Raw genomic sequence first — 272,746 nt, 5'->3', positions numbered from 1 at the left:
GGATCACAAATTTGAGGCTAGACTCAGCAACTTAGCAAGAGCCTCCCAGTGGGGTGGCCCCCTCCAGGATAATAAGAAAAAGGCTGGGGATGTGTCTCAGTGGTAAAGTGCCCTTTGGTTCTATCCCCAGTACCAACACAATTTTAAATAAAAGAATAAAAAATTAAATCAAATTGAAAGGGCTGGGGATAGAGCTCAGTCGTCCAGTGCCCCTGGGTTCAGGGCCCCGTACATGGGTGGGGAGACCCAGCACGGGTCTCCAAGGCATTGAGGGTTGATGGAGTATGTCTGCAGGGTGGGCAGCTGGAGGAACAGAAGCTAATCAATGGTGGGAATGGTGGCAGGTCCCAGGAGCCTCAGTGCCAGGTGAGGATGGTCTAGACACAGGGTTTGTGGCCGTGAGGAAGAGAGAAACTTCCAGAAGAGAGGCAGGCCAGGGCACTTGAATCCAGAAGCCAGGCGTGGCTGGATCTGTATCTTTGGAAAGGGGTGTTTGTAGAGGCAGGATCATGACACGGCCCCACATACCTCATCACTGTGAGGCCACAGTGGCCACAGCATCGGACCACGGAGGACTCTGAGTACCACTGAGGAGTTTGAACTTCCTCCAGGGGCTGGTGGGGAGGGAAGTGGCTGCCAGATCCAGTGACTGCAACCCCTTGTTGTGCAAGGGTGGGCAGGAGCTAAGGGAGGCCTGGGGCAGGCCGTGGACCAGCCAGCAGGGACACCAGCGCAGTGCTGCAGGGTGGGGACCTAGCATAGGAGAGAGCCAGGTCCCTCCTGGCCCACAAGAGGTGCTGCTACAGGGGGTGGCAGCCCACATGCAAAGCCTTCTGGGTCTGGTCCTGGGTCACGCCCCCTGCCCCCGCCCAGCCCCAACCTGGAATCCAGGGAGACTCTCTGCATTCCTGCACAGCTGGAGAGAGGGCTGAGTCCTCGGTCCGCCCTACACCCAGGAAGGGAGGAGGGAGAAGGCCTGTGGGGGCCTCAGCTCTGGGGTGACAGGACTCGAGTGCGGCCTTGCCTCTCCTGAAGGTCAGCTGGTAGGGCAGCAGGCCCTGGCGCAGGGCTGCAGCCTTCCTTTGTCAGCAGGATGGAAACCCCCCGGTGAGTCTCTGAGCGGGGTAGATCGTGGGGCTGAGGGGTGCTGGTGGGAGACTGCAGCCTGGTGCCTCCCCGATGACTCTGTCTTCCACTAAAGTCCAGCCGCACGACAGGAGGTCAAGGGAAGGGAAGGGAGGTTCCTAGTGAGTGTGAGGGTGACCTGCTGGTGGCCAGTGCGTGTGCAGATGTCGGAGCGGCTGGCCCCATGTGGGTGCCTGGCTGTGGGTCTGTCCTGTCAGGCCAGCCGCCTCAGCGTCTGTGGTGGGAACGTGGTTTGGGTTTGGGTTTTGGCGGGACTGGGGATCAAACCCAGGGCATGCACAGGCCAGGCCAGTGCTGTGCCAGTGAGCCGCAGCCCAGCCCAGCTAGGGCACTGTCCTCACCTGGGCTCTGCTGGGTGGGCTACACAGGAAGCGTGACCAGGAGAAGAGCCAGGTGGGATGGACAGGGTCATGGAAATTGGTTGTTTGTCCCTACATGCAACTGACTGCTCCATCTCACCTGAGCATCCTCTGAAAAGCAGGGTAGGCCATTCTCTGTGCCAGGAGTTACCCACTCACTGGCTCTCACTGATTGAAAATCAGTCTCATGCCCTTCTGAGGCGGGCACAGTGGGCATGGGGTGGGTATCATGTCTGTCCATCAAAATAGCTCTGGGTGGGCGCAGGGTGGGTGGTAGGTGTGGGAGGAGCACAGAATCAGGCAGCTGGGGTGACATCATTGTTGAGAGACTGAACATGGCTCAAGGCTGTGGTCAGTGGTCAGTGCCATGCAATGGCATCTAATGAAGGCCCTGACCTCACACTTCTTTGGGGCCCTTCTATGTGAAAGTGACTTGCTGGCCCAGGGGGTGCAATGACCTGAAAGAGCTCCAGGAGCCCCCAGAGCCTCTAGGCCCATGGCCACAGATGGTCCCACCCCAGGAGGCCCTGGCCATCACAGAGATGCCCAAGCATCTGGTGACCTGGGCAGTTAGGAAGGGCTCTCTGGGGAGGAAATTTCTGAGGTGTCCAAAGAGAACGAGAAGGACTTGGGGGGATGGCAATGTACTGGGGATGCCCGCTCAGGGCCCTGAGTGCAGGGCACAGTGGAGGTGCAACGGTGAGGAGGGGGTGTGGCTGCCCCAGCCCTGTGGTGATCATGCCACCCATGACTGCCAGGGGAAGAGTAAAGTGGCCAGCTGGGCGTGGTGGCTCACGCCTGTAATCCCAGTGGCCGAGGCAGGAGGATCGCTCAGCAATGGTGAGGCACTAAGCAACTCAGTGAGACCCCATCTCTAAATAAAGTACAGAATAGGGCTGGGACGTGGCTGTGGTTGAGTGCCCCTGAGTTCAATCCCTGGTCAGGCTCCCAGTCCCAGTCCCTAGACCTGGATGCCCATGTCTCTCTTCTCTGTTCCTGGTAGGAGCCCCAAGGCACAAGAGGACACAGTTTACCAGGGATTTTTCAACTGGACAAATAGCAATCCTTTGTTTGAATGGTCTGTCCATCATCAGCTGGTGGGCACGTAGGAGGCAGAGCAGGAGTGCTATGGACAGCGGGGCCAGGCAGGCTCCCCTTGCCCCTGCTGGCCCCACCTCTCCCTGCCTGGCCGAGTAGCCAAGTTCTGTTTCTGAGGGTCCACCCTTATTTGGCTAGGTGCATTCTGTGAATAGGGGGAATATGTATATAGCAAATCACGAAAGCAGCACCAAAAGGTGACTCCAGGAAGGCCTTCCCCTCCAGAGGGCCCGCCGGCAGGGGGCTTGGGTGCACTGGTGATATTGTATCTTAGAGACTGTTTCCTATTGGTATACCTAGGTGGTGGGTTGAACTGCTACATAGTTCTGCTCTGAAAGATACACTTTTTCTCACCAGCTCCTGTGACTAGAGTTTTTGATCTTTTGCTACTTTAACAATTTTGGACACATTTGTAAGAAAATCACAACAGAGTTCTGAAGCTTCCCTTCTCTTTGCAGCTAATATTTTGGGGCCCACCCCACAGAGTGGGTCTCAGAAAAATAGTCAGGATTTGAAACCTAGACTTCCCATGAAGTTCTGCATTTCTGGCTTTTTGGGAAAAGTTGGAGGGTCTGATCCTGTGATCAGCTCACATCAGTTGACTGTGCCCTGAGGCTCAATGGTGGTCTCTCTTGGTCCTTACAGCTCTTGCCCCCAGACTCCCTCATTTCCTAATGCAGCTGGGCTGGGGACCCATAGCCTGAGCCCAGCGACAGGGTCTATGCTCTTCCCCTTTCTCCTTTCCTGCCCATCTTAAGGGCAGATGAAGGCTGAACTGAGAAGGCCCAGGTGATGTACTCAGCACACCCTGGACTGGGGACCGACTCCTCCATTCAAGGGGATAAGCAGGTGTCTGGCTGCAGTTACTACTGTCTATGGCAAAGGGATCAAGGCCAAACCGCATGGTGGTGGCAGGTGTGGCTGGAACAAGTCCCCAGGGCCCAGTTCAGACAGCACTGGGACGCAGCAGGCATTCTGAGTCCTCCATCCCAGCTACCATGGCCACCCGTCCAACCGGTGGGAGCTCCTAACTACCCACAGTCCCCAGGGGGCGCTGTGTTCTAGCGTCCTGGGGAGCAAAGCGAAAGTCGCTCCGGCCACGCGGGGTGCAGTTGCGCGTGGGTGCTGCCCAAGGAAGCCGGGCCCTAGGGAGCCTTTCTGTAACACCCGGGCCCTGGGCCACCCAGGGAGAAGCGCCCCCCACCACCGCACACACGCGCTGAGCAGCAGTGCTAGGTTCCTGGGAGGGTGGGGGTCTTCTCGGGACTTGCTCTGGACGGAGGTGTCCCGGGTCTGCGCGGCAGCCGGGGCCTAGAGGGCTGGTGTGCGCGCGGGCGCGTGGGACAGCCGAGGGGATGCCTGGGCGCGCCCGGCCGTCGGGGGAAGCGCGGAGGCGGGCACGCCGGGGAGGGCGGGGGCCGAGCTTATAAAGGCCCGCGGGCGGGCGGAGGGCGGGAGCCACCGAGCCGCCGTCCGGCCCAAGTCGGCCTCTGCGAGCCGCGCTGCGCTCCGCCGCGGGCAGGCTGACTCCCGAGCGCTCGGGCCCCGACCGTCGGCACCGGAGGGCGCGGCGCGCCCGGCCCGAGGAGGAGGCGGCGCGAGGGTCCCGGCGGGCCAGTCGGGGGTCCGGGCCGCGCCGCGCGGCACGTGCGGAGACCCGCCCTGTGCGCCATGGAGCGCCGACCCCCGGCCTCCGCGCCTCGCCCTAGCGCCTCGCCTTAGCGCCTCGCCTTAGCGCCGCGGCGGCGCGACCCTGGGCCGTCCCCATGGAGCCGCACGTGCTCGGCGCCGTGCTGTACTGGCTGCTGCTGCCCTGCACGCTCCTGGCCGGTGAGTGGGGGGCGGCTGGACCGAGAACGGAGCTGCGTTCCGGCTCCCCATGTCCCTGCTGGGCCGCCGAGCGAGGCCCGCGGGGCCAGGGCTGCGAGCGGGCGGGAGGGCGCGGAGATTCCCCGGGACGCGCGGCCCTGGGCGCCCGCATTCCAGAAGCATGAGACCGCGGGCGGCCGCGGCGGGCCCGGCGCGGGGTGGAAGGGCGGCGGCGAGGTGCACCGCGGGCGCCCAGGACCTGGCGTTTGGGCGCTGGGAGGAGGGGCCCGGGGGAGGGGGTCTGTTTGTCCCTAGAAGAAGGGCCGCTGGGATGGTGGTGGGGTGGGGAGTAGGAATCTCTCTTTCTCTCTTTTGTGTTAAAAAAAAAAAAAGTGCAAACTTGCATCACGACTTCCTGACCAATCTGGGAGCAGGCGGCTTCCTGCCTGGAGCTGTTTAATTTGGAGTTTTCCTAGCAGAACTAACGTCCAGGTCCAGCCCCGGGCACAGCCCCTGGCCCTGCCCCTGCTCCGTCTGAGGCAGTCCCTTGCTTTGGAAAAGTACTTAGGGTTCCTCCTGTTCCTCGTGCCCTTTTTGGCTCAGTTCCAGAGGACCTGGGACAGGCCTGTGCCCTGCTGTGGAACAGGGCCACCCCTGGAGGCTCTGGCCTGGTATCAGCTCCAGTGTGAAACCCTGGTCTGTCCCTTGCTTGCCAGAAAGCACAGCGCCTCCCCCCCCCCCACCCCTTCTTAGCAGAACACCTCTGCAATCCTCCTTGCCTGGGCCTTGCCCAGGGCACAGTGCCCAAGAACTCACCCCTCCACAATCCCTCTGGTCAGCTCCGCCCCACATGTGACCCTCTGCAAGCCTGGGCTTACCCACAGAGAAACAGCAATTGGCCTTGGGAAAGCCTGTCTGCAGTGTGGACACCCTGGTCCTCCGTGGGGGGGCTCCTAGCCGCACGCCCTTCCTGAGCCTTCCCACCCCTCCGGGAGTTCACTGGCCACTCTGTTCTAGGTAACCAGGTAGGCTCCCTGAAAGCTGGGGACCTGGTGTGGCTCAGGCAGATAGGACTCAGCTCCCCAAATGCTGGGGACCCAGCACAGCCTGGACAGAGAGCACTCTGATTTGCAGCACCAAAAGGTGACCAGATGTGGGGAGATGTTCAAGGCAGGAATTAATGGGAGCCATTGAGGTTGGAAAGGAGGGCTCTGGAGCTGTCCTCAATGTGGCCAGCCCTGTGAGGACCACACCGCCTGGACTGTGCTCAGGAGCGCGCTGGGTCAGAGGCCCACAGTGCTGGCCTGTTCTCCCCTGTGCCTGTAGAAAGCCAGAGGACCAGATCAAGTGGCCTGGGCAGGCACAGGGTCAGAGTTTAGAAGCAGCTGGCCCCAGGAGCGTTCTTAAAGGGGCAGGCTCACCTGAGTCTGTCCTGTGGCCCTGCAGCCCCTGGGACTCCAGCACTTTGATTTGGAAGCACCTGAGTTGGGGTTAGGCGGATCTTCCCTTTTCTTCCTCTGAGTAGGAGGGAGGGCTTCTTCCTGAAGGGGCTGCCCCTTTCTGAGGGTGGGCTGTCCTTGAGCAGAGGCGGGAGTTTTCTCTCACTGGCCAGATGGTAAATATTTTACATGGTGAAATATTCTTCTGATACTTTTCCAGTCCTTAGAAATGTGAAATCCATCCCTAGCTTGTGGACAGCACTGGAGCAGGCGGCAAGGCCAGGTCAGGTGGGCGGCGGGTCTGTAGTCCCGAGGGACAGCAGGGGCCTGCAGCCCCCTGGCTCCTTGCCACTCTGCGTGGGCCATGCACGAAGCTTTGGCTCTGGGCGGTGTCTCCGGCTGGGGGTTCCCACCCCGGCTGTTAGTCACCTGGGGAGCTTTAAAAGTGATTGATGACTAACTCTCTGGACTTTCCCTAAACCTAAAATTGCCCCCAAATAGAGTTTTTTCATGAAAAAAGTTCTGATGCCCAGGCCACACCCCACCTGATCTGTGCTGGGCATGGGGCTGGGCCTGTAGCTGGGGGAGGGGACACCGAGCAGCCAGGAGCCCTGCCTGAGGACACCTGAGACTCTAGGCACTCCTGAGGGAGCCACTGTCCGGCTGATGTCAGGGTCCAGCTGGCCTGGCTGGAAGTGGGATCGGGGGGGGGCTCTCTTCTGAGGGCTTCTTCGCTCTGAGGAGTGTTGGTTCTGTGGTATTTTGGAAAGGAGGCCTTCAGAGGGATTAGTCACCTTGTGCTGGGTGAGAGTGTGAGTCATCCTCCGTCACCCAGCCCCCATGACACTCCCCCTACAGGATTACTACCTGAGAAGCCGGCAGTGACTGCCCCTGCTCCCCTGGGAACTGGGGTCATCTGGAGCCAGCTTCCAGCCAGGCTGAGGAAGGACGGGGGGGAAAAGGGGCCACCGCTCTGACCCCTGGCCTAGCTGGGCAGCCAGGAGCACAGCCATCAGCAGTGGCAGGGTGGTGCAACCGGATTGTGGAAAGCAGTGCGTTTGGACAATGTGGCTTCTGCTTTCGGGTCGCCAGTGGCACAGGCTGGTGGGCACACCCAGCCCGCTGGGGACGGCACCGGGGCAGGCCTGATTGCACGGAGAAGACAAATCCTTCTCTGATATTGATCCCCCCCCCAGCAGCAGAGACTTGTCACACTCCCCGGCAGCTCCACTGGGCTCTGGGCAGTGAGAGGACCTAGTAGGACTGCCGAGGAGCAGTGTTTGTGGGTGGCTGGATCTTGGGTCCCAGTGCCAGAACTTGGCCTCCGGAGCCGGGCGAGGTCCCACTTCCCATTGCAGCCCTGGGGGCTTCCTGCCGAGTGTCAGCTTCCTGTGTGGCAGAGGGGAGGGCCATTGCCTCCAGGCTGGGCCTAAGAGGCTGAAGAATAAACAGGACAGAGCCCGGGAGGGCCTGCCTACCCATTGTGCGTGTCTGGGGGAGGGACCAGGGACCCTGGAGCTGAGGCTAGACCACCGTGGTCTTCCTGAAGGTGGTCACTGGCGCTCAGCGCTGGGGAGCCAGGTCCAGCGGGAGAGTCCTGCAGAGGAAGCATCCTTGCTGGGTGGGTGGAGGTGCTGGCCCCTGATCCTGGCCCCGGGCTGCTTCCTGGGTGGGCCCCTCCTATGCTGGCAGCACTAGAGATGGAGGGTGGGCCCCCTCCCTCCAGGTCCCTCCTGTAGATCCTGACCACTGTGGCCTTCACTCATCGCCTTTTGACACATCTGTTGTAGAAATGTGTAATTAGGCAGTCAATTTTTTTTTTAAATATATGCTTTTCTTATTACTAAGAAATGAGAACCTTTCCTCGCGGTGAGGAATCCAGGCTTCAGTCTGAGCGGCTGGCGGCAGCTCCGAGCCCGCACCTCCTGCTGGAGCGGTGGTATTCCCCACCCCCACCCCCACCACCCCCACCCCGGCCAGGCAGTCACGGCCGGCAGCTGGGCCCTGGTGAGGGTCTGTCGGGGTTGCAGCCTGTCCATTTGAGCCCTGGCCTGTCCTGCCCCTGTGCCCTGGGCAGGGGCCACTCACCTTCCACACTCGCCCTCTCTCACCCTTTGAACCTGTCAGCCTCAGAGCAGCTGGACAGCCTCCTCTGCATCGAGAATCTGGACTGCAGGAAGTTTTCTCTCTAGCCCGAGATCCCGAGGGGAGGTGACACCCTGGGGAGAAGCCTTTCCTTCCCTGAGTCCACACCTCCTGCCTGCAGATGCACCTGCAGGTGCTGGGGTGGAAGGTTGCTGGGAGGACAGGGGAGGAGGCTTCAGGGAGGTGCTCCTGGGCGGAGGCTCAGCTTGGCCTCTCCTGCTCTGAATGTGCCAGCCCTCACCCTCTTACTGGGCCTCAGTTTCCTCCCCTGAGGGAGGAAGGACTATGAAATCTTTAAGGTGCTTGTAGGTCTTTGATCTCTGGTCTCAGGCTGTGGATGTCAGGCCCAGGCAACAGCGTGGGGCTGGGGCCTCTCGCAGGAGAAGGGAAAGGCTGGCTGATCCTGGGGGCGGGGTGTGGGCCGGCACCCCCAGACATGCTGCCATCGGGCCTCCAGGGAGCACAGGGGAAGGGGCCTCCCGCCGCGGGGTGGTTCAGCACCCACGCAGGTCCCTCTGCTCTCCCTGGCCTCTTCCTGAGTCCTGAAGACCGTTCCTGTGTCCTTGTCTGTGGGAGGAGCTCTGGGTGTGCCAGGAACCTGGTACTGGGCTGAGGCCGTGGTGCTGGGGGTTGGCGCTCACTCCTCTCCAGCTGGCCTGAGTGTTCTGCAAGCATCCCAGCATCTGTCCACAAACTGCAGCTCTCTCCAAAATGGGGTCCCCAAACAATGCCACCCCAAACAGGGTCCCTATCAATATCATCCAAAGTCGGGTCCCCTAATGCAGCCTAAAATAGTCTTCCCAGCCACACAGATGGACCTCCCTGCATACACCTAAGTGCGCAGGTGGTCAGGCAGACAGGTCTGGGCTGTTGCCCTGGCACCATGCTCTGAAGGCCAGGCCAGCTTGGGTGTGCAGAGGAGACCCGTGAGAGGAGAGTGCTGTGAGGCTGGGGAGAGGTGGACAGAGGGTCAGGGAGTCCTGTCTGGCTGGAGGGAGCCATCTTACTTTGAAAATACAGCAGATACTTCTCCCCATCCATTTACACAAATCTGGCCAATGCTTAACAGCCATTCAAAGAGGAGGTTAATGAAGACTCAGATGAGTCTCAGGGAGCCACGCGTCTGGCTGCACCCGACCTGACCCCTCGACGTGTGCTTCTCCCGTGTGAATGTGTGTGTGTGTGTGTGTGTGTGTGCGTGCGTGCATGCATGCATGCATGCGCTTGGGTCGGGTTCATCCTGTGACCAGCACACAGATCACCCCCGGTAACTGACCAGAAGACGGAGCCCTTGTCATAGAGGTCACGAAAGCCTATGGGACGTTCATTATGGAATCTCCCACCCGTCTGTTTGGACTGGGGCCGGCTGCAGGCCTGTCCCTGCCTTCGCGGTCTTTTCTTTCAAGGTCAAACACCCGCCATTGTTGGCTGCCTTGTGGACGCCGACTCGCCCGGCCTGTGGGTCAGGCCGTTCTGCTTTCATTTTGCTTAGGAGCATATTTGTTTCTCTGGGGTGGACGCTGGGTCCCAGGGTGACTGTCTCCTTTGTGCATGAGGACCTGAGGCCATGCTCAGGTGGTCACTTTATATGCTGGAACCTGGCCACCCCAGGACAGTGAGCGCCCGCCATGCAGTGCCAGCTCCCTGTGTGATGGGCCCAGGGCAGCTGTCTGGCCAGGTCCTCCTCTGGTGACACTAGCCCCTGGGCTGATGTGCCCAAGCTCCCAGCTCCTTAAGCTGGTCAGGAGCCTCTGCTGAGTGGGGCGGGTCAGTTTTTCTGGTGTGTTTTAATGACATAATTATAGGGGGTATTTTAGGTTCCCTCTAACGGGCCAGCCGGGTTGGCGTGGCTGTTTACCGGGCTGGGAGTATATATAGTTGGGGCCACTTCTCCTTCCCTGGGTCAGGCTACAGAGGACAGTGACCGCCGCAGCCTCCTGTGGTTTCCTTGGCCATTGAACGGGCAGCTAAAATGGGCTGGGGCAGGGGCTGGGCCTCCGTCCCAGGCCAAGTCTTGCAGCTGGGAGGACAGTCGGACAGTGCAGGTGGCACCCCGTGACACCAGTGGTGCAGTGTGGTGGGTCCACCCTGCCTTTGCGTTCCTCTCCCCTCCTGTGCCTCTAGAGCCACCTGCCTTGGTCACCCTTCCTGGGAGTCCCCAGGGACAGAAGCAGAGGCACAGTGCCGATGCTGACGGGACCCTGCGGCAGAGCAGAGAAGTCCAGGCGTGGGTCCTGGCGGGCAGCCTTCTGAGGAGCAGGCCGTGGGCTGCTCTGTCACCTCTGGGTAGCCCCAGGGTCTGCACCCCAGGTCCGCGGGTCAAGTGGGCAGCACCAGGTAGGGTCCCCCCGCCCCGTATTTGATTTCTGGCTAAGGTTAGAACACCGTTCAACACACACCAGTGTGACATTGTCCACTCCACCTCGCCGAACGGCTCTTGCTGTTTTCCAATTTCCTTTGCACTCGTTGGGCGCCACAGTGATGGCTGCCATGGCACGAGGCCCGTGAGTGCCTGGCTGGGTGCCTCTGGGGAGGCTGTGTTCTTGTGCATAAAAAGTGGGTCAGAGGGTGGCCTGATTGCCCAGGCTGCCCTGTGGGCGGGTGGGTGCACTGCAGCCTGGCCGGCCTTGGCATGAGCTCAGGCACAGGTCTTGAGCTGCTGTGGACGGCACAGCCTGGGGCCACAGCTCCCCAGCTGCACCCCGCCTGTCCAGGTGCAGCGCGGCACCATGGCTGGGTCTCGTCCTCTTCACCTCTGCCATTGTCTGACTGCCCCTTGGGTCACTTGGGTGCAGATCTGCAGCCCCTTTCCAGTGCCTGCTGTTCCCACAGCAGGCGGCTGTATCATGTGCAGATGGGCCACTGACCCACAGCGTGGGCCTTCACTCTCGGCCTCCTCAGCATCCTGAGGTCAGTGGACGCAGGCACACCTCAGTGGCTTGCTGGGTCAGAGGGGTGTGTGACCCCAGGTGCCACAGCCACAGGTGTTGCCATGAGGCATGCCACCCGGGGCCATGTCCACCAGCAGGTTGGTGGTGAGGGGGCCTGGCCGGGTCTGTCCTGCGGCTGGTGTGTCTCCCTTTCTTACTGATCGTGTTGTCTCTTAGGTCTTCCAGCTGATTTCAAAATGGGCCGTTGGTCTTTGTTTTTTGGCTCTATCAGCCCCTGCGCCACCCACCTGCCCGGCTTCCCTCTCTGACCAGTTTTTGGCACCAGGGATGGAACCCAGGGGTGCTCCACCTCTGGGCTCCACCCCAGCCCTTCCTATTTTTTATTTTGGGACGGGGCCTCTCTCAGTTGCCCAGCCTGGCCTCAGGCTTGTGATCCTTCTGCCTCCAGCTCCGATGGCTGGGGGACAGGTGTGGCCTCTGCCTGTCTAATCTTAATGGTGTCATTTAAGGATCAGGCACTTTTAGCTCAGATGACATCGGGCTAACTCGCCTGGCTACTGTCCAGATGTCCACTTCCCGCACAGTACCCTCTGCTCAGTCCTCCTCCCCGTCCACCAGCCCGATCCTGCTCGGCCTTCAGCCCGCAGTCAGACATGGCCTCCAGCTGACCCCGACCCTTCTCAGCTGCTCTTCTCCTGGGTGTCACGGGCATGATGGCGTCCGCCCCTCTTTAGTGCGGCCTCCTGGGGGCCTCTGTAGAAGTCTGTTGGATGAAGCAGAGTGACCGACTGCAGGCTCCCTGACCCCCCACTGTCCTTGTCCAGGCCTCGGGGAGGCCGTCCTGGTCCACTGCCTGTTCTCCTGCCGTCCCCTGCTGCATCCTGGTTTGCACCCTGCGCCAGGCACTCGGCTTTGCTCTCGTGGACTCTCCGCATGGCCCTTGTGGGCCAAGAGGCCCCTGGCCGCCATCACCTCCTGGTGCACAGATGAGCTCTCCTGTCCTCCTGTGGGACAGTCAGGCCCTGAGTGGGGGGTCTCCCAGGACCCACCGGTCCCCCACTGTCCATTGAAGCCTGTCCCTTTGTCCTCCACTGCATGAGTGGGGGCCGCTGGGCCTGCTCCTGGGTGCTCGGGGGGCCAAACCAGCGGGGGATCCGGCCCTGCCTGCGGCTTCCGGGCTGCGGCCGTGCTCATGGCGTGTTCTCCAGCCTGCCTTGTCCCGGTGGGCAGGCCCCGCTGGGAGCCACCATCCTGTAGGTGGGAGGGAAGGCCAGAAGGCTGGGGAGGTGACAAGTGGGCGTGGCCCCAGCTTCCAGGTCATGCAGCCCATCCCTGCCTGGTGACGCATTCCGCGCTGCAGGGGACCACGTTCCAGACCTTATCAGCGGACACAGACCTTCCCGGCCAGGGGAGAGGGCATCTGGATAGGCCCCAATCTCCAGAGGTCAGGGGTGTGGGGGAGGAGGCCGGCAGTGCGACAGGGTTGGGGGCCCTGCAGGGAGCTGTTGATCAGGGGTGATGGCATCTGAGGGACGCTCCACAGGGCCAGACGTGGACCCCCGTGGGGGGCAGCCCTCCAGAGCGCATGTGTTCCCTGGCCTCTTTGTTCTGTGGCCTCTGCAAGGGGCCTCCTGCCTTAGTTTCCTCATCTTGTGAAATGAGGTGGCTTCCAGCGAGTGGGGGGGCCCCTCAGAGGTGGCTCTGGCCGGTTTGGATGCTGGAGGACACGCGGCGAGTGGGATCAGGCATAAGTGGACTGCTCTGGACCCCAATTCCAAGACAGCCTGGGTGGACACCAGCAGGGGAGGTGGGCCGTCTCCTCCTGGCCCACTCTCCGCTGCCCTGATCCACTCAGCAACCCCTGCCCACTCAGCTCTGGCCCTTAGAAGCTGGGGACCATCAGCAGCTGTGACTCGTGGGGAGGCCCCAGCTGCTATCCCAGCCCCCCTGGGCGAGGTCAGGCTTGGGCAGGACCCTGCTGGAGCCTGGCCCCCAGGCCTGCGCCCCTCCAGCCTCCCACCCTGCCCCTTGAGGTCTCCGCGTCCCGCCCCGGGCTCCTCCACGGAGCTCCGTGCCGCCCATCCTGCTCTGCGGGGTGCCGAGCCTCTGTGCTGCTGATCTGAGATGCCTGTGTCACACTCCAGCCTAGACCCTGAGTGGCGCTCTGGCCAGTGACCGAGGAGCAGGTGCAGCTGTCTGAGTGACCTTAGGAGCTCCTGCCTGAGGGGAGGGACCTGGGTGGGAGGTGCCCTGGGGCTGCGGAGGGCATCTGAGAGGCTGGAGCCCTGGTGACCTGACTCTGCAGGTACAGCCCTGGGGTGTCCAGTCCCCCTGCCCAAGGACCAGGCCTCCTGATGTGGGCATGGGCAGAGGCCACCCAGCCACAGGACACTCAGGGCCCTGTGTTTACGGGTGGTCATTTGTGACCCAGGGGCATTTCTCTTGGGACTGTGTTCTGAGTGGCGGCCCTGGCTGGACTGTGCTGCCTGAAAGCCAGGCAGTAGCGTCTGGTGGCGTCAGGGTGTTGGGAGTCTGAGGACCTTGGTTAGGAAGCTGTTCTCCCTTAGCCTGGCAGGGCGGCAGGCCTGGGGCGTGGGCAACAGGATGGGGACAACCCAGGCTGGCTTAGGTCTCTCCTTCCCAGCCTCCTACTTTCAGACATGGCTGAGTCCCAGCTCTGCTGCTGGGTGTTTTGGGGGACTTACATAGCCTCTCTGAGCCTTGAACCCTCAGAGAGAGTTTAAAAGTGGGACATGACAGGTAGGTGGCCCTCACGGGGCAGGGGGACAGAGCTCCTAGCTGGTGCCTGGCAAGGCAGGCCCAGCCCCATGACTGTTTTTTTTTTTTAAGTTTTTTTTTTTATAATATTTATTTTTTAGTTATCGGCAGACACAACATCATTGTTTGTATGTGGCGCTGAGGATCGAACCCGGGCCGCACGCATGCCAGGCGAGCGCGCTACCACTTGAGCCACATCCCCAGCCCCCCCATGACTGTTATGTTGGTGGGGACTTTCCCGTCCACCCCAGGTTTATTTTCTTTTTTTCTCTCTGGTTGCAAGATTAGCAGCTGCCCGGCTTGGCCCATGGCTCTGAGAGACGCCCTCTGGGTGATGCAGGTGCAAACACCTTGCGGAACAGAACGTGGTATGCGCTGGGGCTGCGGCTCCACCTGACCTCACCCCCGTCCTCATCTTGGGCCCCTGTGGCCACCTGTCACAGGCAGCGAGGGGAAGCCACTGGGGAAGTGATGACTGGGACCCGGTGGCTGCCGTGTGCTCCTGCCCTCCAGGGCTTCAGCGCCTCCCGGGCGAGGCCCTCTCCAGAGTCTCTGTGACGTCCCGCAGCTCACAACAGCCCGCTGTGAGTCCAGCCTGTGGCTCTGCTGCCCAGGCAGGAGCCCTGGGCCCTGCTGAGGATGACGTGTGACTGCGCGGGCTGCAGCGGGCTGGCGGTCACGAGACACCAAGTGTCCACTTGGGCTGCTGGGCAGGGGGTCCAGGCTGCCAGCAGCCATTCCACTGTAGTGGCATCAGCCCCTCCCACCCTTGACTGTAAGGGCCAACTGAGTGGACATTCGGGAGCCCTCGCTAGGGAGGACGCTGCCCAGCAGCCTCATCTGGACACTTCTGGGCAGACTCCGCTTGCTGTGGCAGGTTGCTGCTCCTGGGTGGGGTGGGAGTTGCCGGTGGAAGGAGCGAGGCCCGGTGCCCACTGCAGCCACGTCCCTGAGGCCCTGACCATGGCAGGCCCTCCACTGGACCTTGCCCCGCTGTCCTCGGGTCCTCAGTAGCAGCTGCTGCCATCAGCCTGCCACAGACGAGAGTCCAGAGAGTTCCCACGTCCACAGCTAGAAAGTGTCGCTACCAGGGCCTGACCCTGGGCAGAGTGGCCGGTCACAGGGCGTGGGGGCAGCTGGCCCCAGAGGCCCTGGGCAGCTGGTGGGAGCACACGTGGGCCATCCTGTGGCTGCCTGCACCCGCAACTGGCTCTGGGCCCTGTGGGCTCTGTGGGTGTCAGGCTGTGGGAGGACTGAGTGGTGGCCTTTGGTTGGGAGAGAGGTGGCTGGCCTAGCCAGAGGGTGTCCCCACTTACAGATGAGGAGACTGAGCGTCAGAGAGACCGTGCAGCCGTGCAGGTGGGACCAGCTGCTGCAGCCGGGTGCTGCCGGGCCAGGACCAGCTCTGGAGCACACGGCGTCTCTAGCGCTGTTAGGACCTGCCCCTGGTGGGCAGCAGCCCCCTGAGTGAGGGCTGCCTTTGTGCAGGCGTTCCCCGGCCGCGCAGGGCGGGGCTGGCTGGTCTGGGGAGGACGGTGGACGAGACCCAGTCCACTCCTTGCTTCCAGGAAGGGGCCCCATCGATCCCCGGCTGCTCCCCGGGGGGATGGACGAAGCGGAGATGGAGGCTCTTGGTCTCGAGGGACCAGACTGGGGGAAGGCAGTGCTCGGCCACGCTGGACCAAGGGAGCCCTCACCCTGGGGCCCCTGGGGACCCTGAGGACGTCTGTCGCTTGCTCTGCTGTTAGGAATCAGATTAGTTTTCCATAAAAACAGGATGTGGCGGGGAAGAGGCCGCCGCCGTCACTTTTCTCACTCCTCTTTTTCCAGGAACTGGACATATAGCCCTTGGCAGGACCGTCCCCGTGTCCACCCTCCTCCGCCGTGTAGGGAACAAGGCTCTCTGCTCTTAAGTGGCTACTTGATCTGCTTCTGCTCCCAGCTGGGGAGCTGATTGCATTGCCAGGAGCCAGGGAGCCTCTGTGGGGACCTTCACCCTGGTCCCCGGGCCAAATTGGTCACCGAGGAGGGGAGCGGGCGGAGCCAGAGCCCAGCCCCTGCTTGGACCTCCAGGCCCTGCCCCTCCCAGGAGTCCACATGCACTGGGGCTAGTGGGTCCCTGCAGGCTGCTGCTCCTGGGGCTCTGTGGGCAGACCTAGGCACAGAGCCCAGAGGAGCCTGGCCCCCTCCGAAAACCTGTGGGGGCCGCAGGAGGGGTCAGTCCTGGCCAACTGGGAAGGCTGGGAATATTGAGGGCCTGCAGAGAGGGGCCAGTGGGGGCTGAGTTTGAGGCCCCCTGGTCCCTGTTTCTCTGAACCCTGAAGGGGGGTGAGGCAGGCAGGGCAGACCCCAGTGGGTGGCTCCGTGGCGTGGCTCTGTGGCCCTGCGGTGTGACCCTGGCTGTGGCCTGTGGGGCTTGCTCTGCACAGTTCCTCCTCTGTACTGTGACAGCAGTGGTGCCTCTCCTTAGGTGACAGGGTGACATGGCTCTTCCTGCCTGTGCAGGGCCCGCTGAGAGGAGAAGCTGGAGCGGGGTGTCCAGCTGCTGGGAAGGGAGGCAGGACAGAGGCGGAGGTGGCCTCTGCCCACCGGTGCGAGCTGGGCCTCGGCTCCTGTCTGGGGGCACCTGGACCTGCCCAGACACCAGGGGGTGAAGCTGCAGAGCTCAGGATGGCCCTTCCAGGAAGGAGGTCTCTGGGAAGGGGGAGACCAGCCGCAGCTCCCCATGTCCACTCAGGGGGCCTGTTGATAGGAAGGATGGCCGGGGGGGACAGAGCCGGCCAGAGACCTTTCACAGAAGGGAAGCCGAGGCCTGCGGGGCCCAGGGAGGCGGCTGCCCGCTTTGTGCCCTCTGTCCCGGGGCGCCAGGCTGCGCTGCCAGGCTGGTTGTTTGGAGCCAGTGGTGTTGACTTTCCCTTGGTCACTTCCTGAGTGGTTGTTTCCACAGTACGTGGGGGGCCCTGGCTGCCCCAGTGCTCCCTGCACAGTGGACACACAGCTCTTCTGAGCAGCCTGGGTCTGGCCTGGCTCTTGGGCTTCCCGTTGTTGCTGGGCAGTGGTTGCCCTTCTAGCTTTGCCCGCCTGTGTCCAGAGAAACAGGCGTTTACTGTAAGAGACGGGCCCACAGGCGGAAGTGGGCAGGGTGGCCGGCCGGCCAGGAGCTGCAGGAGATGCTGTGCTGGCTCCGTGGGGCAGCAGCCAGCAGCGCTGGCCTTGGCAGCTGCGGGGGCCCTTCTGGGAGCCCCCAGAGCTGACCAGCACCTGCCATGGTGGTGTCTGACCCACCTCGGGCACTTGGTGGCCAGCCCCAGGGTGGGACCCCAGCCCCCTTATCCCAGTCAGAGGTAGTGTGTGGGGTTCCCCAGCCCAGGTGGCCCCAGGGGTGGCTGGCCCTGACTCTCTCCAGCTCTGCACACACACTCCGGGACCACCTCCTTGGGCAGTGTCCCCTGGGCAGCAGATAGTCCTTGAGCTGGGATACCCCAGAATCACCTCCATTTTAACAAAGGGAAACCAAGCCAGGTGGGCCAGATGCCGGACCCAGCTGGACCGTGCCCCTGTGAGGTGGACGGAGCCCTGCCCAGCACCCTCAACCCGGGTCGGGGCTCTGAAGGCTGCCGAACCAGGGAGCTGCCTGTACCCACTCCCTGCCGGACTTCCTCCAGAGGGCAGTGACCTCGCCTTCTGCTTGGCCCACCAGGGAGGCAGCCAGGTGGCATTCCTTCTCAGGAAGGCCCTCGAGAGCAGGACCAGCTTGTGACCAGGTCCTGGGGCAGCCTGCACAGGTCCTACCGGACGGGCTGACAGGCTGGGTGAGTCATGGGAGGGGACCCTGAGTCAGCACCCAGTGTTGCATCCTGGCCTGGCGCTGCTGAGGGGCCTGGGCAGCTGGAGCTGTCCAGCCAGGTAGCCCTGGCCCAAGGGGTGGCAGTGAGCACACTCCAGCAGCAGAGTCTGTCTCCTCCAGGACAAGTGCTGACGGTCATCCTTAGTGGACTGGCCAGCCTCCGTGCGCCTGCCGTGAGCTGTCACGTTAGGGAGGCACCCTCCGCGCGCCTCAGGCATGACGTCCACATCTAGCAGGTTGTGCCGGTAGATTTTGATGGCTGGTTGTGTGGCCTGCCACCTGCTTCTCCTCCCAAGGGGGGGTTCCGAGTCCATGTCTCCATGGGGGCGCGTCTGCAGCAGGTGGGGGTGAGCCTGAGACAGTGACGCCCGCTGAAGGTCAGGTCCCCTGTGTCAGGCCCAGCCCCGCAGCAGGGCCTTGGCTCTGACGCCCCCCATAGGGGTCCCTGCCCAGGCAGGGAGCCGAGGCGGGACTGGGCCTGCTCTCCATCACCGCTTTACCACCACACGGCCTGCGGTGGCCACCCCCGCCCAGCAGTGGGCTCCCAGCCCCAGGGTCTGCCCTGAGGGTTCCGCCAACCTCGGACCAAAACATGAGGGAAATTCTGGGAAGTTCCAAGAAACAGAACTTTAATTTGCGTGCTCAGAACACCATGCTGCATGCCTGGGAGTGGACAGCGTGCGGCCACCCTGTCCAGCCCCCTCCAGCCGTGTCCAGCCCTGCGTCTCGCTGATATGTGGCCATGTGCCCTGAACTCTGGCTTCCCGAAACAATGCGTGGTGACAGCTGTCGCTGACATGGGGTCAGGTGGTATGACACCCAGAGGGGATGCAGTGCCCGGGAGGGTGTGTGGTTGATGCAGATATACCGTCTTCTAGAAGGCTCCCGGGCACCCGGGATGGCTATCCATGGGGCCCGGGGGCCAGTCCTTCACAGATCTCGAGGGGCAACTGTATTTGTTATTCGGGGTCCTGTGGCAGGTCTGGACCCCACCCTGACTGATGCCCAGTGCTCGTCTGCTGTGGGGGCCAGAGTTCTGGTGGTCTCTCCCGTGTCCCCAAGGCTGGGTGTCCTGAGGTGGAGCATGGAGGCCGAGAGCTGGCCTCCCTAGGAGTGAGGTGCGCAGGGCCCCTCTGCCCGGCACCAGCCTGGTGTGTCTGCCTATGAGAGGGGCCTGGTGGGCCAGGCTCAGCAGCCTCAGAGCAGGTGGGTCTGGGGGAGGCTGGCAGCTGGCATTTCCCTGTGTCTCCAGGTACCTGGGACAGAGCTGTCCCTGTCAGGTCCTGCCATCTCAATTAGCCAGGAATGCTGGGGGCGGTGGCTCCAGGTCACTGAGCAACTCTGTTGACACAGCTTGGTGCCAGTCCTTCATGCTGATCAGTGTGTCCAGGAGGCCTCTGGAATGTGCTGTCCAGTCTAGAGACGTCACCAACTGTGACCTGCTCTGCACAGTCCAAGACTCGGCTGGTCAAGGGCTCCTGATGACGAGGTGGGGCATCCGGCACACCTCTCCCCAAGCCCCCACGTTTTAGATAGACAGAAGGCCACAGAGGGGTGGCAGGGGCTTGCCTCTGGCCTGAAGCTGGCTTTGCCCTGCCTTAGGCCACCTTGTCCACCGAGGAGCCCTCCAGGGAACCTGGGTCCCAGATGGGGCTGTGACCGAGCTGACAGGGCCCACTGCCTGCCCGAGGTGGTCGCTCCCATGTGGCTTCCTCCTCGGCTGCCAGCTCACCAGCCGGGCACAGGACAGGACTGACTTAACCAGGAACTGCATCATCTGGCCCTGCACCCGGCCTTGCCTGTCATGTGCCGAGGGCAGCTGTGCCGAGGGCTCCTCTGTTCCCTGCCTCCGGGGCTCTGGACGTTAGGCAGCCACTGTCAGGAGCCCAGGGTCCAGGTGGGCATGTGTGTGTTCGGGTCAGCTTGCTCCCAGGAGAGAGCCAGGGGGACCTGTCTGCACACTGCTGGTGGGCTGCGGCTGGACAGCTCTTCCCATCCAGGTCCAGGTGGGGCCAGGTGCAGGACAGCAGGCCAGGCTGTGAGAGAGAGGCCCTGACGTCCACACCTGCACCCTGTGCCTCAGTTTCCCCGGCTGGCCCATGATGCAGTAGAAGTCTCTACCCTGAAGGGCTTGCTGGGCGCTTGGCCCTTGCTTCTGCTGCCCTGCGTGCCTGGAGAGTCACCTGGCCGTGACAGGCTTACGGGGTCTGTCTCCGCCCAGCTGAGAGCTTCCCGAGATGTACCCTTTCCTTCGGGCTGCAGGGATCCCTGGGGGTCCAAGCTGGCCATGATCTGGAGGGCAGTGGCCTGTGGGTCAGGTGAGGACAGTGGACAGGGCTTACTGCCTGAGTGCCCCTGGCAGGCCCCAGGGATTGTATGATAGCTGAAGGCAGAGACTGGGTCTGAGACTGGCCCTCAGGTGTCACCGTGAGCAGGGCACGGAGTCCCTCCTGGCCCACCCCTCTGGCCCCCCGGGGCTCTGCTGACCCACTTCCCTTTCCAGTGCTGGGGACTTCTGGGCGGTTCTTCCTGGGGCCCCGCCCCCACCCCCGCCCGCCTATTTACCTGTGCTGCCCTGATGGCCGCCCAGTAAACCTGCTACCTCCTTCCTGCAAGGCTGGACTGGAGGAGGTCCGGGGCTGGCATGGAATGCCGCCCTCCCGTGCCCTGGAATCCACCCCTCCTCCTCCATGTTGAGGGCCGTCTCCAGCCGGTCAGGGTGGCCCCAACTGGTGCTCAGAGTGAATACCGAGGCCTCCATGGGCTGTGGTCCTTTTCAGGGAAGGGCAGCAGGACACTGGAGAGGCTGTGGGAGGGCTGAGCTGACCGGCAGGACCAGCTTGGTCCCCCACGGGAGCTTTGGGGTGTCCTTGTCTCATCCCCAAGTCCTAAGCACCAGACATGCATCCCTGCCCACCTGGACCTGCCTGGCCAGCAGGATGCTTGCCACATGGGGGAGCCACTGGTCAAGGCCTGTGAACTGCCCCTGCTGATGCCCCGGAGGGGCAGGAGCCACTCTCCACGGAGCTGGGCAGTCCAGCACTCTGGGCTGGGAGCTGGGACAGCTGCTCAGGCACGCCCCTGTCACCACTGGGGAGCTGCCTCCTACACAGGAATTGCCCCCGGCTCATGCGAGAATCTCAGGGCCTCACGCCCACTGGGCCCTACAGACTGTACCTGCTTCCTGGCCAGCAGCTGTCCCTCTTGCCCCCTCTATATGGCCATGTGTTGGGGCCTGCTGTTTTTTTGTTCCCTTCAAGGCCACCTTATCTGCAGCTGGCCCCTACTGTCCTGCGACCCTTCTGGGTAGTCACCATGGGCTGAGTGTAGCGGGGAGGGACCTGGCTGTCCAGTCCAGGGGGTTCAAGCAGGAGGACATGGTAGATGTTCATGGGTCCTTTGCTCTTGGGGGATCCCTCTGTGCCCAGCCCACAGTGGCCATGAGGCCACCCTCAGCCTTGGCCACTCTGGCTTCATGATACCCCTGTGTGGGGAGGAAGCCCGGCTGTTGGTGACCTGCCTCGTGCAGGTCAGATGAGGCATAAAACCGCGTTTCCTGGACACCGTGCTAGTTAAACCCCGGACACTTGGCTAATTAAATGCTCCGAAAGCGCTTCGGGGCCCTGGGCTGCTTGGCGGGGCTCCAAATAGGTAAGACTGTTTCCTGTCTGTTGCTCGCCCAGTCCCCACGTGTCCTGGCAGCCTCCAGGAGGCCTCCTGCCCTCCAGCCGTGCCCACCCTCGACCCCGGCAGACTCCTCTCCCACAGTCCTGTGCTCTCTGCCGTGTTCCCAGGCGCTCGCTTTGTGAAGTGGGAAGTGCTCCCTCCAACACCGTCCTTCCTGCAGAAGTCCCCAGGTCCCCAGCCCCTTTCCGCGCAGCTCCACCTCTGCTGGCTGTCCACGGCCACACTGCCTGGGCTGGCCCTGACCAAGGCAGGTCCTCAAGGCTGGGACATGCCCTGGCAGGCCGGCTTCTGTGCCCGCTGCAGACCTCACACCCCTCTGCGGCAGGGCAGGGCCGGTCCAAGCCCTCCAGCCTCCTCCCTTTGGTCTGTGCCTCCTGCGGGAGGGCAGGGCACAGGTGTGGCCGCTGGCCTGACCTCAGCTCCAGCAAGGAGCCGGGAAGAGCTGGCCGCTGCTGGAGCTCCCTGTGCCACGTCCGCCCTGTTCCTCCTCCGCTCTGCTCACCCCACCCGCTGGCAGAAGCCTGCCCCGAAGTGTCCATGGTCCTCTGGCTCAGCCACAGACCTTAACATCAGCCCACGTTAGGCTGAGTGCCCCCTGAGAGTTGGAGGGGGCCGGGGAGTGTGGCCGGGGCCTGGACCAGGCCCCCAAATCTGGCAGCTATCATTTGGGACTCTGGTTGTCCCTGGGCCCCATCCACTGTCTGCAGGAGAAGGCAGAGTCCAGCAGGTGCTGACTGAGGCCTGGGATCTAGTCTCCCGTGTCCTGGGCAGTGTCCCCACTTGACCACCCCCATCTGGGCTACTTCCTCCGACAGTTCACTTGTTCACAATCCGGTGAGGCATGAAAATGTTCCTGTGGGACCCAGGCCCTCCCTGGAGCTCGGCAGAGTCCCTCTCAGCCGTCCGGTGTGGGTGTGCATGCGCGTGTGCAGGACCGAGGCCGAGGCCGCGGTAGCTTTCCTACAGCAGGGACCACAGTGGGTGCTCTGCTCTGTGGCTTGCACCGCACCCTCGCACCCCGGAGGTGGCTGCCTGTTGCCCACCCGGGTGTGTTGGATGACAGTGTGATTCTCAGTGGCCAAGCAGAGGTTGGGTTTGTCCCTGGTGAAGAGGCGTGAGGGACTGGGCATGAGCCATGGCCGTCTGCAGGGCAGGTCCGGGCACACGCTGGGTCCCAATGCATGTGGCACTGCCCAAACTCTGCTGGGGGACATGGGGGCCGTTCCTGAGCTGTGGCTTGGGGTGCCAGGTCTGCCCGCCCTGTCCCATCACTCCATGGCCACGTTTCAGATGGCAGTGTGGGCTGTGCATCTTCGGGCCAGAGGAGAAGGGGGTCATGTGAGCTGCTGTGGGCATCTGGGGGGCAGGAGCCCCTCACTTGGCTCTGGCGGGAACAGAGGTGGTCCCAGGCCAAGGCACTGCCCAGGCAAGCTTGGAACGGCAGGACACTGGCTGGCTGGAGAGAGAAGGCCACAGGTTGGGCAGACAAGAGGCCCAGAGTGGGGCCTCGGAACCAGACCACAAGTTGGATCTGCTCTGGGAGCTGTGGGGTCACTGTTCCTTTCCGGCCACCTCTTGCAGGAGGAAGGCAGCACTGGCCACTGTGTTATGGACACCAGGCTGAGGAGTGAGGGCCTGGGGAGTTCCCTCCTGGATGAGGCGCTCTGCTCCCCACTGTGGCCAAGTGGTCCAGCCCTGGCCCTTCCTCCACAGCAGAGGCATGAGGGTGGCCAGGGTGCCTGGCCAGGCCTTCCTGAGGCATCTTCTTGGGTCCTCTGGAGTCCCGGACCCCTCCTGCGGCCGGGGTGCCTGCTGGAGCAGGGCCCTGCTCGGACTGGAGACGAGTCTCTTCACGGGCACCTGGGCTTGGTCTGCCTGCCTGTGGAAGGGCACACAGGGAGTGCAGTGTCCCCCAGGAGTGGGCAGCATGGTCACCGCTCTGCCTGGCCCCGCCCCAGGTCCACCCCCCAGAACTGACTGGAACCACCAGGTCTTGACCACAGGACACCCCCATTTTGGTGCCAGGGATCAAACCCAGGGCTTCAAACACCTGGCAAGGGCCTGCTTCCAGGGACCCAGTGTGGGCATCTGCATGTCCCTCCTGTGGCTGGTGTCATGGGGCAGACCATGGCTGCCCACTCACAGGAAGAGGACTCAGGCTGCCTGTCTAGTGGCCGTGGCCCCCTTTGGGCAGGGAGGGTTCCCCATGAGATGTGTCTTCCCTGGCAAAGACCCCCGCCCCCCCTCCTGGACCTGACGGTCACATCGCCCCTGCAGCCGGATCAGGGGGAGAAGTGACCCGGGACTGTGCACCCCTGGGCTCTAGGTCTGGCCTCCTGACCTCCACAGCCGTCCTTGCCCCCAGTTCCTGTTCGTGAAATCTCTGGTCGCCTGGGGGGCTCTGCCTGAGTCCAGGGCTGCCCGGCAGCGGCTCTGCCCTGCAGTAGGGACTGGAGGACCCCAGCCCTGGCCTGGCTCTACTCTGTCATGCCAGGGCCTTTGCCTGGTCCCCTGCTCACAAAGCTCCCACAGGGTGGCTCAGCAGCAGCTACCTCCTGGCCTGGGGTGCCCAGGAGCTTGGGCCACCGGCAGCTGCCCCAGCCTCTGCTCCTCTCTGCACACGTCTGCCGCCCGCCCTGCACTGGCTGCAGACGCCTGGCGCCGCAGCCCTTCCTGTTTCCCAGAGGCCCCTGCGAGCACACCGATGCGCTGCACACCTCCCTCCAGCCCTGTCCTGCCTGGCCTGTCCACGATGGAGGAGCCTGAGGCTCAGGGCAGGTGTCTTGCTCAAGCTCCTGTGGGGACTGGTGAGCCAGGATGTGGGCTCTTTTGTCCCCCGCTGGGGCCTGGGCCAGTGCCAGCCCCGGGGGACAGGTCTCAGCAACTGCACCCTGGCCGGGGTCCTCTGCAGGCCCTGTCTTTGGGCGTGGGCAGGAAGTCCTGGGAGGGGCTCTGTGCTTTCAGCCCAGCTCTTCCCTTCCCGACCAGCCCCAGCTGAGCAGCCGGTTTCTGGCCTCGGTGGGGATCTGTGCCTGGAGGCTGGCTCGGGCCTTCGGAGGTCCCTGAGGGGCCAGAGGGTGCTGGCGCCAGCCCCCCCAGCCCCCTGGTGCTGGTTCAGCAAAGGCCTGTTCCCGTGGGGCCCTGATGGGAAGGCGGGGGCTGCCAGACCCCCGCCCGCCCTGGTGGGGACCCCTGAGTGTTCCCACCCTGCAGCCAGCGTCAAGGGCAAGAGCAAGGCCGCAGTCACATGGATGCATTAGAGCAGCAGCCCCGGCAGCCTGGGTCACAGCCAGCGGCCTGTGCTCTCCCCGTGCCCTCCCCCAGAGCCCGTTTCCTCGCCTGGACAGTGGGGAGGGGGCACCCTGGCTCCTGCTGGCCTGAGGCCACCCTGCTGTGCTGGACCCTGAGGCCATACGGCTGAGGGAGGACAGGCTAGAAATGTCCTCCCAGAGCCCTCTCTGTCCCCCACCGGGGGCTGGAGCCAGTGTGCTTGGCCTTCCCTGCTCAGGGCTCCCAGGCGGGTGTCCCAAGCTGTCCAGGAGCCACGGCTTGCCTGATGCCAGCTTCCTGGCAGGGCTAATGGCAGAAGATGGAGTCGGGGAGGCTGGCCAGGCGCGTGCCGCAGGGCCAGGTGGGCTGTGCTGGGAGATACCCCTGGGCCCCAGAAAGCTGGAGATCAGCTGGGCGCCCTGAACCTCAGTGTCCTCCTCTGTACTGGGGAGGACATCACAACCTGGGTGTGACTGGACTGCTGCCACCGCGGCTGTGCTGAGGGAGGGAGGGGGAGGGTCCCAGGGTGGGGCAGCACCCCTGGCGTTCCAGGTGCCCCCCACTCCTCAGCTCCAGTCTCCTGCTCTTGGCAGATGGAGCTGCCCCGGCCCCCGGTTCCCAGCTCCCCCTCCCCCATCTTGCTCTCTGTCCTTGGCAGCAGACCACCCTGGGACCAGCCCTGCCCGCCACAGCTCGGGCCTGGTTCCTGAAATCCTTTATGGGTTTCAGGGGCTATTTGTTGTGTTGGTTAAATCCCCATCTTACCCACTGTAGTGCACGGGTCGGTGCCCAGCTCCAGGGCCCCTTCAGGCTTAACCCTTCCCTGCCCACTGCTTCAGGGGCTGTTTAGTAAGTGGGCTGGGCAGCGAAGGGAGACACACTGGCCCCGCTTCCTGGAGCCTCCCTATGCCCACACCCTGCTGGGCCCCTGCTGCAGGCTTGGGTCACCAGTACTGGGGCACGTGGACCAGCTCAGGGTCCGTCACTCCTGGCCGATCAGACCATGGGCCCCTCGGGGGCAGGACTTGCAGCATCTATCTCAGGAGAAAGTCGCTGGGGAGGGTGGACAGATGGGTGGATATGTTGGTGGGCGTCCCCTGGCTGGAGAAGCCCCCCCCCCCAGGCTGGTACACGGGGAACGTTGCCTGCGTGGGCTGGCACGGGTAGTCAGGGTAGTCGGGGAAGGCCCAGGGCTGAACGTAAGTGCATTTCCTCCTGCCTCTGGGCCAGATCAGATTGATTCTTGGTGAAAGTGTCTAATTGTTGGAAACTCCAAGTTCAGGGAGCTGGGCCCATTGCTGTTGCTGGAGGAGGGGGAGGAGGATGTGCTCCGACTCCAGGGACCCTGCAGTGCAGAGGGAAGAAGGCGCCGTCCAGCCAGGACCGTCTGTCCCACAGAGGTCTTGTGGGGTTGGGCATGTGTATCCCCCAGAGGCCCTGGGGAAGGGGGCCCTTTCTGGGTAGGACCCCAAGCTTGGGCGGCTTGGGGTGGGGTGGAGCCCTGAGCCAGAGGTGCTCCACAGGCCGAGACTGGTCCAGTGGCTCCGTGCCCTTCTGATCTGAAAGCAGTGGCCACCGGCTTATTTTAGACCACCCCCTGCTGTCACCTGCCTCTTGGAGGGAACCATCTTTGTTGCCAGCTCCTCTCTGAGATCAGGCGAGTGGCCACCATCTACACCAGCTTAGCCACTGTGGGCTCCTGGTCCTCACACCTGAGGTCTTGGGGACTGAGAATGGACCGTGGAGGGTGGCCCCCTGAGGAGGCTGCTCTGGGTTCAGGCTTCGATCCTGTCCCTCGTGGTGGGACAGCAAGGGATTGATGTCACCTCTGCTGAGCGCAGAGGTTGGGTTGTCCTAGAGGGGAATGGGACTCGTGATGCGTGGTGGCACCTGCGTCTCTCTGGCCTGGGGTGGGTCAGGCTGAGGTCAGCATGGTCCGTTTCTAGGAGCAGGGAGGTGGCTGTGGTCCTGGGGTGTTGTGGGTGGTCATTGCTGCTGGGGCCAGCTTGGGATGCATGGGGCCACTCCAGGCCTGGCCTGCCCGCTGTACCCCAGCCTTTGCTGGTGGCCCCCACTCCCCTGGTGCTAAGTCCCATCTCCTCGTTCCTGGGAGCAGACTGGCTCAGCTCGCGAGTGGCAGGCCTCCTGCCCCTGGCATCCAGCCCTCTTCCAACCAGGCAGACATCGTCAGGACGGTGTGGGGGCAGCACGGGCATCAGGGAAGCTGGGTGCTGCTGTGGGCAGCAGCACGGGCACCCTCGGGCAGAGCAGTGGGGAGCCAGGCTCCACACTGAGGTTCCGGTCAGTGGCCTGGAAAAGGCAGGGCGGTGATGGTGGAAGGTGGGTTGGTCAGCAGGCGCTGGGTGGGCAGGAGGGGCCCGAGCCATGCCGGGTCCCAGTAGCCCCCACGTGGGGTTGGAACCCAGTGGCACCGTGGCAGATTTCAAGGAGGAGGAAAAGCCAGGAAAACTGATCAGGGCCTTGGTGCCCGCCCTCAGGGTGCCGCCTGTGCAGCAGCGTGCACGGTCACAGGGACGTGGACACGGTTGCAGGAGGTGCCTGTGCGCTGCGCACAGCCCGGGGTGGGGGGGGCTTGGCCAGGGTGCACACTTGCTGACCGCCTGTCTCCCTCCAGCTGCCCTGCTGCGCATCAGCGCCCTCTCCCTGGTCTACCTGCTGGTCCTGCTGCTGCTACCCTGGCTCCCAGGCCCCTCGCGGCACAGCGTCCCAGGTAAGGCCCACGCACGGAGCGGCTCCTCGGGTCAGCTGAGGTTTCCGTTGTTCACTGTAGAACCCTGGATATCTCAGGGCCTTTTCTGTTGAAGGTGGTGGTGGGGTAGTGGGGCAGATTCCCCCCTTGTCCCTGGACGTCCCAGAGCGAGTGGCCCCTGGGTGTCCTGTCCTGCAGAGGCCCAGGCCTGCAGGCTGTGGCTGCCCCACCCGCTCCCTGTGGCCCCTGCCTGCCCAGGTTTGTCTGTTCCCTGGCATCCTGTGGCCTCGGTGTCCCTCAGACCACCTGTGTGTGGGGAGTTGGGCCACTGTGGCTTAGCCAGGATCTAGCTGGGTCGGGACACATCTCAGAGGGTGGTGGGAAGGCCAGCCACGGCACTGTGTCCACAGCTCGAGGGGTGGCATGGAGGCCAGGTAGCAGGCTGGTCCCAGCAGGCCTGGGAGCAGAGGTTCCATGCAGCAGGAGGATGGGCCTCCTGAGGGGGCCTCCCCTGGGCCCTCTGCCTGCACTATGGCCGCCTGGTGTCAGTGTGTGCCTTTGAACAGCAGAAAATCCCCAGACACATCCCCAAGGCTGCCCCAGGTGGGGACAGGTCCTCCGTCGGCCTGTAGGCTTGGAGGTTGAAGAGGCACCCAGGGCGTGGAGGGCCCCTGGGAAGGCGAGCACCAGAGCGAGAGGAGCCACCTGGCAGAGATGGGCATGGAAAGCAGCAGAACAGGGCTGGGGGTCAGCGCCCAGGGCCTGTCGGTGCTCAGGACCCACGGAGGGGTGCTCCTGTCCCTGGGCATCATCCTCCTGGAGATGCTGGACACAGCAGACTGGCTGTGAGGGGCCTCCAGGTGTGAATGGACCTCTGAGACTGCCGTGGTGAGTCTCCATGACCGACGGGCTGAAACCCCGGCTCGGATCTGGAGGCCGACCCCGCGGGCTGCGGGCTGCAGTCTGGGCAGGGCTGTGCTGCTCAGGAGCTCCCGGGGCAACTGGCCTCCCTGACTGCTGGGGCGCCCCACTTCCTGGCTCGTGGCCCCTTCTTCCTTCAAAGCCAGAGCTGGCCAGCAGCTCTCACGTCCTGCTGCATGCCTCCTCTTCCCCTCTGGTGACCTTGAAGTCCCCTTTGTCCAGGGGTGGCGAAGGTCAGCTACCTTCACCCCAGGTGCTGTGTGAGGTCATGGGCCACAGGGGCCAGAGATCAGGAGAGGGACAGCTTCGGGGTCCGCTGTTCTACCAGCTGTGGGGGAGGGCCACCTTCTCTCTGGCCGCCTCCCTGCCTCTCAGGGTCCTGCCCAGCTCCTGTGTTTTGGAGTGGGCCCTGGGTGTGGAACACGGGCAGGATTTGGGTCCTCAGCACAGGTGGAGGTCTAGGAACAGCTGGGACTGGGCCTGACCCCACCAGCACGCTCGGCTCGGGCAGCTGGGCAGCGGTGTGCTGGAGCCGGGTGGGAAGCGGTCTCCTGCCAGGCGGGGAGGGCTCCCAGCAGAGGGCTTGGAAGGCACAGCTGGAGGACTTCCCCGCCTGACCCTCCATCTGTCCAGCCTCAGAGGCCCTTCAGGGACAGAGACGCTGCCCAGTTTTTCCGGGCGGGAGAGAGGAAAATGTGAGGCCTGTAAAGGGCCGCTCAGGTTGATGGCTTGTGCAGCCCCTGGCTCTGGCCCTGGCCCTGGCCCTGTGGAAGGTCTGACGCTGCCCGTCCTGGTCCCCACGTAGGCGTTAGCCTGGCCCTCGGGCTGTGCAGGGAGGAGCCCTGGGGGTCAGCTCCTAAGCCTGCTTGCCATTTAGGGCTCAGGGCAGCGCCTCCCCAGGCTGCCTCTGCTCCCTGGAGAGAGACCCCACCTTTACCCCACAGGTCCTCTGCTCCCTGCAGCCTCCCCGGACCCTTTCCCTGGCCTTGGGTAGACTCAGTCCTCTGCTTCGAGAGCCCCCAGCCCAGCTGGGCCCTGGGAAGCCTTGTGATCCTGTGGCCAGCCTGAGCCCCTGTACGCCAGAAGGGCTCTGGCTGTGCCTCGGGGGCTCCTGTGAACCCCAGGGTCTGGGAGGTCAAGAGCAGGGTGAGACTGCCCAACAGCTTGGTGGGTGTGTGTGACCCAGGCCAACCCCCTGCCCACCTGACCACGTCACAGGACAGAGGCCTGCTCCCTCATCTGTAGCCTGGGGACACCAGCCATAGGTGGCTCTTAGGCCTCTGGCTTTATCTGGGACTTGGTCCTGAGTGGGCCGAGGGGACCGTCCCACTCAGCCCCTCCCCTGTGGCTGGCCCCCACCCTTTCCTCTGCAGGTGGCACCAGGGCCCCTCTGGTCACAAGCACACTCAGGACCCAGGCTCGGCCCTTGCCCAGCTTCCGTCGGGAGGTGGCCGCACATAGGTGGAGCCCGCAGGGCAGGCCTGATGGGCAGGGCGGCCGGCTGAGAGGGCGCCGGTGGGTGGGTGTCAGGAGGCTCCTCCAGGAGGAAGGGGCAGGGGTGGAGGGTGGAGGGTGGGAGACCCCCGGAGTCACTGTGGGATGGGCAGTGGGCCTGGGGACCTGGGCCAGGCCTTCCAGGGAGCACCGCCCCAGCTGCTTCCTGTTTCCTGCAGGGAGCCCTGCCAGGACCACCCCGGGAAGCCCGCCCCTTGTGCTGGCGGGCACTGGCGGGGCATGCTGAGCCCTCCCCTGTGAGGAGGGGGTCAAGGGGGTGGGTCACCTGCTCTGGTGGGTCAAGGACAGTTCCTTTCCCGTGGACTCCCTCCATGCAGGAAGCAGATGGGCCGAGGCCCAGGCAGCAGTTGGGAACACAGGCTACTGGGTGGCCTGGAGCCAGGGCTTGTGCTCCACTCCTTGGGACAGAGGAGCCAGGCCCGGCTCTGCAGTCCTCTGGAGCTCAGCCTGGACCTCGGGGCTGACAGGAGCGAGCTGGCCGCTGGCTCTGGGAGGGCTCCTGGGCAGCGGACGTGCTGTCCACCTTCTCCTAGCCTCGGTTTCCTCACTGAAGACGGGGGAACAGCGGCAGCCATTGTGGGTTTGCCGCAGGATGGGGGGTGGTCCTAATGTGTGGGGGCAGTCAAAAGGCCGAGCAGGACCCCACCCCAGCTAGCTGTCGGGGGGGGGCTCTTGCTGAGAAATGGACTCTTCCCGGCATCCTCCAGGCTGGGTCTGTGCTGCAGGGCCTGAGCCCACTGGTCATCAGCCAGCGGCCACCTAGCCCCAGCCCTCCCTGCTCCCACATCTGTGCCGACGTGGCCCACTCAGGGCCTAACTGGGGGGTCTACAGAGAGCTCGTCTCAGCACCCTAGAGGACACCAGCCCCATGTCTGTCCCCCTGGGAGGTTGCTGAAGCCTTGCATCTGCCTGACTCTCTGGGCCTTGCCCCAGAGCTGCCCTCCCTGCTGATCCTGCCCTGCACCCAGGCTGACCTCCATCCGTCCTGGGAAAGCCTGCCCCAGCCTCAGGGCATGGGGGAACACGCGGGCAACAGTGGGGTGCCGCCTCCGGCTCAGCTTGGCTGCCTCAGCTCAGGTGGGCAGCCAGAGGGCCCGAGCTTGCACTGAGTGTGCGTGAGCAGTCGGTGCTCGTGGCCTGCTGGGCCAGCCTGGCAGGGAGGCCCTGGGGCCAGTTCTGTATCTGTCCCACCTGTGCCCAAAACTGGTGAACCGGAGGACACTGGCCCTGGGCATGCTCGCCGCCAGGGAGAGGCCAGGCTCCACGGTGACCTGTCTGTCTCTGTGGGAGGGACCCTGCTGCCCTGCCTCAGTGCCAGCTGCTGGCTGTGTCCCTGGGTTGGTCTGGGCTGTTGCAGTAGGTCAGCCCCAGCAGGAGCAAGGGCCTGGAGGCTGTTCCCAGGTCCCATCCAGCTGCCCACCTACTCATAGGGCAGAGGCAAGGCCAGGAACCCTGAGTCCCCCGCTCATAGGCTGCAGCCCTGTCCCTGCGGCTGAGGACCTCCCTGCTGAGTAGGCTGATACAGAGGGCTGGTGGCTGGGAACCGCAGAGCAAGGCCCGGGTGGCTGGGGTGTGACTGTGCCTCCCGCAGCCTCAGCCTGTCCCCCAGGAGGTAATGAGGGGAGGTGTGGGGCTCTGGCTGTGCGGGCACACAGCAGCCCGGGCCCAGGGCTGCCGTCTTTCCCGTGGCTCCCTGCTCCTACAGGTGCTGAAAGCATCTCCGCCCTGCAGTGGTGCCCACTGCCCAGGTGTGTCCCTGCCTGTTTCACCTGCAGGCAGGGCAGACAGCTGTCCTGGGTGGAGAGCTGACGGTTCCTCCTTCTGTGTCCTCTTCACTCTTTGTAGGGCCCAGTAGATACTTAATGGGTAAATGGAAAAACTCAGTCCCATTCCCCCAAGCCTGGGGACCGTCCCCTCTACAGTACTCAGGAGGGGACATGCCCTGCAGGCGTAGGCCAGCATGAGCCCCAGTGGACAGGCATTGAGAGCCCCTGACCACGCGGCCGTGGGCTGGCTACTTCTGCACTTTGTGCCACGTCCTCCTCTGTAAGTTGGGTGGGAGCAGCGGGGACAGGGCAGAGGGTCCCGGACGGCCCTGGACAGAGCCATGCTGTGAGGGCCACTCCTGTTGCTCGTGTCTCAGTGCCTGCTGGGGGCGCTTCCAGGAGCCTAGGGACAGCCTGCCCAGACCCCAGGTCACGCTGGGGTGCACCTCTGGCTTCGTGACGGGGCAGTGGCCCGGCTGGGGGTGCGAGCCCAGGGGGAGGGCTGCAGCTGTTGTGCACTCCCCCAGGTCACCCGGGTCGCCTCCTCCGCGCCCTGCTGTCACTCAGCCTCCTCTTCCTGGTGGCCCACCTGGTCTTCCAGATATGCCTGCACACCATGCCACACCTGGACCAGCTTCTGGGGTCAAACTGTGAGTCTCCATGAGCAGGGCAGGGGATCTGGGGATGGCAGTGTGGGCGTGGAGGGGAGAAGGGCCACCAGGCCCCTGCGGGGACCTGGGGTCTCCTTGGAGAGGCGGACCAGCTCATCAGACCGCCCTGCCTCGCCCAGGCTTTACCCAGCGTGGGCCAGCCCCTGAGTGCCTGGCCACAGTCCATGTCCTGCCCAGGTCAGGTGCTGGCAGTAGTGGCTGGGCCAGTGGGGCTGGGCAGGCAGAGCGGGGCTGAGCTGCTTCCAGGCCTGGGCGCACCCTCTTCTCCGCAGGATGCCCTGTCAGCATCTCTCTCCGGTGCCCGTTGGGGCTCGGCCATGCAGCCGGGTGGCACCGGGGGCCTCAGCTCTCCCCTGTCAGCGCTTGGGTGGTGTCGCCAGCTCGGGGACGAGCACCAGCAGGTGCTCTGAGTCCCCGCTACCCCAGGCCCCTTGCTTCTCCACGCAGCCCTCGTCCCGAGGCCCTGCTGCCGTCCTGGTGTTCGGAACCCAAGGCTGGGAGGGCCAGGGCCGCGGCTGTCGGCGGCCGCTCTTCCCCACAAGAGCAGGCGAGGCCAGCACCTGAGATTGGTCCCAGCCGGGCCGCGTCCCCTCTGCCACTCAGGGCTGAGGGTGCAGCCAGGTGGCCCCAGTGTCCCTGGCCAGCTGTCGGTTTCCCTGTCTGAGAAGGCTGTGGGAACAGTGGGCACCCTGCCTACCTGGGATCTGGAGGAGCTGTGCCCACCAGGGCCTCCCAGCCACGCCAGCTGGCCGCTGGCCGCCTGCCTGACCTGGGGTCCCTGTGCTCCCTCTGCAGGCAGCTTCTGGGAGACCGTCTCTCAACACATCGGAGTCACGAGGTAACACCCCCCAGTGAACCTCCCTGGGGGCCCCAGCCCAAGGGGCGGCCTCCAGCCCTGCTTCCTGTGCTGACCATGCCCTCGCCGGGCCCTTCCTAGGCTGGACCTGAAGGACATTCCCAACACCACCCGGATGGTGGCCCCCGACCTGGGTGTCCTGGTGGTCTCTTCCATCTGCCTCGGCCTTGGCAGGCGCCTCACGAGAAGAGCCCAGCAGAGCCAGTGTGCCCAGGAGTCGGTGAGGGTGGGGGCAGCTGGTGGGGGCATTCTGGAGCGGCAGTCCCGGCCATCCTGAGCACAGACATGTGGGGGAGGTAACTGGGGGTGAACCAGGGTGCCCACCACTGAGCCACCCCCAGCCCTTTCATTTAGAGACGGGGTCTGTGCTCACAGGGTCTGTCGGAGTTCCCTCCGGGCCACACAGGAGGAGTCGGCAGAGCTGGAGGGCAGTCGGTGTGGCCGAGCACCAGCTATGGGTCCTGAGAAGCCGTGCCGGGTGGGGGCCGGGCACTCTGCAGGGAGCACGGTGCAGAGCACAGAGCCCAGCGGGGCCTCGGCACTGGGAGCCAAGCCTGGGCCAGTCTGTGCCCTCCAGGGTGAGGCAGGGTCACCCTCAGTTGCTATGGGGCCTGGGCGTTCCAGCCCTGGCTCTAGCCCATGGGCAGCATGGGTGTGGAGCCTCTGGGCCCTCCTGCCCTGCTCAGGCTGTGGTCCAGGCACCCCCCACCCCCCACCAGCCACGGCAGGTGGCTGGGGCCAGGTCCCGGGGTTCAGCCAGGTTTTATGATGGTCCAGGTCCCTGGAGCCAAGCTCTAGCGTCCACTTGCCAGCAGCTGACACTCACTGGCCATATGGGTCTTGACTTCCAGAGAAGCCCAGAGAGGGTGAGGGACTCCTAGGCTACACAGCAGGTCAGGGCTGGGAGGGTCTGGCCAGCCTGCTGCCACGGGCAGCCTCAGGGCACCTGTCCCCTGTCAGCAGCTGCCGGGTTCCCTCCCCATTCCCACGGCTGGTGCCAGGCCGTGGGAGGGTGATACAGGCCTGTTCCCTTCCCGGCCAGCAGGGTGGGCTGGGAGGAGGCGGGAGCATCAAGGGACGGCTCCAGGACATGAGCGCCTCGGCCCCGCCGCCTGGCCTTCCTCTCAGCCGGCCGCCCGTGCCAGCTCCGGCCCACGGCATCTCCAGGCCGAGGCTGTGAGGGCATCAGGGTAGAGCCGTCTGGTCGTGTCTGCCGTCCAGCTCCCATCTGCAGACTGGGAACAGTCTGAGAGGCCACCCGCAGGCTGCGCAGAGGGGGACGTGGAACTGGGGAGGCCCGGGCTCAGTGTTTACAAGGGCAGCTGGAGCAGGGTGCCAGTGGCTGGCCAGGCGGGGTGTCTGACGACAGTCCGTGTTCTTTCCACCACACCCGCCTCTCCCTGAGCCTGCAGACAGCTCTGCGATGGGAAGCCTCCGTCAGAGCCAGGCAGATGGGCCTGTGGGCGGGCAGTGAGGCCGTGGGAGAGCACTGGTCAGCTGCTGTGCCAGGAAGGCCTGGCACCTGAGTGCCCCACAGGCCTCTTGTTCTCCATGGACCTCAAGGGGGCAGGCAGGTCCCAGCGCTCCCGGCTGTGATCTGGGGCGTCACCGTCACCTCTGGGCCTGTTCTATGCCCGAGGGGCCAGGGCAGTGGGTCTGGGGCCTGCCGACGGCAGCACGGTGCTGAGCCTGTGGGCACGGCTCTCCGCTCGCGAGCCGGGGCACCCTGCCGCAGGGCTCCAGGTCAGGATGGTCGGGAGATAAAGAGCAGACACCAGGCTGTTCTGGGACAACGTGGTCAGCCCGCACCCTCTGGGGACGCTGCCCCCGGGCCAGCCAGGCCAACGTGCAGGTGGAGGGAGGGCGCGGCAGCCTCTGGGCCCCGGGACGCTGGGCGCAGGCAGGCAGGAGCAGAAGCCTCGGTCCCACGTGCCTGACCCCACCTTCCCCTCTCTGGGCCGTTGCAGGATGATGAAGGGGACATGGATGTGGACACTGGACCCCCAGCCTGGCCACAGGGAGCCCCGGCGCTGGCCCCCGGGCACAGGTCGCGCCTGGCCGCCCGGCTCCGGGTCACTGCCCACTGGCTGCTGGTGGCCGCGGGACGGACACTGGCCATCGTGCTGCTCGCGCTGGCAGGTACCGCGGGTGGGGGTGGGGGTGGGGCTGCGGCATCAGGAGTCAGTCCGGGAGGGTTCTCGGAGCTCCGCCATGACCATCCAGCTGGCCAGCAGGACCCAGCCCACCTCTGCCCTGCCCTGCAGGCATCGCCCACCCCTCGGCCTTCTCTAGCGTCTATTTGCTGGTCTTCCTGGCCATCTGCACCTGGTGGGCCTGCCACCTTCCCCTGAGCCCCCTGGGCTTCAGCACACTCTGCGTCATGGTGAGCTGCTTTGGTGCCGGCCATCTCATCTGCCTCTACTGCTATCAGACACCCTTGGTCCAAGCCGTGCTCCCCCCAGCCAGCATCTGGGCCAGGTGAGGGCTCCACACAGGCTCTGGTCCTCTCCTGGCTGGGTCCTTGGCCCTGTTGCCCCAGGGCGGGTGGTCAGTGACATGTCCTTTCTGGACAGGGTGTTTGGTCTTAAGGATTTTGTGGGCCCCATCAACTGCTCCTGCCCCAACGCACTGGTGCTCAACACCAGCCACGACTGGCCCATCTACGTGAGCCCGGGCATCCTGCTGCTGCTGCACTACACGGTCACTTCTCTCCCAAAGCTCCACAAGTATCGCCCCTCGGACCAGGTACCTGCTCTCCCCACCTGGGCTGGCCAGGTGTCCTGCTGCCTCCCAGCCCTTGGGTGGGTGTGCGACCGACCTCGTGGCTCTGTTGTCTGCAGAGGAAGGAAGTGGCCGGGCAGGACGAGGAGCAGGAGCTGGAACTGGATCAGTTGGAGCAAGGGCCACAGGGCCAGGCCGGGGCTGCTGCGCAGGACAGGGAAGCCACGCAGGTGAGCAGGTGGCCAAGCAGGGTTGGCAGCCTCCTGTGCAGCTGGCTTACCCACGTGTCCCCCACAGCGTATGATGCCTTCCCCCCCGGGGCCTGACACTGAGACTGACAACTGGATCGTGCATGACCTGACAAGCCACAGCCCTGTCCAGCACCGTCCCTGTGAGTCGGACCTTCCTGCTCCCCATCCAGTTCACCTTCCTGGGGCACACGCGGGCTCCCTCTCCGCCCCAGGGGTGAGGCCAGGGCTCCCCCTAGTGGCCACTAGGTCCTAAGTCCACCCTGCTGCTGCCCCAGCTGTCCAGGCCAAGACCCCTCGGGAGGCCTCTCCCAGCACTTGGCCTTGTGCTGGAGTGGCTGCGGTTGTCACAGGGCCCAGGGAGCTGCTGCTGTTGTGGCAGGGACTCTGGGGCGGGCGGCAGCACCGTGGGGTCTTCCCAGGAGCTGCTTCTCGACTGAGGTCGGTTTCGCTCTTTGACCTGCCCTGAGTGAAGTGATGGGGTGCTGGCGTGGGCTGGGGTGTCCTTGTGCACCCCGTCCCCTCAGTGTCTTGAACTTGGGCCCCAGAGGGGCCGTCCAGGGTCATGTGCCCCATCAGGTACCGGGTCAGATGTGGCTGCCAGGACTGCCCAGTGCCCACAGTGGCCGTCTTCTCTGGCTGGCCCCCTCCTGCCTGCTGGGCCCTGCGCTTGTGCATGCTTTAGGCCACAGCGGTGTGGGGACAGGACTCTTGGGTGACCCCACCTGAGAGCTGACCTCTGCTCGGCCCCCAGTGCATCCCAGGCTGGCAGAGCTGAGAGAGGCCTCTCCACTGCACGGCCTGGGCCACCTCGTCATGGCCCAGAGCTACGTTTGTGCCCTCATTGCTATGATGGTAAGCCCCAGGGCCCTTGGCGGTCGTCCCGCGGTGTGGGGGAGGGGACTGCAGCCTGCATCTCATGCTGAGGCTGTGATTGCTGGCCCTGGCTGCCCAGGTGTGGAGCATCACCTACCACAGCTGGCTGACCTTCGTGCTGCTGCTGTGGGCCTGCCTCATCTGGACGGTGCGCAGCCGCCATCAGCTGGCCATGCTGTGCTCACCCTGCATCCTGCTGTACGGGCTGGCGCTGTGCTGCCTGCGCTACGTGTGGGCCCTGGACCTGCGCCCCGAGCTGCCCACCACCCTGGGCCCCGTCAGCCTGCGCCAGCTGGGGCTGCAGCACACCCGCTACCCCTGCCTGGACCTGGGCGCCATGGTGAGTATGCCCGCCGGCCTGGGAGCCCCGTGCTGGCTGAGGCCTGGTGCCCGTGAGGATGGCACTGCGCCTCGTCTCCCTGTCCGGCTGGGAGAACCCGGGAGAGGGAGCCGGCTGGAGGTCACCATGGAGTCCCTGCCAACCCACCCGGGCGCTGTTGAGTCTTGCCCAGTGTGTTCGAGTGACAGCGTGCTGCTGTGGCCGTGGGCCAGTGCCTGTGTCTGCCACTGTCTGTGGGTGGTGGGTTCCAGTGTGTGTCCCGTGAGGCGCAGGAGCCTGTGAGCCAGAGTGGGCACGTGAGCGTCTACACATGTGTGAGACACACGCATGCGCGAGTCCGGCGGTCACCGTGGGCCTGAGTGTGGGACCGTGAGCGTGTGGACCCACGTGTGTGACCCTGGGCGGCACACCCGTGTCTGGCCGTTGACTGCCCATGTCGGGTGGGCCTGGGCCTGGGTGGGGTGCCGCGCTCCCCTGCCCGGCTGTGACGCCCCTGCCTCGCAGCTGCTCTACACCCTGACCTTCTGGCTGCTGGTGCGGCAGTTCGTGAAGGAGAAGCTGCTGAAGAAGGCCCAGCTGCCTGCCGTGCTGCTGCAGGTCGCCGTGGCGGACACAGGTGAGTGGGGCGGTCGGGGTCGCGCCGTCCCGCCCTGCCGGGCCCAGGGCCATCCCCCTGCCGGGTCCAGGGCCATTCCCTGCCTACTGGCTTGGCCCGCAGAGCCCACGCAGACCCAGACGCTGCTGCGGAGCCTGGGGGAGCTGGTCACGGGCGTGTACGCCAAGTACTGGATCTACGTGTGTGCGGGCATGTTCGTGGTGGTCAGCTTCGCCGGCCGGCTGGTGGTCTACAAGATCGTGTACATGTTCCTCTTCCTGCTCTGCCTCACACTCTTCCAGGTGCCTGGGGGTGAGCGTAGCCCCGGGGGCGGGCAGCACGGCACCGCTCCCCCTCCCTGGGCGCCGCTCACCGCCCGGTGCCGCCCGCAGGTGTACTACAGCCTGTGGCGCAGGCTGCTCAAGGTGTTCTGGTGGCTCGTGGTGGCCTACACCATGCTGGTGCTCATCGCCGTGTACACCTTCCAGTTCCAGGACTTCCCCGCCTACTGGCGCAACCTCACCGGCTTCACGGACGAGCAGTGAGTCAGGGGCCCTCCTCAGGCCCACCCGTCCCGCTGGGCGGGCCTGGGGCTGGGCCTGCCACGGCGCCTCTCCCCGCAGGCTGGGGGACCTGGGCCTGGAGCAGTTCAGCGTGTCCGAGCTCTTCTCCAGCATCTTCATCCCGGGCTTCTTCCTGCTGGCCTGCATCCTGCAGCTGCACTACTTCCACCGGCCCTTCATGCAGCTCACCGACCTGGAGCACGTGCCCCCCGTCGGCCCTCACCGCCCACGCAGGGCCCACAGGTGCCTCCCACCTCCCGGGCTCCCCTGCTCCTGCTGCAGCTGGGGAAGGCCTCACCCGGGTGGGGGCGGGAGGAGCCAGGACCTTGCTGGGCCTTCAGATCCAAGGCCCTGGGCGCTGGGCGTCCTCTCACACCTCATGGGGCTGAGGGCACGACCAGGTCGTGGGGGAATGTCAGCTGACCACCCTCGGCCTGGGCAGGAGGCACACCTCTGAGGGCCAGGGGCACCAGGCCTAGCAGCTGCAGCAAAAACCCAAGGGGACGAGGGGTGTTGGTGGGGGCGTCTCAGCCCCAGGGAGAAGAGGACAGGCGTTGAGTGACTCGGATTCTCTAGGCAGGACATGGCCAGCGAGGCCCCTCTGCTGCAGGAGGAGGAAGAGGTCCCCAGGGACAGGGGGCTGAATGTGGACAGCCCCTGCCAGGCCACACAGGTCCCTGAAGGTGAGCGCAACAGTGGCCGATCAGAGTTCACTCTGCCATGCCCCAGCCAAGGGGCACTGACGGTCCCCTCTGAGCCCCGAGCCTCACTGACCCCCACCCTGCCCCCATCACAGGCACAGCCAGCAAGTGGGGCCTGGTGGCCGAGCGGCTGCTGGACCTGGCCGCTGGCTTCTCGGAGGTCCTCTCCCGCGTGCAGGTGTTCGTGCGACGACTGCTGGAACTGCACATCTTCAAGCTGGTGGCCCTGTACACCGTCTGGGTGGCCCTGAAGGAGGTGAGCTGGCCGCACCGGCCCCTCCCTTCAGCCTCCATCTCCTCATGCAGGGTGGGGCCGCCCCCAGCCCAGCCTCCCTGACTGACGCCCGGGTCCCCGGCAGGTGTCGGTGATGAACCTGCTCCTGGTGGTGCTGTGGGCCTTCGCCCTGCCCTACCCACGCTTCCGGCCCATGGCCTCCTGCCTGTCCACCGTGTGGAGCTGCATCATCATCGTGTGCAAGATGCTGTACCAGCTCAAGGTTGTCAACCCCCAGGAGTACTCCAGCAACTGCTCCGAGGTACGGGCACTTCCACCTGGACAGTCCCTCAGGGGATGCAAGTCACGGTGTGAGGGACACCGGCAGAGACCCTGCCATGCGGAAGGGAGGGCCTCAGGGCAGCTCTGCCAGGATCTCGCCACTGCCCTGCTGCTCCCTGCACATCTCTGCCTCCCCGGCCTGGCCTGTGGCCTCTCGCTTCCCAGACACTTGGACCCTCCCCCTCAGGGTGGCTCTGAGGCCACCCAGGGTGCCTTTGCTGGGTAACTGTTATGGCTGGACCTGGGCTGGAGACACAGGTGCTGACCTGACCTGACCTGCCTGCCAGCCCCTCCCGAACAGCACCAACCTGCAGCGGACAGAGATCAACCAGTCCCTGCTGTACCGCGCTCCCGTCGACCCTGCCAACTGGTTTGGGGTGCGGAAGGGCTTCCCCAACCTGGGCTACATCCAGGTGAGCATGGGGCCCAGCGGTGCGCAGACAGCCCAGCTGCCCTCACTGCCCTGACACTGCTGCACTCTGCAGAGCCACCTGCAGATCCTGCTGCTGCTGGTGTTCGAGGCCATGGTGTACCGCCGGCAGGAGCACTACCGCCGGCAGCACCAGCTTGCCCCGCTGCCCGCCCAGGCTGTGTGTGCTGACGGCACCCGCCAGCGGCTCGACCAGGGCCTGCTCAGCTGTCTCAAGTACTTCGTCAACTTCTTCTTCTACAAGTTTGGGCTGGAGGTGAGGTCAGACAGGGCCCCTGTCCCTTCCCAGCAGGCTCTGTACCTCTCAGGCACCTGGAGCTGCCTGGGGTGTGCAGCTGGGGCACAGCTCTGAGGCTGAGCTAGGGCCCTTCGGGTACCAGTGAGGTCCACCACAGTGCCCAGGAAGGCAGGGGGAGGCCAGGGCTGGCCGGGGTCTGAGGATAGAACTGCCTCCCAAGCGTCAGGTTTCCAGAGCCTGATGGAGATAGGGCTTGCCTCTGCAGCCCTCCCGGGGGTGAGGCAGTCACCCTGGGAGCCTGGACTGCTGGCCCCCAATGTGTGCTTGCTGCCCCATGGCCTCAAGCCAGGAGGTGCTGACCTGTCTGTCCCTTGTGCCATCAGGGTGGGCCTGGTGCAGGCCAAGGAGGCCTGTACCTAAGCCCAGTCCACCCCTGTCCCCACTGTCCCTCCCCAGATTTGCTTCATGATGGCCGTGAACGTGATTGGGCAGCGCATGAACTTCATGGTCATCTTGCATGGCTGCTGGCTGGTGACCATTCTCACTCGCCGGCGTCGTGAGGCCATCGCCCGCCTCTGGCCCAGCTACTGCCTCTTCCTGGCGCTCTTCCTGCTGTACCAGTACCTGCTGTGCCTGGGCATGCCCCCTGCCCTGTGCATCGGTGAGCCTTGTGGGTGCCAGTGGGGCAGGGGGCCAAGGGGCCGGCAGCCGAGCTGTGGGCGCAGAGGAGGGAGCCATGGCGTTGTTCCCCCGACTCCCCGGGCCGAGCCTGGGCCCTCCACAGCCCAGCCCCGAGCCAGCCCTGTGAGTCCCACTGCCTTCAGCCTCCCTGTCCCAGCTGAAGCGTCTCTCTGGGGTGCTCCTGCCCCCGGGCTCCCCCTGCATCCATGGCTCTCTTCCCATCCTGAGAGGTCTCAAACCCTCAGAGAGGTCAAGGGTATCACCGGAGCATGTGTGTTTGTGCCCAAGGACCGCCTCTCACGCGACTCTGGGGACGATGGTCTAGTGCACAGCGCAACGGCCCCGTTCCCCACAGCGCGGTCCTTGTGGCAGGGTCAGCCTGCCGTGTGCAGGGGGTCCTCCATCTCCTGTCTCAGTGTCCTGGCCTTTTGTCCTGGGAGAGCCAGCTGGTGTTCTTCCTTGTGCTGGGGATTGAACCAGGGCTGTGCTCCACCAGGCAGGCTCTCCGCCACGCCCAGCCCCTCCAAGGTCTTGCTGAAGGCCCTGAGGCCTGGCTGTGCTGCGGTGCCCTCGGGCTCTCAGAGCAGCTGTGGCCACCGCTGGCCTTCAAGGGCACCCCTTGGGCCAGCTCAGGGGACCCATGACTGTGCCTCCATGCTAGAGACCTGACACTGGGGTGACTTGGGTGGTCATCTCACAGCTGCCACGAGGTTCCCTCCAGCTGTGCTCCGCTGCACTCCAGACTCCATGGCACCGAGCTGGGCCCAGTGAGTCCTGGTTTGCACCCCGGCCAGCTCCCTTTCTGGGGTGTAGTTCAGTGTGGCGTCATCTGACCACCACGCCACAGAAGGCATGGAGGTCTGTGTCCTCCTGAGGAGGAGGATTTGAAGTTCAAGGCCAGCCTTGGCAACTTAGCGAGGCCCTAAGCAGCTTAGTGAGAACCTGTCTCAAAACAAAAAAGGGCTCAGGATGTGGCTCAGTGGTTAAGCACCTTGATTCAGCTCCCCAGGAACAAAAAAGCAGCACCCAGACCATAACGGCTACGTGCCATCTGATTCTTGTCCCCCCAGCAGTGGGACTGAGCTCAGTGACACTTTGCCGCTGAGACGGCTCCCCACCCCTTCTCTCTGGAGACAAGGCCTCGCCGAGTTGCCCAGGCTGGCTGTGGGCCTGCCATCCTGCCTCTGGGGTCACAGGTGTGGCCTGTGTGTGGTCACCATGTCATGGCATCATGTGAGCCATGCTCACCCAGTGTCACCTGCCCCCAGGAGGTGTCCCTCCTGCCTTACAAGAAGCCCAGCTGCCGCCTTACTTTCTGGCCTGTGGCTGGGTCCCTCTGCCCTCCCCCACCCCCACCCCACCCTGGTGCACAGACATCACAGAATATGCACGGTGCCCCGGGTCTGTAAGTCCTCAGGGCTCCCAGTGTGAGTGCATGTGACGGTGAGACCATGGGAGTGTCAGCATATGGGAACATCCCCTGTGAACACTGGAATGCCCAGCCCAGATCGTAAACCTCTGAGGCTGCTGGCCAGCAGACGGGTGCTGCGGGCCCTGGACAGGCCTCGCCCTTCCTGACGTGCCCTCATGCCCACAGACTACCCGTGGCGCTGGAGCCAGGCCATCCCCATGAACTCCGCTCTCATCAAGTGGCTGTACCTGCCCGACTTCTTCAGGGCCCCCAACTCCACCAACCTCATCAGTGAGTGCCTCACAAGCAGGCCCGCCTCCTGCTCGTGCCACCCTGGGGGGCACACCTGCCAGCCTCCGGAGGCCACAGAGGCTGCACCTGCAGGGCATGTGGACCTGCAGGGCATGGGAGGGAGGGGCCCGCCGGGTACTGCCAGGCGGGCCCAGGGCCTGTACTTCTGAGCCCAGTGGGCCTGCCCCTGCCTGCAGGCACGTCTTGATGGGGTGGGGGGCCGCTCCCGTGCACCTGAGGACAGGTCCAAGCGCTCACTGTCCCCCAGGCTCACAGGCCATGGCCATGGTGTGCGGCCCACGTTTCCTGCCACACACACACGCAGCGCACGTGTGCAGCAGCACCACCTGCTGATGTCCTCATGCTGCCCTGTGTACAGTGGTGCCCACAGCGTGACGTGGCCCCGGCGGCTCTCCTGTGTCCGCAGGTGACTTCCTCCTGCTGCTCTGCGCCTCCCAGCAGTGGCAGGTGTTTGCAGCTGAGCGCACTGAGGAGTGGCAGCGCGTGGCCGGCACCAACACTGACCACCTGGAGCCACTGCGGGGGGAACCCAACCCTGTGCCCAACTTCATCCACTGCAGGTGGGTGCACATGCCCACCATGGAGGGCCCTGCTGGGAGGGGGCGGCCAGGACGACCAGCAGCTGGTGACACTTGCCTGCAGGTCCTACCTGGACATGCTGAAGGTGGCCATCTTCCGCTACCTGTTCTGGCTGGTGCTGGTGGTGGTGTTCATCACGGGGGCCACGCGCATCAGCATCTTCGGGCTGGGCTACCTGCTGGCCTGCTTCTACTTGCTGCTCTTTGGCACCACCCTGCTGCAGAAGGGCACGCGGTCCCGCCTCGTACTGTGGGACTGCCTCATCCTCTACAACGTCACAGTCATCATCTCCAAGAACATGCTGTCGGTGAGCCGCCCGCCCGCCGTCCCCACTCCCGAGGCTCGGCTGGCCCTGGTCCTCCCCCAGGCCTGGCTGACCCTCCCCCTCCCCCAGCTCCTGTCCTGCGTCTTCGTGGAGCAGATGCAGAGCGGCTTCTGCTGGGTCATCCAGCTCTTCAGCCTCGTGTGCACCGTCAAAGGCTACTATGACCGTGAGTGGGCGCGGCCTGGGGCAGGGGGTGCACAGGGACCCCCGGTGCTCAGGCCTTGACCCCTGGCCATGCCGGTACCTGTCCCACAGCCAAGGAGATGATGGGCAGGGACCAGGACTGCCTGCTGCCCGTGGAGGAGGCCGGTGTCATCTGGGACGGCGTCTGCTTCTTCTTCCTGTTGCTGCAGCGCCGCGTCTTCCTCAGCTACTACTTCCTGCACGTCAGTGTGGACCTGCAGGCCACCGCCCTGCAGGCCTCCAGGTCAGCCCCAGCCCAACTAGCACTGGGTCCCTGGGCTGGAAGAGAGCACCATGGGCACCTGCACTCTGAGGCTCATGTGTCACCTGGAGGGAAGCCCGAGGAACACTGGCCCCCTATGGATCGCATGTGCCCTTGCCATCCCCAGACTGGAGCTCAGAGGCTGAGTGCTGCGTGGACCTGGAGTCAGCCCTGACTGTGACAGTGTCTTACCTCCTGGGCACAGAGCTCTGACTTAGAGCCAGCCTCATCTGCCTCTCCCAGGGACCCCAGTGCCCAGGGGTGGGGACAGGCGGAGCTGAGTCCTGCCCTCACCGCTCTCCCCACAGGGGCTTCGCCCTCTACAATGCAGCCAGCCTCAAGAGCATCGAGGCCCACCGCAAGGCGGAGGAGAAGTCCTTGGCCCAGCTGAAGAGACAGTAGGTGTCCTCTGGGGCAAGGACCCTTGGGTTTTTCTGGCCAGCCTGGCACTCAGAGCCCACTCCCTCCCATAGGATGAAGCGGATCCGTGCCAAGCAGGAAAAGTACAGGCAAGGCCAGGCAGGCCGTGGCCGCCCGCAGGCCGTGGGCCCTGAGGACCCTGTCCAGCAGCCAGGTGAGCATGGATGGAGCCCAGGACCTTGGAGGGCTCCCCATGTCCATGCCCACCGGAGCCTGCCTGCCTCTGTGTCATGTGATGTCCCCAGAGTTCCCTGCCTATCAGTGTCCTGTGCCATGTGGTGTGGTCACTTGTCCCAGCAAGCTGTGTGGCCACCCTGTGACTGTCTGTCTGCACTCGTGGGCCCTCTTTCCCATCCTTCCAGGCCGAGCCACATGGCATCCTGTGGCACCAGCACTGCAGGGGCTCCGTGTCTGTGGTGGCCCATCCCAGGACAGGCTGCTCCCACAGCCTCCCCGGCCCCTCCCTGTCACCTCACTCTTCGCCCCGCCCCTCCACAGGGCCCAGCAGTCCAGGGGGCTCCTCCTCGCCACCGAGACAGTGGTGGCGGCCCTGGCTGGACCATGCCACAGGTACCCTGCCTGACCATCTACTCCAGATACCCTGCTTCTCCCTGGTGCCTCCTTGTCCGGTCTGGTCTCGTCCTGCTCTCTGGCCTGCGTCCATGCATGCTCTGCCATCCCCCAGCAGGCCCCCCACTAGGGTGGCAGTTTGGGCAGCGCCTGTGCAGGTGGTGGGACAAGGGGAACATTCTGGGCAGTGCAGCTGGGTCTGCTTTTGGCTGATGCCCGGTTGAGGAACCGGAGGACCTCTCAAGGGTCTTGCTGGGAGGGGAAGCCCTGCCTGGGGGCTGGGTCTCAAGCCCTCTCTGCCTGCAGTCATCCACTCTGGGGACTACTTCCTGTTTGAGTCTGACAGTGAGGAGGAAGAGGAAGCCCTGCTGGAGGACCCCAGGCCATCAGCACAGAGCGCCTTCCAGGTGAGATGGTGGCCCCCTTCCCCTCTGTCCGTGGAGGTCCTGGCCTTGGGCCAGGCAGCCTGAGGTGGGACAGAGGCTTGCAGGGTCTAGGCAGCCAGCTCTGCATACCCCCTTCAGACCTCCGCAGCGGCGGGAAACCAGGCCCTAGGCTGGGGATGATCACCAGCAGCCACCTGCCCCTCTGCGCCTGTCTTCCCTAGGTCCTGGCTCTGGCCGTGCTGGACTGTTGCTGCCAGCGCCTGGTCTGTGGAGCCTGGCGTGGCTGCTGGGCACATTTGTGTCCTGGGGCCAGAAGGGCCCTCTCGGTCCTTGGTTCTGGTTCTCAGTGTGGGGCCCTGGTGTTGAGTAGCAAGGACCTGTGGGTGGGCTGCATTCACTGTGCCCTCCCACTGCAGCCCTGGGGTCCCATTTCCAGAGGAAGTGCAGGGCAGCCAGGTCCCCAGCTGGTACAGCAGCCAGGGCCGGGGCCAGGCCCTGACAAGCCCAGGTTCCTCCTGCTCTTTCCTGGGAGGGGAACTTGGGGCCAGGGTCCTGACCCACTCCTGGGCTGGCAGATGGCGTACCAGGCCTGGGTGACCAACGCCCAGACAGTGCTGAGGCGGCGGCGGGAGCAGGCGCAGCCGCAGCAGGAGCGGGTGCACCAGGAAGGTGCTGAGCGCACTGAGGAGTGGCAGCGTGTGGCCAGCACCAACACTGGTGAGTTGCGGCAGGGCTGTGGTGGGGACCTGCAGAGCTGAGAGACACTGACCAGTCCCCTGTATCAGGAGGTGACCCGAGCCTGGGGGAGCCCGTGGAAGCCCTCGAGGATGAGGTGGCAGGTGAGTGGGCCCAAGGGCAGGGATCAGGACTCTCCTGGCCAACCCCTGTTTCAGCATCTCCTCCCTCCCTCCAGGCCGAGGCCACGTCATGCAGCGCGTGCTGGGCACCGTGCAGTTCTTGTGGGTGCTTGGCCAGGCTACGGTGGACGGGCTGACCCGCTGGCTGTGTGCTTTCACCAGGCACCACCGCACCATGAGCGACGTGCTGCGGGCAGAGCGCTACCTGCTAACACAGGAGCTCCTGCGGGTGAGCTGTGCGGTCACACCCACTGCAGACCCCTCCCCATCCTGCTGGGTGCTGCCCTGCCCATCAGGAGCAGAGCCCTGAGACCCCCCCCCCCACGCCCTGCAGGGTGGAGAGGTGCACCGGAGCGTACTGGACCAGCTGTATGTGAGTGCAGCTGAGACCACACTGCCAGGCCCCCCAGAGGCCCGTGATGGACCCAGCACAGTGTCCAGGTGGGTGGAGGACTGAGGGGGCTGGAGCTGAGCCAGGGCAGCTCCTCCCTCCTTGCTCTCAGCCCCAAAGTCGGGGCTGATCCCAACCCTGTGACCTGGCTCCCCTCCCACAGTGGGCTGGGCGCTGAGGAGCCCCTGAGCAGCCTAACAGATGACACCAGCAGCCCCCTGAGCACCGGCTACAGCACCCGCAGTGGCAGTGAGGAGACTGCCACCGACTCCCGGGACCAGGCTTCCCTGCAGGGCTCCCAGGAGCTTTTGGCCAACGCCCGCACGCGGACGCGCACAGCCAGCGAGCTGCTCCTGGACAGGTGGGGTGGGGTGGGGTGGGGCTGGGCCAGGAGGGTGGGAGCCACCTGCCTGCATGGCTGCAGCCAGGTGGTCCCTCTGCAGGTGCCTGCACATCCCCGAGCTGGAGCAGGCCGAGAGCTTTGCGGCAGAGCAGGGCCGGACGCTGCGGCTGCTGCAGGCCGTGTGCCAGTGCGTGGCCGCACATTCGGAGCTGCTCTGCTACTTCATCATCATCCTCAACCACATGGTCACCGCCTCGGCTGCCTCCCTGGTGCTGCCCGTGCTCATCTTCCTGTGGGCCATGCTGTCCATCCCCAGGCCCAGCAAGCGCTTCTGGATGACAGCCATCATCTTCACGGAGGTGGGCTGCAGCCACTGGGGCCAGGGAGGGGGCAGCCTGGCCCCGTGCTGACCCCCTCTTCTGCAGGTCACGGTGGTCACCAAGTACCTGTTCCAGTTTGGCTTCTTCCCCTGGAACAGCCACATGGTGCTGAGGCGCTACGAGAACAAGCCCTACTTCCCCCCGCGCATCCTGGGCCTGGAGAAGACGGACAGCTACACCAAGTGCGACCTGCTGCAGCTCATGGTGCTCTTCTTCCACCGCTCCCAGCTGCTGGTGAGCACGCACCCAGCACCCCGGGGCTCGCGGGCTAGACAGTGGGCAGCCCAGGGTGGGCCTGGCCATCTTGCCTGGTCCCAGCATGTTTCAGCTGGTGTCCTCACTGTCCCTCCTGGCCCTCCACACAGTGCTACGGCCTCTGGGACCATGAAGAGGACCAGTTCTCCAAGGAGCAGAGCAGGAGCAGTGGGAAGGATCAGGGGGCTGAGGCGGGGCCAGAGGTCCTACTGGGAGCCCAGGCAGAGGCAGGCGCCGAGCACCAGGCAGAGCTGGGGGTGGCAGGAGCCACGACCAAGGACGACATCCAGGTAGAAGCGAGGGCTGTTCCTGAGGATGGGGCTCCAGAGCCCCAGGTGGACTTCAGGCCTCAGGACACAAGACGAATCAGCCTGCGTTTCAGGAGGAGGAAGGAGAGGCCTGGACCCGCAGGAGCGGCAGCCACGGGTGAGAGAGCTCTGACCACAGCCCAGTCCCACTGGTTCTCACAGGCAGTGCTGGCTCTCGGCTGTTTCAGGGGAGGTAGAGGAGGCCGGACGGCCCATCCCATCCCTTGGAGGTGCCAGGCCCAGCAGGGGACCAGCTGGATTCCAGGACAGGACAGCACTTGGCTGTGGGTTCTGGCTCTTCCAGGGGAACAGAGAGGTACACTGCTGTCTACAGGGCCAGCAGCAGAGCATGTGCCCTGGCTGGCCTCAGCTGCCCCTTGACAGGGCCAGGAAGAGGCCCCTGTGCTGTCTGCTTCTCTGTGAAGTGGCCAGAAGCCAGGCCCAGTCCCCCGTGGGCTCAGCCGCCACACTTCTCGCCCACAGAAGCTGTGGATGGGGAAGAGGAGGAAGAGGCGGCGGGAAAGAAGGGGCCGAGCCGTTCTCAAGAACGGATGAAGGCAGCCGCACGCTGGCTGCAGAGCTTCTGCCTGTCCCTGTGAGTGGCCGGCCCTTCTTTCCACATGGCAGGGAGGGGGTCCCTATGGCCAGGCACCCAGCTGAGCCCCCTCCCACAGGGCACAGAGCATATACCAGCCCCTGCAGCGCTTCTTCCATGACATCCTGCACACCAAGTACCGGGCGGCCACAGACGTCTATGTCCTCATGTTCCTGGCGGACGTTGTGGACTTCATCATCATCATCTTTGGCTTCTGGGCCTTTGGGGTGAGCAGGGCTGGCTGCCCGGGTGGGTGCAGCCCCGCCGCTACCAGCGGCCCAACTCCAGCTCCCCTCCTCTGCCTTTTGGCTACAGAAGCACTCGGCTGCCACAGACATCACGTCCTCCCTGTCAGATGACCAGGTGCCCGAGGCCTTCCTGGTCATGCTGCTGATCCACTTCAGCACCATGGTGGTGGACCGTGCCCTCTACCTGCGCAAGACCGTGCTGGGCAAGCTGGCTTTCCAGGTGGTGCTGGTGCTCGCCATACACCTCTGGATGTTCTTCATCCTGCCAGCCGTCACCGAGAGGTGGGGTCTCCATCCCGGGGTGGGCACGACGCAGGGCAGGGCCTGGTCAGCCTCCGTCTCTTGACGGTCCCTGCCACCCTGTCCCAGGATGTTCAGCCAGAATGCTGTGGCCCAGCTGTGGTACTTCGTGAAGTGCATCTACTTTGCCCTGTCCGCCTACCAGATCCGCTGCGGCTACCCCACCCGCATCCTGGGCAACTTCCTCACCAAGAAGTACAACCACCTGAACCTCTTCCTGTTTCAGGGGTGAGTGGTCTGCCCAGGGGTCACTGAGAGCAAGGGGCAGCTGGGCTAGGTAGCCTGTCAGAGCTAGCATGGGAGACCCTCCTGACGGGATCCTGACCTGGCAGGTTCCGGCTGGTGCCATTCCTGGTGGAGCTACGGGCAGTCATGGACTGGGTGTGGACAGACACCACCCTGTCCCTGTCAAATTGGATGTGTGTGGAGGACATTTACGCCAACATCTTCATCATCAAGTGTAGTCGAGAGACAGAGAAGGTAGGACCAGGCCTGGGGGAGGGACAGCAGGGTACTGCTTCCCCAGAGGCTCTGCCTGTGTGGACAGGAGCCAGAAGCCAACCACAGGTCAAAGGAAGGGTTCTCCGAAACCCTCTGGAGCCCAGGCATGGTAGCAAGTGCCTATAATCCCAGCAACTCGGGAGGCTGAGGCAGGAGGATCCCAAGTTTGAGACTGCAGCAAGAACTGTCTCAAAGTAAAACAGGCTGGGGATGTGCTCAGGGAAGTGAGCTGCCGTTGCTCTGTGTATATTCTGGTCCTCTCCAGACAGCTAGTTTGGGGACATGCTCCCAGGCTGGTGTCTTTTGAAGCACAAGTTTACTTTCTTCCCTTCGTGGCTCCTGTCTTGTTAACCTGAGAGGTCATGAAGATGATGCCTTGAGGCTCATGCGCCGGGGCCTGGCTGCAGGGGGGCTGCGTGCAGGCTGGGCCAAGCCAGCGCATTCCTTGGGGATGCTCCCACTGGACACCTGGCCTGTCTAGGTCCAGCTGCGTGTCTGTGCCCACTCTGCCCCAGGCTGGCCACCGTAGCTTTGTGCTGACCCCAGCTGGAGGCTAGAGACCATGGCCCTGAGGGGCTGGGTGACCTGTGTCTTGCCCCAGAAATACCCCCAGCCCAAGGGGCAGAGGAAGAAGAAGATCGTCAAGTACGGCATGGGCGGCCTCATCATCGTCTTCCTCATCGCCATCATCTGGTTCCCACTGCTCTTCATGTCACTGGTGCGCTCCGTGGTCGGCGTTGTCAACCAGCCCATCGATGTCACCGTCACTCTCAAGCTGGGCGGCTATGAGGTGAGCTGCCCTGGAAAGCAGGGCAGAGGCCCCTCCGCTCCCCGATGTCTCACGGAGCGCCACCCCCAGCCTGTCCGTGACCACCAGGTTCCCCATCACCCACCCTGGTGCCCACCAGCTGCCCTGTCCCCCGCCAGCCCCTGTTCACCATGAGTGCCCAGCAGCCGTCCATCGTGCCCTTTACACCTGAAGCTTATGAGGAACTGTCCCGGCAGTTTGACACCCACCCGGTGAGTGGCCCCCAGGCTGTGTCCATGTGGTGAGGGGATGGCCTGGTGGGTGTGGGGGTGGCCACCCCCACTGAAGCATGCCATGCCACAGCTGGCCATGCAGTTCATTAGCCAGTACAGTCCCGAGGACATCGTCACAGCTCACATCGAGGGCAGCTCTGGGGCCCTGTGGCGCATCAGCCCCCCAAGTCGGGCTCAAATGAAGCGAGAACTGTACAACGGCACTGCCGACATCACCCTGCGCTTTACTTGGAACTTCCAGAGGTGGGTGCCGTGCCCCGGGGACTGGGTGGGTGCTCCCTGCAGGGGCTCATGCTTGTCCACCTCCAGGGACCTGGCCAAGGGCGGCAAGGTGGAGTACACCAATGAGAAGCACACCCTGGAGCTGGCCCCTGACAGCTCGGCACGGCGGCAGCTGGCCCGCCTGCTGGAGGGCACTTCCGACCAGTCCGTGTGAGTGGGGGTCCTGGTGGGGTGGGCAGGGGTTGGGGGAGCCCTGGGCCTGACCCAGCCCATGTGCTCTCCCCATAGGGTCATCCCCCACCTCTTCCCCAAGTACATCCGCGCCCCCAACGGGCCTGAAGCCAACCCCGTGAAGCAGCTGCAGCCCAGTGAGTGTGGGCAACTAGGGGCCGGGACCACCTGCGCTCTGGGCGGGGGGAGGGGGGGCTCCTAGTTCCAACCATCCCCCCCTGGCTCTGACCCAGACGAGGAAGCCGACTACCTAGGTGTGCGCATCCAGCTGCGGAGGGAGCAGGTGGGGACGGGGGCTGCCGGCTTCCTGGAGTGGTGGGTGGTGGAGCTGCAGGACTGCCACATGGACTGCAACCTGCTGCCCATGGTGATCTTCAGCGACAAGGTCAGCCCCCCCAGCCTCGGCTTCCTGGCCGGCTACGGGTGAGTGAGGGGCCTGGGGACACCCCACAAGGCTGGTGGGGGGCTCTGGCAGCAGCCCAGCCTCACTGGTCGCCCTGCAGGATCGTGGGGCTGTACGTGTCCATCGTGCTCGTCATCGGCAAGTTCGTGAGGGGCTTCTTCAGCGAGGCCTCCCACTCCATCATGTTCGAGGAGCTGCCCTTTGTGGACCGCATCCTCAAGCTGTGCCAAGACATCTTCCTGGTGCGCGAGACCCGTGAACTGGAGCTGGAGGAGGAGCTGTACGCCAAGCTCATCTTCCTGTACCGCTCCCCAGAGACCATGATCAAGTGGACGCGCGAGAAGGAGTAGGAGCCTGCCTCCTGGCACCGGGAATGAAGGCACCGCCCCACGGGCAGCAGGGCCACTAGGGCTGGTGGTGCTCCTTGGGCCAGGGACACAGCTGTCCCCAGTCAGGGCCATGAGCTGTGACATGTCCTCCCTGGCCCACCTGAGCCCTGATGCTGCTGTCAGAAGGATGCTATGTCCCCACCTGTTGCCCCTGTGGGCCCAGGACTGGCCACACCGAGCCTGGGGGCCTGGCCCTCCCTTCCCAATGCGTACTGTAGAGTTTTCTAATTAAAAACATTTTTATTTATACACATGGACAGTCACAGGCCAGTCCCTGCATTCTCGCCTCCCTGCTCCTGTGTGGTCAGCCTTGCTCCCGGGGGCTGGGCGAGCGCATCTTCTGCCTCAGAGTCACTGTCCTCAATCAGGTACTCCTGGACCTCCGGCATGACCCAATCCCTGGGGAAGTGTGCAGTGGGAACCCACCCTGAAGGGCTCCCACCCACCAGGAGTCTTCCAGCAGAGGGGGCACCAGTACCTCTGGCTGCGGAGCTGGGCCTCGGCCAGGATGTAGGGGGGCAGAGGGTCCAGAGAAGGCTGCGATAGAAGCCGTGTAGGTGAGGAGCTGTGCCCCAGCCCACCTGACACCTGGGAGCAAGGGCTCTAGTGGTGCAGGGCAGCCCTACTCACCAGGTCCTTCATGTTCACCCGGCAGCCATAGCACAGCTGTCCCATGACCTGGGCCTGGACACCCTTCCTGTGGACAAAGCTGAGCTGTGTGCCTGGTCCTGGTGCTGCCCTAGGCCATGGTCCCCCAGACCCCAGCTGGCCACAGATGGAGCAAGGACTCACTTGCAGGCTACCCTGCAGCAGGCCTGGCCCTCCCCTGCAACGCAGCCAGGCCCTGTGGTTGTCCCGGCCTCAGCTGGCGGGGTGGACAGCAGTGTCTGGGAGAGACGCGAGGTCTGGGCTCCAAAAGCTGTGGCGCTGTCTGTAAGCAGAGGGACCCTGGAGCTCCCGAACCCACACCCACTCCCTCCCCAACCCAGCACCCCAGGTGCAGACCATCAGTGTCGACGTCCAGCGCGCACAAGCACAGGAGACAGCGGGGCCCTGCGGGGCCGGCAGCACAGCCCTCCCGGGGGGCCTTCACCAGCTTCTCACTTGTCCTGCGAGAGGGCAGCGAGTAGTCCCACGGGGGCCCTGGCCAGGGGCTCTGCGCCCTCCCAGGCAGAGTGCCCCTTCACACCTACCTGTACACAGTGCTGATGGTGGAGGGGAACTGGGTCTGCAGCCTCAGGATGAAGGCCTCCATCAGCCGGTGGATGCTGGCCTTTTCGGGGGCCTAGGAAAATTGGATAGGGCTAAGGGAGGGCCCTAGTACAGATCAAGGTCCCCTGGAGTGGCTCCACACAGCCAGCCCTTGGGTCTACCCTTTCTGGGGAAAGCAGCACAGAACCCACTTCCAAAGGGCCACCCCATCATTCCCCTCAGAGACAGGACAGGGTACCAGTTACCCCTCCAAGGAGCAGGTGTGCCCAGAGGACCCTACTATTGGCACTACCAGAGGCAGGTGGCAAGTACTGAGGCCCCAAGGGGCCACTAGGACCTCAGTGTCAGCCCAGAGGAGGCCACTCCCACCCCTGCAGCTAACCTGGTGGGCCCACCTTAGTGTCAATGGCTGGTGTGAAGACAGAGGGGACAGCAAACAGGCGGTTGTAGAAGGCAACCTCCTTCAGCGTGTGGTCCCGCATGGGGCGCACCACCACCACATCCCCATGCCGCTCGTCCGAGAAGCCCTAAGGGTGGGTGCAGTCAGGCTGACCCCCGCCTGCAGGTAGGTCCCAGGACCCTCTTCCATGTGGGAGTCCCCAGGATCAACAAATGATCCTGCGCAGGAAGCCAAGGGATAAGTGTGGGGAGGGGCACCCCGTGTCCAGATCCTACATACCGTGTCCCAAGCCAGGAAGGCCCCTCTCCCCAGGGCCAGATTGGTCATGAGCTTAATGGCCAAGCGAGTGCAGCTATCCCCGGTCATCACCTTGGAGTAGCCATGGACTCGGGCCACGTGCAGGATGAGGTGGGTCCTATGGCAGAGGCAGAAGGTTGCAGACAATGGAGGAGGGGTCTCAAAGGGCAGGGCCCCTGGGGGTGGCTCACCGCAGGGTCTGAAGAAGCTCCTCCTTGGCTGTGAGTGTCCTCACAGAGTCGAACAGTCTGCAGAGGGCCGCAGTCTGGGTGGCTGTGGGGGACCTGCCCAGGCTGCAGGGCCCCGGGGAGTCCTGGGTGTGGGGCTGGTGTGTCTGTTCCCCACCCAGCACATGCTGCTGCTGGAGGAAGCTGTCCACAGCAGACTTGTAGGCCTCCTCCGTCCCCAATGGCTCCTGGGCAGAGCCCTGCAGCACTGCTGGTGGCAGGCCAAATACCTTCCAGAACACAGGAGAGCGTGGTGAGGCACCTGCCCTCCAACACCAGTGGGGAGCTAAGTTCCAGGGCTGCCCCAGCAAGCAGGCACGTGGCCCTGTGGCACCCCAACAGTCGCCTCCCGGGCCTTTCACCTCTTCCAAAGCAACTGTGTGCCACGGAAAGCCGATGTTCTGTAGGACTGACTTCACCTCAGCCAGAGTCTTTGCTCTGTCCTCTGGGCTCTGACCACAGGCTGCTCCCTCTGCAGATCCCAGGCAAGAGGGGTTAGGGCTTGCAGAGGAAAAGCCTGAGCACAGCAGGCTAAGGGGCTGACTCCATGAAGAACTTCCTGCAAGGCTGCACTTTGAAGGGCAGTAACTTCTGGGGTGATGGCAGGTGTCCACCACTTTCCTCTGGGGCCATCTTCAGAGCAGGCAGTGGATTCCCATATAGTGGCTAGAGATGTCCCAGCCCTCCACACCCACCCCTTGGCACCAGTACCAAACTTGCCCTTTTTAGCCACTGGACCCATGATAGGCCAGGCAGGTGCTCCTGTCCACACACCCCACCAACTTTCCAACACAGTCTGAGACCCCAGGACAAGGGTGCTGTCCAATGCATAGTCTCCTTCAGGAAAAGGTCCCAGTTGGGGCCTAATCCCACGTACCGTCAACATAGACAACCCCTGGCACAAAACGTAGTCTTTTGGCAGAATCCTGACTCAGGCCCTGGAGAAAGAAGTCAGGATTGGGAACTCAGACCCTGGCCAGAACCCATGGGGTATTTTCCAGCAAAGAATATTTCTCTGGCTTCAAAGCCAACCCAAAAGGAGGCAAGAGCCCCCCTTTTAGTAAACAAAGGCACCCAGACTTGGCCAGACAGACCCTGTGGGTGAGGCTCTGCCCTTGCTGAGGAGTGGGCCACAGGTCTTTCTTCCCCAGTGAAAAATACATCTGTCTGTAGAAGCCTCAGAACCTGCTTTCACCAGTCTCCTTGATGCCACAGGAACCTCTGAGACAAGCAGCTAGGTCCACAGGGGCCACTGTGCCACCTGCCTGGGCACCTTGGACCACTCAGAAAACACTCTTGCAGTAAGAACAGAGGCAACAAGGCACTGGAGGTGGGGGCATTGTGGGCATGGAAGGAGCAGTGCCAGATGCTACAAAACAGCCTCAGGAGGGGCTTATCTCATCACCCTGCAGGCAGGTGCCTATCTGGGCCAGTGCCCTTACCCAGGCTGACACCCCCACCCCATCCCAGTGGCTACTGCCTCCTCACCAGCCCCATGAAGCTTTGCCCCCCCAGGAAGCGTGGAGGAAGTGTGCATGCCCTCCCCTCTGCGGAGGCCCCGAGCCCTAGGGGAGCCCTCAGGTACTCCTGCAGTTCAGGTTGGCAACTCAATCCCACCCACTCCCTCTGTCCCTCCTGCGTGTGCTGCCTCTCTGCCTACACACGTCCTCTGGTTTGTGTACCTGCTGTACACACATCCTAGCTGGGGGCTGTGATGCTTCCTAGTGCCAACCAACTGCCCTTCAGTGCTGGCTGAGAAGGAAGGCTCCCCACCCCAGCTGGGCCCAGTAGCCTGGCCTAGAGGGTAGTATAGACACACCTCAAGTACCTGCCAGACCATGGAGCTGGACGAAGGACCCCCAGACCATGCCAAGAGCACCTGGGGAGAAGAAATATTAGTCAGGACGCATGCTTTCAACACTATGTGCCCCCACACCCGTGGGTAGCCCCAGATACCAAGTCCACCCTCAAAGCCCAGATAGGCTACCAGTGGGGAGAGGCTGCCTGCAGAAGAGGCACCAGGTGTTGAGAGCAGGGCCCCAGATCTACCTTTTCACCAGGAAAGATGAGCCGATTCTTCCCCAGCATGGCTCTGAACTTGTGCACGTAGAGGGCCTTGAAGCAGTCCCTGCAAGACAGACGCTCAGCACGGGCAGCAACCTGGGGCCCCACTGGGTTACTCAGCCTTTTACGGGCAGCATTTGCACAAAGAGGCTCTACCAGCAGCTGGCAAAGGGCTTCCCCAGGGGGCACTAAGGTTCTTGGAGTCCCATCCAGACCCCAGCAGGTGTGAGCGACACAGGGCATGGGGCTGCATCTAACACCCCATGAGTGCTCAGGAAGGCTTTTGGCAGAAGAGATGGGGCAGGGCCTGAGTCCTGTTCTCAACTCTCCCAATAAGCTCCCTCAGAGACCTTCCAGCCCCGGGGCAGTGGTGCCTCCACTTCAACAACAGGCCCGCCAGAAGCAACTCAGAAGAAACATGCTGACAATCTGGTTTCGAGCCCTTCAGGCAGCAGCGCAATCCCTGGAGTAATGTCAGGGGGAGAGGGGAGCACTGTATAAACTGCAGAGAGTGCCTAACATTCGGGGTCTCCAGGCCCACCTACCAGAGACTCCTTCATGCCAGCATGAAGCATGAATGGCCCTGAAGCACAAGCAAATAGAAGCCTGGGGTCTCCAGAATCCAGAGCAGAACTTCCAGCAGGACACAAGAGGTTGTGCCCTCAAAAGCATTCCAGCTGGCTCCTGGACCCCTCCCTGACTTGAGTCAGATTCCCAGGCCCAAGCCCAAGCCCAGCAGTTTCCATTTTAAAAGTTTTTCTGGGGTTGTAGCTCAGTTTGCCTAGCATGCACAAGGCTCTGAGTCTGACCCTCAGCACCACAAAGAAACATGCAGCCAGGGTAGAGCAATGCTGGATACAAGGGGAGCAAGGCTTCTGTGAGAGGCTGCCTGTGCCCCAGGTCTACTTCCTTCCTGTCAGACACACCCCGTGTCCATGGCAATGCCTCCCAACACCGAATGAGCACTGGGTACAGGGGCCAATATTTCTACCCCACAGCAGCTCAGTGTTTCAAGGTAAAATGATGAGCCCAAGGTCCAGTCCAGTGCCTGGACACAGAAAGTGACTTCCCAGGGTGCAGCTCAGCGAGCACAGTCTGATCATGAGGAGGCAAGGGTGTTGGCTGTGGGTGAGGAGAACCCTGCCATTCATTCCCTGCTTTGCCAGCTGGGGTTCCAGTGTGGTGGGTTCCTGTGAACAAGGGCTTTGCACTCACAAAACCACTCTCCCAGGGGCCAGGAAAGGCCAGAGTTTCTACACATGCCTGGTCTGGGTCACCAGAGCGCCTCACTCAAAACCTAGATTCTCAAAACTTGCACCAGGAGAGCTGGCCTCCCACCCCTTCTCAAGACCACACATATAGGATGGTTAGGAATGAGGAAGTGTTTGGAAAATAATCTCCTTACTCTCTTCCTCTCCCAGGAACATTTTTAAAAGCAGGCTCCCAGTAGCCAGGCGTGGTAGCACACACCTGTAATCCTAGTGATTCAGGAAGCTGAGGCAGGAGGATTTCGAGTTCAAAGCCAGGCCCAGCAATTTGAGGAGGCCCTAAGCAATTTAGCAAGACCCTGTCTCAAAATAAATAAATAAATAAATAGATAGATAGATAAGGCTGGGGGTTTGTCTCAGTGGTTAGAAGTCCCTGAATTCAATCCTGGCTTTAAAAAAAAAAAAAGCCCCATAAGAAAAAATAGCAATAAAAATAAATTATAAAAGAAGAAAATTACATCTACTATGTTGCATATATATTTCTATTTTTAAGTAGTATATCTAGTATAATCATTCATATTAATTGTCACATTTTTTAAAAAACAAAGCCCAAGATTTCTGGGGACCAACTTAAGGACATGAGGTAACTCCCCCAATAAACATGCTATACAAAATAAGGCACACCGCCCTAAGAATGAGAGGGCTAACACAGGAGAGATCTAACCCTAACCCTGGGGAGCTACAACCTAGGGAAAACGGGAACACCAAGTGGTCACTGGCCAAAAGAAACGAGGGCGGCCAGAGTCACAGACACGACGGGAGGTACCCGAGCCCCGGCCCCTCGGGAGAAGCCCAGGCTTCGGTCCAGCGGCCCGGGGACGCCGGAGCTCTCCCTCCAACTCTGACCGCCGTCCCACCCGGAGCACCTGCCCCTGGTGGCCGCCGCCCGCTCTCCACGCTCCCCACAGGCTCCCTCCGGGACCGCCCAGCCCCCTGGCAGTGGCGCCCCACTTCCCCGACAGGCCCCAGGGCCACTCGGAGCAGCGACGGCGGAGAGCGCGGTCCGGGGCGGCAGGGGGCCGACGGCGGGCTCGCGCGGCTCACCGGCAGAAGGCGTCGCCCGCTCGGATCACCACCACCGGCAGGCCTTCCCGGCACTTCACGCACTTCTGCGCCCGGCTTGGGAGAACCAGAGAGAGCAGGTCGCACGGTCGCCCGCTCCCGCCCCGCGTTCCCTCCCGGCTGCCCCCGAGGCCGGCCCGGGCCGGGGGCCTCCCGCTCCGCCCGCGGCTCTCACCCCGGCCTGGGCGCCGGCGGGGGCTCCCGGGGCGCCGGCTCCGCGTAGTGCTCGCCCGCCTGGCACATGGCTGCGCCCGCCGCCTCCCGAGCGCAGGCGGCCAGGCGGGCGCGCCCCGATGACGTCTCCGGGGACCGTGGCGGGCGCTCCCCGTGACGTCACGCGGCGCCGGCGCGGCGGTGACGCGGGCCCGGCCGGCCAGGACGGGGGGTGGGGGGCGGCGGCGGCGGCGGCCTGGCCCGGGATGGCGATGTTCCGCAGCCTGGTGGCCTCGGCGCAGCAGCGGCAGCCGCCGGCCGGGCCCGCGGGCGGCGACAGCGGCCTGGAGGCGCAGTTCAGCTGCCCCATCTGCCTGGAGGTGTACCACCGGCCCGTGGCCATCGGCGGCTGCGGCCACACGTGAGCGCGCGCCGGGAGCCGCGGGAGGGGGACGGCCGGGCGCGGCGGCGGCCTGCGGGCGTCAGGGCCGCGCCACCGCCGCCCGAGCCCCGGGTGCTCAGAGGCCGCCGCCGCCGCCGCCGCCGCGCGCGGGGCCCCGAGGTGTGCAGACGGGCGGGCAACGCAAATAAATGACTTGTGGCGTGTGCTGTCAACTGTTTGTCCACCCGCTGTCCGCTCGCTCTGACGACAGAGGAAAGGAGTGCCCTTCAGTTGGGGGGGCTCGTTTGGAGCCTGGTGCGGTTTTGTTTTGAAGGACTGGGGTCACGCCACAATGCAGGCCGGCACGGAGGGGACCGGACCCCAGGCATCCTGCAGGGGTTTCCAGCTGAGCCGGGCGTTTCAGGAACTGAACCTGGAGCATGTAGCTCCCCTCTGGCCCAGAGCTGTGCTCAAGTCCAAGACCTCTGGAGCTCCAGCCCGGTTGGGAAGGAGTCAACATGAGTGTGCGCTCCCACCTCCCCTAAGTGCTGCATGATACAGCTCTGGAGCGATTCCGGGGATGCGGGGAGAGGGCTGGAGGGCTTCCCAGCAGTGGCCATGCTGCTGAGGAAGCTGGGTGCTGGTTCCAGGGAGTGGGGGTGGGCAAGGTGCACCCAGCATGGTAGGAAGCCCTAGAACATTTTGCAAACAAAGGCAGCTGTGTGGAGGCTCCTGCTGCAGAGAAGGAACTGGAACTGCTGGGTGGGCGTGTGTGCCTGCTTGTCATCCAAGCATGAGGATGGTGTCAGGATCCAGAGCTGCCTCACGTTCCTGCCCCCTGGTGTCAGGCAGCACAGACACTCGCTTATACCAGAGAGTGGTGCCCTGCTCCTACTCAGTTGCTTGGCTGTGACATTCTGGCAGGACAGGCTCCGATAGAGACTTGTTTCTTGTGAGCACACGCCAGTAGGTGTGTTGTCTTCTGCATTTTCCAGACTGTGGTTGAGAGGACTGTGAGGCTTGTCTGCATTTTGGAAACCCTTTATAGGTTTGGAGCAGTGTCTCCCCAGAACCAGCACCTTCACCGTGATGTGGGCCACAGCCTTTTGGTTTCTCAATCTGTACAAATCAGTATTTTCCCTTTCTCTTTTCCAAAATTGGTCTTTTCTTAAAATGAGAGCTGCATGACAGGATGGAGACTCCATGGGACTGAGAAGCATCTTTCTTGTCAGCTCTTCTCATTGCTGATCCTTAAGAACCCTTTGTGTGGCCTCTGCCTTGAAAAGATTTCCTCCCACTTTGCTGGCTTCATTTCTTGGCTGTTGCCTGCCTCTGACTTCCTTTGTCTGTCAGGTGCAACTGAGAGAGGTGTGCAGATGAACACAGAAGGTTTAAGGGCACATCCTGTCACCTTGTTGAAAGTTCACTGATGGTCTGATTCTTTCCTTGCCTTGAGCTCCAGAGCCATTTCCCTTCTGAAGACTGGCTTCCCTGTGGTGAGAGGGGCCCTGCCTGGAGGCAGAGGAGGTGATGGTAGGGGAGTCTTCAAGCCTGAGCTTTGGGCAAGAGGAACCTCAATGGAGCAGCTCGCAGACATTGCCTTAGGGCCCCAAAGGAGCTATTGCCTGCTGCCTAAGGAATAGCCTAGGGTGTGAGCCATATCCAGTCCAGAAGCAAGTGGGCCAGGACACACACAACCATGAGGCTGCCCAGGAAGCCTTTGTAAGGCAGCCTGCGGTGGGACAGCTGTCAGGCTTGCCTGAGAAGACAGGCCTGATAGCCTTGTGGCTCTCTGAAACTGGCCCTTCCTAGCTCCCTGGTGTGTACAGGAGCCCAGGGCAAAGTGACATTGGTTGGTGCCATTTGACCTGCAGCCCATCCTGGGCAGTCCCAAATGCTAGGCAAGTTGGCCCCACTCCCACCGTTCTCAGCCACCTTACTGGGCTGCAGAGGACCCTAAGCAGACGCAGGGGGACTTTCTGTGGGGGAAGCTGCTGCTTGCGGCTGCTGGCCCACGTGTGCCAGGGTGGTAGTCACTCACACCTGGTCAAGAGCTGTGCCTTATCTGTGAGTGTTCTAGTCTGCTTTCTGCTCCTAAAGGGCTGTGACTCAGGAGTCACCCCACAGGTGGATCAGGTTCCTCCTGAGCTTTCTTGCATCCTGCACAGGAGTACAGGGCATGCTGCCTTCTGGAAGAAGTGGCTGCGACTCAGCCTGACCTTTTCGTGTGGCCCTGCCTGCTATGGGTAGTAAGGATTCCACTGAGATGGAAGCCAGTGTGTTCACACAGTCACACAAACTCCCCATGGTGTAGAACACTCCGCCCTGGAAAGGAGCCCAGTGTACACTGTCCTCCCCAGCCCTGGCCGCTGCAGGTCTGCCTCCATCGTTGGGTGTGTCTGCTGGAACTTCGTATGGCAGCCCCGTCCACAGCACATGGCCTTGGTGTCGCCCTTGGCTAGAGCTCAGGGGCCACAGGGGACCTCTGCCTTGAGCAGGCGAGGCCCGAGCAGGCCCATGTATATCGGTGCTTTGCTCCTCTCGCGTTTCCTCCACGAGTGTCACATCTACACGCTGTTGGACAGCTGGATGCTGCCACTGTCTGCCACCATGAACACCTGTGACTGGCCTTGCCAGCCCCTTCCTCAGGCTCACCAAACCCTGGGGCCAGGGACAGCACTGGGGGTGGTACGTGGTGCTGGCGAGACCCCCCACCCCACTCGGAGGAAGTGACTGAGGCCCTCTACTCTGCAGGAAAGGCTCATAGGAACTTTTGTGTCCTGGAAGTCCTTAGGTCTTAGGGTGAGTCTTGCCCCTTTCAGGTGCAGGATAATCTGACTAGCCAGGTGGCAGAAGGCAGGAAGAGGGACGAAGGTGTCTCAAGCTCTGGGCACCACAAGAAGGACCTTCTCTTGAGAGGGGATGAGATCATGTGAGGAACTCTGACCTTAACCTTAACTGAGTCATCTCTAAATTCAGGACCGTTCCCACATCCCCTCTGTCCAGCCTGGCTTCCCCGTCCTTACCCCATGGCCAGCCTGCTCAGCGTGCAGGGAACTTCCTGCAGTCTGCAAAGTCTCCATCTTTCTGTTGGGGCTGGGCCAGCTCTGCCTCCTCCAACTGAGCTCCGTCCTCAGGGCTGGAGTCGCACTCTGTGTCCTTGTGTTCAGGTGCTTTGTTGAGCGGGCTCTCCCCACAGTGCTGCTGGTGAAGCTGTGCTGAGGTCATCCTGTGCAGCTGGCGCCCCCTCCTGGCAGGCGGCAGGTGGAAGTGTTGTGAACGCAGGCTGGAGTGTGGGCAGGCCAGGCCAGGCCCCTGCTGCCAGCAAGCAGGGCTCTGGACAGTCTCTCCAGGTGATGTTGGCTAGAGCTCAGGGGCCACAGGGGACCTCTGCCTTGAGTGTGTGTCCAGTACCTGAGCCAGCCCAAGTACCGCCCTTCCTGTCACTGAGCCCCTCCTGCCGAGGAAGCTGTCCCCAGGTGACAAACTGGCCAGCTTCAGCTCTGTGCTGTCCAGTGAGTCCAGGGCCCTTCCCACAATTGTTAGTGATTTTACTCTCTGTGCCCCTAGGCTGTCCCCTGCCCTCTGAGGTTCTGTTGTCACCGTGACTAGGAGCCCATGGGACAGAACCTCCCCCTCCTGTAGGGCCACGTGTGCTGGAGGCTGAAGCCGTGACTCTGCCCAGCCTTAGAACACAGCAGCCCCATTGCTGGGAGGGGACCCTGCTCATCTTTTAGCCAGATGGTGCCCATCCTTCTGGTGGGCCTTGGGCACGGGCATAGTCATCTCCAGGAATGTTTGAACAGCTAGTCCTGTGTGCTAGTGCATGAGGCCCTTGCTGGCCACCAGCCCTCAGGCCCATGTCCCCTGCAGGTTCTGTGGGGAGTGTCTCCAGCCGTGCCTGCAGGTGCCATCCCCCCTGTGCCCGCTCTGCCGCCTGCCCTTTGACCCAAAGAAAGTGGACAAGGCTGCCCATGTGGAGAAGCAGCTGTCCTCCTACAAGGCACCCTGCCGGGGCTGCCACAAAAAGGTACACGCTTGACCTCTGGGGGCAGAGCGCTTGACCTCCTGGGGCAGGGCGGGAGGGGGGGCTTCAGGCTGCAGAGCCTGCCACCTTGTCCAATTGCCAGGGGAGACTGAGGTGCTAGGGCAAGGCGACTGGGATTGGCCGGCTGGAAGGGGTGTCCTGCTGGGGCGCTCCCTCCAGCAGAGGTGACCTGTTGGGGTGTCTCCAGTTGGTTCCCTCAGCAGGTATGCCCCTTCCCCTTGCTGGAATGCAGCTGCTAGGGCCTCCAGGTCTCTAGGAGCAGAAGGCGTGGCCACGGCTGCAGACTGAGCCAGCCTCACCTCCCTGCCTGTCTCCTAGGTCACCCTGGCGAAGATGAGAGTGCACGTTTCCTCCTGCCTGAAGGTCCAGGAGCAGATGGCCAACTGCCCCAAGTTCGTCCCTGTGGTACCCACGTCCCAGCCCATCCCCAGGTGGGAAGCCTCCCCTCCTTTCCATCTCTGAGCAGGTTGGGGGTGCTCAGGGGGCAAGTGACTCTAGGGAAGCCATGCCACTCATAGATGGGGACAGCTCAGGTGTGGGAGCCAAGATGGGGACCCACAGCAGGCGGGGGGATGGACTAAGAGATGGCACCTCCCAGGGTGGGCAGCACAGGGTCTCCCCATTGGCCACAGCCCCCTACCCCCACTGGGCCGGGGTGGGGGAGAGGGAGGTGGTTCCCTGTGCGGTTCTCAGCAGTCAGACCCGAGACTGCAGATGTGTGGGCAGGTGTGGGCTGGTGGTCTTCAGGGCTCCAGCTCTGCCTCCTGCCTGCCAACCACGATGCTCCGGCAGCCATGCAGCAGTTGACTCCTGTCGGGAGCCCACAGAGCAGAGGGCAGGCTGGCCACTCTGTGTGTGAGAGAAGCAGGGTGGCAGTGCCCTTTGCTCCCTGACCCCACAGTTGCTCACTGTCCTCCTGCTCCACCAGCAACATCCCAAACAGGTCTACCTTCACCTGCCCCTACTGCGGCGCCCGCAACCTGGACCAGCAGGAGTTGGTGAAGCACTGTGTCGAGAGCCACCGCAGTGACCCCCACCGCGTGGTGAGCGCCCGCTGGGAGGCCGTGGGCGGGGACTGCCTGGGTGGCCTGCTCCCTCCAAGCCTGTGGTGCCCAGCTGCCCAGGGCCTCCCAGGATCCCAGGGATGGTGGCATGTCAGTCTTGGGGTGCAGTGAGTGCCACAGTGAACCCTCATGAGCCCCCATGTGTCCCTGGGCAGTGGAGGTCGAGTTCCCTGTGGGAAGCCCTGGCCACACACTGGCCCCTTTGTTCCAGGTGTGCCCCATCTGCTCCGCCATGCCCTGGGGCGACCCCAGCTACAAGAGCGCCAACTTCCTCCAGCACCTGCTGCACCGGCACAAGTTTTCCTATGACACCTTCGTGGTGGGTGCCCTGCCCACACCCCTCCCTCCTCCTGCTCGACCCAGCCAGCTTTAGGGCCCAAGTGTCCCAAGAAGGCCAGAACAAAACCTGAGGGGCCCCATTGGAGCAGGACAAGCACAGGGGCCACTAGAGGACACCAGGCACCAGAGCAGCCACAGGTGCTCTAGTGTCCCTGAGGCGGCACCTGGGGGACAGAGCACCCTAGGTGGGCCAGGCTTCCCAGGCGTTTCTGGAGGGGAGCTAGAGGACTCCTCTCCAGTGCTCTGCTCTGTCTTCCTCTGCAGTGGGTCTGGAAGGGAGCCCCCCCCAGGCCTGTGGACCCCTCACAGCCTCTTCTCTCCTCGGGCAGCCCCTCCTCTCTGTTTACTCCACCTCCCACCCTGCCGGCCTCCAGCCACCCAAGACTCCTGCCTACTCCGGCCCACTGCTGGAGGTCTCGGAGCCTTCTGGCTTGCCTGTCATCTCAAAACCCCAGCTCTTACAATCGGAGGCAAGAAGAGCACTCCCATGCAGGCATCCACCCTGGAGCACGGTCAGGGCATGCAGTGTCTGCAGACTGCCGGACTCTGCAGAGGCCAGGCCGCCCTCAGGATCAGCTTAAGTGCAGAACTAGGGAAGGCAGACAGGTGTCCTGTGGTGTGAGCCGTGTTCAGGGAGACCCGAAGCAATGGAGCGAGTCTGTGTGGGGCAGCTGGGACAAGGAGGTAGCCCAGCTCTGCAGGGGTCAGCTGGGCTCTTGTGACCTTGCCCATCTCCATTTGCTGTTTCCAGGACTACAGCATCGATGAAGAAGCTGCCTTCCAGGCCGCCCTGGCTCTGTCCCTCTCTGAGAACTGAAGGTGCAGCCAGCCACCTGCCCCTAGCCTGGGGTCCAGGACGCCCTCCCTCCTCAAGGAACAGGGCTGTTGCTCTCCTGCCCCGACACCTGCCCAGGAGCACACCTCACCGGGCCAAGTGGGATCTCCTGCATGAGGAGGGCTCATCCAAGAGCCTCTAGGGCTGGACCTGGCTGGCTACCCCTTGCCATCAGCAGGGCTGCCTGGGTCCTGGCCAGCCACGCTGGGCATTCGGTGCTTTGAGGGGCGGGTGCTGCCATCTGGGACTTAGAGCAGTCGCTCTCTTCCAAGCCACGATGTCCTCCTTGCTGGGAAGCATGGGGTGCCCGGAGGTGTGCGGCTGCAGGAACAGGGAGGAGGAGCCCCGCCGCCCGTCGGGCATCCAGCTCGCTTCCACATGCGCACCTGGTACTGGCTTTTGTGATACTTAGAAACCCCAGCGTTTTTCTATCTTATCCCATGTGACAATCTTTTCACGTTTTATAGAGCAAAGACGAAGCAGTTACCTTCATATTGCAATATCTGTGTTTGACTAGGAAGAATAGTATTTTTATGGAACATTTACAAAATTATATTTTTAAAAAAAAAAGATTAAAAAAAACGTGTAAGGGATCGGTGTGTGGAGTGCAGGAGCAGTGGGTGCTCTGGAACCAGAGGCAGCTGGTGTCCTCTGCGAGGGAACAGAGGTGGCATCCCCAGGCTGCTGCTAGCGGGGGCTCTGCTTGTGGTTTCTTTGGCGATAACCAGGAGAAGGCACCGCTCCCTCCCTGACTGCCTGCGAGGCTATGCCTACAGACGCAGGGTGGCCCGTGCAGCGTGGGGCTTCCTCTGCCAGGTCCTGGCCTCGGCCCAGAGTCACCTTCCAGAGCAGGCCACATCCTTCCCAGGCAGAGACTGCATTCGACAGTGGCAGAGCGTGGGGGGCCACCAGTGGCCTGCTGGGTGGTGGGTCACACCAGAAAACACCTGTTGGCTCTCCTGTTGTGTCCATGGCATAAATTATTGCTGTCTTTAAAAAAAAAAAATTAAATGTTTCTGAGCATCTGCAGAGGCCTGTGTTGGTTCTGTCCTCGGTGCCCAGTGAGGACGCTGGGAGCACCCGCCCTCCTCTGTCTGAGTCAGCAGCTGCTGCTTATGGCTGTGCCGCCCCAGGTGCCCTTTCCCTGCTTTCCCAGCCTCTTGTAGGGGCCCAGAACCACTGAGAAGACCCTGGCCAGGCCGCCTCCCTCTGAAATGTCCCCCCAGGCTCCTGTTTCTGGCTGGCCTGGGGCTGGGTTCCTGGGTCACAGGCCTTGGGCCAGCTGCTCAGAACCCTCTGAGGGGCCACCTTCACGGCCACAGGGTGCCTATGCCCTCAGGTCAACCAGAATCACCTCCCTGTGGCCATGCTCACAGGTGCCTCACTGCTCCCTCGGTTCCCAGGTGGTGACCAGAGGCAGATCTCTGTTCTGGACAGTCGTTCTCGGGGGAGGGTGTTCTGCGGAGCTTTAGAGCATGACGTGGACCAGACAGGCCCAAGACCCACGGGTTGTAACTCGAGGCACCTGGTTGCTGGGTCAGCGTGCACACCTTTAAGAGCAGAGTGGCCTCCAGGTGCTTTTGTGGAAGACACCAGAGTTCCACCTCCTCTGCCATCTGCTAAGCAGTTTCTGTGCCTGGGAGGCCCTCTCTGGGTTCTGGGCATCAGCAGGACTTCAGCCAGCCTGTGCTCCCCATTGCCTTCCAGGAAGAGGCCAGAGACACAGCACCCTGGAACCAAGTGAGGCCGAAAGCCCTCAGAGCAGGGCTGGTTGTGCTCACCCCCTGGTTGCTGGCCCAGCCTGCCACCCTTGGGCAGCCACCTGCTGTCCCGTGGGAACTGAAGTTGCTGTTCTTGCAGGCCCAGGCCTGCATGCCACTGACACAGGAGTCGTCATGGGGCATGACCCCTAGTGCCCAGGCAGCCCAGAGGTAAGCCCTGTCTCAGCAGGGCCTGACCTCAACAACATCTCTCTGCTGACCGCCCACCCGCAGGGAGACGCCACCAAGTTTCTCTGTCTCATCTGCAGAGGCCACAGTGTCTGCCAAGTCATTGAGGTCTGCACCGCCAAGGGAAGGAAGGGAGGAGCTCTGCTGGCTTCCTGTGAGTGCCTGGGATGAGACCAAATGGGGCCCAGAGGGGACCTGAGCACCTGGAAGGCAGGAGCCTGGGGAGGGAATAAGGTAAACTGTCCCAGGTGCGGTCAGGATGTCACAGAGGGGCAGGGCTGGAGGGGAGCCCTTTTCATGGGCCCAGCTAGATGGGCCAGTGTCCTCCAGGACCAGGTGGCCCATGCTCCCCTGGATGAACAGTAACCCAAGCCTGCCACATGCACAACAGAGACCCCAGTTAAACCAGAGGGAACCAGCACCAAGAGGAGGAGGAGGAGCCAGGGGTCATGCCGCTCCTGGCTCCCAACCTGTCCTTCCTTTCCAAACACTGGAGTCCAACCCGCCCCGCCCTGTCCAACCTCCAGATGGCAGCTTTAAGGCTCTGGGAGCAGGTGGGAAAGCCGAGAGGGTCTGCTCTGCCCTTCCCCTGGTCTGGCGTCTGGAGCATTTGGGGCCAGTCACCCCTAGCAAGGCCACAGGATGGCATCCAGTGGAGGTGCTCCCTCCATGGGCATTGCCACATAGCCTCAGTCCCCCGCTCAGTTGTCAGAGCAGGGCTGGGAGACAGCACAGCCTTCGCAGGCCTCAGGCAAATCAGCCAGTGGCTTGTCAGGTGGCCCCTCGGCCCACATCAAGCCACCCTCTCTAGGCGGGGGTCTCCCTCTACCCTGAGCCATGTAAGCATGCATGGCTCAGCAGGAAGCCAGCTGGGCCTCACCCCCAGGAGCCTGGGCTCTGTTCCCTACAGGGTCCAAGGAATCAGGCCCAGGCCAGCAGCAACATGCCCGTAGTTTCAGATTATGCAATGGTGTGGGAGCTTGCACCCCACTTCCTAGAAAGTGCCCCCAGGCCACCAGGTACCTGGAGCCTCTCCACGAGGAAGGGGTCAGGCAGCCAGCCCAAGGCAGATGCTCAGAGAACAGAGGTCCTTGACCTCAGACCCGGCACCTTGCACCAGACTCAGGATTCCTGAGAAACTGTCTGGGAGTCCTACTTCCATGTCACCTGAGCTCTGTGCACTCAGTAGCAGCAGGTGGACACAATAGGTCTACAAGACCCAGCCAGTGTTGCAGATCTGCCAGTGTGCACAGGTCCCCCCACCGCAGCTCATGCTGCCTGCCCGTGCTAGCAGCCCTGGCCGTGGCCCCTCAGGCACGTCTGGGCAGTGCCTGCGCTCTGTGGAGCAGGAAGACCTCATCTGGGGCTTGTGAGGTCCCAGAGAAACAGAAGTAGCTGCTTCTGTTTCATGAGTGAGGAGGTTTAGAGCACCTGCCGAACCCTGCTGAGAGGGCAGCCCCCAGGACTGTTCTCCCCAGCACCTGGGAGGAGAAGGGAGCTGTCCTCATGCCACAGTTCAGGCTCAGGCCCCCTCCCCTGGACACAAAATACCTGGTAGGCTGAGCTGCCACTGCTGCCCTCCCTCCCATGACCCTCCCTCAGACACCAGACTCTCCCTCTGTCCCCTCACTGAACACATTTTTGGGGAAAGAGGCTTAAATTCACTCACAGCAAGGTGTCAAGGACTGATAAAGTCCAAGGACGTTTCAAAAACAGCCCAAAGCTGGACACAATGGAACATGCCTGTAATCCCAGGGACTTGAGAGGCCAAGGCAGAAGGACCACAAGTTCAACACAAGTCCAGCACAAGTCCAGCCTGAACAATTCAGTGAGACCATATCTCAAAATAAAAAGCAAAATGAGTCGGGCATGGTGGCATGTGCCTGTGACCCCAGTTATTCAGGAGGCTGAGGCAGGAGGAACACGAATTCAAGATCAGCCTCAAAAAATAAATAAAATGGGCTAGGATCGTAGCTCAGTGGCAGAGCACTCCCGGGCTCAACCTGAGTACAGCAAAACAAAAACAAAAATGGCCCAAGGGATGTCTCTAAGTGCAGACTCTGGGAAGCAGTTGGGGTAGTTTGTGCAGGGTAACAGGAAGACCTAGGGTGGCCTCCCGGGCAGAACCTCAGGCAAAGGAAGCGGATAGGACCCTGAGCCCTGGGCTTGGACTTTCTCTCCATCTGTGGAACAGGAAGAGGAGCTGAGGCTGGTGAGGCTCTTTGCAGACCTGTGCCTCCCTGACCCTAGGAGCACCTAGAGATGGGAAGCGGGTGCACACGTGTGTGAGGAGTGGGCCACTGGGAATTGGGTGAGGTGCTTCCTACAAGCTCTGGACAGATGTGCTGTGGGTCACCACAGACAAAGCTCTGATGATCCTACTGGGCCTCAGAGTCAGGCACAAGCCCCAGCCTGCAGCTCTGTCCATCCAGGATGCTGTCTTCACGAGCGTCCCAGGCTGCTGGGGCAAGGTGCCAGGGATGGCGGTGGGAACCCCAGAAATCTCGCCTCTGTAAGTTCTGGAGGTCAGGAGTCTAGCACAGAGGTGGACAGGGCCCTTGAGAGGATAGCCCAGGCCTCAAAAGCTCCTGGAAGTTCAAGCCTTTGGCTTGTGAAGCCTGGGCCCTGTGCCTCGCGTGGCCTCCCCTGGGGTCTGTCTGAGTTCATGTTTCCCCTTTTTATGAGATGCCAGTCATTGGATTAGAGCTGGCCCTGACAGGCTGATCCTGATCTGGTCACTTCTGCAAAGACCCTGTCTCTGAATAAGGTCTTGGGCATGGGGACGGGGAGGACTCCAGCATCTTTTGGTAATTCAACTCACGACCATCTGTCTTCAGGCAGACAGGCCAAGATATGGACAAGCTGGGAGCCACCTCTCTCGAGCACATTGGGCAGGAAGCTCTGTTAGAGAGAGCCATGCTGGCTCCCATTCTTGTGAGGGCAGTGTCCTGGCTGCCTTGAAGCCTGCCCTGCCTGGAGGGCCACTGGGGGTGCCGCCTGGCAGAATGTGGCTGAGACCTGCAGATCTGGCCAGTCTCCTGACCAGGAGCCCTGCTGAATGTGGCAGGTGACTCAGTATGCAGGTCGGTGGAGAAGGGATTGCCTGCGCTGGGTCCTGCGGTGTTTGGCCCCCAGGTCTCAGCACCTTGGAGCAAGGCTACAGTGAGCTGTGAACCCCAGAGACAGGCCTCCCTGCGCTGTTGGCAGGACAGGCTGGCCTTGTTGGCCTTTGTCCTCCTTGTGGCTGGTCTAGAGAAGCACAAGACACTGACCGAGTGAGCGAAGGACATCGAGTGCCCTGGAGACCCGCCCCCCCAACCCTCCATGACAAAGGTAGCCTGCAAAACATCTCCATGGCTCCAACACCTGCAGGGAACCAGGCGTTAAGCCCACTGCCTGATTGACAAGCAGCCCAGTGGGCACCCAGCTCCCTGCTGGGACCATGCTGCGAAGAACCTCACCTCACGGAGCCCTCCCTTCATGGCCCTGGACTCACTCCCTCCAGGCCACATCTGATCCTGCTCCTTGGAATTTCACAGGAGCACACAGACATACACTTGCACACGTGTGTGGGAGTATACAAGCACACAGAGCACCTCCTGCCAGCCCCTCTGCCCTCCCCAGCACCCCTCCTCAGCCCCCAGCCTGGCTGTCTTAAGGGACCATGTCTATCTCCCAGGACCCCCACATCATAGGAACCACTCACCTCTAACAGGCCCCAAATGGTGTGGGCACCTGTGAGTGGTAGTGAGTTCCCTTCACTGAGGATGCCCAAGCACATGCAGGCCATTAGGAGTTCAGGCATCGGGCTCCAATTTCCACAGACCTTGGACAATGGTGGGGCTGCCCCAGGTCAGAGCATGATTGGGTCTAATCACACCCACCTGCCCTTGAGGACTGTGCTGCCCCTCACAGTGCCAGCCTCTGCCCCACCTCTCAGGACATCTAAGCCCCCAGCTGCCTGGCTCAGGCTGGGGCCTTGTACCTCCCCACGTCCCCCCGCCATGGGCACAGAGGGGTCTCATGCCCTCAGAGGACCCTAGGGCACAGGGTAGGTGTTCCAGCAAGGCCAGGCTGTTTGGGGGCCCTGATTCTTTTCCATCCAGCTCAACAAGCATTGGTGGTCCCCACTGTGGACCCGGCCACAGGCAAACTGCACCTAACAAGGGCTGTTTCCACCTGTCCATCACCAGGGCTGCCACTGGCAATATGCGGGCCATGAGGCCTGCTAGCAAGAAGGCGAGCACTCCATGGGCTACAGACACACATGTGTGCACAGATGGTGTGGGCACTGGGCATCCGGCACTGTTACACACTGAGGCAAGGGGACAACTGTCAACAAGAACAGAACGTGGCACGTTCTTCCTGACCTGCAGCCTGACCCACAGCTCCACTCCAAGGCTACACACTCCACTTGAAAACTGCACTGAGAGTCTGATGGAGGGCCTTGGAGGGGGGTGGTCAGCCCACAGCAGGCCGTCATCCTCAGGTCCCAGACTTCCAGGGAAGAGAGCCAGGACCTCAGGCACTGCAGGGCCTTCTCAGGTTGGGGAAGGGGCTTCCCGTGCGGGCATGCAGGTTTAACCCCTTAGGACAGAAAGACTGAGCAGATGAAGACAGCCAGGTTCCTGCCTGGGGCCACACATGTGGGGACAGGGCCAGCACTGAGGTCTTCCTCCACGAGCTCTGCAGGGCCAGCCTGGACACAACCGTGAGTCACAGCTGAGGAATGAGCCTGCATGGCCGTGAGGAGGCACCACTGACGGTCATGGGACCTCAGACTTCCTCTGGGGTGATGTGCTGTGGCTGCCCTGGGGCACCACTGGCCCCACCCCAAGGTGGACTCAGGGCCCGCAGGCTCTCTGGGGAATTCCCAGGCAAGGCTGGCAGCCCCCACAGGCATGCCAGAGGAGCCTTACAATGTGAGCCTCAGGCTGGGGTCAGGAGAGAAACTTGCCAAGCCAGGGCTGGTGGCCACACAGCCAGCGGGTGGGTGGGTGAGGAAGGACCGTGTGGGTGGAGGGCTGGCACAGCCCTCTGCAGGCATCATCTGTGTCCAGGAGGGGAAAAGTAAGAGAGGCTACAAATAGAAACCTTACCAGGCCAAGGAGCAGGTGAATGAGTGGCAGGCGGACGCGTGTCCTCTGAGACCACATCAGCACAGGGTGCCAGGCTCTGCTGCAGGACAAGTGCTCCTTCTCCTCAGGAGTGCCACCTGTGTCGACATGCTCCCTAATCAAGCCACAGGGGCATGGTCTCCAGCTGTCCGTGGCTGGGGTGCTAGTCGGTCCCAGTTCCGCTGCTCCCTGACCCCGAAGAGCTTTGGCTTCCTCACTGGCAAAGCAGGGGTGACACTACCCCAGCTGTTCCTGCCCCACAACCACAGGAACTTAGGTGCTCCGAGACCAGCTCCTTCCCCACTGTCCCCAGCCTTCTACAGGTTCACGCCTCCTTTCCCAGCTACTGCTTCGCCCAGTCTGAAGCAGGAGGATGGCAAGTTCAAGTCCAGCTGGGCAACTTAGAGACCCTGTCTCAAAATAAAAAGTTTAAAAAGGGCTGCGGGTGTCGCTCTGTGAGAGAGCACTTGCCCAACATGGAAGAGGTCCTGGGTTCAATCTCTAGTCCTGGGAGGCACCCAGTTAGGGCATGCCCTGTGGCTCTCAAGGACCTGCCAGGTGCAGTGACCACCCACCCAGAGACTGCCCACTAGGCCTCCAAAGTCCTGAAACATTGGGATGAGAGGGATTTACAGTAGACAGACTGCCCCCTACTCTTCCTTCCACACGACAGAGGAGGGGAGGGGGAGCGCTAGCCCAGCCTCGCTGCAGGCATTGCAGAACACGGGATTCGCCCCTTCTAACTGCACTGCCCACACTCGGGGGAACCCAGAGTTCCAGGCTGCCTTTACCCCAACTAAAGCAGCTCTCGGGAGGTATGGGGCACACTCCCACAGCGTTGTCCCGGGAGGAAAGGCCACTCTACCCAGGCTGCCTGTGCTGGGCTGTCCAGGTACTGACTCTGGTCCCCGCTGTGGCTGCTCAGGTGGGCCAGCAATGGACTTGAGGGCTTGTGCTCGGTTTGCAGAGGACCGAGCTAGGAAAGGTGGTAGCCAGGTGTAACCTGCGTCCGACGGTTTTCCGAGGACCAGCGCTCGCGCAGCGTGGACTGCAGCTCGGCCGGTTTCCACCCACCCTAAACTCTGCACTCTCAGCCGCGCGAGTGGGTGGCCAGCCCCCAGCGTCTGTGCGTGACCGCGGCGCGCGCCAGCCAAGTCCCGTGGGGAGGACACCGGCGGGCCACGCGCCCGGCCCCGCCCGCGCACCTGTCCTGGGCGTGGCGCCGCGGTCCCGCCCCGCCGCGCCGGGCGCTGATTGGCCGAGGCGGCGCGTTATGCTAATGAGCCTGACCCTTCCCGCACCTGCCGGCCTCGCTGCCCGCGGCCCGGCGCCGCAGACGCTGCAGTGGGACCCCGTTCGCCTCCAGCGCTCAGACCACCACCCCAGCGGGCACCATGCCGCGCTCCTTCCTGGTGAAAACGCACCTCAGCCACAGAGTCCCCAACTACGGACAGCTGGAGACGCAGAGAGGTAGGGGCTGCCTCCCCGCGCCCCTTCCCAGAACTCGCCCCTGCGGGACGGGAGGGAGCCGGGAGGTCTCCGAGAGCGGAGCCACACCTGTCCCAGGTGAGAGGAGAAGGAACTAACTCTTCAGCACAGTTGGGGCCCAGGAGTCCTTCCTGGCCAAGACCAGGGCTGCAGACAAGGAGATGGCCCACGGGCCCTTCTCCACTTCAGACCTGCCTCTGGGCTCTTCTCCCTGCTTGGAGAAGTTTTTCAGGCCACCAGGTCTCCTTGTGGACCGGCATCCATTCCCACCACTACAGTTCCGGCTAAGGGGACCCTGGAGTAATTTTCCCTGTGGAGGAAGTTTGGGAAGGTCAGAAGGCCAGCCAGGCGCTGTGTCCACCCACCCAGGGGAAGCCCAAGTAATCCCCAAAGTCGTGAAACTTGCCCTGGGGTAGGGGGAGAGAGAGGAAGGGCCATCTGGAGCTGCCCAGGGAGGATTCCCCAGAGCATCCTCAGGGGACCAGAAGAAGGACCCCTGTGTTCCCTGGGGTTCAGAGGCCCAGCTCTCATTCTTCAGCTGGGTTTCCAACAGCCTTCTTGCCCCTCTGATGGGGCCTCCCACCCCAAAACTCCCCTCACCCTTTTGCTTACCGGGTGCAGGCTGGGTCGAGGGACTGCAGTTCTCCAGGCAGGCTCAGGTATCCACTTGTTCCTGTCCGCAGGGCCCATGGGCTGGAAATTCGCTCCTCAGAGGAGAGCCTGCCCCAGTGCAGAGTGGCCCCCACCCAGCTGGGCAACTTCTCCAGAAGGGGACCCCCTGCGGGTTGCATTCTACAGCTCAGGACCCCCCAGCCACACCGGTCACCCGTGGGAGCCCTGCCCTGTGCCTGGGGCAGGGGAGTGTCCCCTGGATCAATTGCTACCCAGGCTGCCACCAGGGGGTGCCACCTAGCACTATGCTCTTCCAGTTTGCATTTTGAAATCAATTTAAAGAGTCACCAGAACTTTTTAAAAACAAAATAGAAGTATTAGAGTGCAGAGCTCACAGTGAGTGAAACTTTTGTTTCAAATTATGTATGTGGATGTAACTATAGCTACGACAGGAATCTGGTTTCCATGGGTCACAGCCTCGTTTTTTTCTTTTTTGGGTGACAGGAATGGAACCCAGGTCGTTTGTTGGCTACCTGCATGCTAGCAAGTAATAACCACTTAACTCACCCCTAGCCCCAGGTCATAGTTTTCTGGGGGGTGGTGGTGGTACGGGGATTGAACTCAGGGGCACTGGACCGCTGAGCCACATCCCAGCCCTATTTTGTATTTTATTTAGAGACCGGGCCTCACTGAGTTGCTTAGGGCCTTGCTTTTGCTGAGGCTGGCTTTGAACTCATGATCCTCCTGCCTCAGCCTCCTGAGCTGGGATTACAGGTGTGCGCTGCTGAGCCTAGCTAGCTTTTGTTTTGTATTTTTAGAATCATAGATTTTTTTTTTTGATTGATTCTTTTTGGTTATACATGACAACAGGATTCATTTGACATAATTATAAAAGGATGGAACATAATTTGTTCAATTTCAGCCCCTCTTCTTCCCCTGTCCCTCCCTCCCCCGTTTCCTTCCCTCTACTCTCCTGATCTTTGCCTGGTTAGATTTTTCTTTTTCCACGTTTTTATTGGTGCATGACGGTTGTACATTGGATTGGATTTGCTGTTATATATTCATACACGCAAACAACATAACGATAGAATTCCACCAATCTCACTGCTCAGCGCTTCCTCCTCGCCCCCTGAGGTCATAGTTAGAAAAGCTTAAAACCATTGTTGAGGGGCTGGGTTGTGGCTCAGGGCAGAGTGCTTGCCTAGCATGTGTGAGGCACTGGGTTCCATTCTCAGCACCATGTATAAGCAAATAAATAAATAAAGGTCCACCAATAACTGATAAAAATATTTTTAAAAAAACATTGTTTAGGGTCACTGGGGTCATTCCGTGCACCAGCCTTACCATCTGAATGTGCACCTCTGAGCTCCCGCGGGGCCCAGTGGGACTGTCTTCCTCCTCCTCCTGCCAGGATGTCACCTCAGAAGAGACCTGAGATGTGGAGGTTTGGGCCCCCCACTCTCTCCTTTTAAATAAGTGCCTCTTTAGGGCACCCAGGGAACCCCAGAAGCCAGAGGGGCACTCAGACCCCCTCCCCAGGAACCTGGCTGTAGAGTGAGCAGAGAGCAGAGGCTGTGGGAGACTCTGGCTGAAGACAGTCACTGGCCCCAGCCTGGGGGCCCTTCTGGCCTGTGCTCTGAGGTGGCCGCAGGGTCCACAGTTGGGACAGAGAGGGGCTGAACCTGAGTCGGAGCCTCAGGGAAAGTGACTTCCCCTGGAGAGAGGCCCTGATAAACCTGGGTGCAGGGGCGTGGCAGTCCCCTGCTGTGGGACCTCACTGTCACTGCCCTCCCCTCCTCTGGGAGGACAGAAGTCTGATGTGCTCCTTATGATTGGGGAAGCAGGAGAGGGCAGGAGGGCCAGCAGGGGATGGCGTTCTCCACTGGGCCTCCGTGTCCTCTCTGCCCCCTCTTCCTTTTCCTGTGCGAAATGGCATCCCACTGTGCTGCCTGGGCTTCTGGTGACTCCCGTGTTGAGCACCTCTTCGTGGGTTTGTTGGCTACCTGTCTAAGTCTTCTTTGGACGAACAGCTGTTCTTATCTTCTGCCCATTTTAAGTTCTTTCCTGTTGAGTTGCGGACGTTCTGTATGTAGTCATGCTTTGTATATTCAGATCAAATATCTGATTTACAAATACTTTCTCACAGCCTGTGGGTTGTCTTTCTCTACTCAAAGGAGATGGAAATGGGGCCAGAGGTTTATCTCAACACATAGGAAAAAGGAATGGGCAGAAGGCTGTTTGGTGATTCAGACCTCCAGGAGCCCAGACTTCCTCTTACCTGCAGAGGAGCCTCTTTATTCGGGCATCCAGTTGGCATTACAACTGGATGAAACACACGGCGAGCTGGTCCTTAACACAGGAGCCAGGGCCAGAGCACCAGCCGAGCCAGGAGCAGGTCTGCTGCCCCCTAAGACGACAGTGACTGAAGCCGGGTGGCCACCGAGCCCGTTCGTGCATGTTCCCAGAGAAGGGAGCATGTGCTGCCTGGAGCCGTGGAGTGTGCAGAGCACAGCACATCCTGATGCACTCATGGAGACGTCATGGGGTGATGGTGGGGTGACTGGAGGCCAATTATCACGGGGGTGGGAGGGGTGATCTCACAGCATCCTGCTACCAAGTGTTCTGACCTGGGGCTGCCGCGTGGGAGCCTGGAGGGTGCTGGCCCAGCTGTTGCCCACCACCTCGGGGCATGATGGGAGCTCCCCAGAGGGGTCTGCAGGCAGGGCGTGCAGGGAGAGCTGGTTGCTGTGAGAGACGGTCCCTTCTCGCTGTTGGGCACAGCAGAGACTTAATCTTAGACCCAGGTTCCTGTGATTCTGGGCCCTGGCTGCAGTCACCACCACCTGTGTGGCCCCTGCATCTCGGTCCTGGGCAGTGTCCCCCCCTCCTGTGGGCTGCTGATGGCCTCAGAGATGGCTGTGGTCACAGGCATGAACGGGACTGTGAGAGCAGATGGCGTTGGGACTCTGTCTTCACCAAACCTTCTCTCCCCTCTGCCCTTCCAGCAGGTGATGACACCTGTTCTGCCTGTCGGGGGCCGGGGGCACTGCTCCACCCCCCCAACAAGGAGGCCGCTCCTGCACCCAGGGCACCCTCCAGCCCCCGGGACAGCACGCCTGCCGTCGCCTGCCTCTCCCTGCCTCTCCTGCCACATCATGAGGAATCACCAGGGGCCTCAGGGTCACACCCACAGGAAATCAGCTGGATGGGCCCTCGGGCTGGCCAGGCCCCCAGCGTCCCTCTCAAAGACAGCCTGAACCACTTGAACCTGCCCCCACTGCTGGTGCTGCCCACCCGGTGGCCCCCGATCCTGCACCCGGATGGGCACAGGGCTCCAGACAAACTGTGCAGGGCTGAGGGGACTCCTCGAACTACAGGGGGCTTCGAGTGCGGTCACTGTCACAAACCCTACCACACACTGGCGGGCCTGGCCAGGCACCAGCAGCTGCACTGCCACCTGCAGGCCGGGCGCGCCTTCACCTGCAAGTACTGCAGCAAGGAGTACGCCAGCCTGGGCGCCCTCAAGATGCACATCCGCACCCACACGCTGCCCTGCGTCTGCCAGCTCTGCGGCAAGGCCTTCTCCAGGCCGTGGCTGCTCCAGGGCCACGTCCGGACCCACACGGGTAGGAAGTCAGGGCTGCGGCCCCAACAAGGGTCTGCCTGGGGGCAGGGTGTGGGCTGGAGGAGGGGGAGACGCCTCCGTGTCCACGCACAGCCTCTGCCGGCCTGGCCCGCCCCCTCCTGCAGCTGCCAGGATGCAGCCCGTACCCTCTCTCAGCCCTGCAGGTCAGACACCTGAATTCATGGCGTCGGGGGCCACACTGCCCCGAAGGCTCTAGGGGAGGCTGCTTCCTGCCTCTCTCAGTTCCTGCCTCTGCCTGGGTCTTCATCTGAGCCCCCAGTGTGTCTGTGTCCAAGTCTCCCCCTGCCAGACGACACCAGTATCGGTCCCGTGGATAGGGGACACCGTCAAGCCTCCTCTTAACTATCATATCTGCAAAGACCCTGTTTCCAAGTGAGGCTGCAGGAGTCAGTGGACACATCCCTTTGGGGGACGCTATTGGACACGAGACTGGACCGAGCACTGGAGGGCAGGGCTCAGTGGGGCGTCTACCCATGTTTCAGGGCCTCCAGGACCTGCAGCAGGGAGAGGGGTGAGAAGGCCCAGTGGGCATCAGAACCAGATCAGCAGAGTCACACATGGCCAGCACCAGGGCAGAGACTCTGGCTCTGGGGAGTTGGAGCCAACCTGTGGGCTTCCAGCCAGCAGGAGGCAGGTGCTGTCAACACTCCACAGACTGGGGCACTGGGAGGGATTGTCAGCGACCCTGGCCTTGTTCTTGGTAGGGTCATCCTGGGGTCCACGTTTCTACGGAAAGACCTTGTCCAGTCCCTGGTCACCATGACTGGAAGTGGTGCCTCTCAAGGACCATGCTCCTCCGTCCCTCTTTGCCCCCACCCTGGCCTCGGCTGAAAGCCAGTGGTTCCCACCTTCTGCTGGCCAGGGTCCCAGAAGAGATACCAGAGGCTCCCAGTGATGGACAGACCGGGCAGCCAGGGAGCCCTGCCAGGCAGAGCCAGTGAAAGCTAGCCAGCCCTAGGCGGACTGTGTTCCTAGGAAGGGCCTCAGATGCTGCGGCCTGGTCCCTGGGTGACAGTCTATAGCCCCACCTGGCCCGTGGGTGACAGGCTATGGCCCCAGCAGCTTCCATCTGGGGCCTCAGTGTGAGGGTGCTTGGAGGGGAGGAGCGGACTGCTCACAGAGAGCTCCTCTCACCACCGGTGGCATTGTCCTGGTCTGTGGTCACTCATCTGTCCTTGTCCTCCTCCCACAGGTGAGAAGCCCTACTCCTGCCCTCACTGTAGCAGGGCCTTTGCTGACCGCTCCAACCTCCGGGCCCATCTGCAAACACACTCTGGCACCAAGAAATACCAGTGCAAGGGTTGTGCCAAGACCTTCTCCCGCATGTCCCTTCTGGCCCGGCACGAGGAAGCCAGCTGCAGTCCTGGCCCCTGAGAGGTGTGGTGGGTGCAAGGGCCTCATCAGAGAACGGGAGGCTGGCAACCCTCGTGGCAGCCCCGTGACACCAGAGGTGACCAGCCAGGACCAAGAAGCCCAATGGGGCCACTAGTCGGCCTCCCACCCACGGAGCCCCTTTCAGAGATGCTGCACTCAGGAGGGCACTTCAGCATGAACAGCACGGTGCCGGTCTGACTTGGCCTGGTCTCTGCTTCCAGAGTGTGACCGTTGTCCCTGGCGCTGCTCGATCCCGGCCACGAGGCTAGGTCCACCCAGCCCCTCTGCAGCTGTTGGGCAGCACGTTGACTTGTGGTGGACTCGGCTGCTTCTCACCTTCCTTGGCTTGGGGGCTGGGGAAACCTGCACCTGTGTCACTTTGCCAGACTCCCTAGGATGCAGGAGCAGGACCAGGAGCAGAGGGCGCTGGGCCCACTGACCCTGCTGCGGGACCTGGGCCCGCTCAGAGTGGGGGCTGGCCTGAGGCGGCACTGCCTTCTGGGGGAGCTGGGAAGGTAATAAAGAGCCCCTACTCCTGCCTCCTGTGCTCTGTGAGGTCTTGCGTCCCCCCACCCTGGCTCTGCAGAGGAAGTGGACTCTGGTCATCTCCGGGCAGCAGGCTTCTGGATCGTTGGGGCCTTTGCACTGAGAGTGTTGTGGGGGCCCCACGGGCCAGCAGCACAGGGCCTTCTCTGGAAAACAAGACTCACCAGGAGACCCCCTCAGAGTAGCGTGGAAGGCGAAGGAGGGGCTCCAGGGAGCAGGGCTGGGATGGGACCAGGGCAGGGAATGGTGGGGGTCTGGCTGGACGGCCTCCGGAGCAGAGGAGAGTCCAGGCTCTGGCTCCTCTCCATGGTCTAACTGGCTCCAGCTCAACCCTGGAGGTGACATCCAGAATGACAGGAGGGAGGTACCCACAGACCCGGGGGGGGGGGGCAGGCCCAGGAGGGGGGCAGGCAGACCCAGGAGGGGGGCAGGCAGACCCAGGAGGGGGGGCAGGCAGACCCGGGGGGGGGGGCAGGCAGACCCAGGAGAGGGGGGGCAGGCAGACCCAGGAGGGGGGGGGGGCAGACCCAGGAGGGGGGCAGGCAGACCCAGGAGGGGGGCAGGCAGACCCAGGAGGGGGGGCAGGCAGACCCAGGAGGGGGGTGGCAGGCAGACCCAGGAGGGGGGGGCAGGCAGACCCAGGAGGTGGGGTGGCAGGCAGACCCAGGAGGTGGGGGGGCAGGCAGACCCAGGAGGTGGGGGGCAGGCAGACCCAGGAGGGGGGGGCAGGCAGACCGGGGGGCGGGGGCAGGCCTCCCAGCAGGGAGCTGTGCTCTGGGTAAAGGTGGCCTGCCACAGCAGCTCCACCTCAGCCCTCGGATGGCTAGGGGCCTTTGTCCTGGCCCTGGAAAGAGCTTCCTGGCCACAGCAGAGGCTCCCCTCTCACCCACAAGGAGCCTGTGTCCACATAAGACAACACTCAAGAAGGTTTGCTGGGACCACGTGCACAGGGCCTGGTCCTCCAGCCCCTCAGCTGCTCCAGGCCAAAATTGGCAGTGAGTGTCCAGCCTGGGTGTTCCCACCTGCAGATTCAGCTTGCTCTGCTGGCCAGGCCCTGCAGGGTCTTGGGCAGCTGGTTTAATTATGGCCTTTGAGGGGCTTCAGAGACATCCCAGGGAAACTCAACTTGATGTTGGGCTCAAGGGTGATCTTGAGAGAGTAGCCCACCCAGGAGAGCAAGAGTCACAGCCTGCACCAGCCCATGCCAGGGTCAGGGAGCAGGCCTCTTGGACAGCCGGCTCGTCCCCAGCCCTGGGCCAGGGCTCCCAGCCCCAGTGCAGAGGTGCTGAACGGGGGATGCACCACTCGGCTGAGGCTGCCAAGTGGAAAATGGATTCTCTCCCAGCTCTGGAGGCCAGAAGTCCCCGGTCAAGGTGCCCTCTGTCTGGGGGAGAACTGCTCCAGGTCTCTCTCGTAGCTTCAGGAGGTGGCTGGCTGTCCTACTGCCCCTGGCTGGTAGCAACAGCACTGGTCCCTGCCCCGGCCTTCACCTGGCCTCTGTCTTGGTAAGATCCCCAGTCCCAGGGCTTGGGCCCCACCCTGCTCCAGCCCCACCTGGTCTCAGCCAGTCACATCTGCACAGACCCATAGAGGCCAGTTCTGGTACTGAAGGTGAGACTTCAGTGTGTGGATTTTGGGGGTCACCATTCAGCCCAAAGACTGATGGGGGTCTGCAAAGACCACCAGGTCCTGATGAGATCTGAGGAGTGGGGAGAATCTGACGCCCTTATTTCTTCTCAGTCTAGAAAGGGCCTAAGGGGGTGGTCAATTCCAACTGGTGGGACTTACTGGAAACATTTCCAAGGTTGGGAAAGAGTCACCTTCCTCCCCTACTCCCCTTTACTCCCCAGTCAGGGCAGAGGGAGGGTGGACGGGCACCTGGGCCCTGGACGCAATGAGAACGGGAACCTGCCCCTGGCCCCCCTCTGCTAAGCCAACCTTGGGCAGAGGCCCCAGCCTGCCCCGGGCAGGAGCTCCCACCAACCAGCCTGGACGGCTTGCAGGAAGGTGCTTTTAAAATAGTGTCCAGATGCCTAAAGGGAGCTATAGAGTAGATTGTGTTCTATTTTTGGGGCCCCACATCTAAATGAGGCAGTTGCACCTGTTGGGTATGAAGGAAGGGAATTTCACAGGCCTAAAATAAAGCAGAATGTTTTCCCTTCAGTACCCACCCATGGAAAATGCTCTCACGGTTATATCTGGGCTGGCACAGGGCAGGGGTAGCGCAGGGCGGGTTGGCAGAGGGGTAGAAGAGCGTGGGCACCTGCCAGAGAACTGATGGGAGTGAATGACTTTCCACACAACAGATCAGGCCACAGCAGCGGCCAGGCCCCTGAGGACACCTGTGCCTGTCCAGCTAGGTCCTTGGCCCTTCCTCATCTTGCCTAGCAAAACCAGACACCCACCTGGGGCACTGTTTAGGTTCCAGTTTCCGGAGCCCTCTCCAGCACCTGCTAAGTGCCAACCAGAGGGGCACCTCCCCACCTCGCACTGGCACTGGGTGAGGCTGTGGGCTCTCCCTGGGGGCTCTGGGCGCCACGCCTGCTCCTTTCCCCACCCAGTGGTTCCTGCCCACGGCTCCTCTCCTTCCCAGGGCCTTAGCGCCCACTGCCCAGGCTTCGTGGACCTCTGTCCAAGGCGGGAGTGGGATTGGGCCACTGCCTGGGCTGACACAGAGGCCAGAGCTCCCTGGGACTCTAGAGGAAATGGGGCTGAGCCGTTCTGCCAGCAGGAGGGCCCCAGGCCTCTGTGCCAGGTGCGCCCGCAGGCAGGAGCAGGAGGAGAGCAGGCTCCTGGTCAGGGCACACCAAGAGCAAGGGGACAGTGTGTGGGGACAGCGGTCTCTGGGGCCCCTGACCCTGCCCTCCCTGTTGAAAGAAGCCTCTCCCCAAAGCCCAAGAGGCACTAAAATCATTCCTTCCTTTCCACAAGCCCAGGGGGTTCTATAAATATCATTTTGGCCCAGAAATATTCCAGGGGTGCTCTCCATGCTGGGAAATAGCCCCCTGGTGACTGTCTATATTGGGAGAGCCCAGCCCGGGCCTCCACTGGGGGCTAAGTATAGCTCTCTGGCAGAGCTGCGGGGAACACAAGTTTCCAGGACGCACTGGCTTTGGATCACACGACAGTCGGAGAGCAGCTCGCCACCCGGCCGGGGCAGCTGAGAGGCCACACTGAGCGGCACTCTGGTCTCCCAGCCCGAGCCCGTCTTGGTGGCTGAGTTCCCTTTATTTTTGGAGGGGGGAGTACTTACAATTGAGCCACCTCCCCAGTCCTTTTTATATTTTATTTAGAGACAGGGTCTCGCTGAGATGCTTAGAGCCTTGCTAAGCTGCTGAGGCCGGCTTTGATCTTGCCATCCCCCTGCCTCAGCCCCCTGAGCCCCTGGGATTACAGGCGTGGCCACCGCACCCCACTGTGGCCAGTCCTCCACTACCCAAGTCTCTCTGTGCATAGAGGAAGAGCAGAGGTAACTCTGTGTTGGAATTCAACAGAAGGCCAAGTAGGCGTGCCAGGGAACGGCCCTTCCACCAGAGCCTGGGCCTCTCTGCACCTGTTTCTAGACCACTGAGTCCTGGCTGCAGGAAGTCCCTCCTTCCCGCCAGGGAGTTCTGGGAGTCAGTGGGCATGAGGGACAGGAGTGTCCCCTGTTGTCAGGCAGCAGGCCCCCCTGGGCCTCCCTGACACCCAGCTCCTCTGGCCTCTCCCTTCTGGTCTCAGTAGTTGCAGCTACTGCACAGAGAGGTTAAGAATACTTTGTCCAAAGTCACACAGCGAGCACATTGCTGGCTGGGATTCGAACCCGGGAAATGTGGCATCAGCCTTTCATTTCCCTCCCTAAGCTGTACAGCTGCTCAATAAGAAATTCTGAGATTTCCTTTTACTCTGAAGTAGGAATTCGGGGATTGGACCAGGAGGGTAAATACTGCTCTTTAAACTGGGGCCAGCCGGGGGTGAGGTGGCCAGGAGGACCTGCAGGAAGGGAGTTGACAGATCCAGGTAAGTATTTTGGAGCTCTGGAATTCCCATGTGGCAATCCGGGTCTCTTCTACCTCCCTGGTTAAAGGGGAGGAGATGGGATTGTCAGCGAGCAGTGGGGAGAGGCTGGGCAAGATGGAGCTCGCCTGTAATCCCAGCAGCTCTGGAGGCTGAGGCAGGAGGATCACAAGTTCAAGGCCAGCCTGGGCGATTTAGCAAGGTCCTGTCTCAAAATGAAAAATAGTAAGGGCTGGGGGTGTAGCTCAGTGATCAAGCAGCCCTGGGTTCAATCCCTGGTGCCAAAAAGAAGGGAAAAATAGAACGCAGAGTGGGAAGGAGTGAGAGGAGCCCCGAGGGAGCAGGAGCAGGAGGAGACCTCCAGGATCTCGGGTGACTGACACGGCTTAGAATGAGAAAAAGGCCCAGGAAGGCGGGGAGAGGAGGAAGGCCCAGGGCAGAGGCTGAAAGCTGATGAACCCCGAAGCCGACTTGGAAAGGAGACCCGAGGCAGGTCTTGTGCTCACCCTGGCAGTGCGGGCCCAGTGTGGACCCTTAGCACTAGAGAAACTAGTCTAGGTCAGCACCTGGTACACAGTGGGGTGCTCAATGAATGCTCAGTGCATGCACCCTACACACACCTCTGCCTCACGGTCTTGGTCTTTCTGGTTTAAATTAGAAGGATCTACACATGCGCATCGGCGTACACCTGTAACCCCAGCTACCCAGGAGGCTGAGGCAGGGGATTGCAAGTTTGAGACCAGCTTCAGCAATTTAGCAATATAAAAAGAAGAACCTTGGAGCTGGGGTTAACGCTCAGCATGTGAGGCACTGGGTCTGATCCTCAGCACCACATAAATAAATAAAATAAAGATAATGAGTCCATCTTTAAAAAAAAGAAGAATCTTAAGCGCTTGCTTTTTAAAAAACCATCTGGGTAGTAGCCTCTGTGGCCACAATATCTTTATTCTATGTGTTCATTGTATGTGGTGCCAGGGATCCAGCCCAGTGCCAGGCAAGTGCTCCACCACTGAGCCCTGGCCCAGCCCCTCGAGCACTTTCTACCAGAGCCATCATCAGGCTGTCAAGGACGGCCAACAGCAGGACCCTTGCCCGGCCCAGATTTGGATTTGGGTAGGAGGTGGCAGCTGAAAGGTGACTTGGGACTCAGCAGAACACGGCAAGGGGGGCTTGGGCCGCCAGGGAGCAGCGGAGCTGCAGAGGGGACTCCTGTTACCCACGCCTGGCCCAGGCCCCCACCCTCAGTGTCTGGGACCCAAGGGTCAGCCCTCCGTCAGTGTCGGGCGGTGGCTTCGATGGCAGAATGTGTTTCCTTGCCCTTCTGGAGGCTCTGAGGTCAGGCCTTCCTCCGGGACCCCCTCGTGTAGATGCCACCTGCTCCTTCAGGGTCCTGCTGTGTGTGACCGTCCGTGTCCCGTGTTCTTATTCCCACCTGACGCGTTGCACTGAGTCTCACGTGACATGGCGCCCTAAGGGCCTCGGTTTACCTTAGCCACCTCTGTAGGCCTGGCTCCGAGTGCAGCCGCGATCTGAGGCCCTGCGGGTCATGTTGGGGAGGCCAGGTGGGGACACACCTCAGCCTCTCACAGCTGCCCTTGGCGGCTCCCTTGCAGGCTGCCTCCCTGGGCAGCCATGAAGCACGGCACCCTGGCGTGGCGCTGCCCATGTTGGGCGTGGCCAGCACCGTCTCCTCAGGGGTGGGAACTGCTGTGCTCCACTGCACAGGTGGATGGCACAGGTGGCCTGGTGACAGGAGACCCTGTCCTCCACCCAGAGGCAGGAATCCCCACGCCCTTCCTCGCAAGAGGTGTGGCTCTTCCCAGACGGGCCAAACCCCTCCAAGTTGTCCCTGGATTCCTCCCACACCTTTATCTCCTACATGTAAACTGGCTATTTATAAAAATTTTAACTTAGCGGCTTATTGCCTTTAAAAGATTGTTTTGGGTCTTCTCACATCTTTGTCTTCTAAACATCACAAATCTCCGGGCACCGTCTGGAGGGGTGGAGCTCCGCCTGCTCAGCTTCCCAGGGCCCTCGGCTTCACGCCTGTCCCCCTGAAGCTCGCCCAAGGTCAGCAACAGGCCCCTTATCGGCTGCCCCACGTGGCGTCGCAGGTCCTAGCTCACCTGTGGACCCTCCTTCACTGTCCAGGTCACTCCCTGTCAGGTGGCCTGCCTCCCTTTCTTCTGTGCTGTCAGGTATTGAGAAAGGCCGTTTTTTCCTAAAATGGCTCCAGAAAAAAAAACCAAACAGGTCTTCCTCCTCCTCCTCCCACACTTTCCCACGGCCAGCCTGCCTGCTGCTCTCAGCTAGACCCAAGTCTGCCTCTCCTCCTGGGCAGGGCCAAGGGCAGGGCCTCGGTGCTTCCTGCCCAGGAGTTGACTCTCGTGGCCCCACAGAGGCCACCAGGAGGCACCACTGTGAGGACCCCTCCTCACCCACACTCCATCTCGGGTCCCCGAGACACTGTGACCCTTAAGCAAAAGCAGATAAAATAAACACCAGGAATTTAGAACCTAGAAATAAAATCCTCCTCTTTGTCACGGCCTTCTGCCCGTGCAGAGGAGGGAAGGGTGGACATCTGCTGTGTCTCTGCTGTCCAGGCGGGACGGGTCCTAACTCCAGCACAGATGCTCTGGGGTGGAAGGACTCACTCCTGGAGAGTGGAAGAATCCCAGTCATTTCAGAGGAGAGGAGAAAGGCCACACAAGGTCACAGGTCAAGGTCCTGGCCCAGGCAATTTCTTGGGAGGGCTCGCACCCCTCCCAACCCTGCTGCCACCTTCTTGAAATTGTTCATGCGTCTAGAATTTCCTTTCTCTTCTGAAATGGGTCTGCCACGTGGCCCAAGCTCACACTTCCAGCCTGAATCCTAGGAGTGGGGCCCAGGGGCTTGCACCTCCACACCTGGCTCTTCCCACTCTTTGAACAGGGGCCCATATTTTCATTTTGCATCAGGCCCTGGTGTTGGTGGTCCTGCCCTCAAAGGTGGATTGACAGAGACGTGGGTGTCCAACCCCTGGGAGGAGACCTCTGTGCCCAGTGCCTCACAGTGGCTCCCCCCCCTTTCCTCATGCCTCGGGCAGCATGGCCACTGGTCCTTCTAGCAGCAGCCCACTCCAACGTGGGTATATCTGGTTGGCAGGGTGTATTTTGGTTCCAAACTTGAGGAGCAGCTAGTAAGGTAAGTGATTCAGCCAAGACAAGCTATCTGCAGAGAGAGACGGCACCTGGGGATCCCGGCAGAGGGGAGGACTCCTCCTGGTCAGAAAGGATAAGCCAGCCATCTCTGACCCTCCTGTCCTTCCAAGGTAGCTCTGTCAAGGTGACACTGACAAAGGGTCAGCTGCTTACACTTAAAGGACCCTGTGAGGACCTCTGGCACCTGCTGTGCCTGCAGAAACATCACCTCAGCCCATAAGTGGACGTGCCCACACCCCAAACTTTCCTCCTGCCCTCCACCCCACTCCACCCCCAGCAGGCCCTGTGAACTCATGATTTGCTCTCCGCCAGAGAGTTCCCTTCACCTCTCCCAGCACTTTTGAATGAGTTGCTACGAGCAGCCCAAGGCCCAGGGACTTGATGTATTTTGCGCTTTCTGTTCCTACATGGAGTTGGAGACTCCTTTGATTCCTCTCATTGCCCTGGTTTGTGGAACATGACAGCCCTGTGTCTCATGAGACAACAGACCCATGTAGACAGTATCCACTGTAGATTGCAGACCAAGGGGACTACAGAACATTCCAGACTATAGAACAAGGTGGCCTGTGGGCCGCTCTAGACCCCAGGCCACTCTAAACGGCAGATGCTCTATGAGCAGAACACCACACACACCGTCGCGTGCTGGCCAGGAGTCTCCCAGCTGTAGGTAGATGCTCCTTGGCTACAATTCACCTGACTCTCTGCCCTTAAGGTACAGTTGGGCCATGTCCTTCCCTGAACTGAAACAAGAGCATTTCAGGGAGAAGTGCTTCTGACCCCAGCATTTGCAGGTCGCCCAGCCACATGCCACCAGCGCCTGTCCCTTGGTCATGTTCCTGCTGTGGTGCTCACACTCATCTCCCGATGCTGCCCCCCACCTTGAGTGGCACCCTGTGTGCTCGTGGAGTTTGCATGTGGTTTGTCTGGGGTGCACTTGTTGGAAGGCTGGTCCCCACGGTGGTGGTGTTGTGGTGCCTCCGTGACGTAGGGCAGTGGGCTGGGGTAGGGCTCCTGGCCGGGCGCTTGCCTAGCATGCATGAGGTCTTGAGTTCATCCCCAGAACCACAAAAACAAAACACAAAACACCCACCTTCCTAGCAAGGCATCTGCAGGACCCTGGAGCCTTGCCCTCAAGAGAGACTGGGGTGGTTCTCACGGGGCCCCCTTTAGTGTCACCAGAGCAGTTACAGAAGTCTGAGCCGGCCTGGGAACCACCCTGTCTCTTGTCTGTGACTGCTGCCTGACCTGCACCCCTGCCATTGTGAGGCCATCTGCCATAGGCCCTCAGCAGGGCCCTCTGGCACTGACCCTCTGGCATGGGCAGCTAAATAAGTCTCTTTCTTCATAAGGCATTTTGTTACAGCAGCAGAACAAGGACTCACATGGGGTGGGTGGGGTTCCATAATGGTCTGAGAACCAACCAGGAGGCATGCGGACACTGCAGCAGGCTTCAGCAGACCTGCGTTGAGGCTTTGCGAAAACAACATGAACATTCCCTTGGAAAGGAGAGGACGGGAAGGACCTCTGTAAAAGCTGAGAAGCATGAGGGGCAGCCCTACCTCCATCCTCACGCACAGCTCCAATTCACCACCTCCGCGACACACACTTGTTAAAACTTATTTTCCTTTTCTGCTCCTAACCCTTGCCCTCTCGCCCCTGCCTTTCTCAGGATGCCGGCAGGAACTTCGCTGCTGAAGACGCTGGGCCCAATTCAGGGCTTGCTCCTTTTCCTTTTGCCTCAGAAATCCAGGGTGTTGACGTCATCCAATGAAGACAGTAAAGAATCTCAGAAACAGCTGTGCGTGAGAGTAACCCGTCTCAGGAGGAGTCGGGCGGACTCGGGTGGCACTGCTCTAGGCCACCGTGGACAGGAAGCCCGCCTGCGAGCAGACCCTGGGGAGGTGGTGCACAGGGAGGCCTGGGGACGCTGCCGAGGCGCAGGGGTTTGCTTGATTTTATTATCATTGCTGTCACTTTGTCATATGGGGACTGAACCCAGGGCCTCAAGCAACCTAGGGCCCCAGCCCTAGGTCGTCTGTAGTGCTTCAAAGGACTCTGCAACCAGTACCCTTAATCAACAGAAAACCCTTGAAAGGAAACACTGTGGGGACGACAGAGACCTAACAGGGGACTGTCCTATCCCAGTCAATGGATGGGCTTCAGCCAGGACAAGCAGCCTGGGATCCCAGCAGATGCTAGGACCCAGTGAGGGACCCGTCCTCTCTACTATCTTCCCCCCCACCCTCAGCTGAGGCCCACTGCACCCTGTGTCCATGGTCTCCAGCTGGGAAGGATCAGACCACTGCAGTGGCCCCTGGGGTGACCCAGAACAGAGAAAAAGGCCAAGCAAACTGACCAGCTGGGATGGAATCTGGGGTCATCCAGCCACAGGGCCTGTGGGCCAGACCAGTCACTACCCGCCTTCATGAAGCTAAGAACCAAGAATGTCGTGCCACAGGACTGAAAGACAGGGCAGTGCTGTCCACTGTGGCCGAAATGTGGAAACGGCCCCTGTCCACTGTTTGATGGAGGTCCAGGGGAAACGAGGGCCATTGCAGGGATGTCACGCAGTGTGGGAACCTCGTGTCACCACATACTGGGCCTGAGAACACCATGCCAGTCCCCAGGAGTCCCCTACATGAAGTCTGCAGAGGGCCCATCTGGAGAGACAAGCAGAGTGGCTGGCGGTGCTGGGAGGTGGTGGTGAGGGCGGCTGCCGGGCTCTATCTCTGCTCATGTGTCTACGTGGTCAATGGGGCAAGTGTCACGGCACACATATTGCACCACAATGAAAAATTACAAAAATTAAAAGAAGCACATTTTGCAAGACCTAAAGATGACACAGGATCCACCTTTCAGCATCTCTAAAGTCACAAGGCGCGCGGCTGCTTGCGCTACCCTGGGCAGGGAGAGTAGTCGCAACCCACTGTGCGACCCACCGAGCTGGTGGTATTTGCTTGCCGGCTCTTCACAGAAAGGCCTCACCCTGTTCCAGGGCCAGCCGTGGTTCATGAGTCAGAGTTGAGTGGTGTGCGGGGCCCTCAGAGGTCACCTAGCAGAGTCCCGAATTCAGGGACAAGTAGCCAGTGCCAAGGTGCTGGCAGAGCCTTGGGGGAAAGGGGACGAGGAGTGGACCAAGCCTGGGACACTCCCTGCAGGGAGGGAAGGCTCCCCAGCACTCGAGGCCTGGGTGCTCTCTCCTGGGCAGGCTGCCCCTCCTGCCTGAGGCCCTTGCCCCTGTCAACCCTCATTAACGTGGCTGCTTCTGACCTCAGAAACGTGCTGTACTGTTACTGCAAGGGCTGCTGCTGGTGCCTGTGAAGGGAAGGCTTGGGCTGCCCTCCAGGGGCCTGGCTGAGGGCCACTTTGCTGACTGCTCTGCAGACATTTGCCTCTGAGGACACCTGGACGCACTGGGCTGAAGTGAAGTGGACACAGGAAAACCCATGCACAGATCCACACCTTCCTTTCAGGTCACCTTCTGGGGTTGCAGTCCTGATGCTGGGGCTGGGAGAGGTCAGTGTCCAGGCTGCACTCTGGTCCCCTCTGCTGGCCTGTCGAGGCCCAGCAGGTACTCAGTCCTGGCTAGTCCTCCTTGGGGGCCCCATCACTCCCCAGCCTACAGCAGGGAGCTGGAATGACCTCGCTTCTCATTTACCTTCTCCAAGGACCTGGCTGCTGTGTTTGGTGTGTGTGTCCCTACACTTAGCCACGCCGCCCCCCCCCCCCCCCAGGACAGACGCTTTACACGACAGACACTTCAGAGTGTTTACTGAAGGGATAGAAAGCTCCTTCCCATTTTCCTGGCTCAGGGAAAATAAGGTGGGTCCCGGGGATCTCTAGCCTGGGAAGTGACCCTTAGCCTCTGTGCCCACCTCACACAGCGCCTGACAATGACATTCCAGGACACCCACGTCTCCGCTTCTGCCCTGGGCAGCACATTCCCGTCTCTCACACCACACGGAAGGCCTAACCTTTTCTTCAGGGCTTCAGTACCAAGCCCTGTGCCAGCAGTTGGCTCGCACCTGTCAGCATTTCCAGCAGCTCTGTAGGGAGCATGGCTCCCACCTTATACACAGGGCAACAGCCTGGCCTGACTCCAGGGCCGTGGGCCTCCTGTCATCTGCCTCTGCCACTCAAGGTGAGGCCACCACTGCACCAGCAGTCCTGGGTACAGCTGGAAACAGAGTCCCAGGCCCATCTCCAACCTCTGAGCCTGAGGTGCACCTTAACAGCATCTCCAGGGCCTCGTGGGCACAGGGCAATCCGAGACTGGAACGTGGCTGCCGACCAGGTGAAATGGGGGCAGAATGGGAGAGCTCATGCCTGCAGCAGGGAGAGTGCCCTCTCTCTGTTATTGGTAGGAAGCACAGAATTTCAAACTGCCTTTCCCCTTCCCCTGGGCCTACCACCTTCTGCTTTGAAACTCTTTATAATCAAACAAATCAGAAGACTGTTAGGGTATTTCAGTCTCCTCCACTGTGACCCCACAAGCCACTTGGACAGCAAACTAAAAATAGGGGGAAATACTTTTCTCACTTAGTCATGTAAGAGGGACCCTTTGAACTCATCCTGGACATTCACATACGCCCGTGACCTCGTCATGCACTCCAGCCCCGCGAGTGCACCTAGGCGGAAGGCTTGCAGGGGCTGTGTCCTGCCTCTTGCTGGAGGTTCACGGAGCATTTCTCCACCAGGGAAGGCAGCCTGTGCCTGTTCACACACTGCCAGGCACGTGCCCACACCACCCGACTGCGAACATGGTATACGTGACCACAGGCGGGAGGAGGATGGTGTGTGCCTGGGAAACAGAAGAGAAGTCCTCATTTACTTAGCTCAGCTCGAGTCTCCCTTATCCAAAGTGCTGGAGTAAGAAGGTTTCTGGATTCCAGATTTTGGAGTATTTGCATATACAAAATGGGATATTGCTGGGATGGGGACCAAGTCCACCCACACACATTCACTCTGTGTGTACCTTACACACAGAGCCCGGATGTCACGTGTGCCTGTGTCTTAACTGTGATCATAACTCCACATGTGAACTCAACATCAGTGTTAAAAGCTTTCAGTTTGGAGAATTTTGAATTTCACATTCCCAGATTAGGATGCTTAACCTGTGGCAATCATGTGCCCCCCACAATAGGTTACACAGAAGAAACATGGAGGAAAATACACTTAAAAGTGGCTGCCTTTGAGTAGCTAGAACCTGGAAGTGGGTAGGTGTGGCTGGGGTCTGTCAATTGGCTTTAAATCATGAATATGTAATACTGTGATCCTTAAAAATGACATCGGTGAGGTACCCAGGAACACAGATAAGCACCTAGCCCTGTCTGGAAAAAAACAGATGCTCCGTACACATCTTTCTCTCCACTCTCAGGCCAGAGTACAGATCACTGAGGTCCACGGGGCTTCTGGCTCCACCCGTCCCAGTCTCCCGAGTTGTCTGAGCAACCCACTAACAACTTTTTTCTTTTTTTTGGTCCTGGGGATTGAACCCAGGGTACTTTACCACTGAGCCACACCCCAGCTTTTTCTACATTTTGAGACAGTGCCTCACTAAGTTGCTTAGGGCCTTGCTAAGTTGTTGAGGCTAAGATATCTTCGTGGCTTTTCAGGAAACAGAAAGTAGATTGCAAGAGAAATTAAAATCAAGAGTCATCTGAAATGCAAACTTAAGCAAGGACAAGATGCCATCTTGGGGCTCTCAGACTAACAATGGGCACCTGTCAGCAGAGGCATGTTCAAGCTCTTCTACTTTGGTAGAAAAAGCTTAACAATGGAATTGGTTTCTGGAGAGGGCAGCTTGCCAACAGCTATCAAAATTACCCCAGGCATATACTGCTTGGCCTGGCACCTCCACTTCAGGAATTTCTCCTACAGAAATGCACTGTCACAAGGCTGGGGCTGGGGCTGGGGCTCAGCAGTAGCCCACTTGCCTGGCATGTGTGAGGCACTGGGTCCGATTCTCAGCATCATATATTAATAAATAAAATAAATGTCGATATATCAACAACTAAAAATATATTAAAAAAAAAAAAGAAAGAAAAAGAAATGCACTATCACCCTGTCACAAGGGCTGGGGGTGTGGCTAAGCGGTAGAATGCTCCCCCAGCACATGGAAGGCCCTGGATCCGAATCTCAGTACCACATAAAAATAAATAAAACAAAGGTATTTTTCCAACTACAACTAAAAATAATTTTTTTAAAATGCACTGTCACAAAATATGTGGGAAAGCATTGTTTACAGTATTAAAACAATTGGTAACAACTCAATTGCTCATCAACAGAGGATGGCTTAAATAAATTTATGTAATGTCTAGACAACAAATGTTTGGTACTGATTTGGGATGATCTCCAAGAGACATTTAAGTGGAAAAGGAAAGATGGGGAGGGTAGAGGGGACTATTTGCTTATATTGTGCATAAAAACGTCAAAGAAAGATTGCAAAGAGTTGACAACATGATACCTCTGGGGCCAGAATTGGATGGCTGGGGCCGAGCAGCAGACTTCTTATTGTATACTTTCATGTTTTCTGAAATCTAAGCCCTTTTTTAAAAAATAAATATTTATTATTTGATGTAGTTGGACACAACACAATGCCTTTATTTATTTTCTTTATGTGGCGCTGAGGATCGAACCCGGGTCCTGCCCGTGCTAGGCGAGCGCTTTACCGCTGAGCCACAATCCCAGCCCTCTAAACCCTTTTAAAGCTTAAAATAGGGGAAACTGGAAGTTAGGTGTCCATTGGGAACCGTTTCTGGGATGATAAGAAAGTTCTGGAAACAGATAGTGGTAATGGTTACACAATGTAAATATGCTTAATCCACGCAGCTGTACGCTTAAAAAAAAAGAATTACGATGGTAAATTTTTGATAAATACATTTTCCTACAATAAAAATTGTATGTATGTATGGGGCTGGGGATGTAGCTCAGTTGGCAGAGTGCTTGCCTCGCATGCACAAGGAAGACCCTGGGTTCCATCCCCAGCAGCAGCAGCAGCAACAACACCACCACCCACACACACGTATATATGTCTATAGGTCAATACTTTCCAATGGCAGAAAACGGAATCCTTTTTATGTGAAGCTTAAATGGGGCGAAGGCATTTGAAAATGCGTTATCACGCATGCAATTCACCCATCAGCAGCCCCCGACACGCCAGGCGCATTGGCTGGCCAGGCGCGCGGCTGGTGGGCACTCTAGGAACCGGAACGCTGGAGCCCGCAGGATAAGGGGCACAGGCTGCCCCTGGACTTGGGCGCAGGGGACCCTGGGTGGGGGCAAAAGCGACCCCAGGACGCTGGCGCAGCAGCGGCGGGACGCTGGGAGGACCGAGGTCTGCGGGCTCAAGGAAGACCTCGGGAATAAGGGAAGACCCCGGGCTCGGGGCCCAAGGCCACCTCGCGAGCCCGCCCACTCCGGAGGGTCCAGCCCGGGCGCGGAACCCCGTACCCCGGAAGGCCGCCCGGCGCTCCTGCCAGAACCCCGCCCTGCGCGCGCTCGGCGCCTGCGCAGGCCCCGCCCCGCGCAGGCGCGGGCGAGCTCCGGGAGAGCGGGGGCGGGCTCGGCGTCGGCGGCCTATCGTCCGATCCCGCCCATTGGATGACGGGTGGAGCGTGCGCTCGGCCGCTCTCTGATTGGACGGCGCGCGAGCAGCCGGGACCGCTGGGCCAATAGCGTGGCGGCGCGTGAGGCGGCTGAGCCGGCGGCGGGGTCCCCACAGTTGGCGGCTGTACGCTGGTTTCTGCGGGTGACATGGCCATGGCCTCCGAGAAGCTGCTGACGACCGTCACCTGTACCGCGCCTATCAACATCGCGGTCATCAAGTACTGTGAGTGTCGCGGGCCGGGGTCACGGGGACGGTGGTCGGGGGGCGCGACCCGGGGTTGGGATGAGGCTGGAGGCGGGGCAGGGACCGGGGTTGGAGCGGCCGGGGACGGGGTTCGAGGGGCAGGGACCGGGGGTGGAGCGGCCGGGGCCGGGGTTCGAGGGGCAGGGACCGGGGGTGGAGCGGCCGGGGACGGGGTTCGAGGGGCAGGGACCGGGGTTGGAGCGGCCGGGGACGGGGTTCGAGGGGCAGGGACCGGGGGTGGAGCGGCCGGGGCCGGGGTTCGAGGGGCAGGGACCGGGGTTGGAGCGGCCGGGGACGGGGTTCGAGGGGCAGGGACCGGGGTTGGAGCGGCCGGGGTCGGGGTTCGAGGGGCAGGGACCGGGGGTGGAGCGGCCGGGGACGGGGTTCGAGGGGCAGGGACCGGGGTTGGAGCGGCCGGGGACGGGGTTCGAGGGGCAGGGACCGGGGTTGGAGCGGCCGGGGTCGGGGTTCGAGGGGCAGGGACCGGGGGTGGAGCGGCCGAGGACGGGTTGCAAAGGGGCAGGGACCGGCGTGGGACTGGGAACCCGGTGCTGGGGCCGAGGGGTGGAGGGTGGAGGGTGGGGATATAGCTCAGTTGCGAGCCAGGGAGTAGAGGTGGAGCGGCCTGGGATGGGGTCTTAGGATCGGGTTGGGGGACACAGGTTAGTACTTGGAGTCTCAGAGCCAAAATCGAGGTCGCGGAGCTGGGAATTGGGGGTGTCAGGACCAAGGGATGGGGTCATGGTTTGAGGTCTTGGGGTACGGGGGTCTGGGTCAGTGCTAGGGGTCGCAGGCTGGGGAGGGAGGTGGCCGTGCTGATGGCAATGCTGATGGTGCAGACGGCCACTTCTAGCGGAAGTTTTGGATTGGATGTGGTTGTGGACGCACCTGCAGTAGGAGCAGCCTCTTCCCTTCCCGCTTCCCCAGCCACGTCCTGAGAGCCTGGTGGTAGAAGCTCATTGTGGTTTTAATTCACATATCCCTGATGGCCACTGATGCTGACCATCTTTCCCTGTGCAAATTTGCATCTCTGTATCCTCTTTGGCCTGTGTCTTTTGGAGTCTCTTATCCGAGTTCCAGTTGAATTGTTTGCTCTTTCACTATTTAGTGTTTTTGTTTGTTTCTGTGCTGGGGATCAAACCCAGGGGTGCTTTACTATTGAGCTATACCCAGCCCTCTTTATTTTATTTTACATTTTTATTTTAAAACAGGGTTTCACTAAGTTGCTTAGGGTTCCACTGATTTGCTGAGGCTGGCTTTGAATTTTCAATCCTCCTGCCTCAGTCTCCCAAGTTGCTGGGATTGCAGATGTACACTGCCACAACTGGCTGTTTTTGCACTTTTATTAAAAAAAAAAAATTCAGTAGGTCATATTTGCGGGTCTATTTCTGGGATTTCTGTTTTGTTTCTGTTTACACCACTGTCAACTGCCTGGATTACTGTAACCATGTAGTAAGTCTTCAAATTGCTTCTGCTTTGTTTTATTTTATTTATTTTATTTTTTTAAAAAATTTTTTATTGTTGGTTGTTCAAAACATTACATAGTTCTTGATATATCATATTTCACACTTTGATTCAAGTGGGTTATGAACTCCCATTTTTACCCCGTATACAGATTGCAGAATCACATCAGTTACACATCCATTGATTTACATATTGCCATACCTAGTGTCTGTTGTATTCTGCTGCCTTTCCTATCCTCTACTATCCCCCCTCCCCTCCCCTCTTCTCTCTCTACCCCCTCTACTGTCATTCATTTCTCCCCCTTGTATTATTTTCCCCTTTCCCCTCACTTCCTCTTGTATGTAATTTTGTATAACCCTGAGGGTCTCCTTCCATTTCCATGCAATTTCCCTTCTCTCTCCCTTTCCCTCCCACCTCTCATCCCAGTTTAATGTTAATCTTCTTCTCATGCTCTTCGTCCCTACTCTGTTCTTAGTTACTCTCCTTATATCAAAGAAGACATTTGGCATTTGTTTTTTAGGGATTGGCTAGCTTCACTTAGCATAATCTGCTCTAATGCCATCCATTTCCCTGCAAATTCTATGATTTTGTCATAGAAGTTAATAACTAGAATCAACAAATGGGACTTACTCAAACTAAAAAGTTTTTTCTCAGCAAAAGAAACAATAAGAGAGGTAAATAGGGAGCCTACATCCTGGGAACAAATCTTTACTCCTCACACTTCAGATAGAGCCCTAATATCCAGAGTATACAAAGAACTCAAAAAATTAGACAATAAGATAACAAATAACCCAATCAACAAATGGGCCAAGGACCTGAACAGACACTTCTCAGAGGAGGACATACAATCAATCAACAAGTACATGAAAAAATGCTCACCATCTCTAGCAGTCAGAGAAATGCAAATCAAAACCACCCTAAGATACCATCTCACTCCAGTAAGATTGGCAGCTATTATGAAGTCAAACAACAAGTGCTGGCGAGGATGTGGGGAAAAGGGTACACTTGTACATTGCTGGTGGGACTGCAAATTGGTGCAGCCAATTTGGAAAGCAGTATGGAGATTTCTTGGAAAGCTGGGAATGGAACCACCATTTGACCCAGCTATTCCCCTTCTCGGTCTATTCCCTAAAAACCTAAAAAGAGCATGCTACAGGGACACTGCTACATCAATGTTCATAGCAGCACAATTCACAATAGCAAGACTGTGGAACCAACCTAGATGCCCTTCAATAGACGAATGGATAAAAAAAATGTGGCATTTATACACAATGGAGTATTACTCTGCATTAAAAAATGACAAAATCTGCTTTGTTTTAAATTGGTTACCTACTAGTTCCTTTGCATTTCCATATAAATTTTAGAATGATCTTTCTATAGAAATTCTTGCTTGGATTTTGATATGTTCTATCTGTGCTGGGTTAAACCTACATAACAATTTGGGAAGAATCAGCATTTTTACTATGTTGAGTGTTCTTATCTAAGAACATGGTATGTAATTTATTTAGAGCTTTGATTTCTTCCATCAGTATTGTGTAATTTACAGCATACAAGTGTGTATGATTTAATTAAACTTACATTGTGTCCCTATCTGATGGCAAATGCTGTTGTATTTTTAATTGTCATCCCCACTGGTCATTACTAGCATATAGAAAAACAGTACATTTTTTGTGTACTAATCTTGAATCCTTCAACCTTAGTGAATTCATTTATTAGTTCTTTTTTTTTTTTTTTTTTTTTTAGGATTCCCCAAGGTTTTTTTATGAGACAAATATGCCATCTACAAGGAAGGGTGATTTTATTTGGTATCTTTCTTTTAGTCTGCCTGCTCATCTTTCCTTCCCGTTTGATGGCAGTGGTGAGAACTCCCAGCCTCTGTCAAAGAAGAGAGCAAGAGTGGGGGTGGGAACTTTCCTGCCTTGTTCCTGATGGAGTTCTGTCTGCTACTCTAAGTGTGTAGGCTGCAGGCATTCTGTAGGTGTTCTTTTTATTCCTTTTTAAATGTCTATTTTATAGCTGTAGTTGGACACAATACTTTTATTTATTTATTTTTCTGTGGCGCTGAGGATCAAACACAGGGCCTTGCATGTGCTAGGTGAGTGCCACAACTGTGCCACTACTGTGCCCCAACTCCAGCCTCTTTTGTAGGTATTCTTTATAGATTGATGAAGTTCCCCTTTATTCCTATTTTTCTGAGAGTTTTTTTTTTCTTTTTCTGTTTTTTTGTCATGAATGGCTGTTGAATTTTGTCAAATGACTTTTCTGTGCGTATTGATAATATTGCATGGTTTTTCTTCATTGGAGTGTTACTGTGGTAGGTTATTACTGTGGTTGATTTTGAAATATTACTCAGTCTTTGGTTCATGGAATCTTTTCTCTGTCCTTCCATCAAGTCTGTCCACTGAGCTTTCTATGTCAGTTATTGTCCTTTTCAGCTCTAACATTTCCACTTGATTCTTGATCTGGTTTGTCCTGGGGATTCAACCAGGGGCACTTTACCACTGAGCTACATCCCAGATGTAGCTTCTTGTTTTGTATTTGAGGTATGGTCTTGCTAAGTTGCCCAGGCTGATCTGGAACTTCAGTCCTCTCCTTCAGCCTCGCAAGTCACCGAGATTACGGGTGTGTGTAGTGTGGCCAGCTTGATCTTTTATTTGTTTGTTTGTTTTTTGCAGAGGCTTCTTTCTTTTCTTTTCTTTTTTTTTTTTTTTCTTTTCTTTTCTTTTGCTGAGGTGGTGCTGGGGATTGAACCCAGGGCCTTGGGCATGAAGGCAAGCACTCCACCAAGTGAGCTATCCCCAGCCCCCAGCCCCTCTTATTTATTTCAAGTGGGTTTGTAGTTGCTTATTGAAGCACTTTTTAAAATCATGGCTGCTTTCCAGACTTGGCCAGATAACCCTGGTCCATGGAGTTGGCACTTTTGGTGGTCGCTTCCCTTCAGCTTGGACCCTGACAAGCTGGACATTCTCACTGTGTGAGGCTCTGGTCTTACTTGGGAGCCTCTCACTGAGACTGCACACCACCTGGTGGAAGCACAAGTCCAGGCTCCACTGACGGGGTGTGCCTTGTCACTGGGGGCAGGGATCCTGGTGTCCACCTGGCCTCTGGCAACACCCAGCTGGGCAAGGGGAGGACCTGTCACTGCCTGGGGTGAAGTCCAGGTGCCCCGCTCAGATGAAAGCCTCCTTTACCCTTTTGGGTTGAGAAAGAGGGGGTGGAGCACCCCATTCCAGCCCAGAGGTGGACATCCCGACTGTGCCAAGGCCGAGCAGCCTCTGTGGCATTCGCGCTCTCAGTGGGCTGCATTCCTGGCCCTGGCTAGTAAGAGCGGACACGGTGGTCTGCGCCCCGGGGCAGCTCTGGTTCCCAGCTGTGGGGCTGGGGCTGGGGCTGGTGAGGAACACACCACAAGCCACATGCAGCTCCAAGGTCCTGGGGTCTGCCCTACCCTCATCTTGAGAGTCTGCTGGATGGCATGAATTGTATGCAGTGAGGAGGGGGTGTCGGACATCGCTCCATCTCCTGGGACCAGAGTCTGCCCTGGCCCTGAGATCAGTCCTCTGGGACCCCAAGGAGATCTGCTCACACTGCCTGAGAAGTGCTTTGTGAACTGTGAAAGGAGTTCACCTGGCAGGTACCAGTGGTGTTGTCTCGTATCCCAGAGACCTCACAGCCAGCGGAGCGCCTGGGTGTGTGGAACAAGACGTGATGAGAGGGCTGTGAGCTTCCTGGGGGAAGCCTTTTGCTGTTGGTTTTGGAGGCTGACTTTGCCTGCTGCGACTTGGCGTGACAGTGGGTTTGGGCAAGTCGAGGAGCTTTCCGAAACTGGGCTTCTTCCGTTTGGGCGGACAGCAGATGGGGAGGCTTTGCACACCTGTGAGCACCTCAGCGCCTCACAGACACCGAGGTGACCTGTGGTATGAATGGGAGGCGACCCGCAGGTCACTGACCAGGGAGGTGGGCCTTAGCCCACGAGGAGGGGCAGTCCAGGAGGGCTTCTGGAAGTCAGTGGCATGGCCGGAAGGGGAGGACTTAGGTGGACAGTGAGAGTAGGACTGAGGCAAGCGGGGCTGTGGGAGCGGGCGGGGGCCACTGTGCAGTGCAGTCCTGGAACCCGCTGGCCGGGCCTCTGGTTGTCTGTTTCAGGGGGGAAGCGGGATGAGGAGCTGATCCTACCCATCAATTCCTCACTGAGTGTCACTCTGCACCAGGACCAGGTGAGAACGTGCTGACCACAAATACCAAATGCGTAATCACGAACTGTCAGAAAGTTGGCGGCTTTGTACCTAAGGCCAGGGTGAGATGACTGTGCGTGGGATCCCTGGCCAGGGCTGTGCCCACTCCCACCTGCATGGCAGACAGCCCCGGAGTCCCCTTGGGATGCTTCGTCCTTGTGCAGGAGGTCCTGGGCAGTCTGTTCTGTGCAGAGATGGGAGTGTGTGGCGAACCAGGGCGGGGCGAGAGCCCGGGTCCCCGTGGGGCTCCCAGTGCCCAGCTCTGCATGAGTGGGCAGCCACAAGGGTCACAGGTAGGGAAGGCCTTGTGCACAGAAAGATGTCTGGGGGCCTGAGGCCCAGCACTGTCCCTGAGGCCCTTGTTTTCCTTTCCAGTTAAAAACCACCACCACGGCCACCATCAGCAAGGACTTCACGGAGGACCGCATTTGGCTGAATGGCCGGGAGGAGGATGTGGGGCAGCCACGCCTCCAGGCCTGCCTGAGAGAGAGTAAGCCAGGGTCCACATGTCCTCTGGGCCCTTGGCCTTCCTGCCCTGGTCAGACCCGTGGCTGGGTGTCATGAGCAGTTACTAGACTCAGTCTGAGGCGCAGTCAGATTTAATCAAATCTGTTTTATTAATGCTCATCACACTTCAGACACACATCCTAATTCTAAGTCCTAACTGAGTCTACACTCAAGGGTCCCAAGCACTCACCAGTGACGTGTCTTAAGTCCAGGTCACTGGAACTTGATCCAGGCTGGAGGAATCTGGTGCAGGGGGGACAACAGTGACAGAGACCTGTTAGTCCCGTCGCCCCCCAGAAGTCTGGGTTTTTAAGTCCTAGTTCAGTTGTGCTTACAGCTTATAACTGGGTGAGGTCTGGGGTGTACGCTTGGGGTAGACGCTGACGTCACTAACTGAAGTCTAAGTTTTGCAGTTCACGTTACATCACAGGCACGTTGCTTAACGTCATTCACTATTCAGTCAATACACATTCACTAATCGATACAGTCAGCAGTCTATAATCCTGTAATTATTTCTGGTATTCATATGACTGGGAGAGAGCTGGCTGGGGCCCAGGCTTTCCCGGAGCGGGGAGGGCTATCTGAGGGGTGGAGGTCATTCTTCAGCTGTACCCGCTGTGTGACTGGTGGTGTCACCTGGCAGGCAAGACGCCAGCGCGGGTCTGCCCTGTGGCAGGACCACTCACTGTCTTCCCTTCTCGGCAGTTCGCCGCCTGGCTCGGAAGCGGAGAAGCACAGGCGATGGAGACTCATTGCCTCTGAGCCTCAGCTACAAGGTGCACATAGCCTCTGAGAACAACTTCCCCACGGCTGCAGGCCTGGCCTCCTCGGCAGCAGGCTATGCCTGCCTAGGTAGGTGTCCACAGCAAGGTCCCCTCTGTTCTCTGTGCTCTTGCAGCACGTGGGGAGCCAGCGCCAGGCTCTGCGGTCCAGGACTCACCTCTGAACATGCCCTGTTCAGGCCCTGCAGTCTGGGACAAAAACCACCTCAGGCTGGCTTGAGTGACCTTCTTCCTCCTGGAACTGAGGGCTGCAGGGGCTGCCCTGGCCTTGGCATAGCTGGGTCAGGCTCTCCAGCAGGCTCAGCAGGAGTCCAGCTCTTGCCACCAGAATCTCAGCTCTGCTTTCCTCTGCTTGGGGCACCTCTGGCAGGCTGTCCCCAGCTGGTGGCACCACCAGTCACACAGTGGCGAGCCACCACCCTCGTCTCTGAGTCCAGAATGGTGCTCACTGGCCCGCTAAGTTTCTGAGCTGCCTCTGACTAGGGCTGTGGGTGAGCCAGGCCTGGAGGCAGGACCACCCTCTAGAGAGCCTGTCACATCCTGTCTCCCATTGCCACCTGCACCCCTAGTGGACACGCTGCCCAGGCCTACTGCCTTGATCTCTCTCCAGGGACCTTCCAGACTCTTTCCCATCCCCCAGATCCCAAATTGGTCACTGACCCTGGAGAAGCTTTCTCCAGTCCCCGGTGGCTCCGGTCCCCTGGGTAGTTGCAGGAGACTGCCCCTCTAGTGTGGCCTGGGAGGTGCCAAGTAACCAGGGAGTGCCTGAGCCAGTGGGTGCTGACCCCGGGAGCCACTGTGCAGGATCTGCCGTCTCAGAAAGTCTCAGGTGATAAGGACGCTCTGCGTACCGGCCCTTCTGATGCCCTCCTCCTCCTGCAGCCTATACCCTGGCCCGGGTCTATGGGGTTGAGGACGACCTCTCCGAAGTGGCACGCCGTGGCTCTGGCAGCGCCTGCCGGAGCCTGTACGGGGGCTTTGTGGAGTGGCAGATGGGGGAGCAGGCTGATGGGAAGGACAGTGTCGCCCGGCAGGTGGCTCCTGAGTCACATTGGCCCCAACTCCGAGTCCTCGTCCTTGTGGTGAGTGGCCTAGGGCGTGGCCAGCAGCTGGCTCGCTGTCCTGTGGTCAGGTTGGGCTGAGACCAGGAACTGGGCTCCTTCCAGGCTTCCCTGGGCTCTTGGGTCAGCAGGGCTGAAGGAGCCTACCCAAGGCCGAGCTGTCAGGAGTGGCCCCATGTGGCCGGGCTGCTGCCCTTCTGTGAGGGGGATGTGGCCAGTCCTGAACGCAGGTCACCTGACTATGGCCCCCACTGCCTGCCCGTGGTGGGAGGGCCGAGTGTCGGGGCTGGGGTCTGCAGGCTTGGCACAGCTCCCTGCTCAGCAGAGCTCAGCTCGCCTGCCGTAGGTGAGCGCGGAGAAGAAGCAGATGGGCAGCACAGTGGGCATGCAGACCAGTGTGGAGACCAGCTCCCTGCTCAAGGTGAGTGGGGCAGGAGGGCAGCCCCGGGGCTCACCAGGCCTCTTGCTCAGAGGCCTGTGCTGGAGCCACGCTGTGGTCCCAGAGCCAGCGCCTCCTTGGAGAACGGCCTGAACCTTGCAGTTCCGGGCAGAGTCGGTGGTGCCGTCGCGCATGCGGGAGATGATCTCCTGCATCCAGGCCCGGGACTTCCCGGGTTTTGCTGAGCTGACCATGAAGGACAGCAACCAGTTCCACGCCACCTGCCTGGACACTTTCCCCCCGATCTCGTACCTCAACGACGTCTCCAGACGGATCGTGCAGCTGGTGCACCGTTTCAACGCCTGCCACGGGCAGACGAAGGTGAGGCGCGGCAGGGCGGCTCAGACGTGACCCCTGCTGCAGGCAGAGCCGGGAGGCTCCAGGGTGCTGTGGGCTACTTGGCTGGTTGCCTGGCCCCTCAGGTCACAGCCTCACTGCCTCTTCCTGAGTGGCAGGCGGCAGTACTTCTCATTCTTATTCCCCACGGGCCTCCCTCGGCTCCTGGACACCCACATCCCCCTGGCAGATAGAGGGTCTGGGAGGGATGGGCCCTGTGTGAGCACTAGGTTGACTGCCGTGGGCTCCAGGTGGCGTACACGTTTGACGCGGGCCCCAACGCTGTGATCTTCACCCTGGAGGACACCGTGGCTGAGTTTGTGGCTGCCGTGAGACACAGCTTCCCCCCAGAGACGAATGGAGACAAGTGAGTGTGGTCCTTTCCCCGTCCTTCCTTGGAGACAGTGCCTGGACCTTCCTGCCAGGCACAGGCACCGAAGGTCATGACACTGAGCCTGGGCCGGGCAGCAAGCACCATGGCACATCCTGCCTGGGGCCACGTGGGCCATGTGTACACGTGGACACTGAAGGATGGGGAACGTAGCTTTGTGGCGAAGTGCCCCTGGTTCCATCCCAGCACCAGAAGAGAGAAAAGGGAAGGATCCACAAAGCCCGAGCCCCCCCTGGGGGCCAGCGTGGAGTCCGACCACTGTGTCCTGTCTACCTCATGACTTCCTCCCTATCCCTGAAGGAAACCCATTCCCCACCTGCAGTGCCTGCCCCACCTCCTGCCCTGACAGCCCCACCTGCCCGCTGTCTCCATCCTGGACATTTTACTCTTGGAGCCGTGCACACATTCCTGCCCTCTTTGCCCAGGTTTCTGAAGGGACTGCAGTTGACACCTGTTCTTCTCTCTGATACGCTGAAAGCTGCACTGGCCATGGAGCCCAGCCCTGGTGGTGTCCAATACATCATTGCTACCCAGGTGAGGCCTCTTCTGTCTCCTGAACACCAGGCTCAGGCTGCGCCCCCTGCCAGCTCGGGCAGGAAGCAGAGGCCAGTGATGGCGAAGATGGCCTGCACCTCTGTCGCTTTCGAGGCACTTGGTGGGCTTTCCTTGCTTGCAGAGCAGACTTTCAGGGATGCCCTGCGCTCTTGGGGCTGAGTGTGTGGGTGGGGCTGCGCAGGCGAAGGAAGAGTCAGACCTAGGCCCTGGGAAGACAGGAGGAAGGAGAGCAGCCACTCGTGAGTGGGCAACTCCTGGGGAGCCCCAGACGTGAGTGGTGCACTTCCACCCCCAGGGCCCACTCACCGGGATCAGTGCCCTGACTCTTCCCAGAGCAGCTGGTCCCGAGTCAGTGGTCAGGCATGCCAGAGCCACCATCCCAGCTCTCTGTTCTGGGGCCACCTGCTCCGGGCAGCTGTTGCCACAGTTCTGAGGTGTGTTCTGCACTTGGATCCTGGCTGGCCCAGGCCAGGGCACACTTGGCAGGCAGAGGCAGCTCAGCTTGGATCAGCTGGAAGTGGGCATCATCATCTGGGTTGGCAACCCTATTCCTCAAGGAGTCTGACTCACTTGTTGAGGACTTATAGCCCTTGAAGATGCAGCAGTAGGGCTCTGAGCTGGTACTGTCACCTATGACAACACTGGTTTTTCTACCCCCAGGTAGGCCCAGGGCCTCAGATCCTAGATGATCCCCACACACACCTCCTGGGCCCAGATGGCCTGCCGAAGCCAGCTGCCTGATCACTTCTGCCACGGGATCCCCACCTTCTGCCTGCACAAGGGGCCACTCTGGGACTAGGAGCTCATGCGCCTGTTGGTGTGCATTTGTGGGGACTTGTGGGGCTGCTCTGCACTCGGCCTAGCCAACACGCTGTGGCCAGGTCATTGTTGGAGATGGGGCACGAGCACCTGTGGCCACCCAGGCAGTCAGGAAGATCCTACCAGGTGCCTCACTATGCCCAGCCAGCACCCAGGGCTTTGCCAGAATGGGAGTTAGGGCCTGAGGCCATTGCTGAGAGGATCCCTGACCACTGGGGAGCCCTGTCCCTCCCAGTTGTGGGTGTGTGTGTGCAGGGCAGCTCCTGGCTCAGGAGACAGGTGCTTCAAGGGTGCTGGTGGTGGACAGTGCCTCTTCTGACACCCGGGCTGACCATGCACTCAGGCCACAGGTGTGGATGGAGTGTTTGGGCTGGGCCTCTGGTGACTGGTCCCCAAGGAGTAAACCGAGTGTTGCCCATCTGCCTCTTGCCCTTTCTTGCTCTCTTAAGCCAGTGTTCTGGAGACCCTGGTCTGATGGTTCTGTCCCTTGCCCAGCAGGGAGCAGCACTCCTAGGAATGGATAAGAGAGGGTAAGCAGAGCCAGGGATTGCCTTCTCCTTTCTGAGTCCCTTAAATTCCATTTGCACCTGTCATCCCAGCAATTTGGGAGGCTGGACAGGAGGATTGAGAGTTCAAAGCCAGCCACAGCAAGGTGAGGCACTAAGCAACTCAGACCCTGTCTCTAAATAAAATACAAAATAGGGCTGGGTTGTGTCTCAGTGGTCTAGTGCCCCTGAGCTCAATCCCTGGTACCCGCCTCCCCCCCAAAAAAATTCATTCTGGTACCTGGACCTCCAGTTTCCAGTGCATGGGGCCAGAAGCCAACTGCTGGCAAGACATGGATTCCCCAACTCTGAGAGGCTGGGCCCCAAGCAGATCCCGCCTCTGCATGAGCTCCCATCCTGCCGCCCCGCCCCGTCGCCCCCGCCCCAGCCTGCGCCAGTTCTGGCGCCCCACCCCTGCCCTGCTGCGGGGTGTGTCCAAGGGGAGGACCGAGGAGAGGGAACTTCACTCCTGGCTCCTCCTCTCCTGGGTTTTCCAGTCTTGCACAGCCGTCCCTTCTTGTGACCCCATGAGGTCCGCGGGCCAGCCAGGGTCTGGAGCAAACCCTGGTCCCAGCCAGCTGTCATCAGGAGCTTCCAGTGTCCCTTGACCATGAGATCTAGGAGGCAGGGGTCCTCCGGGAGAGGCATCACTGCCTTCTTGCCCTTCGTGCAGAGCCCAAGCCTGCACCGACGTTGGGGTCCCGGGTCCTCCACGGTGCAGCCCTAGACTGTGGGGGTGATACGCACCAGCAGGTGCTGCGCTGTATCCCCGCGGCGGTCAGGTCGGGTGGGGCCCCTAGTCCCCGGGTAATACGTGGGCGGGGGAGTCTGCAGTGGCCCCGCCTTCCCTGCCTGCAGGTCACCTGGTTACCCGAGGGGCGGGGCGGCGGGCGGCTCACAGGCCTCGGGTCGTCGAGTTAGGCGCGGTGACCGTGCTCAGCCGGGAGGCAGTGAGCGGCCAGCGAGGAGGCGCCATGGGGCAGATCGAGTGGGCCATGTGGGCGAACGAGCAGGCGCTGGCGTCCGGCCTGAGTGAGTGCGCGCCGGCGGCGGGGCCGGGGCGGGGCCGGGCCGGGCTGGGGCGGAGCCGGGGGCGGTGGGGCGCGGAGACTGCGCGCGGCCGGGCAGGGCGGGAGGGTTGCGCGGACCGGCGGGCACGGCGTCCTGGCTGTAGCCCCCCGCAGCGCGGCGCTTCCCCGCCTCCCTGCCCCCATGCTCTGCCCGACCCTGCTCAGCACTTCCCCTTCGCGGACCTCCGCCCGCCCTGGAGGAAGTGGAAGCTGGGGGAAGAGGCGTCTCACCCCGGTGGTTTCCGGGGCGTCACGGTTCCTCCTGGTTGAGAAAACCCTGCCGACGACCCTCCCCTGCCCCCCGTCCTGTTCTGGAGTCGGGGATCGGGCCCTGGGGTCACCCGGTTCTCCTCTCCCCCGGAGCCAGCAGGTGTGGGCTCAGGTCTGGTGTGGGGTTCTGATGGTTCCTTTGGGGTCCATTCTGGAGTGTGCCCAGAAGGAGGCCTAGGATTTCATACACACCCGAAGGGACCAGCCCTGCTTGGCTCTGGAGGAGGACGGCCCTGCCCTGCCCTGGTTGCTGGGAGTTCTGATGAGGGGCAGCGGATTTCTGGCCACTGTGGAAGGATCTCTACCCAGTGCGCGGGGGGTGGGGGGGGTGGGGTGGGGGGTCATGGCCCACCACCTGTCACCTGGGGACAGTAAGCAGCGGGAGTGGGGACAGGAATCAAGGGTGTCTTCCTCGCCTGCCCCTTTTCAGCCACATTTTGAGCGGCAGCCTTGGGACATTGGCTCTGAGCCTCCTCCTTTTGAGTGGCTACTTTTGGTAGTCCTCGGGACTGTCCCACAGGACTGTCACCTCCCTGCAGTGGACTATGCCCTGCACTCTAGCTGCACTTCCTCCTTCCTCCCAAACCCCTCCAGGAAGTACAGTGAGTCAGAGGGCACCCACCTGGGTGGCTCCAGAGTGCCTGGGCAGGGTCTCCCCTGGCTGGCCCTTGTTCCCAGCACCCAGGCTGGTGCTGCTCAGTTCCTGCTCAGGAACACCACAGGGGAGACCTGAGAAGTCCCAGGCTGCGGCAGTTTCCGTCCAGCAGGAGGGCTTGTGGAAAGCCTCCCAGACCTGCTGCGCAAGTGGCCCTCTCGCCCGCCCCCTTTCTCTAGGTCTGTTCAGTGCAGCCACCTGGCCAGCGTGGCCTGCTGGGTCCTACCAGCGTGGCATCCAACAGGATTTATTTATTTATTTATTTATTTTTGACACCAGAGATTGAACACAGGGGCACTGGACCACTGAGCCACGTCCCAGCCCTATTTTGTACTTTATTTAGAGGCAGGGTCTCCCTGAGTTGCTCAGCCTTGATGTTGTGAGGCTGGCTTTGAACTCACCATTGTTCTTTCTCACCTCCCCAGCCATCATTATAGGCGTGCGCCACTGCCCCAGCCATCAGGATTCTTTTTATACCAAAACACCTCGTTTAACAGACCACATCACCTCCCTACAAAGAGCCTCCAATGGCTGCTTATTGCCACTAACGAAAGCCAGATTCCCATTACCCAAGCCCCTGCCCACCTCCCGGGCCCTGCCCATATTCTCACTCTAGCTGCACAGGATCCCGCTCTGTTCCTGGGTGAGGGTGCCTCAGGGCCTTTGTGGAAGTTGACCCCTCCCTTCATCTCAACCCTTAGCTAGGCCTGGTGGCACATACCTGTTATCCCAGTGATTCAGGAGGCTGAGGCAGGAGGATCCCAAGTTCTAAGGCCAGCCTCAGCAATTTAGCAAAGCCCCAAGCAACTTGGTGAGACCCTATTTCTAAATAAAAAAGAAAAAGATCCGGGGATGGGGTTCAGTGTTAAATTGCCCCTGGGTTCACTCTCCAGTACCCCCCACCAAAAGAACAACAAAATGGCCTCCAGCACTGCCTGTCTGGAGATGTCTTCCGGACGTCCCACCTGAAGCAGCTGGTGCCCTCTGCTGCTCCTCTGCTCTAACCACACCCACACTTCTTTTCTCCCTGAGCCCCAGCACCCGCAGAGTCCCTGCCTGGAGTAGGATGTCGGAATGGGTCCTCAGGCCCTCGTGCGGCCAGGGCAGGCAGTGAAACTGAGGCTCAGGACAGGGACAGGAGGACAGTGTGCTGAGAGAGTGCACGAGGACACTGGCCTTCCTCGTCCACACACACGAATGCTGACCAGCAGAGAGCAGTTAATATATAGCTGAGCTCAGGACCAAGGAAGGACATCTGCAGGGAACAAAAACAGGTTCCCAGCGGGCCAGCAGGAGCTGAAGTCCAGGGCACTCCGGATGCTCAGGCTTGCCCCTGGGGTCTCCGTGTGTGGAAGGAGCTGAACTGAGCCGCGCATGCGCAGCAGGGCCCAGCGGCGCTGCCTGAGCAGGAGTGGACTGTGATCTGCTGCTCCAGCTGGGAGCTGCAGACACCTGACCCGTGGAAGTCCAGCTGCTGGCCAGGGAGGCTGGGACCTTCGGATCACAGGATGGGGGCAAGCCAGGTTCAGGATAGGGAGGTGTCCTGCCCCCAGCAGCAGCAGCCGTGAGCCCCCTGTGGCGGTTCCTCAGCCAGGACTCTCGGGCCACGGGAAACCCCTGCAGGCCGGAGCTGGCACAGCTGCCGCTGGAGGAAGCGGACCCCAACAGAACCAGAGGCCCTGTGTCCTCAGAGGCAGAACCGCATTTGAAAGGGGCCTGAGAATGTCTAAAATGTTCAAGGAGACCGAGGAGTAGGAGCTGATAGGGACAGTGGAAAGTGAATTGACGTAGGCCCGGAGGCTGGGAGCAGGGGCAGGGTCCAGGCCAGCCTTGGCAACTGGTGTGCGGGGTGGCTGCTGACAGCCTGACTGCAAAGACTGCTCCTCCTCGGGGGGACGTCGGAGCCCAGAGAAGAAGTGGCACACAAAGACACTGGCGAATAAGTACCAAATACATACAAATAACAAGCACTTCTGGAAGAGAATGAGGCTAGACATCCTGAAGTTTTATCTGTGGTCTGGGAAGAAGGGTTTCAAAATAAGTAACCTTGAATATTGGAAATTTATTTTCAAATAAAAAGAAAATAGTGGGATGCCTTGATATTATGTGCCTCTCAACAGGAGAAATAGAAGTACCCCACTATGACCATTGAGAATTCTTGTCAAAAACGTCTGAGTCCAAGTAAGGTTAGTGCTGAATTCCAAAATGGAAGGAAAAGAAAACAATACCTTGATAAAGAACCAGACAGATCCAGAATGTGGGGCACTCTATAAGAACTTTTAAAAGTCAGTGCCATGGGGCTGGGGATGTGGCTCAAGCGGTAGCGCGCTCGCCTGGCATGCGTGCGGCCCGGGTTCGATCCTCAGCACCACGTACAAACAAAGATGTTGTGTCAGCCGAGAACTAAAAAATAAATATTAAAAAATTCTCTCTCTCTCTCTCCCACTCTCTCTTTAAAAAAAAAAAAAAAAAGTCAGTGGCCATTAGAATTATATAAAAGGCTCTAAATAAACAAAAGGTTCTGCTCTAGATTTGGAAAGATGAAAGAGAAGTACCCACCAAATGCAAGAAATTGACTCAGTGCTGGTTAGTGAAAGTTTCAGGTGCTGTCCTCGGACGTTCAGGCTGATAGGTGTGCAGGAGGGGGGACGCACACCTGCGGTGAGGTGTCACTGTCACTGTGCTAAGCCCCCACTTGTGCTGAGAACTGCACAATGAGAAGCTGGGCAGGCTCGAGTCTGACCAGAAGGGTAACCCCCACTGCTGTGCAGAGGAGGGTCAGGAGAAGCTGCAGGCAACAAGACAAAGTCAGTTGCAGTGGTCTGCATTCCGAGTCCGCGGGGCTGCAGCGCGTTGCGGTGGCTGGGACAGAACTGCCTACCATAGGTGCAAGCTGGAGCCATCAGAATGCTGAGTGCTGGCTGGTCCCTGCAGTGGAAAACGACTCAGTTCAAAAGCAATCAACACCAGAACAGGCTGCGGTCCACACAGCGTGGATGCTCCTCAGCGCGACCTTGAGCTGTGCAAGCCAGACACACAGCCCAGGATCAGGGGGCTGGTGGAGCACCGGGGCACGCATGGGGTGGCCCTGCCCAGCACCTGTGCTCCCACTACCCCCAAGAACCCCGGGATTCCGGGAGGGGTTTGGTGGTGAGGCTGCGACACTGTGGTACCTCCTTAGTGTAGGGTTTGTGGTGCTGGGGATAGAACCCGGGGTCGCCTTAAGATGGCTGCAGAATCCTAAATCTATTTTACCACCAAAAAAGAAAAAGGTGGCAAGAAAGCAATGTAAGTGACGGGAGAAAAGCCAGGTCCACGCTGCTCAGAGGAGGACCCAGACAGCCAGAGCACACAGACCCCAAAGGAAAGGGTGGGCGGCTGCGGAGCATGGGCCAGGCGGGAAGGGAGGCTGGACAGGAAGGGAGGGTGGGCGGTGGGGGGCAGGGCTGGGCACCCTGTCCTGAGAGGCAGTCCACCACAGTGTGCAAAGCCACAACCCATGCGAGAGGCCATTGCCGGGTGACAGGAGCCTGGCCAATGCCCAGGCGAGGTCCCAGAGCTGAGGCTGGCAGTCCCGCGTGGCCTGCAGCCAGGCTGTCCCTCTGCAGCTCAGCCTGGTCCCCTCCCATCTGCCTGTGGACTCTCCCCAGACCTCTTCACTCCAGCAGCCCACATTGTCTGCAGGGGACCTAGTGGCCCCCGTGGGAGGAGGGGGGCAGGTGGCTGTGCCCTGGGACTGAGCCCTGCAGGCTCGGGGCGTGGCCTGCCACCTCACCCTCTTGCCCCACCCGCAGTTCTCATCACCGGGGGCATCGTGGCCACCGCGGGACGCTTCACCCAGTGGTACTTTGGCGCCTACTCCATGTATCCTTCTGCTGGCATCTAGGGGATGGGAGGGGACCCGGAGGTGGGGGGCGGAGGAGCCGTGCCCAAAGGGCACCTGGGTATGAGGGTGCCAGCGGCCTCCTGCTGGACCTGGGGGCCTCCAGCTGCGCTTCTGAAAGTCAAAGCCACAGCCCCACCTTGGGGAGGCCAGGTCTGAGGAGATGCCCTCGCGGGCGTGGGCCAGGGCTGGCGCGGAGGCCTGCTGGACGACCTGGGCTTGGGCCTCCGCACCCTCCCAGTCCTGCCGGCCGGGCGGACCCGGGTGGCAGGAGGGTGCGGGCGGGCCTGGGGCCCTGGGGCTGAGCAGGAGGCCTTAACTGGCACCCAGTGTGGCAGGGGTGTTCGTCTGCCTCCTGGAGTACCCCCGGGGCAGGAGGAGGAAGGGCGCCACCATGGAGCGCTGGTGAGTGGCCTCCCTCTGCACACGGGGGGGGGCGGGGGGGGGCTGGCATCCCCAGGGACCAGCCAGTGTCTCCTGGCTTCCGGGTCCCTAAGCGCCTGGGAGGAAGAAGGGCTGAAGGCCCTGGGAGGGACGGGGGTTGTGTCCTGCGTTGGCATGGCCCCCTGCCCCATGCTTGTCTTCCTCCTGGGTCCAGTGGGCAGAAGTGCATGACCACCGTGGTGAAGCTCTTCGGGCCCCTCACCAGGAATTACTACGTCCGGGCCGTCTTGCACCTCCTGTGAGTCCCCCCGAGTCGGCAGGTTGAGAGGAGGCTGACCTGGCTGCCTGCCCAGTTCCCTCCCCACTGGGTGGTCTTCCAAACTAAAACCAGGTCCCTGACTCTGGCAGGTGCCTGCGGGTGTGACGGCCCCCCACCCCCGGAGCAGCTGTGGTCCCTGGCTGACGGGCTCAGCTCAGTGCTCCTCCTGGGGCCCGGCCTCCTGCAGTTGCCGGGGCCAGCTGGAAGGGCCAGCCGTGCCACAGCTGCAGGCTTCCTGAGGTGGTGGTTGGGCTCCAGGGCCAAAGTGCACCTCAGAGAGAGGCTTGCCACCTGGACCCGGGCCTTTGGCAGAGCCGCTCTCCCCTGTCTGGGGTCCTGGGACAGCCCCGCAGTGGGCCTGCCGAGCTCCCCTGGCCCTTTTCTGAGGGCCGTTCTCTGCCTGCCCCCAGGCTGTCCGTGCCTGCAGGCTTCCTGCTGGCCACCATCCTCGGCACTGTCTGCCTGGCCATCGCCAGTGTCATCTACCTGCTGGTGAGTATGTCCTCTGCGTCCCCATCCTTGACCCTTGTGGCTCTGCCAGTTGTCACACATCGGATGCAGGCTGGGCCTCTCCCTGCACCTTCCCGTCTAAGCCTGCCTCAGCCCCGCGGGGTGGTGGACGAGCAGGCAGAAGCTCGGAGGGGACGTGGCAGGCCCGGGCACGCAGCCCATCCTCCTTCCCTTTGCTCCTATGTGGGCCGTGTCTGCCTCTCCAAGGAGCTCAAGAGGCCCCGTGCCACCCGGTGTTTCCCCAGACGCCGGCACCGTGTCCCCCTGGTGGGGCGCCTGTGACTGTGTGACCCTTGTAAGCCCACCCACGCTGGACTCTGGAGCGTGTGGTCCCCAGTGCGGGCTTCCTGCAGAGCTGGCCCCCCGTGCCGCTTGTCTGGGTGCCCAGGAAGCCTGCCGTGCTGCCCTGTGCATGCAAGTGTCACCTCGTGCCGAGCCCCAGGCTCCCTCTGGAGTCCCCTCCTCCGCCTAGCGCTGGCCCCAAGGCCTCAGCCTGCTGGGCCTGTCCTCCCACTGCCGCAGGCCACCACGTCAGCTCCTTGGGTCAAAGCCACCACCGCAGGACCCTGGCCAGTGCTGTGGTTCCCCTCTGCTCTGCATCTCGCGGCTCTTGCCATGGACAGTGTTGGGTGGACTCTCTCTGACCCTGGCTCTGAGCCCGACAGTCTGCAGTTTGTCCTTGGCCTGTCCTGTGGGCCTCGTCCTTGTCTCACAGGGCGGAGTCCCTGTGTTTCAGCGCATTGTGTCTGCTTCCCTCTGTGGACGAGGCCGTCCCTGGTGCGTTAGCTCCTCCCTACCCGAGGGCGGCCCCTCTGCCGCCTCTCACCTCCCGGGAATGTGCTGGCACCGTGGGGGTGGGGACCACAGATGCTCAACTCCTTCTTGTGCTCCCTCAGGTTTGTGCTCCGACAAACACTCATCAAAGTGACGGGAACTAAAGTAGCTTCACGTCCCCAGCTCGCTGGGCCTGCTGCCATGGCAGCCACCTGGGCCGGGCAGGGCCAGCAGTCTGCCTCCCACAGAGGACCCGGGAGCAGATCCCTGCTGTGCACCCCCAGAATCCCTGGGCCTCTGTGCAGAAATGCCTGGGTGCCCAAGGAGGCTGCTGGCCAGGGCAGGGCCAGGGCAAGTGGGTGTCACCACCAGACAGAGAGGGCTCTGCCCTCCCCAGGGCCTTTAGTCCCTTAAAGGAGGCCTGGGAACCCTGTGGGTCTTGGAATTTGCACCAGGAAGTGGTCTCCAGAAGATTGTTCAGAAACCCATGGAATCCAGGCCCATTTCTCCTGTGGGGCCATATGGCAGGAGAGCTTAGGTCTGGAGTCAGGCAGGTGCAGGTCCTGGCTGTGTGGCCTCAGGCCAGTTGCTTAACCTCTCTGGGCCTACTCCCATCACTCCTACAGAGTGGATCTTGTGGACTCCCCAAGGAGGAAGGGAGTGGGGCCTGAAGCATGGCACAGTCCTTCTCTTCTCCCCAGGCGGCCGTCCGCGGAGAGCAGTGGATGCCCATTGAGCCCAAGCCCCAGGAGCGGCCGCAGGTTGGAGGCACCATCAAGCAGCCACCCAGCAATCCCCCGCCCCGACCCCCAGCTGAGGCCCGCAAGAAGCCCAGCGAGGAGGAGGCGGCGGCAGCGGCCCCAGCGGTGGGGGGGGGTGCCCAGGTCAACCCCATCCCGGTGACTGACGAGGTCGTGTGAGGTCGCCTGCACTCCCCAGCGTGGCCGCCAGAGGGCGGCCGCGCCCCCAATAAACGCAGTGACTGCCTGGCGCGTGCGGATCTTCCTGGGCCCCGTGGGTGGGATCAGTATCAGGGGAGCGAACTGCACACTCCCGGCCCCCGGACCCTTCCCCAGCTCGGTGGCCGAGGCTGCAGGAGGCCTAGCTCTCCCCTGTTGGCCACCTGCTCAGCAGTGGGTCCTCTGATGTCCAGGGCCCTGCCTGGGGACATCCAGAGGGCTGGATCTGCCCTGGCGCTATGGCTCAGCGCCACCAGGGGAGCTCAGGGCCTCCTTCCAGGAGCTGATCCCACCCCTGCCCTCTTAGGCCCCCCTGGCCTGGACCACCTGCCCCCAAGGACCCCCTCAGCCCTGGCCCCTGACGTGTCCCAGCACTGTGGCTGGAGAGCCAGCCGTGTGAACCCACGTGTCCTCAGGGGCAGGCACAGAACCCCAGAGCCAAGCAGGAAGCTTTGGGGTCCCACCTCACTGCCACCTCCTTCCTGCTGAGGCAGGGCTTGTCTTGTCCACTGCCCTGGTCAGTGCCCTGTGCTAGGAACTCCCAGTCCTGGGCAAAGGCCGCCTCCCCAGGAAGCCTCCGAGACTGCTTCCTTGGGGCTCCTGGGCTGGCCTCCTGTCACAGCCTCCCGCTAACACACTGGCACACAGTAGGCGCTCACAGTAGGGGAAGAAGACACTGGTGAGGTGGGGTGGGTCTGTGGTCTCAGGCAGGACCGAGGCCCGGGCGACCTTCCACACGGCCGCGGTGCCCCTTAGCCAGAGGCCGACAGTGGGAGTGCAGCACCCCTGGCAGGAGCTGAGGGGGCCCAGGCCCGAGCCCCGTCTCCCGAGCACAGAGTCCTCACCAGGTCCGGGCCTGGTGAGCTCCCCCTGGGAGGCAAGGGGGTCTGTCCATCCTGAAGGGCAGCGACCCTGGGCTTCATCCTCAGGGGTGCTGTCGATGGCCCCAAGTGCTCCAGGTGCTAACAGGTGGGGGTCGAGTCTGGGCTTTGGGGAGCAGCGCCCATGCCCAGGGCAGGAGCTGCCCGTCTACCGTCAGGTAGGTGAACCCGCTCGGCTGGCCGGGCCCACCCGTGCCCATGGCGCCCAGGCCCGTCTCCACCCAGGGCTGCGCACAGACTTCTTGCCCGATGGGACCTGCGGGTGGGGGGTCTGAAGTGAAGGAGTGCAGACGTCACTGCGTCGTACCCATTTAATGGCACAGTCACAGCCGGAATGAACAATCGTCTAAGAAAGTGGACCCCTCGTCCCGGGTTGCTGAGAAGCAGGGCAGTGGAGCAGCCTGAGGCCGGGGGGCGGCCGGGCAGGCGCTCAGCACCAGGAGGAGGAGCAGCCTTCCAGCCCACCCAGACCCTGGGGTGCCCAGCTCGGGGCACTGCTCAGATGGCCGCTGGAGTGGCCCTGCTCCAGGCACATAAATAACAATAAATACACATAAATAACGGGCCCTCGGCAGGGGCGCCTGGCCCGGGGCAGCAGGCTGGTGTCACGGTGCCGACCTGGGCAGGACGCAGGTGCAGCCCACGGGCACGCGGATGAACTCTGTGTGGAAGGCAAAGGCCCCTGGCGAGGTGGCCTCCGCCCCGTCGGGGGAGCAGGGCCTGCGGCGCAGAACCAGCAGGCTCTGGTGAAGCCGCACGGAGTTGAGCGCGGCCGTCTCCTGGCCCGTCCTGGTGCTGATGCAGCCGCGGCACAGGCACTCGGCGAAGGCCAGCTTCTGCGGATAGCGGCTCTCGTCCGTGTCGATGCTGTGGGGACAGGACAGTGAGGCTTCTCCATGTCAGCACTCCAGGCTCCGCCTGCTCCCTGCCAGGAGGCCCCTGTGCTCGGGAGCCGGGGCTCGGGGTGATCATCCCTGCCCCCATGGCCTCCGAGAGCACAGGGTTGGGGTTTGGGGGTCGGAATCTTCCTGGGGGTCTGGGGGCCAATATCTGGGCTGAGGTCCTGTCAGAAGACAGAGCCTCACTTCCTTGGCTGGGGTGGACGGGGTGGACCGCGGGGTCAGGATGAAGACACTGAGGTCCAGAGCACAGGGACCGCCCCCCCGCCCCGCAGCCCTCACCGGTATCTCCAGGGCGAGATGGAGCGCTGGTGAGTGTCAGCTGTCAGGACCTCCTCTGGCCGCAGCACGGGGCACTGAGGCCCAGCCAGGGCCCCCTGGGGCTGCCGCCTGTGGCCCTCCGCCTCCAGGCTGGACACCAGGGCCACAGGCAAGGCCTGCTCCCACCTGGCACTTCGAGCCAGCAGGTGAGGCGGGGGCTGGCCGTCGGGCAGTTCCTCAGCTGAGTAGCAGCGCGGGGTCCTGTGGGGGTGTGGGGCCCCCCAGAGTGGGTGGCTGTGGTGGGCTCGGCTGGTGGGCAGCCAGGTCAGAGGCAGGATGCCAAGGAGAAGCTGGAGGACAGGCATGTGGTCAGCCCGGGTCAGGGCCAGGACACCTCACTCCTGCCAGCCTGCCGGCCTCCAGGTGGAAAGACCCGGCTCAGCCTGCCCCGCAGATGGGGAGACTGAGGCCAGAGACCACCCCTGGCTCTAGGGCAGCCACACCCAGGGCTCCGGCTCTCCCTCCCCAGGTGGGGTGTCCCGGACCCTTCCCAGCACCCGTCTTGGGGCCCAGAGCCCCACCGGGCCAGGCTGCACCCCTGAGGCGGGGCGGCCTGGCTCACCAGCACAGTGGTGACGGCGGTGACGGCAGGCATGGCTTGGCACAGCCTCACACCTGGGCGGCCCGGGGTGCACCTGGCGGGGCCCCAGCTGCCCGGTTCTTTATACTGGGGCCACACCTGGGGAAAATCCGGCCGTCGCTTCCTCCTGGGATGGGCCCAGCCCCTGGCACTTCCTCCTCCTGTCCCATGGGTTCCCCGGAGCACAGGAATCACTGCACCCGCCCTGCCGCGCCCCCAGCAGGGATGGCGTCACAGATGCGCGGGGCAGTGAGGCCCCCTCCCCACCTACAGGGAGCAGTGGGCCCCAGGGCAGCTCTGCCCTCTGTTTTCGCCCTTGCATACCTACTGTGGCGGGGAGCTCACTGTCCATTCTGGTTCCCAGGACTGTTCTAACAGTGCCACAAGCTGTGTGGCTTTAAACAAGTGACTTTGTCTGCATGTGGTCTGGAGGCCAGAATCCTGAAGTCCAGGTGGACAGCGCTGAGCCACTCTGGGTTCTCTGAGGGATGTGCCGGCCTCCCATAGCTTCTGGTGCCTCTGACAACCCTCAAGCCCCCTGGCCTTTGGCTGCAAGGTCCCCATCTGGCTCAGAAGTCACATGCTGCTCATGGGCCCCTCTCTGTGGCTGTCTTTGGTCTTATAAGGACACGGATCGTTGAATTTGAGCCCATTCTAGTCCCATCTTTCTTCACTTCTTTTTTTTCTTTAAGATCTATTCTTAAGTTCTAGGTGGACACAGTGTCTTTACATTGATGTGGTGCTGAGGACCGAGCCCGGGGCCTCGGGCATGCTCACTGAGCGCTCTGCCACCGCGCCCCAGCCCCAGCCCTGGAAACCCCTTTCTGATCACATCAAAGCCAAGACCTTCCCACAGGATGGGGGCAGGTTCCCGATGGTGGCTTAAGAGAGGACGGAACTCTTTGGCGGACACAGCAGAGCCGCTCTAGTTCCCTGCTGCGGTCAGCCCAGGTCGGGGGGGATCCCCGGGCTGACACCTGCTTCCTGCAGGGTTGACGCCCCCAGCCCCCAGCCCCCCTGGGGGCAGCACTAGCTCCTCAGGGCAGGGACTGTGCCTCCCACTGTGCCTGGCACAAGAGCCATGCCCACGTCCCAGGTGCTCCAGCAGTGACCCACAAAGGGACGCAGGGAAGAGCCCTGACCCCAGCCCCAGGCCCCCTGAGGTCGCTGCCTGCCGCCTGTACTAGGAGCACCCGAGGGACCCCAGGCCCCCAGCTGCTCCTGGGCAGAAACTGCAGGCTCCTTGGCCACCTCTCTGCAGGTGGAGCCCGGCCAAGGGCGGGCAGCACTTCCCTGCGGGGATCTCTGGTACTGGGACCTCTGGGGGGGCCCAGGGTCGAGACCTGCCAGGTGCCCCCGGGAAGCCCCTTCCCAAATGCCCGTAGGGGCCTGCAGCTGGGCGCCTGAGATGTTCTGTGCCTCTCCCCAGCTGGCAGGGCCTGACCTCCGGATCCACACGTCCAGCCCCTGGGGACCCCAGTGGACATGGTGCTGGGGGCTCAGGAGGCTTCTGGGTGCTCTGGTTCAAGTCTCGGGCCTTCCTGCTTCAACACTGGTCTTTGGGTCACAGTGTCTGTGTCAGGGTGGCGAACCCCGCAGGAGGAAGACGTGTGTGAGAGAGACAGACTTGAGGAGAGTGAAGGCTGGGGCCGCCATGTTCACAGGTGCCTTTGCAGTAGAGCAGGTCTCTCCCGGGAGCGCGGCAGGGAAGGGAGCAGCAGGTCCCAGCCCCTTCAAGGACCGGAGCCTCCTGCAGTAGGCGGTCAGCTCAACCTTACCTTGAAGGCAAGGAGAAGCTGGAGGGGAGATGGTCCCTCCTCAGAAGGTCCACGTGGAGCCAGGGACCCCCCCGTGCCACCTCTCCCAGAGCTCTGGGTCTGTCCACGGGCTCAGGCCCAGGTCAGGGTGATGTCAAGGCAGCCCACCTGTGCCCCAGACCAGGGAGGACTGAGACACCTACGGCAACTGCCGGGTGCCAGCTCCTGCCATGGTCCTGGCCTTCACAGCAGGGAGACGGGCTCCGGGGGCAGTGGCTGGCTCCGGCTGCACTGCGGGCTGGCAGAGCTGGGTCCCGGCCTCTGCAGGATGGTTGCTGGCCCCATCCAGGCCCACCTTTCCCGGTCCTCTTCCTCTCCCAGGAGCACACAGGGCCTGGATTCTCAGGACAGAGGGCGACACTGAGGGGCCCCCAGTACTGAGAGGCGGAGAATGCCTGATCCCAAGCTGTCCACTTCATGGTGGCCAACCCAGAGCCAACCAGAATGAGGCCGCTGGGCCACTCAGGCCCAGCGGGCGGGGAGGGACCTGCCTATTCCCAGCCAGTCTCCAGTCTAGAGCTGAGTCCCACGCAGCAGGGGCGCCCCTGCCTGGCCAGGCACCTCCCGGGAAGAGGGGCTGCGCGGACGGGGTCAAGTTTGCCCCTGCCTGTGTCGCTACCTGATGACCTCGAGTCCACCTGCTCCGCCCTGGCGGGGGTGTTTCCGCGTTTTCCGATTTTTGCGGGGGGCACTGGGATTGAACTGGGGGTGCCCTACCACTGAGCCACACCCAGCCCTTTGAATTTTCTTTACTTTGAGACAGGGTCTCGCTAAGCTGCCCTTGCTGGGCTCCAGCGGAATCCTCCTGCTTCAGTCGCCCGAGCTGCTGGGATTACAGGCGGGCGCCGCCTGCCCGGCTGCATTTTCCGTGTCAATGGCCGAGTGGGAGCCCTCTCCGCGCAGGTGACTTGGGGGACACCACCGGAGGGCAAGGCTCTGCGGACACCGCCCGAAGGCAAGGGCGCGGGCGGCCTCGCTTCCTTGGCGGAGACTGGCGCACAAGTCCAGGGTTGGGCAAGACTGGACAGCCAGACAGAGGGCGGCAGAGGGGCGGTGGCCGGCCGGGCCCCACCCACCCAATCCGGCCCCGCCCCAGAGGCTGCCCCGGACAGGCCGGGCAGCGAGAGCTGCTCGCCCGCGGAGGAGAGCAGCGGCCCCCACCAGGGCAGGGGTCCCGTCGGCCTGTCCCTCGGCCTAGGATGAGGCTGCCCCTCCCGCTGGGCTGGGTTCCAGCCCGTCGCTCAGCTGGCTGCTGCCCAGTGGCGGCCTGTTGTGGCGACCCCTGCAGGTGGGGTGTGCAGGCCACGGAAAGGGTGCAGGAAACCGGCACAGCTGGCCTCTCGCTGCCATGCCCCTTCCACAAAGAGGCCCCTGTCCCAGTGCCCGCCTGGAAGGTGCTCACCACTTAGACCGGAGAGGGGGGCAGTGAGGTCGGGGTGAGGCCTTCAACCTTCCTGAGCCCCTGAAGGGCACCCCATCCTGGCCTGAGGAGGCTGGACACCCAGAGCATGGACAGCTGCCGTCAGCGAGAAGCTCAAACCCAGTTTTGGTCTGAGGGGACCTGGCAGGGCTCCCAGGAAGGCCAGGGTGGGGGCCAGAGCAGAGGGGGTCTCTCCTGGTCTGCTGCAGACCCTTGGGCTGTGTCCCTGGCTGTGGCTCCGGCCTCTGAAAGCCATCCCTCAGAGAACAGGAGTTCCCCTGCACCTGGCTTTGACCTGATGGCATCTCAGATAGACCTTGGGAAAGTCCTTGGGCAGCCAGGCATCTTGGCACACACCTACCATCCCTGGGAAGCAGCACTGCGGGTTGAAAGCCAGCCTCAGCAATTCAGCGAGGTCCTAAAGCAACTCAGGAAGACTCTGTCTCTAAATAAAAAAAGATATAAAAAAGGGCTGGGGATGTGTCTCAGTGGTTAAGCACCACTGGGTTCAATTCCTGGTAACCTCCCCCCCAAAAAAAGTCCTTGGGCACACATTCGAGGTCACTGACACAAGAACAATCTCAGGGCCTTTACATGGATGTTACATGGAACCCAGCTGGGCAGGTTAGTCACCAGCAGGGTCCCTGTTTCCAGCGCCACTCCACACCGCAGTGCCCTCAGCCTCCCGAAGAGTAGCCCTGTTACCCAGGGCCAGGACCTCAGGCCACTGCCTGCACAGGGCCCTGCAGGTGAGAACAGAGGAGGAGGTCTGGAGCTGCCCTGGAGGCCACAAGTGGGGCACTTAGCACCACGGGCAGGAGCACCTCGCCCTGGAGCGAGGTGAGGCACCACAAGCCTGTCTGGGCCCCAAACCTGCACACACACACACACACACACCTGGTAGGGGGTCTAGTGACATGTTCAAAGTAGGTGACAACTAGCTTTGTGGCTCAAGGGCAGCCCAACCTGGTCTGCTTGCCCAGTCCAGGGCCTGCTGCTGTGAAAGGGGCCACCAGCTCAGGGCCAGAAGTGAAGGCAGAGCCCTGGCTACAGGCTCAAGGCTGAGGGCAGATGGAGCAGCCCACCTCTCCAGGGTGGGCCACCCCAGCAGGAAGAGGCTGACTCAGCCCCCGCTGTGTCTTGTTCTCCTGCGGGGCAGAACATAGGATACCGGGCAGGGTGCGGGGTGCATGCAGGGCAGGTGCCGGTGCAGGGTGAATGCAGGGAGGGCATGGATGCAGGGAAGAATCAGGTTCATGCAGGGCAGGGAGCGGATGCAGGACAGGTAGATGCAGGGCAGGGTGCGGGGTGCATGCAGGGCAGGGTACAGGTGCAGGGAAGAATCAGGTCCATGCAGGCCAGGGTGTGGGTGTAGGGCAGGGCACGGGTGTAAGGCAGGGTGTGGGATGCATGCAGGGCAGGGTGCCAGGTGCATAAAGGGCAGGGCGCAGATGCAGGGCAGGGCAGAGATGCAGGACAGTCAGGTGCATGCAGGGCAGGGCAGAGATGCAGGACAGAGTCAGGTGCGTGCAGGGCAGGGTGCAGATGCAGGACAGAGTCAGGTGCATGCAGGGCAGAGTACATGACACAAGGCAGAGTTCAGGGTGCATGACACAAGGCATGGCACAGGCAGAGCATGGGCACTGGGCAGGGCACAGGGCAGACTAGAGTGCACAGGGAAGAGTGTAGGGTGCATGCAGGGCAGGGTGCACCAGGCCTGGTGCCTGGCTGGAGGGACGGAGACAGGCAACGTAGACACACAAAACATCACGAAGGCCAGGAAACTGCTTATCAAAATATTTTATTTTAGGAGATCCCTCAAAAAAAGACCCTCCACATTAGACAGACACCCCAATACCCTTGGCCTTTTTTTTTTTTTTCCTTTTTAAATCAACTAAAACAAATTGATGCTTCAAATAAGACAGGAAATATTCCCAATCAGACTTCAGTCAAGAATATATATATACTTCTGATCCGGGTGGTGAGGGAGAGGAAGATGTGCCGGGGTTCACCAAGTGCTCAGGTCTTGTCCCCATGGAGGCTTGCTGGAGAGGCGCCCAGCGAGGAGGCTGCCTCGGCAGGTGGAGACAGGAGGCAGGAGGGCATCGCAGGCTGGGCCACGTCTGGGACTTATAATTTACATAAAACCACGCCTCGTCCAGGCAGGCCTGTCTGTCTGCTGGTGGGACTTCTGCTCGGGAGGGACTGATCCTTCTGGAGGGGGAGGCCGGGACTCAGCATCATCTTCATTTTGTGTGTGGCTTCTTTTCCAGCTGAGAAACTTTTTTTATTCTTTTTTTAATTTTTAAAAAGAATCACAGCCAAAATAAGACATTAACTGCAAAATCCGAAATGGCTGCGCTTACCCTATTATATAAAAACACGAGTCACTCCAGGCGCCAGCCGGGCCTACACCTTCCCGGGGATCTTGGCCCGCTTGCGAGCAATGGCGTCCTCCACCGCCTTGAGCTGCTTCAGGAGCTCCTCCCGCCGCGACAGCGTGCTAGCCTTCCCGGACTTGGCACTGGCTGCAGCTGTGTCTGTGGCCTTGCCGGGCACGCTGGTCACCTTGCTGGAGCTCTTGGACTGGGGTGACAGCTGGCGCTTCCTGCAGGGATGGCAAGGCGGAGACGTGAGATGCTTCCTGGCAGGTGGAAGGCTGGAGCACACCCAGGGCTCCCTCCTAGGGGGAAAGGACTGGGAGCGTCCTGGGCTGGCCTGGTGCACCTGGTCATTCTGCTGGTCATCTACCCTCTCTGAGGTCCACCTCAAGAACTCTCTGTGCCCAGCGCCCTGGGCTTCTTAAGGAACAAGATCGAGTACTCAGGCTCTGGCTGGGCTGCGTTGGCTGCCCTGCGCCCTCTCCTGGTGGCCTCGGCAGTTGCTGGCAGGGTGGGGGCTAAGGGGTAGGGGTGGGGGAGAGGCAGCAGGCCCAGGAGGACGCACCTGTCTGTGGGGACCAGGGGGGCTTTGGAGTTCTGGCCGCGTTGCCGCTCGGGCTTCGGGGAGCTCAGCCTCCCTCCTGACTTCCGGTCCCGAGAACCTGGCAAGAGGGAAGAGAGTGTGACCATCGCCTGCTACGCAGAGGTGGCGCTCAGGAGGGCCTTGCCACAGGCCTGGGGCCCAGCTCCAGAGCCCAGGGCAGTTCAGCACACTTCCGCTTTTACCAGGAACAAAGCAGGAAGGGAGCCAGGGACAGAGAGGAGCAAGCTGAGTGCTGGGTGCTGCAGCCTGGCCTGGAGCTGCGCCCAACCTTGGCATCCTGGCATGTGGCAACACGGGACGGCAGGAGAGCACGCCCCTTTAAACACCAGAAGCAGAACCAAGAGACCATGAGTGCTCTATGCCACTGCCACGGGAGGAAGCCCTGGACTTGGAGGAGTGGAGTGAGAGCACTGGAGGTCAGTGCCTGGCTCAGGTCCACAGGCTCGTGGACAAACCCAGGGTCATGCAACCTTAGGCAAGGACAGTAAAGGCTGCTCCTAGGCCGGCCCTCCAGGGTGCAGTCCACCTTGGGTGCTTGGGCAGAAGTGGCAGTTTCCTTCTCCTGGGGCCTTCCTGTGAGGGGCCCAGGCCCAGGCCCCTACCTGTAGGTGGACACCACCTTAGGGGAGGATGCCTGGGTCTGGGGATGGCTGGGCCCGAGACCCTTCAGGTTTCTGTGGTTAAACAGTGACATGGAAACACTGTTCTTTTGTCACTGTCGCACAGGACTGGAGGTCTGCAGAGGCTACAGGACAGGCCAGCCAGGGGACAAGAGCCCCTTGCCTTTTGCCAGACAGATGGTAGAGACATTTGCAGAAAAGATGAACACACTCTTCATTTTGTTTTGGAAGATGGTTGCTTTTCATAAAAAATGGTGTTTATGCTGAAAGACGGTGGTTTATGATTGGTGATTTTTGGGCAGTGCCAACGGTGGAACCCAGGGCCTCCTACATACTACACAAAACCTACGCCTGGAGCTACACCCCAGCCTTAAAACACAAACAAACGTGGGGAGGCCCTCTGGATGACCCACGCCTTCCATCCTGAAGCAAGAGGCTCTGACCCATCACTACATTTCGTGGTGACTTGGGCGTTGTCCTGGTTCAGGAAGTTGAGGGCGTGTCTTCAGGTGTCGCCCCCGGGGTTGAGCTCCGTTCACCTGCTCCTTTGTAACACTGCCCCTTTGCCCTATTTGGGATAGAATGTTCCATGGAAGCTCCCTTTGTGTGTCCCCTTCTCTTGCTCTGCCCTTGGGTGTGGCCTTCCTAGATGTCAGTCAACCTGCTGACAGCAGACATCAAGAAGCTAGACTCAGCCCCTGAAACCTGACCCCTGGCCTCATTTGAATGGCTTCTCCTCAATAAAAGGGGTCAGCAGTGCTCTCCCCGACCCCTAAGGTCAGAGGAGCCCTCATAGGACCCCAAAGAAAAAGGTAACCCTGTCTCTTGTGTGGTTATTTTGTGCAGCCCAGTTCCCCAAGAGTGACCCTGAGTGTTTTAGTCGCGTGGAACGTGACAAAAAAAGTTATTTATTTTTGGTACTGGAGAGTAAACTCAGGAGCACTTTATCACTGAGCTACACCCTTAGCCCTTTTTACCTCTTTTTTTTCCCCCCTTGGGGGTGCCAGGGATTGAACTCAGGGGCCCTCAACCACTGAGCCACATCCCAACCCTATTTTGTATTTTATTTAGACACAAGGTCTCACTGAGGTGCTTAGCACCTCGCTGTTGCTGAGGCTGGCTTGGAACTTGCGATCCTCCTGCCCCAGCCTCCCGAGCCTCTGGGATTATAGGCGTGTGCCATCACGCTCAGCCCTTTTTATTCCGAGTCAGAATTTTGCTCAGATGCCCAGGTTGACCTTGATCTTGTGACTCTCCTGCCTCAGTCTCCCAAGTTGCCGGGGTTAACACCACCTTAGGCTCTGTTATTTTAAAGTAAATAAATATTTACAAAAATCTCCATGTTCCAGTTTCCAATGCTATAAATACTGATGGATACATCGCACACAATTCTTCGGGATTCTCCTTGCTAGTTTTTCAAGAGAAGACGGGATGCTGAGAACCCCTGGGCTGTGCTGGCCGGGGCCTGAGGCTCACCTCGGTCTGGGGATAAGTTGGCCCTCTTGGCTGGAGGACTTTGCCTGTCTTTCTCTGATGGTTCATACCGCTTCCTGCTTCCTTTGTCAGCCGCCTGAAACAACACAGAACCATGAGGCGGCAGGCCTGGGCTGCCACCCTGTACTCGGCTGCCCCCCGGTCCCTCCTGAGCCTCCCCCACCACATGACTCTGTGGCCCCCGCCACTGCCAGGGGATCCTCGGCTCCACAGGAGGTGGTCTCTGTCTACCAGCAGCCAGTGCAGAGCCTGGTGGGCCTGATGCTGCTCCGTGGGAACTGGCTGGCCACAGGAGTCCTAAGAGGCCATCTGGGCTGCAGCTCCTGGGGGCTGACTGCCCAGAGGTGCTGCCTGCACATGCCTAGGCTGTCCCGGTGTGAAAGAGGCCACTGGCTAGCCCTCTCTGAGAGCAGGCAGACCCTTGGTCCAGCCCAGCCCCTGGCCTCACCTTATTCAGCAGTGTCAGCTTGATTTCCTTGTGGGCAACGAAGGAGCCCTGCTGCGGCTGCCCGGGGGGTGCCTGCTGGGGCGCTGAGGGCTGCTGGGAGGACTTCCCGCCTGCCGGGAGCTTCGAGGACTTGGGCGGCTGTGTGGACCCATCTCTCTTCCGCTTTTCTTCCTTAACACCATCTTCCTTCTTTGATTTTCCTGCCAATCAATGATACCTCTCAGCCACAGGAGCGTCCCCACAGGTTCCTGTGTGCACCTCGACCACCAGGCACCATGGACACCCAAAGAGCTTCTCCCAGGCCTGCCCCGAAGGCACCCCCAGAACACCAGGGCCCAGCCTACCTCTCTCCTTCTTGGTCTGGGCTGGGGTGGGGGACCGAGAGCTGGCTGAGGACACAGGGCTGGCCAGGTCTGCATACATGTCCTCTGAGTCCACACTGTGCACTGAGCTGCTGCTCGAGGTGGCGCTGGACACCGAGGAGACACTGCTCACGCTCAGGGACCTGGACACACAAGCACAGCTGTGCCTCAGTCTCAACCATGGGTCTGGACTGCAGGCTACAAGGAGGGGTGACAGTGGGTTTCTATGGCCACTCTGACCCAGATTTCCCACTTATGGAGTGTGTACTCATGGAACATGAAGTTTCAGGGGGACTCTGAGGGGCTCAAAGGTGCTCCACAGTGAAGGGGTGGCCACACCACCGAACCAGGGTCTCTGCTTCACTAAGGAAGGGTGGCCCCGTGTGCTGGGGAGGAACACGGGAGACAGCAGCTCTGAGCCTACAGTGAAATCAGAAGGGGGGTGGCGGCTTCACCGCCTGGGGCGTGCCCTGTGGTGCTGCCACACGCAGGCTCCACACAGCACAGGCACGCGGCCCCAACCCGCCCCACCCACCAGCTGGCACAGCGCTTCCTGACGGTCAGGCGCTGCAATGGTACACAGGAAAGGAAACAAGAGGCCCAAACATTTTCCATCTTCTTCGCTACTGAAGACTCAACTCAGGGCCACTGAGCCCCATCCCAGCTGTTTCTATTTTTCATTTTGAAACAGGGTCTCACTAAGTTTCTGAGGCTGACTTTGAACTTGCCACCCTCCTGCCTCAGCCTCCCAAACCTCTGGGGTCACAAGCATGGCCACTATGCCAGGCTTTTTTTTTTTTTTTTTAATTCCTCAAAACACCTCAGACATGTTCAGAAACAGCTGGACACATGGACAAACCGCCTGCTGCCCGGAAATGGAAGGAGCCCGGGGTAAGGCCAAGGGCTGGCGGGCTTCCACGCTCCTTCCCAGCAGCACAGCCCTTCTCAAGCACCTCCCCTCAGGTTTCCTGGGACGGGACCTGGACCAGCCTTGCTCTGCCCCTCTGGGATGCGCCCTGGCCACCTGGCCTCCTAGCCCACAGCCGGGTGCTCTCATGTGAGGTCAGCGTCCTGAGCCACAGCCCTCCCGAGGGACTCTACTGAGGCCCACCCTTTGCAGCCCTGGAGCCTAGGCCTGTCAGGGTTGGGTAAACCTTGCATGATGGAGCCCCTGTGTGGCCAGCCTGCCTGGGGAGGGACAGAGGCCAAGGTGGACGGGGAGTGGGGCTGAGTGAGTGACCTGGATCGGGAACTGGAGCCACTGTAGCTGCTGCCACTGCCGCTGCCACTGCCGCTGAGCGTCCGCCTGCAACACAACAGCAGAGCCACTGCTTGGAGGCAGAGCCCTGGGCCCGCAGGCCCGCCGCTGCCAGACACCTGCGCGCTGCTGGGGCTGCTGCTATCTTTCTGGGTGCAGCTTCCTCTCCAAGTAAGAAACCAAGTACCCACAGACAGCACCTGCAGCAGCACCGAGACAGCCCTCTCCCAGAAGCCTGGGGACCGTGGGCAGTGCTCACTCCACCCACTGTGCTCCAGGGAACCAAGGCTCGGTTGGGGCACACGACCAGCCAAAGCTGCAGAGGTCAAGGACAGGCTTTCTGGGTCTGGGCTCAGCTGATGGCCTCAGCTACTTGGCCCAAATGCCCTCCCCCACTCTGGAGTTCTGCCTCAGCATCTGCTCTGTGGCGGCACAGGACACAGCACCCCCAGGGAGACCAGAGCCTGAGCGCTCACCTCCGGGGGGGCGACCGGGCTTGTCGCTCCTTCCTCCTGGCTTCCCGGGGGTCTCCTGGCTTGGTGGGCTCAGGGGCAGGAGCAGTGGTTTTGGTAGCTTGTGGTGGGACGGGGAGTGGGACTGGCTTCTTCACCGACTTCTCTCTGTGATACAGAGAAGGCTCAGGACAGGGCTGGGGACGTGGCTGATGTCCCTGTGAAAGGCACCCACACCTCGGGGCTCTGGTAGATAGTGGAAGGACCTGAGTCCAGGATCTGAGCCTCTTGCCTCCACCCATCTTCCAGGGGCCATGCTTGCAGCCCAGTCACAAGCACAGAGCAGAAGACTGGGGAGGAGGTGGGGTCCCCAGACCTGAGCAGTGTGGACGGAGAACGGGGAGCTGGGGCGGCTCAGAACTCACCCTGTCTTCCCTGGGGGCGGTGCCGGTTCCCCCTTGGTTCTGGTGGGAGGTCTGTGTGGAGAAGGCGTGGGAGACGGGGATGGCGATGAGGAGAAGGACCGGGACCTGGGGAGCAAAGAGGACAATGAGGAGGGCCCCAGTGCTCAGCGCATTCCTTCACTGGCCAAGCCCAGAACACAGCCCCAGCCCATGGAGAATGTCTCAGACTTAAGTTTGGTTTCAGGTCACTCCACCATTTGTTAAAGAGACACCCTCAGAGTAGAAAGAAGAGTGCCAGGGGCAGCTGTGCCCAGGAAGGCCCATGAGCCTGCATGCAGGACGCAAGGCTCGGGCTGGTCCCACAGCCCACAGAACGGCCAGCGAGCCGGCTACCTGGCCATGCGTTGCCGAGTGGACAGGGCTCTGGATCTGTCGGGGGACCAGAGAGGCCAGGGGCTGAAGGGGGCCCAAGGCACCAGGAGACAGGTATGGGTGACAAAGATCCACAAGCAGAGCAGGTCAAGGTGACAGGCACAGGCAGGGCTGGCAGCCATCTGACACAGTCTTAGTGTCAGCAGGGTAGACAAAGCACCAAGGACAAAATCCAGGATGCTGCTGTTTGTGGGGGGCGAGGAAGGCTCAGGCTTTCCCTGCTCCGCTGCTCCGTGCAGCCCCCACTGCAGCAGCACCAGCCCTGCAGGGCGGCCTCACGGGCTCCTGCAGTCCCACCGCTGCTGCCTTCAGAGAACGGCACGGGGGAGGCTGGCCACAGAGGACCAGGAGGCACAGGGAGGGACCTTCAGGAGCTCCTACAGAGCCAGTGGCAGCCCTGTCAGCCACCTCCCAGACTGAGCTCCCCTCTCCAGTGCGCACCCTGCACCTGCCTCGGGGGACGTACAGCTGGTCCCAGCTCAGCAGCAGCAGGGCTCCAAGCACCCCTGAGGGCAGGCCAGTGCCCCACAGTGTCTGAGACGTTCTTCTCTTCAGTGGTGAGGAGACCACACACGAGGTGGTGTCACGCCTCCACGTGGCCGTGACACACCCCTGTCCCCGTGGCACTCAGCAGAACAGGACAGGGAACCACTGCTCTGCCCTGACCACTCATCACAGCCCCCCTCTCGGCCTGGGAGCCCTGACCTTGGTGTTCGATGTCACTGCAGGGCTTTCTTCCTGGTACCTTGTTATCATCGTCAGCTGCACGCCCAGAGCAAAAATCACCTAACTCTTCGCCCACGGGACTTCCTAAGTCCGAAATTTCCAAACGGCCCAGCTTGGCCTCATGGTGTGAATATTTCTCCTCTACAACTCATCAGCCTCTTAAATGAAGCCCCACAGTATTTCCAGGGTGATGCTCTGACTGTCCTTTCCTGTCCTAACCACTCACACGAGGGCCCGTGTCAACCTGTCTCAGGTTCTATTGACTCTGTTGCAGGAACCAGCCAGGCCTGTGTCTGGGAGCACAGGTGCACCAGGACTGGCCCTGCAGCACCTCAGGTTAAGAACCCCACCTTTCCTGGCCTCACCAAGAGCAGTGTCGCAGGAGACAAGACAGTGTGCCGGTTCCCTCTGTTTCATGAAAACGCAACTGTGGACAACTGTGTGATCATCTTCTATGCAGGAAGGGGCACCACTGGGGGACACCAGATCATCACAGTAGGCACAGCTTATTCCAAGACACCTGGTGACGACGCTTCCCAGAGTGGCAGCTGCACACGTATAAGTGGGGTCCTTTGTCCAGTGAGTGAGACCAGGATCCCTGTGCACACGCCCTGCTGGATGCCACTCTGCTGCCCCTCCCAGAAGATCCCACAGTGACCACGGTGCAGCAAGGTCCACGCGGAGCTGGAGCCTGGTGCTGGCCCTCTCCACTCCCACTGGCAGAGAGTGCCAGAGAGGGGCCACATCACTGGGTGCCTACAGGCAAGACAAACTGGACACGGAATACTGTGTATGTGCTTGTGGAATTTTCGAATCTTATCTAAAAGTGATAAAATGCCTATTTTTAAAGGGGAAACTACAACAAAAAGCTGAACGTTCTAGAACGATGGAAGCTTTCCATGTCTGCCATTCAATATGGTGCCATCAGTAGCACAAGGCCACTGAACACCAGGAATGTGGCTTGTGCATGGTCCACCCAGTGGCCCTCTCTGTGCACAGGTGGTGTGGAGGACATGGCTGTGCGGGTGGCACCCTGGGACATGCTTGCAGGACAGGCTGCACCAGCTGTTGTGGTGCCGGGAATTGCCAGCGCCTTGCCACACCATTCTTCAGGCCACTAATGGGCACTGATTTACCCCAACAGCTGAAGACAGGCCCCACGAGACCTGTCTGGTGGCAGACACGACCTGCTGGCTCTGCCGCCAGCCCAGTAGGGGACGTACCTGGACCGGCTGCCTGAGAAGGAGCTGTGTCTGGAAGAGCGGCTGGAGTAGGAGCTGTAGGACGAGGACCGGGATCGGGACCGTGAAGAGCCAGAGCCCGAGTAGGACGATGACCGTGAGGACGACCTGTGGGCCACAGAGAAGGTGACTTCACCACCCCAGAGGACAGGCAGGGCCACCCTGCCCAGTGCAGATGGGATGCACAGCAGTGACACTCAGAGGTGCGTGTGCTCACACTCAGGCAGAGCCACACACAGGCACACCCGGCACTCGCACCCTCTTCCTGGCATCTGTGCAGGCGCTGCATCCAGCCCCCTCCCTGGAGAGTGGAGTAGAAACCAAGACCCGGTTCTGGAGCAGGGGCACGCTGCGCCCAGGCCCTCCCCGCCCACCTGCCACCTGCCTGTGCCCTGGAACCTCCTGCTCCTGCGGAGCTCTGCAGGGCCCACCCAGCCCCGTCTCTAACTCGGCTCACACCCAGAACCCACAGCATGGAGCTGCTGAGGCAAACTCCCTGAGAACCTGGCTGCCCGGCTCAGTGTTCACAGCTCCTGTCTGCAGCCCCAGAACCTTCTTCTCAGGGCCTGGGGTGGCACATGACCCCCAGCAGCAGCCGGCCAGCCTGGTGTTTTGTTTTCCCTTCTGGGTCCCCCAGCCTGCCTGCTTCTGCTTCTTCTGGGGGAAGTAAAGACTTACTGAGGTTCTCAGCATCAGTCCTATCTGGTATCCCACTGCCCTGCCCTTGGGCAGCAACACACAGAGAGAGGCAGCCTGGTAGTAAGTGGACACCCACTGGCCAGCCAGCTTCCCAGGCTGCCGCTTTACCTGGAGGAGTTGGAGGCAGACGCTGATGAGGCTGAGGTCTTTCGACGCCTTCGTGCCCGGCTAGGGGAGACGGAAACCCCAAGCTTCTTTTTGGGAGACTTGGACCGTCGCCAGGGGTCCTTCCACTCATCTGCTCGCTTCACCTGAGGCCCCACAGAGGCGGCCTCCTTCTTTGGTGGCTCAGCTTGACGGCTGCAATCACAGAGTGGCAATGCTCAGGCTGCCTGCCCTCTCCCTGCAATGCTGCTTGTTGAGACCGAGGCGACTTGGGACAGAGCTGAGGGAACCTCAGGAGGAGGCAGCCAGGCCTCCTTGAGGGTGGCCCTAAAGCCAGCCAGAGTCCTTGTCAGGTGAACACCCTGTCTCCTTCTCACCATGACAGCAATTGCTTTTTATGACGACCACTTATTTAACTTCTATCCCGTCTACGTTGTCAGCTGGGGACTGTGACGTCCAGAAACATCTGTCTGTAGTGCTGCACATCATAAATAATTACGAGATTAAAGGAACAAAAATCACTCTTCTCAAATGCAATAAAAAGGTTGTGAATGAACATGTCCAGGTCTTCAACACTTTGTCTGTGAAGAGACTGGCTACAGTGCAGTCGGAAAAAACCCTGACTAGACCCCCAGAAAGAGCATTCCCAGGCCTTCACAACAGTGCTGGCCTCAGCAGCTGGGTGGGGCTGTAGGCTGGAGAGGGGACAGAGGGACCTTCCTCCAAATCCTGGGGCTGGTGCATGTGGTCATGCAAGTGGGCACAGAAGGACCAACTGGAAACATAAAAGCCAGACTCCACGGTGCCCGGTGGGCCACGTGTGGGCAGACCATCTCCTCAACCACACAGGCCAGGCACAAGCACGAGAGGGATAGGAGGTGGATCGTCAATCTGTCCTAAAATCGTAACTTCTGTTGCCCTGGCCAGGGCTTGTGCTGGAGAGAAACTGAGCAGAGACTGCAGCCCTCTGCCCGCAGAAGGCAGGCTGGGCTCCTAGTCGGGAAGCCTGGCGCCAACAGAATGCCTCAAGATTCAAACAGTTTGCATCAAAGACATAAAACCTAGAGCCCAGGACCAGCAGAAAAGTAACTTAATTATAACGATTAGAGAAAACCTGAAAATGTAAGTGCCTAATACAAAAGCATCTACTCAGGAGGAATCTGTTCTCAGTAGAGAAATCACAAAGTTCATTTGAAATCTCCGGAATACACAAAATTAAGAAGATAAAAGTCCCTGTCGCCGATGTTCAGCACCTCTGTGCGTCTCCCTCGGCCCTGAGTTCTTCCCAGGATGGACACGCTGCCTCTGGGCCTGCTGAGGGACTGCCCGGCTGGCCCAGGAGGGCTTTCCACCTGTGTTGAGAGCTGTCTCTGACTGCAGGGGAATTCATTGAGATTTCTCACCCTCTGAACATTTCGATATTGGGGTTTCTTTTCTAAAAACACAAGATAGTAAGATGACCTTTTTTTATAAAAGTCATCATAGCTTTTTTCTTTTTTTTTAAATCTAGAGCAAATTCCTAATAAATGGAATTAGTAGCAAATAGCAAGTTCTTCCCCTGAGGGTTAAGCCACTCACAGGGCTGGCAGCACCACTCCCTGCCACCATGGCACCACGCAGATGAAAGCCAGCAAAACAGACAGGACGTGGCTGGAGACTGGCCAGGCTGGGCTGTGTGTGTCCAGCCCTCTGCCTGTCTGCAGCCTTGAGCTACAGCTCTTCTTCACTGTAGCGCCCTGGGGCCGGCTCACTGTGGCCGGCTGTGGCCTCTGACTCGAGCAGACCCCAGTGTGCTGCCCTACCTCATGCATCCTTTTGGGCTCAGAAGGCTCCTCTTTGCTCCTCAGTCACGTTCACCTGGCTTTTTCTTCCAGGTAATCCACACCCCCCACCTGCTTCATTGGACCCTGCCTCACTAGCGCCAGGTGCCACGCGCGGCTTACAGGGAGGCTCCTCCTCCATTCACAAGCGGTCTGCAGCACTGCTAGCGCCCTCTTGCCCAGGGCGCACGATGCCACCTTTGGTGAATATAGACTCTTATTCTGCAGGGGCTTCTCATGGGCTATGCTCTTCCACTGACCTTAGCTATTTTTTTTTGGGGATAGCATCTAGAAGTGCTTAACCACTGAGCCACTTCCCCAGCCTGTGTCCGGAAGAGCGGCTGGAGTAGGAGCTGTAGGATGAGGACCAGGATGGGGACCGTGACAAGCCAGAGCCCGAATAGGATGATGACGTGAGGACGACCTGTGGGCCACAGAGAAGGTGACTTCATCACCCCAGAGGACAGGCAGGGCCACCCTCCCCAGTGCAAATGGGATGCACAGCATTGCACTCAGAGGTGTGTGTGCTCACACTCAGGTCCTCACTAAGTTGCTAAGGGCTTAAGTTGCTGAGACGGAAGGCAAGCACCAGCCTGCCTGGCACCTCAGCCACTCTCATGCCAGAGCTGCGTGTGCTCTCGGTCTGTGGCATATTCAAAACCCTGCATGCGTCTGACTTTCAGATTTCTTGTTCACCTTGCCTGTGCTCACCTACAGAAGACCTTTGGCAGCACTGTGTCATGTACTGCTCTCTGAATCCCACTGGGCTTTGGACTGGAGTGTCATCAAGCTCATTAACAGGGCAGGCGCAGTGGCACACACCTGTCATTACAGCGACTTGGGAAACTGGGGCAGGAGGATCACAAGTTCAAGCCAAGGCTATGTGACTTAGCCGTGCTCTAAGCAAGACTCTGCCTCAAAATGAAAGATTAAAAGGGCTGGGATGTGGCTCAGTTGTAGCTGAACTCGGGGAGCTGCTCACTTGCCTGCCACGTGCAAGACCCAAACAGAAAGAAGGAAGAAAGAAAGAACCTATCCGAGCACCATGCCGTTCATTCTGTCTTCTCCTGCGGCTCTCAGTAAAGGGTGCCGCTTTCTTCACGGGAGCTCTGCCATTACCTTTCCACATGGTGCTTGCTGTTCCTGTCGAGGGTTCTCCACCACCGCATCGTGTGTGTCGGGGTGGCTGTGACCAGCACTACCTGGGTTATGTGGGAACATGAGAACAGCTGCCTGCTGGTGATCTCAGAACCTGTTTGATGGCCACGAGCCAGCAGGCACCAAGCCTGTGGAGAATCCAGGGCAGCAGCAACGCCCAGCACTCAGAGCCTCCTCAAGGACACGCTACTGAGGCTTAAGTCCCTGTTATCTCAGCCCAAACCTGAGGGCTATAGGCACATCCGGGTGCTACCTGGAAAGTAATCCAGGAAGGAAGAGAAAACCTCGCTGCTGATTTCCCCAGCGCAGGCCACTAGGTAGCTGCTTTCACCTTTACACTTCCTGCACGTCCTCATCCTGAAAATGGAACAGGAAACGGACACCGTGCTCACCAAGGCCATAGTGAGGCTGCCTCCTTCCAGATGTACTGTGATGCTGTTCAAAGGGAGAGGATGGACAGATGCTTGAGCCGGTCTCCATCACAGCATGGAAAGTGAAGCGGACAGAGGCGGACAGTGCCCCCATTCTGGCCCCAGGAAAACCTGCAGGGCCTCTGGAGATGGGCACCTTGAGTGTGTCCTGAAGGCTCCCTGCCGAGGCTGGGGCTACCAATGGGCCTTGATGTCCTCACCACTGCAGGGCAGGCACCAGGCCCTGCCAGGCAGGAATGCCACGCAGCAAGCCCATGTTCCAAAGCACGGCAACACAGCACACTCATTTTTGTTTATGTGCAGCCAGACATTTTAATCTTTTTTTTCAGGACTGGGGATTGAACCACTGAGTTACATCTCCAGCCCTTGTATTTTTTTCATCTTGAGACAGGCTCTTGCTAACTCGCCCAAGCTGGCCTGGAACTCGAATCCTCCTGCCTCAATCTACTAAATAGCTGGGATTACAGTCACGGGCCACCACACCCGGCTTATTTTTTATTGGATTACTCCAGTGATTCACTATGGCACATGATTGGTGTTTGCTTTACAGTGATGATCTAAGATTCCTTTTAAAAGGTATTTAAGTTAAAAAAGTGAAAATATTTAAAACATGCAAACAAACAACATAGATGGTATCTGGATACCGAAATTCATGTTGGTGGCAGGAGCCACATCTGCCTGGTAATTATGCGGTTCCTCAGTCACGCCCGTGCCTACTAAAGACGATGTCAACAAGCTGAGCCCTGCTGGTATCTGTCCCCAGTTTGTGGGGAGTCAAACCATGAAAAAACTGCTTTCAGATGTGGACACACAATTGAAACCAACAAGGCAAGGGCAGACACCCCAGGAGGAGCAAGGGTGGGCAGTCAACAAAGGAGAAGGGGCCCCCTCCGTGGCCCTGGGTGCACACCAGGAGCCAGCACACTGTGCCGGGAAGGGCAGGGAGTGTACCTCTCACCACTCTGCTCCTGCCCTGAGGTGGCCAGATGGCCGTCTGGGCTGAGGAGGAGGCTGCCGAGCTGCACCTTTTTTTCCCAAGACACCCCAAGAAACCTGAGGCCAAATCCCTTCCCCTCGAAAGGACAGTCAGCCCGAGCACCCTGCTCAGACCCCGAAAGCCAAGGGGACAAAAGAGAACAGAACACAGAGCCGCAGCTTTCCCAAGGGCCTGCAGGGTCCACAGGAGTGTGCTCAGCCACTCTGTGGAGGCAGTGGCTGGGAGGAAGCAGGCTGTTCAGGGATGACCTCAAGAAGGCCAGCACAGGCTGGGATTTGCATACACACCTCTGGAGAGGAAAGATCCCGCAGGTGATCTCTGACCAAGGAAGCGACCTTCCCCACAGCGGGCAGCATGCTCTTATCTGCTAGGGACTGTCCTTCGTCCAAGGCTGCGGGAGGCTTGAGGGGCAAGGGTCGTTGTGCTGCCCAGACACCGAACCAGCAGCACAAGTGGCCCAGGGCAGCGCAGCCTCTATCCAGCTGACACAGAGCCAGCACCAAGGGCGACCAGGCAAGGGGGACAAACCCAGGTGTGCCTGGGCTCCAGTCTGGGCAGCTGCCAAATTGGGGGGCCAAAGAAGATAAAACTAGACGGCCACTCCCTTCTAAACTCACAAAGCTGAACATCTAATGAAGACAGAAAGGGAAGGCGAAGCCTGTGGTTCCTGCTCCAACTACACTTGTCCACATCTACTTCTGGAGAAATCTGATGCCCTCACCCCAATCTGCCAGCACTGGTGGGGCGACAGTCAACAGGTGTGTGCTCTGCGCGCTTGGGACACTGAAAAGGCCCAAGGCAGCTGAGTGCCTGTGGGGCTGCATGGGGCTTTTCTGGCCTTCTGCTGGGCCCTCCACCCTGGCCACCAGGCACATCTTTGTCCTTGCCTTGGTGGATGGTTCCCAACACCATCTCCCACCTCCACCACGTCCATCCACCTGACCAGGCACAACCCTTGGTGTCCCATGCTGGAGGACAACTCTTGATAGTTCAAGAGATAGTTAGGTAGTCCTCCCTACCTACACCACTCACCATCTGGCCCTCTCTCAGGGACCTGCACAGAAAATCCACCATTGCCAGACAGCACGTGGCATAATGGGCCTCCAACGCAACACAAGGCCAGCAACATGGGCCCAGAGCACCTCACTCCGAAACTCCATCCACACGGCTGAGGTAATGGAAATACCTGGTAATCCCCACTGGCCAGAGTCCAGGACCCAAACTTGGAAGTCCCAGCATGGAGCAGGGTTTTCCTAAGGCCTATGCATCCAGAGTCTGCTCACGAGGGGCTGCCACTGAAGCTGGATGGCCTTTTTCCAAGTGAGGGTCCGGAAGGTGAGGTGAGACAGATAGGCTTTGTCCATAGGGGACCCCTACAGATCACAGACTCAGTGTTTCAATCCTGAGTTTTGAAAATGCACTGGAATCTAAGCACACACGTGTGAACCTGGGAGAAACACACGAGGTGCTGTGTCACGCTCCACCCACTGCCGTTAGTTCCTGCAGGAGTAGAAAGAAGAAACCCACATGGACTGCTTCCAGGTGCAGGCCAGCACCAAGGAAGTGGGCCTTCTAACGTCTGTAAGGCTACCTACCAACGCTGCCCTGGGCTCTTTCTGTTACTGTTCCACTGCCCATCCTGGATCCACCCTACAGAAGAACTCGACAGGCTCAGTAATGTTTTCTAATTCACGACCGTGTTTGTAGACCCGTGTGTATCTAGTACCTGCAGATACCAGGCGCCTACAGTCAGATGGAGTACCCCAGTGAGCACTACACTCATCCGCTCACCAACCTTCATCAAAGGGCGGGTGGAGCTGCAGGAGCAACTCCCTGGCTACACAAATCAAGAAGTTACACACGTTTCCCTGAAGGGCTCAGTGGCTCTCTCAGAGCCAGGCAGTTAAGCAACATCCAGAACAGGTCAGAAAGACCAGGGGAGGCTCATTAAATCCTCAGAGGAGTTTCTTTGTGACAACAGAAAGATCCATGATAGCATTAAGAGAGTTCTTACAAGAACTGGGAAATTCTAGCTTTGAGCAATCTCCAACCCTTGGCTCATCAGGAGGCAGCTAAGCATAGCACAGAGCAGGCGGTGAGTGGGTGGGTGGCTACAGAGTGTCACGCACATCCTGCCATCTGCTGACCGCCCAGGTGCTGTCATCAGATGCACTCAGGGTCAGCAGAGGCGACCTAGGCACCCATCTTTACGACTCACAGGAGCAAGTTCTCATGTGAGTTCCACCCTGTAAGACCTGCTCACCACAGGGACAGTTCTGAAAGGCTGCCAATGGAACCTGGCTGCACAGCCAGCACCAGTGCTGGGCAGGGCTTGGGGGGGACAGTGCGCTCCAGAAACCAGGGAGGGGAAGTTGCTTGAGAGAAACGCAACACCTGGTTCTGCAGCAGTGGAGACAGGGGCCAGGTGCAGCAGACCCTCCTGGGCCTGGCCCACACTGTGAAGGGCACGTCTCAGACAGCCGCAGTAGGTCACAGCACACACCAAGACCCTGACCTGCCGAGGCCCTTCCAGAAGGCCAAAGTAGCATTTCTTAGCTTTCCCCGCCCCATCCTGGCCCACCTGAAGCCCCGGGACACCTCACACCGGCACATAAGTGCGAGGCAACCTGAGATGAGGCGACAGCTGAAGGAGGCATGTGCCGGACGGGGCAGTGTGTGGGGTGTGGATACAGAGGTGACCGTGACCCCACCAGGAAAACAGTGTGGCTTTGTGAGAACCAAGAACCAGAATGGTGAGTAGGTCCTGAGGTGGGCTAGGCCCACCTGATGGGAGCGAGAAACCTAGCAGCTTGTGCCCAGGGGCACCAACAGCTGTAAATGTGAATGTGACTCCAGTGCAAGCCTCCTAAGACAGTGGCAGCCTGGGCGACTCCCACAGGAAGGCCCCATGACCACTGGCATCTGTGACTCTGTGCAGGGGCTGGTCTCAGCCGCGCCAGCTGAGCACACCCAGCAGCCCGGCTTTGCAGAGCAGTTTGAGGCTGGCAGCGGGAATTCCCCTCCTGCACAGATGCGTTTTATGGAGCTGGTGGGAAGGCCCGGCTCTAGTTTAAATATAGCCAGGCCCAGAAGTGGGCAAAAGGTCTTCGAGGCCCAGTTATGAAATACCAACGTGAACCATGACGCAAGACTCGGAAAGGCCACGCTGCTGCTTGCCAGCCAGGCCTGCAAGGGCTGCCAGACATTCCTAGAGGACCCCAAAGAAAACAGGCTGGTCTCAGCACGCAGGGCTTGGGGCAAGAAAAAAGGGCCACCCCCAAACAGAAACAAGGGCGGAGTACAGCCACCTGGAGGCGGGGGCAGTGGTGTGCTGGCTGGGCGGGCCCGGGCCAGAACCCCTGCAGGAGCGCTCACCGCCTCTCCACGGCCTTTCCCGGGATGCAAGTCTGCTGTCTGTTCTTAGGTGAAAAAAGTTCTGTGTGGTAAACCCCCCATCTGTTGGAGGCTGTCCCACTAATAAAAGGCGGTCACACACGCTCTACTCCCAGAGTCAACTCCCTGGAAGAGTAGCTGCACTCATTCTGCTTCGAAAGGAAAAAGGAACAGGAGCTCTGCACTGGGAATTCTGCCCTGACGAGATGCTGGCCTCAGAGGATAACAAGACCCAGACCCCAGGACCCAGGATGCCCAGCACCTGGGAGGCTCAGCTGATTCCAGGTGACGACAGCCTAGCCTTGCTGACAGGCTGCTGGCTGGGCTGGTCACAGGAAAACAAGGCAGTGTTCTGGGAAGAAAAGAAAAGGGCTGAGAGTCAAGTTGAATGGGATTAAGCCAGGTCAGAAACAGGACACGGCTTTGCTCAGCTGCTGAGAAAAACTGTCTGATTTGGGACAAATGCCCTGAGTCCTGAGGGTCCTGAGCCTGCCTGTGAGTCTGGATGGGCCCAGACAGCCACGAGTTCCCCCGAGGCCCACTGATGCGAGGGTCCACCTGTGCACGTCTGGCCTGCCGCCCGGTGGCCACGCCAACCAACTCCCAAGGGCTTCCCTCTGGAGGCAGGTGTGCGGGCACTGCAGCTGTGCACCTGCCCCTGTGCCCAGCTGCGCACACTTCACCAGCACACTCCTCTACAGGAAGCACTGGAGTGGGAAGAGCTCCCGGTTTCTTGGACACCAGTAGGGGCTGGAGAGGGCCATGGCCAGAGTTGCATTTCTTAGTAGCACCTCCGTAAGCCACAGAGGTGGACTCCTGATGAGACTCAGGAAGCCACAGCTGCACTTGGCACAGTTAAGAGTCCTTCTTGCATCTGTGCTGAGACCAAGGGTCTGGACAGGTGTGAAGACAGCCATTTTATGGCTCTGGAAGGCAGAACAAGCTAGTTCTATATGCAGAAACCCTTCTGTAGTTTTATCAGTCCTACAACAATCAACTGAATTGCACCTGGCAGAAATGTAGGCTGCCATAAATACTAAATGCCTCAAAACATTTGTCAAATGTCAGCATCAGACTGTCCTGGGTCTCAGGACAGGCACTGAGACTGCTGCCCTCCAGGGGACAATAAGAAGTCTGTGATAATACAGTACTGGGGTACTAAGAGCTATGGGAGGGCAGAAGAAGTGGGGAGACCTCTCTTAGCAGGAATTTGAGCAAACCCTGTAGGAAGTGAGAGGCTGCCCACCCAGGAGAGGGGACGCTGCCAGCCAAGAGCAGAGGCGGCTGCGGCCCTGTCTTCCTAACAGTGGTCCAATGGACTGAGTCCAGGCTGAAAATGCAGTACGTTTTAGGAAAAGCAGGGAAAATAGTTTCCATAAAGAAAACAGGTTTAAGCCAGGCACAGAGGCACACAGCTGTAATGCCAGCTACTCAGGAGGCTGAGGCAAAAGGAACTGCACTTCAAGGCCAGCCTGAGTAACTTAATAAGGCTCTGCTTCAAAGTGAAATGAGAAGGGTTGGGGATGTAGCTCGTGGTACAGCGCTTGCCAAACATGCAGAGGGCCCTGGATTTGATCCCCAGTACTGGCGGGGTTGGGGGGAGGCCTGAACCTGGGTGCGGTGTTGTGCACCTATCATTCTAGCTAGGGCAGAGGCAGGAGGATTGCTTGAGCCTGGGAGCTTAGGGCCAACCTGGGAACACAATGAGCTCCTGCCTTGAAAAACGCAGGAAAGGCTTGAGAGGGCCCAACACCAAAGCAGCACTGGCTCTTCTGTTGGATGACTTCAGAGCCACTTTAAGAGTTCTTTGATTGGGGGGGGGGGGGCAGTACTGGGGATTGAAATCAGGGGCACTAGACCCCTGAGCCAGATCCCTAGCCCTATTTTGTATTTTATTTAGAGATAGGGTCTCACTGAGTTGCTTAGCACCTTGCTGTTGCTGAGACTGGCTTTGAACTCTTGATCCTCCTGTCTCAGCCTCCTGAGCTGCTGGGATTACAGGTGTGCACTGCTACCTGGCAAAAGTTCTTTAGAGCGCTTGCCAAGCAAGCGTGAGGCACTGGGTTCGATTCTCAGCACAACTTGTAAATACATAAAATAAAGGTCCATCAACTACTAAAAAACATTTAAAAAAAAAAAAAAAAAGAGTTCTTTAAAGCAGTCCTTTGTAGAACAAACTCTTTTGACACATGAGGAAACATGTGACTCATTCTGAACACTCTCTAGGAATGTCACTTGGACTACCACTGGCCAGTACAGCATATGATGAGATCCATCGCTGCACCTGGGAACGTGCCGTCAATCTTTGCACCCACTGGAGCTGCACACTGCTGCAGAGGGGCAATCCAGAGCCCACTCTTGCTAACAGTGCTCGCGGAAAGGCAGAGCCCAGCCAGGAGGACAAGGCATGGAGACAAAGGGCCCATTCTCGTCCTCTGATGGACAGTCGACCCTTCCAGATTCTAAAGGCTGAAAATGGGCCTTTTAAAGCGCAAATAAAGAGTGTTGTGAGAGGTGGGAGGGGAAGGAAGGGAGCAGGGGGTTAGCAATGATAGTGGAATGTGATGGACATCATTCTCCAAAATACATGTATGAAAACATTAATTGGTGTGAACATACTTTATATACAGAGATGTGAAAAATTGTGTTCTATATGTGTAATAAGAATTGTGATGCATTCCGCTGTCATATATTTAAAAAATAAAAGCAACTTAAAAAAAAAATCCCTGAGTTAAAGAAAATATATCTGCAGTGCATGGACCTTGGAAAGGCTTTGGGGCACTTCCCAATAAGGAGCTGCTTTAAGCCCAGCATGGTGGCGCACGCCTGTACTCCCAGTGGCTGGGGAGTTTGGGAGGAGGATTGTGAGTTCAAAGCCAGCCTCAACAACTGCGAGGATCTAAGCAACTCAGTGAGACCCCGTCTCTAAATAAAATACAAAATACGGCTGGGATGTGGCTCAGTGGTTGAGTGCCCCTGAGTTCAATCCCCAGTTATCCTCTCCCCTCCCCGCTACCAAAGAAGCTGTTTTGATCCCTTTCCCACATTTTGCCCCGTGTCATGGGAGGGTGTTGACACCAGCAAAGCATGAGATGGGATGGGATGATGTCATTATTAAGCTTTTTAGAAGAAGTCTTAGAACTCCAACGTGGAAAGGACAGTATCCTCAAGCGATGCAAGGGCAATGCATGTAGGAGAATGAGGCTGAACCCCTGCCTCACACTGTATACAAAATGTACCTTAAAGCGGCTCAACAGCTTAAAAATAAAAGCTGCAACTATGAAACTCTTAAGAGGAAACACCTCTTGTGACCTTGGATCAGGCAATGTCATCTCAGACATGATACCAACAGCACAAGGGTTCAAAATAAAAACAGATTCAAAATAAAAACAGATACCAATGACAACAACAGGACAGCACAATAACTGGCAGAATGGGGACGTGGCTGCCAACGAGAGACTCAGCAAGGGCCTGAATGCAGAATGTAAGAGCTGTTAGAGCAGCAGCACTGAGAGGCCAAACCGCAAGATGGGGAAGGGTGTGGAGAGAGACTTCTCCAGAGATGCACAAACGGCCAGTGAGCATGAGACAGGCTTGGTGTCTCAGTCCCCAGGGAAACACGCTGTGAGGCAGCAGCACGGGCACACGTGGGGACGGCCAAGGGGCAACAAGAGTGCTACAGAGGGGGTGGGGGGGCTGCACCTGGAAGACCCTCTGCCGGCCCTCAGGAAGCGACACCATCACCAGGTGACCTTGGGATTCCTCAGTGCCCGGCCCAGGAGAACTGAAGTGCACACGACACACAACAGTGTTCACAGTCACAGCAGCCAAAAGGTGTAAGGTTGAATGTGCACCAACAGTGAGTGAATAACGACAATGTGGCGTGGCCGTGATGCTGATCCAGCTACAGGAAGCAGTGAAGGACTGAAGCAGAAATGCTGTAACCTGGATGAACCTTAGGTGTTCTAAGGGAAAGAGGCCAGATGAGAAGACCACCGCCAGGCTCGGCCACCCCACACCCCCTGAACACGCACACGCACGAGACGCGGCCCGTGGTGCCAGAGCCAGCAGGTGGGGGTGGAGGAGACGGGAGAGGCTGCCAGTGGGTAGGGGAGCTCTTTCCGGGAGACGAGAGCGCTCTCAAGGTGGTGTAGTCAGGACTGCACAACTTTGTGATCACACCAGAAAGCACCCCACTGGGCGTTGTAACAGGCGCGCTGCGAGGCACACCCACTGTATCACAGTGAAGCTGTGGAAAGTGCACACACACAACTTGCCAATTCTCCGAGGCCAGCCTTCCACCCTAGTGCCACGTGCATTCAGACACACGCAGGGCGTCCTCCGAGTGCGGGCCCAGGCCCGGCCCTGCCTCTGGGCCTTGGCCTCGTCCAGCACAGCGTGCACAGGCGCTCAGCAGGCGGCAGGCCGTCGGCTTCCTGGGTGGAACGATGTGTGCGCTGCGTCCCAGCTGCGCAGTGCGGAGTGTGCACTACCCCACAGCGCACCTGCTTCTCTGCGCACTGCGCAGGCTGCACGTCCAGGGGCCGCCTCGCAGCAGCAGCAGGGGCCCATGCTCAGGACCCCACCCCCAGGACCAGGTGGCCTACCTTGGTGGCTGCGGGGAGCGGGGCTTTGGCTTCTCCTTCTCCTTCTCCCGCTCCTTGTCCCTGTCCCGGTCGCGGTGCTGTCGGTCCTTGTCTTCGCGCTTGGCGCGCTCGCGCTCCCACTCCTCCTTCCTCCGCTGCCGCTCCTTGTCCCGCTCGCGCTCCCGTTCGCGCTCGCGCTCCCTCTGCCGACGCTCGCGCTCCCGGTCGCGCTCCCGTTCGCGCTCGCGCTCGCGCTGTCTGCTCTCGCGCTCCCGCTCCCGCTCCCTTTCCTTGGTTAGAAAGGGAAACACGCGCGGTCAGCGGGCGGCCTGCTGCACCTGCAGCGGGAGGCGGGGGAGGGAGCAGGGGCTGCGTGGGGACCGCCCAGGCCACGGCGTGCCCAGGGGTCTCCGCAGAAGGCCTTACGATACAGGCAGGGGCCAATCGGAGAGCGAGGTGGCCCTGACCGCCACCCCCAAACCTGTCACCCGTCTGGCACGAGCTGTGCACAGCTGGCCTCCTGCACAGGACCCAGAGGACATGGCCTCTGCACACGCTCCTTCCTCTAGGATGGAGCCGGCACAGCTGCCCATGCCAGCAGGTGCGGGGAGGGCCCCCTGGGTGGTGCCTGGAGGAGTGGCCCCCCCGACAGGACCCTTGGTGCAGACGTGGGCACCCCTGAGACTCAGTGTCACAGCAGAATGAAGGCCGAGCCAGCACACCTCACAGCCTCTGGGCTTCTCTCCAGGGACACGCTGTGCACACCGGGCCTTCCTGCTGCCCCCACCCTCCAGCACAGGAGGGTCACAGTGCTGCCCTGGGTAGGGACAGGATACCAGGAGCCTGCAGCCCAACTCCAGGAGGAAGCTGCTCTGCAGAGCAGCTGGGCACCAGAGGGTCGGCCAGGGGTTTTCTGGACTACAGGGTCTTCTGCCCATCTGCTGAGCTCCTGGGGCCATGGCCACCTCCCTCTGGTCCTAAGAACTCCTGGCTCTGTCCTGAGTCACAACATAAAGCCTGCCAAACTACTTCTGAGGGATCTTTCCTGGCATGGTCTTTCCACGTCCCTCCCAGAGCAGAGACCTGGGCGCACAGTCCACAGCCACCGAGCTCCCAGAGCCAGAGTGACTCAGGAGGAAGCACCAACGCAGAGCACCCTCTGCCTCACCAAGAAGGCAGAGTGCTCAGAGACAGGTCCTCAGCCCGTGGACTACAGGTGAGTAATATGGCTAAGGAGACTCTCAGAGTCCCTTGAAAACTGGCATCAATAACCTCATGGGCGGTCTGACTTTACAAAGCACGGCAAGAACAAAGTCCGGGGAAGCCCCTGTGCAGGTTACAAGCATTCCCAGGGTACCCAAATCAGTCCCCCAGAAACCACCAGTATGGGCTACATCCGACCCTTTGGTTCAACAGCACCTGTGCTGGCAGAATGAGCTCACGCGAAAGCCCGTCAATGAAAGGTGCTTCTGGCCAGGTGCAGTGTGCGGACCTCCAGTCCTAGTGACTCTGGAGGCTGAGGCTGGCAGGGTTACGGCCAGCCTGGGCTACTGAGATCCCTTTTCAAAGGCGGGAGGTGGCGGTGGTTTTAATGGTAAATCAGTGACATTCACATCTGCACATCTGAGTCATACTTACTCGGTAATTATGGTACGGTTCTGTTTCTGTATATTGTACCCTGAAATTCTCGTACTGTCCACCACGCCAAAAGCGCTCTATTTCATAGTCATAGTAAGGATCCGCATAAGGCTCAAGTCTGAAAAGAGAGCCAGTAAGAAGCAAATCTTATCACTTAGGAATACTAGAGGCAAACATGCTACATGAAATACAAGCAAGGAGGACCCAACACCACGTTACGGAAACAACACACCATGACGGTATGGGACTTGGGCCAGGAAAGCAGGGCTGAGTCCGTACTAGGAAATCTGTAATGTGTGCTTACATCCAACAGCAGACCCGAAGAGAAAAAGCACAGAATCATGTGCACAGATTTCGAAAGCACATCCAACAAACACTCAATACCCATTCCTACTGAAAGCTCTCAGGAGAATGGGAATCCACACTCTCCCAACAAGACGGACAGAGGACCCTGGAGACCGCACAGCACCAGCTCGCTCTGTAAGGTACACGCAGACTCAACAACCCAGAGAGCTGATGAACAAGGACCCCGGTGAGGCAGAAGGATGGACAGAACCACTTGGAAACCAAAGTCCTCGTGGACATAGGTAAGGACTAGTTAGGAGACAGTGTGAGAAATTCATTCACAACACCAAGGAAGAAGAAAATCACTCAGGAACAAGAGAGTGTCAGCCAGAAATGGCAGGTTTATCCTGAAAAATACGAAGAACAGGCGAACAAACGAGAAGCCTTGGGCAGGCGGCTGAATGCCCAAGCCAGCTCTTCCTGCACTGCTCATAAGCATAAGCCCATTCCAGAGAACACCAGCGACCTTATTCATGAGGCTGCACAAGCAGATGCCCAGGTCACAGGGGAAGACATACCTACAAGCCAAGCCAATAAACCCCAAAAAAGTGCAGACACCCTCTGAGACACCACAACATCCTAAAGAACCCCCGCCGTTCATGTCATCCTGTGCATGAAAATAAACAACTGATGGGGGAAGCTGGGAGCCCAGAGACAGACCCAAGGACACAGGCCGGGGTGGCTCCTCACTGAATGAGGCACCTGACCACCCCCTGGGGAGACACCGGACTAGAGCCCAGCACACCTGGGCTTTGCACCAGCCACACCAGCTGGAGGATGGCAGAGCCACAGCTTTACTCCTCTCCTTGGGGAGGGGAGGAGGACAGGGAGTACATGTGGCTCGCATGGGTCCCAGACACCTCCAGGGCAGCAGACTGCTCTCTAGGAGCTCCCCTCCGAGATCACAAGGGCTATGGCAGACATGAACCCCCAAGGCTCTTGCAGACAATGCCTGCATTTTTCATTCCTGCAGAGCTCAGTACTCGGTGGGTCTGTGATGGTGAAGGGTGCTGCAGACATGCAGGGGCAAGCAAACACCCTGAAGTGGGCCTGGAGAAGAGAAAGCCAAAGGCCCCCAACACCATCAAGTCTCAGGGCTACGTGTTCTCTGACACCAGGGCTCTGCCAGCATATCTGTTTTGGAAACATCATTTAAGCTAAATGGAAAGGCCTCTTTCTTGCAGAGTTTCCCTGGCACACAGGATGAGCCAGACAAAGACAGACAGCTAACAGAATGGAATGCACACACTTCCTCAGCCTGGCTCGAGGTGGGCACCCATCAACATGCTGCTGTTAAGTGTGAGCTTGCTCACAACAGACTTCTCAGGCACTGTCTTGAAAAACACTGAGAAACATCTGTAATGAACCTGGAGGATGTTTGCTCAATTCATTGATGTAAAAACAAGTTCCACTCAAGAGTATCATGGTCTCCACAATCATTTCCCAAATTGTGTTTTGGGAAACCTGAGCTGTCAATGGGCCTCGCCCAAGGGTAGGCAAGGTTGGGCTCCCTGGCTGCATCTGGCAGATGGGATCGTGCACTCCTGGTCTGTAGAGTCTCTGATTAATCAGCGGGCACTGCAGTGTCCTGCACATACTCTGGCAGACGGCAGAGACGCTCTGCATGACAGGTCTTCTGTGGGCCTGGAGCTCTAGGTGCACTACATCACCAGCAGGGTCCATGGGGCGAAACTGTCCCTCTCTGTAGAGGAGGTGGTTTCTGTCTACAGTCCACCCAGGAAGTGGCATGATAAGGTGCAAAGTGAAGCTGCTAGAGAATATGTAAGAATTAAAGTTGGGAGCTAGAAGTTTAGAGTTCAACCCCTTCACTTCAAAGACAAGGAAACGGAGGCTCAGAAAATAATACTAAAGATTCTAAAACATGCACCTCTGCTTTTTATCCCAAGTTATAAAGTATCTCTCAAAGAAACACAGTCTTGCAGGGATAGCACCTGTGCCACCCTCTACATGCTGCGGTAGAGCGGCCTTCCCCACTGGCCAAGGAGGGCCCTTCAGCCAAGCCAGGCGAAGGGAAACTTGCTGGGTCCACTTGGAGCAACCCAGTGCCAATGGTTCCCTCCTCCCTGTCCAGCCTCACTGTCCACAGGCCAGCTGGCACCCTCTCAGTGGCCAGGGTCTCACTCCTTCTGAACTTCCTCTTAACCTCTCAGTTCTAGCAGTTTCAACTGGCACTGGCTCGCTCCCTCCATGGTACCCAGTCTCTCCTGGTTTTGCAGCAAAATGGTGAACACTTCCTCCCACTGGCCACTCTTTGTTACAGGAAGTGGGTGATCTATGTCTGGCTGGGACTCTGACTGGCAGTCTTCCCCCAACATCTACAACAAACACTGGGGTGCAGAGATACTGACTCATACAGCCTGGGAGGGGTCAGGCACAAAAGCCCCCACATCCACTCTGAGCACAGAGAATGTTAAAAAACACAGGAACACAATGCAGTCAAAAGCCTGCTCTCGGGGCTGGGGATGTGGCTCAAGCGGTAGCGCGCTCGCCTGGCATTCGTGAGGCCCGGGTTCGATCCTCAGCACCACGTACAAACAATGATGTTGTGTCTGCCGATAACTAAAAAATAAATATTAAAAAATTCTCTCTCTAAAAAAAAAAGCCTGCTCTCAGCACTGCCCGTAGCCTCAGCCCCACCTGCACAGCTTCAGCAGCTGAGGGCTGCTCCTGCACCACACGCAGGGAGGACTGGAACCACAGGCTTCTGCACCAAGGCCAGGGCACTCTGTGAAGTCTGTCATCAAACCCTGGCACTGAACCACCTCCAAGCAGACACACCTCACAGCTCCCCATTCCAGCCAGGGGAACGGGAAACAGGGTGTAAAAACTGCCCTTCTTTCCCTCCTATAAACAAGCACATGAATTCAGAGTACTCTGTACTTCCTGAAGTCACACCACCTCCTGAACGCTCACCAATACTCCAGGTGTGAATGACAATACCATCGTGCACACTTTGCTCGAGAAGAGGCTCCTGAGCGTCAGCCCCCTGCCCACGGTGACCCTGCAGACATCTGGGCCACACTCAGTTCTGATTTAAACGTCCTTCTGCCATCTGCCAACATCCATGTGCAGAACTTCACTAGAAGGATGTGCATGTGTTCCCGTCCACAGGGAACCCTCCCAGCATATCCTGCAGGCAGACTCAACTCTACAGACGGTTCCCTTCGTGCCTGTGATAAAGTCTAGTCTATAACTAGGCACAGTGAGAGGTTGACGTAATAACGTCGACTATGACGATATGGGGTGACCAGAGTTACTTAAATTGCTCATCTCTGGAACTTTCCAGCTGAATTTTTGACCACCGGCAACAAACGGCATAATGCAAGTTGTGAGTAAGGGGCTCTGTGCCTGTGGTCTCCACCCTGGGTCCTGAGCATGGGCCCCACTGGCAGGACTGGCACCACACAGTGTGCGCCTGCCTGCCAACTTTGCAACATGAGCACTGCCCCAGGACCCAGGTAGAGACAAGTCAGTGGGACCGCTGGGTGAGATGGCGGTCAGTTCCCAGGACCCGTGCCCTAACCTCACTGCTCTGCCAGCAGAAACCTGGCCCATTTCTGTCCTTTGAGTGTAAAGCACCATCCCTAGGGCAGAAGTGGGCAGGGGAGGCAGCACTTCCCAGGCCGCGTGATGCCTTAGAATCTGACTCATTCAATTCCGCGTACTTTCTCCACCACGACTTTTAAATGCCAGCACTAAAGGTTTGGAGGGCAGAAATAGCACAGTATGGACAGTGAGAGGGCCACAGCGGCCACGCCCTTGGACTGCTGTGGCAGACGGTGCACATTCCCTGGCTCCTGGTCACCAGCAGAGTGAGGAGAGAGACACACCTAGGGGCTCCAGGGGCTTCCTTGACAGCTGCAGCCACCACAGGGCCCACCACCAAAGGCCAGCAAACAAGGGGAGGCGACTGCAGAGGGTCTGAATTAGCTCAGGGGTGGCATTTCCACACCTTCAAGGACGGGTGGCACCAATGCCAAGGTGCCTTGAGACTCACATGTGGCCACTCTCACCAGAGCACTCGTGAGCGGGGGGCCACTTGATCCCCCCCCTTTGTGTTGGGGAACAAACTCTGGCTTCTGTTTGCTAGGCAACTGCTTTCCACCACGCTCTCCCACCCCCTGATCTTCTGTAAGAGGAGGAAGAGCAGAGCATTCCTTACGCTGTATCTCTGACATCTCTCGGGACCCGAGAATTCCAATCTCGGAAAACTTCATTTTCTTTGTCAAACTCGCGTTCATCTTCACCAATGGTCACCGTGAACCTTTTCTCTTCAAAATCAGGTTCCTGTTCTTTTCGAATGGTTGCTTTTTTTAAAACCTACCATTGGAGGAAGAAAGAAGTCACAGTCACCGTGAGGGACGCAGGGAAAAGGTCTGCTGAGGCTGATGGCAAGGGGCAGACACAGGACCCCCAGCACCAGCACCTCTCGGGACGGGCATGAGAGCAATGCTGTGGCTCATGCATGCGCAAGTGAGGCACAATGGAGCCTGTCACTTCCTGTGAACAGTGGAGGGACAGGACCAAGGTCCTTCGGTAATGAGGACCCAGTGTGGTGAGTATGCACAAGTGTGTATACTCAGAGGGCGTGTGAAAGGAGGGGCGCTGTCTTCCTCTCCCTGGAGAATGACCAGAGCACTAAGCAGGAGCCACACCGGGCAGTGACAGAAGCCCCAGGGGAGCAGATGCTGGGCCTCAGGCGGCGGGGAGTGGGTCCTGGGCAGTGGGCCCCATGGAGTGGCTGGAGTCAGCCCTCTGTCTGCTAGGCTGCCCCAACCACCTAAAGATGGCATGTCTGTGTTCTGGGCTTGGCCTCCCTGGCCTCTTGGGGTGTGCCTGTGACCTGGGCCAACTCACAGAGACAATCAGACACCATTTCCACTCTTTTAACTCTTACAGGAACCACAGCAATACCCCATAGCTTCCAAAGCTCTGACTAGGTTTTGGTGCAAGGCAAGCCCATCATGGAGCCTCCTCAGGGCCGCTGGACCGTTACCTCCTTGGCATGCCGGAGTCCTCGCTCCCAGGCACTCTCTGTTGGAGGTTCTGGAGGGGGTGGAGGCAAGATCTCATCGACCACTGGCCCACCCTATTAAAAAAGTGGAAAAGTTGATAAGGCAAGCAAAACTTTAAAATCTAAAGGAAACGAAGCAAAACATCAACTAAAACACAAGCTCGCTGCACATGACTGACTCTCCCGCCCAAGCCTAAAGCGTCCCCCAAAACATCCAGGGCCACTCTGCATAGAAGCGTCCAAAAGGGCCACTCTATGCCTCTCCCCAGCCAGAAGATGCCTTGTCCACGAGGCATATACAAATTTGTCTTAAGCCTGAGATTCAGACAGTGCCCAGATGTTCAATATGCTAGCAATTAAAGAAGAGGTGTTCACGCACCCAAGGGTTGGCAGGCATCAGTGGGTGAGGTCCAAGAGGCGGGGCACCATTAGGCGGGAAAGGGTCAGCTTTGGTGATGAGGGAGTAGTTCCCTTTGTCGTTCACTCCGGGGTGTATGAACCTACAATTCATTCCCCAGGTACAATTTCCTGGGGAAACAAAAGTCAGGTCAATAAGGATGCCAGTAGCCTAACTGTATGGGCAGTGACTGGGATGAGCAGCAGCAGCATGTACTAAAGACCCGGAATGTTCTATATGGCCAGCTAGTGCTCCAGCGGTCCCTGGATGAGGAGATGGGTGTGCTGAGCCTGGAGAGACCCAGAGCCAGTGGCTGCAGTCAGGGTTGCCTGGCCTCCCTGCCCCTCCACAAGGCCAGGCAGCCTCTTGCACACGAGAGCGCCACAGCAGGCAGGCTGAGCCACCTGGGCCCTGGCTCAGCTGAGAGCTTCCGAGACAGACTCCCTAGAGGATCCCCAGGCCCTGTTTCAAAGTCACTTTGTGAGGCGTGCATGCAGTTAGCCTCCATATCTGCAATTTGTACATCCATGATTCTCCAAATGTAGACTGAAATTATTCCCTGCATCATTATTAAACCTTTACAGACTTTTCTTGTCATTACTCCCTAAACAATACAGTATAACAACTGTTTCCACAGCACTTACACTGTGTTGGGCACTACCACTGATCTAGAGATGACTGAGTCTATGGAAGGCTGTGTGCAGGCTCTCTGTGAGTGCTATGCCTGTCACACCAGGACTTGAGCACCTGAGATGTCGGCATCTGTGGGGATCCTGGAGGATACTAAGGACAGTTGTGTATATCAATGAGCATTAATTAAAACAGAAAATTCTCAGAGCTCTGCAGACCCAAGGTTCAGTGCAGAGACATGCTGCAGCCTCCAGGCAGCCTCTTCAGGCACAGAGAACATTCACACTGAAGTAGAAATTGATGGGAAGCACTGACAATTACCAGAGTTCTGCAGGTCTATCCCAGGGTGATCTTCACCATCTCCATATATTTGTACTTCCTTATCAAAATTCTCAGAACCACTCTGGGATATTTCTGGGACTTAAAAATGTGTGATAAATTAAAGACACAGCGATGATTATAATAAAACTACGCTTTTATACTTTGCTCACAAAGAATCAAAACTGATTTTCAGCAACAGAAAACCAGGATCATTAAGGGAAACCAATAAACTTTTCAGCACAAAATGTATAATGCCTTATCAGTGACTGAACTGCTTTTTTTAAATTTATTTTTTTAACAGAATATACAACGGGTTCAAAAACAAACATGGCTTAGAGGATCTACATAGTTTTACAAAACATTTTCAGTGGGTAATATGTAGCTAGATTTTAAGTAATTTAAAAATATATGTTCAATCCAAAACAATGATATTCGTTTTGAATATTTCTGTCAACAAATCACGTTTTCTCTTCTATAATTAAATAGAAACAGTCATTAGGTATTTAGGAAAAACAAACTTTACTTTTAAGCGTTATGAATAAAGCTGGTATTAAAACCAACTCAATATAACATAATAGCATTTGGTCTAAATTAAACATGAAATAAAGTATACTTAAAAAATTGTTTCTCTGGAAATTAAAAAAAATGACAAAATGACTTTTTAAAATTTCTAAAAATATTTAAGAGAACAGATGTAAGTCAAAAGCAGCTGGAAACACTCTTCTGTGGGGTTGGGGTCCCCAGGCCTCAGAGGGCTCAGAAGCCAGACTGCAATCAGGCATGGAAGAGATCACAAGCACCATCCACTTCACAATCCAACCCACAACATCCATGCCACAGTTAACGTTGTTTGTTATTAAAATATAACAAAAGCTTACTGTAGAAAATTTTCAAGTACAGAAAAGTATTAACAATATAAATCACGCTTTTCTGCAATTTCCTTATCATATATATCTGGGTGGTAAATGAGCAGATATTTGCTATTTTTCGATATTCACAAATTTTCAAGACAAAAACCAAAGCACCACCCATAGGCCCACTACCAAAAGACACCTCAGGGCACGCATGTAGCAGGAGAGAAACGAGGAACAGGTGCGCCAGAGGAGGCCATGGAGCATGGGGAGGAAGGTGAGAGGGGGCCCAGGCATTCTGCCAGATGCAGTGACAACGCCCGGCCGGCTCCCCGGGCCGCCTATTACTGGCTGCTAAGCCAGCACCCGCTGAGAAGGGTCCTGAGCCCTGGCCACCCAAGCAAAGAGGAAGAGGGCTCCAGGAAGGAGGAGAGCTGTCTAGCAAAGGGCAGACACAGAACAAGAGTGCCTAAGCCCAGCACCAAACCACTGGGACTGAGGGGAGGGGAACCTTGACGCCCCATCAGTACATTACTGTCATCATTTTAAAAGAATTTGTTTAAAAAAGGCAATGGAGGGCAGGGTTGTGGCTCAGCGGTAGAGCACTTGCCTTGAATGTGTGAGGCACTGGGTTCGATCCAGCATCACATAAAAATAAAGTAGAGGGGGGCTGGGGTTGTGGCTCAGCAGTAGTGCGCTCGCCTAGGACGGGCGGGACCCGGGTTCGATCCTCAGCACCACATAAAAATAAATAAGTGAAATTAAGGTATTGTGTCCAACTACAACTAAAAAATAAATATATAAAGAAAAAAAGTAGAGGTATTTGTCTATCTACAACTTAAAAAAAAAAAAAGTCAACAGAAGCAAAAATACAGATGTTTTAGAACAGCGAGGTCTTCTGCTTGTTGTTTTGGTATGTCTGGGGATTGACCCCAGGGATGCTCTACCATTGAGCTGTACCCAAGCCCTTTTTATTTTTTATTTTGAGGCAGGATGGCCTCAAACTTGCCATCCTCCTATCTTAGCCTCCAGAGCTGCTGGCAGCGCAGACCGCGCTGCCTCACCCAGCTGGTTGTCTGCTTCTAAATGGAATTTCACAAACACAAAACCTGGGTGAACTGCAATTCTGTGGGCATAAACAAACGCTCACTCTTCCCGTGCTAGGACTCTGCAAGTGGAAATGGAGACAAGCCAGAGCTGTCGAGACAGGCCCGGCAGCTCCTTCCCCCCTGCAACATCTAAGTGCCACCCTCAGCACATGGGGCTTCCCAGGAAAAGAGTATTCTTTTCTTAACTGGAGGGTGGGCACCTCGGCAATTCTACCCTTTTTTAAATTCAGCTTTATGCCCTATAGACACTGTATATGTTATACACATGTTTCATGATAACACAACTAGACATGGAAATGCAGGTAAATAAAAGTATCCACAGCTGTGAAAGGCAGCCAGTGAGGAACCCTTCCTACTCCGGGCCTCCAGGGCCCTGTGCCAAAAGCAGTCCTTAACTTACTGGACCAGTGAACCTCTAAGGACACACTTGCCAGTTTCCCTTGTGTACACTGTATTACTCTGTGTTGCTTTTTGTCACTGAACAATATAGCTACAAAAAAGGAACCCATGCCTTAATAGAAACAGACCCAAACTGTGTCAGTGACACAGATACAACATATGTACAGGAAACTGCTGCACCTCTGGCCTGGCAGTTGCTGGCCACAATCCCATGTCCAACAACCGGGGATCCCTCTTTCCTAGTGTGAGGTCACCAGGAGCAGCATACACAGTGTCTGTGGTGTGCAACTGCATGAGAGCTCATGTGTGTTGGGTCCAGACTACCAGAATCTTAGTTTTTGATTTGTTGAACAGCCAACCAATCCCATCCCTCAGACACACCATCCCCACATGTGCAAAGGTACTGCTAGAACAGCTGAGGTAATTTTACAGTGTTTCTACTTCCCACACAAAGTACCTGCTTTATACCCTAACTGTAAACAAAGCCTTCTGACACAGTGATTATATTTAAATTCCCCTCAGTCTCTTCTTTCCTGTTAGCCTGCATAATTCCAAGCAGGTAATAAACAGAGGTTGTCTAGGTAAAGAAAAGGTTAAAGTGCTTCAGTGGTTTTCAAAAACACTTCACAAAAGGAAGTCAGAATAAAAAAAAAAAAAAACAACAACAAAAAACCCAGTAACTAAGCTTAAGAGCAAACCAAAGAGCTCCGAATCTACATGTTGACAGGCCCGAAACCCAGTGAACCTCTGCACACCACGGGCACCAGTGACCACACAAGGACTCCTGGGTCGTATCCCTCCTCAGCTCACCACAGCAGAGGCGAGGCAGATAACCAGGCTCATTCAGTGAGACTCAGGATGCTCGTGTGGCAATTGAGAGAAGAGCACAACTTCTCAGCTGCTTCTTTAAGGAGCACAGACTTGAGACTAGCAGTTTTCTTAACCTTTTTTCCCAGCACCCTAGGTGGCCTGTTTATGGGGGTCATTTCTAGTGATATTTTCTGCATCCAAGCTAAATGAGAAACCTCAAATATATTTCATGAATCTACTTAAAAATAAATCAGGGGCTGGGGATGTAGCTCAAGCGGTAGCGCGCTCGCCTGGCATGAGTGTGGCCCGGGTTCGATCCTCAGCACCACATACAAACAAAGATGTTGTGCCCGCCGAAAACTAAAATAAATAAATAAATAAATATTTAAAAAAAAAAAGAATAAATCAAATGTCTGAAAACATAGATATTCCATGAAAACATTCCTTGACTACTTGACAGGAGGAGTGGCATGAGGTCTCCTCTGGCAGCTTCGTCCTGCTGACAGCAGCAGGATGCTCCATCTGCTTCTGTGCTCCAGGGTGGTGCAACTGCAGAGAGGTGCTCACAGCCCCCCAGACACTCTTGCTGCTGTCCCCACAGGCCTCCAGATGAGTGCTGTGCAGTGGGACCCCACCTCTCATGAAGTTCTTGGTCTGTCTGCAACTCTGAGCGCACCTCTTCCCTGGCATGACTCTGCAGCACCACCCAGTGGTCAGGTGGAGAATTCGCTACACAATGGGAAGCAGATGTAGTCGGTGGCAGATTCCAATTTTCCAAAGTCTCATTTTATTTGAGAGTGCAGGTTTTAACACTGTTTGCAAATTGCCATTGTTCTATTTGAAGTGAGGGGCCCACATTCGTCCTGCCAAGGGCCTAGGCCCACAATGCTATGGTACATCTGTCTGTCATTTTTTCCAGGCACCATTCCATCACCTGTCACTCAAACCTCCAATGCACTGTCCCTTAAGACCCTCAAGTCCCTCTCAAGAGGCTTGGGTGTGGGGCGAGGGCTCCGTGCAAAAGGCCATCCCATTGTGCTGAGATGAACACTAAGGGATCTTTCACCATGGTGCAAAAGCTCTAAACTGGATTGTGGTGATCGCTGAACAACTTGGCAAATTCATTAAAAATCAATTAAAAACTGTACTCTTAAAATGTGTGAATTCTGTGGCATGTAAGCTGTACCTCTATGTTTCTTTATATATATATAGTTGTTGATGGACCTTTATTTTATTTATTTGTATGTGGTGCTGAGAATCGAACCCTGTGCTTCAGGCATGCTAGGTGAGTGCTCTACCGCTGAGCCACAACCCCAGCCCTATGTTTCATTTTTTTAGAAGACATTTACTTAAGTGTAAAGTTTAATTAAATTATAATGCTTACTGCTGTATAAGACGCTGAGTGGATCGGCACTCTTCATGAGCGCACGATGGTGAACACCTTACTACCAGCATGGACCCCAGGGGTCCCCAGTCCACACTCTGAGGCCTGCTGCTTTAAACACAAAAGAGAATGCAGGGATTTGAAAATGAACAAAAGATATTTCTTAAGGAAAATATACAAATGGCCAAGCAGCACATAAGTGGCTAAACACACACATTAGGAAAATACAAATCAAAACCATAAGGTGGCCCAGTACAATGGTGCATGCCAAGTCCCAGTGGCTCCGGAGGCTGAGGCAGGAGGATCACGAGTTCAAAGCCAGCCTTAGCAAAAGTGAGGCGCTAAGCAACTCAGTGAGACCCTGTCTCTAAATAAAATACAAAATAGGGCTGGGGATGTGGCTCAATGGTTAAGTATCTCTGAGTTCAATCCCCAGTACCCCCCAAAACAAAAAACACACAAGAGGCCACCTTGCACCCACTGGAAATGCTCCTACAGAAAATCAAAGCAATGCTGGTGAGGGTGTGGAAATATGGGAGCCTTTGTGCACTGCCGGGGGACACAGAAGGGTGCACCCACTGTGGAACAGAGCTGGGCAGTTCCTCAAGACATTAAAAGTAAGGCTGGGGGCCAGGTGCTGGTACATGTATGTAATCCCAGTGGCTCTGGAGGCCAAGGCAGGAGGATCTCAAGTTCAATGCCAGTGTCAGTAATTTAGTGAGGCACTAAATAACTCAGCCAATAAAATATTTAAAAAGTACTGGGGATGTGGCTAAGTGGTTAAGCACCCCTGGGTTCAATCCTTAGTACCAAAAAAAAAAAAAAAAAGTAAAGCAGGAGTTTAGTTCAGTGAAGAGCTGCCCAGAACATATGAGGCCCTGGGTTTGATCACAGCTCTATCAAAACAAAGGTAGAATTACCCTATGACTTGCAATCCCACTTGTGGTCTATATTCAAAAAAATTGAAACCAGGGGTCTCAAAGATATTTGCACACATGCTCGTAGCATTATCCACAGTACCAAGAGGTGGAAACAAGCCAAATGTGCAATGCCAGGTAAACAGACAAAAACAATGCAGTCTGTCTGTTCAATGAAATATTATTCGGTCTTAACAAGGAAGGAAATTCCAGCACATGCTGTGCACAGGTGAACCCTGAGAAGTAGGCCCTACAAAATGAGCCAGTCACCAAATGACAAATGCTGCACGATTCCACTTACATGAGGTACCAAAACAAAGTTGGGTCCACGGAGACAAAAAGCAGAGTGGGGAGTGCTGGGACTGGAATAGAGAATAGGGACTGTGGTTTGCTGGGCACAGTTTCAGTGCTGTGAGCTGACAATGTCCTAGAGATGCTTGATGGGGACAGTCACACAACAAAGTGCTTTCAGTGACCCTGAATCAAGATGGTCAATTCCATGAAAAACACGTTTCTTCCACAATTAAAAAAACCAACAACAAGGGCAATTACAAATGGACTGGTGCTTGTTCACAGAGGGATACAGAAACCTGAAGCAGGACAGCTTAAAGAAAATGCTTCTTGCTGGGCGTGGTGAGGCACAACTATACCCGATGACTCGGGAGGCTGAGACAGGAGGATTTCAAGTTCAAGGTTAGCCTCAGCAACTTAGCGAGACCCTGTCTCAAAATAAAAAATAAAGAGCTGAGGACGTGGGTCAGTAGTTAAGTGCCCTTGGGTTTAATCCCCAATACAAAAAAAAAAAAAAAAAGGACAAAAAAACCTCCAAATGCTTCTTATTCCTTTGTGTATGGAACTCTTGTGTCCTGCTTTAACAGATCTAGAGGTAAAAACACGCCACAAAGTATCAATTCTTGAAAATGTTTAAAAGTTGTGTTGCTGGTACACTTTGTAGTCAGTGGTCACAAGTACCAATGTGTGCCCTGGGCAACTAAATGATTTATCTATAGATCACAAGTAGTCATGGAAGTATACCTCACACACCTGTTAAAATCATATGATCTAGGGGCTGGGGTTGTAGGTCAGTGGTTGAGCACTTGCTTGCCTCTCATGCATGAGGCACTGGGTTCAATCCTCAGCACCAGATAAAAAAATAAATAAAATAATCATGTCCATCTACAAAAAAAAAAAGACAAATATACAATCTAGTAGTTTTTAGTGTACTCACAAAGCTGTGCAGTCATAACCACCATCTAGCTAGAATGTTCAAGAAGGAAGCCCTGCATTCCTCAGTGCTCAGCCCCATCCTCACGTGGGCTCTGCCGGCTCTGGAGATGCATGTTCCTGGAGTCCCACACCAAGCCCTGAGCAGCCCTGCATGCTGGCTTTCCTCGCTGGCATGTCCCCCAGGTTCCTGCAGCTAGCCAGCGTTCTTTTCCCTGGGCTCCTACCTGCCGTGGAGTGTTCCACTGCATGGATGGACTCCTTAGCTTTGGGACACCTAGAAGGTTTCCTGTTTTGGGTGCTTGCAAGCCCTCTGGCAGGGCCATATGTCTTCTCTCCTCTTGGTCAGAAACCCAGAAGCAGAAGTGCAGGGCCATGGGGTAACTAACAATGTCCTTTACTCCTGAGCAACAGCCAGACTGCACCAAAGCAACAGCACCATCTCACACTCACCCTGGCACTGTGTGAGAGTGCCAGTGTGCTCTGCTCGTGTCCTTGCCAACACGACAAACTCTATTATACTTTTAAAGTAATTTCTCTTGTTCCTGAAGAGTTCTTAAACCAACTCATCTCAATTTAACATCACACTTCAAACTGCAGGTAAACAAAACACCTACATCCAAATAAATTTCTCCTAAGAAAAAGCAGAAGATTACGTTCTGCCAAATGGATTCAATGGTTTCCTTTCATACTACATCACCTTTCAGAATAACCAACAAGAAGAAAGGTAAATATGCTTAAGAACACTCCTCAATGGGGCACAGTAACATAGGTCTGTGATCTCAACTATTTGGAGGGCTGAGGTGCAAGTTCATGGCTAACGTGGGCCTCACAGCAAAATCCTATCTCTGAAAAGAAAAAACAAAACAAAACAAAACAAAAAAACCAAAAACAACTAAGGACCAGGGATAGGAATGTAGCTCAATGATAGAGCACTTGCTTAATGTGTGTAAGGCCCTGGGTTTGATCCCCAGCATTGTCGGAAGGTAAGAAAAGAATCATTCTTGAAAGAAGTTTTTGATCACATTCAATTAAGCTGCAAAAATACCACTGGCCCCAGTTTCCACTCTCTTGACTGCAGAAACTGCTTTGCGAGACCTCACTCATGGACACTCAAGCTTAGCAGTCTCACCCACCCTGCCCTGCATCCATGGAGACAATGCCGCTGCTCTCGTGTACCAGCATCTTCCCAGAGATTCAGTTTACATTTCCAGTAACGATCTTGCTTCATCTGTTCTGTGCTTTGGTTGTTAAATTCTGAGAACCAACGTAGCAGCGTGAGCCCAGTTCCTGGTCCAGAGCCTCCACTCAGAGACAGTGGGCCTGCTGTCTCCTGCTATGGAACCTGTGGGCTAGTCCTAACCAACTGGCTCCACTTCTGAGCCATGCAGCCGCCAGAGACCAGGACAGTGTGTGGCACAGTCTGTAAGCAGTGCTAATTCAGTGGCTGCAGCTGTGTGTGTGTGTGTGTGTGTGTGTGTGCAGAGTCCTCCGGTATCACTTACGTCTAGGAATCAGAGACCATCTGACGTCATTTAATCTCACACCACTATAGAAAATAGGTCTTCTAACGACGTTTCACTTTTCTGAAATATCAACATTAGAAATGCCCAAGTTTTTAAGGAACTAAGATGTGGTGTACACTGCTGTGTCCTCAGTGTGGCTATGGTGACTGTCACAAGACGGAGAGACATGTCACATGGCACATGGCTGTGGGCTCTAGATTTTTCCACAACCCCGCTGGTCCAACAGGACTGTGTGCACACTGGGGCCATCACATGCACATATAATTCAGATGGGTCAACTGTTTTCACTTGGCAAAAACAAGCATACAGACAGTGTAGGCTAAAAGCACACACCCTAGAGGAGCGAGCCTGACCAGGGTTCTCAGGAATCCCTCATCAGAGTATCTCTCGGCCTGAGGGTGGGGTTACTCAAGGGCCAGTCTCAGTGCAAACTGCCCTATCTGTAAGACGGGACTCTACTCCCCCCACCCCAAGTCAGTTCCTGCCTCCTCCCAAGCAAGCTGCTGCACCTTTGCCTCCACCTTTGGCTCTCGTGCCTCGGAGGAAAAAGGGCAGCCACGACAGCTCTCTGTCCCTTGAAGCCCTCCTTCTTTGCAGTGTCCCAGGCATGATCTGGATCCAGGAGGAAGAAGTCTGGCCTCTGGAGCAGGGGACTTTAAGGTACTAAAGAGAGTGAATATGGGATATTTTGTACCTTTAACCTGGCCTCTGAGTGGTATGGAATTTGGTATTGGTGGAAGAAGAGTGGATAATGGTGTCACAACATCTGGAAAAGAAGTACAGGAAGCTCTTGTGAGCTTTAGACTGCACACACAAGCTGGCCAGTGAGCAAGTCATCTAAGGGCAAGAGGAAACCATCTCTTTACCTATCCAAGGGAAGCACCCATACAAGAAACATGCCCATCAGAGAAACTCTTACAAACTAACATCCCAAGACTCTACAAACGAGACACATATCACCATGCTGAGGGGTCATGCTACATGCTGACACAGGGTCAGTCCAGATTTCTAAGCAAGGGTTTACCAGACTGCCCCTGCTGCCCAGCTACTCAACTCACACTGTTCTCTGCAGAGTGCCTGTGGCCTCCAGAGGCCCTCCCTTGCCTTCTCAAGTCCATCCCCAGTGAAGAACGTGCTGCAGGAATTGGTCATCTCTTACAGAGGTGGGGGGACGTTAACACGGGTGCCGGAGTGTTCAGCCTGACAGAAGGGACCCCTTAGAAAGACAATGGCTGCTGCCTGTTAGTCACGGGTCTACTCCAAGTGTGTGAAAGTGACAGGCTGGCTCTCCTCCAAGGCAGTCTCTTAAGCGAGGAAAGGACCAATAAAAGGGTCTGCTGTTGAACAGCAGCAGCCGCAGCAGCACTCAGGGTCTGGCCCTACAAGCAGCCTCGCACAGCAGGACCCTGATGAGGCTGAACCTCCAGCTGGGTCCCAGGAGAGGCTATGGCTTTGCAGCCAGAGCAGAGCCCAACCCAGACAATTACCTTTCATGAAGAATCGGCAGGTGGGGCGAGGCCTCACCTTCCTGTCACTGGGGTCCTTCACTTCGCCTTCCTCCAGATCATCATCCTGCAACAGAGGACACTTGTCTTAACGAGGTGACTGCCCCCTGCACCGCCTCTATCGCAGGGCAGTACAGAAGTTGAGTGTGGGGAACACTGACGTTTTCCATGAGGCGTGTCTTGGCCACTCACCAATGCATGCCCGTTTCCCCAACCCTGGATTCCATCCTGCACCACAGGGATGGTCTCAAAGCTCGCCTGTAAGCTTGAGGGCCACAGGAAGAACACTGTGTTACAGTGTGGGCTACATGAAGCTCTTTACTCTGCCTTGTGGCTGATTCTTGATCCAGGGTCCTAACCTTACTGTCCAATTCTAAAGTGACTCAGGAGCTCTACGAAGACCAAAGGCTGGGGTTCCAATGAGCAACCAAGACCTGACCACTGCTCTGTGCTCCCTAGCCACCCACTGCCCCAGGGCTCGTTCCCACCAAGCTACAGCCAAGACTCCCACCTGTGCCTCTCAGCTGAGACTCTTCCTTGGACCATCCCAGCCCACACGGGCACCCAGTACCCTCCCCACAGCCCTAGCACCAGAGGAAGAATGAACAAACATGTCCTCTACTCTTCCCAAAGGGATGGTATACTCCAGGTGGCTGAAGGCCTGCTAATCAAATGACAAGATATAAACGCAGAACAAACAGGAGGACTTGAGCTGGTGATGTCAAGGCAAAGACCCATGAAGACCGCAGAAACCGCTTATGGCACACAGGAAGGAAGCCTGGGTGGTGAGAGACCACTCAGAGGTGTGGGAGAACGAAAGACCAGCAGGCAGTTCAAGGCCTCACACAAGCAGACGCATGCAAATGGCTCTCGAGTGCAGACTTCCCAACACCGCCACTTCATGTCTCTAAGTCCCTCAACTTTAATGTGCCCCAAGGCAGTAAGATTCAACTATATGCTCAACAGTCACCAACAAGTTGCCTATAATGTGTCAGGCCCTGGGGACAAGAGGTTGATCAGTCAAGGAGATCCCAACCTAGGAGTCTCCGTTCTTGGGAAGGGGTCTGAAGAACCAACCAACAGCCTGGAATCACAGTGGAGTGAAGATGGCTTGAGCCCCCACAGAGGATGGGGAGGCAACCAGGATGTAGATTTGGGCAAGAGACAGCAGGAAGAAACCAGAACTATTCCTGGGGCAAGTCAGGTGTGCTCTAATGGGGATGGAAACTACCAACCACAGCTCCTGCCCACTTACCTACCAGGTTAAGGTGTGCCCTGCTTTCCCTGGCACACCCCCAGCCTGTTATCATGGGCCTGGCACAGAAAATGAAAGGCCTCCTCTGCCGCTGAAGGACAGTGGTCACACTGCAATGGAGCTGAGGGGCCTTTGTAGGAGGCACAAGCAAACAACAAAAAACCCAACACACACCACAGGACCTAAGTGGGTACACACTGTCTCTAGGGGAAACAAGACTGTGGCATTGTCCAGGGCTGGCTGGCTGCAGCACTAAGATCCTCCATTATCCAAGGAAGCCCTGACCCCCTCTGATGAATGCTCCCCTAGGACTTGTTAAATCACTGACACTGGAAGGGCCTATAACAGTCCTCTCAACTGTAAACGGAGTGTCCAGTGCCCAGATTGGCCCCACCACACTCCTGCTGGCTTTGGAAAGAGCATTTCTCTCCAAAACACCAAAAACCAAACTCATGAGCAATCATAACTCACAACCTCACCCAAATTGATCAACTTGAGTCTCACAGCACCTTTTCTCTTTGCCAACCCTGGGATAGAGGTAAACTTCCCAAAAACAGAAGCAGGGAAAACAAAACACAAGGAAACCTGCTCAACACAGTCCTGACAACCCCCTGCAAGGTCGGATTAAGCAAGTCATTAACTAAGGAGAGCACACAGCAATAAGATAAAGACCTAAAATCCTAAACTCACAGCCACACCCCACCCCCAGAGTTCTGCTCTTAGGAACCAACACCAATTAGGTAATACCCACAATCCTTCTGCCTGCCCAGCATGATCAGGGCAATAAACCACGGCCCAAATCGAACTGAATCCACACAGACCAGCGTCCTGCAGGAGAGGAGGGTACATGGGTTAACCTAGGACTCCACATCCAACTGGCAGGCTTCCCTCTCCTTCCAGCCCACGTCCAACATACCTTCCTTCCACTCAATGACACGGACAAGGAGACTCTCTTCCCAGGGCACCCAAGAAACCCCAGACCTCCATTAGCTCTGTCCCCTCATTCGTCTCAAGTTCAATACTTCGAAAAAAAATACTGCTCAGACTTCAGGCTATTTTTTCCAAAACACTACTGATTCAAGTTCTTCAACATAATTACCTCCCATGAAATGAGACCCACCACGTCTAAGATCAAGTTACTGAAGGCCAGACCCCCACTGCAGTGGGGCCCGGGTGTTCTCAGGGGTCCGTGGAGACTGTTGGCTGCCACCTGGCACAAAAGCCTTGCTGCAGGCCTACTCGGCATTCTCCGTGTTCGCACTTGCCTGCTGTCCCAGCACAAGCCCGCCCCCTGCCCCCCTAGCAACGAGGACCAACAGGAGTCCGTCCTGTCGCGTGGGCCCCCACTGGGAGCGAGAAGCCCTGCTGGCCAGGCCGCCCCTCGTACTCACGTCTATCTCCCCGTCATCAATCTCTCCGTCATCGTCCTCTTTTTTCTTCTCCTTGGTAGCCTCTGGGGGCTCCTTCTCGCCCACACCCTGGGCTTCAGGCTTCCCCTCCTCTGCAGGAGCGCCTTCCCCCTTCTCATCCTCCTCAGCCCCTGTCTTTTCGGCCTCGTCCTCTGGGGCTGCAGGAGCCGGCTCCTCGGGGACCTCCTCATCATAGTCTAACTCGTGCTCATCCAGCTCCCTGGTCACAGAGGAGGCCTCATCCCTGAGGTCGCTTGCACGGTCCTCCTCGCCGTCATCTGCCTCCTCCTCACAGGGGGAGCCTGCAGGACCCCTGTTCAGCTCGTGCGCCTCAGAGTCCTGATCCTGGGATTTGGGCTCACTGGCTCGGTCCTCCTCATCAGAGCGACTCTCCTCCTGGCTTGGTGCCCTGGCTGTGTTCTCCTCATCCTCTAAATCAGAAGCCCTCCCTGCAGCTCCATCCAAATCCTGATCAGACCCACTTTCCCTTAGAATGTCATCGTCAGAAAGTGCTGGCTGTTCCTCTTCATCCTCTGGGGAGCGAGGATTCTGTTCAGGGCTCTCAGCCACATCCATCGGTACCCACGGTTCTGGGAAAGAAACAAACACAGGCTTACAGCATGGAGCGGGATGGAGGGTAAACCCTATCCTGTTCTCCTAGCTCATGCAGCACCTGAAGGAAGAAGCAGACCTGCACTGTGTGTGGCCCACATGGCTTCTCCTGAACCCACATGAACCCACATGCCACCCTGCAGAAAGACCCCACAAGGCTGGACCACACTCTACTAAGCAGCATAGCACGTGCCTCCTTTTCTGGCAATCTGGTAGCATGAGACACATGGCCTGGCACAGCCCTTCCACTCTCAGGTGCAACCTTCAAGGTTAACAGACAGTAAGCCACAGACGGCAAAAGACAGCTATTTGGATTCTTAAATTACTTCTCAAAGTCAGTAAGATTTTCATGGATCAAGGGAGCACAACTCAAAGGCACATGTCTGGGGTCATCCCAAAGGGAATAGAGCACAGCCTGGGTCAGGGTCAGTGGTTTGCAAGCTTGGAGCCTTTTCTGTTGCTGAGGACAATTCTCAAAGCAGAGCCTTCCATTTGCCTTAGTTCCTCAGGTGGACACTCTTTAAAGAGAGCCTGCAGGGGCTGGGACTGTAGCTAAGTGGTAGAGTGCTTGCCTAGCATGTGTGAGGAACTGGGTTTGATCCTCAGCACCACATAAAGATTAAAAAAAAGGGTCTTAATGAGACAGAGAGACAGCCTTCAGGTTGTCACCAGACTTGTGCACTCAGACTCAGCAGGTGCCCAGGGCAGTGCTCAGGGTCCAGAGACGTGCCAGAGACAGCAACACTATTTCCATGTGGGTACCTGTTGTGGTAGAGAACTTCACACACCAAGCCATGTGCTTATGTAAAAAGATGGCAGCATCTTAGAAGACTGCACTTCTGTTTCACTAATCCAGATTTAATTACAGAGTCAATGTTTTCTTATTTTCCCACATTGAAAATCCACGGAAGCACACTGCTCCATTTGTCTCAAAGGCAGTTTGCCTGACGTGGGTCAGAGTGCACGTGCAGGGCACCTAGATCATCAGCCTATAAGCCAGCATTTCCAACCCTCCAACCAATGGGCAGTCTCAACTGTGGTGACAGGTATGGGCAAGAGTTTGGTATCCATCTGATTCTTTATAATGTGTAGCTGTTCAAAAAGGTTTTTTTGAGGGAAGGATCTCACTGAGTTTCCCAGGCTGACCTCAAACTTGCAATCTCCTGCCTCAGCCTCTCGAGTAGCTTGGATTACAGGTGTGCACCATTGTCTTGGACTAAAAAATTCTGTTTAAAATAAGGGTATCACAGTCAGGATGTTCTAGAACTGCAAGATCTAGAAACAGTTTATTCATTCCCAGATCACTATGGGTTTGGAGGTAGCAAGTCATGCACATTCACATATTTCATATTTTTAAAATTATTTATACAATTTTATATTTACATGTTAAAGGTAAAAATATGTATATTGTAAATTTATCCTTTTACTTTTTTCAATATTTTTTATTATTATTAAATTTATACTTGCAAAGGGCTGAGCTGGTACCAAAAACTACAGTTAGAAAAAGTATGTATACATGCATACATATATATCTAAAACTACAATAAAAAAGCATATATGTACGTATATGTATATTTAAGTAGCAGATTACTATAATTGAATAAACATCAGAAGAACCACTTAAATTTCACATTATAAAGACACAATGGTTAACCATCATATAAAGTTATAAACCAACCAATCTATCCTATGTCACTCCAAAGTAGGCAGTTTAGAAAAGGATCACCTCTGCTTTCCTTACTGCTGTATTCAGAGGTAGGACTGTTGGAAAGAATTGTTAAACATCAGTGCTGTAGTGGCAAACTACACCGGAAGCAGAAAGTCGAGGAGCCCACCACCCAGCTTCAGGTGGGCCTCCACACAGGGCTGCAAATCGACTCCTGCAGCAAGGGCAGAGCTCACCACCAAAGGGACTGGAGCCAGAGTCAGTCAGGGAGGGCCAGGGCCTCCATGCTCTCCCACTGCTAAGACCAAAAGCTCATGTGTACATGTAGTGGCAGGGTTACAGCAGTCAGTCAGGGGCTAGCGCCAAACTGGCAGTACCTGTAGCTTCTGATTATTAGTGACATCAACAAATCAACTGTGCCCATAAGATTACCTTTGTGTAGAACATCCTACCCCTAGCTTTGTATGGTTTTTATTAGACTTACTTTAAAACTTTCCCCAGAGAAGGGCAAGGACTTTTCATCTCCCAAACCCTGGGTGTGGTACTTTGGTGCTCGTAGGAATTCAGTCCTGCTGACTGGTCACTGAGTCTCAGATAATCCACTTAAAACCAGACAAAACACACTGCTTACATTATATAGCTTATGGCAACCTTGGAAATAAAGTTATCTCTTAAATCAACTCACTGTTATACAAAACTAAATGTCCCCTCAAACTAGATTAAAAATCACACAATTGATACTCTGCAGAAAACACTGGCCCAGGCTGCTGTAGGCCTTGCCACATACTATCCTGGGCACAGCAGAACCACAGCCTCTTATAACCTGCTAAAGGCTCTTTTCTGGAGCCCAAATTAGTTGGCAGTTTGGTTTCACTGTCATCATTAGGTATAACCAAATTTTTCTTATATTTTGGCAATCTTAAAACTCTGTGGTCAGAAATGAAAAACAAAAACAAAACAAAACAAAAAAACCCCCACAACTTCTATACAAGCAACACTAAGTGTTGGCAAGGATGCGGGAGAAAGGCACACTCTTACATTGCTGGTGGGACTGCAAATTGGTGCAATCTCCAAGTATGGAGATTCCTTATAAAACTTGGATTGGAACACCACTTGACCCAGCTATCTCACTCCTTGGTTTACATCCAAAGGACTTAAAAACAGCATACTACAGTGGTGCACCCACATCAGTGTTTATAGCAGCACAATTCACTATATCTAAATTGTGGAACCAACCTAGATGCCCTTCAATACATGAATAGATAAAGAAAATGGTATTATGCACAATGGAATATTAGCATTAAAAGAGAATAAAGTCATGGCATTTGCAGGTAAATTTGATGGAGTTGGAGAATATCATGCTAAGTGAAGTAAGTCAATCCTAAAAAACCAAAGGTCGAATGTTTTCTCTGATAAGTGGATGCTGATCCATAATTGGGGGAGGGGAGCATGAGAGGAATGGAGGAACTATGGATAGGGCAAAGGGGAGGAAGGGGAAGGGAGGGGGTCTGGGGGTAGGAAAAATGGTGGAATAAAATGGACATCATTATCCCTAGGTACATGGAAGAAGAAATGAATGGTGTGACTCTACTTTGTGTACAACCAGAGACATGAAAAATTGTGCTCCATTTGTGTACTATGAATCAAAATGTATTCTGCTGTCATGTATAGCAAATTAGAACAAATAAATAATTTTTTTTAAAAAAAATCTGAACTACTGCCCATGGGCCAGTTCAAGAGTGGGGAGACTGCCTTCTAGCTTGTCACTGGGGCTTCTGAGAACCGTAGTCCTCATTCTGCTGCTTCCTAGGTTTAAGATCCTAGGCAAGTTATGTGAACTTGCTAGACGTCAGTTTCTTCATTCAAAACATAGGGATAACAGTAGCCACTTTGTGAGGTTGTTACAACAATTTGATGAGATAACTGATAGCATGCCTGGGACATGCTCCACACCTTCTATGTATCTATTTTTTATTTACTTTTTACTTACTTATTTAGTGGCACTGGGGACTGAACCTGAGTGTTCTACCACTGACCTATACCCCTAGTCCTTTTTAAAAAATTTTGAGATGGGCTCTAGTTAAATTGACAAGGTTGGCTTTGAACTTGTGATTCCCCTGCCTCTGCTTCCCAAGCAGTTAGGATTACAGGCATGAGCTACCATTCCTGGTTTGACACATTTTAATTTAAACAGAACTAAAGTGAATGTAAACAGATATAACCCTCAATAAAAAAAAATCATACTCTAATCTCCTGGAGCATTCAGGAATAGTTTTTTGTTTTTTCCCTGTGTCATTTGACAAACACCACCATAAAACCGACAACCACTATCATACTGAGAGATTACTGCCAGCCCTGACTAACTCATTTACCAGCGTCATTCTCAATCCTCATACCAACCTTCCACGTAAGCACTGCTCCCCTTTCCCAGGTAAGGACACCAAGGCCACATGGCTACTGTGTGGCTGTCCTGGGGCTGTAGCAAAAGCCTTCTCTGGAGCAGATGCTCCTGGACCATGGCAATGTGAGCTTCTGCTCCTTGCCCGGGAACCAGATCCACTTTTAGCCACTGTTTCTACAGAACAGTGGGACCCAAATTCTAAACAGATTTTATAAATTCTTTTCTGGAACATAGCCCTTTCATAAATTGGAGTCTTCTATTAACCTCAACTGCATCCTGCCTGTTTTCCTTTTCTCCCTTTTAAAATTTGGTGCTGATTCATCTACAACCCTATCTCAGTCCTTCCAGAAAACCAGTTTCATACAGAAGACAAGGTTACTATATGATCTGTTTGGACTGCTACTTAAAAAACAGTGATGACCATACAAAGAGTTGAATGGTGACATCAACCATTTATTTTGATTTAACTTGTCTGGCGCTTAAATTAAAGACGAATCCAAGGCATCTCACCTTTATGCTGAGTTCACAGGAAGTACAACCAAGAGTTAGATCCCAAGAGAGCAGGGACCATGGTAAGACTATCTCAAGAAGCACTTACTGAGCCTGCAAGCCCTCCACAGTAGAATGTACAGTAAGTCAAATTCTCCTGACCACTGAAGGGTTCATGGTGATTACCACAAAGCAGCAGGGCAAGAGGCACCAAGATTAGGTGACACTGCCAGTTTGTCAGTGGAGCCTTGGGAGAGTATGTGTCACAGACTGCTTTAAGAATCTAATGACAGGTAGGGCCCCTCACCCTAGGCATGTAAAATTTTCCTCTTACTTCAGGGAATTCCAAACACCAGATTAAGAATTCTTGCCTCTGTATAGTGTACTTCATTCCATTACAGGTCGTATTGCAATAGTTTGTTTAAAAGCTGCTGGGAGACACCCCCCCCCATCACCTGCTGCTATAGTTTGGACCCTAAATGCCCCCCCCCCCCGGCCCATGTGTTAAAGCCTGGTCCCAAGAGGGATGCTACTGAGAGGTGCTAAAACTTCTAAGAAGTGGGGCCTAGTAGGAAGTCTTTGGGTTGCTGGGGTGTGTCCCAAAGTGGACTGTGAGACTCTGGTCTCTTTCTCTGTTCCCTGGTTCACGATGAGGTGGGTGCTCTTGTCCTACCACATACTCTGGCTATAATAGGCTGCCTTCCAATCATGGATGGGAAACTCCAAAACTTTGAGCCAAAACAAACCTTTTCTCTTTGTGAGTTGATTATCTGGGAGATTTGTTTTAGTGATGGAAAGTTAACATACCCCCTACACAGTGTGGGGGTTCAGATTCATTTCCTGTTCCTTGAACTCAGCAAAGAGATGGTAATCAATAGCCCAGCTACCAAATAACATACTATCCAAACTAGAACACACTTCTGAGACTGAAGGGGGAACCATTAACAAACTTAGCAGGCATGCACAGGACTGCCCTAGTACCCGGGACACAGTCACCTCTAGGAGGCCCTGACAGGCTTCTTGAGGGAAGGAAGGAATCATATCACCTTCTTTCCCAGAGGACCTCCTGGAGTTTTACTGCTGTAGTCCACTCAGTCCATCGACCTTTCAGAGAAAAACATGCCAATGAATCTATCTGTTTATTAGAAGCAGAGTCACATCTTGTACATGGAAGAGAAGGAACCTCAGTAGGAATCAGGAGATGGCTTGAGCTCTAAGCCCTGCTCCTGGCAGGTTAACTGTCTCTCTGAGTACCAGTGTCCTGTTTTGAGGTTAATTAAAGGTGCAGATATCTGAGTGGTACTCTATGCCAGGTGCAAGGGAAGGAAACATGCAGCCTATTAAGTGCAAAATGAAACAGGGGTCCTCTGGTCAAGCTCACCCACTCCCAGATTTACAATTTTCTTTTTCTTTTTTTTTTTAACTGGGTATTGGACTCAGGGGCACTCAACCACTGAGCCACATCCCAGCCCTGTTTTGTATTTTATTTAGAGACAGGGTCTCACTGAGTTGCTTAGCACCTCACTGTTGCTGAGGCTGGCTTTGAACTCGCCATCCTCCTGTCTCAGCCTCACTAGCTGCTGGGATTACAGGCGTGTGCCACCACAACAGGTTCTAGGTTTACAATTTTTGCTCAGTTTGGTCTTCTTACATAACCATCGCCCCATAATCCAGAACTCTTGGCAAGGCTGAGAGCTAAATCTTTAGTCCTCTAATCCACAATGTTGAACCTGTCCAGGGAATAGAATGGCAAGTGTCCATTATCCTGTCTCTGTGCCAACTGCACCTGGCAGATGATACTTGATACGTGCTCGGTGAATAAATGACAAAATCTCATTACTTAAGTAACTGTCCCAAACGACCAATGTAGAACTTAGACACAAAGTGGGTGCCATCTCTCCTTGGAAAAGACACTCTGGAGGCAACACTCTGATTCCAATGGCACTGTTGACCTGCAGGACATTTTTTGGAACTTCTCTTTTTGAATGAGCTTTGCAGTCTGTAGAACACTCTTTGGATGTGCTCAGTAGTGGCCAATCCTCCTCTTTGCAGGTGGGTCACTTTGAGAAACTATTGTAAGAAACTCAGAGACTGGTCTAGTATCAAGCCAGGTAAGATAACTCTTGGTCAAACATGGGGTGCGACTATTGAATGAGACCAAATTTCTCATAAGCAAGAAGCTATGAAGTGGTTTTAGCAAAGGATCATCAATGCAATAAAAGTATAATCTTTTGGGACAATTACTCTTAACAGGGCATCCCCCTTTGAATGCCTAAGTTCTGATATATCTGGTTAAAATTCTGATGCCTAGGGCTGGGGATGTGGCTCAAGCGGTGGCGTGTTCGCCTGGCATGCGTGCGGCCCGGGTTCGATCCTCAGCACCACATACAGACAAAGATGTTGTGTCTGCCGATAACTAAAAAATAAATATTAAAATTCTCTGTCTCTCTCTCTCTCTCTCTCTCTTAAAAAAAAAAAATTCTGATGCCTAATTTAATGGACTTAGCAATATCTAAAAGAAAGCTGTCAAGATTAGTGGCAGATACCATTCCCAAACTGACTAAGCTCAACCACCAAAAACTCCCTGGTAAGAAAGTACTCACCTTGAGACGATCTGGAGTTGTGATAAGGTGAAAAATATCTTTAAACATGAGCAAGGCCACAGTTTACCTGTCTTTCTGGAGTGATTCCACAAAGCTCTCTCACAATGTTTGAGCATTTCCCATCTACAACAGAAGAGTTCCAGGCTTTGGGACACATTTGACTGGTTCCAGAGCTGGCTGGGCTCCACATGTGTGCTCAGATTTTAAAATTATCAGGCAAAGGTTCTCCTCCCATGGCTGGAAAGTGGGATACAGCCTAGGTGCAGGCCCACCCTGAGAATCCCAATCACTGAACTGAGATGGGCAATGCCACATTGGTGAGGCTCATAGAAGAAACGATGAGAGCCTTGTGACACCCCAACAGTACTTCAGGTGCCAAATGCCCTCTTCCATTTCCCCCAAATGGGTCTGAAGAATGACCTACTCTTGGAAATGAGTTTACTAAACGAAGCTCATTTAAAACGATCAACCACTGGGCCCAGTAAACTCAACTGTGAAAGTATTCGGGAAAACTCAAGTTCCAGCAGGAGCAAGACTGTAAGTCTTGAAGTCTTATTTGCTTCCAGCATCATAACTGCAGTTACTTTATGTCAAGGACCCGGCATCTCTGAGCTCCCGATCAAAGGGGCAAGAAGTTACACATTCCTAGGAGCCCAGCGCGCGTCTTGGGGCGCAGTCGGTACGTCCAAGCCGTGCTGCGGGAGCTGCGGGAGCAAGTTCCAGCAGGCTCCAAAGAGCTCAAAGTTCCCCGAAGAGCCCATCGACAGTCCGGGCGGGCCTTCTCCCGGGCGAACCAGCGTGCTCTCTCCCCGCTTTGTGGGCGGCAAACATGTGCCACGCGAGTGGCCCGGAAGAGAAATGACAGCTTCAGGAAAATCCACTCCGCCGCGGGCGGGAGGCAGCGCGCGGGGCCGCGGGGCCGCGGGGCCCGGGCGCCCAGGCCGCGGGCCGGGCTCGCGCCCGTCTCGGCGTCCCGCCCCGGCTCGGCTCTCTGCGGCCCGCGGCTGCGCACGGCGGGGGCGCGCCCGAGCGCTGCGGAGGCGGCGCCGGGCTCCGGGCCTCGCTCCCGCCGCCGAGGCGGCCTCCCCCCGCCGCCCGTCGGCCGCGGCCGCTTACCTCAGCGCGAGGGCGGGGAGGGGGCCACGGCTCCGCTGGGGTCGGGGCGGCGCGGGCAGGACGTCCCTCGGCCCTTCTGCTCCTCACGGGCTCCGGTTTCAGGCGCGACGCTGGCGGAACAAACGGGCTCCACTACCCGCGGGGGCCGGCCATTGTGCGACGTCATCGGGCCGCGACGGCCGTCCTGCGGGCCGCGGGCTTCCCTCGCTCGCTCCGCCCCTCGCGCTTCCTTCCGGCCTCCGTGCGGGCGCGCCATGGCGCAGGCGCGCGCATCGCCCCGCCCCCAAGGCGTGTCTCTTGGTCCGTCGGCGACCCGACGGCGCCTGCGCGGGGCCGACGGTCTCTTGAGGTCGGTGGGGTCGGTTGGCGACTTGGTGGTTCTGGGAGCGTCTGCTCTGCTGTTTAGAGTGGCAGCTTGACCCTGCTGGTGGTCGCGGCCGGGCCTTCCTCGCACCCGCGCTCTCAACCCGGTTGACGCGGGACAGGGGTTTGCGGCCGCCCGGAGCCTGCTGCCCGCCCGCAGCTCTGCGGCTGATCCCGGCGCGGGCTGGCTGCCCTGCGAGCGGCCTGCCCCTGCGGCCTCCCGGCCAGCACACAGCGGAAGCAGCCGATGTCCTGAAGGAAGGACAGAAGGTGGGCTGTCGTCGGTGCGGGGGCATGGGGTCCTGACATCGGCTGGCCCGGAACGCACCGGGAAAACCCGGGGAGAGCGCAGCCCGCGGGTCACGTGGCGCGATCCCGGGCTCCGGGCCGAGGCCCGAGCCCCGAGCCCCGCTCCGCACTTCTCGGGTGGAGCGCTGGCCTCCAGCTCCTGTGTATCGGAGGTAAGGCCTCTAAGGGAGTAAGGCTGGACGGATTGAGGTCGTAAAGTGGAGCCCTGATCCATGGGAGTAGTGACCTTGTAAGAGGAGACACCGGAGAGCTCTTTCTTGCCTTCCACCCGGGAGGATGCAGGGAGAGGCGGCCCTCTACCAGCCAAGGAAAGCCCTCACCGTAACCCGCTGTGTGGCCCGTGATCTCAGCCTCTAGCCTCCAAACAGAAAATAAATATCTGCTGCTTAAATCACCATCTAGAGTACTTTGTTGTAGCAGCCCGAGATTACTCATCTATTTTATTTATATGCAATAACCAGAATAGGAAAATTCACAAAGTCAGGAAGAGTGTGAGGCGTGGAGAATATTTGTTGGGTACAAGTTGCTTTCCGAAGTAATGATTATGTTTGATTAGGGAACGGTAGTCCCACTTTGAGTATATAAGACTCATTGAACTAACTGCATGCTTTAAAAGGGCGAGTTTTGCTGAATGTGGTGGTGTACACCTGTAATCCCAGCAATTTGGGAGACTGAGGCAGGAGGATCGTAAGTTCATGGCCAGCCTGGGCAACTTACTGAGACCCTGTCTCAAATAAAAAGGACTGGGGATGTAGCTCAGTGGTAAAGTGCTTACCTAGCAAGCACGAGGTCCCTGGGTTCAATCTCCAGCGCCACATACAGAAAAAAAGGGTGTGTGTGTTATATAATGTTTGAATTATTTATCAATAATGATGGTTTTTTTTTTTTTTTTTTTAAAGAAAAATGAGGGGAGATAAAGGGAAGGGGAAAGGGTAGGAAGAGATGGGGCAAGTCTGCCTTCTAAATGTATCTTAAATTGTCCTTTCCTCTCTGCTATCCACCCCTGGTTCCTGCCACCGTCACCTGCCAGGGTAAATGCCACAGCTTCCCTATTGTGTGGTTCCTGCCACTGTCTCATCTTCCCAAGCATCGAGAGCTGCCTTTTCTAAATCTCATATAGGTTTTGGGTCTCTCACTTCAGCTTGAACTGGCTTTCTCTGGACACCAGATAAAACCCAAACTCCTGAGCATGATGTACCAGGTTGAAACTTACCTTCACGCCTGGCTTTCTCCACCTCTTTCTCTGCCCCCAGGTCTTTGCACAGGCCGTTCTGGTTGCCAGGAACATGGTTCCCACCTTTCTCCTTTGCATGGCTTGCATTTCATCATTCTTCAGGTCTCCCGGCATCCAGACGCTCTTCTCAGGAGCCTTCCTGATGCTCCTGAACTTTATTTGTCACTGGAAAAAAGAAAAAGAGGGTGAAGTTCATAATTGATGCTGAACAAAAAAGCCAAGTGGCAGAAGAAAACAAAGATGAAAATTATAAAATGAAAATCATGAGCTTTTGCAAGGATGTGGAGCAGGTGAGATTCACTGCTGCTGGGAATGTAAATGGTGAATCGTCCTTGAGACAGGGTCTCACTGAGTTGCCCAGAGCCTTGCCAAATTGCTGAGGCTGGCTTTGAACTTGAGATCCTCCTGCCTCAGCCTCCTGAGCTGCTGGGATCACAGGTGTGTGCCTCCACATGCAGCAGTATAAATGTTATATAGGAAGACGTGCCAGGAAGTGGAGCTGAAACCAGTCACCTCTTGGAGTGGAGTGGGAAGGAAGAGGGACAGGAACCAGCTTTTTAAATCAACTGTACGAGTGAGGTGGCTGCCTCAGTCCCACCCAACTGTCATCACTCTGTGGTAGGGCCTGGCCCTTTGCTGTACAGGGCACGCCTCCCAGGACGCCTTGGAAGTTTTCCTCCAGTCCCTTATTTGTAGAAGGGAAGGCTGAAGCCGGGTGTGCCTGGCCACTTTTATGGTCAGATCTCCCAGCTCCTTTTTGGGTCCACTCTGTGAAGTTGCTTCCAAAGAGGATGGTGACTGCACAGTGAACTCTTGAGCAGAGGAGTAACAAATTAGCATGTAGGTAATTTTCTTTTGGTGCCAGGGATTGAACCCTGGGGCACTTTACCACAAAGCTACACCCTGAGTGAGCTCTTTTTAATTTATTTTTTGAGACAGACCTTGAATTTGTGACCCTCCTACTTCAGCCTCCTGAGTCCCTGGCATTACAGGTGTGCACCACCATGCCTGGCTCGTGTAGGTGATTGTAAAGGCCCTTGTTGATGACGCCTTTGTCCCGGTCACCTTCCAGTCTGTTGCAGTTGAGTGTCTTTTCCCTGGTTTTCGTGATCTGGTCCCTTTTGGGAGCATGCCTGGTAATGATTTAATGCTGGCCGTGGTAGATCTGTTACTGTGAGGGGACCAGCGCAGTGTGGCCTGCTCTAGACTAGGTGAGGCCTCCCTGTATGGCAGCCAACCTGTTGGGGCATCCTGGGGGCCCTGTTAAGGCTTACTCTGGGGCTTATAGAGCTGCTGTTTATTTGGGGAGCCCTTGCCTCTGGAGAGGAGACTTCTGTGCTCTCCTGGGAGATCCCTGGGGTGTTACCGGCCTTGCCTTGGTGGGCTCAGGGTCAGCCTGATCCTCGCACAGGGCGATCGCGGGACCCTGCAGCTGTTCCTTCCTCAGGAGCTTCCCAGGCCTCATGCAGCTTGTGGGCAGGCCATAGCCTGTAGGGAGTCTGCACCAGGTTCCTGGGCTCCTTCTCCAGTTTTTCCCTTCTAGATTTGCCTAGCTCCAGTCCTGTTCCTCAGCTCAGCAAGGTTGTCTGTTTTCTCTTCTCTGATCCACCCTGGGAAGATGCCCCCTGGGGAAGCCAGGCAGCACAGGCCCCCGTGTTTCCTTCTCTCACGGCCTCAGGCCTGGGGCGCTGGGTGCCCTGCAGGCCTCAGTGCTTGTACATGCGTGCTCACGCTGTCCAGCTTTCACAGTTGTCTTTAGCCAGAGGGTTGCACACAGCGATTCTCTCTGCAAGCAACATTTTATTTATGTAAGATTTTGGTGCATTATGATTTTACACTCCTAGGTGCACATACATAATCGGCGTATTCCCCAGTATCTCCTCTCCCCCTTCTGCTTGCTGTGCTCCACTCTGCTGATAATCCTTCGATTGTTCTTCTTATTTTAATTAATGCGTTATAATGTGCAAGATTCGTTGTGGCAAAGTCCCAGGATTTCATTCCACCCCCCTTCCTCTTGGCTTAGAAGCTGCATTTTAGGGCAAACCTTTCCTAATTCCTCATCTAGCCACCAGAGGGCACATCTGCCTGCCCAGCTTGTTCTCAGGTGGGTCAGGCCCTGGGCCTGTGGGTGTGGCTTGGAGGAAGTCCTGCACCCTAGGCTATGTGGGACCCCCACTTCCACCACACCCTGCTTCTGCTGTAGGGAGATGGTAACCCACCCAGTCTCCTTCCCGCCCTAGAGACATGCAGGAGCCCCCAGTCCCCCTGCTTCCCTGAGGAGTTAAACCCCCAGGGCACTTGGGCAGGATTCCTGGCCCCCCACGCTGCGCCAGGTAAGGTCCTGGATGGCTGTAGCAGGCTGGGGGAGTGAATGCCGAGTGAAAGAACAAGTGTCCTCTGCTTCTACCCAGGCCTGGGATTCACCGAGGCCTGGCATTTCTTCATGGGGTCACAGCTACACCCCAAAGTACTGCTCTGTGTTGGTGTGGGCCAGGGAACCACTCTGATCATCCCGGGCCTCCCCACTCTGATCCAGCCAGGACCTCCCCACCCAAGGCCTCTGCCATCAGCAGAGCCCTTTCTATAACAGTGGCTGTGGTAGCCAGTGTCCAGACGGCCCAGTAGACCACTGCAGGGATTTGTCCTCCTGTCTGTGCTGCCTGTGACTCCTAAACCAACAGATGCAGGGTGTGGTGTGAACCTCAGGGAGGCCTGGCGATTTCCTGCCCTGTAGGCAGTGTGGGGAGTCTGGCTACTCTAGCCTCATCTCAAGGAGAAGAGTCACCTAGCTGGCCCACAGGAGGGGAGACAGCAAGGCAGCAGTGCTGAAGCCCGCCCCAGCAGAGGCTGCTCACGCGTCGCTCCACACGGCATGCCGGTGCCAGCTGTCCCAGCCTTTGGCCCACCTCTGTCACTAGAGGTCCTGCCTGAACGACAAGCCTACCAGCCTCATGTCCTCGTGCCGACCTCTGCATGTCTGTTTCCACCTCTTATGCAGCCAACACCCACCCCTTCCACTTAAAAAAAATTTTTAGATGTTGATGGATCTTTATTTTATTCATTTATTTATACATGGTGCTGAGAATCGAACCCAGTGCCTCACACATGCTAGGCAAGCACTTCACCACTGAGCCACAACCCCAGCCTCACCCCTTCCATTTTTGGCCTGGACCTGCCCACACCTCTCTGACCAAATTTCTGCATAATCCACCTCCCAGTATTCCTGGGTTCTGCTGTCAGCTGACCAGAAGGATCACAGCAGTGGGACCAGAGGCTCGCCCTTGACTCCCAGGTTGTGGAGGAGGCCTGGAGGGTTTCAGGGTGGGGGTAGCCAAGGTGGAAGGCCCTTGAGCGCTCAGCACGCCATGTGGAAGTGGCCAGTGGTTTCAGAGCTGGGGCAGCCACAGCCAGACCTTCTCCAGACACCCTGCAGAAGTGTGGGGGCCAAGCCTCCTTTCCAGCTGCATTTGCACCACCTGCCAAGCCTGAAGCCTGAGGATTGGTGGCTGACCTTTAAACGGCTCACTGTGTCCCCCACCTGAAGGTGGAGCAGCCTGTCCCCCGGCCTGCCCACCTCCACTGTGCAGGACCAAGCACAGGAGAGATGCCACAGAGAGGCAGCTGCTGGAGCATGCTTCTCCCCGTTCATAACAGACAGGGAAACACGGGAACCCAGCTGGGGCCCGTGTTCTGCCCTCGGGCTTCTCCAGAGTCCTGTGGGAAGGAGAGCTGCCCAAGCCTGTGCTGAGCACAGCTTTGTGGAAGCAGAGTGTCCAGTGCCGGCCCTGCATGGCTGCTGTGGGCCTGAGCCTCACCTCTCTCAGCCTCTGCTTCCTTTTTGGAGAACGGCAGCAAGAGCTGTGAGAACCTGTGGGTGGTTGTGGCCATGCAGATGCCGGGTGCCTGCCTGCACACCTTCAGGTGTCCTGTGGACGTGGCATCAGGCTCCAGCCACGAGTCTCCATGTGAACAGAAGCGAGCACTGGGGGGTGCTCTGAGGCCTTGCTGCTGCCCTGCTGGTCCTGGGAAGCAAGTCTCCTGGTGCACACAAGGTGCGTGTGGCGGGAGGAGAGCGTCCCTCGGGCCCTGCGCAGGCAAGCTAGCCGCATGAGGACTGGGGCAGAAGCAGGGGACCTCCTAGGTTGTTGGGCAAGGTGACCATGGCTCTCTTGTCCTAGAGAGAGGGGGATGGAGAAAAGGAGGCTGCCTGTGGGTGAGCTTTCTTCTAGTTGTAAGCTTGTTTTGTTATAGGCCAGGGTGGTCCACGTGTGACCTTGGCACTGTGCCCAGTGTACAGGACGCATTTGGTAAGTCCCAGCTGTTGTGGGAAGTCTCACTGGGCTCCAGGCTCTGGGGCCTGGGCAGGCCATAGGCTGTGGACTGGCGCTTTCCCTTCCACATGGGGGAGCATGGGGTTGAAGGCCTTTGGCTCCTTCCTGGGCCACCTGTTCCTTTCTGCTCCAGGTTGGGTGCCTCTGTGGTCATGGAGCTGGGGTGATTTCAGCACCTGCTGGGGCAGACAGCATCCTAGGAGCCATCCCTGGGACTGAATTTGTGAGGGCCACCTGGAGCAGAAGACGGTTGCGAGTGAGGTGGGCTGGGCCAGCAGCTGGGATGGAGAGGTGGGGACCCATGTCCACTGCTGCAGCCAGTCTTTCAGGCCACAGTAGGTGATGGGATGGCCCCCTGCTGATCCAGGCAGCTCTAGGTGAGCTGTGGGGTGTTGACTGGGAGACCTGGGGGGTCCACAGCCTACCAGGTGTGGTCATCCCCTCTGCCACCACTTCCTTTCCCGACCTCGCCTGCCTCCACTCATCTGTGAGGTCCTGACTTTAGCTGGGTCCTGAGAGTCAAGGCAAGTGGATGGAAAGAGCATCAGCTGGAATTCTTGTTCAGGGTGCTCCTGGCAGCCTTGTCCCAACCCACGACTGGAAGCAGCCAGGAGCCCATCGACGGAGGCGTGGTTGAGTACATCCTAATGCAGCCTGACTGTGACCACGCAGTGGGCACATCCCAGTCCAGTCCGAGGATGGGGTGGCTGCATCGTCACATCTAGTCTAGTCAGCCCACATGGTGGGGAGAAGAGGAGGCACACTTCCATAGCACAAATGCCTCTCCAACAGTCGTGCCAAGCAGATGCTGTGAGGAGCTCCCAGGTGAGAGTCTGGCGTTAGGCGTCACCTGACAGTGATGGGCTGGCCTGGAGGCTGCAGCAGTTGGCTCCTGGGCTTGGGGTGCTCCAGTGTCGCCCTTGTTGCAGTACACTATGATGCATGAGTGTGGGGCCTTGCTCTGCATGCTGCACTTCAGAATAATAAAATCAAGGGTGAGGAAGGCGTTAGGGGCCATTGGATTTTCTAGGGGAGCTGGCTACTAAAATCACATCCATGGCATCCAGAGCCGGGGTCCTGTGGGTCTAGAGTGCAGCCGGGAATCTGGCACCTCCACCTGGTTCTGGGGCCTGGAGCTGTGCCACTGGACTGGATTGTGCATTTTTAAACCTCTCGGCCATTTGGGGAGATAGTCTTGTGCCTAGGACCCCTTCAGACCTTCCCCAGCGCTGAGGACAGTGCCAGCTGTCCCCATGGGGGAAAGCTGTGCATCAGCCCTAGCTGGGAGGGCCTGGACACATCGTGCCTCTGTGTCTCGCAGGCTCCTGTACCAGCCCCTGTGCCCCAGCAGGCTCCCCGCGTGCCAGTCTCCTCCCAGAGGTCCTTGCCCTGTGGGAATTTCTGACTGGGCCACAGGAGCTGCCTGCCATCATCCCTCTGCTCCTTTGGTCCCAGATCACTGTGGGGGGGGGGGGCCTGTGGAGGAGTTGAATACCAGAATCACCTTTAGATGCCAGACCCCTGGGTACCCCCACCCCATCCCTGTCATCCTGGCCGGACTTTCCATGGACAACAGGACCTGGGGACCTTGGCCCAGCACCTCCCTTGGCTCCTCTCTGGGTCTCTTCCTTCTCTCAGGCCAGGGATTGCTCAGCTGGCTGGCCTTCTGAATGGGTGATATCCAGGTCCTTGGCATCCTGATAAATCCTGGGGAGCCACTCACAGCCCAGGGGGAGCAAGGGTCCCTATGTCCTTGTCACAGGTCCACCTGCTGCAGAGGCGTGACTGCTAGTGCAGCTTGAGCTTTGCTTTGGGCTCTGCAGGGGGAGGGATGGGGCTGCGCACGTCTGCACATCGTGTTGCCTCAAATTGGCTCTGGAGGGAGGGGGGCTGTTAGTCTTCTGATCAGGTAAGTTCTCGGTGCTTAGAAGTTTCTCTTGGGGTCTGGACTGGGAGGCGGTGGTCCCAACTGCATGAAGAGAAGGTTCTGTAGGAAAAGAGAGCAGGTGGGGTTCATGCAGATGAAGCTGCAGGGGCTGTGCCTGGAGGAGCCACTGTGAGACCCTGGTCCAGCCACTGGGAGCGGCAGCCTCTGTGGGCTGCGGTTTCTGACTGTCACTGGCTCCAGCTAAGTGCACAGGGCTCATTTTCAGGAGTGAGAGGACGGGGTTGCATGGAGCTCTGTGTTTGCTCTGGTGTGTGGCTCTGTGTGCTGGCTGAGTGCAGTCCTGCGCTGGGGAGGAGCTGGGCCCGCACACCTCTGCCTGGGCCCTGCACTATGGGCAGGGCAGGCACATGTTGCACAAGGTGCTGCATTGTGTAGCGTCATGTGGCCAAGCTTTGTGCTGTGTCCCAGGGGCATGCAGGTGTGTGGGTGGCATCCTAGGAACCATGGCTTCTCCCTCTGCTCTGCAGTGCCTGGAATGCTAGTTCCTGCCCCATGGTGGGCTGCGGGGGTGCCACTGGGTCAGGAGGGGTCCCCTGTGCTGTCTGCCCCAGTGGCCCAGGGGCTTGGCCGCCACACTCTACACCTGCCGCAGGGGCACAGGGGAAAGGAGTGTGTGTGCACACACGTGCACGCATTGTGCTGTGTGTTTATTGTGTAGGGGGCCGTGGGTATTGTGCGTGCTGTGTGATGTGAGTTGTGTAGGTGTGTCGTGTGTGTGTGTGTGTGTACTCCAAGCCCTCAGCATCTGCCCAGTCCTGGCTTCCACTCTGCTTGCTGAGCGGGTCCGACTGCTCAAATCCAACTGCTACCTGGTGAGCCTGGCCCTCATCATGCTGGTACCTCGGGCTACCCCACATCTCTGACAGCTTGGCAGGACAGTGGGTCTATGGGCATGTGGGCTGCCTGGGCATCAATGTCTCCTGCTGCATCCTGGCAAGCAGACCCTATTCTCTTCCTATCGCATCTTCCTCACCACAACACAAGGGACCAGGGCTGCAGAGGGGTCCCTGTCAGGCAGAGCATGATCCCATTCATCAGAGCTGCACCTGACAGTTCTCCAAGCAGTGTTTATCGGTACCTTGAGGTTGGGGACATCAGAGCCATCGTCACAATGACACTAAGAGGAGAACCTGGAGCACTGATGTTCCAGGACAGGAGAAGGGGGCACCTCAGCCCCAGAAGGCAGGGAAGCCCCTGTCCCGCATCCTTTTGTCCCACCTGGGGTCAGGGCAGGTGGATGGTGACGTCCACCTGGGTGATGGTCGTCTTCACTCACTGCTATCCTCCAAAAACACCCAAGACCAAACATCCAAGGGGATGACGTCCTCCCCCTCTCTGTGCCCTTAGCCCAGTCGTGTGGACATGGAGTCAGCCCCAGAACTGCAGTGGAGCTCAGCTCGCGGACCCTCCTCCTGTTGTGCTGAAGCAGTCAGTTGGCAGGAGCCTCCCCCAGTCCTGGCCTTGTGACAGTGCCCCTGTGGGTCTGAGTGCTCTGACCTGCCCCTCTCCCAGGGAGCTCTGTTCACAGGAAGTACCACAGTGGACCACAACCCTTGGCAGGAAGGACATGGCCAGTGCTTCTAGGAGAGCAGTGGAGAGTCTCCATTGGAATGTTGGATTTGTGCTTGCAAAAATTTTTGCAAGACTTTTGGAAAACCTGTGTCCACCACTGTGGGGCCGCAGCAGCCTCAGGCAGCAACTTCTCTGGTGAAAGTGGTGGGATCCCAGAGCTACGTTTTGGTGCCCATGGTGGAGTGTCGGCCACCTTCGGGAGGACCATGTGACTCGGCAAACTTGTATTTTCCAAGTGCCCCAAGGCTACATGTTCCACATCATGCCTGGCAAAAGGTCCGTTCGGATTGCAACACAGACCGATTGGATTTTCCTGTTCCAGGAGGAGGAGAAACATGATCACAGGCTGCACTTCACGATGCTTCCAGAACCTTCCATCGATGAGCATCCCCGCCCTTCCCAACCACATCATTTCCCGAGTCTGGGTTCTCTGCGTACATTTCAACCAAAATAAATCTAGCAGTGAATTGAACGCAGACATGAATCTGCTGCCGTCCAGGCCCAGCCTTAAGGAGGTGAGCATCACTGTAGCACAACGCCCTTCTCACTGAATTTTCTTTTCACCTTGGAAACTACTTTTTTTTTTTTTTTTTCAAATTGGTCTATTACATGTAATGGGTTCATTCGTGTAATTTTAAATAAAATGAATATTTACATATTCTCAGTGTTCATCTCTAATGTCTATTTATTTGGTACCAGGGATTGAGCCCAGGGGTGCTTAACCACTGAGCCACATCCCCAACCCTTTTTACATTTTATATAGAGACAGGTTTGCTTAAGCCTTTCCTAAGCTGCTGAACTGGCTTTGAACTTGCGATCTTACTGCCTCGGCCACCACCGTCACTAGGATTACAGGCATGCACCATAGATACACTATTTCTAGATATAAGCCACACAATTCAGAGTTCTTTGGGATTCTCAGTAATTTCTAAGAGTGTGAACGGCACAGACACATATGTCTGGGAGCCATGCAATCAGAACACAGCTGGGTTTTGAACTTTTAACCCGAATGATTCACCCAGATGTATTTTCTTGCCTTAAATATTGAATTTTAATTGCCCAACTCCTAAGAATGAACTCAATGCAAAGGAGCTGATTTTCCTTTTCTCCCTTCTCATTTTGAGCGAGAGTGGATGGGCAACAGCCAGGGCTCTGTGTGGAGCCCCCAGGCCTCCTGTGGCATATGTGGAACCCACCAGCCAAAGCAGCCCGAGTCGCACGCTTCAGTGACTGGTTGCTGTGTCTTGCAGTCGTTTCTTGTGATGCTTGCATTTTGTTCTGGTGCTCGCCACAGTGTCAACATGCTAAGGAAGGGGTGGCTTTAAATAGCATTACAACATCTGAAGTTAGCATGCACAGTGCCTGCCAAGTTCTTGATAAAGAATTATTTTTTTCCTTCTGCTTTGATTTCGGGAAACTGAGGCAGAGGTAGGAGAGACTCATCTATGGTCACAGGCAGGACCAGCCGCTGCTGGTCTTCCACAGGACACTCAGCTCTGCCCACTCTCCACCCCTCCTGTCTCTTCCTCCCTCTCATGACTCCTGAGGGCAGCTGGGTGTCCTTAGGACCTGTGCAGAACCTACCCCGGGCAGAGCATGCCTTCCCATGCATGCCAGGGCCACTGGGATCAAAACCCTCAGAGAAGAGCCGTGGGTGCCATGGTGCACAGCTGTGATCCCAGCGACTCTGGAGGCTGAGGTGGGGGATCGAAAGTTCAAGGGCAGCCTGAGCAACTTAGTGAGACCCCACCTAAAAAACTAAAAAATTAAAATTAGATATTTAAAGCAAGAAAAGTACATCTGGGGTGTGGCTCCGTGGTAGAGCACCCCTGGGTTCAATCTCCAGCATGGGGGGAAAAAAGCCCCAAACTCCTGTGGCATCTCAGAGACTGGGCGGTAGTCCTTCCCTGGAGGAACTTATATTCCAGGCCTTAACCTCAACACAGTCACTGTCACTTTAAAGTGACAGAACAGCACATGCTCATCATGGAAACTGGAGAAAGTGAAAAGAGCGCACAGTAGTTCTCATTCAGAGTGTCCAGCACAAAGCTGCTCTGTCCCGTCCACGAATTTCCCTGCAATTCACAAGGGGGCCCCCACCCTTTGGTAGACCAGGAAGGCGTGGGGGCACCCGCGGTTGACTCATACCCCAGGCTCCTTCCCATCTTCAGCTGTTGGGGAACTAAAATTGACAGCCACCCTCCTGCCAGCCCAGAACTCCCCACAGGTGGAGGGTGGGGAGACAGACGCCTGCCCAGCAGGGGCGGCCCCTCCCACGCAGTCTACAGACAGGAGCTGGTCCTTAATGTGGGACCTGGCTGCAACTTTTGTCACGCACAGCCCATCCGAGTGGCTGGGGTGGCTGGAGGGTCTGTTGGCACCTGCCTTCATCTCGGCCTCCACAGGCACCTGCTGACATTGGGCTCTGCGTTAGCTTTTCCCCTGCTATGACTAAAGGACTCGTTCACACAGCAGTAGAGGAAGGGCTCACAGTTCAGAGGTCTCAATCCATGGACAGGTGCTCCACTCCCTGCAGCTCAAGGTGAGGCAGATGTCATGGTGGAAGAGTGTTGCAGAGGGAAGCTCACAGGATGATCAGGAAGCAGAGAGACTCCACATGCCCCATAGCTATGCCCCAATTCCCACGTCCTCCAGCCACACCCGCCCGCCTCCAGTTACCACCCAAATGATCCCATCAGGGATTAATTCATGATCAGGTTAAGGCTGTGACCCAGTCATTTCTCCTCCAAACCTTTTTGCATCGTCTTACACGTGAACTTGTGGGGGACACTACATCTAAATCCTAACAGGCTCCCTCCCTGGAACACTGGGAGAAGGCTCTAACTTCTCATTCGTGGCTCAGAGGAATAGCCCTCAGGTCCTTGAGAAGGATGTCCCTGGATTGCAAAAACAGCTCTTATTTAGCTTTATAGAAATGTTCACATGATTCAAAAGGAGCACAGAAGAAGTAAGCAGCCATTTCTAAAGCAAATATACTAAGAAAAGCAAAGGGAAAGTCCCCTTCCCCTTTTGCACCAGGGAGAAGTAAAGTGTTTCCTGGTTTTTAGTTCACATTTGCCCGTCTGGAGAAAGGTTGGAAGTTCTGTGCCAGCTTACGTCAGACTGAGCAGAGCCAGAGGGGCAGATGGCAAGGGGTGGAGAAACAGGCCCAGGAAAGGTGCAGGAGCTCAGGGATGGCCCGGGGCTGAGGGGCCCCGCCAGGTCGGCACAGGGCCCCGAAGGTGCGGAGGATCTTGATCAGGTCGAGGGAGCCAGGAGCTGCCTGCGGGGTGCAGCTGGGCTGTGCAGGTGGAAAAGAGAGGCTGAGGGGGCAGAGGAGAGAGGAGCCCGGCGAGCCCAGTGTGGCCTCTGGGGCGCAGTGACACAGTGCCCTGGCTGGGCTGGGTCCGGCAAGGCCCCCTGAGATGAAGGCCTGGGCACAGCATCTGACTTTGAAGGTGTGAAAGGAGGCAGTGAAGGCAGGTTCTGAGCTGCACGTGCCTGGCTCCGACCCCTGGGGCGCCGCTGCCTGTGGCTGTCCTCTAGGTGCTCACTCCTGAGGACAGGAGGCGATGGCTCTCCACTCCTGCTCCATCGAGTGACAGCTGACTCGGGGTGACCACTACCCCCACCCACCCCCATTCTGTGCGCTCTGTCAGGCGGCAGAAAAGAGCCTGGTGGGGCCAGGCACGGGCATCCCCCCTGCAGGGAGATCTGAGTGAAGCCTGGGGCACAGGACAGTGGCCGGACGCAGGGAGCCGGAGACCTCCCAGCACACCGAGCCCTGCCTTGCAGGGAGGCCACAGCCCAACGGAGGAGAACACGCACAGCTGGGTAAGCAGCTGCACAGACCGCTGCTGGGGACGGGAGGCCATAGGTGTGGCCAGACAGCTCACCAGCGGCTGTGGACGTTCCTGTGGGCCACCAAGCAGCCTGCAGGCGCTGGGGGAGGCTGAGCCCAATTCGGGCCCTGGGGACCAGGGCTCTGTTCCACAGCAGGGAAATGGCTGCTGGGACCGCCGGGCTGCAGCTGCCAATAAGCAGGTGTCTCGATGTCCAGAACCAGGCCCGGGAGAGAGCTCAGCTGGTGAAGGGCTTGCCTCGCATGTTCAATCCGCAGCACGAAAAAATAAAAAAAAAAAAGATGTCCAGAACCACCGGAGCCCCCGAGTCTGCAGTCAGCTCAGGCCACATGGGAGACCTTCTCAGAAGCAAAATAAGATTTTAAAAAAGTGACAAGACAGATATGCACTGACCAGTGAGTGGGTGATAGATGTGGTCCACTCACACTGTGAGTGGCAGCAGACATGCAGATGGGTGTGCCCTGTGACAGAGACCAGCCTTGAGACATGTCATCACAGACTGGACACAAAGGCCAGCCGTGGCCGGATGCCCTTCCCTGGATGTGGGCAGCACAAGTAAACCCACGGGATGCCACGTGGATTGTTGGGGGCTGGGGAGGGTAGGGGGGGCTGCTGCTGGGGCAGGGTCCTGTAGGGGGGAACGTTCTGGAACCAGATAGAGGTGAAGGTTGTGGGGTGAAAGGGCCCTCAGGCTGCCTGGACGGACACTCCCTCCCACCTTGGCGCCACTTCCCTCTGGGACTTGCCACCCTGACCCTCTGTTGGCCACCCCAAGGACAAGGACACGGGCTACTCCAAGCACATTGCCAGGGCAGAAGGATGGATGACCTTTCCCTCTCATTGAGACTGGAGTGGAATGCTGACCCCGAGACTCCCTGGGCCATAGGACAAAGGGCTCAGAGGGCTGCCACCTAGCGAGTGTCTTCAAAGTCTGGTTTCATAATTTTGGGGTGTGTTGGGGAGCCTCTCTTGTCTGTGCTGAGCTTGGATCTTGGACTCCCCCACTCCCGAGCCCTGAGCTCCTGGAGGGTCATTGGCTACCCTGACCTTGCTCCACCACTGCTCTTGCTGGGCTTCTGTGAGACACGTCCAGGGCCACCAACTGCATCCTCTCTCCCAGGCTGGCTCAACGCTCCTTGCTGCTGGCCCAAGCCCACTGCACAGGGAAGACCTGAGATGTGCCCTCCTAGCACTCGTGGGATCGAGGTGTGTTTTTACAAAATATCAACAATATTAAACAACAATTTCAATAATTAAAAAAATTAATGTCGGGACTGGGGTTGTGGCTGAGTGGTAGAGCATTTGCCTAGCAAGTGTGAGGCCCTGGGTTCGATCCTCAGCACCACATAAAAAACAAATAAAATAAAGGTATTATGTCCAACTACAACTAAAAAATAAATATTTTTTAAAAAAATTAATGTCAGTGTCTGGCAAAAATAAAGCAAGGCTGGCGCTCCCGTGCCCCGGGAGTGGTTATTGACGGTTTCTGGCTTGTGATTCTTTGAAGTCCAGCACCCCTGCTCTGAGGTGGGGCCTGAAGGGGCAGAGGCCCTGGGAGAGAGTTGGAGGCTGAGCTGTCCAGTCCAGCCAGATGGGACAGTCCAGGGCTCAGTCAAGCAGATTGTCCCTGCCATGGGGCCTGGAAGCACCTTCTTCTGTGAGTGGGTGGGCTGTTCTTGTGGACAAAAGGACTGCAGAAGCCAAGGGCTGGAGCCAGGGCTGTGCTCCTCTGGCCACCAGTGGGCTGGCCTGGTGCCCACCTGTGGAGGAGGATGGGCACTGAAGCTGCCCAATTGATGGTTGCCATGAGGAGTGACCGGGGACTTCTGAGATCTGGGCCTCTGTGACACACTCTGCTGCTTGTCTGACCCTGGGGACCTCCTGCCTTCTCTGCTCCCCCTTGAGGTCCTGAAATCTGGCCATAGAATAAGTGTACTCGCCCTGTTCAGGTTCCCCTGGAACCTGGTGCTTTCTGCTGTGCCCTGTGCCAGTGACCTCCACCCCCAGCTTCCCCATGCAGCCTCTCCACCCCACACAAGGGCCACTGCACATCTTCTCCGGCTTTGGGACAGGTTCAGGTCTTGGTCTCAATGTGCTCGGTGGTGACTCTCCAACCCTGCGTGGAATCTCCGCGGCGGCCAGCTCTGTGTGGACGGTGTGTCCAGCCCACCCTCAGGAAGACCTGGTGAGGACAAGAGTCCTAGAGGGGAACCTCCCATCGCATGGCCTGAGGGGTCAGGGTGGGGTTCTGGCCAGGGGCATTCTTACCGTTTCACACCTGGACGATCTTTAGCTTTTGCTTTTCTCACCTTTGGCCTGGAGACTTGGGCAGAGGTTTCTCCAGAGCAGGCCTGTGAATGGACAGCAAGCACGGGCCAGGCACTCAGCCTCCTGGCCAGCAGCTCAGCCACAGGCTCAGCTACAGGTGGTGCCACATGCAGAACAGGGCTGGGGGGGACATGCTGAGCTGGAGCCCTTGCCTGTGGCAGGATGGGGAGGGGCACACTGTGTGGCAGCACCGCAGGCATTAGACCTGAGTTGCGTGGGCCCCAGGAGAAGGGACAACACACCCACATGGGAGTGCGCTTTAACAGTCACTTCACTGTTGACAGAGGCCAAAGGAGAGCTGACATGTTGACGGACAAGCAAGAGCAGTCCACCCACAGGGAGTGCTGCTGAGCCTGGCCGGGCCGGGTGCTGACCCGCCACCGTGACGGCAATCCAGGCTGGCTGGAGGTGAAACTGTGAAAACCTATGGTAAAACACCAACACTGGAAAGGGGTCGGTCTCCCCAGCCTTTCTCCAGGAAGCTGATTAGCCCTGGCCCCTACCTTGTGATGGTGAATAACTGCCCTGGGAGTCTGGCCACTCCCCCTGGAGATGTGAGCGTGCTTCCTGTTGGAGACCCTGCACAGGCCTTCAGCCCCAGAGATCAGGGATTTTTTTTAATATATATTTTTTAAAACTTTAGGTGGACACAATACCTTTATTTATTTTATGTGGTGCTGAGGATTGAACCCAGTGCCTCACACATGCTAGGTGAGCGCTCTGCCCTTGAGCCACAGCCCAGCCCCGAGGGAATTTTTTTTTTGATGAAGAAAAAGGCCTTAGGTATATGATGGGTGAGTCTGGGCTCTGAATCTGGAGTTATCTTTGGAGTTCTGCTCCTCTCCGAGTGCTGCTTGCTGCCTCTCCACTGGCCTGTTTCCAGCAACACCATGGCTTTGGAAGGACAGGGACACAGACGCAACAGGCCTGCGTCCTAGGCTCCTGGCACCCAGTGCCCATCTGGCAGATCCAGAGGTAGAGCGCAGTGAGCCCTGCGTGGGCTCCAGCACCACCACAGGGCTTTGTGGGCGCTGAGACCGTCCTGGTGGGCGGCGCACAGCCCTGGGGGGCTGCTCAGGGTGGGCCTCTTGCCTTGCCCCTGACTCAGGAGCCAGATGGCTGAGGTGGAGCTCTGCCCCTCGGGGAGCAAGGGCGGCAGGGAGGCCCAGCCTGGAGGAGGGAGAGGCCGGGCTGCCAGAGCCCAGGTGGGACCCACAGCCCTTGCTCCCTCCAGGGCACCACAGGAGAACCCCAGGCTCCCTCCGGAAGCCTCTCCCTTCCTTCCTCCCTGCCTCCTGGCTGGGCGCCGTGCACAGGGAGCTGGGTCAGCACAGGGTGAGGAGGGCTCGGCTTCCTCCTGGAGAGCGAGGCGGGAACTACCCTGCCCACCGCCAGCCCCTGCCCTCGCCGTGGTCTGTCCCCCCTTGCCCCGTGGCTCTTCTAGGGCTCACTTCCTCTCTCTGCCCCTCCCTTCCCAAGTTGAGGAGCCAGGAGCCCAGGAGCTGGCAGAGGCTGGACAGGGCCCACTGGAGCCCCGAGACAGCATGCCTGGCCTCCGGACTGTGAGAAGTGTCCCAGTGTGTTGTCTCGGTTCTGGCTGCCCCAGAAACTCATCCAGGGAGGGAGTCACGTCAGAGGGGTCAGGAGCAGGGGGCAGTGGGGGCCCGGCTCACCTCGTCCATCTGCCCCTCCCCACATAGCCTTGTCCGTGGCAGCCTCTGCCCCAGGGGAGCAGGGTCCCGGCTAGGGGCCCCTGGTTCAGGGGAGGCCCCCTCCCGCTCCTCTGCACCCTCTGTCCTGCGGCCACCCACGTCTTTCTCAAGCGCCAAGGCTACCTCACAATGGCGCCAGCATGGCTGTGCTCAACAGGGTCTGACCGGCTCTTCCCCTGCTGACATCCTGACAGGCAGTGGGGGCCAGGCAAGCCCCACCACCTTCTCTGTGTGGGCACCTTCGGGGCAATGGTGGCAGCCTTGTTCTGAAGACAGCCAGCAGGCCATAGTGCTGGGACGGACCAGGTCCTCACATGCCTGGCACTTGCTCCACCTCTGAGCTACACCCCATGCTGGCCGTGGGCTTTTGAGCAGGGCATTCACCTCTGGACACCTCTTCCCCTGCGGATCGAGGAGGCACTAAGGGAGGGATGAAGCTCACTCTGGGTGTCAGGAAGCGTGGCTGGCTCTGTGAAGGCAGATGACGCAGAGAAGGGCACACTGCGGTGCCAGAGCACCCGCTCCTGGGATATGCTGGGCGTCCAGTGCAGTGTGAGCTCTTGTGTCTCCAGAGTTCCACTGTGGGTCTTTTTTTTTTTTAAGCCAATAAAAAAACTTGAAAAAGAAAAACAGGCGGCGGCAGCCTGATTTCTCAACCACAGGCTGCACCACGAAGGTTCACCACGCTGGCCTGGGAGGTGTCTGGGCTCTCCCCTCACAGGCTCAGTCACTGACCCTCAGATTCAGGGGCTGTCACTGGGCCGACAGGTGTTTCGACCTGGCTGACCACATGTAGGTCAGCCTGATGCAGGGGCTGGGGACGAATGTCAGCACATGTTGGCTCGCACTCCGAATTCTTGCCTTTTGGTTTTTAAAAGTGCGTTTAAACTATGCATTTGACACACTGTGACCCAGGAGAGTCCCCTGTGCACCCCACCACAGTCAGGTCTCCGTGCAGTGGTAGAACTGAGGTGTTTCTCTGGGCAGCGGTGGGAGTCGGGTAATTTCTGGAAAGTGCTAAAAGCAATAAAAAAAGCACACAAAACTCTACTCCAAAGAGCTGTGTGTTCTTCCCCTCTGTGGAAAACCCGGAAGGACCCCTGCAGCAGTTGGGGGGCTGAGGCTCCAGCAGAAGCCAGGGGCAGAAGGCAAGTGTGCTGCTAGGACGGTCAGGAATCACAGGCTGGGGAGTCACGAAGGGGCTGGCCTGGGTCTTCGCAAGGTCTGCACCCTAGGAAGTGAGACTTAGTGGGGTCTGTCTTCCGGGGTGGACCTGCACGAAGGTCGGGAGGGAGGGAGGGAGGTGATGTGGAGGTGACTGAGACAGAGGTCGCAGAGGTCGCTAGGCACCGTCTTTCAGACCTGGGCTGAGGTCCCTGATGGACAGAAGGTGAGACAGGGTGGGAGCCTCATGCCCGTCCGCATTGACTCGGGAGATGGGAAGGCAGACTCAGCTCGGATCAGGGTATCTGCCCCCTGACCCGAGCTCAGCCTCATTCACCCACATGTGTGTAAGCAGAAGCCTGTCAGCCCCCGTGGAAACTCACGTGGTCTAAAAGAGGAGAGGGCCCTGGCCCTCCCAGGGTGGGCTCGGGGGCAGTGCCTCACCCCCAGGGGCCTGGGGCGTGTCCACCACCGGGAGGTCCTTCAGCAGCTTGTCCCCTAAGTCTGACTCTTAGGAATCTGTGTTAGGTCGCATCCACAGCAAGAAACTCGGTTGGTGGCCTTGCTTAACCCATGTGCACTCCAAGCAGCAGGACACTGTTCTCTCGAGGCTCAGCCTTGCTGCCAGTGGCACCAGATGAACCCAACACTTCTCGCTCCTCTGCCCTGGGCAGACAGTGTGTGCCCTTGATACTGCTCCCTGTCCAGGGAGGTGCCTCCAGCAAGGGGGGGAGAAGGGAAGGGGCTGCCTTAAGCCACACCAGCCACCTGTGTGCCCAGCTGGGCAGAAGGCACACAGGCGAGGACAGAGAGCCACCCGGCCTGCTCTGCCGGCCCTGGCTGCTCGCCATTGCCCGCAGAATTCCATGGAAAGAGTATCTGCCACCTCTGCCAGCTGAGTCCTCCCCTGCCCTTTGGCTGATACCTGCCGGTGCTTTCTGAGTCTAACCCGATGCCTAGCAGGGAGAAGGTGCTCAGTGGCACATGCCCAGGGTCCTGACAGTGACACTGGCTTAAAAACAGGTTCCTAACAATGTTGGAGTAAAAGCCCACAGGCGTCCACAGGCCCCATGGCAGGCAGACTCCTGCACTGAGGAGGCTGATAGGCATCTGAGGTGCAGGACCAGGTGCAGTCAGGTCCTGCTCGCTGCCCATGGAAACCAGCCGCGCTGCCCTGGGACACCGCTGCTCCGGGAGCCGGCACGGGGCATCTTAGCAGCAACAGCTCCTGGGAGACAGGCACACCCAGGCCCAGCCCGGGATTCAGCTACGCGTTGCCAACCCATACAGAGGTGCAAGAGTGGGTGTAGGCAGCAGCTGGCCCCAGCCGCCCACCCCTCATCCCCAGCAGAGGAGAGTGAAGGCTGGGATGGAAGGGAGGCTGCCCATCAGCTGGCCTCGAGATGAGACTGCCCTGGACTGCTGGGTGGCGAGGAACACTCACAGGCTCCTGTGAGTAGAGGGGAAGGCGGGGGTGGCGTGCTGGCTCCAAAGAGGGGACCAGGAGGCCAGAGGTGCAGAACCCCCCATGAGCTGGAGAAGGCCAGGGTGAGACGGTCCCTGGAATCTCTAGGACAGCCCTGTGACCAGCACTGTGCTCTGTAGGCACCGGGTCTGTGGCCTTGGCTGCAGCCCCACAGGAAGCACGCCACACCAAACTCGAGAGAGGTCGGGCCACGGCAGGCATGCTGGCCAGGGCTTCAAGGTGTCCTTCGAGCTGGGCATGGACAGGTGCCTGAGCTTCGTGCCACCTACTCCTCTCTCACCCTTGAGGTGCCAACACCAGGACACCACTCAGGCTGATCTGGAGGGGAGACTAGAGCTGCGTCACTCCCCACCAGCAGGAGAGAAGGATAAGTGAAGGCAAGACAGAGGCAGGTGAGCAGGGCGGACGGACGCAGCTGGCGACACTGGCCTGTGGGCCTCGCCTGGCGCTGCAGTCTCCAGAGACCAAGAGGAATGAGCTGGAGGGACCATCCAGTGGGAGCCTCCAGGGCCGGGTGGGGGCGGGGACACTCTCCCAAAGACAAGGAGTCAGGGTCCTCAAGGGTCATCGTGGTCCTGTGAACAAAGGTGTCTGAAGGAGCCGTACCCCAGGGGGTCAGGTCACACACCAGAAGGACATGTGAGGAAACCAGCTGGGGCCAGGTCACACAAAGACCCAGTGACAAATCATCATCCGACCTACAGAGTGAAACCAGCCCAAATAAAACTGAAACGTGGAGGACACAGGGGGCTGGTGGGGGGGCTGGCTGGCCCTGGGGGAGGTGAGGGCAATGCTGCAGAATGCCCGTGCGTGACTCGAGGGCCACTCCAGCAAGGCAGGAAGAGCCCGCGGGCTCCATAACAGTATCGGAGGCCGGAGAAGAAGACCAAGGAGTCCTGGGAGGGCCGGGTGGCGGCTCAGTGGTGAGCGCTTGCCTAGCACCCGTGAGGCCCTAGGTTCAGTCCTCAGCACCACGTAAAAATAAATAAACAAAAATCAAGGTTTTGTGTCCATTTACAACTAAAAAAAAAAAAAAAGCACAAAAACCTGCAATCCATGGGAAAACAGGAAGGTTGGGGAGGGCTGTGGCCTGAGGGCAGTGGGAGGCAGTGAGTGGCGGGTGGCAGAGGCACGCCCCTGGCCTCCAGCCTCAGCCCACACCTGGGAGGCGAGCTGTGTGCCGGGGCAGCAGGGGACTCAGGGATAAGGGGTGGGGTGCTGACCATCTCTCTTCGGCACAGGGAGAGTGCCTGATGCATCCAGTGGCCACAGGGTCCTCGTGCGTGGGGGCAGGGGGGCTGGGCACTACCTCACTGGTGCACTGTGCTGGGAAGGCTGTGCCCTTGCATGGGCCATCTGTGACCTCTGGGGGAGGCAGCTCTGCGGGTAGGGCCAGTCTTCCTGACTGCAGGTGAGCGCCCGGCTGTCCTGGCCTCTGGACGGCCTGGGGCTTGGGCTTGACCCAGAGCAAGTGGAACACTCAGGACACTTCTGAAGAATTCAGGACCCTCTTCCGCCCTCCCAACTCAGGTCAAGAGCCCCCACCAACTGACCCCCCACGGGCCATGGCGTCTCCAGGCTCATGGAGGCCCTCCAGGCACTGGTGGGTGGGACTGCAGAGTGGGGCCAGGGCAGGCTTCTGTGCAGGAAAGGGTGTGGCTCACTTGGGGCCCAGTGCAACCCCTCCCTGTTCCGCCCATCCCAGCTGAGGAAGGCTCAGTGGCTGACCTGCACTCTGAGGAGGAAGAGGGTGGCCACACTCGTACCTGCTGTGGGGTGAGCTTGCCAGAGAGGCTTCTGAGGACACCCTCTGTCCCTAAAATGTTCATTGCCCACGGCTCAGGTGATGCTGGGGCAGGGGTCCCAGCCCTGAGGCAAATGAACTCTAAGATGTGCCCAGCAAGGGCTGGCCCTCGAGCCCACAGGGCCTGCTCAAGGCTCTCCCTGGGCTTGTCGGAGTCTGGCAGGTGACCTTGGGGGAAGGGGCATGGCGTTGGGGCTGCCCCTCCAACCCTCCTTCCTCCTCAGGGAGAAGTGGGGCAGACCCAAGGTTGGCAGGCAGCACTAGGACAGGTCCACTGGCTGCTGGCCCCCTGCACCAGTTGCTGCTGCCCTCTGCTGTCAGGAGGCTTCACTGGCCGAAGTTCCTAAGGGCTGTTTGCTAGAGCAGCCTGCAGGGCGAAGGTGCTGCAGATGGGACCAGGCGTCCACCAGCAGACCCATGCATGATGACTGACAGCGTGCACACCCCAGAGCCACAGCTGCTGTCCTGCTCTGTGTGGGGAGGTCCTGGGAAGGGGGGATTGCCAGCAGCATGGGGACCCCCATTTGCACACTTCTCTGGGCAGTAGATGGGGGCTGCTCAGCTGACTGCAAGTCGGGTTGGGCTGGGAGCCAGTACCCAGTAGCATGGCCAGTAGCTGAGAACTTGGGCATTGGGAGCAGGCAGATCGACGTGGTCAAGGCCCAGCTATACCAGTGGGGTGCCCTGGGCAGGTGCCGGCCTCACTGAACCTTGGGGTCCTCATAGAGCAACCAGGAAAGCTCCACACCTGGCTGAGAGGGGTTTGAAACAGTGAGGGTCCCCAGAGTCCCTCTCATGCCAAGCATTGTACAGGGTGCAGGGATGAGGTGGACACAGTCCTGCCTGGCTGCTGCTGGCCTGGCCAGCACAGATGCACGGCTTTGGGCTGCAGGTCAAGCAGAAGGGGGCATGGAGGAAGAAAGGTGGGCCAGAGCCACCCTACCTGGAAGATTCTGGAAGGAGGCAGGCTCGGGGTGGGCTTACGCCAGTCTTGAGAGGGCAGGAGTTGGCAGAAAGGGCTGAGGGAGGCAGGGAGGCTCCCAGGGGCTGGGGGCAGGCAGCAGTCACCAGGGCACTGGCTGTACATGGGACTTGGATAGCGTTAGAGACAGTGGACTGTGAACGTGTTCAGTAAGTGGGGTGGCATGTGTCACTGGCAGAGCTGGTGACACTGGTGGAACAGTGTGGGGGTGTGGCTGAAGACGGGAGACAGTGGGGAGGGTCAAGAGGATGGGAAAAGAAAACCTGGTGACCTGGAGAATGAGCTCACCATCAGGGGAGAAGCGGGTAGAGGGCCCTAAGTCGGGTGCCCACACACGGGCACAGGGGAGCCCTTCAAGGTGCTGACCTGAGTTGCCAACCACAGCCAAGGGCGTAGTGGGGTGGGAAGGACAGTGCCCCAAGGGGCCTCCTCCTCTGTGCACCCGAGGGCAGGGTGCCACCTGCTTAGTAAATGATTGTGGACCCAGCAGTGGAGGAGGGTCTCACATGGGTAGAGTGCAACCCGGAGCCTGGCAGGGGACCAGGGCAGCCCCAGAGGTAGGGGTGTGTGGCAGCTGTTCCTAAAGGCCAGCTGGGGGAGGGTTTGGGGAGAGGGGACCTGGGGACAATGCCTAGGCTGAGACTCTGCAACCTGCATATGGTTTACCAGACTGGAGCTCTGGAGACATCAAGTTGCTCCGACAGCAAAGGCCAGCAGGACCTGTCAGCAGTGGGAGGGGCAGAGGGTGGGGAGGAGACGCAGTGCAGGGGAGCCACTCTGGGACCTGCCCTAGGAGGGCCTGGGGGCTGAGGTCCTTGAGCAGGGGGTCGAGAGCTCTGGGGCTTAGAAGATATGGAGAGATGCAGGGGCATCCCTGTGCTCCCAGGGCTCGGGGACAGTGTCTTGGGGCAGGAAGCAGGCTCCCTGGGGAAGTGGGAGGAGTCTGGGGCTAGTCTAATGTGTGCAATGGCTGCTGGGGCTGTGTGGGGTAGAGGCAGCATCGCAGGTCCTCGCAGCACAGAGGGATTTCAGGGAGAGTGGGGCAGGGGCTTCAGGGGACACAAGGAGACTAATGGCACCTGTGGTGCTCCCTGTGGAAGGTCTCATCCCAGGGGATGGGCACATGTCAGAGCAAGGTCCTTGGTGTAGGTGGAGGCTGGCACAGGCCTTGTGTAATCCTAGGACTTGGCAGGGTAGCCAGTGCCCAGCCCTGTGCCATGGGGGGCAGCAGAGGCTAGAGAATCTGCTGCAGTCTGAGGCTTGTGTGCTGCTGGTGGTGGCAGGGCTTAGCCCAGGCTAAGCTCCCAGAAGGGGCCACAGGACTGTCTCCTGCTATTTCATGGGTGTGGAAACTGAGGCATGTGCGGGTGCTGGGGGGGTCTGAGAGTTGGCCATCTTCTGTGTGCTGCAGCAGCAGTAGGGTGTAGGATGGGACAGGAGGGGACAGAGGGAAGCCTGCCTACACCTGGAGCCTGCCTTGGGTCTTTGGCCCCCACTTCCTGTCTGGCCTTTATGGAAAAAGGACCAAAGCCAGGCACCCTGGATCGAAGGATGCTTTCTCAGCCCATTACCCTGGGATCCAGGGCCATATCCCCAGCCCCCCATGCCCAGTGGCCTTGGCGGTAGCCTCTGTGGTCTGTCTCCATGGGTAGGGCCTGTGAGTCACGACTCTGGGGACTTTTAACTCTTGTACATACCCAGGCCCAATAGCCCCTCACCCCTGAAGGTTGGGCGGGAAGGAAACAAGCAGAGGAGCCACCTGGGTGGTCGGCTGGGTGACACCTCAGCGTTATTCCTGGAGTGATCACTGCGCCTCTGCAGGATGCCCAGAAAGACCGTTAGAATTGGTAGAAAAAGGGTATATTTGTTTCCTAGGTAAATCCAGCTGGAAGGTACCCTCACCTGCCCCGCCGCAAAGCCGTGGCCAGACTGTTCAGCCAAGCACCGCCTAGGCCTGATCTCGGCCTGTGCAGGGCTTAGCTCTGGCAGAGTGGGCTGGAGGTGGTGGCCGTGGGGCGGTCGCTTTGGGCCTCCGCAAGCACGCGCGGCAACCTCCCAGTGCACTGCCAGGTGGCCCATGCCCAGCTAGGTGCGAGCCCTGCTTTTCCCGGGCGCCGGGGGCGGGGCGCCGGGACGGAGCTCAGAGAACCAGGCCCGCGGCCAGCGCGCTGCTCACAGCGGAAGTCTTTATTGAGTGCCCGGGTCCAGGCGGGCTGGGTCCGCGCGGCGGGCTCATTTCACGTGCTCGGCGGCGTGCGACGAGCAGTAGTACTTTTTGTGCGCGATGAAGGTGGACAAGCTGCTGAACTTGATGTTGCACAGGCGGCAGTAGCGGTGGCTGGACGCCGCGGGCGCGGGCGGGCCCTTGCTGGGCGTCGCTGTGCCCAGGTCGGCGGGGTCCGCATTGGGAGCGGGCGGGGACGGAGAGCGCGGCGCTCGGCCCTCGGGGCTGTCCAGCGCGCTGGGCTCGGGCCGGGCCACGCGCAGGCCATGCGCCAGGCGCAGGTGCTCCAGCAGGTCGCCGCGGGCGCGCGCGCTTGGGGGGCAGTAGGGGCAGGCGGCGGCCGGCCGCAGCGGCGCGGCGGGACACGAGTACTGCTTGTGCGCCAGGTAGGCCTCGAGGCTGTGGAAGCTCACGCGGCACGCCGTGCATTCGTGGTAGTCGGCGAGCGCGGGCAGCGCCGCCGGGGCGTCTGGGGGCTGGCGCCGGGGCCGCTTGCTCAGGTCAATGGGGCCGTCGGCCGCGGGCTCGGGGGCGGGGCCTGCGATCCCGCTTCCCGGCCGCGGCGAGGCGGGCGGCTCGGGCGCGGGACCCGGAGGGGCGGGGGCGGGGCCTGGAGCCGGACCCGCCGCGTGCAGCTCGTACAGCTTGCGGCGCCTGCGCGTGCGCACGGGCGGCGCGGTCAGGGCGGGCGGCGCGGTCCCCGGGGTGGGCGCGGGCGCGGGCGGTCGGCGGGGCGGAGGGTCGTGGCGCGAAGCGCAGTAGTAGCGCTTGTGCACCGTGTAGGTCTCGTGGCGACTGAAGCGGATGTTGCAGGCCTCGCACAGTGTGCGGCTGGGGTCGTCCTCCGCGTCGTCCACCGAGCTGCCCGGGCTCTGACTGCCCTCGCTGCCCCGGCCGGCCGCCTCGGTCTCGGGCGTGGCCGCACCGCCCGCCTCGTCCTCGCGCGTCCCGGGGCCCGGCGACGAGCGCGTCGCCTCAGGCTCGGCGGGCGGGCCGGGGGTCGCCCGCGGCGGGCCCGGAATCGCCTTGGGCCTGCGCGCGGCGGGCGTGTCCTCAGGCGGGCGGCGGCCGGAGCAGTAGAGCCGCTTGTGCACGTAGAAGTTGTTGACGTTGTTGAAGGTGATCTCGCACTCGAAGCACGTGGCGCCCTTGGCCCCTGCGAAGAGGCCGGCTGGGGTCCCGGCCACGCCCGCGCCCTGCTGCAGCCGGCTGTGCACCAGCTCCGACATCTTGGCCAGGATCTCGGAGGCCTGCGGCGCGCCCGAGGGAGCGCCCGCGTCTGGCCCGAACACGTAGTGCGGCAAGAAGAGCGCTCCAGCCAGGCCCAGCTCGCCGGGTCCCGGGCTGGAGCCGGGCGTGGGGCTGGACAGCTCGGCTTTCACCCTGGCCGCAGCCGGACTGTGCGGTGATGGTGTCCGCGACAGGGCCTGGGCCCCTGGCTCTCCAGGGCCGGGAGCACGGGCTGCCTCTGGCTCCTCCACCGCCTCCACCTTGATGCTCCTGGGAGCTGCAGGGGTCTCACTGCCGTCGCCATTCTGGGGGGCCACTCTGGCCTCTCCGTTGGTGGCCTCAACCAGGACCTTCCTGTCTTGTCCTGGTGATGGGGCAGGTGCCAAGCCTAGGTCCCCCGAGGCCCGGGGGCCATGTGGGGCTGAGTGTTGCTGGATGCTGGCAAGACCGTCTGCAAGGTGACCACAGGGATGGCTTCTCAGGCCAGGGCCAGGCTCTGGCCGGGCCAGAATGGGAACAGGTGTGCTTGGCAGAAGTGGTTTATGTGTGATCACAGCTAAAATTGACCCTACCTGCCTGTGGACAAGCCCCCTTCCCTCCCTCCTTGAGGCCTGTGGGGCAGTGGCAGGGACTGCTCACCTGGGGGCAGCTTGGCAGCTGGATGTCCGGCCCCTGGAGAGTAGATCTCACCCTTAGAGCCGGGCTGGCAGACCATGTGGTTGGTCACCAGGTGGCTGTAGAGGATGTCCCTTGTGGTGGAGATGAAGCCACAGCTGTGACAGACACCTATGGGCCATGCTGTGGTGGTCAGAGCCCTGTGGCCGAGGTCGTGGCCCACACCCCCTCCCGTCCCCCAGCCCACCTACCACTGAGTGTGTCTGTGTGCACCTTGAGATGGCGCTCGCAGTTGGCCTTGGTGGTGAAGGCTGACAGGCAGATGAGGCACACGAAGGGCCGCTCTCCTAGAACACACGGGAGAGTCAGGGCCAGCTCCAGCGTCCTGCCTGGCCAGCAGCTCGAGGACCAGGAGACTGGGCCCTGAGCCAAACCTTGCTGGCATGGATGGCCTGGTTTGGAAGCCCCCTTTGGCCCCTAGGACCAGGCCTGGGCTGACTACCACGTGCTGGGGGAGCCCGGTGCCGGCCGCAGGGCGACGGCATGACTGCTGGGTGTGCTCGTGTGGCTGTGCTGGTCTAGGAGGGGCTCACCACTGTGGCTGCGCATGTGGATCTCCAGGGAGCTGGCACTGGGGCAGCTCTTGCGGCACTGGGGGAAGGGGCAGACGCGCTCGTTGGGGTAGGACTCCTTGGGCTTTTCCTCCGTGGCCGCCGTGGCTGGGGAGCCGGCGCTCTGGCGGCTGGCACAGTAGTAGAGCAGGTGGGCCTGCAGGTTGCGCTCGCTTCGGTACCAGATGCCGCAGTCCTTGCAGGGGAAGACATCCTCTGTGGGGCAAGGTGGCACCAGCTGAGGGTGGGCACTGGGCAGCAGCAGGTCTGCCTACCAGCCCAGGCAGGAGCGGGGCCTCTCCATAGAGGGCCTGAGATTGTCTGGCCCTGTGCGGTCACTTCCTGGCTCTCCTTTGGTAGCCCTGGCCCCATTTGATGGATTTTGAGACCTCGGCCATCCCCAGGCCAGCCTCCATGCCTGCTGCCTCAGAGACCCCTCCCAGGGGTGAGCCCTGAGGAGACGTCTCTGATGACCCCTCGCCTCAGATATACAAGGGTGGTGGCCTTGCCCTGCCCCAGGATGCTGCCTCGTTGAGGGAACCTAGCACCTGCTGGCGGGGGGAGGTGGCTTCTGCCCCCCATACCTAGTTTTTCTGGTGGTTTCTGGCCCAGCTTCTCCTGCTGTGCTGTTTACCTCTGTTCTTGGGTTTTGCTGATTTGGGTCTCAGGCAGCTCTGCTCTCTCTGCTAAGGCCTGTGGGTCTGGGCTCTGAGAAGCCACTGCTGGGGATTTGTCTGTCTCTGCCAGGTCACAGCTAGGAACTCCGCTGCTGGCTGGGTGAGGGGCAGGGGCTGCAGCCCTGGGCCTGAGCCAGGATGGCCACCTACTGCTGCCAAGGCCAAGCCCTGGGCAGATGTAGCTCCTCTAACGGCAGAGGCCTTGGGCTGTGTTGCTGCTGACCCTGAGCCACAGGGAGGACACAGGCCTGGAACCTGGGCCTCAGGAATCAACCTGGGTCTGGCTTCTCCTAGTTGCCAGACCCCAGCTCAGCCTCTGCCCACTGCCCCTGGAGGAGCTGGGAAGGTCTCAGATGACAAGGTATCCATCCCACCGTGGTGTCCTTCAGCTGGCATGTTCCGTGGACAGTGCTCTGTGGGATTGAGGTGCTGACACCAGACCCGAGACCCTGGAGGAGGAAGCTGGGGCCCTCTGCAGCCAGCCCTCTGAGTGGCTAGACCCTGGGGTGGGGGACACAGTCATGCAGGCTGAAGGGGGGACATGGGACCCTCACTAACCCACTGGGCCACTGTGTCTCCCTGGAGTCAGGTTTCCCAGGCACCCTGGGAGCCAGCTGGGTAGCACTCCCATCCCTGCCCAAGTCAGGTGGCCGCCCTGGCCTCCCATCTCCCTCAAAGGCTCATTCCCGGGGGAGAGACCAAAGCAGACACGCCCTCCCCATTAGCTTACTGCCACTGCTTGGCCAGAGGACCTGCCTTCTCCCCTGCCCTTCTCCTTACTTAAACCCCGTGTAGAGTCCTTATCGGAGCCCCTTGCCTGAGCCACCTCTGAGCTTTGCCTCCTGTCAGCCTCCTGGGGCCATCTCCTTCACAGATGTGCCACTGTCTGGGGCTGGCTGCTGTCTGTGTCAGGTCAGGGAAGGGCTCTGCAGGGTGGCCCCACTGCTGTGCGCCATGCTGGGGCATAGGGTTGCGGAGTGTGGGGTGTGGGTGTCCTGTCCTTGGCTGTCCTTAGCTTTAGAGGCAGCTGTCCAGTCTGGGGCTCCAGGCGAGCCATAAGCTTCCTGTTGAGCATGGGGGGTGCAGAGTCCAGTCTGGACCTCAGGCCAGTTTGCCTCTTTTCCCATGGTGTGCCTGGGCTCTGGGGGCCCTGCTGTCCCTGCCCTGGGCTTTGCCCCCACTGCTGCCCTAAGGAGTAGTGTGCCACCTGCAGCCTGGCACCGTCTTGCCCTGCTTCCTCTTGTGGAAGCCTGCATCCAGCTGTGCTGTCCTGCCCTGGCAGCCCCCCTGTGCTCTCCAGCACCCAGGTGTCCCAGCCTTGGCTGTGGTACTGTCCCTCAGTTCAGTGGTCTGCCAGGGGGGTAACATTTGACCCTTTGGGGGTTCTGGGGGTGAACCCAGGGCCTTGTGCTTGCTGAGCAAGTCCTGCCCTGAGCTACCTGTGGCCCCACCTGCAGCCCCGAGCTCCTGAGCACACCAGGACCCGCCCCAGGGAGGCGGGGCACTCACTGTTGATGACTGCAGAGGCCAGGATCGATGCCATGCCGGCCTGCTGGGGCAGGAGCTGGATGTCGGTGGGCACTGGGGCTGGACATTCGGGCTCTGCGGGCTCCTTCTTCACAGGGTGGCCGCAGGGCTCAGCCACGAGGAACACATGCAGGAGTTCACCTGCAGGCACTGGCTTGGTGACCCTGCACCAGAGGGTGTCATCTGGAGGACACAGGCAGCCATGATGCTGGGCCTCAGTGGCCACTGGTCCCTCCCCAGCATCCCCCCGTCTGGTCCCCGAGGACCGCCATGCTGCCGGCGGTAGAGAGCAGGTTCCAGGCCAGCAGGAAGTTCTGCACCTGGGTTCCGCAGCTGTGCCTGGCTGGTTTCCATGGTGTGCCTCCTGCCCTCTGGTGGCCAGCCCCACTGCCTCATTCCCAGGAAAGCCGGTGCATAGCCACGTGGGCTCCCAGGAAAGTGGCTGGAGGGTGGCCTCAGGTGGGGACCTTAGAATAGTTCCTCTGGGAATTGACTGGGTGTGACTATTCCCACAGAGGCCTCTAGGGGGCAGTCTCTGCCAACAAAGCCCAGGAGAGCTGGGCCTGCTGGTCTGCCTTCTGGCTGGCAGTACATGGGGCTGTGCTTCCCTGTGCCCAGCTTGGCCAGGGAAGGAGTGCTGCTGGCCTCAGGAGCAGCAGCCTGTGCCTAGACTGGGGCTCCCTTGGCCCATCAAAGCCCAGAGGCCTTGGTGATTGTCGTGTCCGCAACCAGTGCCTGGCTGGGGCTCCCAAGGCACAGCGTCACCCAGCGCAGGCCACCTTGTCAGCATGGCCACTGGAAGGAGCCTTAGCCTTCCCAGGTGGCCACACCTGGCCAGAGCCCCATTGTACAGGCCGCAGGAGGGGTGGGTCAGAGGGTGCTGACCAGCTCGTGCCCCAGGCAGGCCCACAGCTGCCTGTTCCCTGCCGGCACCCAGCCCTGGTGCCCAGGGCTCTTTCTAGCTGGTCTCTCCAGTCCCCAAGAGTGTCTTTTGGTGAGGAGGATGGGACAGGGGAGACGGGCTCATGGGGGCAGGGTGCTGGCCTGGGTCCTGGAGTTGAGGGCAGGCAGAGCCAGGTGCAGCCCTGCCCCAGTGCCTTTGGTTCTGCCTAGGGTGAGAGCTGCCCCTGGGAGAGAGCTCTGCTTCTGCTGGGCACGCTGCAGATGGCCCCCAGGACAGTGCTCGAGCCCCGGCTCTGGACAGGAAGAGCCGAGGGAAGGTGAGGACGGGCAGGGGCAGGCTGGCTGCCGTCCTCCTCAGGCCCTGCCCCACAACACCTGCAGGCACAGCTAGGTTTGGACTCAGCCCCCCAGCCCAGCAGGGTCAGTCCACACTGTAGCTGTCCACCTGTCAGCCAGCCTGGGCTTCCCAGAAGCCCTGGGAGCAGTCCCCCCGGAACCGGGAGGAGAGGAAGGAAGCACGTCTTCCCCAGAGGACAGAGGGCAGCCCAGCCTCCTTGGGCTCCTTTAGGAGCAGGTGGGGTCTTCATGGGACAGCAGCTCCCTTGCCTGCAGGAGTGTCCATCAGGGTGCTGGGCTGTGGCCTGAATGTCTGGCCTCCCCAGCCTCAGTCCAGACAGGTGGGTTTCCCTTTAAGGGCCAGCCCAGGCAGAGCCAAGTGACCCCACCTTCCGGAAGGCTGCTGGGAGGGAGGGAAGCGCCACACGATACCAACCCTTCCTGTGGATCTCTGCGTTGGCTTCGGCCTCTGTCGGGGCCTGGGGCAGTGTCCTCAGCCAGCAGGCCTCATCCACCAGAAGCAGGGTCAGGGCCGGGCCCTGGGGAGAGCAGGGATGGATGGGCTCAGTCAGCCAGGAAGAGCCACTGGGGCTCCGTGAGACAGGCTCCACTGTGCCTGGTGTGGCCAGGCTGTGGGGCTGCGTGTTGTGGGCGGTGAGTGGCTTGGCAGCTGATGGACCTGTGGCCCACATCCTGTGTCCCACAGCAGTATGTCCACTGCTGGGACTCAGAGCCACAGCAGGGAGTAGCAGGTGTAGTTGGGTGCTGGGTCCTTTTGGAAACCAAGGCCCAGGGTGGTCAAGCAGCAGGCCCAAGGTCACACAGCCAGTGAAGGGCAAAGCCTGAATTGCAGCGAGATCTGTCCCCGCCATGCCCACCGCCTGGGCGTCCTACACCCACATGCCCCTGCATCCTCCAGATGAGCTCTGGACTGAGGACATGAGCCCAGAGACCGACTGACCCCACCGTGGGCTGCCTCTGTTGCAGAGTGGGGAGCAGAGAAGGGCTACCTTTGTCCCTGTCCCTGAGACTGGCTGGCCGCTCAGGCCCAAGGCCAGTGGTGTCATCTGGGTTAGCCCTGGGTCCACCTGGCCTATTTCCCGGGAGCAGGCAGCCTCCCCGTCTCCTCTGCCGCCTGCTCTGGGCTGGCCTCTCTTCCCGCACCCTTGCTGGCCCCCAGCTCCAGGGCAGAGAAGGCCCAGGCCCATCCTGTGCTGAAAGAGGGCCAGGGTGGGGCAGGTGACCCTGGTCATGCATGAAGGGTGAGGCGCAGAGTCCCAGCGGGCAGAGGGTGGGGCCTGTCTCCTGCACGCTGGGCCTCGGCTCCAGGCTGCCCTTGCTGTCTGCAGTGGTCCAGTTCCGCCGGGGCCTGAGGACCGCGGTGCACTCCACACACGCCTTCCTGTCAGCCCACTCACTCCGTTTTATTCAGATAAACACCTTTTAATCAGAACTAGGGGCACCTGGAAGGCCTCTGCTTGATCTGTCCATCTGGGGCACCCGTGTCTGTGAGACAGCTGGCCACAGCTCCCAGCAGGAAGGATGAGCCTGAGGCTGGGGTGGGAGGTGGGTGGTGACTGCCAGTTCCTCGGCAGCCCCTGCACCTCCCTGCCTGGTCTTCCTCTGCCCCCAGGCCTGGCTGCTCACTCTGCCTCAGAGCCAGGCGGCGGGTCCAGTCCAGGCTCACCTCCCCCTGCAGCCCAGGGCCACTGCTCTGGACCACCTCTGCTCAGCCTCTTCATGTGGCATGCAGGGAGCCGGCAAGATAGGGCCTGCCGGGACAAGGCCCAGCAAGGTTGGGGCGGGAGGGCCAGGTGGCTTCTGCGTCACCTGCCTGCTGCCACGTGGCAGTCCTGGAGCAAGAGGGGGTGGAGGTAAATCAGCCAGTGGGCTGGGGAGAGCCCTGGCCTGGGAGGGGAGTCCCACAGCCTTAGCTGGAGCCAGACTGTGGCCTTGGCTTTCCATCTGGAAATGGGGTAACACCTGACCCTCTCCTGGAGCTGCCGTGAACCCTGAGAGGGCCCTGAGCCCTGGCCTGCTCTGGGCCTGACAGCCTGCTGCTGGCCACTGCCCTCCCGCCTTGACTCAGTTTCCCCAGGGACGCTGGGAAGCAGGGATCTGAGTGCAGCCCTCTGAGCAGTGCCTGCCTGGGTCACGGCAGCACGTGGCTTCCCCTGGACCAGGAGGACCAAGCAGTCGCGGCAGCGCCTCTGGGTAGGACTGTCAGGTCAGGGCCAGGCAGTGACCTCCAGATGTCCACTGGGTGTCTTGTACCACAGGGCCTGCTGCAGGCAAGCTGGAGAGCAGAGGGCACCCTACCTGGGTGCTCGGGGCTGCGCACCAGCTGCGTCTTTGTCACTTAGCAGAGGCACCTGTGAGGGCTGGGAGCGGACCCCAGGACCGTGGCAGGTGGACGGGGCACACAGACTGGGGAACTCGGCTCCGGCGCCCTGCTGCGCGGGCCTGGGCTCTGGCGGGCGGGCGCTGGGGCTGGCCCTCCCTGCCTTGGCCTTCTGAGTCTCTAATGAATATTAATGAGTGGAGGAGGGTGAGAAAATTAATCTGCCTGATCCTGCGATGGGTGCTGCCGTAACGATATGAAATCTAATTATTCGTCCCAATATTTCTAAACCCTCAAACTGAGACTGACAGCCTCGCGGTCGGTTTAATGCTTATCGCCCTCAGAAGCAGCGTGTTCACAGCATGATAAAAACGCGTGGCTCTGCTGACGCCGCACAACCTGGTTTTCCCGTGGAGGTCTGGGTGCAGGCTCCACCAGGCTCCAGCTGGCACGCTGTGGGTCTGGCCCTGGGGGCGGCTGGAGCAGGGAGGGCCCGGGGACCTGGCCACCCCACCGGTGGGCCACAGCCAGGGGATGGGGTGGCCACCACTCCCAGGCCAGCCCCGGCCAGCTGCAGCCTGGGCCAAGGCCGACCCCAGGTCAGCCCAAGCTGCCGCCTGCCTTCCCCTCAGCCCCTGGGGCAGCCGGGCTCTCTGCTGGCTTCAGAGCAGCGCTGGATAGGAGCCTCTCTGGTGCTGAAGGCCCCTCCTGTCCTGCCCTCCCAGGGGCCTGTTCTAGCTCCCTGGCCTGCCGCGTGGCCAGAACATGGGAGACGGAGGCTGCACCTTCCCCCCCACAGGCTCCTCGCCTGGCTTGGCCTGGCAGGCGTGTCCAGGGTTGGAGAAGGGCCCCAGGCCTGTCCTGCTTGCTGCCCCTCAGAGTCACTGTCCCATGTGGCTCCCTGGCCAGCCCCACTCCAGCCTGGGATGCCGGTCAGCCACTTTAAATTCCCCAGTGGATCTGAGAACCCTCCTGTTCCCCCAACAAAGAGGTCAGTGTCTCCGCTCTGCGGGCCGATAACATCGGAAACCCTATCTGCGCCACATCCGCTGTGACCACTTTCTCCGAGGCTGCCCCAGCCCTTGCTGGGCCTATCACCAAACCACTGGGAGGGGCTGGGCCGTCCTGGTGGGGCGGCCGGGCCCAGGGGACAGCGCAGCTCATGGAGGGCTGGGGCTCCAACCAGGGCCCGAGCACTACCCTCCAGCCCTCCTCAGGTCCCTTCACCTGCCCCGGATGCTCCTCGTGAGGAGCTGGCTTGCGGGTGAGGGCTGAGGCCTGCGGAGGTGGCCACACAGGACGAGAACCCAGGGCGTCGAGGCTCTGCTCCCCAAGCCTTGTCATTCAGTCCCCCCCTCCACTCAGATGGTCCCCAAGCACCCGCTGTGGCCAGGTGCAGGGGCCACACGGGACAGGGAGCAGCTGGGGACAGGGAGCTGGAGGCATGGAGTGTGTTGAGATCAGCAGCTGTGCCCTGGGTCCCCACAGGCAGTGAGAAGCAGGCCCTGCTCAGTGCTGGGAGGCCCTGGAGGCTGTGGACAGGCTGTGTGGCCCTCTTGCTACCATCCAGTCTCAGCTGCCCGCCCCTAACTTCCAGCCCTTTTCTTGGGGTAGCCCCTGGGCCCAGGGAGAGAGGCAGCCAGAGGTGGCCCGGTGGCCATGGCTGCCCTGGCCCAGGACAGGAGGGCGCTCCCAGCCCTTCACTTGGGTCTCTCTGGGGGTGGGGCAGGAGGTGTCCCAGAGCCAGGGTAGTTTCCAGGCTCCTCCTTGTGCAGGTGGGAAACGAGGCCTGGGGCCGTGTGCCCAGGGCCAGCAGGGCCAGCAGCAGGGCCTCCTGCCTCTCCATGCCCGATGCTGCGGCAACACTAGGCCCCGCAGGGTCATCCTGTGGAGGGTCACGGTCCTGCCTGGGCTGAGCCGCCTCTGCTACTTGCCAGCTCTGGGGAGTGGGCTGCGTGGGGCCTCCAGAGATGCCCATCTGGAGCCCGTGCACACAGCCTCGTTTAGAGAAAAGGTCTCTGTGGATGGATGTGTTCAGGATCTCAAGAGAGCGTCTTGGATCAGGAGGGCCTAACTCCTGTGCCTGACAAAGAGGTGGGGAGGGTCAGGGAGAAGGCCACAGAGGCCGTGCAGAGTCCAGGTGATGTGTCCGCAGCCGAGCACCAACTGGGGCCACCAGAAGTTGCAGAGGAGCCTTGGACAGGTCCCCTCAGAGCCCTGCAGGAACCACCTGCCCCCACCTTGGTCCCTGACTTCTGAGAATAGAACTCTAAGACCCAAGGCTGTGGTGCCCAGGGGGGCTTAAGTGGGCATGAGTGTCTGGGCTTTGCCTGTACCAACCTCCAGGGCTTCCTGCGCAGCCAGGGAAGGCCCTTCAACCCTAGTGGTGCCCTCAGAGGTCCCAGCCCTATCTCTAGGTGAGGGAGTCTCAGGCCACTGTGGCTTCAAAGGGCACTTCAACCCTCTCCGAACAAACACTGGCCAGAGTCGTGTGGCAGGGGAGTCCACGTAGCCACCTCAGTCTCTCTAGCATGGCTTGTCCATGGTCCCAGTGTTGCTTGGTAGCCAGGGCCTTTCCCTGGTCTCACTGAGACCATGGTGGGCTCATGGCTAAAGTGAGTGAACTGTGGACAACAGGATAGACAGACGGGCAGAGCCAGCACAGACCAGGCTGCAGTCAAAGAGTTGGCTCATTAGCTCATCCCCCACCTACCCATTCATCTGAGCATCCACCCATCCCATTCCACTTACCCACCCATCCATCCATCATTCGTCCATGTACTCATTTACCTACCCATCCCTGTCCCATCTATCCATCCACCCATCATCCATCCACTATCTATCTATCCATCCATCCACCCACCAATCCACCATCTACTTCCCTCACTATCTGTCCTCCAGCCATCTATCCACTTACCTATTGATCAACTCATCTACCCACTTATTCATTGTTCATTACCCATTCACCCATGCGTTTACATCCATCAACCATCCATCCATCCATGTCTATCCATCCATCATCTATCTATTCACCATCCACCACCCATCCATCCACCATCCATCATCCATCCACAACCATCCACCCACCATCCATCCATTCACCATCCACCCACCATCTACCCATCCACCATCCATCCATCCACCATCCATCCATTCACCATCCACCATCCACCCACCATCTACCCATCCACCATCCATCCATCCACCCACCCATCCATCCACCATCTACCCACCCACCATCTACCCATCCATCCATCCACCCATGCATCCATCCACCATCCATCCATTCACCATCCACCATCCACCCATCCATCCACCATCTACCCATCCATCCATCCATCCACCCACCCATCCATCCATCCCCATCCATCCGCCATCTACCCACCCACCATCTACCCATCCATCCATCCACCCATCCACCATCCATCCATCCACCCACCCATCCATCCGCCATCTACCCACCCACCATCTACCCATCCATCCATCCACCCATCCATCCATCCACCATCCACCATCCATCCACCACCCACCCATCCATCCGCCATCCATCATCCATCCACAACCATCCACCCACCATCCATCCATCCACCATCCATCCATTCACCATCCACCATCCACCCACCATCTACTCATCCACCATCCATCCATCCACCCACCCATCCATCCGCCATCTACCCACCCACCATCTACCCATCCATCCATCCACCCATCCACCACCCATCCATCCATCCATCCATCCATCCACCATCTACCCACCCACCATCTACCCATCCATCCATCCACCCATCCACCATCCATCCATCCACCCACCCATCCATCCGCCATCTACCCACCCACCATCTACCCATCCATCCATCCACCCATCCATCCATCCACCATCCACCACCCATCCACCACCCACCCATCTATCCGCCATCTACCCACCCACCCACCATCCATCCATCCATCCATCCGTCCATCACAAGTGTTCCTTCTATATGTGAATATGAAGTCTGGAGCTGGCTGGGCCCTGGGTCCTCTTCTCCAGCGCCTGGTTTTGCAGTGGTAGAAACCTCAGCTGGCTCAAGGAAGGGACAGCAAGGTAGACCCCCCGTCCCCCTCAAGGCACTGTCTCCTTCCTGGGTGCCAGGATGGGAATGTTGGGTGCCAGGCACTGCGAGGGGAGCCTCCCCCAACTCCTGCCTGCTGTGAGCAGCCCTAACTCCAGCCTGAGTCCAGGGGGAGAGGGTCGTCCTATCCCCTCCGTGCCCGCTCCTCCTCCCTCTCCAGAGAGAAGACAAGTGCCCGGTGGCTGATAGGACAATCTGGGGCAGAGGCAATGTCTTCCTAGGGAGGCCCGGGGGAGAGAGCTGGGACCCATCAGCAAAGTACGATAAGGGGCCGCCGAAACGTTAGCAAAAATATTTAGACAATAAACGAAGTATCGGAAAGGCGGGCGTATCTCTCAGAAATCAATCATCCTGCATGGTGTGTCTGGACGCTCGGCGCCAAGGCAGAGATAGGGCCTGCTGGGGAGATAAGGGTTAATCGAGGGTGGATTCTGCAGGAGACAGAGCAGGGAGCTGCTTCCTCTCAGCCCCTCTGCAAGGGCCCCAGTGGCGTCTCTGCTTGGCTCGCTGCACTGGACACATCTTGGCCTGGGAGGGCTCCTGCCCTCGGCGGGTCTCGCCAGGCCGACCTGGCCTGGGGCCCAAGGACAACCCTGGAGGGGGCAGGCGCCCGGGGAGGTTCCCGCGGGGAGGCTGTCTGGGAACCTGCCGGTCACTGGGGTGGGTGTCCTCCAGCTCTCCCCCTGCTGTTTGATCCTGGTCACTGGGGCAAGCCTTGAGCCTCTGGGGACTCAGTTTTGTCATCTGTAGAACAGGGGCAGTGGACCCCTCGGAGGGCGGGGCCACACGTGGACAGCATGTGGAGTGTGCCTGTCCATCCAGCAAGGGGCGCCCCAGGCCCAGCCCGGCCCTCCTGCCTTCGCCCTGGTCACTGCGTACAGGTTCTCGGGCGCACTGGGAGTGCAGGGCTGGACCCCCAGAGCTTCTGTCCTGCCCCCCCAGCTCCGCCTCTCAGCACCCTGTGTCCTGCGGAGCCTGCTCACCTCCATGCCTCCTCTCCGCTGTCACTCTAACTGCACAGTGGCAGCCCACGGACGGCCCTGCCAGGGGCAGGCACTACCCTGGTTTCTCCCCTCTAAACCGCCTGGGCCCTGGTGGGTGGGCTGCGGTTGGCTACACTGCACAGACGGCTGGCTGCTCGGTCCCCGTCTCCTCCTTAGGCAGGCGGAGGGTCCCAAAGGCTGAAAAATGGAGGCTCAGGCTGGGCAGGGCCTTCCTGGGGTCCGCAGCAGGGACAGCCTGGAGCAGGGACAGCCTGGGTCCCCGGCAGCACCTGTGGCTGAAAGGCTGTGCCGGAGGCTGCGTGTGAACCTGGGGAGGCCTGGCCCGGCTCTGACCCCCACTCGGCTGCAGGCGCTGTGAGCAGGGTCCCGGGCTGTGCCCTGTTCTTGTTGTCAGACACTGCTGCGCCTGAGTCCTGGAGCCTCCCAGGGCCTCCCCAGGCTGAGATGGCCGTGCTGTCGGGTCAGAGTGGGCTACCACAGCCGGGGCAGTGTTCTGCTTTCAGGTGCTAGAGACGTCCCGCCCACGCAGCTCCATCCTTGCCTGCAGAGGGCGCCAAGAAGGCTGCCTCAGACCCTCAGGACCAAGAAACCCAAGATCGTGTGACACTGGCCAGTCCGTGCCTACCCTGGATCAAGCCACACCTGAGCACCACATCAGGAAACAAAAAGGGCTCAAGATGTGCCCACGTGCACACACTGGGGCACCGAGCCTGGGCCTGAGGGCTGCGACGCGGCTCCCAGGCGGCTCCCTGACGCCCACGTGCACAGGTCTGCAGCTGCTGCCCCCTGCTCTTGCCCAGTGTGCTCAGCGAGGGCTGCCTTCCTCAGTTGAGGCACATCTGGAAGGGACCTTTGTGGCCCAGCAAGAGACCAGCCTGACCCACCCTGAACAGGGGGACCTCAGAAGCAGACCCAGCAAACGCGTGGGACGGGGTCTGCCTCAGAAGGCTCCGCCAGGCAGGGAGGCCTGTGACCAGGGCACTAGGTAGCGGGTCCCCAGCAGGATCGTCACTGCTGTCAGGAGGAGGCACGGAGGCTCCGGCCTCTCCAGGCCCTGCAGTGTCCCAGCGAGGTGAGGCCCTCCTGCTGCTCCCTGGGATGCCTCTCCCGGCTGCGGCCCGGCCTCCCTGCCAGGGCTGAGGCTGGACCCCGTCCTGACGTCCCAGAGGTCCTGCGTCCCCCGCCCCCCCCAGTACTCCCAGGACCTCAGGTCCCGTCTCCTGACAGGCTCTGCACCAATGGCCAGAGCTCCTGGCTGGGTCTAAGCCGGGCCTGGCTCTGGGGGCCGAGGGGCCCACACCCTGGGCTGAACACTGCCCTGAATTCGTGGGTGGGCAGCGGCTCGGCGGGCTGGTCAGGGTGGGCTCCTTACCGGTTCTGCGGGCCGGGGGGACGAGGCTCTGGTCTGGATGCTCCCCTGGAACGGGCCCCAGGACAGGCCCTCGGCGAGGCTGAGTCGGGCCTGCACGCACCTCCGCCCGTCCCGCAGCACCGGCTCCAGCTCCTCTGCGGAGAGACGCGGGGTCAGGTGGGCCTGGTCGAGTGACGCCGTGGCCTCCCGCTGGGCCGCACCCACGTCCGCAGTCCCAGTCCCCCAAAGCAGCTGGGTTGGGGGACAGAGAGGGAGGGTGGCCGGAGTGGCGGTGACAGTGGCCGGAGCCCGGGGTTCTGGGGCAGCCTGGCCCTGGGGGGACTCTGGAGCACAGTGGCTGCGGACACAGCGGCAGGGAGCCCTGTCAGCCACCTTCGCCGGGGAGGGGCTGTGGGACCCGGCGACACTGCAGGGCCCTGAGGGGCTCAGGGTGGCCTCGGTGTGCCTGGGCGCAGGGACGGAGGGATCAGGGCCGTGAGGGGAGCTCATCCTGGATCAGAGGGGCCGAGGGGGCAGCTGGTGGCCGCGCAGGGCGTGGCCACACGGCTCCCAGAGCCTCTGGGGGGCGCCTGTGTCCCGAGCCTGCGGCTTCTGGCCTCCAGAGGCGAGGGGCGGGAGAGGGACATTTTCACCGTCTTCACCTCACATTGCTCATGTGTGGGTGGCCACAGGACGCTCACGTGCCTGGCTGTCACCTACCCTCCCCGAGCCTCGGCCTCCTGGCTGGACAAGACTGTGGTGGCCACTCCCTTGGCGGGCGGTGCCTCCCTGGCCGGCCACCTCATGCCTCACCTGCCACGGGGTTGCCAGGTCCACGGAGGCCTCACATGGCCCGGCCCAGTCCCCTGGCCGAAGTGCCGCGGCGGCCCGGCTTCCTGGAGCCCCCTGGCAGCTGCGGCCTTAATGGGCGCGATCATCAGATAGCTGCTGCCTAATGGCAGAGATAAGGTGTGAATATGCCAGGACGCTCCCCTGGGCCTTTGTCTTCCTCGGGCCAGATAAGATGGCAGCGGCCCAGCACCCGGAGGGAGGGCCCCTTATCAGTGCGAGGAGAGCCAGGGGCCGGAGGGCCTCGAGGTGGGCTCTACTCTGCCCGTGTGGCCCGCCCCAGCCTCCACAGCCCACCCAGGACGCCGGGGGCCTGGCCTCTCCAGACTTGGCACAGAGTGGACACTAGAATGGGCATCGTCGGGGTTGGGAGGAAGCCTGGACAGTACCGTGTGGCCTCAGGGGAACACATTATCCCTGCTCTGATGAGGAAGCTGAGCCCTGAGAGGCCCCCGGATGGCAGTGGGTCCAGGTCTACCCAACACCTGACTGCAGGTGGCCCACGCTGTCCCCCCGTCCTGGCCTTATCTATGTCTCTGGTCCCCACCGGCCGGCCATCAGGGGACCCAGGGGGGGCTCACAGGTGCCCACTTGCCCATCAGTCTGTACAGCCCCCTCCCCCCAGTGAAGCACCCATGTGCCCGGGCCCTGCTGGGGCCCCACAGGGACAAGCAAAAGAGTCCCCACAGACTCAGCATGTGAGGAGCGAGGCAGCTGGCCCGGGGCACCCAAGGGCGAGGTGTGGACAGTTCAGCCCCCTCTCCCAGCCTGCAGTGTCCACGGGCCCCTGCCTGTCACACCGCGGCCAGGAGAGGGCCCTGGGCCTGTCTTGCCCAGCCTGGTGGGGAGGTGCAGGAGGCAGAGCCGGGGCCCCGCCTGCCGCTCTGCCTAATCGGAGCCTGCGGCCATGGCCAGCCTCCCAGATAGCAGTGTGGCCAGCGTCTCCCACGGTGGCTGCCCCGCTTCCCGGGTATCAGCCCCACCAGAGACGGCTGGTGCTGATAAAGACAGCAGCTCCCCGGCCTGGGCAGGACCCGTACCAGGGCTTGCTGGGGCCAGTAGAGGACAGGGGTCCTGCGGAGCCTAGCTGGTGGGGCTGGGGACCTACACTGGTCATCACCATGCCCACCTCCCTGGCCAGGGTCCAGATGGCCATCTGAGGGCTGTGCCTTGAAATGTCACCTCCTGTGGGTGGCCGCAGGGCCACACAGGCACCTGGACGGTGAGGGAGCACAGTGGCCTCAGCCTCAGTTCATCCCAGGGCCTTGTGCAGGGACAGCCCCTGCCACTGTCCAGAGGCCTTGGTGATGTCCAATGTCCAGTGCTCAGACTACCTCTTTGTCCCCTCAGTCCTGCCCCAGCCCGCCTCATCCAAAACACGGCCTGGCCGTTAGCGCCCCGGTGGCTCCTGGTGGAACCCTTCCCAGCCAGAGGCACACTGCATCTGGACAGTGGGGCTGGCCGAGGCCGCGGGCTCCTGGCAGCTGGCACCTTGGGGGCTCAGTCTCAGGCTGAGGACGAATGAGGCTGAGCTGTGGACAGGTGCCGCCTGGGGGAGCTGGCGGGAGACTAGTGGGCACAGATGGCCACTGAGCCAGGGGCCAGAGGAATGGCCGCAGCTCAGAAGGTGCGTGGGGCTCACGCAAGTCGCAGCCTCATGGGGCCACAGCCAGTGACTGGACGCCTGTCCCCCGTTACCCCAGCTGAAGACCAGGAGTGGCCGTCCTGCCACAATCCCTGGCGAGTGGGTGCCTGGAGAAGAGGGGCTCAGAGAGGACAAGCAGCCAGCCCCAGGGTGCCCAGCAGGTGTGGGGATTTGAACCAGAGCCCCAGCCCTGCGCACAGCTAGGACTCCACACCCACTGCCAGGCACTGTGCCGTCCTGTGGCTGTCCCCTCGGTTTCCCGTCTGCAGACTGGCCTCCTCTGCGGTGGCCCAGCCTGTGCTGCCCACCGGGGGCTGGACCCCCACTCCAGGCGCAGCACCAGGACAGGGCTGAATCACACAGATGGACAGCGTCTGCCCCGCCAGCATCTTCCCGGAACCGAGGGAGAGGCTGCAGGCTTGGTTGATGTGACGTCCGCGTCCTGGGGTCTCAAGCCCTGATGACACCCGGGACTGTGGAGCCCAAGGCAGGCAGCTCCCTGGCCAGCAGGGAGCCCTGGGCAGGGCCGGGCAGGACAAGCAGGCTGCCGCGGGTCCTGCCTCGCGGGCTGGTGCCCGTGTATGCCCCGCCCGAGGCTCCCCTCGCCCTGCACAGGCTGGCGTCCCCGGGGGTCGCCTGGCTGCCAGGCTGGGCACACGTGACCTATCACCCCAGACACACAGTGGGTAAAGCCTGGGGCTCCTCTGCTGTGACCTTGGGCCACTGGGTCCTGTCCCTAAGGCCGGAGAGCCCTGATGCCGCTGTTCCACAGCACACACAGTTCCCAGCCCTGGGGTGGCCCGCTCCCCTGGGCACGGCAGCGGCTGTGGGAGGCCCAGAAAGTCACACGTGGCTTATGGTCAGGTAGCCAGGAGTGGACCAGTCGGACAAGACCACTGCGCACTCAGCCCACCCTCCTCCCGGCCTCCTCCTCCCGGGCCTCCCCCCCTGCCCCCCGCCGGCCTCCTTGTCCCAGGCCTCCTCCTCCGGGCCTCCTCGTCCCTGCTGGCGGCTTGCAGGCTGTGGGTGAGCTTGGGCTCCCTCCTGTACCTGCCAGGCCCTGTCTCCTGCTGGAATCGGCCTCTTGAGCACAAAGTCCAGCTGCCTGAAGCCCCCGCCCTGAACAGTGGGCTCTGTGGTCGGCATGTGGGTGCCCACCGGTGCCCAGTTATCTAATCGGCCATCACCCCTGCCCGCCCCGCCCTGTGGCCCGCAGGCCAGCTGGGGAGCGGCCCTATCTCAGGGATCGCACTGTTTGCCTTTGATAGAAGTCAGAAAAAGAAAGAAAAAGGAGTGCGGGGGAGGGAGGAAAGTCCCAGGCTGGCAAGGTTCTAGAAGACTCTGGGTGTGGGCAGAGTGGGCATGCCTGGGAGGCCAGCAGGCAGACTGTGTGGACCCCAAGGACACTTGCTTCCACCCCGTACAAACATGAAAGCAAGGCCCAGAAAGGGCAAGTGACTCCCTAAGGCTACACAGCCGACTGGGAGGTGGGGATCAGCTGGGCTGAGTACTCCCTGGATCAAACCACACCTGAGCACCATGTCAGGATAGGAGAGGGGCCTGCACCGGATTCCAGTTCTGTCCCTGTGGCCACAGCACCTCTGGAGAGGCCCTGCCCATTGCAGGCCACAAGCTCCCCAGTGACTATCGGGAGCAGCACAGCGTGGGAGGATATGGGGAGAGTGGCCGTGTCCCCTGCTCTCCACTGAAGGCCTGTAGAGGGGCCAAGGACTTTCCCAAGGTTGCGCGTCCAGCAGGAAGCAAGCAGAGCGGAGCCCAGGCTGGCCCCAGCCCAGTGAGCGAGCGGCCTCGCTCAGCGAATCCCACTCCTCAGGCAGCTGGCGAGGAGGCTGCTCCGCAGCCCCCCACTCAGAGCCTCTGAGCTGGGCCCGGGGGCGCGAGGGATCCCAGGTGGAGGGCCTGATGTGACTGCTCTGCAGAGGACAGGCCGCGGGAACTGCTGGCACCCGGCAGGAGCACCAGCAAGGGAGGCGGAGCCCCTCCAAGGCAGGGACTGGCCCTCGGAGAGCCCGGTTCCCACCCTGTCCCCAGGGGGCCTGGAGTGCTGGGGAGGGTCTGTGTTGCCCACCTGCTGTATGCAAACACGGGTCAGCGGTCATCACTGAGACTCTGACCTTCATGCCATTTAGGATTCTAGCTGAGCTGGGAAACTGGACCCTGGGCTCCCGTAGGCCATGAGAGGCCTGGAGCCCAGGACAGTGCACGTCCTGCCCACCTGCTGTGCTGACCATCACGTGGGCATGCCTCATTCGGTGGTCAGTCTTGGTCACTATTATCAAGAGGTGGGTGCTGTGGACATGACCATGGACAGCCCACTACCGGGCACAGTGCCCCTCCGCAGCGCCAACTGTGGCTCTCGCCTGCCCGCCCACCCGGCCAGGTCTGCTCAGTGTCTGTACCTCTGGGCTGGGCACTGCCCCGGGTGGAGCAGGCAGGTGGGTGACATTCTGGGAACTGATGGCTGCAAGATGGTGCGCAGCGGTGCTAGGGCTGTGGGTGCAGGTGCAGCGCTTGCCACGGCCTGGGCTGGGAGGGCTGGCCCACAAGGTGCTGCCTGGACGCGGGAGCCTCGGCAGCCCAGTCCTGCCTGTGTCCAAGCGGCCTCCTGCGCACGGGAGCAGTGGATCCTGTCTCAGGGTTCCAAGTGTGGGCACCTCCATGGGGCACTGGGAGCCCCGTCTGCCTTGTGAATCGTCTGCCCACTGGACTGCTGGCCCTTGAAGGAGGCCAGTCGCGCCTGGACACAGTGCAGTGGCTGTGCTTGAGGTCGGGCAGCTGGCTGGGCGCGAGGCCCGGGGCCTGTCCCTCTGCTCTGCCCACCCCCAGCCCCTGGGAGCTGCAGAGGCTGAGCTCTCCGGGCTCAGCCTCCTGCTCAGGCGGCCCAGAAGGGGCAGGTTCGCTGTCCAGCTGCCCGTCACGGGCATCGTGGGGCAGCAGGCAGGAGGCTTGGCCAGGGTCTGGGGCAACTGGAGTCTGCTGCGGATCGTCTGCAGGGCTGGGGCCAGGGCACGGGGGCTGCCTGTGCTGCAGCCCGGGCTCCGCCCGCCCTGTGCCTGTGAACCCGCCCAAGCCCCGGGGCACCGGGGGCCAGTATTGATTTCTGACGCGACACCAGCCTGTGATATCGGCTGAACCCTGGCCCCGGAGACCGGCAGAGCGGGGTCCACCTGGGCTGAGCAGGCTGCACAGGGCAGGGCTGCTCCCTGACCGGGGACTGCAGGGGGCATGTGGGGCAAGGCCCTATCTCCCTCCAGAGGGGCCTGCTGGGCAGTGGGCCTTGCTGAGGTCCATCGCCCTGACTGGGGTGGGACAGGGCCCCAGATACCTCCACAGCCCAGGGCAGCTGGTCCAGCAGGAGGAGCCTCAGGGCCTATGGACCTGCGGCCCTCCATGGCCCCCTGGGCTCTGAGGCCTGGCCCTGGGCTGGGTGCCTGCTCCCCTGGCCCTGCCTTGGGCTGTCCGGCTTGGGGTGTGAGAGGAAGTGCTGCTCTGCTCTCTCTGGCCATTACCAGCCGGGGTGCCCAGCCCCTGCCCTGTGGGCCCATGTCCCTTCCTCTTCTTGGGCCCATCCTGGCCAGCCTGCCCTGTGCCCAGTGCTGGTCAGGGCAACCTGCTGCTCTGCTCGCGTGCCCTCTGGGCATTGCCTCTAAATAGGCAGGAGAGTGGGCTTGAGGGCCAGCGAGGGTCTGGTCAGTGGCCAGAGGTTCCAGGAACACTCCTGCCCCTCTGAGGCCTCAGGAGGGTCACAGTGCTCCCAGACCCCACAGCATGGGCTGGTCACTGGGCTCTGCCAGGGGAGGGTCCAGCAGAGTGTGTCTGGGGAGCAGACTCTGGGGGACCAGGGCCTCTCCTCTGGGAAGAGCCATCCTGGCTCCAGGGGAGCAGGTGGCTACTTTTGTGGCCTTAGCTCCATCAAGACGAAGAGATGGAGGGTCAGCGAGGACCTGACCACTTGGTAAGACGGGTGACTGGGAGCTCAAACCCAGGTTCCCCACAGGGCTGTCCTTCCTTGAGAGGGACTGGGAAGAAGGACACCCAGGTGTGAGCAGGTCACTATCTGGGAAGGGGGTGGCCTGGAGGGCCTGAAAGATGGGTCCCGCCCCAGGCCCAGCCCTCTCCTGCTGTGCCTCTGCCAGGAACCTCAGGGGTCCCCGGGGTCCCCCAGATCAAGCATCCGGCCCGCCTGTCCAGCAGAGCCGGGTGGTGGCCACTCCCTAAGGCCTTGAACCAGGAGCAGGGCGCTGCTCCCACCCCTTAGCAGCCGAGTGCTGGCCAGAGCAGGGGCCTGTCCTTTCAGCCCACAGGGCCGAGCCCTGGGGGGGCCGTGGGCAAGGAACCGGCCACAGGCACAGGGCGGCCACGGGGGCAGGAGGCCCAGGGAGGGGTTTCCAGGTCCTTCCTGTCCTCTCGCAGAAATTTTGCGGGATGAGAAGAAGGCAAAGCAGCCTCCCTGTCTCCCTTGGGACGGGCTGCCAGGTCACCTGCGCTGTCCACGGCCAGTCAGTGTTCCAGGGAAGACTCCCGGAAGTCTGGGGCAGGTCCTGAGCTCAGGCAGCCAAGTGCGGGCTGTCACCGGACCATGTGGCCAGGACGGGGTTGGGAATCCCACCGCACCTGCCCGAGGTGAGGGACAGGCCGAGGGACCGGGACGGCCAGCTGGGCAGGGGTGGGCAGGCCCCGCGAGACATAGCAAGTCTGCGATAGCATCTCGCCTCGTCTCAGGCCCTTTCGTGCAGGATATGACCAGCCCTCGAGCCGACGGCGGACCCTTTGTCCCATCTCTGGGGACCGATCTTATCAGTGGAGTCCACGGTCATCGTAATGGAAAAACGCAGCGAGGAAATCAAAAGTTACGCGGAGAGGGAGGAGCAATAAATAGATAAACAGAGCGTCCTGCGGCGGGCCGGCCGGGGCCTCAGAGGGCACCGCCGAGCCCTGGGAGGTGGCGGGCAGCTCCTGGGCCCAGTCCACGTACCAGCCTGCCCACTGGCATGAGGGCAGTGCTGCTGTGACTGGGCAGGGTGGAGAAGGAGCCAGACCTGGGGACCTGGGGACCTGGGGACCGAGCCGAGCCCCTCCAGGGAGGGCCGCCTGCGCCCACTGGGAGGAGGCCCAGGTGTTGTGGGGCCCAGCATGGCCCGGGCAGCCAGGACCTGACCTGAGCCCAGATGGGGAGGGTGCCCACGTGGGCACTGGCCTGCCTCTGCTGGCCTTGCCCATGTGACCCCACACGGACCAGGAGACCTGAGCCTGGCCTGCACAGCAGACCATAGGTCTGCAGGACGTGGGGGGCGCTGGAGGCAGGTCTGCGGGGCCAGGGCCCACGAGCCAACCTGCCACCGGCAGTAACGGTGCTGGCCACGGTGACCCTGCAGGGACAGCCATGCCTGAGGACAGAAGCACAATGGCCGCGTGGGGGAGGGGGCTGGGCCACTGAGGTGCTGCACGAGTGGCCGCAGCAGGGGCAGCTCACGGAGGGCACAGGGATGGCGCTGGTGGCACCGTGGGTGCAGTGGGGGGTGGTTTCCAGCTGGGCCCAATCTGTGCCCATCTTACTCCAGAAGCCGTGAGCTCGGAGGGGCGAGAGACACCCCCGGCCTCAGCACGGGGACAGCAGGGGACAGCAGGGGTGTCTGGAGCGCAGCAGCGAGGCTCCCCCAGGCGGGGCTGGCCTGTGCACTGTCTGGGCCTGCTGTGGGGACAGCTGGCTGGGCAGGAAGCGGTGGGAGGGCGGAGGAGGAAGCGGCTTGATTAGCGCCCGTGGCCAAGATAGGCCGCCCTGGCCACAGATAGTGGCTCCGGAGGTGGGTGAGGTCAGCAGGCCACCCGCGGCACGCAGCCAGGCCAGGCCTCTGCCACAGATATGCTCCCTGCTGGGCGTCCAGCTGTCCATTCACCCTGTCTGCAGGGTGTCCACAGAGAGCCCCTTGGGACTGGGCCTGTAGGGATGGTTGTCAGGTCCCGGGAGAGGCTGGGTCCAGGCTGCCATGCCCTGGGCCTGGGTCTCCTCAGTGCTGCTGCCAGGCCTCGGTGCTCTCCAGTCTCTGGGCCTCCCTGTCCCTGGCCTGTCCCATGACAGCCAGTGGACCCCTCCCCTGAGCGAATTGCCCGGCTCCCTCTGCCCTGTGCTCAGTTCCCTGTCTCCCTGCCTGGCTTTCGGAGCCTGCTGCCCCAGCTCTGCCCGTGAGCTGCTCCCCGGGTGTCGGTGGCCCCCCCAGCCTGCCGAGCCCTCAGGCAGCGCGGAGGCCCGGGCAGTCCTGCTCCCCTGGCCCAGGGTGCACTTCCCGCCCTTCCCTGCGACGGTGGGCTGCAGTGTCCTGGCATCCTGGGTGGGGCTGCCCACCTGACGCCCTGAGTGGCGGTGTGGGGGACAGTGAGGGGTCTGGCCGGGGCCCTGGCCCTTCCCACAGGCCCTGGACCCTGAGGCCCAAACGCCCTTGTTGAGGGCGGAGATGGAAGTTGGCTCCGGGGCTTAGGCAGCTGGCCGTCCAGCACCCCTGACCTACCTGGCTGAAGCCTGTGGCCTCTGAACTCTGATCCAAGAGCACAGGCAGCATGAGGCCTGGCCTGAGCTGCCGTCCCTCTTTACCCTGCCCTCGGACTCCGCCAGGCACCCCGTCACCGGCAGGACGGCCTTTCCAGCTGGACGCGGCCCCGTTGGCCTCACCTGCCCACGCACAGCAGGGGCTCCTGGGGGCCGGTCTGTGTGGCCAACGGACCACCGGCCCTCCTGCCCGGGTCCTCTGGCCTGTGTCCCCTGCGCACCCGGAGGCGGGCCATCTGTTCTCCCTGCCCCCAGGGCGTGTGCCCCGCATCTGGGCGAGGAAGTGCAGGCTGCAGGAAGGGTCCCTCCCAGCCTCTCAGTTTGCTGGGCCTGAAGGGCGGTCAGGGCAGGCGCCAGCCGCCAAGGGTCTGCGAGGAACAGGACTCTCCAGGGGGCCTGGGGACCCTCGGGACACCCAGGAGAGGTGGCTCCCCATCCAGCTGCAGGGCCTGGCCTCTGCAGCTGACCCCAGGCTGACCCCTGTCATCTGCCAGCGCCCCCTCCCCCGCCTGTTAATCTAAGACAAATAGGTCTATCGCCGGCAACGCCAGGCCCGCGATAACAAAATAGCTGAAATGATTTTTCCCACCCACACATGCTGGCCAGCATATCGGCCCATCTCCCGGGCTGTCCATCAGGACAGGCCGTCCTGCCTCAGCCGCCCACTGCCCGATAAGGAGCCTGAGGTTCACGTGGAGACTCGGGCCTGTGAGATCAGTCAGCCGGGCGCAGCCCCGATAACCAGCCCGACGCCCAGCTCACGCTCCACGGGACGTTCCCAGCCTCCAGCAGCCAGGGACCCCGGGAGGGGGTCAGGACTGGGCCTGGGCAGGAAACGGACAGCAGACTCCTCTGGCCCATAGGACTGCACCTCTGCCCTGGACCCCAGGTGCTCTGGCCCTGGCCCCTTCTCCAGAGGCAGCTGACCAAATGCCCCCCAAGCCCTTCAGAATCTTCACTTTATAGCCAAGAACTCAGGGCCTCAGTGGGGGGCAGCTCTGCAGCAGAGCACCTGGTCAGTGTGTGCAGGCCCTGGTTCCATGTCCAGCACCATGAAGGAAAATCAGAACACGAGGGTCATCCTTGCTGTGCAGTCCCAAGCCCAGACCTCCCCATTTCTCCCATCCCCACCTGGCCTCTGAGGCTCCAGCCGCACGGTGCCATTTGAACCTCAGGCCCTTTGCATATGCTGGCTCTTGCACAAATGCCTACCCCACTCTAATCTGTCCTTGGGGCATTGGCTTAGAGATGGGGGTTGGGGCCCTCTTACGGTGCTACTATCCACCACAAATCACACTTGGCCTGACCTCGGGCATCCCCTCTGCTGACCACGGTTCCCAGGGACAGTTGCCTTCCCACCTCTGCCTTTAGGGTTGGGCTGGAGCCAGACAAAAAGCACCTCTTAGGGTCCGGCCAGTGCTGCCAGGAGTGGCCCAGGCCCTCAGAGGGCCTGGTGGAAGGGACATGCTGCCCGTTCCATCTCTCCTCAAGCCTGCCCCAGCCCCAGCCCATGGAGTCTGGGGGAGCCCCACTCTGCCCTCCCTCCTCAGGGAGGCTCTCGTTATGGGCCCAGGGTCATGGCCAGCCGTGGCCAGCTGCTCAGCAGCCCATCTCCCACCTGCTGACCACACCGAGGCCCGTTTCTCAAGGGCCAGGCAGGAGACCCCCCACCCTCAGCAGGCCCTCTGTGCTGACCCAGGGCAGCGGGCCACTGCGGGGTGCTCAGGCGGCTCTCCCAGGGCCTGCCCCTCATGTCCAGAGAACCCTGGCACCGAGAGCTCTATCTAGGGATGGCCAAGGGGATCTTCCTGGGTCAGGTGATGCGTCCCCAGAGCCAACCCCCTGGGCATGGAGTGGGCATGTGGACACCTGCACTGCACTCTGCCCGACCTCAGGGTGGACCACACGTCCTAGTACCCTTCCTAACAGGCCCTGTCCACCTCGAGGCTCTGCCCAAGTTCTGTGAACATGGACAGAGGCTCCCAGGAAGGGGCTCCAGGCCCTGAAGAACTTGTGGGCTGCAGGGACCCTTGCCGAGGCCCTGGCCCCCAACTCCTCCTGGGCCCTCCAAGTGCCACCTGGCAGAGCTGGCAGGGACCCCGTGGGTCTCCCTACTCCCATCCAGCTCCTCTGCTGAGGCCTCAGCTGACCTTCCCACCTGGGAGTCAGGGCCAGAGCAGGAGGGAGGCTCGGCCAGCACAGGTGGGTGGCCGGGGCACAGTCTGGGACCTCCGGGCCACACCAGGGACCTGGCCAGGCCCGTTCCCCGAGTCCTCTGCCCTGGTGGAGGAGGGTGGCCAGTCACAGTCCCACTGAGGCTGGGAGGAGATCCTGGACCTCTGGGCCTGGCCCTGCTGGCCCCAGCCCCTTCATCTGCTACTGGACCAGGCCAAGGGATAACAAGTACTGCCTCAAGACAGAAGCCAAGCAAGGCCAAGGTGGTGTGGGCCAAGGTGGTGAGGACAAGGTGGTGAGGACAAGGTGGTGTGGGCCAAGGTGGTGAGGGCCAAGGTGGTGAGGGCCAAGGTGGTGAGGACCAAGGTGGTGTGGGCCAAGGTGGTGAGGGCCAAGGTGGTGAGGACCAAGGTGGTGAGGACCAAGGTGGTGTGGACAACGTGGTGTGGACAACGTGGTGTGGACAAGGTGGTATGGGCCAAGGTGGTGAGGACCAAGGTGGTGAGGACAAGGTGGTGTGGACCAAGGTGGTGAGGGCCAAGGTGGTGAGGGCCAAGGTGGTGAGGACCAAGGTGGTGTGGACAACGTGGTGTGGACAAGGTGGTGAGGACAAGGTGGTGTGGACCAAGGTGGTGTGGACAACGTGGTGTGGACAAGGTGGTGAGGACAAGGTGGTGTGGGCCAAGGTGGTGAGGACAAGGTGGTGTGGACAACGTGGTGTGGACAAGGTGGTGAGGACCAAGGTGGTGTGGACAACGTGGTGTGGACAAGGTGGTGAGGACAACGTGGTGTGGACAAGGTGGTGAGGACAAGGTGGTGAGGACCAAGGTGGTGAGGACCAAGGTGGTGTGGACAACGTGGTGTGGACAAGGTGGTGAGGACAAGGTGGTGTGGACAAGGTGGTGAGGACAAGGTGGTGTGGGCCAAGGTGGTGAGGACAAGGTGGTGTGGACAAGGTGGTGAGGGCCAAGGTGGTGTGGACAAGGTGGTGAGGGCCAAGGTGGTGTGGACAAAGTGGTGAGGACCAAGGTGGTGTGGACAAGGTGGTGAGGACCAAGGTGGTGTGGACAAGGTGGTGAGGACCAAGGTGGTGAGGGCCAAGGTGGTGAGGGCCAAGGTGGTGAGGGCCAAGGTGGTGTGGACAAGGTGGTGTGGACCAAGGTGGTGTGGACAAGGTGGTGTGGACAAGGTGGTGAGGACCAAGGTGGTGTGGACAAGGTGGTGTGGACAAGGTGGTGAGGACAAGGTGGTGAGGGCCAAGGTGGTGAGGGCCAAGGTGGTGAGGGCCAAGGTGGTGTGGACAAGGTGGTGAGGACCAAGGTGGTGAGGACCAAGGTGGTGTGGACAAGGTGGTGAGGACAAGGTGGTGTGGACAAGGTGGTGTGGACAAGGTGGTGAGGACCAAGGTGGTGTGGACAAGGTGGTGTGGACAAGGTGGTGAGGGCCAAGGTGGTGTGGACCAAGGTGGTGAGGACCAAGGTGGTGAGGGCCAAGGTGGTGAGGGCCAAGGTGGTGTGGACAAGGTGGTGTGGACAAGGTGGTGAGGACAAGGTGGTGAGGACCAAGGTGGTGTGGACAAGGTGGTGTGGACAAGGTGGTGTGGACAAGGTGGTGAGGACAAGGTGGTGAGGACCAAGGTGGTGAGGACCAAGGTGGTGAGGGCCAAGGTGGTGAGGGCCAAGGTGGTGTGGACAAGGTGGTGTGGACAAGGTGGTGTGGACAAGGTGGTGAGGACCAAGGTGGTGAGGACCAAGGTGGTGTGGACAAGGTGGTGTGGACAAGGTGGTGAGGACAAGGTGGTGAGGACCAAGGTGGTGTGGACAAGGTGGTGTGGACAAGGTGGTGTGGACAAGGTGGTGAGGACAAGGTGGTGAGGACCAAGGTGGTGAGGGACAAGGTGGTGAGGACAAGGTGGTGTGGACAAGGTGGTGAGGGCCAAGGTGGTGAGGGCCAAGGTGGTGAGGGACAAGGTGGTGTGGACAAGGTGGTGAGGGCCAAGGTGGTGTGGACAAGGTGGTGAGGGACAAGGTGGTGTGGACAAGGTGGTGTGGACAAGGTGGTGTGGACAAGGTGGTGAGGGTCAAGGTGGTGTGGGCCAAGGTGGTGTGGACAAGGTGGTGAGGGCCAAGGTGGTGTGGACAAGGTGGTGAGGGCCAAGGTGGTGAGGACAAGGTGGTGAGGGACAAGGTGGTGAGGGCCAAGGTGGTGAGGGCCAAGGTGGTGTGGGCCAAGGTGGTGTGGACAAGGTGGTGTGGACAAGGTGGTGAGGGCCAAGGTGGTGAGGACAAGGTGGTGTGGACAAGGTGGTGTGGACAAGGTGGTGTGGACAAGGTGGTGTGGACAAGGTGGTGAGGGCCAAGGTGGTGAGGACAAGGTGGTGAGGGACAAGGTGGTGTGGACAAGGTGGTGTGGGCGTGGACCCTCACAGCTCTGTCCAGCCATCTCGTTTCTACTGGCCTTACCTGGGGAGGCTGGGGGAGCGGGACACGGTGTGTCCCCACTGCCCAGGACCTGGCTGCTGGGACAGCAGTGGCAGACTCTGGTTATGGCTCTTGGCCTCTGTGTGTCAGAATCACACAGCCATCCCTCCATCACCCCAGTCCCTTCAGAAAGAGCTCAAAGCTCCCTGCCTGAGCACCCTCTCCTTTCCAGGTGGACTCCAGGCTCGGGGTCAAGGGAGACCAGGTGGTGGCCAAGCGAGGGTAGCCCTAGAGCCCAGGGCCAGGGGAGGCTGTGCCACACGGGCCTGGCGGGGCCCTGCTGCAGTGCTGGCTCTGCTCAACCTCAGGTCCACCAGGCCCACCCTGTCCTCACTGCCCCTGCTCAGGCTCGGACCCCCGTGCCCCAGCTCTGAGCCTGGCCCTCCTGGGGCGTCTGACGGCAGGATCCCGTCTCACCCTGAAAGGCTCCTCACGGTCATCCTGGGGATGGTTACTCCTCACCCCGTGCACTGAGGGCAGGGCTGGCCTGGTCACCCCTGCCTTGTGGCACACCACAGCCCGCTGCAGCCTGTGGGCCTCTGCTCCGTCCCTGTGGCCCCAGGCAGGGCTGCCACTGTCCCTGCTGCCCAGAGCAGGACATTGAGGCCACACTTTAGTGGTTCTGCTGGAGGCTAAGATAACTGCGCCATAGGGAGCAAAAGTGGCTTCCCCTGCCTGCGGTCAGCTGTCCAGGCATGAATGCAGGGTGCTCTCTGCCGCTGCAGGGTGTCCGCAAACCTGCCTCGCACTCCCACGCCCAAGGAAGCCAGGGTGTCACAGGTGGATGACGAGCCCGAGGGCCCTAATGGGTCCCCTCATCACAGTGGGACAGAGCAGGAGACTGAGGTCCAGAGAGGTCAGCAGCCTGCCTGAGGGCACCAGGGCCTGGGCTCCTGCCTCAGATTCACCCACTGCTCTGGCTCGAAGCTGCAGCGCTCAGGAGCGATGCCACGGCAGCGGGCAAGGTGCAGAGCCTGATCCTGGAGTCTGAGGCCACAGGCACCAGGTGGGCAGGAGGGCATGGGACCACGCTGGCCACCCGCATGCCCCAGGAGCAGCACTCGAGTGTCTACGAAGCCCTGGCGGCCGAGGCCTCACTGTGCTGCCGTGTGAGTCCTCGGGGGGCTTCGGCCATCTGATCAAGGGCGGGACCACCAGGAGGCAGGACGGCCTCCTGACCCCACGGTCGGGAGGGAGGGGCTCTGGCGGCTCTGCAGGGGCTGATGTCCACCTTCTGGGCCACACTGCACGGCAGCCCTGAGAGGCAGGTGTGAGGATGTCCAGACAGCGGAGGGCAGCGTGGACAGAGCATCTCCTGAGGGCTGAGCCCTGGACACTGGCTCTGGGATGTGACAGTCCCTCCCCTCAGCCAGCAGATGCAGTTGCACTGGAGTCCCACAGCCCTCCATAGAGACTGGCGGAGGGGCCTCCAGGGATGGCGCCCAGGCCAGGGGGTGCCCAGCCTGCACTGCAGCAGGTCAGGCGTCAAGGTAGAGACGGGGGAGACGGGGCTCGCACAGGACTGCGCAGAGCGGGGCCTGGGACAGAGGTGGGGCACCTTGGAGAGCCCGGCAGTCTGCAGGGCCAGCCACCGAGCTGGGCACTGCCCCCAGGCCCTGACCCTGGTGAAGCCCAATGTCGGCATGGGCGGCCCCGAGATAAGAGCCCACTGAGGCCCCCGGCTGCCCACCAGGCGATAAGCGCAGCCTGTGCGGGGCCTGATAGGCCGCGGCCACTGCAGCGGTTGGCCGGTGGCTGCTTATCAGCCCATCACTGCCCACTGCACAGAAATTCGTATCTGCGGGATCCGATAGGGCGCCTCCAGCCCCGGGGATGCAAGTAGTGCAGGAAACACGGGGGCGTAGCCCAGCCCCAAACCACGGCCCACCGCCACCCTGGCCCAGCCTTCCACAGACCGGCCTGCCGCCTGAGGGCTCTGACTGAGCAAGGGGACAGCCGATGCCCACGTGGCTGGGCAGGGAGGTGCTGAGGGCAGTGACGTCCACTAGCCGGCAGCCTGGGCTTGGGGCGCCTGGTGCTCTCAGCTACTCCTTCTCCATCCCGCGCGGGGTCTCCTCCAGGAGTGGGGGCAACACTGCTGGGCTGCCCAGTGGCCATCGGGGTCCACAGCAGGCAATGCTGGCTGAGGGGATGCAGGGCGGTGGGAGGCCAAGAGGCCCATCTCGCCACCCACTCCGGACGGGGAAACTGAGGGGAAGCCGGGCAGTCTGAGCGCAGGCCTGCTGCCCACCCCTGGCTCCCTCCTATGAGGGGAAAGGTCCGCGTGGGACCCTGGGCTGTGAGACCTGAAGCTCTAGGCGTCCCCTAGAGGTTTCTGCCGGGTCACCCGGCCCTGCCCTGCCTGTCACTGGCTGCCGGGGTGGCAGAGGAGAGCCCTGGGGCCGCTGGCTGCGAGGACCCAGGGCCGCCTTGCCTGGCACCCTGCTCCTGGGCGGCCCCACACCCCATGGGGTGATGCAGTGTGTGGGTCTGGTCTCCACAGGCTGTGGGGCCACCACCCCGGTGTAGCCCCCAGGCCAGCACCCCCGCGCGCCGGCCACCCTGCCCCGTGGGCTGCCATCCATCAGTGCTCTCTGGAGAGCCCACGCGTCCCGTCAGGAGGCCTTCCTGGCCTCGCTAGCCTAGCCCCTGGGCCCCTCTGCCTCAGCAGAACCTTCCCGATGGCCAGCAGGGCCAGCCCTCTCCACGCGCCTTCTCCTCAGGTCGGCCACTGCTCCGCCAGGAGCCATGCACCCAGCCCCGCGCACCCAGCCCCGCGCACCCAGCCCTGCGTGCGAGGCAGGTCCTCGGCAAACGCCTGCAGCGTGCAGGGCTCCCCTTCTGATGCCCTTCTTGCCCGAGGACCTCACCTCTCGGCCTCCCTCCCTCGCCGGCCAGCTCTGCAGGAGGCCTGGAACCCACCCCGAATGCGCTGCTGGGCCCAGTGCTGATTGACCGGGCAGCACCGCCTGGCTGCTGGCCTGTCCTACAGTCACAGGTCTATGGAATCTGCCAGTCCTGGAAGGGGTGGCCACAGGGACGTGTTCAGGACCTCTGAGGTCAGAGCTTGGCTCTAAGTGAGTCGCAGGGCAGGGGTGACGTGACCAGCCCTCGGGGACTTCCAGGCCCAGGCCTGACCCAGTTGGCAGCCAAGCCTGTCCTGGGCGGGGCTGCAGCCACTCAGGGTTGGGGTCCTCCCCTGCCCTACCCAGGGCACTGCAGGCTTGGAACCCAGCCCCTCTGTTGCGAAGCCTGGGCCCAGGTGGCTCGAGACACGCCCTTTTGAGTCCCTTCCTGGGGACAGGGTTTCTGCCACCACCACTTGCTCCTCGTTCCCAGCCAGGTCAGACCTGTCTTCCAGGAATCCTGCAGGTGACTCTCTGCCCCCGTGTGGCTGGGATCCAGACACCACCCGCTACACGGCCAGCTGCACAGGCCCCATGGACCTCCAGAGACTTAAGAACCGGGGGTGGCCCAGCTCCAGAAGCCGGGCCACGGCTGCCCTGGGGACCTGCTGGTTACCTGGCCCGCTCCAGGGGCTGGCTGCTGCCGCGGCTGCCTCCTGAGACCGGGCCTCTGGCTCCTGCTCCTCCATCTCCTCAGGGCCTCCTGGGGACGTGGGGGTCGCTGGCTCTGAGGGTGGATTTGTGTCTGCAGAGGGGAAAACACCATCACATCCCTGCCGAGCCAGCCCCTGGGCACCGGGCTGCCCTTCCTGAGGCCGGGAGGGAAACTGAGGCCTCCTGGCTCAAGTTGGAGAGGATGAAGGGGACAGCTAGTTCCCTCTGGGCCTTCTGAAACCCCTCACTAACTGCAGCTGCGACTGCCAGTCCAGCTGCTCTGGGTGACTAGAGCAGAGGCCGCAGGTGTGCCAGGGCAGAGGCACGAGTGGCCCCCGGCTCCTGGTCTCTGCCGGCAGCGGCCCCTCCACCAGGCCCTGCACCCAATTCCAGCCCAAAGGGCATATTTGCCTTTCCAGCGGGGCCTGATAACCACCGGCCCCCAATCGATGCGCTCCCATAAAGCCCCCCGGTGACGTCACACGCCCGGCAGATTATTAATACCCGAGATAAGGGTGTGATTAACATCAAATAAATCAATCACGCAGTATAAAAGTCCTATTATTTTTGGCTATAAATCAAAGTGGCTGGCATTTGAGCTCCAGCCACCGGGAGGGAGCGCAGGCCCGCGTGAGCGCATAGGCTCCGCGCGGCCTTATCGCGCCCATCGCTGCGTTATCACCGGCCGGTGCCAGGTGCAGCCCTGGCTGTGTTTTCCAGCTCCTTCCCTGGCCCTGGCCCCGCCCCCGCCCCCTGTGCAGCCCCAGCTCCCAAATCAGATAAAGGGCCTGGCTCCCGGAAGGCCGGCCGGGCAAAGTCCACGGCAACCCGCCACATGCCCTTTGGCAGGTCTTGCCCGGCCCTTCCATCAGCACCCAGTGGTGCAGATGGTGACAGAGGCCGGGCAGCCTCCGGTGCTGCGGCTCCCAGATGTGCAGCCCGGGCTTGGGGTGATGTGCACAGCCCTGGGGCCAGGCCCCTCTGCCAGCTCTCCTGGGAGGGGAGTCTAGGTGAGCCCGGGGCGACGAGCCTGACTGGCTACGACTCTGGTGGCTCTGTGACCCCAGGGGCTGCTGCTGGCCAGTGGGGCTGGGGCCAGCCTGCTGGATGCAGTGATCTGGGCTAATGTGGGGGGACTCCGGCCTGTGGCTGTCCTGGGGACCCTGACACCTGGCCTGAGAAGTGCTGAGGCGGGGTTCACAGGGCAAAGGGCCCACTCCTGGCCAGGGATCAAGGTCGGCCTGGGCTCTCCCATCCCTCCTCGGCACCCAGCTCCCGCAGACCACCTCGCACAGGCAGCGCCACACACCCTGGGGTCTCTCTCCGGCCCCGACCCACCTGCGCTCGGGTCATTCGCCCCCTCCCACCCTCCACCTGGCCCGGGTTGTGGCCACATCACCCTGTCAGAGGACAGTGAGGTGATTCAGACTGCAGGGAACCCGGCCTCCCTGGGGGCGCTGTGTCCCCAGGACGGCTTCCTTCTCTGGAGCATGGGGACATGCCCTCCTGGTGCCTCCACCTCAGTGGCCCTTCTTCCTGCTGCCCCTGCCCCTGAGCAGGCTCCTGGGAGTCAGGCTGGTTCACTCCCAGGAGGGTATGGTCTCCTCCAAGTCTGCATCAGCTGGAGCATCACTCCAACCCTGGAACCGCCAGCAGAAGAGCCCAAGGAGAGTCTGGAGGTGCCTGGGGTAGAGGCCAGGAGAATGAAACCAAATCCAGAACTTGGTATGTGGGCGTCTGGCCAGTCCTAAGGGCCCCTAGACAAGTCACTTAACCTCTCTGGGTCTCATTCCTCCTTCTGTGGAGTGGGATGTAGTATGTAGGGGGTCAAAAGGAGGTGCTGTGTACTGAGCACCCACTCTGTGCCGAGGCCGAGCAGAGCACTCAGTGAGCCACCCCTCGGCAGACCCCAGGGCCCTCCAAATCCCCACGTCATGGGGTAAGCTGAGGCTGAGAGCGGGGGGCTTTCTCCAGGTCTCTCAGCAGCCCTTGAGAGCCTCCATCTCCCTCTGGCCTCAGTCTCCCCACCCACAGCGCAAGGGCTGGGCTTGAGGCCACGTGCCCACCGTGGGTCCGTCTGTCCTCTCCTGGCTGCCCAGCCCCTCCCTCCTTGGGAGGCCTCTGCCCCGGGGGTGGCTGGACCACAGACACCGTCGTCGGGCTGAGGACCCGAGGCCCAGCCAGCGGGTGGGCCTGGGGAGTGGAACACTGCATCTCACCTGTGCTGGGTGGACTCGGGGGCCTGGGCCCCCCTGCGGCCTGCAGCTCTGCTGCTGTGGCCTCCTGCTCTGTGAGGCTGCTCTCCGTGGCCTGGGCCTCCTCCTCTCTGGCCTCCATGTCTCCGAGGGAACCTGTGGACACAGCCCAGGGGGTTCAGTGAGGAGAGTGGCCCATCTGGGTGCAGGCACGGGCTCCGTGCCTGGGTGGCGTTGGCCCGGGTTGTGGCCACATCACCCCGGGCAGGGGCCAGCCGCCACTGAGGTCAGAGGTCCCCGAGACCTGTTCCACCTACTCCGTCCGAGCCCCAAACAACTCCCAGGCCTGGGGTTGGCCCTCCTTGCTGTCCTGACCTCCACTGGCAGATGGACTCCACTCTTACCAGGACAGGTCCCTTCCCTCCTGTGCCTCTTCCCGCCCGATGGCCCTGCCCCACTGAGTAGAAGCTGTGGGGACGGCCACGGGGCCCCTTCTGGTTGGCCTTTGGGGGCCAGCACTCCCATCCCACAGACCCACGCTTCTGGCCCCAAGGCCCCAACACCCATCTGTGGCCTTGAGGAGGGACACCCGCAGAGTGTCCCTCCTACGCCCAGCACCTCCTACGTCCTGCTGTCTCACAGGAGCCCCCGAGGCTGGGGACTCACGCCCAGCAGGGCCCAGCGGAGGAGATGCCCAGAACCCGGGGGCCCAACCAACCACCAACAGGCATGGGCCAGCCGGGGTGGGGGCAGGGCTGGGCCCTGGGCTCCCTTCCCTAGAGACTGCAGGGGACAGGAGCCCCTCAAAGGGCAGAAGTCATCCCAGGGGACAGGTGCTCAACCCTGAGTGACCATGGGGCCTGAGAGCAGGGTGGGGGTGCAGCCCATGACATCAGGCGGAGGTGTCAACTGTGTGACGGCGAGGACGAGCCCCAACCCTACCTGGCCCTAGGCCCTGGCCTGGATGCCTGTCCATCCCTGAGCTGTCCATCCCTGGCCCACACCACTCATCCCCTGGTCATGGAGGAGCTGTGGAGCCTCCTGACTCACAGACACCCACTCAGGGCGGCTGGAAGCCACAGACCCCACCACAGCCAGGCCCCTGCCACCAAAGGAGAGGACTCAGGAGGGGTCAGGGGCACGGGACCAGGGCAGGGCCAGGGCAGCACCCGCGCTCTGTGCTGGAGAAGCCCGGGGCGTGGGGCTGGCCCGAGGGCGGGCTGTCCCGGAGGCTGAGCTCCGTCCCTGGAGACAGCGAGGGGCAGCGGGGAGGCCACCAGGACTTGCTCCTCTGTGGCTCGGGGCTCCTGACCCTCATCCTGATCCAGTGCCACCCCAGACAATGTGGCCCCAGGTCTGCCCTCGAGAGGGCCTCTCGCTCACAGCTCCTTCCCGGAAGACGTAGCTCATGGAGGGGGACACAGCCAGGCCCACGCCTGGCCACAGTCCAGCACTGCTGCCCACCCTGGGTCCCTGATGCTTGTCCAGGTCAGGGGACAGATCTCCAAGGGCTGGGACCCAGGGGCCAGTGTGGCACGCTCCAGGCCGACCCTGAGGCCTGCAGTCCGCAGGAGGGTGGGCAGCTGTTGGGACTCTTCTCTCATGGTAGGTGGATGGGCAACTGTGACCAAGGCTCCACCTTCCTACCTCCCGCTGACCTCGAGGGCCAGCCATGTTCTAGAGTGAGGGGACACACCCTGGGACACTGCCTGGGACTTCCACGCGTTGCAGAGACAGACAACCACGGTGGCCTCGCTGGAAACAGCAGCCAATTACAGGAGCACAAGCAGGAAGGGGTGCAGAGAGGGTGCCAGGGGGCTGCTGCCACAGGCCCCGGGCGCAGGCCCCGAGACAGCCCCGGCATCATGCTGACCGCGGAGCCACAGGGGGAGAGCCTCCTCATCCTGGGGCTTAGGGAGCCATGGCGGGTCTCAGGGAGAGCATGGCGAGACCTCTGGACACACTGGCTCAGCCTCCAGGGACTCCTTGGAGCTGCCATCAATGTGCCCACGGGGCAGGCCTGGATGGGCAGTGGGCACACCCCAGAAGGTCCACCTGTGCCCAGGAGGCAGGGCCTGACCTGTGTGGCCCCGCTCAATCAGTGCTGCAGTGGAGGCCAGCAGGGCCAGCCCCGAGCAGACACACCCTCCAGAGGGCCAGAAGGCTCTCGCTGCCCAGGCCCTGGCAGAAGCCCCCGGCCCCTCGAGAGCTGCGTCCCTCCTGTGCACAGCTGTGGGACCTCAGTGCCTCTGTCACCTGCTCTGCAAATGGGGACCAGGGGGCTTCGGGGACCAGAGCACGGGGCGGAGGGTGTGCATCAGGCACCCCAGCCCTGCCTCGGCCCCCAGGAAGGCAGCCCGACTCGGCGCCCAGCCTCGTGGGCCTCAGATGCCCGGGGCGGACTGTGCAGGGTCTCCACTGGGGGAACAAGGGCACTGCTCTGCACAGGGCCCAGGAGACGGGTGTGGGAGAGACCGCCGGCCCCGCACTGAGCCCCCAGTGGGCTGTGGTGTGCCAAACCCTGCCCCCAGCCGTCTCGGCCTCCCGGGAGCTGGAGTCCCAGCTGGCATCGTCCTTCCAGACACACCAGGGCCATGAGAGCTGTCAGGTGGCCAGGGCATCGGCAAGCCACAGCTGGATGCTGCTGCCTCCAACAGAGGCCCTGTCCCTCTGGGAACCTTTACGCTACTCAGAGACCCCAATAGCTGGGCCAGGCTAACCCATGGCCAGGCAGGTGGACAGATGCTTACTGTGTCCTTGCTGTGTGACCTCTGGCCAATTACTGTACCTCTCTGTCTCTTTGGTCTCCTGGGCTACAAATGGAAGCCACCCCAGCTGCACTTTGCAGAATGAACGTGCTCCCACCTGCTCAGTGTAGCTCAGGGTGCCCGTGGTAAGGGCTCCGTGAACACCAGCTGTCACTATCGCTACACACTGCCACCCGTGGCCCAGCAGAGCCTGAGGCACGGGAGGCACATGCGGTGTCATTAGGCACCTCCCGTGACCTCCCGCCCCTGCAGCCCCGCGAGGTCACCCGACAGTCTTCATCTCGGATGGGGAAATCAAGGCACAGGGTTTGGTGGACAGATGTAGGGGGAGGTGTGCAACGTGTGGGGGGCCAGAGAGGGTGGCGGAGGAGTGGTGGCAGGGGACACCTGCGGTGGCAGGGAGGGTGGAGGGAAGGCAGGATCCTGAGGCAGTCACACCACCCCAGTTCCACCCCCCAGAGGAGAGCTGAGTCACACCACATCATGGGTGAGCAAACTGAGGCCCGGCAAGGTGACCAGCTTGCTCGTGGTCCTCAGGGAGGATGGGACCTGGGGCACATCTTCAGGCCTGTCCCCAACACTTTCCCAACCTCAGTGCTGCCTGGGGCCACACCCCCTACCCTGAGTGCCACGGGCAGCAAGGCAGACGCTGACCTCATGGCCTGGCTGGGGCCCAAGGCCACACACCTGCCCAGGGGACATCCTTGGGTCATGACAGTGGTCACCAGCAGCTGGGTGGCTGGGCGTGGCCCCCGTGGTGCCCAGAGCCCCTGGTTATCACAGTGAGCAGACGCCCGCGCGCCCATCCGTCCCCTGCTCATTAAGCCGGACCGGGATTGGAAATGGAAACATAATAGCTATTTGATTGGGGTGAGATACTTTGCATATTGGCTCAGCACTGATAGCGGGATTTCATCAACTCCCTGTTTTCATGCTTTAGAACTGAATTAAGGAGACAGCTCCATACGGGGGCTCGTCCCCACTCCCTTCCCAGTCCCCGCTGGCCACCAGACGCGGCCTCCTCCCAGCTTTGGGGGTGGCGTGCTGAAGCCGGTCGCTGGTGGGGAGGAGATGCCCCAGGCTGCAGGGGCCCAGACAGGGTGACCCAGGCTCCCGGGGCCGTCCCCAGGCCCTCCTGGCTACGCGGGGTGGGCAAGTCCCCTGAGAACGGCACCGTGGGCCGGGGCAGTGTGAGAAACAGGGCAGGGTCAGGGGCACTCCTGCCAGCCATGGTGCCGGCTGCTGGGGCCCCGTGGGCTGCCGGGCACAGGCCCCTCTGGAGGGTGCGTCCAGGGGCCCCTCACCCCGGTCTTACCGAGCAGGACACAGAGGTGGCAGAGCACGAGCCACGGGCATGGGCAGAGCTGCAGGGGTGGCCTCCTCTCCAGGCTGCGCTCAGCCACCCCCCGTCACCCAGTGCCCGAGCGCCACTCCCACACTAGGCCTTCCCTGAGCCGCTGGCATGCTGGAGACCCGGCAGTGCCCACACCTGCCCCCAGAAACCCTGTGTGAGGCCTAGCGCAGGGAGCAGGCCCCGCCAGGAGGCTGAGCAGTGGGCATTCCTCCCCAAGCCCCGTGGAAGACTGGGTGAGGCCAGGGAGTGGTCAAGAGCTGGGGTCAGTTCGCCAGGCAGGACCAGGTGCCCAGCGTGCTCTCAGGACTGCCTCCCTCTGGCTGGGGAGGGGGAGGGTGCGAGGCGGCGGGCGGCCTGGGGAGGGGAGTGCAGGTGGCGGAAAAGACCCCCCCACACCAGTTGGCACAAGGCCTGCCTCCTCGGCCTGCAGGCCCCGGGCAGCAGGTGGGCAGGCAGGGCACAGCGTGGCCAGGAGGGAGACCCTGGCCTCCAGGCAGAACAGAGCAGGAGATAAGGCCTGATAACAGCAGGAAAATCGCAACAGACCCAGACTTTCCCACTGCCGGGCAGCGGGCACCTCAGGCCGTGGTGGGGCAGAGAGGGGACAGGACAGTCCTGCCCTCCAAGAAGCTGCACAGTTGGGAGCCGAGGGTGGCCGCGACCCAGCCAGGCTTGCGGCTGTGACCAGCCATCCCAGGAGTCCTGTGTCAAAAAGCAGACCCGAGAGTTGGGCGTAAAGCACGACCTCTGGGCTTCAGTGGACTCCAGGACCTCTGAAGAGTGGCCTCTTCCCGGGCCACCTGGTCAGGAGGCCTCAGCCCAGCTGACGCTCACAGGCAGGGAAGCTTGGCTCCGGCACCCAGCGAGGTACACGCCTCGCCTCTCAGGAGGTGGCTCCCACCCCACACGCCATGCCCCCGGCGGCTCAGGTGATGCCCGAGACCAAAGATCCAAGGACAGGGCACATTCAGGAGCGCTGGGCAAGCCCTTGGGCACAGCCCCCGCCAGGCCTGTGTCCCCGGCCCTCGCAGGCCCACACTGCCCACCAGGAAGAGGCTCGGCAGACACCCAGGGACTGGGCTCCTGCGCCGGAGCCCGCTCCCACCCCGATACCCCGAAGGTGCCCTCAGCAAGTGCCCACCCCGAGCCTCCCCGTGGGGCATCTGTCACTGCTGCCCAAACCAGTGTCCCACCACCATCCCATCTGCTGGGTTAAAGCTGAACCCGCCCCAGGGCCCAGCTGTGTCCCCAGGGTCCAGGCCTGTGCCCAGGGACTCGGCTCAGCATGGCCTCCCTGGGCCCAGCGAAGTGCTGGGTAAGCCCCGACGGATGAGTGCCCAGCCTGTCGCAGAACCAGCCCTGAGTGGGCCCAGGGTCATGGCAAGCTGGGGCCATCGCCTCCGAGCTGGGTGGCCTCCCTCCCTGCCCTAGTGAGTCTGGGCAGGGGACACACGGCCCATCAGCTTGACCCTCTCTACCCCACCGAGAACCTCACAGAGGGTACTCCATGCCCCCGGCGACTGGAACTCAGTGCTGCAGGCTCCTTGGGTGGCAGTGCCTGGAGCCTGTCCCCTCAGGTGGTTAGGGCCCCCTTGTGCAGTGGACAGCTACTGTTGGGGGTGAGCTCCAGAAAGGCCAACCCAGTGTGCATGGCCTCGGCGCAACCTGCCCCGGAGGCAGGCCCTGGGCCTCGGCCAGGCCTGGAGGGTCCCTGGGCAATCCTGGGGCAACCTCAGCAAGACTCAGGTCTCAACCGAGCCAAGCAGGCCCGGCTCTGAGCTCCAGGACCCACATTCTACTGAGCTGGGCTGCTGGGACGGACCTCAGCCTTCGATGAGAGGCACTTTCCTCGGGACGCAGGCTTTAAAGGCCTGAGCTGGGGAGTGCGCGGGCAGCAGGTGCAGCCCAGGTGAGACGCAGGTGCCCAGGCTCAGGCTCGCGTGGAGCAGCACACCCCGCCCCGGGTCCAAGCTGGCCAGTGCGTCCGTATGACATCGCCTGCCTTTCTTTGCTGATTTTCACTGACCCAGGATTTGACGGGGCCGGTGCCTTGTGCCTGTGGCGCCCATGGGCTCCTGACCCGCCTCTCTGGACACCCCTCCCTCCGTGCCCACTTTCAACCCCTTCTTGGAGATGAGCTGGGATCTAAAGGAGGAAGTCAGTGGGTCTAACTTGCTGGGACATGGCCACTCAGGGTTTCTGGCTGGCCCTGTCCTCTGGGGGCCTCTCCGGCTCTTGGAGCGGAGAGGACATCCTGACCGAGGCAGGTTCTGGCTCTCACGCAGCTCACCTCGGGGCACCCTACTTTGCAGACAGGGAAACAGAGGCAGAGAGGCCTCTCAGCTAGCAGAGTGGGAAGCCCACCCCGCCCTGCCCTTCAGACGACCTTGCAGAGTCGCCATGAAGAGGGGACAGCGAGGCCTGAGGAGCTCAGGAAGGCCTCGGCCTGGCCACTCACAACGGCAGCAGGCTGAGGTGAGGGGACAGGTCCAGCCCAGACGAGGAATGGGGGACATGGACCTCAGCGCCACACGGGCATCACTGTGTGCAGGATGAAGAGCAGGTGGCCTGAGGGCTTCCTGGAGGAGGTGGCATTCAAGCTGCGGCTGAGAAGAGCCCAGGAAGGGTGTCTAGGCAGAGAGCGCTGTCAGGGAAGGCCTGAGGTTGGAAGAGCGGCATGGGCTGGGGAGGCCGGGGTGGGGAGGCTGGGCTGGGGCCTATTCTCCCAGCTTCTCCCGGGTCCTCCCTCTGCCCCGAGCCTGCCCCTCTCTCAGGCCAGGGCCAGCAGGCTGGGCCCTCGCTCAGTCCCCAGGGCAGGAGCTGGGCGGGGCTGCACTGAGGAAGGCGGGCTGCGGAGGAGGGCAAAGCGGCCTGAGAAGGCCCAGCCCCTGCCCGGGAGCTTGGTTTCAGCCGAGCTGCTGCGGCTGCCAAGTCCGCATCCCCTCAGCGAGGCCTGCGCTCACTCAACATTCATCACGGCTGAACTCGGAAACTTTATCAACGCTGAGGGTTGGCGCCATCTCTGGGCCCGGCCACTCCCGGCCTCTGATGGGCCTGATAGCCGCTGATAGATTACACGAGATTGTTTCATTCTGGAGGACGGATTACGGATGCTGGGGGCGGGGCGGGCCGTGTGGGGCCGCGTGGGAGCTGCAGCCCAGGGCTGTTGACGCACTTGGGTAAGTGTGGCCCTGACCGGCTGTGGACAGTCCGGCCACGTGCCAGGCAGGGGCGGCCGAGGCCACGCAGGGCACGAGTTCGAAGCATCCTGGGAGCAAGAGAGGAGGAACGGATCCAGCGGCTGCAGTGCAGTCCTCTCCAGATGGGCGGTCAGGGCCCGGTGACAAGGCTGAGGCCTGACTAATGGAGCCGTCGCTGCAGCCACTGGTCAGATGGATGGAGGCAGAAGGCTGCCCAGCACAGGGCAGCTGCGGCGTGACAGGCCCTCTGGCCCACAAGGGGTGGCCCCAGCCCTGCTGCTCCCACCGTGCCCAGGGCCCTCCCAGCTGCCCCCTCACCACCCACTTTACCGACCTGTGAGGCCCAGTGGCCTGTGCTGGTCATTGGGGCACACTCACACGTTCCAAGCTGATCTCCTCCCCTGCAGCCCCTCTTGGAGGACGCCCTGCCCCCACTCCTGGCCTCCATGCTATCAGCACCAGCGATGGGGACTCCGTGGTCCACACCACAGCCCTTCATGGAATTAGGGGATAGGGATTCTCCTCCCCACCAGGCCGGGATCCCGGAGGTCACAGGAGTCCCTGATGGGGTCTCTGGCCAGGACTCTGGGCCATCTTCTACAAAGAAGCCACCAAGGAGGGCAAAGTGGACTTAGGATGCAGAGCCACGCTCTCCTCACAAGTCTCTGGAAATGGGAACTCGGGAAGACCCAGGTTTCTCCAGTGTGGCCACAGAGAAAGGGACCCAGGAGAACCTGCTGGCTCACCCCAGGTGTGAGTGGGGAGACCACGGCCACCGGGGACAGGTGCTCAGAAACCATCCTGGGGGCAGAATAGATCCCTTTCCCATTTACAGATGCCTAACAGAGGCTTGGAGGATGGACACCCCATCCCCACGTCCCGACCTTGGGCCAAGCAAGGTTGTGCGTGAGTCACAGTTGGAGGGCTGGGGTCAGGGAACAGCATGCCCAGGGCCTGTAGGGAGCCTGGAGGCCAGGGTGGGCCAAGGGGGCTGGCTGGGGTCGTCCCTACCCATTCTAGGAGCTCAGTGTCCCCTCTGACAGCTGTCAGATCTTGGGTCCTCCGTGTCCTGGTCCCCCTGATTCAGGTGTGAGGGTCTGGACTCTGACACTGTGCCAGGCAAAAGGCCAGCCCTGGCACTGAGGCCTTGAAAAAGCTGAGCCTGGGGGCATTCCCACCAGCGGCAGGGCCTAGGGTGGACACAGTGTCCCGCACTTTAGGGGAGGCCCCACCCGCTCCATGGAGGCCCACTCCACAGCAGCTCAGCCAATCCCTGGGCCTCGCTCCTACTCATTTGCATGCCCCATTTCTACTGGCTGCTAGAGGGTGGGTGAGAACGGACCCTGAGGGCAAGGGGTCCGGCCTGAGGGGCGGGGCTTCGGTGGGGGCGGGGCTCCCGGCTGCCGCCGTGTGGCTGGAGCAGGCGGCTGGGACTCAGCCTTAGGCTGCTGCGCTGGGGTGTGTCCTCGAAGTGGGGGGTTTTGAGTGACCTTCCCAGGTGTCAGGCTGCGTGGGGAGCGATGTTCCTGTGCAGGCTCTCCGCTGCCCTATGGATGAGTGGAGGGGAGATGCTCCCTGGGTGGCAGGGACTGGGCCCTATTCCGAGGCTCGCTCGTCCCCGGGGCAGGGCTTTCTGCGGCCACTCGCTATCTCCAGCTGCCCGGCTCAGGGCTTCCTTTGCAAAGCAGGGGCGCGGCGCCACGTGCACCTCCCTTCGGGCCGGGCCGTCGCCTGGCGCGGTGGGCGCGGGTGCGAGCGCCTCGCTTTGTTCCTGGCATTTTGGTGGCGAGATAAGGGGAGGCAGCCGCGCGCAGCAGATGGATAACGCGATAGCGCTCGGCGCGCCGCCTATCGCACTTTCCATCGGTTCCCTTTTCTCTCTTTCTTGTTGGGGGCCGGGCAGGGTGGAACCCCACCCCACCCCCAGAGCCAGGGAATCGGGTGGGGGCCTCTTCTCCTAGGCCCCAGCCAGAACGGGCACCCAGGGCCTGCCCAGAGCTGACTGGGAGAGGGAGGGTCCCAAGGCAGCGGGAGGGGCAGGGTCTTAAGGCCACCAGGAGCAGCAGCAGCTGTGCCATGCTCTATCTGGCCCGCTGGCGAGCACCCACGGGCACTGCCCACCTTCTAGATGAGAGCAGTGAGGCTCAGGGAGTGAAGTTGCTTGCCCAAGGTCACACCGCCAGGGCAGGTAACTGGGTGTAAGCATGCCTCTCTGGCACAAGTCGGGTTGTCTGGAAAGGGGAACCCCCTTCTCAGACGGGTGGGCTGGTGGGGGCACTCAGGAGATGGCCGGAGCCCAGCAGGGACTCTGGGCCCAGGGCCTGCAGGCAGACTTTAGCATCCTCAGCCCTGCTTCATAGACGTGGACAGTGAGGCTCAGAACAGCGAACAGGAGGCTCAGAACAGCTCAGAACAGACGGGGCAGGCTGGGCCCCAGGCTCCCTCCCGAGCACCCCGGAGGCTCTGCGTTCCCTGCGTGATTCTTGTAACCTCCATCTGGAGACACTGGTGACCAGGGGCTTCCAAGCAGTGGACAAGGGGTCACCATGGACCGGAGAAGGCTCTGGGCCTCTGCAAAGCTCAGCGAGGCCATCGGCAAATGAAGTCATTTGCCAGAAACCGCAGAAGAATGGCGGCAGGAGGATAGAGAGGAGGTGCAGGGCCCTTGCAGCCACGCGCGCCCCAGGTGGTGCCCACCACCAGGCCAGGACCTGCAGGCCTGGGCAGCTCCACCTCCTCCGTCCGCTTCTCAAAGCTGAGCATGCGGGGACTGTGCATGTGGCCGTGGCGCAGGCGAGGGGACCAGGCCAGGGGTGTGTTAAGTCACTTGCCCAGAGGTGGGATTTGAGTTCTGGCAGCCGCACCCCACAATTATCCCTTACCCCAGAGACACCTCGTCTTCCTGAGACAGCTGACTTTCTTAGAATGTGGATATAGAGCAAAATCCAGAGGACAGAAACAAACTTCCTCATCAAAGGAGCCCCAAGAAATACGCAAGAGTAGAGACAGACCAGTCTTAGCCACAGCTTCCACTGTTCCTGGGACAGGGCTGTGGGCCCCAGTGGTCACTTTCCTTCTCTGTGCCTGGGCCTTTTTCCTTGAAATGGAGGTGGTGGGCCCACTAGGAGAGGGACCCAAGGCTGTAAACAGCTTGGAACCCCCAGCCAGATGGAGACCCAGATCTGGACCAAGCCTCTAAGTCAGAGTCCCTCTTGTTTCCTCTAATGCTGTGTGACCTTGGGTCAGTTACTCAGCCTGTCTGAGCCTTGAGTCATCAGAGGAGAAATGAGGTTAAAGTTACTCTTCCCAGGGCTATAGGGAGGCCCTTATTCCACAAGACAGGTCAAGCCCAGGCCTTGCATGCAGCCAGGACTCAATAAAGGGAGCTATTAATAGTGGCAACCATCAGGGTCATAACTGGGGAGTCCCAGAGACTCGGAGAGACTTGGGGACCTTGTCCATGCTTCCTGCCCCTGGGACCCCAGAGAATCTCACTTTTCAAGAGTCACTGAAAAATGAACCCAGAGGCCGACTGGGATCCCGAGTGGCCTCAGGAGGGCCTTGTGGAGCAGGGCTGGGCTCAGCCTGGCCACCACCCCAGGGAGAGGTTGTCCCCACTGGGCCTCTGCTTCTCCTCCCACGTGGCGGGCGCCTCGCCTGTCCCTCAGCGGGAGGATTAGCCACACGCCGGCCCTAATCGCCGTATCACACATCAGCGCAGGATCTCGGATCAGCTGAAGGAGACAGGCTTCATCCAGACAGACGCACGCGCTACCTGAGCCCATCTGGGCCCGACTGTCACCGACGGCAGCGGGCCAGCCGCCCAGGCCTGATGGCTGGAGTGGTGGGGGACAGCCCTGAGCCACGGGCTTCCACATGGGAAGGGGGTGACGTAGACGGAGCAGCCAGAGTTCAGATCCCGCCCCCAACGCAGCTGGGGCTCCGCTGGGGCCTTGGCATGGAGTGAGCACCTCCTGTATACCGGCCACCGTCCAGGGACCGAGGCAGGGACCGGGCAGGTGAAACCCCGCCTGCGCATATACCTTGACAAACGGTACCCACTGGACAGATGAGGCCCTGGGCACCAAGGCTGCCCTGAGGACACAGCCCGGGCCTCCGGGCTCCAACCCCATCTGCCCACCACCAGGCTGCAGGAGGCCTGGAGGCTGCATCAGCCCGCTGACCCTGCCGCCTGGGGCAGAGGCAAGTCCAGGGGGGCAGAGGCTCGGTGCGCTCTCCTGAGCAGAGCCCTGCTCCAGCCACCCCAGCCTGGCCTGCCAGGGGCCAGCTCCCCGGCAGTCTCTGTGCAGAGCCCGTCTGTGCAGCCGGACACTGGTGGCTGCCCGCCTGGCCAGGAGCGTCGGCCAAGGGCTCCCCTCCGGGGCTTCGTCCTCCCCCCTTCTCCCTACCTTCTTTTTCAAAAACATAATTTATCTGTGTATTATCAAGAAATCCAGACACTTTAATCAGTGAGCTATGAAGTCAGAATTTCCATTCTTATCTGCGGGAGGAGTGGAAATGCAGGAGATAGGCCATCGCTGGTGGGGAATGCTAATGGACGGAGGCGGGGCGCTGGCCACGGGAGCCTATCTCCTCCATTATCGAGGCCGTATCTGGCCAACCATCGCGGCAGTAATGGGGCCAGTTCAACTTTCCGAGTTATCACAGGAGCTGAAACCTGCGCCCGCCAGAGGCCCGACGGGAGACAGTGCGGGGACCAGGCTTCAGCCGCAGTGGGAGGGGGACGGCCATGGAGCCGGCACAGTGGAGGCCGGGCACTCCCCGGGGAGGCTGCCTGTGTTGGGTGGCGCTGGGTGAGGGCCTGCGGCTCAGAAGGGGAAACTGAGGCAGAAGCCCCTCGGGATCCGGCGGCTGGGTGGAGCCCGGCCCACAGGCTGGGAGGAGGCAGGCCCCTTGCGTGATGGAGTGGGGAGTAGACACTCACCCCTGGCCCTGGACGGCAGGCCCTGTTCCCCAGTGGCTTAGCAGGCCCAGCCTCGGGAACCATCAGCAGTGACCTGACGGGCACAGTGTCCTGGGGCATGGCCCCGCAGCTCCCCACCGGGCTCAGGAATCCCAGCCCTGGGCCCTGGGAGTGCGCACGGGGCACCTCGCAAATGTTGGGGGGCTACCCACCTGGCCCGTGAGTGGCCACCTGTACCACGGGAGAGGGAGCCCCAGACCCACTTGTGGCCACACCCTGGGCTTAACCCAGGGTCTCACCCCAGGACACCAGCCGGCCAGGGCCCCGGTGCTGCCCAGCAGGGCTGGCCCACGGGTGCCTGGTGGAGCTGCAGCTCTGGACTCCTGCTGCGGCCTCTGCCCAGGGAGGAGGGAACTCGCCAAGGTCACGTTGTGGGAGGCACTGCGGGGAGCCCCAGGAAGACCTCCGTGTCCTGAGCGTGAAGATGGGCACCACCAGGCCCAGCGTGGCTCGGGGACAGCTCTCCCCAGGAGAACCGCCCTGCAGTGCCCGTCTCCTGTCCCCAAGGTAGGTGCCAGCCTGACCTTTACACTCCCTGGCCTCACTTCCTCCAGGGACCTCCCTCAAGACTGCAGGGGGCGCGAGGTCAGTCTGTGCAGTGCTGGGCACGGCGTGGGCACGGGCTGGGCTGCACGTGCTCGAGGCCTGGTGGGAGGAGGCTGGGCCTGGGGCGCTGGCTTCCCCCGTCACACGGAGGCCAGGAGCACCCTTGCTGGGGTGGAGTCCTCCCAGGCTCTGTCCCTGTCCCCAGAGGAGGAGCTTCGCAGGGGGAGCAAGGCCACCTGGCCTGGCCCCTCCCCGCCCGCTCCCAGTGTCTGGCTCTGGGGCACAGACTTCGTGTGAAAGTACCAAGGAGGCCAGGGGCTGGAATGGGTCTCAGCACCCAGGACAGAGGGCTGGAGGTCAGATGCCAGGAGGAACCGGCAAGAAGCAAGCCCAGGAGACTGGGAAGGTGCAGAGATGCTGAGGGGGTGGTCAGCAGTCGGGGGGAGAAAGGTGGCCCCTGTGCCCCTCCACTGAGTTGCACTGAACCACACAGACCCCACCCCCTGCTCTGCCTGGCCATGCCTGCTGTGGGGCCTCCGCCGTCCTCTCCAACCGCGAGGTGAACGATGCTGACCCACTGATAGGGGGCACCTGAGACTCAGGAGCTCCTGGCACGAGGACCAGGCACCCTTAGAGCCCATCCTGGGTCCCCGAGAAAGGCCCATTTTGCAGAGATGGAGACTCTGAGATCAGCTCCCCATAGGCACAGAGTGGGACAGCTGCAAACCTAGGATGGGCCTGTCCCCAGCAGTGGCTGCTCACAGGGAACCCCCACTGTGGTTGCTTCTCAGGAGCAGCACCCTGCCCCCGGTTTGGGGGACACAGGTCCCCAGCCTGGGAGCAGGGATAGGGCTCATGGAGACCACCCCCACCCCCTGGCTGACTCTGTGCTGTGTGACTCTCAGGCAGCCACCACCCTCTCTGACCCATTTCCTTGGATGCAGAATGGGTTAAGACCCCTAGTTTAAGCAGGTGTCTGAAGAGTCCCAGGAGGAATCGAACACGAGTGAGCCCACCAGCACTGGCACCCTGGGCTGATGCCAGCCGGGGTCCTGCTCCCACTCCAGCCCTGGGGCAAGAAGCCAAGGGACCCGGGTTCCAGGGCCAACTTTGACCTCACCCAGCTCAGAGGCTGCATAGCCGCCGCACGTTGCAGGTGGGGAAGCTGAGGCTCGGAGAGGCTGCGGCCACCTGGGGAGGTCAGGGGAGTGCCTGGGGGCAGGCAGGGGCCGCGTCTCTACCCCACCAGCCCTGCCCAAGGTCAGCGCCACACTCCCGCTGGCCAGGCGGCGTCTCCCACCACACTGCTGAGGAGGGGGGGGGGAGGGGCCGCGGAGAGCTCCAGGGATCCCGGGGACCTCTCAGGGGCTGAGTGGACTCCACCCAGAGGCACCCCAGCCCCGGGGCCCCTGACCAGCTCCTGCATCAGGTGAACAAGTGGGGCCTTGGTCTTCTCACCTGTGAAGCTGGCCACTCGATGACGAGGCTGTCAGGCAGGGAAGGACCACGGGCAGGGCCAGGCGGCCAGGCCGTGACACAGGTGGGGGCCGTCTTGCCTCAGACAGCAGCACCTGAAGGGCAAGGCTGCTCCGGGGCCTCAGGTGCCCGCACACACCAGTGGGAGGTGCTCTGGGGGACCTCCTGCTGCACACCAGCGGGCAGGGCTGGGCCACGGTCACAGCAGGCCGCTGGGCTCCTGTCCCGGGAGGGCCCTGCCCTGGTCGCCTCTAACCCTGGAGCCCTCGGGGTGCAACCCGGGCCTGGGTAGGGCAAGGCTGCGCTGGGGGAGCGGTCGGGAGGGTCGCACTGGGGCCGCGGCAAGGCCCCTCCCTCGCCACCATCAGCTCCCGCTCCTCAGCCACGGGCTGGAGGGGACAGCACCGTCTCCTCCCGGGTCTGCTCTCTGTGCTCACCAGGCACCACTGTATACCAGCTCACCAGGCACCACTGTATACCCGTCTCCTCCCGGTCTGCTCTCTGTGCTCACCAGGCACCACTGTATACCAGCTCACCAGGCACCACTGTATACCCGTCTCCTCCCGGTCTGCTCTCTGTGCTCACCAGGCACCACTGTATACCAGCTCACCAGGCACCACTGTATACCAGCTCACCAGGCACCACTGTATACCAGCTCACCAGGCACCACTGTATACCCGTCTCCTCCCGGTCTGCTCTCTGTGCTCACCAGGCACCACTGTATACCAGCTCACCAGGCACCACTGTATACCCGTCTCCTCCCGGTCTGCTCTCTGTGCTCACCAGGCACCACTGTATACCAGCTCACCAGGCACCACTGTATACCAGCTCACCAGGCACCACTGTATACCCGTCTCCTCCCGGTCTGCTCTCTGTGCTCACCAGGCACCACTGTATACCAGCTCACCAGGCACCACTGTATACCAGCTCACCAGGCACCACTGTATACCCGTCTCCTCCTGGTCTGCTCTCTGTGCTCACCAGGCACCACTGCATACCCGTCTCCTCCTGGTCTGCTCTCTGTGCTCACCAGGCACCACTGTATACCAGCTCACCAGGCACCACTGTATACCCGTCTCCTCCTGGTCTGCTCTCTGTGCTCACCAGGCACCACTGTATACCCGTCTCCTCCCGGTCTGCTCTCAGTGCTCACCATGCACCACTGTATACCAGCTCACCAGGCACCACTGTACACCCATCTCCTCCCGGTCTGCTCTCTGTGCTCACCAGGCACCACTGTATACCAGCCCTGCTTGAGCAGGGGAGAGAGCCTGGGTGGGAGGGCCATGTCTGGGAGCAAGGGCAGCAGCCACCTGCCGTCCCGACACTGGGGTCTGTGAGTCAGGGCCATGTGCCCAGCCCCAGGGTCACTCAGAGCCAGACCACCCAGGGCTGCAGGGGGCCTGGTGCCCAGTGTGCCTCTGCTCCGCCTCGGCGGCCCTTTAACACTGGGGCAGCACTGACCTCGGGGCTCTGGGCCCTTGGTTCTCATTTGAGAAATGGGAGATTGGACTGGGGCATGTGCCTTGGCCAGAGCACATGGGCACAGAGAGGGCACCGCACGGCTGTCACCTGGGCCCAGGAACACAGGGAGGAGCAAGAGGAGGAGGGAGAGGATGAGAAGAGGACAAGGAGGGGGAAGGGAGGAGGAGGAGCAGCAGGAGGAGTACTGGGAGGAGGAGTCAAGGGAGGAGGAGCAGCAGGAGGAGGAGCAGTGGGAGGAGGGGAGGAGGGAGAGCAGGAGGAGGAGGAGGGAGGGCAGGGGGAGGAGCAGTGGGAGGAGGGGGAGGAGGGAGAGCAGGGGGAGGCGCAGTGGGAGGAGGGGGAGGAGGGAGAGCAGGAGGAGGAGCAGTGGGAGGAGGGGGAGGAGGGAGAGCAGGAGGAGGAGCAGTGGGAGGAGGGGGAGGAGGGAGAGCAGGGGGAGGAGGAGGGAGAGCAGGGGGAGGAGGATGGAGAGCAGGAGGAGGAGGAGTGGGAGGAGGGGATGGGAGCACTGCACAGCACGGGTGCTGTTGTTGATGCCCTTTTGCAGATGGAGAGCTGAGGCTCAGGTGACAGGCCTTGCCCATGAGCCCAGGGCCAGTCAGGGGCCCACATCTGCCCATTTCGTGCCAACTGTCTGGTCCCAGCAGGCCTGCAGCGTGGGGCGGGCCAGTGCCATCCCTGCCCTCAGGGAGCTCACGGGACCGAGGGGGTAGGCAGGGTTGGAGCCAGGCTGCCTGGGCAGGCATGCACAGGGCGTCAGCAGGCACTGGGCTGGGCACCCCATGCACAGCGTGAGCAGGGAGGAGCCTGACCCCGGCTGGCCCTGCTGAGCTGGCTCCCTGTCCACAGGCCTGTGTGTGCGCTGAGCTCCTACCCCACCTTCACCTGTCTCCCAATGAAACAGCCAAGGACGGGCGACCAGCGGGTGGGGGGTGCCAAGGTCATGCAGCAGGGGACTCCTCCTGCAGGTGCTGTCCCAGCTCCCAGCCCCTGGGGACAAGGCCAGGCCTCCTGAGGGGGAGAGCCGGTGAGCTCTGGAGACATCAGGAAGCTGTAGCCTCAGTCTCCCTTTCTGTGAAATGGGGACAGGAGCCTCACAGGAGACCAGGGCTATGGAGGGCAGGCAGGCAGCAGTCCACCCAGGGCCCGAGTTCTCCAGGATGGCCTCTAGGCAGGCCCAGGCCCAGGTCCACAGGTTGGCGATACCAATCGGGAGGCAACAGCTGCCTCTAGGAGAAGGGCTGTCGATGGCAGATAGGCCAGCCGGGAGTATTATTCACGGGCCCGTCAAGCCCCGGGAACGTCTGGTTGGCATAGAAACAGGAGATAAGGGGCACAATTAATGGCATTGCATTCCTCCTCCTTTCTTCCCCAACTGACCCACTTAAATCCCGGTGTGCTTGGTGCCATGCTGGGTCCTGGTGACCTCCAGGGAGGGGCCCTGGGCCAGAGGGATTGGGTCCCGGACTCAGGCCCTGGTTAGGGCTGGGTGAGGCCTCCCTAGGGGCTGCCCTGTGCACTAACGTCTCAGGAAGGAGGGCAGCGGGAATTGAGAGGACAGGGTTGGAAAGACCCCAAGGTCCTCTGCTGCTCCTGCAAGCCCACTCACGGACGTGGAGGCCGAGGCGGGGTGGCTGGAAGTGGTGAGGAAGAAGCATGCCATTCAGGTCTGGTGGCCGGGCGGGGCCAGGCTGCCTGCATCAGCTCTGGCTGGTCTTCTTGGGTGAGAGACTTGGTTTCTCTGTGCTGTTTCCCTGCCCGGTGGAGGTGGGCCAGGACCTTCTGTGGGAGCAAGGGCCCTGTGTGGCAGCCGACACCAGCCCTGTCATCACTCTCAAATGACAAGGTGAGCTGCCTGTCCTCCCCAGGCCCAGGAATGCAGGACAGCCAACGGCCAGGAGCCCGGGCCAGGCTTTCACAAGTGTCAGAGGATGGCCATGTGGGCTCCAGGGTCCACTAGATCCCTGGAGTCCAGGAGCAGGGCAGGGGCAGCAGAGTCCCTCCCCACCTCCAGCTCCTTCTGCTACCAGTCACTGGCCATGTGCTCTCAGGACGTGGGACAACCTGACCTCCACTGCCAGGTGCACTGTGTTGCTGCCCCCTCAGGGTGGTGACCAGGGCTGGGGACAATGGGGCAAGGCCAGCTGAGGGCAGGACTTACACTTGCTGACCCTTGGATAGCAGACCTGGTTACACCGTTTCTCCAGAAGGAATCGGCAGTGAAGGCGAGAAACCTCGCTAGCACCCTCCCAGCACTGGCGGCCCCACGGGTGGGCGGGTGGGTGTTAATGCTTAAGGGAGCAGAGAGCAGCAGGTGGCTTTGAAGCTCGGGGTGAATTAGTCACCCAATGATTTGTTTAATCAAACTGCTAATGTGTGAAAAACACCTCCCCTGCGGTGGGGTGGCAGAGGGCTGGGGCGGAGAGCAACTCCTGCATCTTCAGGAAGCCCCGGGCCCAGTCAGCCCAGCTCCACTTGGTATCCGGGGTCCACAGTCCCCCCACTGAATAGGGCCCCTCAGGGTCTCTGGCCTGACCTGGGGGCTCACTGCTGTCTGAGTTTTCCAGGGAGGAGCACTCAAGCCAGTCTTAGACTCCACCACCCCTGGCCTCACGCCACCCACACAGGCACAGCCCTCAGCCCTCCACACCACACGAGAGCAGGGGACTGTCGCTCCCTTTCCAGAGCTGGAAACTGAGGTCAGCCTCGTCTCCGGAAGGGCCCCAGGCTGGTCTCCCCTTCCCTTTCTGCAAAGCATCCCCGAACCCCTCCTCAGGCCCCTGGCTCATTTACTCAGCCCCACCAGAGGCCCAGTGCCGCACACAGCAAGCACTCAATAGATACTTGTCAGTCAAGGCAGATGGGGACAGACCTTTCCCTGACTCGGGACCCTGTGGAAAAGGCAGCAAGTGGCATAAACTGGGCTCCTCCCCAAACAGCTGGGCCCATGGAAACCACCTTGAGTTGTTCTTTAAGAAAACTCCTGCACATCACACCTGATACTTGCCAGGAACCAACAACCCGACATGATTCGGGGGAAACCACCCTCTTCTGCAGGTGACGAACCCTCTGGCCCGCAGCACCATCTAATAGGAATCAGGGGCGGGGTGTCCTCTCTCTCAGCTCCGGCCTGTGCAAAGTCAGTTTTCTTTCATTTTGACGGACTGTACCACCGCCGCAGGGGGAGGACCAACTTCTTGGCAATTAGGCCTGTTTGGGGAAAAGCTCTCCAGATGGACCGCGCTGACGCCGGCTCCCCCCACCCCGTAGAGCCTCCCGGGCCCCCTCTGCCCCAGCCGCGACACCCCCGCGCTGTTGTAGCCTCGAACCCAGCGGGGCCTGGTGGCCTTAGATAAGGCCTCTTATCGCTCTTGGCGATCGCCATCGGGCCGACCGGCCCACGCTTATCAGAGCTCACATCGACCGGGGCGGGAGGAAAGCTCCGCGGGCCCGGGGCGCCGGGGGGTCCTGAGCTGCGCCCTGCCCTGCTCACCCCGCCAGCGGCCCGGCCTATCGTCGCAGCCATCTGGCCGGCCAAGGCCGCGCTCCTGCCTCGCCCTCCCCCCCGCTCCCACGTTTGAAGTTAATAAATGGAAGCGCCTATCGCGGCCGCCATCGGTTGCGCGCCTTATCAACGCGGCACATCTATCTCCGCTCAGAACAAAAGGCGCACAGAGGCGCGGGCAGCTGCGCCCCGGCTTTGATGGGGGCACGGGGGGGGGGGCGGCCCGAAGCGCTCGGCCCCCTCCCCTCCACACCCTGTGCAGGGCCGCAGGTGAGGCCAGGGCAGCGGGCGCGCAGCTGCGAGGGCCGCACGCACAGCCGCGGGCAGAGGGCGGGCAGGCGCCGCCGCTTGGTGACAATCAGCGTTCGCATCTTAACGCGCTTAGATCTGTCAGGGGAGGAGGCGCCCTGGGCCCCAAGCTGCTGGGAGGGTCGCTGGGACTGCCTCCCAGGTCTGGCCCCTTCCCCGGCCCAAGTCCTGGGACGCGCCAGGGGGCTCCTGGGGGCTGGCCGGCGCAGTCCCAGTCCCCAGCCTGCGCGGCTGGCCGACCCAGCGGGGCCGGGCGCTCTCTGCTCCCGAGGCCTTATCTGCGCTGGCGATCGGCTCCTAACCTGCGATCTCCCTGCCGGAGTTTATCTGCCGTTCTCATCACGCCGAAGCACACTCACACGCGCTCGCACTGAAGGAGCCGGGGCTCACGGGGGAGGAAGGGAAAAAGAAACCAGAGAAGAGCGCGCATCGGGACCGTGGGTGGCTTAATACTGAGTTGACATGTTAGAAGGCGACTTTCCGAAAACAGGTCCCGTTTGCATTTGGGGAGTCGGTTACGGGAACCCGGATTCCCACTTGAGCCCCCGCTTTCCGACACCTCAGGATGGAGACACTCCCACAGGCTAGGGCACTTGGGTCCTGTGGGTAGAGAAGGCAGTGTCCAGGCGCCTGGAGCTGGGCAGCCAACCGGACCCTCCTCTCACCACCGAGCTGGCCCGGATGACCTGCTGTCTGGCCAGTGGGAGGCGCTGGGGGAGGAAGCCCACGCCGCGCCAGGGCCCTGGCCGCAGAGGCGCGAAGTTATTATTGGCGTGGGGTGGGGAGGGGCGCTTCCTGTGCGCTGGCTAGCTCCTGGAGCAGCGAAGTGGTCGCAGCAGCCCAGTGGTCCAGAGAGCGCAAGACATGTTATCGTGTGGCCATGGGTAAAGCGGACGTGCAGTGGCCCCTCGGCCCGGCGGGGAACTGCCCATAGGCCGCACCTGAGAGAAACTTGGACAAGTGCAGGGGCCACGCCAGCGGCCCGAGTCCCCAGAGCTCCTTCATTGACTCAGGGCAGCGCCCATGGGTGCAGGCATACAAGAACACTGTTTGCTGCCTGGGCAGCGACACTTGTAGGGGCAGACCTCCTGGAGGTGTCCCCAGGCAGGCAGGGCTCGGGTTCAAACCCCCATCGCCAGGCGGGGGTGGGGGGTCTGGTAGCTGGGGCAGAGCGCTGGGGCTGCTGCGGCAGCTGCACACCCCCCTCCCCCAGCCATGCGGCTCTGCGGCCAGCACTCCCGGGAGGCGCCGCCTGGTCCCCGCCACCTCTTCACGCCGTTCCTCGCAGCCCCAGGTGCCCCCTCTCGCTCCCCGGTCTCTCTTTCTCCCTCTAGATACAAAGCCTGGGAGAGTCAAGCGCGAGAGATAAGATCACAATTTCAGCCCGTCCCGACAGAGCGATCTTATCAGGATGGGACTTGCAGAATGGAATATTTTAAACTTTATCTGAGCCCAGATCGGGGCCGCCCTATCGCCGCACCATCTCGGAGATGCGGGGGAGGGGCAGGCCGCGCGGTGTCCGGGCCGCGCCCCCTACCACCCTCCTCCGGATCCTTTGGGCGGTCACCCCCTCCGGGGCCGGACCCCCGGTGCCCGAGTCCAGACGCGGGGGCCCGGCCCGCCAGTGGAGATTAGATTACGGCGCGCTTGGCACACAGCGCGGGGGGCGCGGCGCGGGGTGAAGGTCGCCGGCGCTCGCGGGCAGAGCCGGGATGGGCGGCCGCGCGGGGGTGGCGCTCGGCGGCGGGGCGCTGGCGGGGGTCTGCGGGCGGAGGGGGACGGCGAGCAAAGTTTGACTTACGCTTGATCTGCCGGGGGTTGCTCTGTTTCCTCCTGGACATGTCTCCGGCGCCGCGCGCCCTCGCGGCGGCCGCCTCTAGCCCCTGGCGGGCGGCGGCGGGCGGCGGGGGCGCGGCGGGGCCGCGGGGCCGCTCATGCCCCCGGCTCCTGGGCTCCACGGCCGCCCCGGCTCGTGTCCCCAGCCCGCCGCGCCCGGCCGGGAGCCGCTGGCGCCGCCACGGAGGCCGGAGGCCACGGCCCTGCGCTCGGGCGCGCGGACTGCCCGGCGGGCGGGCGGCGGGCTGGTGCCGGCTCCTCCGCTCCCGCGCGGACACCGCCGCCGCCGCCCGGCTTTTCTCAATGGAACCTGCGGGCAGCGAGCAGCGAACCCGCCGCCACCGTGAGGGCGCTGCGGGAGGGCGGGCCGGTCCGGGGCGGGGCCTGCGCGTCGCCGGCCGCGGGCCTCTCGCCCCGCCCCGCCCCCAGCTCCTCAGCCCCGCCCCTCCCGGCCGTTCTTCCCCGCGCTGACCCCGCCCCCTCCTGGCCCGTCTTTCCCCACGCTGGCCCCGCCCCAGTCGCCGTGGTCCCGCCCCTCCTGGCCGGTCCTTCTGTGTGTGGGCCCCGCCCCGAGGTAGATCTCTAGCCTTTCCACTCCCCTTAGGTCTCTAAGACTAGAGACCACGCTGGGACTTGGCCACCTGTTCCGTCCCTGGGCGCCAGCTCCGCCCCCAAACCGGACCCGACGTGACGGTCTCTAGAGCTGGGCCTCGCCCCGCCCCCTCCGCTGGATAACCCGGTCCCACGGCCTTGGTCCCGCCCCGGGTCTTGGGCTCAGAGGCCCAGTCCACCTGCGCAGTGGGGACCGCTAGCGCGGGTCCGGAAGCCCGAGGCCTGTACGCCCACGTTTGTCCTAGGCCGTAATGGGGTGTGGAGGGGCCTGGCCCAGGAGGGGTTCCATCCGAGACTGCTGTGGAAGCGGCCCCCGGCAGCAGTGACTCCCTTGTCTTCGCCTTAAAGGGAGCAGGAACCTGGGCTCTTCCCCCGTGGGTTTGGACCTGGCCAGAAAGCACAGCGGGGTCCGGAGGCCAGCAGCCCCTGACGCTGCCCTTGGGCCTCTTTCCTCAGGCCCTCTTGCCCCTGCCGGCTCCTGGCTGGAGGCCCTCCAAGGAGGTTCTCAGTAGCACCTCCCAGATCAGGAACGGCAGGTTCGCAGATAAAGAACCCATCCTCTTGTTATTTGGGATATGTCCCTGAGGTCCCAGAGGTGACCCCATTTTCCAGTGAAGTTATTGAATCTCAGGGATGCACTCAAAGTGGACAGATTTGAGGGTTAGCCCACTCCCAGGAGCGGCATTCTATCCTTTTGTTATTCTTGGGCTGCATTTGGACCAGGAGTTGGGGTACAGGGTCTATCAGGAAGGCTTTTCCAGAGAAGACCCGCTGACCTCCCCCTCCCCCCACAGGCAGTTAGTCAATGGGACAGCTGTCACCAGCATTGTCATGGGTACAGGCTTGCCTAGCCTGGGCGCTCCAAGTGGGAGCCCCCATCTTATTCCCACTTCTGTTACCAAGGCCCCTATTCTGCAAGAGGAGGGTATCTCCTGCCCCAGCCACCACCCCGAGGGAACTATGGAGGAGAGTGGCCAGTGGACAGGGGGCTGGGGTCCATTCCCTTGGACAGAAACACACTGAGGTCAGGAGTCCAGAAATCTGCGGGCAGACGCTCAGCTTGCCTCTTGTTGCTCTCTGTGCGGGGCGGTGGGGACTGCCCTCCTGTGGCTGGGGAGAGGGAAATATGTCCCACTGGTTCACTCAGCCCAGGGTCCCCAAATACTTGCCAGCTAGGCAGAGCACTCCATGTCCCCACCTCCTCCCCAAGGGCAGCTGCTTCACAGGAAAGGCCCTGGGAGCTGGGGGGTGATAGAGGAGGCTGCTTAGGCCAGCCCTGTTCTGGGTTGAGGCTGGTGCACAGCCAGAGGCTTGAGTTGGATCCTGTGCAGTAGCTGGAGAGCTGTGTTGAGGTGGATTCTGAGGCTCAGCGGGAAGCTCAGCGCCAAGGCGTGGGGTTAGTGGTGACTGTCTAGGCTGTGGGTGACAGTGACTGTATACCTTTGGCTCCTTCTTTGCCTGCCTGATGTAACTTGTCAATCCCACATATGGATGAAACCTACAGCCCTGGGAGGAGGGACACGTGCTGGGTCAGACACAGAGCCTGCAGCCCGTGCAGTATGAGAGCGGGCCCTGGGGCCGGCGGTCCTCGCCACGTCCCGCCACTGAAGCCCCACTGGGCTGCTCTGACCTTCACCCTCCCCTGCCTGGGGAGGGAGCAGCCCCCGCCCAGGTGGGACAGGAGGAGCAGGTGTGGGGTGCTGAGGGTGGCCAGGGGAGCCCCCCAGCCACTGCCATCCACAGACTCCCACTGGGAGCCATTTCCACTTGGCCCTGCATGTCCCTGTCAAGGTCATCAGTGGAGGACAGGATCACATTCCCCAGAGCCAGGTGTCCTTGACACCTACCAGAGCAGGGGACTCTGCTCCCAGCAGTCTGCCCAGCCTGGTCCCGTAGCTCCCTGCTCACCAGAGGGCTCCCAGATGGGAGGGTGCCTGTCCTGGAAAGGCTGCCAGGGGGCCATCGGCCAAGGGTGTCCACCTGAGAGGTGGCGTCCCTGTGAATGTCTCCAGCATGCCGCTCCCAGAATCCGGTGCAGCTGTTCAGTGGTCATGCCCGTCAGAAGGGGCAGGGTGGGCCTGGGGTGTGGGAAGTGCAGCCCTGGCAGTGCCCAGAGACCTCCTCTGGAACAGAGCCTCAAGAGGAGGTGTCAGTTAGCACAGGGGCAGGCGGCGGAGTGCAGGCCTCAGAGTGCTCCGTCTGGGTGTCTGAGGGCCCGGTTCTGGACCGTGCAGGGGAGGGTCTCCTCCGCCTCACCCTCCTCACAGTGGGGGCAAGGGAAGAGGGCTCGGATGGCCTGAGTGGCCTCCCCTCCCCCCCCCCAGGACCTGCATCAGCACAAGGGCTACCCTCCAGGACAGGTGCATTGTCAGTGGCTGGCCCAATGTCCCCATGCTGTCACATCCCGTGTGACCGATGCACAGCTCTCTGGGGCAGGGTGCACCTGCCCGCATGTTACAGATGCAGAAAGGGGTCTTGTTCCTCTCCAGGAGCCCTGCAGCTTGGAAGTGGGAGAGCTGGGAGGTGGCCCCGGGAAGCCTCGATGCGCCCCTCCTTTTCCTTTGTACTGGGGATGGAGTCCAGAGGTGCCCTTACTACTGAGCCACATCCCTTTTTATTTATTTTGAGATAGGGCCTCTCTAAGTTGCTGAGGCCAGTCTTGAACCTGCCATCCTCCTGCCTCAGCCTCTGATTGGCTGGGATCAGATATGGCCTCCCTATCTGGTTCTTGAGAGTCCCTCTTCTTAACTCTGGTCTGGAGGTCAGAGAACTGCCTTAGATTCTGCTCTGCTGCCTTGAGGTGACCCTGGGCAGGTTCTTGACCTCTTGGTCCCGTTTCCTCATTGAAACATGGTGGGCTGCACTGTCGGGGCTCCAGTAGCCCAAGCACCCAAGGCTCCGGGCTTGTGCCTGCTTCTGCCCTCTGTCAGGCTGCCCCTCTGACGCTCGCTTCTAGCCGGCCTGCCCCAGGAGCGCTCTGGGTGGGCAGTAGCTGTGGGTGAGTGGGCCAAGAGTGGCCCCTCCCAGGTGCCACGCCCTGCACAGGCTGTTGGGCTGCCATCAAGGGACTCACAGAATGTTCTAGAAACTTAGACTGGACCTTAAAGAATGAAGAGGATGCTCAGGAAAGAGTGCTGGGACAGGAGCAGGTGCAGAAGCTGAGCCTGTGGCCAAGAAAGGCCTGAGGTCAGAGGTCAGGGCTCCTGGACACTGGACAGCACATAGGTGCCTCTGTCCACCCACTGCAAACCCACCCCAGGGTCAGCCCATGCCTAGTGTCTGTGACTGCACCTCAGGGGCTCTGAGATGCTGCACCATCACCCCAAACACTGTCCCTACCGTAGGCCAAGGCAGGGGTGGGCTGCACTGTCGGGGCTCCAGTAGCCCAAGCACCCGTGGCTCTGGGCTTGTGCCTTGCCTGCTTCTGCCCTCTGCCCCTCAGAGCACCCCTCTTGGGCACCACTGTGGTAATCTCACACATGCCTGCCCTCCCGAGGGCCTTGAGTCCCGTGGCCACGGGGCTTTGCACGAGCTGTGTGGGCCGCTGGGTGCATCTGTCCCTCCTGTTGCCTGTGCAGCCTGCTCCCCTGAGAGTCTCGCAGCACCATCAGACAGGACTGGGCCCCTGTCCCAGCTTGCAGCCTTCTGGTGGCATCTCATGGCAACAGAGAGAGGAGCCCTTCCTCCTGAACGCCCTGCCCTGAGCACTGATGCCGGGTAACTGGCCTCTGCCCACAGCAGCTCTCTGAGGAGCTGGGATTGCCCTTTGCCAGGCAGGTGAGCTGGGGCCAGGAGGTCAGCCACTCGCCTGAAGCCACCCAGCAGGCCTGCCAGCTCTGGACCCACCCAGGAATGGCACACACTGCCCAGAATGGATGCTGGAGGCTGCTCTGGGGGACGGCGCCTAGACCTTGTGTCCCCTCTGCCAGTCTCCCTGGGCACTGGAGTCACGGGCAGCTGTGCCAGGGGCCGTCCTGACACTCGTCAGCGCTGGCTCTGTGACGGGTTTAATTAACTTCCTGTTTCAATAGGGGATAATGAGTTCTAGCACCATGTGACTCCATAAGGAGGTCAAGGCAGTGAGGATGTCAGAGTGAATTAAGTTTGGAATTGGAGGCCGCAGCAGGAGGGCGGGGGACCTCTGTGCCACGCTGCCCCAGCACCCCCTGGGTGGTGGGTGGCTGCAGCCGACGGCCCTGTGCTGTTAGCTGGGCGGGCGCTGGCTCTGCTCCACAGCTGGGGACCTCCAGGCACGTCCAGGTGCCTGAGGACTGCAGATAGCCGGGGTCCTGCTGTGCAGGCCTCCTTCTGGCCCCAGTGGTCTCCTCTCTGTGGAGCCTGGTGCTGGGGCCATGGCCAGGACTCCCGGGCTCTTGTCTGGAGTCCATCCCCAGGTGTCTGCCGAGGTTCACCCTTCCTCGCAGCTGCCCGTTCACGGGGGGCAAGGTGGTGCCGGCCAGGCAGGAAGTGCTGTCTGGACGTTCCTTGTCTGAGAGGCCTGGCCACGCCACGGACAGGCTCTGCGCCTGCCCTCCTCCTCTGTCCCTCTATCCTTCCCTCCCATCCAGAAACAGCTGCGGAGCCTCCATCTAGGCCCTGGAGCCCACAGTGGCCCCACATGCCCTGTGGCTGCGGAGTAGGGTCTGGCAGGAGGCGAACAATGGAGGTAGTGGGCAGGCTGCGGCATGGGGCCAGGGCCAAGCCTGTGGTGTGGAGCCGTTGGCCTGCTTTGGCCAGTGGGATGTCTGCAAGGTGAGCAGAGGCCCATTAAGTGGGCACTGACTTGCTGGAGTCTGCGTGCCGCGAGGAGGCCTGTCCAGCTGTTGGTCACCCCTGCGGGCCCGCCCCGACACAGCACCTGCCTGAGTGAGCCAGGTGAGGCCCAGGCCCTGCCCAGCCAGCTCCCAGAAGCACGGCACATCCTAAGTCCTTCTTTTTGGCCACCGGCTCCTGGGCTGGTGGTCACACACTAGTTGGAAGCTGAGACAGAACCAGTACATGGAGCACGGGGCCCTACTTGCTCCGGGACTGGGCGGCCGCAGGGGCTGGAATGGCTGCCCGCGGTGTCCATCAGCCAAGCTCTCAGCTCGGGGTGGTGGGTGGCCACGGTACTGAGCACTCAGGCACGTGGCCAGCTCAGCTGTGGGCGGGCGGGGTGCTGAGGTGCCGCAGTAGCCGAGTGGCTTACGTTCGGTGCAGAGAGAGGACCCTGCCGGAAGGTGCCCTGTCCTCAAGCAGAGCCAGAGGAAGAGGCAGGAGAAGTGACGATCTCTCCAGCCAGGACAGAGCTCAGGGCAGCTGACTCCAAGGGCAGTGGGCAGGATCCTGAAGGCCGCAGGGCTGGGGCCCAGCAGCTGGCCAGTACAGAGGGCAGACAGTTGTCCATGGGAGAGGACACCTTGTCTGGACCAGGACCCTAGGGCGAAGGTAGACATGCAGAGTCACCCTCAGGAGGCCGGACTGGGCTGGAACCAGGAGTCCAGTGTGACCTGGCTGGACTGGGTACTGCCCGGGGCGAGAGACTACTCACCATCCCTCCCCTATTTGGGGGTGTCGAGGGCCTCTAGCCTCGCCCTGTGTCTCACAAGAGAAGGTGCCCCCAGCAATGGCGTGGGCCTCACCCACTCCTGGCCTGGTGAGGACAGCAGACCCCAGGCTGGCCCCTGATGGAGATCCCGGGGTGGCCTCAGGTCATGTGGGGGGGGATGTTTTCCATGTGGTCAGAGAGCAGCTGTGATGGCTATACCTGGTGCCCTGACCCTCGGCTGGCCCTCGCACCGAGAGGTGAGGCCTGGAAGCTTGGTTTGTTGAACTTGCGGTTCTCCTGGCTCAGCCTCCTGGGTCGTTGGAATCACAGGTGTGACCACTGTGCCCAGCCCAGCCTCTTCTTGAGTCTGGGCTCCAGGCTGCCAGTCCAGCAGGATGTGGCTGCCCAGCTTCCACTTCCTGCTTCCGGGACTCGGCCACTGCTGTGAGGGAGCCACGGGCCGGATGTGTGTGAGCCCTCGCAGGACTCCAGCGCGGGCTGCCCGCGCGGGCCTCCCAGACACGGTCGGAGCGCAGGGAGCCAGGGCTGCTCTGAGCGTCGGGGGCGGGTTTGCTTTGCAGCCAGCAGGACGATGGAGGGCTGGAGGTGCGGGTGGAGGACAGAGCCCCGCCATGACAGACCTGGGGTGGTGGCAGCCCCGCGTGGCTCTCAGAGGCCTAGTGGGGTGGTCTGCTCTCTCTGCCAGCGGGGTCTGCCGGCCTTGGGTGCGAGCGAGGCTACCCGTACCTCTCCTTCCACCTCATGCCGGTCAGTCCAGGAGGCCCCTGCGGTCCCCGTTTCCGGCCCCGGTTTGCCCATTATGATCAGCTTTGCCCGGGGTCCTGTTCCAGACAAGGGCGCCTCACAGGGCAGGAGACCGTCGCAGGCATGAAGCCAACGGGGTCCTGGGAATCACAGTGCACCTGGACCTGAGCCCTCACGGGGAGATGCTGAGGGTCAGGGCTGGGAACGTTTTGCAGGGGGTCGTACCCATTCAGTAAGTGGGGAAACTGAGGCCCAGAAGGGACACTGGTTGGCTGGAGGTCTCCTGCCCCTGCCTGAGGCCCGCCACCTTTGGTGCCTCATCCCACAGTCAGGGTGCGCCTGTCTTCCTCCCTGGGCTCCAAACAGTGCTGGGGTCTCAGGCGGCTGGGCTAAGTGCTGCCTTGCACCCTGGGCAGACCCTGGGCTGGGGGATGGCGCTGCTGCCCCGTCCTGCCCAGGGGCCCCAGAGGAGGCAGAAGGCAGTAGCCTTGAGCTTCTGTTCAAAGGGCCACTGGTGGTCAGTGAGACCTGTGCTGTGGGAAAGGGGTGGGCCTCCGGCTCGCGGGCCTGGGGCCAGGTCAGGTCCCCCCAGGACAAGGGTGCCTCTCTGTGACGGTGCTGGCCAGTCCCTGCAGCTCGGCTTCTAGAAGCTGCTGTGTGCTGCTGCTGGGTCTCATGGCCTGCGTGCCACGTGGGGACAGGTGGTGTGGTCTGGAGGGGGCTCCCCGTGGCCACCGCACCTGGCAAGTCCCATCGCCCTGTGGGACACTTCAAGGAACCCGACCTGGTCCCCCGAGTTGTGAGCACAGCCCTTCCCTGGTGGCATCTGCTTCCCTGAGCTGCTCAGGCAGCTCTCTGCACACACCCCGCCCCCCCCCCCCCCCCCCCGCTCTTGAAGGCGGGGTTCCGGAAGGTGCCTGCGGCCCCCCCACCCAGAAGGCTGCCCGCAGTGATGGGTTCTCTGGGGAACCAGCGGCTCCCAGGAACCTGTGCCTCAGGCCGGGAGAGGCTGTGCCAGCCAGAGGGTTGCCTGCGGCCCACAGCCCAGCCGCTCTGCTCGGGCTCTGCCGTCCTGTCCTGGGGGTGAACCCAGGGGCGCTGCCGCTGCCCACCTCCCTGGGCAGGTTTGGGCCAGACCTTGGGGCCTCCGAGTGGACCCATCTGGTGACCTCTGTAGACACATGCCCTTGCCTGCCTGCCCTGCAGCTCCCATGGTGGGAAGCTGTCCTGGGGACAGGGTCTCTGGGCTGGAGGCTTTGTGTGCAAGCAATCCTGACTGCCCACAGGGCCAGGGCTTTGCACTGCCCACTGCAGTGCCTCAACCCCAGCCCCCGAGCGCCAGTCCTGGGCTCCCAGCTCAGCTCAGTCCTTAGGGAGCCCGCCCAGACCTCCACACTGGACACACCTGAACCACTCACTCCAGGGGTCTGTGTGGCTGGTGGGTGGACACCTGTGTTTGTCCTGGGGCTCAGTGGGTATGTGCCTGGGGACTCCCGTCCATGGGGCTTGCTCCATGTTGGTGAGCGTGTGCAGCTCACCTGTGCCGGACAGTGCTGTCGGGGGCCACGTGTCAGTGTCTGAGTGCAGAGCTCCCCGGCCTGCTCAGGTGTGGCTGGTCTGTGGTGGACTGAGCAGGTGTGATGGAGAGGCCGGCTCCCTGGCCAGATGGATGCTGCCACCTAGTGGCCAGGCTAGGGCGGTCCCCGCGGAGGGTCCTGGCTGCAGAGTGGGCTGGGGGCCCCAGGGGGTGTACATGTGGATGGAGGCAGGGCTGGCTCATGCCGGTCCCTAAGCAGGGCCTAGATGGTTGGGGAAGGATCCTTGAGTCAGCCCCTCAGGGCGTGTGAAAGGCCAGAGTGCCCACCTGCCCAGGACACCTGAGCACAGCTTCCTCCTGGGACCCGGTGACATGCACGTGCTGGCCAGGGATCTGAACGGGGCAGGACAGGACTGCTGACCGGGCCACCCTGGTCTCCACCCCCTTTCTGAGACACAGCTCGGATGGCTTACTCCCCTGACCTGCTCCCACCCCGAATGCTGATGCAGGCCCCTGCGGTTGAGGCCCTCTCTTCCTCCCCCTGTTCCGCCTCTCCAACCTCCGGGCTGAGGCCCTGCTGTGTAGCCCAAGACCCCCTGGAGACCAAGCCCCCTGCGCATCCCCCCAGTGTACTCCATGCCCCAGAACCTGTCCGGGGTCCCCGGGCAGGGCTTGGTCAGGCTCCCTTGACATGTACCTGGGACAGGGGAGGTGACCACAACTGCACTCACAGAGCCCTTCTCTGGCAGGTCACTCTGTAGAGTGGGCCACCTGCAAAGGCTGGCCGAGGTCACAGGCCATGAGCAGAGGGGGACCAGTGGCTGGCTGGGGTAGAAGGTTGGTGGGGACCTGGAGGGGCAGTACTGGTGGGGGGCTGTGTGGGCAAGGGCCAGGCGGGGCCACTCCATTAGACCTGTAGGCCTGTGGGGCAGATCTGCCATCAGAGGAAGAGGCCACCCTGGGCTTGGACGCTGTGCTGAGACCCCATTATGTCCTGTGGAACTGTGGGGCTGATCTCCCCCAGCACATATGGCTGGGGCCTCCAGAGCAGCTCCCTCCTTTGCCCAGGATGAGACTGCCCTTGGGGGTCAGCCTCACCTGGTAGAGGCTTGTACCTGGATTTGGGGCCTTTAAGGATACAGCAGACCCCAGGGGTTGCAGCCAGGGTCGGGGGTCTGTGGGTGCCGCCCCTCCTGCTGCCCAGCACTCCCTAAGTGGGGCCCTGCGAGGTGCTCCCCAGTCCTCCCCTCAGCTCCCAGGGCCCCTCCCGAGAGCCAGGGACTATGGAAGCAGCAGAGGGACTCCACTCCAGCCGCACTGTCAGTGGCCGGAGGACTGGCAGGCCTGGGAGGCAGGACAGCCAGGCGGCCTCAGGGACCCAGCCTGGCAGCTGTCTTCCGGGCCTTGCAGGCACCAGCTCTGCCAGGTGACGTCTATTGAGACCCCGACAGCCTGGGCCTTGGCATCCCCCGTAAATGGACGTGCTCAGCATGTCCAGCCCACCCCACTGTGCCCTCAGGTCCTGCCTGTGCCTCACAGCCCGGGCACAGCCTGGCACATGGTGGCCCCAAGGAGTGCCCTGGAGGCGGATGTTTCCTGGCCCTCGCTCTGGGGCGCGGCGCGGGCGGGGGAGAAGGAGACGCCATTCAGCCGGGGTTTTCTGCGAAAATAGTGGGAATATATTTGAGAAGATGAGTTAGCTGTGATTTTTACAGTAGGGCTTCAGAGTCTCCGTCTTCGTCCACACGAGATGCTCTCTGAGGCCCACAGTACCTTCTAGAGAGGCTGATTTGGTCTCTTTTGAGATGTCAAAATAAAGCCTTTGACACACATGGCACCAAGCTAAGAGCCACAGGACAGACAGCCTCCAGCCTGAGCCCCAGGGGGAGGAGCCTCCCACGCCTGCCCCTCGAGGCACCTGCTCTCCCAGGACCGCACCTGTGGGGGCAGTCAGTGCTCGGCGCTCTCGTTCCACGAGGCCTGAAGGTGTCCCTCGCTGCGGGGACTTCAGGCTGGAGCCTGGCTGGAGGCCAGTGAGACTCAGCCGGGCGTCCTTAGCCTCCCTGACCCGGAGTCCCTCCCAACCCCCTGGTCCAGATTAAGTCAAGGCAGCTGTATTCACATTACAACACGAAAGTAGCACCAGAAACCTCAGCGCAGAGTCCCCGGGACAGAGCGGAGGGTCTGCGTGGGCGGGCCTCGCCTGCTGGAGCCCGGGGCACGGCCTTCTGCAGGAACCCGTGGGAGCCTGGTCGGCCCCCAGGAGCCAGGTGCAGCGGGAGCCTCCACAGTGTGGCCACAGGGAGGAGGCCTGTTGTGCTGTTGGGGACCAGGTGGCTCAGAAATGGCCCATGTGGAATGCCCTGCCCCAGGGATTCCAGCAGCGGCAGCAGCAGCAAGATTCAGAGGGGCGCCGGCCCCTGGGTGACGGGGTCCCTGTGCGACTCTCCCAGCGCATTCCACGGCCGGTGGCGCCTTGCCGAGAGGGCACACAGGGCTGGGGAGGGCACGGTCTACTTGCTCTTCAAGTACTGGGTACCAAGGAGGCGGCAGTGTGGTCTCAAAGGGACTGCAGCTGCCATCCCTCTCCCCTGTGCTCCGGCGAGAGAGGGGCTGCTGTGCCCGGCAGCCTGCGCGGAGCACTGCCCAGCTCCTGCAGGCTGGGGCAGGCAGGTGCCCCGACTTCCAGCTACACTGAAGGAGAGTGGCGCAGAACCCGCGTGCCAGGCGCCCCACAGCCGCCAGAGCTCCGGTTACTCCGAAGTGAACTTCTTTAAAGGGATCTTGAAGCTGGTCAGTCTCTGGCCAAAGAGCTGGTTGAGGAGGTTACTCTGGGACTCCGCAGTGCGGTGGTCTCGGGCTCTGGTGGCCTCGGCACTGTGGACGGCTCTACCCCTCTTGGGGGCCCTGAGCGGGAGTCTGGCTTGGGGACTGTGCTTGCTCAGCGCCTCCCCCCTGTGGGCATGGCTGTGTGCCTCCCGCTGCTCTGAGGGTGGTGGCCTCATCTTACCGTTCTGGCTACTGGGTCTGGGCTTGGTGGGGAGCACGCGGCTGGGAGCAGGCTGTTTTCGGGGGGTCCGGAGGGGCTTGTCGGGGGCCACGCCTTCACGCTTGGCCAGCTCCAGGGCCTGGCTCTTCCTCCTCTTCTCCCTGCCCTCGCCCGTCTCCCTGGGGCTGGGGGAACCGCGGGGCCCCTGGTCTCCAGCCTCTCTGGGGCCCTTGGTGCAGCCCCTGGCCTGGGTTCGAGATGGGGACTTAGCTGAGGTGGGGTTTGGGCTGGGGTGTAGGGGCCTGGCTGGGGTGCTGGCTGTCTCGCTTTGGAGCCGCCCACTGGCTGGTTGGGGCTGGCTGCCGCCTCCTGTCTTGGTGCCGGGCCATGGGCACCTGTTGCCCTGGGCGCTGGCTCTTGGCTTGGCTTTGGGGGAGGTGGGCTTCACCCTATCCTCAGTGCTATGGGCCTGCTCTCGGGGTGCCGGGCTCCCTATCCCCACGGGCTTCCTGGGTTGCACCAGGGGCTTGGGTGCATGGCTGGGAGTGGACGCTGCTGCTCCTTGCTTTGGTGGCTTGGTGGCACCACCCTTGTGGGAAGGACCCCTTGTACCCCTCTCGGGTGCCACATGGGGTGTGGACACCTGCTTCTTTTTTTGGAGCGGGAAGGGGTCTCCTGGGGAGCCATCAGACGCACATTTGCTGCGGGCGCCCGGGCTCCTGTGTCCCCCTGAGAACAGGGGAGGAGGCCCCTTTTCCTCCCGGGGAGGCTGCTGCTCGCCTGGCCCAGCCTTGTCTTCAGGCCTCTCTAGGGTCGGGTCCGGTCCCTGGTCACAGCTGCCACCAGCCAAGGCCGTGGGGAGAGGTGACAGAGCCGGGGGTGGGAGCTCCTGACTGTGTGGTGGCCGCTGGTCTTCCCTGGCCGCGGGGCTGGATGGGTTGGGCCAGCTCTTGGTGGTGCTGGGAGCCGACTCTGGGCAGAGCTGGGGCAGGGCAGGAGGGCTCAGGGTAGGGCTGCCTAGGGACAAAGGCCCGGCCAGAGGCCCGGCCACAGCCACACCCAGCCCTGGGGGGCTGCTGGGCACAACCACCTTTCGCCTTTTGCTGGGCAGCACGCCCTCGAGGGCCAGGGCCTTCTGCCTGGGGGTCGCTGGCCGGTGCACACGGCGGAGCGCCAAGGGCTGCTGGCTGCCGCTCAGGTGCTTCTCCATGTGTCGGTCGAACTGCTCCTTCTTGGCAAAGGTGTAGTTGCAGGAGCTGCAGACAAAGGACCTTCTGATGACGTGCATGACGTTGGCGCAGAGCTCGCAGGCGTACAGTGGCATGTGGGGCAGCTCCCGCTCCTCCTGTAGCCCGTGCACCCCACCCAGGTGCGCCCGCAGCTCGCAGAGCTCGGGGTAGACGCCCGGGCACCGGGGGCAGAGGTAGACGCGCTGCGGGCTGTGCACGGCCAGGTGGCGCTGCAGCTTGAAGGGCTTGGGGAACCGCTTCCCGCAGTGGTGGCAGTCTCTGGAGGGGTCCCTGCAGGCCGCGTGCGTGGGGACAGCTGGCAGGAGCCAAGGGTCAGGGGCCAGGCTGGGAGACGTCTTGGCAGAGTGGGTGGCGGAGCTGCCGGTCGGAGCTGCCGGGCTGCTGCCGCTGGCCGGCCTCACCTGCCCCCTGGGGGCCTCCTCCTCAGCTTCCCGTCCCCCCTCTGCCGTCTCCCTGGGGCTCCCACTTGCTCTGTCCCCTGTGGGCCTGCTGCTGCGGGGTCTGTCCGGCTCCACGATGCTGTCCAGGAGGTGTGTGTGGGTGCTCTCGGGCGCCAAGTCGCGGGGCAGGCCCCCCCAGGGCTGCTGCGCCTGCCCCCTGCGGGCAAAGCGGGCGGCGTGCTCCCGCAGGTGCTGGTTGTACATCCAGACGTCGGCCACCTCCTTGAGGCACAGGCCACAGGCCCAGGGCCCCGCTCTGCCCTGCAGGTGCCTCTCCTGGAGGTGCTCCCGCAGCCGCTGCCGCGAGCAGAACCTGCGCTCCACGCACAAGTAGCAGGTGGGGGGCGGCGAGGGGCTGTGCGCCAGCTTGTGCACGTCCAGCTCGCCCAGGCTGCAGAGGCGCTGGAAGCACACCCTGCACTTGTAGGAGGCCCTCCTGCCCCGAGCGGGCAGCTCCCCGCCTCCAGCCGGAGCCGGCCTGGCCGCCCCCCGGGTCCTTTCGCTCCCTGGCCCCTGTGAGTCTGCTGCAGCCCTGGAATCCAAGAGGGGGCCCAGGAAGCACAGGTCTCGCGTCTCCAGCTTGGCACTGAGCATGTCCAGGTCCTTGGCGGGACGCGGCAGTAGACTGGCACTCCCAGGAAGCCCGTCATCGTAGCGCTCCCTCTCCAGGTCGGGGGGCTCTGGGCTCTCGGCTCCCAGAGGAGGAGTCTCCTCGTTGGGGACCCGCAGGCCCAGGCCTCGCCATGCCGCTGGGACCATGTGCAGTTTGGGGATGGCCTCTGACTCCGCGTCTTCTGCGCAGCAGGACGGGGCCTCTTCCCCAGGGCCAGCTTCCCTGTGGGGCTCCGGGGCCCACTGGCTGAGGCCGGGGGCCCAGGGGTCGAGGCTGGGTACCTTGCTGCCCAGGAGCCCATCCAGGAGGAAGGGCTCGGGCAGCACCGCGGCCTCATCCTCCCAAGGGTCCTGCGGGGAGAGGCAGAGGGAGCCCGAGTCGCTGAGGTCTGGGGGCAGGTGGGTGGGGTGCAGCAGGTCGCCCCCCTCGCGGCGGGGCTCTGTGGGTGGCGGGCGCTTAGGCCTCTTGCACCCCTTCCCGTAGACACGGGGATTCTTCTTTTGAGTGAAGCGACCACCCAAAGGGAAGAGCTGGGAAAAGGACACTTCGTCATCAAGCGAGCTTGGAGGGTCCACGGGCCCCGGGCCCCGGGCATCAGGGACGGTGCCCTGAGGCCCCTGCACCTCAGCCCGGGCTCCTGGGCGGCTCCGAGGGCCGCTGCTGATGGTATTGCCCACTACAGAATCGGATGCCTCTGGAGGGCCTGGTGCCCGCTCCCCTGTGCGCGTGCCTGACCTGCCCCTGGCCCCTCTGCTGGTCTCTGCAGGATGGCTCCCGGTGGCCAGCTCAGGTTCTCTGATGTCTCTTGGTCCCCGGCACCGCCTTGCGGAGGCTCCCCGCCACCCTGCTCGCAGTTCCCCAGGCAACACCCCTTCTGTCTCCCCCTCCATCTTCCCCGGATGGAGCTGCTGGTCTCTGGGTGACTTTGGTGCCATCTCTGCACTCAGAACCCCCAAGCCTGTGTCTGCCTCGTCCTCTAGGACCTCAGGCCCCAGAGTGGCCGGGCGAAGCCACTGCCCCACACTGGCCTCACACGCTCCCTCCCGCGAGAGGCAACAGCTCAGAAGGGCTGCGTGGTTGGCGGCTGCCGGCACTGGGCTTGCGCTGCGCCCTCCTAGACCCGCGCCTGCGGAGGCTGGGGCAGGGCTCTCCTGCCGGGCTCTCCCAGCGCCCCGCTTTCCCACCTTCCTGTTCCATTTCCCCTCTGGCTTGGGGGAGCCCAAGGGCTCTGCAGTTCGCCTCTGGTCTTCTCTGTTCTCTGTCTGTTGGGGAGGGAGCTGGTCCACCTCCGGGGGGCCTGGCCTTCTGGGCTTTGGGGCTGAAGCCCTCACACCCTCCCCCTGCTCCACGGGGCCTGGGGGGTGTGGGAGCTGGTCGAGGGGAGAACCTGGGGTCCTGGGCTCGCCAGGGCTCCTCCTGGCTTCCTCCAGCGTCTCGGGACCCAGGGTGTCCTCAGGCACTGTGGAGCCCTGGATGGGGGATGGCCCAGAGGTGCGGCCAGGGCTTGTTACTGAGGGACTTGGTTGGTCACCCCCAGGCCCCTTGTGGCTCCTCTTCCTCGGGCCCCGGCGTGCCCCAGGGCTGGGCTGGCAGGTGGCGGGCTTGCGCGGCGGGTGCTTCCTGGCCCTGTGCCTGCTCAGACCTGGCCTGGAGCGGAAGGAGGCCGAGCAGGTCTCACAGGTCACAGGTAGCCCGGGCCCGGCTGGGGCGTGGCTCTCCTGGTGGCCTGTCTCTGTGGGCTCTGGGTTCTTTTGGAAGCCTCGGGGCCTCTGTGTGGGGTCCTTCTGGGGTGTCAGGTGGGGGACGCTGGCTTGGCTCTGCGGGGAACCAGACCTGGGGTCACAGGCTGTGCTGCTGGAAGAGGCGGCTTGGCCCTGGCAGAGCCCCGCGGGAGACGGGGGCCCCGCGGGGCCACTGGTGTCAGCTCTGGGAGCTCTTCTCAGGCCAGTGTGCCTGGCCCCAGGTGTCCCTGGGTCCCCCTGTCCCTCTCTGCCAGCCCCTGTCTCACCTCCTAGGTAGGCATGAGGCTTTGGCTCTGTGGGCCCTGGTGGGGTGGGCACAGCTGAGGGGTTCTCCCCTTCCCCGTGGCCAAGGAGGGGGGTGTTGCCTGGGGGCTCCGAGGAGGGACCCTCGGACACACTGAAGGGGCTGGTGTCAGTGGCTCCGCTCAGGTGGGGGTCTGACACCCAAAGCCCTCTGACCATCTCTGTGCCATCTTCAGTGGGAATGCTGGACGGGCCAGCAGCCTGGGCGATCACTGCTGGGGAGACGGCCCCTGCTGGGGGTGGAAGGCTGTGGTAGGCAGGAGGCCTTCCCAGTCCCTCTGTCTTGGAACCCTCTAGAGTTCTCAGTGGGTCAACTTCAAGGCCATAGTCCTTGTAGGTGGGGGTTAGGGCAGCACCGAGGTCAGGCTGGCAGCAGGGAGGGTCTTGGGGGCTTCCGGCCCTCAGGAGAGGGCAGCCAGGCAGGATCTCCTTGGGGCCACAATGGCTTGTTGTCAAAGATGGAAGAGCTGCCAGGGCCTCCCTGGCCCTTGCACCTGGGGGGGCTTGCACACCGCTGGCCCCTCCCACCTGGCCCCAGGCAGAAGGGGACGGCGGACCCTGGGCACAGGAGGTAGGTGCCGGGAGCAGCCCCGATGGCTGGCTTTGGGCCTCTGGGCCACTGGCGGGCATGGAGGGAGGGTCTTTCCCGGGCAGGTGCTCGAGGCTGCAGAGAGCTAGGGTGGCCGTGGCAATGGACGTGGCGTCATGGGTGCCCAGGTCCCCAGCGTGGGGTGCAGAGCTCTCCCTGTTGAACAGCAGCTGCGGGTCAAGGCCTGAGCTGGACACCTTCCCTGGACCTCTGTCCTCAGGTCCCTTTTGGGTGTGGGCTGCCATCAGGGCTGGTGGCGAGCGAGTCCCACTGGAGGACGAGGGGCCTGGAGTGGGCTGCGCCTGCTTCCCGAGGCCCAAGGGCGCCTGGCTTTCCTCAGGCTCAGGGGTGCCCCTGGCCGGCCTGGCCAGGGGGTTTCCAGGGTGGGCACTGAACCTGGCCAGGCTACCTGGGCCCCCTGGTTTCCTCCAGTTAACTGACCGAAGCCCGCTGGCCTCTCCACAGCCCTCCGGCTTCTCAGCTTGGCCAGGTGGGCCCAGTTGTCCGTCTGCCTGGGGCGCCAGCTGAGGTCCAGTGGCTGCAGGGTCAGCTGTTACCTGCTTGCACCCTGGGGAGCCGCTTTCCACACCGGGCCCTCCTGGGCCTGGGGGGCCCCTGTGCGGAGGACCATGGGCAGCAGCCAGCAGCACCCCCTGTGAGCCCTGGTCGCTGTCGTTGCCCCCGGCTCGTGCCTCCAGGACCTGGAGTGGCCGCAAGCAGAGGGGGGCCAGGGCCTGGGGCCTCTTGCTGGGGCTGGCCTGGGGCACCCAGCCAGGACTTGGTGTGTGGGGGTCCCGAGGCTCCCTGCCCTGAGGTGCTGGGGCAGCCCCCTTGCCCTCAAATCCAGGCCCCTCTGTCATGGGGAAGAGGAGCCCAGCCCCTTTGGGTCGTGCTGCTCCGCCCCCAGAGTGTTCCTCAGAGGTGACACGGTGACAGGCACCTGGAGGCAGATCCCCATCTGCCCGAATCGCGAGGTCGGGAGCCAGATAGACGTTAGGGTGGCCGCGAGCCCATGTAGGGGGACCTTGGCCGCACCCCCCTGCCTCAGGGGGCTCGGGGGAGCGCCTTCCACTCTGTTCACAGGGAAGCCACAGAGGGGTGTCCTCCGTCCCCTGTGTCCTGACTGTCTCATTAGGAAACAGAAGTGCCTGGTTTGGGCTGCGCCTGGCCGACTGCGTGGCCTCCAGATGCCCACTGAGGTCTCGGCCATCTCCTTCCTTCTCTGAGACTCTGGCCATGTGCTCTGCCTGGGAGCTGATGCTGCTCCCCGGGGGCCCAAGACCAGCACCAGAACCTGAACCTGGGTCTTCGTGGGTGCTGGGGGCAGGCACTACTTGCCCTGGGTGGCCGGGGCCTGGACAGGGCCACTCTCCCTGGAAGCCCCCGCGAGCCCC

The 272,746-nt window shown here is 60.4% G+C and overlaps 10 protein-coding genes and 1 long non-coding RNA gene across 28 annotated transcripts in view; 6 read left to right on the top strand and 5 right to left on the bottom strand.

Annotated features, from left to right (window-relative positions):
* Window positions 1-4,068: 4,068 nt before the first annotated feature.
* Window positions 4,069-52,020, top strand: Piezo1 (piezo type mechanosensitive ion channel component 1 (Er blood group)). Of its 3 annotated transcripts, XM_027933232.3 has the most exons (51): window positions 4,069-4,433; window positions 27,105-27,200; window positions 31,909-32,031; window positions 32,848-32,890; window positions 32,990-33,128; window positions 34,876-35,047; window positions 35,173-35,386; window positions 35,482-35,653; window positions 35,749-35,859; window positions 35,927-36,020; window positions 36,632-36,732; window positions 36,833-37,093; window positions 37,598-37,709; window positions 37,812-37,990; window positions 38,081-38,229; window positions 38,312-38,494; window positions 38,828-38,934; window positions 39,048-39,208; window positions 39,312-39,488; window positions 39,796-39,921; window positions 39,994-40,194; window positions 40,633-40,837; window positions 42,455-42,559; window positions 42,987-43,140; window positions 43,223-43,466; window positions 43,554-43,650; window positions 43,740-43,911; window positions 44,238-44,327; window positions 44,403-44,503; window positions 44,848-44,919; window positions 45,226-45,326; window positions 45,881-46,022; window positions 46,091-46,144; window positions 46,219-46,391; window positions 46,497-46,603; window positions 46,717-46,914; window positions 46,997-47,255; window positions 47,322-47,510; window positions 47,642-47,957; window positions 48,323-48,434; window positions 48,514-48,661; window positions 48,750-48,964; window positions 49,052-49,210; window positions 49,315-49,462; window positions 50,085-50,273; window positions 50,411-50,503; window positions 50,595-50,767; window positions 50,834-50,956; window positions 51,035-51,114; window positions 51,211-51,400; window positions 51,481-52,020. In XM_027933232.3, exons 1-51 carry the CDS (start codon window positions 4,370-4,372, stop codon window positions 51,728-51,730), a joined length of 7,644 nt encoding a protein of 2,547 aa, XP_027789033.3. In that variant the 5' UTR covers window positions 4,069-4,369; the 3' UTR covers window positions 51,731-52,020. The 3 variants fall into 3 exon arrangements, with proteins under 3 accessions (XP_027789033.3, XP_027789034.3, XP_071460531.1); XM_027933233.3 differs by lacking the exon at window positions 44,848-44,919; XM_071604430.1 differs by lacking the exons at window positions 43,223-43,466; window positions 43,554-43,650; window positions 43,740-43,911; ... (3 more) ...; window positions 45,226-45,326; window positions 45,881-46,022 and having other exon boundaries at window positions 42,987-43,082.
* Ctu2 (cytosolic thiouridylase subunit 2) lies at window positions 51,990-58,576 on the bottom strand. Of its 8 annotated transcripts, none has more exons than XM_071604431.1 (17): window positions 58,475-58,576; window positions 58,282-58,356; window positions 57,440-57,536; window positions 56,320-56,432; window positions 55,955-56,033; window positions 55,725-55,784; window positions 54,783-54,843; window positions 54,268-54,377; window positions 53,870-54,135; window positions 53,661-53,796; window positions 53,377-53,508; window positions 52,963-53,054; window positions 52,775-52,878; window positions 52,562-52,700; window positions 52,400-52,466; window positions 52,248-52,306; window positions 51,990-52,168 (listed from the first exon to the last, which is right to left on the bottom strand). In XM_071604431.1, the coding sequence occupies exons 1-17, from the start codon at window positions 58,540-58,542 to the stop codon at window positions 52,030-52,032; spliced, it is 1,797 nt and encodes a 598-aa protein (XP_071460532.1). In that variant the 5' UTR covers window positions 58,543-58,576; the 3' UTR covers window positions 51,990-52,029. The 8 variants fall into 8 exon arrangements, 7 of the variants coding, with proteins under 7 accessions (XP_071460532.1, XP_071460533.1, XP_027789035.3 ...); XM_071604432.1 differs by having other exon boundaries at window positions 55,734-55,784; XR_011705256.1 differs by having other exon boundaries at window positions 52,138-52,168; window positions 52,400-52,483.
* A 116-nt stretch (window positions 58,577-58,692) lies between these two features.
* On the top strand, window positions 58,693-66,149 carry Rnf166 (ring finger protein 166). Of its 4 annotated transcripts, none has more exons than XM_027933113.3 (6): window positions 58,693-58,873; window positions 62,708-62,864; window positions 63,201-63,313; window positions 63,811-63,925; window positions 64,102-64,265; window positions 65,037-66,149. In XM_027933113.3, exons 1-6 carry the CDS (start codon window positions 58,719-58,721, stop codon window positions 65,260-65,262), a joined length of 930 nt encoding a protein of 309 aa, XP_027788914.3. In that variant the 5' UTR covers window positions 58,693-58,718; the 3' UTR covers window positions 65,263-66,149. The 4 variants fall into 4 exon arrangements, with proteins under 4 accessions (XP_027788914.3, XP_071460262.1, XP_027788915.2 ...); XM_071604161.1 differs by having other exon boundaries at window positions 63,784-63,925; XM_027933114.3 differs by having other exon boundaries at window positions 64,158-64,265; window positions 65,037-65,191.
* Window positions 66,150-73,580: 7,431 nt separating this feature from the next.
* On the top strand, window positions 73,581-79,830 carry Snai3 (snail family transcriptional repressor 3). Its single transcript, XM_027933318.3, has 3 exons — window positions 73,581-73,656; window positions 77,292-77,912; window positions 79,125-79,830. The coding sequence occupies exons 1-3, from the start codon at window positions 73,581-73,583 to the stop codon at window positions 79,304-79,306; spliced, it is 879 nt and encodes a 292-aa protein (XP_027789119.1). The 3' UTR covers window positions 79,307-79,830.
* A 14,906-nt stretch (window positions 79,831-94,736) lies between these two features.
* Mvd (mevalonate diphosphate decarboxylase) lies at window positions 94,737-105,909 on the top strand. Its single transcript, XM_027933098.2, has 10 exons — window positions 94,737-94,879; window positions 100,511-100,581; window positions 100,975-101,089; window positions 101,812-101,958; window positions 102,771-102,970; window positions 103,296-103,370; window positions 103,491-103,709; window positions 103,976-104,091; window positions 104,541-104,649; window positions 105,331-105,909. Exons 1-10 carry the CDS (start codon window positions 94,804-94,806, stop codon window positions 105,409-105,411), a joined length of 1,209 nt encoding a protein of 402 aa, XP_027788899.2. The 5' UTR covers window positions 94,737-94,803; the 3' UTR covers window positions 105,412-105,909.
* Window positions 105,910-106,912: 1,003 nt separating this feature from the next.
* On the top strand, window positions 106,913-114,886 carry Cyba (cytochrome b-245 alpha chain). Its single transcript, XM_027933099.3, has 6 exons — window positions 106,913-107,066; window positions 111,824-111,893; window positions 112,243-112,317; window positions 112,511-112,594; window positions 113,026-113,107; window positions 114,601-114,886. Exons 1-6 carry the CDS (start codon window positions 107,009-107,011, stop codon window positions 114,817-114,819), a joined length of 588 nt encoding a protein of 195 aa, XP_027788900.3. The 5' UTR covers window positions 106,913-107,008; the 3' UTR covers window positions 114,820-114,886.
* A 1,458-nt stretch (window positions 114,887-116,344) lies between these two features.
* Window positions 116,345-117,554, bottom strand: Il17c (interleukin 17C). The gene is made up of 3 exons (XM_027933278.3): window positions 117,522-117,554; window positions 116,921-117,249; window positions 116,345-116,606 (listed from the first exon to the last, which is right to left on the bottom strand). Exons 1-3 carry the CDS (start codon window positions 117,552-117,554, stop codon window positions 116,345-116,347), a joined length of 624 nt encoding a protein of 207 aa, XP_027789079.3.
* A 5,007-nt stretch (window positions 117,555-122,561) lies between these two features.
* On the bottom strand, window positions 122,562-174,191 carry Zc3h18 (zinc finger CCCH-type containing 18). Of its 3 annotated transcripts, none has more exons than XM_027933072.3 (19): window positions 174,030-174,191; window positions 165,125-165,732; window positions 162,461-162,545; window positions 161,668-161,739; window positions 151,785-151,933; window positions 151,388-151,480; window positions 150,554-150,711; window positions 146,026-146,143; window positions 144,409-144,677; window positions 132,006-132,197; window positions 131,181-131,306; window positions 128,821-128,925; window positions 128,420-128,563; window positions 127,926-127,991; window positions 126,668-126,828; window positions 126,324-126,523; window positions 125,858-125,951; window positions 123,723-123,819; window positions 122,562-123,384 (listed from the first exon to the last, which is right to left on the bottom strand). In XM_027933072.3, exons 2-19 carry the CDS (start codon window positions 165,716-165,718, stop codon window positions 123,186-123,188), a joined length of 2,922 nt encoding a protein of 973 aa, XP_027788873.2. In that variant the 5' UTR covers window positions 165,719-165,732; window positions 174,030-174,191; the 3' UTR covers window positions 122,562-123,185. The 3 variants fall into 3 exon arrangements, with proteins under 3 accessions (XP_027788873.2, XP_027788874.2, XP_027788875.2); XM_027933073.3 differs by lacking the exon at window positions 174,030-174,191 and adding an exon at window positions 172,914-173,711; XM_027933074.3 differs by lacking the exon at window positions 161,668-161,739.
* A 150-nt stretch (window positions 174,192-174,341) lies between these two features.
* Window positions 174,342-184,450, top strand: LOC139702815 (uncharacterized). 4 transcript variants are annotated; one of them, XR_011705405.1, is made up of 4 exons: window positions 174,342-179,987; window positions 180,187-180,242; window positions 180,400-181,091; window positions 183,562-184,450. It is a non-coding gene; the product is annotated as an uncharacterized lncRNA (long non-coding RNA). The 4 variants fall into 4 exon arrangements; XR_011705403.1 differs by having other exon boundaries at window positions 180,187-181,091; XR_011705404.1 differs by having other exon boundaries at window positions 174,342-180,527; window positions 180,832-181,091.
* A 14,513-nt stretch (window positions 184,451-198,963) lies between these two features.
* Zfpm1 (zinc finger protein, FOG family member 1) lies at window positions 198,964-255,019 on the bottom strand. Its single transcript, XM_027933152.3, has 10 exons — window positions 254,951-255,019; window positions 233,547-233,678; window positions 231,290-231,418; window positions 214,075-214,208; window positions 205,685-205,787; window positions 203,992-204,192; window positions 201,788-202,021; window positions 201,446-201,541; window positions 201,219-201,365; window positions 198,964-201,030 (listed from the first exon to the last, which is right to left on the bottom strand). The coding sequence occupies exons 1-10, from the start codon at window positions 254,988-254,990 to the stop codon at window positions 199,358-199,360; spliced, it is 2,889 nt and encodes a 962-aa protein (XP_027788953.3). The 5' UTR covers window positions 254,991-255,019; the 3' UTR covers window positions 198,964-199,357.
* Window positions 255,020-265,082: 10,063 nt separating this feature from the next.
* Znf469 (zinc finger protein 469) overlaps window positions 265,083-272,746 on the bottom strand; it is a 14,301-nt gene continuing 6,637 nt past the window's right edge. Inside the window, exon 2 of the mRNA XM_027933279.3 lies at window positions 265,083-272,746. This exon is cut by the window's right edge and continues 4,708 nt beyond it. Within this exon, the coding sequence (XP_027789080.3) occupies window positions 266,180-272,746 (6,567 nt within the window). The 3' untranslated portion in view covers window positions 265,083-266,179.

Source organism: Marmota flaviventris, chromosome 18 (assembly GCF_047511675.1).
Source record: "Marmota flaviventris isolate mMarFla1 chromosome 18, mMarFla1.hap1, whole genome shotgun sequence".
In the NCBI taxonomy this organism is placed as follows: domain Eukaryota; kingdom Metazoa; phylum Chordata; class Mammalia; order Rodentia; family Sciuridae; genus Marmota; species Marmota flaviventris.
This window is presented reverse-complemented; position numbering and strand designations above follow the sequence as displayed.

Excerpts from the sequence above, each read along its gene's own strand:
- Piezo1 (XM_027933232.3), top strand. The coding sequence starts at position 4,370 with ATGGAGCCGCACGTGCTCGGCGCCGTGCTGTACTGGCTGCTGCTGCCC. Across the intron at positions 35,860-35,926 it reads AGGACAGGGAAGCCACGCAG|CGTATGATGCCTTCCCCCCC; the intron begins GTGAGCAGGTGG and ends TGTCCCCCACAG. Across the intron at positions 43,651-43,739 it reads CGTCAAAGGCTACTATGACC|CCAAGGAGATGATGGGCAGG; the intron begins GTGAGTGGGCGC and ends CCTGTCCCACAG.
- Snai3 (XM_027933318.3), top strand. The coding sequence starts at position 73,581 with ATGCCGCGCTCCTTCCTGGTGAAAACGCACCTCAGCCACAGAGTCCCC. Across the intron at positions 73,657-77,291 it reads ACAGCTGGAGACGCAGAGAG|CAGGTGATGACACCTGTTCT; the intron begins GTAGGGGCTGCC and ends CTGCCCTTCCAG. Across the intron at positions 77,913-79,124 it reads CCACGTCCGGACCCACACGG|GTGAGAAGCCCTACTCCTGC; the intron begins GTAGGAAGTCAG and ends CTCCTCCCACAG.
- Cyba (XM_027933099.3), top strand. The coding sequence starts at position 107,009 with ATGGGGCAGATCGAGTGGGCCATGTGGGCGAACGAGCAGGCGCTGGCG. Across the intron at positions 111,894-112,242 it reads TACTTTGGCGCCTACTCCAT|TGTGGCAGGGGTGTTCGTCT; the intron begins GTATCCTTCTGC and ends ACTGGCACCCAG. Across the intron at positions 112,595-113,025 it reads CGGGCCGTCTTGCACCTCCT|GCTGTCCGTGCCTGCAGGCT; the intron begins GTGAGTCCCCCC and ends GCCTGCCCCCAG.
- Mvd (XM_027933098.2), top strand. The coding sequence starts at position 94,804 with ATGGCCATGGCCTCCGAGAAGCTGCTGACGACCGTCACCTGTACCGCG. Across the intron at positions 102,971-103,295 it reads TCCGAGTCCTCGTCCTTGTG|GTGAGCGCGGAGAAGAAGCA; the intron begins GTGAGTGGCCTA and ends CGCCTGCCGTAG. Across the intron at positions 104,092-104,540 it reads CCAGAGACGAATGGAGACAA|GTTTCTGAAGGGACTGCAGT; the intron begins GTGAGTGTGGTC and ends CTCTTTGCCCAG.
- Rnf166 (XM_071604161.1), top strand. The coding sequence starts at position 58,719 with ATGGCGATGTTCCGCAGCCTGGTGGCCTCGGCGCAGCAGCGGCAGCCG. Across the intron at positions 62,865-63,200 it reads GCCGGGGCTGCCACAAAAAG|GTCACCCTGGCGAAGATGAG; the intron begins GTACACGCTTGA and ends CCTGTCTCCTAG. Across the intron at positions 63,314-63,783 it reads ACGTCCCAGCCCATCCCCAG|TTGCTCACTGTCCTCCTGCT; the intron begins GTGGGAAGCCTC and ends CTGACCCCACAG.
- Il17c (XM_027933278.3), bottom strand. The coding sequence starts at position 117,554 with ATGCCTGCCGTCACCGCCGTCACCACTGTGCTG. Across the intron at positions 117,250-117,521 it reads CCGCCGTCACCACTGTGCTG|CTTCTCCTTGGCATCCTGCC; the intron begins GTGAGCCAGGCC and ends CCTGTCCTCCAG. Across the intron at positions 116,607-116,920 it reads ATCTCGCCCTGGAGATACCG|CATCGACACGGACGAGAGCC; the intron begins GTGAGGGCTGCG and ends CTGTCCCCACAG.
- Ctu2 (XM_071604431.1), bottom strand. The coding sequence starts at position 58,542 with ATGTGCCAGGCGGGCGAGCACTACGCGGAGCCGGCGCCCCGGGAGCCC. Across the intron at positions 52,467-52,561 it reads TGCTGCAGGGTAGCCTGCAA|GAAGGGTGTCCAGGCCCAGG; the intron begins GTGAGTCCTTGC and ends CTTTGTCCACAG. Across the intron at positions 52,307-52,399 it reads GGGTGAACATGAAGGACCTG|CCTTCTCTGGACCCTCTGCC; the intron begins GTGAGTAGGGCT and ends CTTCTATCGCAG.
- Zc3h18 (XM_027933072.3), bottom strand. The coding sequence starts at position 165,718 with ATGGATGTGGCTGAGAGCCCTGAACAGAATCCTCGCTCCCCAGAGGAT. Across the intron at positions 144,678-146,025 it reads AACCGTACCATAATTACCGA|GAAAGGGAGCGGGAGCGGGA; the intron begins GTAAGTATGACT and ends TTTCTAACCAAG. Across the intron at positions 131,307-132,005 it reads TCTGCCTCCAACTCCTCCAG|GTCGTCCTCACGGTCATCGT; the intron begins GTAAAGCGGCAG and ends TGTGGCCCACAG.
- Zfpm1 (XM_027933152.3), bottom strand. The coding sequence starts at position 254,990 with ATGTCCAGGAGGAAACAGAGCAACCCCCGGCAGATCAAGC. Across the intron at positions 214,209-231,289 it reads CAGCCCCTGGAGCGGGCCAG|AGGAGCTGGAGCCGGTGCTG; the intron begins GTAACCAGCAGG and ends GTCTCTCCGCAG. Across the intron at positions 205,788-214,074 it reads CCCCCCGGCCCGCAGAACCG|GGCCCGGCCCTGACCCTGCT; the intron begins GTAAGGAGCCCA and ends TGCTCTCCCCAG.